Here is a 288358-nt window from a genome sequence, read left to right as displayed (position 1 = left end):
ATTTCTTAAATTCACACTGTATTTAATTGTCTAGAAACATTTTCAGTGGGGCACTTTCAAACACTAAAATACATTTCACTTTAAATGTTGTGTTTTTGAATAGGTTGCCTTTTAATAATGCTAAATTGATTTAAAAAAAAATCTAATAAAATAAAAAATCTACTGTAACGTAGATTTGAGAATATTTATTGTCAAATCAAAATCAAAACTCAGTTTTCTATCGCAAAAACAAATGTATAACATTACTGATAAAATATTTCATGCTACATTAACCTACAGTGGATCGAAAACAGACAACACGTGTATTTATTGTGGGCAGCCTAAGGCACACCTGAGCAATAAGCATTCCTAATCAGCATCATAATATGCCTAACCTGTAATGTGGATGGATTACTATCATTATTAGTAGAGAAGTGCTCACTAACATAGATTTAGACCCATTTGTGAACAATATTTGCACAAAAGAGGGATTTTGATCGTTGAGTTCAGTTCATGATAAATGGGAGCAAAAACAAGTGTTATAACTGCTCCATATGTTGTCTGAAATTACTAACTAAAAGCACAGAAAATTAATAGCAAATATTGTTGGATAAATTACAGGCACATACGGACAGTGTTTTATACAACATATACAAAGTTGCAGTGACAAGTGTTCGTTCATACAACCAAATCTGTTTAAAGAAATGTAACAAACAGTGTGCACTCTGAAAGGCGTCAGGCATTAAAGAACATTTTGCTCCCGCTGCTTTTCCTTGTGCAAGGACAGTAAACTGTGTACAGAGATGTGACAAAAACCTTGGACTCTCACATCACCAACAATATCAAATGAACATTGTCACTTAAAGCCACAATATAGAACAATTTAGGTACATACAACTACACATCTTAAAAATAAAAAATAAAAAGTGTTAATGACACCCTGGCTTGGATTGAAGAATAGCGCAGCTCTGTTGTTGCCATAGTAACCTTGGATCAGCTACATTCCCTTGACAAGCCAGCCAAGCGAAAAACAAAAACAAATCTCAGTCTTATCAATATTGAAACTGTTGCAATAATAAAATCATTATTAACGTCGAAGTAGCATTTAAAGTCGTACAAATATATAAGCACAAGTTAAGAATTCTCATACTAATATGTTAGAAACAGTAACTCTCTCACACATCAGATTAAATCAATGATGCATTGACAGCTCTTAAATTCAACTTAAGCTGTTTTAGTTGTTATTGATATATTGGTCCACTGGTCAGTTGTAGTATTAGGCATTTAAAATAAACAGAAACTAAAAGAAAACAAAAAAACAAGGGTTATCTTGTGGAATTTTTGTACAGCTGTATGGTAGAGCCAGTGAACAGCTAGCATGAGATGCGAACATAGCAGTTTGTGGTCTATCTCCACTCTGTGCTTCTTCTTTCCAAACAAGATACACAGATGACCACTCACAATAAATCCTTTATTAACAAAACAAAACCCTAACCACAAAAATAGGAAGTGAAATATATCAAAATAAAACCACAGATACTCTTCTCTTTAGTCATCCACAGGGCTACTGGGCATCATTCTTGATTAGGCGCTGGGCCAAATTATTGGGTGAATCATTGAAAACTGGAGTATCATAAGCTCCACTCTTAAATGTTCTTTACACGGTCTTGGAGAAATTACTCAAATTAATTTTCAATATATTTAGTCTTTTCTAAGCATTTTACAATTGCAGGTGAGACATTTCTGACTGTGGGCAGAGGCAGGCTACACACTAAACTGGTTGCTAGCCAATTAGGCCAATTGAATATTTTCTGCTTTAAATTAAGCTGATTACTTACGGTGAAGACTGTTTTTTCTTTTTCTCATGTTCTTTTCTTACCACCGTGCTTCTTTTGGAAAATTATTCACACACACACACACACACACACAAAAAAAAACAGTTAATCCTTTGATAGGAGCTCCAGTAAGGTTCGCTGACAGCTTGGGTAAAATATGTTGATGTTACTGGCATTATTATTATTAATTTATTTTTTATATTTTAATGCTAGGACTTGAAAGTCCATCACACAGTAGTTGGGGGCCGGCAGCACAACGACGATTATTCCTTACCTTCTCAAGTCTAAAAATGTTAGCAAATGCTAAACAAATCGAAGCAAAATTAACAGATGAGTTCAAAAAGCAGACGTGTCACGTGAGAGAGTAGGATTTAGTAAAATGAGCCTAATACCTGTCCAAACAAGTCCTAAACGTGGCCTTTTATTTTGCAGATATAGGCACACACACACACCTTGCTTAATCCCTCTCATGACGGGTGACTGTGCAGACAGATGCCATTTAAACATAGCGGGCCCTTGATGTGGGGTCTCCAGGGGCCGCCGTGTGTGTGCGTGTGTGTGTGTGTGTGTGCGTGTGTGTGTGCGTGTGTGTGTCTTTTACCCTGGATGTGAGTGTGTGTGTGTCTCTTCCAGTTTTCTGGCCCTGGGAACAATGGTCCTTTAGAATGTGAGGTTACTGGTGCGCTGACCCCTGGCAAATAAGAGCCATGTTCTGGCATTCCAAGCCTGATTGGCACTTTGAGCCCGCAGAGAGCTCAAAGGAGACACAGGAAATGTGACCAGTGTAATTGGTTATATATTAGCGGAGCATTCTCCCCCTGTTTAAATGATGGAACATTCTTAAGTGACACTTTAGGTGGATGGGGCTGAGATTCCGCATGCTACATGGTGAAAGGAAGGTGGGGGCAAACAAGGGGGGATAGAAAGCAAAGAAGAGGAGGAGGAGAAAAGCTCTCAGACGTCTGAAAACGTGTAAAAATGTTGAGGAAAAACATAACTTAAATGTGACACATGACTATTAGATACGGAATGGTCACTTTGAGCGAGCATCGGGATTAAGACTGCATGTGTGTCTGAAGAAGAAGAATGGTCTAAATTGTCATGATCTGCATGAGTATTGATCACCAGTTATTGTTATTATTATTATTATTATTATTATTATTATTATTATTTTAAACAAGTAATTCAAATAATGTCCAGGCTGTATAGGGTGTTTTAATGGATTTTTGTGAATATTTGTGTACCACAAATCTGTCACTCCATAATCACAGATATCATATACAGTATGTTCTACCTTTGCCAATTAATACAGCAATAATAATAATAATAATAATAATAATAATAATAATAATAATAATAATAATAATAATAGGGGCGGCACAGTAGATGACTGGTTAGCACGTCCGCCTCCCAGCGTAGAGGACAGTCCGGGCTTCGGCCTTCCTGGGTGGAGTTTGCATATTCTCCCCGTGCTTGCGTGGGTTTTCTCCGGGTACTCCGGTTTCCTCCCACATTCCAAAGACATGCATGGCAGGTTAATTGAACACTGCAAATTGTCCATAGGTGTGATTGTGAGTGTAGATGGTTGTGTTAGTCTCTATGTGCCCTGCAATTGGCCGGCAACCAGTTCAGGATGTGCCCCGCCTACTGCCCGAAGCCAGCTGGGATAGGCTCCAGTGCCCCCCGCGACCCTTGTGAGGACAAGCGGTTAAGAAGATGGATGGATAATAATAATAATAATAATAATAATAATAATAATAATAATAATAATAATAATAATAATAAAAGAAGAGGAATAATGGGAAATGTCGTCCTACTAACCTAATGCTGCAGTTGCCACGTCTGTCCGACCCATGACAAGCTGAGCTTTTCTGGCGGCATATTTCCAATGTTACAATGCGTGACCGCCGCAAGGTAAACGGCACATTCAGCTTCCAAAGGCTACCAGGCCAGAATAAAAAAGGCTGAATAATGGTGAGTGCATTAGCATTTAAGATAGCATTTAGCAGTAGCTAAAGAAATAACACAACCACCGGTCATTAGATTGGATTGTGTTCCACTGTAGAATGATTTGTTGTGATCGGACGTATTTCCTTGGAAGAGAGAACCATCAGGTAAATTGGGTGAGGAGGGGTTTCTGAGGTGGTATGGGGACGTCATCCCTCAAGCACCTTGTGTGTGCGCCCCCCACGGTGTTGAATGGCTCCATCGGGTCATGATACACTCGCTTCTCTCTCTGAAGTAATGTGAGTGGGAAGGATTCCATGTGTGGAGAGCCTGGGGCGGAGCAGGGGCCAAGTCGGTAGCTTGAACTCTGACCTGTGGTGCCTGCCTGCAGTTCATGAAGGCTTCATCATCGTGAGCAACTCCAATTCCGCAGGAAGCCTTTATGTGGATTAACAAGTGTCCATCTGGTGAAGATGTGTAGTGGGCTTGAGTTATTACGCCTCAGAGGCAGCGGAGCCACAGCGCCGCTCCACATTCCTTGTCTCCACAGTAAGTCGCAGAACAGATTTGGCACTGATGGCTCATCTTATCTGGGTCATCTCATCTCCATTCAAAACAAAAAGCTTGTCAGGCTAGTTTAGATAGAGATTAGTTTTACGAAACCCTCACTACCGTGTTGGTGTGCGCGCGCACACACACACAAGTTTGTTTTACTATCTTTGTGGGGCCATCTCATTGACATAATGCATTTCCTAGCCTCTTCCTCTAACCCCAACCATCAAAAATGATTGGCTACCCCTATTCCTTTCCCTAACCTCAACCATAACCCAATTCAAACCTTAACCTTAAAACCAAGTCTTGACCCTCAAAAAGAGGTGTAAACTTGTGGGGCCCAGCAAAATGGCCCCAAATGGACAGGTGGGCCCCACAACTCTCGAAATCCCGGAATATTAGCCACATTATGGAATAAAAACAAGAGCACACACACACGCACACACACGTGTCATTACTTCGTTGTTGACCTCTGACGCCATCCTGGCACGAAGTGAGAATGCAAACTTGGACACTGCATCGGAGAGATAAATCCACCTAGGATAGTTTAGCACTAGCTAGCTAGCTGGTACAACAGATAGACATAAATAGACAACACAGATGGATTTTAAAACTTGCATACAGTCTTGGTACACTCATGAAAGTCAATATGAGACTTGGTAAAGCGGTTTGGACAACATATGGTGTAAATAAAGCGCTATTTAAATGCACTTAATTTAACATTGTGTACAATTCGTAACCCATTCGAATTGACTCGGGATTCAGGGGTTAAAAGGTAAACAAGCATCCCAGAATAAAATATTTGATATTGCCATGTACAAGCAATGTCAGCCATCTTTCTGCGCCAGAATGAGCTCTCAGAAGCGCTCTATTCCAAGCTCGGCAGCACATGCACGTTCCCGTGCCCTCTCCATGGGGCGAGTTGGTTCCTATCCTAACTCGTTAGCCATGAGAAGCGGCGAGCATTCCTTTGCATTCCACGCTGAGGTGAACATGGTGGTTTTGAGGTGAAGAGACAAGCAGATGGGTCAGAGTGTCAGACCACCCTGGATCATCTGTCTTCATTCAGGACACACTTAGATCTCCTGGAAGCTTGGACCAGGCAGAGGCCCCTCAAGCACCCCCCCCCCTTTTTTTTAAGTCTTCCCGCAGTACACTGGCAAACATAGACACGGGGATTACACAGGCATTTATAACAAGCTCTTTGTGCGGGTCAAAGTTGACAACAGGCCCCCCCAGGAAAAAAAAAAAGGGAGAGGAGAGCCAGGGAATGCATAGGAGATAAATCTTGAACTGACACCACGGATGGCTTGTAGCCCTCATGAGCGCCATTCACAATGTCGTCCTGAAGCCCTCTGAGAACACTTGCACAATGGAAGGCATGCGCATAACTTCAAGTCATAAAACATCATCTTCATGGCTTGAAGGGAAACAAGGCATGTTTCATCTTGTCTAAGCATTTTTGGAGGAAAAAAAAGGGGGAAAAAAGATATAGATAACATGGCTATCGATTTCAACTGAACTCTAATCATACCTATCATGCAACAGATCAGTTTGGGGAGGGGTGGTGGTGGTGGTGGTGGTGGTGGTGGTGGTGGTGGTGGTGGTGGTGGGGCGGTACATGATGTTTATTATCATCTTCACACACTTGTGAATTGCAGTGATGTTTTCATAGTGTGTATGAACAAATGATAACACATCTTAAATACTGTTCTAGTAAAATGTATTATTTATTTGATATTTGGTCATCGGATGGACGGATATATGGATAGAGAAGCAGACTGACTGATTAATTTATCTCTTTGACAGACAGTCAGGCAGACAAACTCAGCTAAACTCACTATGAAGAAACTACTTATTACCATTAGAAATTGCAGGAGTAATATCTAAAAATTATCTTAAATACTTAATGTCCTTGAGTTTGCCGCTCCCAAAAAATGGGGTTACTTCAGGCCAGAATGGAATGCGAATTGTGTCATAGCGCCCTCTCTTGGTCAAATCACTACAACGTTAAACAAGAATTTCACGTTTGTGGTTTGGCCAGGAGAAAGGAGGCGACTTCAGCTTTGACAAAACAAAAACAGTCAACTCTGTAAGGGCAACATCAGCCAGTGGGGGAAAAGTGCTAATTGAAAATGGTGGCCAGTAGATGGCAGCAGTGTATTGTTACTTTCTGTACCGTACACACGCTGGCCTTAGGTTCGTCTGTACAATGTAATGAGGGCCAAAACAATGATACCATTAAAAAAAAAAGCGTAATGCTTCATAAAGCGCTTGTATTTGTTCTGTAGTTTAAAGGGGACATAATGTAGACAATTGATGTATTATTGTTTGTGTACAAATAGTTGGGCCTCTAAAATGCCTGCCCATCCATCAAGTTTGAAATTAAACATCCAAGTAAGCATTTTGTTTCCTGCCTATTTCTAAGATTGCGCATGGGAGTGCTTACTCAAGTAGTGTTTCTGTGAGGAGACATATTGTTCATGAACTTTTTGTTTGGTTTCTAAATTGTATAACTTTTGAGTAATTTTGAGTTATCACTGTAGTTTGTAACCCTTGACACCAAGTATTTTGTGGTGTTGGAAGCATTGCATCGCTCTTGCCATTATAATTACCTGGTAACTTTTTAGCCTTAGTGGGGTAAGACGAGTGATTCATCTCTCACTCAGTTGGGGGTTGGAAACTGCTCCCCCCAGAGTGCACCACAATGTCAGTTCCTGGAAAGAGAATGTGAAATCTGCTCTTCACATTACATGTTGCTGTTCAAGGAAAAAGAAAACATATTAGAAGATTAGATGGATGCCTCCCTATTGTGCCGTTTTGTGCATTTACTGCATGTTTTCCAGGTTCAAGACTGTTGATGACACAAACAGTCCACCCCAAATTCCTTGGCTTCCTCCAAACTTCCAGACGTCTTGGAAAAATACTGAGAGAGGGAGAGAGAGAGAGAGAGAGAGAGAGAGAGAGAGAGAGAGAGAGAGAGAGAGAGAGAGAGAGAGAGAGAGAGAGAGAGAGAGAGAGAGAGAGAGAGAGAGAGAGAGAGAGCAGTTTGGACGTAGGCTTGTTTCACAATAGAGAAATAGCCTTTATCCTAAGTTTAGCTTGTGTGTTTGTTTTCAACACATACAGCAACAGTGTTAGTACAGTATGCAGTCTGTACACGTCTGTTTGTTTGTGTAGTTTTAACACACGTGGTGCAGGTTTGGTTGGTTCTGCAGATTAAATTTAGCTGATGGATGCCGAAAAGACCAAGGTGTTTCAGACACCGAGCAACTACTGGGTGCTGACACGATGTAATAACAGTTCCAAGATTTAGTACTTGGACTGTTAGCAAATCAGGTTCTACAAACGTGTGCTACATTCCCATTCAAAGTCAGCAGAAGTCAGATTAACGGATATTTCTAAAACACTTCGTTTCCGAGGTCGTCAAGTCATCTTTATTTATACAGAACCCTGCAAGTTTCTCATGGGTAAAACCTGACGTCATTGCAAAAACAAAACATTTTTCAAATTCAAAACAGGTATTTATTTTATTAGTGCACATAAACTGCAGATCAGTTGCACACAAAATCACTGTGATCAAAGAAAATAACTAACAGAATGTGAATTTTACATACAAAAAATATATATCAATGAATATTTACTGTCAATTAATGAACCCTTTGCTGTTGCCTTTCACCATGGCAAGCAGGGCAGGACTGGCCATCTGGAATACAGGGCAGATGCCCGGTGGGCCGGCCTCTTTTGGGGCAGATGCAGTGCTTCCAAATATTATTTTCCTACATTTTACCCCAAGAGACTGGCCCACAATTTAGAGGGACTAGTCCGGTAATCTAGTTTGAATATAGATCGCAAACTGAAATATCATCAGTAGCAGAACTACATGTTCGGCAGGAGTCAAGCTCCGATGGCAAGTGACACTCTCATATTATATTCATAACAAATTCAGTTCCTTTTTGCTTCTTAAGTCCTTTTCACACTGCACTTGGTATTCTTAGTGTTCATCGCTCCAGTGCCCGCTTGCCCATATTTGGAAGTGCTTGCTGTGGCCTACCACAAAGCAGCATAGATGCTTTTCTCGCTATTGAAATCATTGTGCCGGCTCCTCCCCTATTGGATGCACTGTCTGACGGCACAGCAACGCCACTCTCGAGTTGAACATTTTGCAACTCAGCTCAGCTTCCAAACGTCACATGACCAAACCCAAGAATCAGGTGAGCTGTGATTGGTCATTACCTGAGCCCTTAGGCCCTGCGATGTAATTTTCACAAGTGGCAAAATGGCTGCGCAGGTTGATTGAAAAGTATTCAGTTGTGGCTGTAATGGCAATTTTGTATGATCTGTGTGAAGGAGGTTGTTGATTTAAACACACACACAAAAAATAAAGATCTATGTTAAACTTCATCCAGATTCTCACCTTCCATGGCCCTTAAACAACATCTGAACAAAATCTTACAGAATATTGATATGGCTTCTTTTCCTTTCTTTTCTAAACGACTATGGCAACAAAGGTAGTTAAAACAGTATTTGAGATGTTTGCATATTTCATTGTAATACACCAAGAATCTCTTCACATTCCCATCTGGGAGGCCCTCGCAAGAAAGCGACAACATTGTCGCCCCTATAGCGAGCCCAAATGTAAGCAGTTGCTCACATGGCCATCTGTACCATTTATGGATCAGACAAGCCACAGCGAGAAGCTTTTTCAGCCTGCTCGGCTCCATCTGTGAGCCCGCAAAGCACAGGCCCGCCATTGAAGAGCACTCATGACTCCCATTTGCCAAACCATCTGTGTGGCTGGCCGCCTCTTCTCTTCCCAATGATACGGATGTATTGAAAAGCCGCTGCCGGCACAAAACGTGGCCTCCCCCGTGACCCAATAGTCCAACCCTCAATTATGGTCATACTGAAAACTGGCTGCAAATAGCCGGTCATTAATTAGAGGTGTTTTAAATATGACCTTAACATTTTTAGACCCTAAAGTAAAGAAGTCTACTACCAGATGTTGGGCTTAGACCTTCAGCTGAGAGACAAAGTGGCCCTACAGTTTTTTCAAGCTCAGACGGGAATCTTAAGGTGAAGTTTAGCCATCAATTGTATTATGCAGACTGTCCACATGACGGTTGACCGTCTTGATGATGAGTTTAAATTAGGAGTGTCAAAATTAGTGTGTTAATTTTGAGTTAATTCAAAGTTCTTTTAATGTCACAAATTTTGTTAACATGACCGACCCTTACTCGGAAAGCCTGTACTGGCGGAATTCTAGTCGTAACGCAGCAGATACGTGCACGTCAAAATTTTGCAGTAATACATTTAATAATAATGCATGTATTTGTGGAGACTGGGGTCAAGATGTATTTTAACATTTTAAAAATGTGCAGAATTTCACAAGTTACCTCATGTTTATGAGCAAGAATATATATGAAAAGAAAATGTACTGAGCTGTCACCAATGTCTTACAAATGCAATTATGCCATCTAAGTGGCAGAAAAATTACCTCAACACAAATCAATATCACATTAGTTTTTTGACAGTACAGTACACGTTTTAAATTTGTACTCAATTTTCGGAATTAGGAAATTACTGTATTAATGAATAAAAGATGTAGCCCCATTTCAATTAGTTTAACATATTTTTCCACTTTTATGTAAACAAAAGTATGAAAGCTTAGAAAACAAATTTTTATTGCACATTTTATTGTACATTTATAACATTTGTGATTAATCGTGAGTTAACTACAGTATTGAAATCATGCGATTAATTACGATTTAAAAATTAATTGCCTGACACCCCTAGTTTAAATGCATGATTATTTTGTCATTTGCCATAGGTAAACCCCTTGTTGTACAAATGTCAATTACACGAGTTGAGCAAATCCTAAGTATTTAGTTTTCATATGAATATTTATTTTTTTAAGATAAAATTAAACAACTGACGGATGAGTACGCAATAAACCCAAATAACCAAATATGGACTGACTTACAAAATACAAAAATACAGTTAGACGATATGTTAACTAAAAAGACAGAGTTTATAATACAACAATTGAGATACAACAACTTTGAATATAATAACAAATCAGGTAAATTTCTTGCAAACCAACTTCAACGTAATCGGGAAAAATCGCTTATAACGGCTATTAAAGGTACAACTGGTGAATGTACACAATCACCAGAAGAAATTAATCAATTTTTTTATAATTATTATCACAACTTATACTCAGAAACTAATAAACCTAACCCAGAGCATATTGAGGCATTCCTCAGTAGCTTAAGTATACCTCAGGTAACTACTGAATATAAAGATATGTTAGATGCACCACTTACTATAAACGAGTTGTACAGTGCTCTAGATAGTATGCCAAATGGCAAAGCACCCGGCCCGGATGGTTATCCGGCTATATTTTTAAAGCACTTCTGGTCAATGCTTGCTCCACTATTCTTAAGCGTAGTAACAGAAATTAAAACTAATGGTCACATACGCCCACACATGAATACAGCAGCAATTAAACTTTTATTAAAGCCAGAAAAAGACCCCACCCTTCCATCAAGTTACTGTCCGATTTCACTAATTAACACTGATATTAAAATTATCACTAAGGCTTTTACATCTAGATTAGAAACAGTAATCCCGACAATCATTCATAGCGACCAAACAGGCTTTATTAAAGAGCGTCACTCTACTAATAATATTAGAAGGCTCTTTAACCTTATTAGTATGTCACAGCGGCATGATAAAAAGGCAGTTATTATATCATTGGATGCAGAAAAAGCTTTTGATAAAGTTAACTGGTCCTTCCTCTTTGCTGTTTTAAATAAATTTGGCTTTGGGAAGTCATTTATTCACTGGGTGTCAGTATTATATGATTCTCCTAAAGCTACTGTTACTACTAATGGGATTATATCTAAGAGTTTTACTCTACAGAGAGGCACAAGACAGGGATGCCCACTGTCGCCTTTATTATTTGCAATATTTATTGAACCGCTTGCATTAGCCATACGCCAGGAAAGAATGATTCAAGGAATTCACTCTGGGGTAACAGAACATAAAATTAATCTATATGCCGATGATATTTTACTTTATTTAGAAAAGCCTGCTATTTCGTTAGGGGAAGTATTTAACTTAATAACTAAATTCTCACAGTTATCAGACTATTCTATTAACTGGACAAAATCAACACTTCTACCTATTACAGAAAATTCATGGAACCCTGCAAGCCAGGACCCATACTACTCATTTCCTATAGGTAATTTAAAATACTTAGGCATAAAAATCTCACCTAAATTAACTGATTTAGTTAATTTAAATTTCACTCCACTTCTGGATAGCATTTATAGTGACTTGGAGCGCTGGAATAATCTTCCTATTTCTCTAATAGGATGAATAGCCACTATTAAAATGAAAGTTTTACCCAAAATAAACTATTTTTTCTCAATGATTCCATTTAAACCTACGGCTAACTGGTTCCAGTTGTTGGACTCAGCCGTTACAAAATTTTACTGGAAAAAAAAAAAAGCAAAGATTAGTCTATCTACTCTTCAGAAAAATAAATCCAAAGGAGGTCTAGAGGCACCAAATTTTATGCACTATTATATAGCCAACCAGCTACAATATATTATTTTATGGGCACAACCCAATAGAGATACTAACTGTTGGCTGGAACTAGAACAGAAGGATTGTAATAACCTCAGACTCCTAGATTTACTCTTTATTACAACATCGATTAAGCGACATAACTGCTTTAAAAATCCAATGATTTCCGCCACCCTGACTGCCTGGTGGAAGGCACTAGAAATGACAAAAGCCCAAGTGGAGCCTAGCGGGCTTTCTCCCCTATGGCGTAACCCCGACTTTCAATCGTTCCAATCGTTTTATTTGAATGTGTGGGAGCAGAAAGGAATTACACATCTCCACCATCTCTTCTCAGATAATATGTTTATATCATATACATCCTTGCTCCAAAAATATAAAATAAAAAACGGAAACTTTTTACATTATTTGCAAGTTAAAAGTATGATAAAGAAACAAATTCCAACACTCCAGGGTACGCTCCAACCGCCTGTTTTAGCTAAAGATATTACCAAGCTTTCTCCGACAACAACAAAAAAACTCTCAAAAATATATAAGTTACTTTCATATACTGATAAAACGTCTTTACCCATCTCAAAATGGGAAACAGACTTGTCTATAGCTCCGGAATCTGTCTTTTGGATTCAAGTTTGTGAAAATGTTTTTAAAATGACAAAACACACAAATTTACAACTTATCCAATATAAAATTATTCACAGAACATACATTACTCAATATATGATGAAGAAAATGGGACTCTCAGACTCCGACATTTGTCTTCAGTGTTTACAAAACACTACAGACACTTATTTTCATGCTTTATGGTTATGTACTCCGGTTATGTGTTTCTGGACTAAAGTCTTAGAAAAACTTTCCGCTGTCTTGGACTGTAGGATACCGTTCTCTCCAAACTTGTGTTTGCTAGGTGACTTAACAACAATTGACTTACCACATAAACAATTTCAATCTATACTTGTAGCCCTTACTATCGCAAAAAAAACAATTCTTGTTAACTGGAAAAATAAACAAACTTTGAATATCGACCAATGGTCTAACCTCCTCATAAATCATATTTTAATGGAAAAAATATCTGCCTCAAATAAAAACCAAATGTCAAAATTTAAAGAAACATGGTCTACGTATATAGAATTTTTTAACCTAAACTTGGATTTTAATTCTGCCTGTTAGCGAGAGCCACAGCAGCGTTATAACTTGCATTGATGTTTCTGTATTAGGCAATTTGTAACTAATGGTTGTGTTTCTATAGTCAGGAACCCGGCTGCTGCCAGCGGGATCGAGCGGATTCACCGCCGATGGGCACCAGGGGTTGATATTCGGATTCACGGCATGCCAGTGGGTTAATTCTGTGGGTGCTGTCCCCCCTGGCGGGGAGTGGGCGGGTCTGCCCCTCTGTTGGCTGCTGGGTGGCGGCTGCGTCTTGGCCATTCCCTGGGTCTCTTGGGGGGTGCTGCGTTGCGGGGCTTTCCCTGGTGTCGGGGGCGGCGCCGTTCCGGCGCGGTCCGTCGCTCTGGGCCCGGCGACGCGGATCGGGGCCTGTGGGCCGCCGGGGTGCCCGGTGGTTCCCTCTCCCCTCCCCCTTCCTCCCCCTTGCTGCCTCTCCCTCCTCGCCTCTCCCCGCCCGTCCTCCGCCTCCCTGTCCCCTCTCCCTCGTCACCCTTCCTCCTCCTCTCCCCCTCTCCTTGCGTCCCTGCCGCTGCCCCCTGCCCTTCTTGTCGTCCCCTTCCCTCCTCCCTTCCCCTTCCCCGGTACGCCTTCCTTCCCCTCCCCTGGGCCGGGGGCTCCATCCATGGCCCAGGTCTCGGTGCTATGGGGGCCGGCGGGGGTGGCTGGGGTTTGGTGTCGTGCCCGCCCCGCTCCGGTGGGCGTCCTGACACCTCGGGCGGGACCCAGTATCCGGGGGGCGAGCCCTATCGCCCCGCCGGACGGGTCCCATATGCCCGCCGGGGTCCTGGTGGGGTGGGTGGGGGCTTGGTGGGCCGGTGCGCCTCCTGCCCCCGCCCGGTTGGGGAGGGCCCCGCTGGTCACTCCTCTTAACTCACTACACTAGGTTTGCACAATACACTTTTATAGACATATAGGGCACATAACACACTTTGGGGGGTGGGGTAGGGTGGAAACACCGTCTTCACCCTACAACTCCCCTCCAATTTTAATACACCACACAACTTGTGGGTGGGGGGGGGCTTGTGGGGGTGCCATCGGTGGGGGGCCGCAGTATAGAGCAGTGCTGCGGTCCCCTGTCCGTGTCACCACCCCCCCCCGCCCTATCTATTTTTATTTATTTATTTTTTTTCTTTTTTTTTTTCTTAAGAGCTCAGTATTGTCTATCTATTTTTTTTTAATGCACCACATACACTCAGCAACATGCTTGGGTGGCGGGTGGATCGGAGCGTGGGAATATCATTTCCATCGGCTCCGGTTCACCTGCTCCTAATTTTAATGCACCACACACACACACTTGTATATACACTGGGTGGGGTCACATTCACGGTTTAGGGGTAGAGTTCGCCAGTCCGCGAGCTGGCGGACTCAGTAACAGGGGTTAATTTTCACAAAGAACGCTGGGGTGACGACCGGGGCCTTCCCCCGCTGGGCCTGGGGTTCGGGGGTGTCGGCCGCCCTCCGGTGCCCCCATCTCCCCCTTCTGCCCCCGGTGTTCCGTCCTTCCACACGGCGGGGGGTGGGGTGGGCGCGGCTGCCCTCTCCGCTCCGCTGTCCGGCCCCTCTTCGGCGCCGGTGCCTGGGTGCGGGTGGTCCCCGGGGGCTGGGGGTCGGGGGTTGGGGGGCTGCCGGTTGGTCGGGGTGGGGTCGGGGGGGTTGGCGGCTTTGTTGGGGGGGGGCGGTGGTGGGGGTTGCGGGGTGGGGGGGTGCTGGGGGTGGGGGGTGTCTGGGGGATTGGGGGCGTGGGGGCGGCTGGGGCTGGGTTGGGGTGGGTGGCGGGGGTGGATGGGGGGCGGGGGGTCGTGGGGGGGTGGGGGCCGGTGGGGTGCCTGGTGGGCCTGCAGTGCCCCGTCCTGCTGCGTTGGGCCGGGGGCGCGGGCCGTGTTGGGGCGGGGGGCGCTCCTGCTCCTGGGTTTGCTCTCCGGCCGGTGGCCCTGGCGGGGCCCGGGGGTCGTCCTTTGGCGCTGCCGCGGCCTGGGGGGCCCTGAGGTGTTGCGCTTGCTCTGTTCCGGCGGGGGTCGACGGCTCCCCTCTTTGGTGGAGATTTTCATGCATGCCAGATCCACCACACCAGTATCTACCGAAACTCAGACACAATCTGTTTCCTCCTCAGGTTATTGAATCGGTGGAGGCTGGTGTCTGCGGATCTCACGCGGCTTCGTCTGTCCTTCCTTCCTTTTCTCGGTCTCTCCTTTGGTCTCTTGAGGCCTCCCTGATTTTATGTTTTTTGGATTTGTTGGGGTCTGGATGTTTCTTGGGCTGGGGAGGAGTTCTGGTGGGGGGTGTCTGGTCGGTGCTGGATTTCACCTTCCTTGGTTTTCTTCGGTCCCCTCGGGTCTCCTGGTGTTCGGTTTAGGTGAACGGTATGAGATTTTTTTCTAATAGGTTTTCTGGTGAGCTAACAAATACACGCACGCACGCACGCACGCACGCACGCACGCACGCACATACACATACTCACCCACACACACACAAAAAAAAAAATATATATATATATATATATATATATATATATATATATATATATATATTAAAAAAAAAAAAAAAAAAGAGCAATGATGATGACATTTCCGAATGAACAATACTGAGCTCTAAAAAAAAAAAAAAAAAAATACAGTATTGAAATCATGCGATTAATTACGATTTAAAAATTAATTGCCTGACACCCCTAGTTTAAATGCATGATTATTTTGTCATTTGCCATAGGTAAACCCCTTGTTGTACAAATGTCAATTACACGAGTTGAGCAAATCCTAAGTATTTAGTTTTCATATGAATATTTATTTTATTACTGACATTACCCCCTACATTTACCATTTCCATGATCAACAACCGACAACATCCCTCAAGGAAGAGGTCCTCACCCTCTGCCATTATTGCTGTCTTGAGGAAGCCAAATTACTACCCTGAAGTTTCTGCACTCCTGTTTTCATCGGATGTCATGCTGCGCAAAATAATGCTACCGGTGCCATTGTCTGCTCAATTTCCCATCGATGATGTCATGTCCTTCCTCAATTCGAGAGCAGCTTACAGCTGGTTGCAACCATATAGTGCACCCAGTTTTGCCTCGTTTACTTCAAGAGTCAGACACAATGTGCATGTTCAAATATCTCCCATCTACTGCTCTTCTGGTGACCCCCCAAATGTCTTCATTAAGAGCAGCGGAAATTACTCCTCCCCCAAAAAACACAACAACGACAAGAAAAACTACATACTTAATTGCTCTTAGTTACAAATATTTCCATTATTTTTACTCCATTATGCATTTTCAATCTTTGCTTGTATCACACAGGTGACAACTTTTTGAGTGGGAACAGACCGGTCCACCACTATCAACTCATTGCATAACACTCGTCTGTTGACATCATCAGCGGGTTCTTATTTGATTAATGGTGTGAGAAAGTTGTGCGATGACACCGTGACTGTCCCTGTGAAATGTCAACAGCGGTACGGTGTGGACTGTCTGTGTCTCTACGTTATAATAACATTGTTGACGCGGCATCGCACAAGTCTGAGTCGGATCACTTGGGAAAGCTTAGTTTGGCTCTGATTTGGATTATGGCTGTGTGTTTTGGTTCCAAAACCTAAGCAACATCAGAGGCTCCAAACTCCCTAAAAATAACTCTACGTCACCATGGTATTAGGTATACCGACACTATCTACAGAAATCAATACAAACACAATAATGCTCAATTTTGATGGACGTTGTCAGTGAGGTATTCATTTCGCAATGTTTATTATTGCTATAGTGCAGTGGTCTCCAAGGTCGGTCCTCGAGAGCCCCTAATAAAGAAAATGTTTTGTGTGGAAACATTATAAATACAGCGCGAGTGTAAAATGCTCACCTTAAAACACATTTTTATTCTTTGGCTTTTGACTCAGCATGAGACTCTGTATCGTTTTAGTGTTTTTTGGTATTTACTGTTTGTATGTTATTAATTCATTGTTTTAACTGTATTGTTGTTTTGGTCCATGTAAAGCAGTGTTTTTTTGTGTGTGTGTATATAAAGTTCTCGATAAATAAAGTTGCGTTGCGAATCAAAGAAACGTCCTGACTGACAAACAAGGAAGTGGAGGTAAATAAAATCTGGTTGTCTTTGCTTTTTTGTGACATCACGTCAATTCACATTAGATCTATGTCTCAGAGGATTAGCTTCTGGATTTTTATTGGAAAAACAATAAGCCATACGATCCGGCCACATTTGAGGAACGTGAGTTTGAACCGTCACAACAGTGACTGATCATCCAGGTCTATCTTAAGTTACCGACCAAGCTTGTGCCGTGACTGCCGACTGAACTACCCGTTCTAGCAATGAACCAAGCCACTCTAAAAACCACAATCTATACTGAAGAAACCCTGACTTGATTGAACTATTGCCCAACGTTTGCTCGACCCTTACCAAAAGCCAGACAACAGAATCTCACTTCAACGAAAAATAAAAAATAAATTAAACACAATAACTGACACATTTGTCAATCTGACAGTGGAAATGGAGCAGAAGATTACCTTTACTTGACATATATGCCACAAATGACCATATATCCAGTATTTATTTTATTTTGTATTATTATTCTGCATTTTGTAGTAATTGTCAGTAGTAGAACATACATCACCACTCCAAATGTAATGAATTATTATTATTATTATTATTATTATTATTATTATTATTATTATTATTATTATTATTATTATTATTATTATTATTATACGATATGTCATTATGGAGTGAGGCATTTGTGTGACATAAATATTCACAAAAATAAATAAACACCCTATAACCTGGACATTTGAATTCCTTATATAAAATGTAATAATAATAATAATATTTTTTTTTTAAATCAAAATTACTTTACAAATTACTTTTTTAAGTAGGGAAAATAGTTACTTTGCCTGGTAATGAGTTACTATTATTATGAAGTAATTCAATTACTAACTCTTGCTTTTTTAAGCAAGTAATGAGTAACTATAACAAATTACTTTTTTTAAAGTAACGTTCTCAACACTGTTCATTACGCACTAACATAACACTAATCATGGATATTTGATGGGTAGCTAACTAGCTAAGCTAATTTAGATAAGCAGGAAGTTCTAAGTCCAACCAATAAAAGGAACGTTAATTGTGACATTATCATACACAAGCCAATGGCAAACCTTCAATGAGGGCAAGCTGAGTGTGCCACACAAGACTATTAATATTCTTATCTATACATTAATCTGTGTATTATCTTTCAAGTTACACTTTGTCTAACAACTTGAATGGTGGTTTAGTAAAAACACCAGTTCCATCCAGCTTGTCGAGACAAAAATAACAAACAGGAACGAGCTCTTAAAAGTACACAGAAAACACGTGGGAAGAGTCAGTGAAAGTCAGCTTCCCCCCAGCTTTGGTGGAAATTTGAGATTTTGCAGATGTTTGTAGGAGTGTATCTTTGCTGCCTCGTCTTCAAAAAATTACACTCCCATGCAATAAAAGAGCATTTGTGGGAGCATGAACTTTCCCAGAACACAAACGTAATAGAACCTCTTACATAACTTAACCCAACCAAAGCGTAGACAATAATGCTGTCAATTTAATTATTACTTTTTAAATTTGCATTCCCAATGTCAAAGAAGTATTTATTTAAAAAAAAAAAGAAAGTATGCTTGTAGGTTATTAGTTAACTTCCCACCTGTGCTGCAGGAGTAGGTGGTGTAAATGTGATTTGAATTGATCTGTTCTTTGTTATGGTCGCAGATATTTATTTCAAAGGCACACACATGCTGCAAGTGTTGTTGACTTTGACTCATTACAAATTGTTTTGCGTAGAGCCAACTCAGTAATAAGACAAGCGTACCGTGTGTGCGCCAGCTGCAAGGCACACGGGGGGAAAAAAAATCAATCTATTTGACTTTTTAATGTGTCCCACGTGAGCTTTTCTCAATGTTTTTATAATAGTAAACCAGGCTCAAGCAGACACATATTGTCGTTTAATAGTTAACGCGCACTGTGATTCATTTAAAGCGTTCCTTTAAGGGAGCAAACCCAAAAGTCATATCAATTGGAGTTCAACCAACATTTGCGGGAAAAGTATGCCTCAAAAGTCTAACGAGATTTTGAGCAAGGATTCATTCTACCTTTGTTTTGCTTTTTCTGGTGTGAACAAGATTGTGCAAACAGTTTACAAGCTGTCGGTCTGTATAAAATATATGAATATTTGTATGTGTGCTAAAGCCACACTACTGTAATGCATGATGCATTTGGGATTTTCATTTTTATTTGGTCAATTATAAAATCTGTCAATCAAATCAAATCATTACAAAACAATGGAATTGTTCAGTCATGTCTTCAACAACAACAAAACTCAAACAGTGACTGAAGTTGGGTCAAATTTGCTCTTGTTAAATGAGCCAGATTTCTATGAGCTCTATCACTTGTACAAGAAATGCCTTTTTATAATAATATTGTATATTTTTGTAAATTGATATGTGATTTTAATGTCTTTCAATTTAGGCTGGCTCTTATATCTGCCCATGGGACTGTCAATGAAAATAGTGTTGGGCACATATACATTGTACATTTTTCATTAATGTGCATTGTCCCTTCTCAAATAAATAAATTAAAATGTAATTATACTTACAGTAGCCCCATCAATGTATATCATCATTAGTATAAGGGTCAAAACTTCATGTGCAAAAAACCACATCAAGTCAAATTCCTATGAAAGCCTTTGAGGATGACTTTCTTGAGCTGTTATTATTTTTGGGATTATGCCTGCAATTATTGCCACAACTGTAAATAAAATGGTTTTGTTTTAGCTTTAAAGTACAGTACGGAACAGGTTAAAAATAATTATAATAATAACCTATCTGTACGAAATCATATGAAGTCATACTGTCATCATATACCCTTGACAAGGGTTCGCATGACTTACAGTATAAATACTTTGTGATAGGCAACACAAGAATAAAATGTAAAATCCTTTAATTTTCATTCATTTATAAAACAATGGAAGTGTTAGGTCCCAGCATTCAGGGGTAAACCAGGACTGACTTCCGAGTTCTCATCTAACAACATCACATATTAGTGTACAATTAACCACATGAAGTCATAATACATGTGGAAGGCCTTTATAAGGGCTTTCCAGATCTTTCATTATCTTGTGATGTCACCCTTTAATTATAGGAATGGCAGCTAGAAGAGTAAGTTATGTACAAAGTATGACATCAAAGCAAAGATGCAGGTTTTAGAATGCAATCAGCTCCCAACGCCGACCTTGCGCCCTTTGCAGGTGCAATGTGAGGGCACACACGTTTGCATCGTCAAGCAGTGGCTGAGGGCACTTGACGTTTTTTTGTGCCAGGAGGTCCATGAAGGGAATGTTGTTCTAAAAGCCCACTGTGGAATGTACTAGTCAAACACTATATAGACCTGCCCTCGCACTCCACTATGCTCCCCTCACATGCTGAGAGAAAACACGGCGCACATCTGTGGAATTAAATTAACAAAACACACTTAAGTACAGTATTTCCTATTTTTGAATGTGGAACCTCCATATGGTTCCCAAAGGCCTGAAAGTATTTAGTATATTTATGCACATGCTACACTTCAGTGAATCATTTTGATTGGTTACTCTATTGAAGAGCCCTTCACAAGGGTGGCCTCATATTTCCGACAGTGTTAAGAACTCAGTCTCCACAAAACCAGCAATGGACATATTTTGCTGTGAAATATTCAGATCTTTGAGACAGAGTGACAGCTCGTAAACTGGATATGTTTGCAAACAACTTTCAAAGCTTCATTGCGCCAGGAAAGTAACAACTTCATTTTGTTTGTGGCCAGGAGAAAAAAACTAACACTTTCTCAAGACCTTCCTCAGTTAACTGGTTGTTGTTTTTTTAGCTCTGAACCATTGCACCATTTAACATTGATCTGCTGATCTGCGTTGAATGAAAAAGTCGCTATGACAACAGCCTGGCAGATAGATGCTGCTCTCACAAATGGGGTGAGAAAAACATCCTTCAAGCACCTATTGTTGTTACATTTATGATAGCTTTTGGGAGACTTGAATTTAGACAGAAAGTTAAAGACAGCCATTAGCAGAAAGGCCTTTACTTGTACGGAATTCTTTAAAAAAAAAGAAAGAAGAAGAGTGATAACGCAGATTAGCATTAGCTAACAGTGTACTGTACGTCTGGCTAAATTGTCAACATGGGGGGGGGGGGGGGGGGTTAAGTGTGCTTGTCGATGTCATGTGCCACACTTATATGCTAAGAATTCATTAGCATTTTTATAAAATAAGAGAAAAAAGTACATAACCTCACTCCAAAAACTTGCAAGACTAAATAAGCTTACAAGGCTAACATCAACACAAGATGCATATCAAACACGAAGAAAAAAAAAAGGCTACATTCGCATTTTCATCTGTGCTCCATTACACTGTGCTGTGCATCTGCCATTAGCCTCCTTGAGGCCTTTGAGGGGTTGTTTTAATCATGCGTTTGGATGATGAGAAATGTTGAGATTTATATGCTTTGTTTCAAGGTTAACAGTCCCAGCACTCGCTCGTTTCTCAACGTGGAAGTCTGCAAGTCATTATCCAATCTTCGACGCACTGGAACTAACAAGTGGGCCCGCTTTGTGTGGATTGACTTGTGTATATACAGTATTTGCTAATTGCGATATATTTGGCCATCAATTCATCTAATGCTGCATCGCAATCATTTCGGCAACAATGACCAATGATGTATTTCGACAAATTTGTTTTGTCGATCATTGAAGCACAAACCACTGGTAAGGTTGAACAGTTAAGGCGGTTGAAAATGCAATTATATTATGTGGCATCAACATCCTCACTATGTTCATGTGGGAATTTGACTTTGATTTACGCATTAAAATCATGACTTCGTAGTCATAAAATCTTGAGAGATGTTTCTCATAAAATATGACTTAATATGTAGGATATGTCCCTGGCATTACACCACCTGCACCACAAATTAGACCTGCTTTTAGCTATCCAATGGCTAGTCTACTTTCTGTCACTAAATTGTCAGATATGTCCCGGGTATGTAATAGAAAACGCTCTCGGTCCACCGGAAACCCCAGAAAGAAGAAAAAAGTGACCAAGCAATGACTCGTAATTTGAAAAACGTGTGAATTGTGACAATTAGAAGTGAAGGTATGTGTATGTGACGTGAGTAATGCTAGCATGTGAGTTTTTTTCCCCAAGGCTTTCTGTCTCAGGCCTGGTTCTTTGCCTGCTTCCATGAAATGTATTTGTCTTTAAAGTCGATGTTTATTTTTCTTTTCCATGTGGTCTTCCTTTTTCCATCTGTTGGTTTCCACTTAAAGTGCTATCTTTGGGATTGTATTGTCATCCATCCGGAGTGTGCGTCTGAGCCAAACCACCCTGTTTTAACTAAAAGTGTAATTTTGTTTTTTTGCTGTAATTCTTTGTTTCTAACTGGGCAAAAGTCTTCTTAGGCACTAAGAAGAGATATAGCTAGAGAGATATACAGTGGCTATATTGATATAGAGAGCTATACTATAACAAGATGGAGACTGAAGAGGACAGTTAAGATGGAGGAGACAACAGACAGGTTATGTATTCTGTACTGGGGTCGTTCGCCAGGTGGGAGGTAGTCTGCGATCCAAATTCAATTAAAAAAAAAAGAAAAAAGAGCAATGATGATGACAATACCAAATTAACAATACTGAGCTCTTTAGAAGAAAAAAATAAATAAAATAAAATAAAAAAAAAAACAACTTCAATTTTCCAAACTGGGTCCAAAAGCCAGTACGGGTAATCTATCATCTAATCCAAGGTCTGGTCACCTCCAAGCACTGTAGACCACATAGGAGGGTTTTTTTGTGGCGTATCAGAAAAATGAAAAATTGTATTAGAAAGCCTTATTTTGTAAGTCATTAGCTTGACCAAACATTTGGTTGGGTTTTCACTCGCAGCCTTTCCTCATTCACCACAAGCCTTCTGTGACATTGAAAGGCTCCCTATTGCTGATGAATGGACTGCAATGGAAGTCATCAGGTTTACACATAATCATCTTAATACACGTATGTACACACCAGTAGGCGAACGCACTAAGAGGGTACTTAGCTGAGCAAACGCCACTGAAGAATCTATACAGGTGTGTCAATGAACGTGTTGAGTACCACGGTGGGTCATGGAAAGGGGTGCACATAACAATTTTGGTCTGGTTCCTAAGGAGCGCCAAAGGTTCTTCCTTGGTGCTTATTTTCCTGACCTATAATTCTTGACTGGTAGATTTATTGCCATGAACGTACAATTAATTCATGCATTATTAATAGATGTAGTCTGCAGCAATAACTTGAGAAGTGCTCTTTAGATGTATTCACATTATATAATTTAATTCAGCCCTTACCTAATTAAATAGCCCTAACAAAATAAAGGTGATCTGGAAAGGTGATTCTGTTTAGAACATACCTGTGCAAAATGTAACATACAACAACTGCTATTTTCAAAAGCTACTCATGACATTTGAATTGATTCACAATAAAGGATTTATTTGGTTACGTTCAACAGTAAATATTAGGGGTGGGAATCTTTGAATGTCTCACGATTCGATTCAATTCCCATTTTTGGTTCAACTTTGAGCGATTTTTGCTTCAAAATTATTTGATTGACAATGATTTTTGCTTCAAAATAAAGATGTTCAAGGAATCGTAATGATCTACTCCAGTCTGACTCGCTATTGCTAATTAGTGCTCTACTCACGGCACTTTTATCACTCAAAAGAACGGCTCCACTCTGCAAAAAAACAACTTTTATTGGAATAACTTGATTGTGACTTTTTCCTTCTACTCTCTAATGTGGCTACAACTTTAACAGTGTATCAGACCGCGTGGAACCACACTGCCTCTAAGTGGCCAAATCGGGTACAACATGAACAGCGCTCCCAATAAAGGCACACACAAACAAAGAGAAGACAGTATAAAATAATTTAAATAAAATCGATTTTGGAACATTTAAAATCGATTCTGAATCATACTAAATGAGAATCGCGATACTTCTGAGAATTTTTTGGGCACACCCCTAGTAAATATTGGTAGTGAGTCCACAGCTTAAAATTTTTTAAAATGTCTCACCAAATGTCATAAAAGGAAGATTCAAATTGTGTGACAAAGTTTTCCACATTAAGAGATTTTTGGCCTTTTTAACTGTCATACAGTAGTTGCTCTTTTGTGTATTTTGATGGATTTAGTGCAGAGAAACGGCTTTCACAGGAAGCACTACTAACTGGAGCAACTAATCAAATTTAGGTCAACCTAAACAGTTCATGAAAACCCCACCATAGCTAATTTTTGTGTCACATAATCGAATCATTCCACCTCAGATCACCCAGAAAAATTGCATTTTGAAAGCCCAGCCCTTGGTGTAGGAGTAATTGGTACTTCACTTATAAAGCATTTTCACACCTTATAAGGCACTCAAAGTGCTTTACATTTTTGACTACTCATTCACCTACTGATGACACAGCATCAGGAGCAACGGGGGATTCAGTATCTTGCTCAAGGATACTTTCACATGGTCATAATGACCTGGGATTGAACCTCAGGATTACAATACAACCACTCTACCACTGAGCCATACCTACCCAATTCATAGCATTGAAAGGCAAAATTTAAAATTTCAGCTTGATCGGATCAACATTTGCAACTACTCACAAAATTTCAACAAAATCTGAAAAGGTAAAGTTTCACTCATTGGGTGAACTGAGGTGGAATCACCCAAACATGAACATTGTCTTGGTTTACTAAAATCATTGGATTAGCTTCACTAGCCTACCTAATATTTGTCATAATATCAACTTTTTGGCAGCAAAATGCAAACTGTGCCACCTTGGAGAAGTAAATATCTTGTCATCGTTGTGTATAATTGTTTTTTTGGTTCTATGAAGTCTGGTGAGGGGGAAACCGTTTTGTGTAAAGACTGTATCCCACTGAACAGCGAACGTTATATTGATTTTTTGTTGTTGTCAGGGTTCAACTTTAAGGGTCGCAGACAGTTTTTCTTGTTGCAAGGACATTTTTAACATGTTCAAAATTGCGATAAGAAGAAAAAACATTAAAACTGTTGACAAATGCTGATGACCTTGAACAAACCCTGATGAGAAACATTTGCCACCTTCACAAACTGTGGGATACGGGCTTAGCCTCTGAAACTGGAGAGATCTTTTCTCCCGCTTCCACTTAGGCAACATTTTGCACCTTAAGCCCTGCGCACCACTTTTGTACATCCCTGACTATATTATGGAATTGTTCTTTTCCCTATCCTTTTCTATTCATGGGCATGTGAATTTTGACATTACTCCCTGCCGCCCATTATACTATACCTGCCTGTGTAGTACGAATATGCTCTAAATCGAAAATATTCAATGACAAGGGGATGACTAAATTGAGGGATTTATGGTATATATCAGGTGGGCTTAGAAGATCGATGGTTTGCCTGTTGAGAGGTAAATGTTGTTGTTGAGTATGTTTTTCTTCTTCTGATTGGATCTAGTCATCAACCATTAAAATAAATATGCACGAAGCGTTTCTCTCTGTTCATCATTCAACAAGGAAACGATGAGTAATTCTGCGAGAAAATAAATTAATTGCAGTGTCTATTCGTCCATGTTAGGCTTGATTGTTTCCCCCGGCATTCGCGCTTCCTGGTTTCGTCACAGCTGCATATCACGCCCCAAACACAATGTCACTCTGTGATTGGACTCAGTACTGTATTCTCAGGAGTTACCGCAATAATTCAGTTAATATTAACCCCCCCCCCCACCCACACACACACACACACACACTATCACATACTGTACATTTAAAACTTTATATAAAATTTAACACCTTTATATTTAACAGCGAGCACACGTGCTCCACAGATTTTTGTTCTGCTGACATGGGAGAATAAAATAAATTCAGTGCACATTACAGTTAATTAGTTCATAACCCAACCCTGAAAAGCAACAATGGTGTGGAGGTGAGAAAGTAAAGTGACTTGGAGAGTTGTTATGGTGCACTGCGGCTCACCTCCATGGAATGATGAAGTCATCAGGGAAGGCAAGTGGAAGCAACAGACCCCAATTCAGTCCACATCCTCAGCAAAAAAAAAAAGGAAAAAGAAAAGTTTACACTTGTATAAAAATAAGTACATTACACTTAAAGATCGGTGATGTAGCCTATCCCAGCTGACTTGGGCCAAGAGGTGGGGTGGGACACCGTACACCTTAAACTGGTCTCGAGCCAATCGCAGCACACAAGAAACTATTGATAGCCTACTCACCTGAGGACAATCTAGAGCAGGGTTAGGGAGCCCTAGTCCTCGAGAGCCACCGTCCTGCCTGGTCTCCCTCCACCAACAAACCTGATCCCATAAACAGGATCGTTATCAGGCTTCTACAGCTAATGAGCTGATCATTTGAGTCAGCTGTGTTGGAGGAGGAAGACATGGAAAACAGGCAGGAAAGTGGATCTTGAGGACCAGGGTTTCCTGTACAAAAATTAAAATTAAAATTAAAATTAAAATTAAAATTAAAATTAAAATTAAAATTAAAATTAAAATTAAAATTAAAATTAAAATTAAAATTAAAATTAAAAATTAAAAATTAAAAAATTAAAATTAAAATTAAAATTAAAATTAAAATTAAAATTAAAATTAAAATTAAAATTAAAATTAAAAAATAATATTTAAAAAACATGCAAATTCCAGACATTAAGGCTAGAACCTGGATTCAACCCCCAACCTCAGAACTGAGAGACAAATGTGCTAACCAAATTAAGTCAAAATAAAATTAGACAGTTATAAACTTAATGTAAGCTCTGGATTCCGTGCGGGTTCACGCGTTCAGCAAATACATAAATAATAAAAAAAAAAATATATATATATATATATATTTTAAGTATATTAGACTAGACATATGAAAAAAAAATGAACGATTAAAATCCATGTGAGTTGACATGCTCAGCAAAATTTAAGAAAAAATAAAATGTTAACTAGAATTCATTATTGTTTTATATGACTTTTTTTATAGGGTTGCAAATAAATTAAAATGTGAAACCAATCATGAAAAGCAGGTTGAGTTTACCTTATAGCTACTGGACTTTCAATGGGCTGATAAACAGACAGAGAGTTCAAAATTCAAGGGCCAAGGTCATGGGTCATAGTGTTTGTGAAGACAGCTCTTCACTGGACACACTGCTGCATCAACAAAAACAAAATCATTCAGGTCATGATGTGACATTGTTGCTTAAACACAGTTTTTGTGTTCCCTGCAGCGGTGTTTGTCGGCATGCGATCCAGTTCATTCCTGTCCGGCACACACATGGTGCTTGACACCTGACACATACATAAAAAATGTCCTGGATGCCAAAGTCAGTTCTGACTGCCACCCATCTGAGGGTCTTGACCTGGGTTTTCAAGAAGGGGGGCTGTGTACTCCCATTGAGAGTGTTTCTAAGCAGTGCAGCTGCTCTTATCTGCTAACATCAGGAAGATCCTCACAGGATGCTCCAGGCTGATTGGCCGCTTCCCGTCTTCCTAAAAGTGTCAGCAGACATTTATTTGTATTTTATTTTATTTTTTTACTATTCAGGAAGTAGAGGAATGCCATTCTGATTATGACATGAACTATGATGAGCTGTTTGTTTAGCTCGTCCCAGCATGTTTGTCGATGCAAATACACTCCTTTTAAATAAGAAAATAATGCTCCATTTTGATTGAACTTTATAAGTCTTGCAGTGTACAACTGCTCTGCAAAATGATTAATTAATAAATATATATATATATATATATATGAAAAAATATCTATGTATGCATCATTGTTGTTAACAATACAAACATTCTTATAAAATTTTCAATTCAAATTTTTGGACTTTTCCTAGCTGAATGAAAATGTCATACTACCACAATAAATTATGCTAAAATAATGTTATTGTTATTATTATTATTATGATTAAAAAAAATAAGAATTGCATCCAAATGGAACATTTTATTTTTTATTATATGAGTGGCGAAAGAAAGAACGTTTTATTATTAGTGTTTCAAAAATTGTAATTTTTAAGGCAAATAATAACAATGATAATATAAATTAATAGAATGTATTTGATTTTCTTTCCAGTTATAAATAAAACAAATATCCACATGGACAGGAGAGGGGGGGAAAAATAAGAAAAATATGTGACTTTAGGGAAGTTTCTATGTAAGCTGAAAAAGAAGGAACTTGACACTGAATGATCCATTGTGGTCATTGAGGGCATGCAGCAGGAGTATGCGTCTTCTTCTTTTTTCTCTTTTTATTAACTTGTACTTTTCGAGAGGGGGTTGGAGGTGGTGTTGAGTTCAAAGGCGCCGGGAAAGGGGAGTTTCACACCGAACTGGCGGAGAAGTGCGTATACTGAGGAGGTTTCATTGTGGACATTTGTGAAGGACCCGGGAACGGAACACAGTCAGTCGCCGAATTCCTTCTACTTAGCTTCACCTGGAGGATATTTTTTTGGGGGGGAGGGAATACTCCTGTGTGATGATTTATTGCGGCGAGTCAATCTCGAAGATGTGACGTGGACCACAACTTTCTTTTTCTTTTTTACTTTTTCTTTTTCTATTTCTTTTGTAAAGCAAGACCTTCATCAATCTGCCGTGTGGATCTACAACAGGTTTGAATTTGTTTCTGTCAGAAATGATGAATAGCACCAACAACTGCGGGATTCTATTACTTGTGGTGCATTTTTGGGTGTAGTCGCCACTTTTTTTACGCACGAGAAACATTGCAAACTCTTGTATATTTTGTAAGTAGACGTCCACGGTGGACGGCATGCTGTGAGACACTCACTGTCAGATGCTCATCTTCAGCTGGAATTAATCAATTCATCAATTGTACTTCAAATGCTCTTAAAGGCGCGCTGAATCTACACTTCCACTGGGAACGTGTTTAGTGACATCCTGGCACAATGTGGCGGCTTTTCACTCTCACGTTGGCGCTAATGTGTCTCCTGACATGGGCAAGCGAGGTCGACAGGCACAGCCATCGCATTCGCGCGCAGTTGCGCCGGCGACCCAGGCTGGGGCGCCCGCAGGTGGGCAGAGAAGGCAGGGGGCGTCAAGTTGCGCGTGTGCGCCCCGGATTCGGTTCTGCCATATCCGTGCATAGCTCCAAGGAGGGTGAAGGTGTACAGGCGGATGAGGGCACACCAACAGTTGGTGGAGCGCAAGGCAGAAGGATGCTGGGGGCAAGAAGAGGGGCCGGGGGGCGCCCCCACGCAGGGATGCTGCGAGACGAGCATGCCCCCCGATCGAGGGCCAGGGTGACGCGGATGCCCAGCAGCGCCGGTTCGCCCAACCTGCTAGCCAGTTTCGCTGGCAAAAACCGAGTCTTGGTGATCTCGGCGCCTCACGACTCCGATGGATATTACCGGCTAATGATGTCCTTGCTGAAATCCGACGTGTACTGCGAGCTGGCAGAGAGGCACGTCCAGCAGATCGTCATGTTCCACCAAGAGGGCGAGATGGGCGGCAAGGTGCGAAGGATAACTACCGAGGGCAAAGTGATGGAAGAGCCACTGGACACCACTCTCATCCCGAGACTCATGAGCTTCCTCAAACTGGAGAAAGGTACACTTTGGATTTGGTTTTTATTTTTGGGAATAGCCTATATCTTCCGTTATTTGCAGAAAAACACACCTATTCGCTGTTTTGTGCTCAGGCCAAAGCAATAAAAGCATTACTTTAGCACCATCTTCGACATTGGTTCTAAGGAACTACGTTGTAGTGAGTTGAGGAGTTTCATTTTGACAAAAAATATAACTTTATGGCATCTATAGACAACTATAAACCGTCACAGGTGGTATGGCTCATTCCCTATCCCTCGAGAATAATGGGGGTTCACTCGAGCAGTTTTATTAAACACTGCTTAAGTTGTTTTTTTTCAGGCATCTGTACGCTACCTAAGAAATTCTTATTCTGACAATATTTCAGTTTTACTCCCAACATTTGAGAACATATCTGTACTAACTACATGGTACTTTATCAAAAAATAGGGTTGTTTCTTTTTCAACCTCACTAAATGATGGCATGATTCAAAAATAAATCAACAGAGAGAGCTAAAGTCAACACAGCAGTAAAAATTTTATTGATTGGGATATTTGGAATTTAGAATATGAAAGAAAACAGACAGCGGCTATATGCAGGATTTTCCAAAAGCATTTGTGAAGTACAATAAACTGAATTGTCTTCTACTGTATATTTACCTAAAAATATATACTTGACTAACTTAATTATTTAAAACGTTTTTGATGGTAAAACTAAAGCATGCGTTAGGGTCCCTGAAGACTAACATTTGATGTTTATGTGAACTGGGTTCACTGAAGACAGAATTATTTTCATTCACAAAAATATTGCTGGCGTCGTGCCGAAACCGTGTACCTCCATTTTTCAGGAGACCTAAAAAATGTCATGTTTGTTCAACCATTAACATTTCATCCTCAAAGAAAGGAAAGCAATTTTCAACACTTACGATTACAAATTATTGACCAATTTGTAAACACCCACACATGTGGAATGACCAATAGTATGTTTTTTTTTAATATGAATTTTATCAAATTGTGACTTATGAGGTTTTGACCCGACCCCAGCGAAATGTATGTCGGGTTTATTGAGGATTACTTTTGCTTTGATGTTTGTTTACATCAGGTTCATTGAAGAATATAGATAGTCTTTAATGGTTACAAAAACATATAATGTTTGGTTAAGTGAAGACAAATTATCTTTTTGTGTTTATGAAAACCCACATTTGCTTCATTGATGGCAACATTTTCACAAATTTATGATGTTTACAAATCGTATTACATTACGTTATTTTTTGGACAATTGTCTTCAGTGTTTCTAAAAAACTCATAAACGAATGAAAGCTGTCTTTGAAGATTAAAAAATAGGCACAATATGTCAAACGGTGTTCAGTGTTCATATCCTAAAGTTTAATTTGTTCTCGATCTAAGCTCAACCCGAGTCGGATCAGGATATTTTACAGTTTTACCATAGAGTTGTACCGTTATATTCTGTAGGTAAATTTGGGATGGTGCTGCTGAAAAAGACCCTGCAGGTGGAGGAGAGATACCCGTACCCTGTGAGGCTGGAGGCCATGTATGAGGCCATCGACCAATCACCGATGAGGAGGCTGGAGAAGATTCGCCAAAAAGGCTTTGTCCAGAAGTGTAAAGGAGCCGGCGTTGAAGGTCAAGTGGAGGAGGGCACGCTTACTGGTAAGAAGAATCAACCCAATGTTAAATTCATCAACTGAAACCAGACTTTTACGTAGCGGGACTTACGTGCTGTGTTTGTGGACAGTGAGCACACCTGGAGAAGGAAAACCAGCAAAGAAATTCCTAAGAAAGCCCACAACAACTACATCTGCGACAACCACAACAACGACAACTACTCGGCCAACAACAACCATGACAACTAGAGCCACAACCACGACAACAAGAGCCACAACCACCAAGGCCACGACAACTACACGAAGATCCACCACCAAACGAACCACCACCACTACCCTGACACCAACTAAAGCCCACACCCAGACCGTGCTACTTCCTGCCCCCAGAACAACAGAGGACCCATATTACTACAACCAAAAGGAGCGGGAGCACTACCCCGCCAAAACCACCCCGTCTGGAGACAATTACACGGGCAAGGACAGCAAAGATCCACGCATCCACAAGCTGGTGCCCGTCACAAGGAAACCATCCAAGATCAAACCCACCAGGAAAAAGAACGGAGGGGAGAAGGTGAGTAATATTTTCCCGTGCTAAGCTTTCTTCTGGTCGTTGATCACGTTAAAGCAATTATTTCCAAAATGAAGTACATGTGGCAAAAAATAAATAAAATTGGCAGTTTAAAGGCTCAGACATGAGATATGTCCATTTTGCATTCATTCCATCAGTTTGCCAGAGGCTTAAAGGAACATAGGCCGTTGTGGTACAAATGGAAATCCATCAGTGTTAAGATCATTTCCAAAATGAGTGGATAGCGATAGCTCTAGGACTGCCACGTTTGTAGTTTTCTAAAACATGTAAATGGTTTCAACCATTTTAAACGGTTTCTTTTGTACATGTGGAGAGCATAAATGAGTAGTTATACAGTGTAACTACTCAAGTATATATAGCTTATACAGAATGCATTGTGAAATCATTTTTATTAGGTCACCAATTGCCAGAATAAAATGCTTGATCATCATCAATTTCTTCTGGGGTTGTGTCTATTGGGGTCTTTTTCATTACATGATTCATGCATTGATCCATTTTCTATTGCACTTGCCCTCATCGTCGTCATTGGTTAGGGGAGTAGAACACCCTGGACTGATCGCCAGCCAATCATACACCTGTTGATGAACAACCATTCACATTAACATTCACACTTATGGACAATTTGGAGTCTTATATAATCCTAGCATGCATGTTTTCGTAATGTGAGAGGAAGCTACAGTACCTGAGGAAAACCCACAAAAGAATATGTAAACACCACACAAGAAGGACAGATTTGAACCCAGAAGCTCAGAACTTGAGTATATGGCAGACATGATAACCATTATGTCACCTGCCTATTGGTATTAATAAGCAAGTACAATTTATAGTGAGTAGATGAAACTGCTATGGTTCACTTGAGTACTGATTTTCTTTTTTCTTTACTGCAGTTAGTAGACCTTGAACTTGTCCTTTTTCAAAAATGCCAAACAACTATGGAGGACCAAAACTGCCTATATATATATATATATATATATACACACACAGACACAAATACATTTGTATTTAATTTTTTAATTATATTTTTATATCCGTTTTTATTTATTTATTTATTTATTATTTTATTAAACAATTAATTTTGAATTTTTGTATTTTTGGTCCATACTGCCAGGTCGAAATGTTATTCAAATGAGGGGGCGGTCCTAAGCGTGTCTTGGGTTGGACTCCGCCGTTGCAAACTACCTTTCATTGGTCGAGTGAGCGGCCGGCGAACAAAGAAGTCTCGCCGGCTTGCATGGAGAGCTCCAGCAATGGACGACTATCTTGTCCACCCTCACCACAACTTGGGACTTGAGTTGCTCGACAACAAGTCATATATATATATATATATATATATATAGTTGTTTTTATTTCCATTTATATACTTTTGGGGGATTTAATTTTTGAATTATATTTTTATATCCATTTTTTTTTCTCACTTTTAGTCATTTATTCATTTATTTAGTCATTTATTTATTTTGTATTTTGGCAGTTTTGGTCCTCCATACACAACATCCTGACAGACATGACTCATAAACATAATTGAAACATGACAAAATTATCTCCTGGGGTTGCACGCACCACACTTTGGTAATCTCTTCAGTAGACCAAGACTAAATTATAAAAGATAGATTTCAATAAAAAAAAAGGGGGTTGTTGCTGTTCATTAACAAACTATATCCATGCAGATGCTAACAAATGAGTATGAGGACAAGTATGAAGCCGGCAAGCCTACCGTCATTTATCCCGAGGAGGTCGACGTCAGTCCCACCAGGAAGGCAAAGGCCAAGCATGACAAAAAGAAGAAGAGCGAAAAGGCGGCCAAGAAGGCAGAGAGGAGGGGAGGAAAGGCCGGCAAAGAAGGCAAAGGTGGTGGGAAGAAGAACGGAAAGAAGCTGTCAAAGTACCCTGAGAAGGAGGACTACCCGAAGCCCACGAAAAAGCCCACACCTCCTCCTAAGGGATCGCTGGCGTCCTTCTTGGACTACTTTGAGAACCGGAGACGACTTCTGGTAAGAGAAACCCTTAACCCCGCTCACCTTCACCACATCTTCATGTCCATCATACATGATTGAGGAGACCAACCCCACTGCTAGGGTTTGCTTTAAAACCCAACATTTCCAACATCTGTATCCAATAACCCATTCCCCTCCAAAAGCTTGATCTCAGGGCACATTCTATGTGACCTGTGACATATCACAATATCTGAGTAGCTGAAGACAGAAAACACCCGGCAAAATGTATGTCTGTAAATGCAGCCTTGTTAGATTAATTTTCTCTGAATCTGCTGGTATAGAGAATTCTTGTGGGTCGACAGAAAAATGTCTGCCTCAAAACTATCATAACTTATTTTAAAACCGTATTTGTGACATCTGGAAACAATGTTTGGCCACTTCCGTGTTTAATGTACTGACATTTGTCAGCGACAAAGTAGTAGTAATCGGTTGAATAATCAATTCTGAAAAGATTTGCTAGTGACAGCCCTATATGCATTGCACAATAAATCTTAGATTCGTTAAGATAGGAGCCACCACTCATGTTTTTCTACTTATATTGGAAATATATCGCATAAGAAAATACCGAAGTATATTACAGTGTGCCTTAGTGTGCCATGAGAGGATTTACTATAATTTATATATATATATATATGGCTCAATAAAGGTTGGGAAACTGACAGAAGGAATACCAGCTGAAAACTGATATATGAAACAAACAAAAAATACGAATAAGAATGCTTGCCCATAGATGACCACCAAGTAAACCACCAGTAATCCTAGTATTATTTTCTGTTTCTGTTTTCCATGTCTCCCTCCATCAACACACCTGATTGATGAACAAGATCATTATCGGGCTTCTACAGAGCGTGCTGATTCGCTGATCAGTTGAGTCAGCTGTGTTTGAGGAGAGAGACATGGAAAACAGGCAGGAAGGACAGTGGCTCTCGAGGACCAGGGTTCCCTATCCCTGAGTTACAGGGACAATTTCTATTTATTATTATTATCTATTAAGACTATCATACTTTTAATATTGCATAACAGGAGACTGTTATCTCTGAACTCCTGCTTTGAGCTGTGCAGATGTCACTCAATTTCCCGCAGTTGATGTCGCCTGGCTAGACAGCAAACGTATGCACAAGCCAACTAAACATCACCTCTGCTGCTGCACTCCATTTTGCATGAATTGCTTCAAAATGCAATCAATCAATAATCAGTTCCACACAATCAACAGACCTGAACTAATGAACCAAGTAACCTTTATGTCAACAAAAGAAGAAAAAAAACTCCAATAATCCTTAATGCAGCACACCGGTTGTCAGGGTTTGGTTTTGAAGGTTCAAGTGTAGCTGTCAGCTACGTGCAGCTGTGTGTGAGCAGACTGTGCGTCTCTGTTTTGCAGCCAATATAGATTGTTATCACAAAGACAGGCTGGGAAAATATGGCCCATCCTCCACTTGCAGGTTAATGTAAACACCACCTCTGCAGTGTGTGACCTCTACGTATGAACTCACGCCCCGCCTTCTTTCTCATCCCCCACCACAGCTGGTGACATCACCCAGCGAGGAGGACAAGATGTATGCCCAGCAAAAGGATGAGTACTTGGAGTCTGTGTGCGAGATGGCCATCCGGAAAGTTTCTATCATCGCCATCTTTGGCTCACTCGTCAACTCCACCATGAAAATTGACCACTACCAGTTGGGTAAGGAGCGCACGTGTGCGTCACATCCGGCCAGACTATGCACAAAAGTCTTCCCATGACTTTTTTGGCAACAGCCAGCGGGTGCTTGCTCTTGCTGAGTCATACGCCCACTCAGTGAATGTTTTCCAGACTTGTAGTGAACGTGTGGGTGAAGGTTGTAACTTTGTGAACACTCCACTGCAGTGCACGTTACCCTGAACTCTCCTCGATTTTTAAGGAGTTCATTCAAACCTCAGAAATGTAAAACAACTTACAAACCATTGCAGTCCAATAAGAATAATTTATTGCTGAAGGTAATGACTTTTTATTCAAAATAACAATTATTCAAAAATAATTAAAAAAAAAAATTGGGAGATGGAGACATTAGGGTTGTTTTTCAACAAAGTAAACATATTTGGGTGTGAGACGAGTGGTACCCTTTTTATGATTCAATTACAAAAAAAATGTGTAATTGAAGAATTGATCAGATTTAAATAAAAACACACTGAAGTGAACAGAAGTAATTTCATACATCATTTCATTATTTCCCAAGAATGAATTTATTATTATTATTAATCTATAACTGGATTGTGATTAAGTATTAAAAGGATATTTGAGGTGTAGCTTTGATTTTACCAGAGATCAATGGTTCCAAAATCTTTGTAACATAAGCTTTACTGAAAAAGTTCTGGCAGGATTTCAGAGCTTCATTATTATGACTGAATCTATTAATTTTTTCGTCAAAAATAATGTACATGGGCAAAAGGGTACAAATCTAAAAGGGAAAGTCAACCCAAATAGTTCTTTACAATAACATGTTGCATGTTCCCCCACTAGTCTAAAAACAGCATTCTGATTAATATTGTGTTTGTAAAATAAGTGTTAAAGGTGGTGTCCAACGGATTTCCCTCAAAAATAAAGGAAAATTAATGAATCCATATCAAAAATTTTAAACATGGGCATATCTCCAAAAGGTTTTTTTTCAGCGAAATCTGGCATGTAGCTTCAGTATTACCCAGAAACCTAAATATTGTGTTATTAACTAAAGGCAAATTGATATCCATTTGATCATGATTTCGATCCAGAACTTGAATTTTCCAACATTGGAGACAAACACATACCATGCTGGCCTGTAACTAATCTTCCTACAGTAAACTACAGGCAGGTTTCTTACATTCCATAATGGTCTCAAAGTTTTGGTTAGAGTGTGACTCTGTAAAACTTTATGAGTCTGCATGTTCCACCACAAGACAAGGTTTCAACAACACGGAATTTTGGGTTGAAAAGCTGTAAGGTGATCTCACCCATCCGTGGCACACGCTGTTTTTCCACTTGAAAAAAAACGTGTGTGTACAAGCAAGTGCTTCTTTTTGTGCCTTCATTCCCGGATGGATTAAGATGACTTCACCGACTTAAATTTGGTTCATTAGAAGATGCAATTTTTGGAAGAATACTTTGTCTTGTTTCAAATCGTATCAACATTTTAAAAAACATAACAATCAACACTATGAAAAGAAACTCATTATTTCCTAAGTCCCAAGCTTCACATTTATTCAAACAGAGTGAAAATAGCCAGCCTTGTATTGCTTATGCTAGCTTAAATCAGTGTTTCGCAACTGTTGGAAATCTATTCTTTGATTTCTGCGTGTTCAAATAAAACTCAAAGTTGAAATCTGTGAACAAGTTTGCCAGCTTTATTTCAGAGTCTGAAAGACATCAGGGCCTGCTTCAAAATAGCATCTGGCCCAAAAATGTAACCTTCTCAAAGTACACTCATACATTTATACAAAAACAGTTCCCTCCCCCTCATTGACAAAGAAGTACCTTTTGCCCCTACAGACATCGAGCAACCCATGTGGCACTTCCTGCCAAGACAAGAGTCTTCATTTCTAGACACCCCCCTGTCATCTTGTCAGCAGAGTGAAATACAATTAGGTTATCTTCCTTTAGCCCACAATAGATGTGGGTAAACAATTGGCCCCCAGCGCCTCCTGGCACCAGGGATTTTTATGGACCGACCTCTGATTGCATTTACAGACATCCCCTCATTTAGATTGAATCAGAAACCTTACTTCCCCAGGATAAGAACAAAAGACTACAGATGAACTAACATATGGGGAACAATTGTAACATCTCTAGCTAAAATAAAAATAACTTTGAAAAATATAAATTGAAACAGAAAAACAATGTTAATAATCTAACACAACCTTTAATGAGCTAAGGCACTTAGCTCACCAGGATACTAGCAAACACAAATGTTAAGAAAAGTACATTGATTCAAATAGTGATAATCTTGTCTCAAATACTCAAAGTGGAATCTGGGCCTGTTTAGTTGAACATTCATCCATGACTCCTTATCAACACGAGTATCATATGTATTATTTTCATAGCTAATGAATGGCTCACAGTGGTTTAGCCAAACAAAATGCAGTTTAGGTTACCTTAAATGACTCCAAAAATGTTCTTGGTTGCAATTGTGATTCCAAGCCTTTAAATCAAATTAGAATGATCAGATATATTGCTTCAATTACCAACATTAAAATAGCTTCCTCACTTGTTACATGCAATTTCCAGGTCTGTACTTGCCATACTCTTTAACTGAGGTCTTTTGAACAAGATTACACAAATTCTGATCTTGAGTGGACAGGAAAGGAAGTAAAGATTTGTTGGACAGCAGCAAAGTCAATCAGGGACAAACTCAACAAAGAGCTGCTTTTACTCCCTGGCTGCTTGGCGAGGCGGGATGTGACTTTGGAATTGAAATGGACTTTGTTGTTGACACACTTGGTTTGCTTTTGACTTAAATCACCTCTTGGTGGGAGGGAGTGATGATTAAAAGCTTTCGTGTCTCCAAATGCCAGCAACTTCAAGTCAGATCCAAAGTCACATCCTACCTCGCCAAGCAATCAGGGAGTAAAAGCAGCTCTTTGTTGAGTTTGTCCCTGATTGACTTTGCTGCTGTCCAACAAATCTTTACTTCCTTTCCTGTCCACTTAAGACATTTCTGGCTTTCTTCTTCAGAGAATGACAAGCCGATGAAGGGACTTCGTCAGGAGGACCTAGTGAACCAGGATCTGATCACTGAGTTGAGGAAGGAGTTCAGCATGATCCACGATGACTTCCACATGGTCCTCACTGACACCGACATGAGAGTCAAGGTGAGCTGCTTGGACCAACACGCCTGTCGCCATAACAACTGAAAGTATTACTCCCGTGCATTTATCACTCCCAAGATCACTTCAAAGACTGACTCGTTGAAGCACAACAGAGAAGATTTATGGTTCCCTTGAGTGTTCAAATTCCAGAATTCCATTCAATCATATGTAAACAAGGCTTTGGGAAATCACCCAATGCACTTCACAGCCTGTAGGGTGCTCTCAAGGCATTGCTTGAACATTGAAACTCATCCAAAGCAGCTCAAACTTTAAATCACCCACCAAACGTGACCACAAATATCAGCTGAGAATATCTGCCTGTCATGTTGACTTTTCATATAGGTATTTTATGTGGCAGAGCCTCATTTATGTGAGCGGAAGCATACCCCCATTTGTTTCTGGGCAAGAGGCAGGTATATCCCAGAATATTTGCCAGCCAATCGCAGGGTATATATAGAAAAACAACCATTCAAACTAGGGATGTACCCATATCGGCAATATCGTGATATTGCAGTATTAAAATTGACACAATATCATGGTCGTCATGTCACGATATTAAAAGCAAGCACATCTGTAAAAAGGCTAGGTTGTATTCCATTTGTCAAGTCCTAGCACCCTCTGGTGGTTAGTTTAATAGTGCAGTTTAATTTTAATTAGGAATGTTTTGTCCACTGTGGCAGTTATCACTCCCATAAATTATACCAGCTAATATTTGATAAAATCTCAGTCGAAAAACATTACTTTTCGACCGTTTCAGCTGAACGCAGCATTGTGAATTACATAGACCATGATACTTTGCGGTGCTAAGCCAATATAAGCACGACAATAAAGAGGCATGGCATGACATGACTAAACCTATTTCTTTGTCACTGCTGTTATTAAAATTAAAGACAAACATTGTCCTTTTTTCTCTAATATGAACTTTGTTTTTTGTTTACAACATTGTGCATCATTAGCTTTTTTTAATATCGCCAACCTGCCCACAATATTGTGATAACTATCGTATCGTGAGGTTCATATTGTGATATTTATCGTATCATGATCTTTGGATATCGTTACATCCCTAATTCACACTTTACGGATCATTTAGAATCTTCAGTAAACCCAATATTAGGGCTTGTACAGACTAGTCGACTTTACTACTCCACAGTGATGTTTAGAGCATGATGTCGACTAGTCGCTAATCACAGGTTTTTGGCGTATAAATACGACAAGCCATATAAAAATCGCAAACACAAAAATGCAAATGCAGTGTTTAGTAAAGCCTTGCTTCATGCTTGTAGGATTTTCCAAAAAGAGCCATTAATACCTGTTTTGGTCAAAGTACTCCCTCACAGCAATATGAAAATCAACCAATAAATTGAAGGGGGAAAGCCAAAACAAAAGTTTTTTTCACCCACACAAAATGGCTGAAAACTGTGCTTTGAAAAGTCATCACCCTGATCTGCATTTTTTTTTTAAATAACAAAAAACGAGTTGTATTATTATTATTTTTTTAAGGTAGTGGGCGTATAAGGATTCACTTCCTCTGTTGAGTGGATGGCTGGGATCATCATCACAATGATACTTTATAAAACCGTTCAATCATATCTAGATTATCATTGGGACTCTTTTAGGAGGAACTGCGGGAAAATTGCTAGTAGCTTTTTGAGTCATCCACAATAATGTTATTCTAATAACAACATTTTCTCATGTTAATCCTCTAAAGTCTTTCCACCAATCTGTCCATCAAGTTCCCATTCCTCTCACGCCATTCTATGCAGCAGTGCCAAAACACCGCCATGACGAAAACACTGTTAATTCTCACAGCTCATTTGCTTGCCGGCTACTTGGTATACTGTATGTGTGCGTATTGCCAGAAAAAAAAGTGTCAGCGGGTTGTTTTTGGACATGTGCATCAAAGAGGCTAGTGTTCGCTCGCTCTGCTGACAGCGGCGTCTGTGGACCTGCGAGGATGTGGGTGGGTGGGAGCGCAGCGGATTCACCCTCGACTGAGGAATGAACGCTGGATGTGGTTTGGAAGCGTTGGATACGACGCTCAGCATTCCGGGTGTTGCTTCCTAAAAGTAGGGATCAAGAATGTCAGATATGTGAAAGGCCACACCGCAATTATAGGGAAAATACTCAAACAATTCACTGGAAACTTTTCTTTTTGCTTTTTGGAATCAATTTGCTTACCAGCTGTGTCCGTATGTTTTCTATAGCGATTATCCTAAAGTCGCGCAGGGGAGACCTGAGAATGGGGCTTGGGTTGGATTAGCTTCCATGCCAAGTCAGATGCATGGACCACGACACTCCTAATGGAATTCTCTATTCTCGCTGAGTTCAGTTGACTGGTTGCATTATGTGAATGGGTTTTTGAATGAAGCAACAGAGGCTCTCAAACGTTTTGGGTCCAGGGATCCCTTACCGAGGACATTTTCGCAAAGACCCCATCATAATTGTAACTTCCCACTAAAAAATAGACATTAGCGGTATCATTTTCACATATGACAAGGATTTAAGTGGAAGGCAATCACAGTCAATCGCAGTGACTTAGAGTCATAAACTATCCACTTTGGAACCTTTTGACGAGAGGTAAATGTGTCCAAATTGCAAATAATTTGCCAGGGTTGCCTCCCCTAATATGTATACCTTTACATGAAAGGTGGCAGAGCTAGAAATAGACATGGTTTGTGCCTGCAGAGATGTGAGATTTAGGTGGTATGTCACAATCTTATCCATACCTTTTAATTGGCCCAACATTAAAGTTAGAGCTACTGTATGTGGACCACTTCAGTAATAATTGGATGTAATACTTCCGCTGACCATCTGCAAAAAAAAATGGATGACATCCTACAACAGGGATGACCAAGTTCGGTCCTATCCAGCCTGTTTTTCATGTTTCTCTCCACTAACACACCTGATTCATGATCAGGATCGTTATCAGGCTTCTGCAAAGCTTGCTGATGAGCTGTTCATTAGATTCAGCTGCGCTGAAGGAGGAAGACATGGAAAACAGACTGGATAGTGGCTCTCGAGGACCGCACTTGGCCACGCCTGTCCTAGAATGTCAGTAACCGAATTCCAGTCAGTTACCCAATGCGAATATGGCTTTGAATAGGAATGGGCTCGCCACCAATTCAGCTACAGTATGTGAATCACTACACCAAAAGTGGTATTTTCTATCCCAGCCCTGTCAGGGTGAAAGGTGGATTACATCCCGGACGAGTCGCCAGTAAATTGGTGTTAACCCTAACCCTAACCCATTTTCACAAGCATAGTAATTTATTTACTCAGCGGCTGTCACCTGTCAACTAGTCCTTTGGAAGCGCTTGGCTGATCAATGACTTTTTTTTTTTGCTAGCAATCCTACGAGGTTCCCATTGCCATGAAAGCCGTGTTCAACTACGTCGACACGTTCTCCTCCCGCATCCGAGAGATGGAGCAGCAGAAGCGAGATGGTGTCGTTTGCAAGAAAGAGGACAAGCCCAGATCGTTAGAGAATTTCCTCTCAAGGTAAGAACTGAAGAGTGGATCTTGAATGATTCCATCCTTGCTTGGGTGGTCCCCGAAGTCTGTTTCCCTTTTTCAAGACTCTGTTCCCGTGCTCTGCAACAAACTCAACCACTTTACAGTGTTTAAAAACCCTAATTGGCAGATTGTCTGACAGTCTGTTTGTACTCTGCACATTTACCGTCATTTAAACTACAACAATCCCTGCAACACTGAATTACTGCGGGTGTACACTTTCCTAAACATCTACAATTGCCATGGAGACTTCTGTGAGGGTTTTGGCTGGTATCATGGCTCTCGTCAACAATAGTAATTGTTGTGGACAAGTGCCAAGTACAGAGCATGCACCCGCTGCCCCAAAGCACCACGTAGGTCCCTAAATTTGTCCTAATCGTAGGTTTCGCTGGAGGCGACGTCTCTTCATCATCTCCTCCCCCAACGATGAAGAGTGGGCCTATCAGCAGCAGCTTTATGGCCTGGGCAGTCAGGCCTGTAACCTGGGTGAGTAGCTCCACAACTGATGTAATATTAGCGGGTGGGGCACCAGCTTTAAAGGAGAGTTTTTTAATGGGGCTTTTTAAACTGGCCAAAGATTAATTCCCATTTTTCATGAGCTGAACTCAAAGATCCAAGACTTTTTCTGTGTGCACAAAAAGCATATTTCTCTGATATATTGTTCCCAAATCTGTCTAAAGTTTTGTGAATGAACAGTTCTCCTTTGCCGAGGAAATCCATCCACCTTTCAGGTCCGGCAGCAAGATGCTGATTAGACATGATTACTGCCATAGGCCGGTCCATGAGGGCCACTATCTTGCCTATCCAAGATGTTTCCTTCCTCTGACACACCTGATTCAAATGGCCAGGATTATTATCAGGATTCTAAATAGGGCTGCTCTAGCCTGAGTGATTTTTTGGTGGAAAACCAGTGATTTATTGTCTAAGTTAAAGGCGCACCCCAACCATGAATGGAATCACTCTTCTGAGATACAAAATGCCACTCGTACATTGGCGACACCTCTGCCACTTATTGGCAGTTTGATATTCCATTTACTTGTAACAATGGCCGTGGAATGCTGATAATGTTCCCACCAGCCCACAGACCAAAGAAATAAGCACATCAAATACATAAATGTGAACATGACTTTATTTTAGGGGTGTCAAAAATGTGTGCATTAATTTTGAGTTAATTTAAAGTTCCCTTAACGCCACAGTTTTTTTTAACACGCGATTAAGACCGTCCCTTACTTGGAAAGCCTGTATGGGGGAATTCCAGTGGCAACGCAGCAGACATGTCCACGTCAAAATTTAGCAGTAATACATTTAATTATAATGCATATATTTGTGGAGACTGGGGTCAAGTGGTATTTTACAATTTTAAAAATGTGCAGAATTTAACACGTTACTTCATGTTAAAGATTAGGTAGCTCTTTTTATGAAAAGAAAAATGCACTGAGCTGTCACCAATGTCTTACAAATGCAATCATGCCATCTAGTGGCAGAAAATGACCTCAACACAAATCAATATTACGCTAATTTTTACAGTACAGTACATATTTTTAATTTTAACTCAATTTCATGAATTATTATAAAATTACTGTAACAATTACTACAAGATGCAACCATATTTCTATTAGTTTAACATTTTTTTCCCACTTTTATGATAACAGTATGAAAGAAAAAATGAAAAAAATAGATTTTTTTTTTTTTTTATTGTACATTTAGAACTGAATAATTGCCTGACACCCCTACTTTACTCCCAAGAGTCTATTCCCTTCATTTTGTAGTATTTCTCTTGGCTAAACTGATTCCAGTACATGGCCGATGTAACTACTAACTAACTACATTGGTAAAGGCGCTGATTCCTCAACCAATGAGATTTTAAGTTCACCTCTGGCCAATAGAGGTAGCTTGCCAGCACTAACATCAGCATTTTTCCATCCTTTCATTGGTTGGTCAGGAAAAGCTGTGTTTTTCTTGTTTTATTCCACACACACATTTTTTTCCTTTGTAATGTGGAAGAAGGTGTACGATGTCGACCAATTCGCAACTCTAGCACCATTGACTGAAGAGTACTACTGCAACTGCCACCCAAACAAACATCTACCGGAAAGTGGGACACTTGTAGTGAGATATTTGGGAAGCATATACAGTACAATGGGAATGTAATAAAACATGTATCATACCACTTGGTGGAAAAATGTGTCAAAAATGTATTAGTGGCCTTGCAGTACAATTATAAGGCCTGTAGCATCGTATGTTATATTGATTTAAATTAAATTGGATTGGATTTTGTGGTATGCTAGAGGAGGGAGACCTCTAAAACATGCATGATTGTGGCCCTCGAGGACCTGAGTTTGAGACCTATGGTCTAGTACAATGCAATGTAATGTAACTCCTGCAAGATGTGAATTATTTTAAGTGCATTAATATATTGAGGGTAATAATCACCACTTAGTTAAATCCCTGACAAAGCATGTCCGTTTTTAATGTTGGATTTGGTCGCTCGAGGGTGGGGTGGGGAGTCTTATCGGCATGTTGAGACGTTCTGTAAGCACTTCATGTTGTTCTTGGCTGGGGTTCAAGACTGCTCCCCTCCCTTCTTGCTCCAAAGAAAGACCTACCCTGCTGATGAGGCTAAATGACTAAAAAGAAAGGAAAAAAAAGGGGGTTCATCCTGATATTTAGCACTTTGCCACGTTTCATGTGGATTTTTCTTGTCTCGGATGGAAAAGCTCCTTGGCCACATTCCGCACAATCCTTGCCCACTAGCACCACCTTCTCCTCTTAGCAACCATCGCTAAGCTTAGGAAGGTTACAATAACAAACGGGCACGATGAGGTTATTACAGATACTATATTGCAGAATAATATGTATGCTTTTCTTTAATGGGTGTTGAATTTGTCTTTTTCTTTTTCAGGTTTAAGGCACATCTCCATTCTAAAGCTGGTTGGGACAGAGCTGTTGGACATGGGTGGAGTTTTGGAACTTTATCCTTTTAATGGTAAGGACCTAGAAAACCCAGAAATACTGCGTGAATGCCAACATCACATACACTTTGGACCGGATTACAGTACTAAAAAAGTTACGAGATATTGGGCTTTTGGGTGAAATTTAAGGAAGAACCTTTAAAATGCACTATAACTTTCACAGGTGAACTTAATTTGACCAGCTCTACTGTATATATGCTCAACTGTTCAACATTTCAGTGCTTCTTGCTGTTCTCTAACATCGAGCTGAGGGCAAAATCTATAATAGAAAATTACAAAATGGTTATACTATTTCAAATGTCATCTTCATCATGCTGTTCACATTTTGACATCATGGGATCAACGCACCTAACACCTAACAATTGATGAAAAGTACATCACTATTGCCAGGTGGCAAACAGGATGTTTTTAGAGTAAATGGCCACTGAGCTTAGTGTCATCAGCAGATAAGAAAGAAGAAAGGCAGAGATGTAGACGTCATTGGAAATGATTTGAACACCTGCTGTGAATTTTGTTGTTGCACTTCTAAATATCTTATTTCTAGACATCCGGTCGCTGTGTGAAAGTTATAGCAAGCAATATTCCACTTTGCCAGGTTTTACAGTAGCCTCCATCTGTTACCGTAGCAGCAACAGCAGAGCGCTGTTGTACCTTGCGGGACGCCTCCCAGCAACACGTCCGACTTGCTAGAACAGCTTTTCTCCATCAAGCCGTTCTAGAACCACATTCTACCTTAAAAAAAAAAAAAAAAAAACTCTCTGCTCGACCGGTTCTCCAAACAGAAACCACTCAGATGTTGGACCATTTCAGCTGCAGCGATTCCCTCCATAAACCTCCATAACATGCCATTAAATATCGGTCATTTCAGAATTGGAGGACAATTTAGGCACACACATTTTTGGTAAAAGGACCATTTATTTTTTCGATTATTTTAAAAATATGTATTTTAAAAAACAAACAGCTCAACCGTCCCCAGTACGCCAATGAAAACAATGAAAACGAGGATGTCATTTCTGCTGAGTCATGTTGCTCACATTTTCTTTTCTTTTTAAAAAAAAAAACGGATTTGATCTGTTATATTTGACGCGTGTACGTTGGTCATCAAGAGGCAGCCATTTTAGGTGGTGCAATAGAACCATTTGGTATCCTAATGAACATTTAGCACCACAGCTACATTTTGTCACAGGATAACTATAAATGTAACTTGTATGTTTCTGTGTTTTGTGAGTAGATTAATAGAAATGTAACGTGAGGGAGAGAAAGTGTCCTCCAATTCTGCAGTGACCCATAAACTGTTGAAAAACATAACTCCTAACTTGGCTGTGTCCCTTGCAGGGAGCGCTACGGTGGAGCGCGAAGGCATGTCAGCCACGCTGGTCAAGGACATAAGGAACTACTTCCAGATCAGCCCAGAGTACTTCTCCATGCTGCTGGTGGGTAAGGACGGCAACGTCAAGTCCTGGTACCCCTCGCCCATGTGGTCCATGGCCATCATCTACGACCTGGTGGACTCCATGCAGCTGCGCCGGCAGGAAATGGCCATACAGCAGTCGCTGGGAATGCGCTGTCCCGAGGACGAGTACGGAGGGTACGGCTACCACCAGCACGGGTACGAGCACGGCTATCAGGACAGGTATCACCAGGGCTACGGTTACTAGCGGCTTTCTTGATGAACGCCCCTTCTGTTTGACGTTAGCGGCCCTCTAATTTCGCCTCCCCAACCGAGCGGATGAGGTCATCGGGTAATTTTGTAGCACTAAGTGGAGGCTTTGAAATGATAGCTTTCACCTAGCCACTTCCTCCATATATAATATAGACCAGTATGGCGCCACTTTGTGCTAATCGCAGCCAATAAAAGCAGAGAGGAGCCTGATGGAAAATGTATTTTAGACTCCAATTTACACCTTTCATGTTAATCAACTTTTTTTACATATCACCTCCTGCTGAAATACGTCATACATGTATTTATTGGACTTCTGTTGCATTCCTGGTTGTTGCAGTTTTCCAGCTGCAGCTTGATTTGTTTTTTTGGGTTGGATTTTATTATTTAAACTCTATTGTGCTTTATGATAAATTCTTTTTCCCTGGATTTTACTGGTTGTTTTTTGTGTTTTGCGCTTGATACACAAGTGAAATCTGACTAACATTAAATATTACAGCGTGGCCTTTTATGCGAATATAATATTTGGAATTTACAAAATAATAAATTCAATAAAAATGATAATAATACATATTACATTTTTATAAACTAACATGACCACAAATAAGATGGTGGATTTGAGCACTCTAATGTCCAAATGTGTGACTGGCTGTTTGACCTTGTACCCTGTGATTGGCTGGCAACCTGTCCAGGTGTACCCGGCACCAGGCCACAAAACAACTAAATGGAATTAAAAACAAAAAACATCACATTACATAAACGAAAACATTACAATTTAATAGATAATGATTATTAGAAAAACTAAGACAGTGTGTTAATTGATTACATTTAATATACTATATAATAGTACCAATACAATGGCAAATAATACATTAAAATAACAGGCAACCTGGTGGAATAGTGGTTAGGATTGGCTACATTGTAGGCACAATGAATGAATGAATGGATGGGTGAGATAAATAATCAATTACAATATATCAGATAAAAAAAAAAATTCAAAAACGAAGATGGTGCATTAAATGTTGCATTTTCCCCATTATAAAGTGTAAATTCTTATAATTTGCACTAGCCACTAGCCAAAAAATAAATGCAACTAGAAATGTCAATAAAAAAAAAAAAAACTACTAATTTTATACTTATTAGCAGTGTGTAATAGTTACATATTCAACATAATTAAAAAAACACATGTACAATATTGAACAATAAAATAAAAATTAGGTACACATGCAGTCTATAAAAAATATTGTAGAGAGAGATATATTTTTAAATTCTGTTCTCATACTGGAACTCAACTGTGCAGGTGTACCTACTGATGTGGCCTGTGAGCATATACTCTACATCTACATTTTGTACATTCTGCCAAAAAATTGTGCTTGAGTAAGACAATTTTAAAAATGAGTTGCTGTTTGCATTTTGACGAGGCTTGGGAAAATACTTTCAACAAATCACTTTTTTTTCCTTTTTTCTTATTCCCCATTCTCCCATCACAATCCAACACCAAAGCATGACTTGCAGTTTATTGCAGAACACACAAGGCACAATTTATGAATACTCACAAAGTGGCAAAAACAGTACATGATACAGTTGTTGTGCTGTCAAAGAGTTTTATGGTCCACCAAAGAATTCTTCGAGTTCCATAAATACTGTACATCCTCACATCCTGATAAATTCAGTCATCCAAAGCTTCCTCCAGCAGCTGAAGAGGGAAAAAATACCCAGTGATTTCCAACGACAGTAGCAGGGCTTATTCCTCGCACGCACAAACGGAAAGCGTGTTGAGGTTTGACCACAGGAAAAACAAACGCCTTAGTCTCGTGTGTTTCAGAAACAGCATCAACGTCGTCACTCCCCGTTTTCCAGCAAGCAAAAAAAACAAAAACACAGCCAGCATGTGTGTGTGCGTGTGTTTGTATAATGTGCATCCTCTGTGAACATTGCACACTGTCTGCTTGTGTGCACTACAAAGAGGACTCTTCAGAGTCGCTGTCTGTGTTGGTCTTGGTCAGCAGCTCCAGCTCCTCACCATCCTGAAACAAGGTGAGTCACCAAGGATGAAATATTGCATTTTGGTGAGGTAAAATAACATCAATTCAAACTAAATAATATATTAACAATGTAAATAAATAAGGATCATTTATACTACTACTACAACTACTACTACTACTACTAATAATAATAATTCAGAAAAATGACAATGACAAGCTCTAATAGAAATGTACATCATTAACATTAAGTATGATAGCGGCTTAAATATGACATATTTCTCCACCAATTATAATGTCAGATATTCAGTTACGTAGCAGGCCACAAAATCAATGAAATAATATCATTAAATTAATTAATACAATAATGATACAGAGCAACATTACAATATAATGGAACATTAAATGTTAAATATTAAAATTTGCACCAGACAGTGGCCACAACATCCATAAATAAATGCATAATATATATTTTAATAACAATACATTACAAATGACAAGGAATTATAATAGTTCAAATGTAAAGGGGAAAAAAGGTTATTACATTTTGCATATGGACAATGGCCAGATTAGAATAAATGACATAATGCATTTAATAAAAGTTTATTTATATAAATACAAATAAAATAAAAATACTATTTAAATATTGCAATCTAAAAAATAATTAATAAATTATTAATATTAGTAAAATTGTGAATTAAATTAAACCCCCCAAAGAAAAAGCCTACTGCACAGTCAATTGCCACAAAATCAAGTACATTTAATTATGAATTATAATAAAATCAATCATTTATAACTGAAATATTTTGCAATTAAAATAATAAATGATACATAAAAAGTACATCAAATACTTTATTGAAATGTAAAAACCATTAAAATGTGCAGTGGCCGTAAGATCTACTAGATTTAAGCAAAAATAAAAATGTAATCTAAAGTTGTTTTTTAAGCACAATTTGAAGAACAGTAACATGAGCTGATCTACTATAGCATTATTTAGAACACGACAGACCATTTACTCAATGACAGCGCCACTGGCAGAAAACAAAGTGTGTTATTTCTCCATTAAAGACTAAACAAGAGACAAAATGGCCCATCCTTGCACTTTACCTTCCTGCAGGGAACTTGCCGTGTGCATGTGTGTGTGCCCTTACCCCTCTGGACCTCTTTAACACCTCCCCGTTGATGACCCGCAGCTTTTCCTGCTGCAGGCTATACTCCAGGTCCCGGGGCCGGCTGGCATTGTAGATAAAGATGGCCAGCAGCACCACGGGGGCCTGCAGGAAGAATTCCACAGAGGGCCGGAAGTCAAAGAGGAAGAGCGAGAGGGCGGTCACCAGGACGGTGGTGATCTGGTTCGTCAGCACGTGGAACATGTTGTCCCGGAATTTCAAGATGAAGGCCACGGAGAGGCCCAGGGTCGCTGTTGGACAGGAAGTGGCAAGTTGAAGATTTTAGTTTGATGGCCATGAATCGTCCTTCACATGTACACTATAGCCTTCAACTTTGCTACAACATTTCACCTCTAAAATGGTTAAACTTATATTGAACCTTGTTAGATGATTTAATTGTATTTGAGTAGTTCTAACCTGTGGCTTTGATAGCTCACACATTTCAGGTCTATCAAACTACAGTGGTGCCTTGTGATACAATCAGTCGATATTGCAGATGAACAGTTTGGCCGATAATTAACTATTCTTCTAAAATACTTCAAGCTGTTTAATGCCACTCCTAGCTAGTTGAGGTTTACTGTTAAACTAAACAAAAACAAAGAGAATTACACATTAGGTATTTAAAAATAGTACATTGCTTATAGACAAGTCTGCACAGCGTATCGATTACAAACAATGCGTGTTCATAGACTGGCTGGCTGGCAGTATCTATTAGGCAGTGTTACAATTTGAAAACAGTGCATCAACACATGTAAACAGAAAATGTAAAACTAACAGGTATATATTCTTTATTTTCAGTAAAAGAAAGAAAAAAAAAGTTTAACATTACTACAGCATATAGTCACTCTACATGACTGTGTTGTACTGCCCCCCGGTGGCAAAATCGTAAATACCAGAAGTAGCCGCAATGAATTATGTGAAAACAATATGATTGAGTGCTATTTCCCTTATAAACTCATTGAATGGCAGTTATTTGAAGCGCTGCCATCCCCCTCAGTGCCAGCCATTTTACAGGATTTTAACGGCCTACAGAATATTGTGTTCTATGGGTATATAAACATGGGACCTACCGAAAGAAAAACTAAACCCTCATCGTTCATCAGGAAAAAAAAGGTTGTCTCTAGCATTTGTCATTATTGAGTAATCACCAGCAGAAGAGAGGCAAGTTTAACTGAAAATCCTGTTTTGACAAAAATTACGGAGAAATCAAGGGATTTGTGAAGATGCATTTCAAGTAAAAATTCAACTTTGACAGCAATCATTTTTGTTTTTATTACAAGTCAAACATATTAACACAATTTTTTTCAAAATAACATTAAACAATTCATAAGAAAAGGATATTGATGCCAAAAAACAATTATATAACTTATCCAAGTATCTATTTACAATTTTAACATTTTTCCAAACTATGAAGTCTGAGTTATTTACAGGTGCATGTGCATGTGTGCAGTCTGGTCCACCTTTATGGCGCAAACTTTCTTTGGGTGTGGTAGAAGTGAAGGCATTGTCCTTGGTGCAACACGATGAACACAAGTCAGTATGATGCCATCCAAGGATTATCTCGACGTCTGCTGCCTGATGTGCACAATAAAAAATGGATAAAAATCACCATAAACATATTTACTTCTTGCAATGTGAAGAAACTATATATATGTTATAGTAACTATAATATTTTTACCTTCCTTTACACTGCAAAAAAGAGGCGCTTGAGTGGTTGTGGTGCTGGATCCACAATCTAATGTAAGGGAAAAGGAACATTACAACAAATACTTTTTTGTTGCTGCACTTGCATTTATTACCACAAGCCTTGTGTTCCTAATTGAACGACATACAATTTATCTTTGATCATTTCATTTATTCAGTGGTTTTGCCGAACGTTTTATTTATTTATTTTTACAAATTGTGCACTGCTATATAACACACGAGGCAATAGATAGTATAGGCATTATATGATGTGGGCTGATGCACAGTGAAAGGAGTCATGTTGAAGTTATGAAATTTAGCATGGGACCAAGTTCATGCTTACCTATACGCAGACGCAGCTTGCCCTCGAAGATGCATCCAGCGGGACGTGCACGGACGCTCATCGCATGGTTGCCTGGCTGGAGATACATCGAGGGGGCGTTTCTGGTAAAAAGCCCTGTGATGTATGTTTGCTGCGTGGCTTCTTTGATCTGTGGCGTGATGCCGTTTGCCCACCAAGATGCATCCGGTGAACGCGAAAGTACGGAGACGCCGGTGGCTTGACGAGGGGGCTTATAATTTATTGGACTGATGTATTTTATTGTTACTGATGGTGAACTGTGAAAAACCATACTAGTAAATACTGTGCTATATTATCCTTTTAGGTATATACTGTGTGCAGTATCGACAAACAGGAGGATCACTGACGGGACTGGTTGTCTACTATTGTGCCTTTCTACTTTAGTTCAATTCAAAGTTACATAACCTGTATGTAAACTTATGAGCACAACTGTGTTGTTTCCATGTAAACCTATGAGCACAACTGCATGTATTACCGTTCACCACTCGTTGGCAGACATACAGTTGTGCTCATAAGTTGACATACCACTGTAAACTTATGAGCACAGCTGTCGTTAAGACCTGTGCCATGGCGTGCAAGTTGTTCTGTTTGCTTGCTCAATTTAGCTCCAATACATATGAAAATGTTACACAATAATAAACACATGGGACAATGTCAATCATTCATATTTCATCAGATTGTGTGGGTGTGGGTGTATCCAATATTGCGGCCTGTAAGTCATACAGTTGTTTGTGCAGTGCACGTTACTGACCAGTGACGACCACCAGGGCTAGAGAGTAGATGTTGTGTCCATAAAACAGGCCACAGTGGACAGTGAGGCCTCGAGACTCTTGTCCAGTAATGAGGGTCAGACCATTAAACACCACACCGAAGGCGTACCTGCCACATTACAAAGCAAAGAAAGTCAAGACCTGATCTACATCGATATGTTGCATTGACCAGACGGCAGGCTCACAGTTTACTGTTCTGAATGAAGATGCTCTCGGTTAGTTGGTCTCCTTCCTTCAGGATCTTCTCATTGTAAATGTTGGCCATTGCCGAGATGAAGCACTGCAGCAGGAGCAGGATGTGGCCCACGCCCAGTGAGCGGAGCTTTTCCACCAGGTTGTCCCGCCAAGCCTGGCCGGGCAGCGTCGACACCCACGAAGCACTGGTGCTGGGAGAGGACGGCATCACACATATCGAGTAAAGGAACATGCTTTTATTTTGAATCAAATCAGTGATTCTCTGGGTATCTGTTTTATAACTCTTATTTTGAAGAGGTAGTTAAAGTTGATCAATACCTTTAAAATGCAATCCAATCGTAGACTCTTGATTTTTATTTGTATTTATTTTATTTTGAAATACACTTCAATACAAGTTTATACAGATGATACCACAATGTCTTTACTGCAATCTTGTGGCATCTATAGGCAATTAAAAACCCTTATAAAGAGGGCTTCAATCACTTGTGGAATTTCAGTTCACATAGCAGGGCTGTGTCCCAATAAATGTAAAAAGATTGAAGGCAAAGGCAGCACGATGTAGGAGTTGTCCGCAGGTCTACCTCACAGCGAAGAGCTCTCCGTTCAAATCTCATCTCAGGCCCTTGGATTATGGGCTCTTATTTTGAAAAAAAAAAAAACTTTTTATGAAAGCAAAATGGTAGATAAGATCATTTTTATTACAAGATGCTCTGATGTTTGAAGTAAATGAAATATATTTTTAAAAAATTAACTCAACTATATAGTGTGCATTTAATGTAGGACTTTTATTTTGAAAATATAATATTGTTAAAAAGACAAGCACTGGAAAGAGAAGTCAAAAATGTTCTGATATCTGCACCAAAAGAAATTAATTGAAATAAGTAAGTATTGTGCATCAGACGTTCGACTTTTGTTCTTATTCTGAAAGGCAAGCATACAGTCTTTATACAAGATGTTCCCTGGTGTTACGATTAACGATAATCTAAAATATGTGTGATAAACAGTAATATGTTGCTGCATAAGATGTTGTATGTTATTGTGTTGTACAATATGAGATGGAGTATAATTTTATTTTGGAAATGATTTTATTTTAAAAGGCTACCAAATAAAATGGGCAGTAGTCTTTAATACGTTTCTTCTTCTTGTTTGTAGTGAAGAATAAGGGACAAATTATTTAATATGCACGGCATTTCAGACTTAGTTTGAAAAAGTAATTTTATTTTGAAAGCTCAGCACTGAGCTGATGATTAAAGTAAAAATAATAATAATTAAAACAAATCTGAATTTGGACTATATTGGAATATTATCATTTTGAAAGTGCAAGGAAAAAAATGTATTGCATATTTTAGAAATTTTTATTTGACTCTAATCCTCCATTCCTTAATAATGCTTAAATTGCACTTTTTACATTTATTGATTTTTATTTGTATACAAAAAAAGGAAAATAATAATTATATATATATATATATATATATATATATATATATATATATATATATATATGTTTTTTTTTGTTTTTTTTACTATTTCTGGACATAAAACCCAAGCTAAAGTGCATTTGAGGCCCATGAGACTGTAACCTGTACTAATTCCATGATGTCACTACACTACCTGCTGTTCTTCATCTGCTCGAGTAGCTGTGTGTACAGCAGGCAGGAGTTGGACGGCGCGGACAGGGGGCTCGAGTGGACTCCCAGCATCGACCCGCCTGACTTCTGGCCGTCACCCGACCCCATTGTCAGAGAGACAATGGACAGGAAGAGTATGACCAATGCCGCCCACTGCACCCAGGACAGGCGCCTCCTGGTGGCGGAGGAGTGAAGAAAAACACGTTTTATTGTAGAAAAAACACACAGTACATTTTGGATGAATGTTTAAAAAAAAGTCTGTACAAAAATGGTGAAACTACAAAACAGTGAGTCATGTCAGTATTCTGCTATCACCTAAAATTAGTACACAGATTCATAGCCACAGCAAAAAGCCTGAAATAGCACAAATAAATCAACAAAGAGTAAAATAGAAGCATTATATGTTATTACTGGGGGTTTTTTTGTCATCTGTAACATTTTTGCATATGTTTATCAATTATTATGACCTCACTTAATTATTAAACGCATATTTTTGCCACCTTGTTTCAGGTACCTTTCAGTTACATAAAGTAATAGTTTATATATATATATATATATATATATATATATATATATATATATATATATATATATATATATATATATATATATATATATATATATATATATTAATATGTTAATGTTTGGATGGATTAAAGTTATCTAATTTTGTTGTTAGTGCAATTTCGTTGTTCTTCGTTCTTGTATAACAAATTATTTGTGTGTGATGCTGTTGTTGTTGTTGTTTTTAAACCAAAAATAATAAGTCTGATTACTTTTATTACAAATGCATAATACACCGGTATACATCTGTTACTTTTAGTAGGCTTCTTAGAGATAATATTCCGTATATCAAGTCTAAGATGTTGTGAATCAATGGAACAATTGAATTTATAATAAGTATGTGAACAATTAATATTACTGGCAGAAAAATAGGGTCTGATGTTTTGGGATGAGTAGCTTACTTGAGGACGAGTCTGAAGAGAACAGCAGTGGTGAGAATTACAAAGTTGGAGAACAGGACTGCCATTGCCTACGGACAACAACAACAAAAATCAGGACATAGCGGAGAAAATCAACGGACAGTGGAGCTCAAAGGTCTCTCATTTAAGAAAATAGACCATGTGAAGTAATTAAAAACTTCTTCCACCAGGGTTGTGATCTACAGTCTACAGTCTGTTCGCGAGGTTAAGTATAAATAACACAGGTTTTATACACATAAGGTTAAAGGTCAAATTAACTGTGTCTAAGCAAAAAATTATAATATTTGTTCTTAAGAGTGGACCTGGAGTCTGGAATAAAATTGAATTGAATTTAAAACAACACCAAAGGAGATTTATTAAATGATGGCTCCTGTATTGCAATTGACAGGATTGTGTGTGCATGTAGCTAGTAGCTACAAACCCAAAGAAAGGGACTTACAGGCTGCAAGTAGGTCATCACGTAGAAAATGATGAGGTTGTCGAGAAAGTAAAGGAATGCAGGGATGGCCCATTTCAAAGTGCTGAGGAGCGAGGAGGCAGAAGAGAAGCCCAGATCTCTGCAGGTGCGTCCCTCTGAGATGACAAGATTCAAGATTCAATACATACAAACAGCAGGGAAACCCGCTTTCCTCATACTGTTGCGAGTGCTGTCAGTCATGATACCAACATTTTGACTTTGATACTACTATATCTGCATCAAATACCTCAGTACAGGAACAGAAACGTACCATGGCAAAAACTTAAAACATCAGGTCACAAAATAGCTGACAGCCAAACAACTTCAAATTTGTTTGATTTGTACGAATTCAAAGATTTAAAATAAGGATACTAATTTAAATACTTTTGATAAAATAAAAGTCTTGATTTTTTTTATTACTTTTAACATTTTTAAACTCTTGACACACTAACTACTGATATTTTTATATATATATCCACTAGTAATGTACAAAATTATTATGGCACAAAAAGGTTTGTTTATAATCAATTCAGGCTTCACGCAGTATAAAATGTTATTAATTTAAAGCTAAATTGAATTTTTATTAATCATGATTAATCGCTTAATTAAGAAGGCTTTTTTTTTTTTAATCAACATGTTTTGCCCGCCAAATTTAAAGAGCACCTCTTATTTGTTAATTCTTTCGACATTTAATGTTATGAGGACGTCTTCAACATCTTTTTAACCACTGCACACACTCATTCTCCTCTTTTTCTAGTCAGTTAATTACTTGCATAATTTCAAATGAAAATAAATGTCCCAAGTAGTTTAGCATGAACAAATATTCTGAATGTAATACACAAACATTTATTAAATGCTTTACTTAAATGCATGTAGTTATGTTTGTTGCTCAAAAACAACCTGTGCTACCTTTAACGTAACCATCGGCTGTCAAGATAAAGGATAATCTGTGGTCAAAATTCATAGTGTGATTAATCTGCGTTAATACATGATTAATACGAGTAATACTGGCAAAAACATGTAGAACGGAGGATGAAAACCCAGTGATTTGATTAGAACTTGCAACACAAGTGGCCAGATGAGATGGACCATTGATTGCAATTAGGTAAATGAGCAAAGCATTAGCATAATTTTTCTTGATGTACAATTTCTCTAACCCCAACCATCAAAAATGATTGCCTACCCCTATTCCTTACCCTAACCTCAACCATAACCCAATTCAAATCTAAACTCTAAAACAAAGTATTGACCCTCAAAAAGAGGTCTAAACTTGCGGGGCCCAGCAAAATGGCCCCACGAGGACGGGTGGGCCCCACAAGGCTGTGAAATCCCAGAATGTTGGCCCTGCTATGTAACAAAAAACATGCACACTTACTCACACACACACACACAAGCCAATACCAAGCACCGATACAACTAGCACTTTTGATATAAAACATTTCCCCCAAAAACACAATGACAGTTCATACAAAATAAAAACCTATATAGCTCAATATAGCATTTTTTCCTTAAAACTGCATGAAATGAATGGCAATTGTCTATTCTTCTCATTTCTGATTATAAAATGGCCACAAGAGTATCAGTTGCCATTGTGAGTACAGATACCTTAAAATAAGGCTGGGGATCGGCCAAATACCTATATCGATACTTTCCCATCCATAGTATTTATAATTTCACATGTGATAAAATGCATAAGTCTTATTACATCACCAAAATGCACCGAGCGGGTATGTATAGCACACGCGCGTCAAATCGAGGAAGCCGGCTCAAACGTGCATAGACTATCCTTTTTAAAAAAGCAAATAGGAATAGGTAGATGGCCATGAACGTGGCAAAGTACACATTCATAATCAGATATTTATTTCCCGTGTAAAACCATTCCTTACTGGATGGATTTAATCTGACACATTGTGGTAAAATGGCTCGATCAATTTAAGTGGATACATTTGTACTGGCGCGGTCGGAGAAGCGTCTAAAGACATGGTGGCCCCGACACGTCCACCTTTAAATTTGCCATCCACAGAGATGCCAACATAAAGTGCATGTTTAAGGCAAAAAAACGTAATCACAAATGCAAATAGTTCATGTTTACCTTGAATAAACAACCTGGCGGACATCACGAGGCAGAAGAACAGCTTGAGTGCCTCCGCCAACATGTTGACAGATGCTGGGAGGAACTCATATTTGTTGTCTATGCATAGAACACAGAAAATACATAAGACGGCCATCGCAATGATTAAAGAACATGCAACATAACAGTCTTAATCACCTGCATTAGCTGCGAATTTAAGCAGCAGGATCCGACTTGTGCCGAGGGCGACAAAACTTAAGCCCAGGGCCAGTGTGTAGGCCGATGAGCGGGAGCACAGCCGGGGGCAGGAACGGCAGCACGCCATGCCGACATAAACCTGCCGGAAACAAACTATACACACAAAAACATGTTTCCATTTAACATCTGTGATGTAATAGTGTCTTCATGAATTTAAAATTTCTTCCAAAAATGCAACAAAATAAATCAGGTATTGCCATAACATTTCAAATCATAACACTGTGTTTATTATAAATACTTTACATTTTTTAAATCTCAAACTTTACATAGTATGGAATCTAAGCCAGGTTCAATTAACACAAAGATATTCTGACTGTTGTATGAACCTGCTATATGTATTTTCTGCCATCCATTGGATAACTCGGAGCATTTAATAGTTGGCCACTGAAAAGTTCAGTAGGGCTCATAGAAGGACGAATCAGAATGGTCAATGTTTTGCTCTTCTTAGCCATTGGTTGAGACCAGAGTTTCTCACAGGAAGCACAATTGTTTTCTTGACTGGCTTGATAGGCTTGAGATTTTATTGTACTAGCCCTGGAAAACAAACTTCCATTTCTTGGTATGCTTCATTTTTGTATCTGTGAACATAAAGTTGACGTGCCTTGCCAAAGAGCAACAGTCCTATCTCATCTGTACAAAGAACATTGGGACAAAATGCAATTTTAACATGTATTTAAACGACAATACTGTATAACAAAACATTCATGGCTGTTTTTAAACAAATCGACTAATTTGAGCTTTTGACTGCAGTCTTGCACAGTCTCTAAAAACTCATAAATTATAAATTCAATGCCAGGTAAGTAGCCAGCAAAACACGGAAGCCTCGTTCTTGTTGAAAAGTATCAAATGTGTCAATTCTGCAGTAATAAACCAAATAACAGACACTATCGATTCGGCTTCTTAGCATTCAAGCGCCGATCATGATGATAATACATATTGAACGGGTACATTTCTGGTGAGGTGTTATGAGATTAGTTAGAAAAATAAAAAATGTTTGAAGCTAAACAAACCTGTTTTGCTGTAAATTAGCAGGGCATCATTTTGTCAAATCGACAGATGTGCTTTCTTCCTGGTTGTTCCGCGCACGCGCAGGCGCAGTGGCGCATTCTTCTTCGTTAGTGTTATTCAGAAGTTTTCAAATTGTAATAGCTCATCCCCGCCACCAGTTGATGTGTAATGTTTTTTCCGTTCTGATCTCACGAGAGGAAATCCAACTTCGGTGTTATGTTATAGCTATGTTATATGTTTTGCACTTTGCACGGGGAACCAAATCACACACCTGCACACGTTCCATATTGCAACTTTAGGACAATTCAGGGGGACCAGTATTGATTAATGAGGAACCTCTACATGACAAAATGTTATCTTGCACTTTTGCACATATAATAACAATAATAACAATAATAATAATAATAATAATAATAATAATAATAATAATAATAATAATAATAATAATAATAATAATAACAATAATAATAATAATTATAATAATAATAATAATAATAATAATAATAGCCAGCATTTTATTTATAAGCAAGACATAACTAGTTAATGTCGTGTTTGTAATGAATCAAATGACACTGTCCAACACCTTGTCAGTGGTTGTCCTGCTTTGGCACAAACAGCTTACTTAAAAAGACATTATGGAGTGGCTCTTTCATTTCATTATCGTCTCCGGCGTGCTTGTGGTTTTGACTCTGATGTTCTGCCTTGGTATGACCCTGAACATGTTCAGGGAGCCATGCAAAATGATAGCTTCAAACCTTTATGGAAAAGGGCCGTACATATACAGCCTTCGCAAAATAGAAACTACCGGTAACAAGCCTGATCTTGTCCTGTTTGATAAATCCAATGCAATTATTTATATAATTTAATTATCTGTCCCTTTTCACAGCAATGTGATTGGCAAGATCCAGAGAAACATACCAAGTATGCAGACCTTGCATTTGAAATGTCCTTATTGTACCTTAAGTACAAAGTTGTCCGACTCCCCATTGTTTTCGGCACCCTTGGTTTAGTACCTCAAGATGTGTTAACACAGGTCAAGAAAACTGGGAGCACAGCCCTTCTGACAATCTGGGCAAAGCGAGAGGCTGCACTGTCGAGGAGTCTTCATGTTCTTTGTAAAGTTCTTCGTGGGTTCAATTGCATGGTATTTCTTTGGAGAGATCCCATTCGCTGTCTGGGCTGCGTGTAGAAGGAGCAAGGGTACGTCAGCTAATAATGTGCCTAACCAGCCTGATTTTGCCAGGACCACCCGGCCCCTTTCTGCTGCATATTCATTATTTAATCCTACATATAATAATCATCATATCATAATAATAATTGGTTAGGAATGTTCAATACTGTACTGCTATTTTTCAGACCAATAGCAGTACGAGTACTCAACTCTTGAGTAGTCACCAATACCACTATTACTTTTGAAACATTAAATGTCTCCACAAAACAATGACAGATCATTTTAATGAAATACATATATCTACAAATGTAGCATTTTCCTTTAAATTGCATGAAATTAATTGCAATTTTCTATTCTTCTAATTTCCTGTTTCAAATTTCCTGGAATTGGTACTCACCCATCTTTAATAATAATAATAATAATAATAATAATAATAATAATAAATTTTAAAATAGCAATACACGATAATTCGTCATTCATTATCCTAATCATAGAATCCTAGCAATAAAAAAAACCAATGATAGATTTAAAAAAAAAATGTAAACAAATAAATAAATAAATACATCTGTGAATAACAACAATACAAATAAAATAAAATTTGTAGTATAAAATACTAAAATAAAATAAAAAGGGGGGAAAACATTTTCATTTGCATCCAATGCTTTTGTTGTGCCAAAGTAGTTACTTTAAATGTACAGATAATTGGAGGGTGAAAACTTGGGAGCACACTGTGGTCCGTTATTCAATATCCTTTCCCAAAAATTACTCTTTTCTTATTCTATTATTATACTATAAAGACATGTAGGTACCGGTATATGTTGCAGGGATGCATGCACAAACATGTATTTGAGTCACTAAAGTGCACACAAGCTAAGACTTCAATTAGAGGATAGATAAATAAATATACATAGTTCATTGCCCTGCTGTGTGTGTGCGCGTGGGGGTGCGTGTGCGTGCGTGTGTGTGTGTGTGTGTGTGTGTGTGTGTGTGTGCGCGCATCAGGAAGAGATAAAGCTCCTGGTGGACTCATGTGTCAAACATTCACACACGCGCACACAACACAGCTTGGATTAGTTTTGGAGCAGAGCGGACTGTCTTTTGGGAGGATCACACTCAGACATGAGGCTTGGTGTCTGGACGGGAGAGCCGGGTCTCCTTCCCGTTCTCCTGCTGGGTCTTGTGGCCTCCTTCTCTGTCCATGTGGGAGCCAACCAGCAGGACCAAGCTAGGAAAAGACAATACTACATAGCTGCTGTGGAGATTGACTGGAACTACAATGGCAATGACACGAATGTGTGAGTGTTAACAACTGTTTCCACTTCACCATTACATTGTTAATTATTATATATGTTTGACTTTGGAAGCTCCACTGTATTTGCAATTATACAGTACAGCATTTTTAAAAGGGCAAGTCAATCCTAAAAAGTTCTTTACAATATTTTCTATGCAGCCCAACTTGTCTGAACACAGTATGCTGATTACTATTGCATTTGTGGAATATGAATTAAGCAGCAAAATCCACACATTTCAATATCTACTTCAGGAGGCGGCCATTTTGCCAATTGCTGTCAACTGAAAATGACCTCACAGGTGTTCAGAGCTCAGGTAACGGCCAATCATGACTCACCTGTTTTTTGAAGCTGAGCCTTGGTTGGTCGTTAACTGAGCCTGAGCATCTGTGATGTCATTTTCAGTCGACAACAAGTGGCAAAATGGCCGCCCCCTGAGATGAATAAAAGCAGGTAGATTTTGCTGCCGAACTCATATTCCACAAATGCAATATTCATCAGAATATCGTTTTTAGACTAGTGAGGCTGCATAGAGCATATCATTGTAAAGAACATTTTTGGCTTGACTTCCACTTTAAGCATAATCAACTGCTAGAGTCTGCGATTAAATCTTGAAATGATGACTGTAAGTAATGAACACAATACATTCCGTCCTGGTTATATTTCATTGTGTGATGCTATCAGTGTAGCTGATTCCATATCTCTTGTTGATACAACACGTGGAGACAGCATGGCTTTTTCCCACTGTGGTTTTTGTTGTGCCTTGTTTTGTACTGTCCCTCAGGTTCAGCACCACGTACAAGAAAGTGGTTTTCCGAGAGTATGAGAAAGACTTTACACGGGAAAAGGTTCATGACCCCTCATTAGGTAACACATAAACATTTCTGAGCATAATTTATCATTATTTTCACATCACACAATAAGAAAATTACAGTGAAATTTGTTCCACTAGAGCGTTAAAACATGAAAATGAGGACTCGTGCCATTTTTAAGTATACAGTAAAAAAAAAAAAAAAAAAACTACAATACAATATTTTGGTGATAGTTTGTCTATGATGCTATCATGATACTTTTGACATAAGCAGTTATGGACATAATGGAAAAATTTACAACAGCAACAATAAGGACATGCAAAGATAATAAAGAAAGGAAGAATTCGGAAGAAGTATTTCAATATTTACTATATATCAAACTTGCTTCGATTGTTGCATCCTATTTTGCAATGTTTATATTTTTATTTTTTATTTCCATGCCCGCAGGTTTGCTCGGACCCACGCTGAGGGCCGAGCAGGGCGAAACCCTCGTGGTCACTTTCCGAAACTTGGCGTCAGAACCGCACAACCTCCACCCACACGGCATTGCTTACGGGAAGAACTCCGAGGGTGAGTTCCTGTTGAAGCAAACTGCGGTGGGCCACTATAACGTGTGTGTGTGTGTGTGTGTGTGTGTGTGTGTGTGTGTGTGTGTGTGTGTGTGTGTGTGTGTGTGTGTGTGTGTGTGTGTGTGTGTGTGTGTGTGTGTGTGTGCGCGCGCGCTTGCGTGTGTGTTCGCGTGTGTGCTGGTCGGGATGTAAGTCATAGTTCTAAAAAGCACGCAAAGTTGATCAGCACAACAAACAAGGTTGTTTGTCTTGTTTTAAAATATTAACCCGCGCGGGCAGATGATCAGATGCGGCAGTACTGAAGTCCAACATGAGGCAGCCTTAGCAAACACTCAAACTGGGGATCCACTGTGAAGGAAATTAAACCTAGTGTCAGTTCATGGAGGGAAGCGTAAATGTGAGACATTCCAGGATGATAAGATGCAAAGCCAGACAGAATATTGGCTAAAATGTTGCAGCAAGTAGAGCTCTAAAACCAGCAAATTGCATCTCGGGGCAGGTATTTTGTTTTTTGTGATACACTCTTGTTTTATTTTTATATCGAGCATGCACTGATCCAACCTTACCTATCTAGCAACATATTAATATATATATATATATATATACACATTAGGGGTGTCAGGTGATTCAAAATTTTAATTGTATTTAATCGCATGACTTCAATAGTTAACTCACGATTAATCACATATCTGTTCTAAATGTACAACAAAATGTACAATCATATTTTCATACTCTTGTTAATTGGGATGTGAATTGCCTCGTACCTGGCGATCCGATTCATATCACGATTCATAGGTCACAATTCGATTTGATACCGATTAATCCCGATACAAATCTATAAATTGATTATTGCAATTTTTTTTTAACTCAAATTTAGAAAATACTTATCATAAACTTGTACATGTACACTGTAAGATTTGTATGAAAATGTATTTATTTATCTGAAAATTCAGGTTGCAGTCTGTTTCATGTTTGAACAGCACTGAAATAAAATATTCAGGCTTAATGTTCCACTAATATAACATTCTTCCATGCTTAATGTGTAAAAAACATGCCCTAAGTATGTTGAATATTCCCATAAAAAAATGATGTTTAAAAATCGATTCGGCCCCATATTGAATCGATTCGAGAATATCGCGATATATTGCCGAATCAATTTTTTCTAACACCCCTACATGTTAACATCTTCTTCTTAAAATTGAGTTAAAATTAAAAATATGTACCTTACCAAAGTACCATGTCTCTTCTGACGTCGCCGATCATGTTGCGTCATCTCTCCCTGTCTTCTGTCAATCGTATGAATGCGCTTACTGTCTGCACTCCCCTCACATCCACCAGCAGGCTGTCCATGTATTTTGTCCTTTGTCTACCTCTTGCTCTTCTTCCCTCCCCATTATCACAGTCTTCTCAAGATCGTCTTCTCTAATGGCATGTCCGAGGAATCGTAACTGTCGTTGACAGTCATTAGCTCCCTCCGTCTACCAACCCTTCGCAGCACCTCCTCGCAACACCCAGGATATTCTCATCATTCTTCTATAAAACCACATTTCTGCGGCCTCAATCCTCCTTCTCGAATCAGCCAAGATGGTCCAGCTTTGGGATCCATACAATAGGAGCAACCACACATAACATTTTAATAGTCTTACCCTCAATGTTATGTTTATCTTCGGCTACTACACCTCCTAGATATGTAAACGTTTCTGACTGTTTAATCCTTCTGTTTTCCAGTCGGATGTTTACTTCCAAGCGTCGATCTCCTTTCACAATTCCCATTACTTCAGTCTTTCTTGTATTTATTTTAAGCTTCCTTCAATTACATGCTTCATTCAAGTTGTTAACCATCAGTTGCAAGTTCCCTGAATCCGCTATGAGCACTGTACTATCAGCATATCTTAGATGATTGATATTCACTCCTCCCACTCTAATGCCTTCAATATCGCGAATGTCCTCGACGGCTCCCTGGCCGTACAGCAAGAACAAGTCCGGTGAAAGAACGCAGCCCTATCTCACTCCTCTCAATATATATCCACCCAGTCACTTCGTCCCTCGCCGACTCTCACTGGTCCCAGTACAGATTTGCAATTAGCATCAGATCTTTTCCATCAACTCCTATTTCTCTTAACATTTCCACTATCTGGTCATGATCGACAGTGTCGAAGGCTTTCTGGAAATCTACAAAACAAAGGTATATGGTCTTCTGCATTTCAATAGCTCTTTCTATTAACATCCTCGAGATGAATATAGCGTTTTGGGTGCCCTTTCCTTTATTAAAGCCATACTGTACCTTTTCTACATTTTCCTGTATCCTTCCTCTTATTCTGGCCATTAACACTCTTAGTAAAACTTTTCCCAGACAAAAAAGTAGATTCTCCCTCAAATAGATTCTCCCTCATGTCTTTAGTAATGTACCCGGAGTTGTATATTATATTTGCTAACACTGTCATATTTTCTATAAAGAAATCTCCAGCTGCTGTCATCATCTCTGTAGTAGTCTCATACAATCCTGCTGCTTAACATTTTGTCATTCCTCTTAGAGCCAGGGCTATTTCCTCCTCTAAGATGCTCGGTCCGTCCATGTCCATGTCCAGTACTGGCTTCTCTCCTCTGTCGCCATCATACAGCTCAGCCACATAATTCTCTCATCTCTTTGCCACTTCCTCCGGGTTCATTAAGATGTTGCCATCTTGATTGCTGATTGTGTTGACAATATATGGTTACTTTTTGCCAGTTACTTCGTTGATTCTTTCAAACATTTCTTTGGTGTTTTTTCCATCCATTGCCTCCACTTCTGTGCATTTGTTGTTTAACCACTCCTCTTTTTTACATTTTGCTCTTATTTCCCGATCCAGTTGCTGATATTTATCCCTATCTATTTGTTTCCAGCCTCGTCCGAGACCAGAACCAGGGAAAGTTTTCACATCTCTCACAGCGTTTCTGAACCTATAGTTTATCGTTATGTAATCTATTTGGTTTCTATACTGGTCACCTGGGCTTCTCCATGTATACCGATATCTCTGATGCGTCCTAAACCATATATTCATAAATACTTGTCGATGTTCAGTACACCATTCGGCCCACCGATCTCCTCTGTCATTTCTTCTCCCCAGAGCAAATTCCCCGACCACCTCTCCCTCACCCTCCCTCCCCACCTTGGCATTCAGATCTCCCATAATGATGGTGACTTTATGTGGTTTAATATTGCCTTTTCACTTTGTTCAATAGATGGTAAAAATCGTCTATATCTTCGTCTGAGCTATCCGATGTTGGGGCATGTACCTGTATCACGTTCCAATCCAGAGGTCCTCCACTTATTTTCATCATCACTCTTTCGGACACGTGCCAAACAGCTTTCACGTGGTTTGCGAGATTTTTTATAATCAACAAGCTTGACCCCTGCCTCATGCAAGTCAGCTTCTGAGCAATAGAATATCCAATCCTCATCTTCAATCTTGCCTGTTCCTGTCCATCTCACTTCAGACACTCCAAACACGTCCACCCCCATCCTTCTTGCTTCCCTCTTCAAATTCTCCATCTTGCCTGCCTATTACAGTGTGTTGACGTTCCATGTTCCAATCTTCAACTGTTTAACTTTTTCCAGCAGTGACGTTTTGAGTACCACACGGGTAGCACAAACAGTCGCCTAAAGACGGACGAGGGCCACCTGTCGAACATGGGCCCCACGACCGAACGGGGCAGCATCCGCAGGATTAGCTACTATGCTTCCGTTCACGCTGTTACTCTCAAAATATGTACTGTATTGTAAAAAACGAGTGTGTTATTGATTTGTGTTGAGGTCATTATCTGCCACTAGATGGCATAATTGCATTTGTAAGACAGTGACAGCTCAGTGCATTTTTCTTTTCATATTAAGAGCTATCAAAGCTATCACATGAAGTAACTTGTGAAATTCTGCACATTTTTAAAATGGTACACTAATCTCCACAAACGTATGCATTATTATTAAATTTATTACTGCGAAATTTTGACGTGTCGTGTCTGCTGCGTTGCTACTGGAATTCCCCCAGTACAGGCTTTCCAATTAAGGGGCGGTCATTAATCGTGCGTTTAAAAAATTAGTGGTGTGCACTCATTTTGACACCCCTAATATACAGACCTGTATATCTTCTCTTTGAAGTGTATTGAATTGAATATAGGTTGAAAAGGATTTGCAAATCATTGTTTCCATTTTTATTTACTTTTAACACAATGTCCAAACTTAACTGCAATTGTGGCTTGTCGGTCAGTGCTTCTGAAAAGTTCTTGCTGGCCCAAGTCAGCTCATTACAGTCAAAAACTGACTGTTGGAAAAATGTGTGTGGAGCACTAACATGAGGTGATGAAATTGCAGGAGCGCAGTACTTTGACAATACGTCTCCAAAAGAAAAGGAAGATGATGTGGTGAAACCGGGCAACGAGCATGTATACTACTGGGAGGTGACACCCGACGTCTCTCCCCAACCCGATGACCCTGCCTGCCTCACCTACTCGTATATCTCCCACATGAACTTGGTGGAAGACTTCAACTCCGGCCTCATTGGCGCTTTGCTCATCTGCAAGAATGGTGAGAACATTTGACTTTTCAAAGGAAAGCACAATATGGGAAATGGACTGCTTTTTATATAGCGCTATTATCTACACCATATGGTGCCCAAAGCACTTCACATTGCTTCACATGTTACCCATTCACACACACATTCACACACCAGTGGTCAGCTGTTGCCATGCAGCGCACTGCTAGGTCCACTGGGAGCAAATTGGAGTTCAGTGTCTTGCACAAGGACACTTCGACATGGTCACCAGGGGTGATAATCGAACCAACAACCTTACGGATGGGAGACGACCACTCTGCCACTGAACCATGCCACACCAATTGGATGACTTCTTTGTTGCAGGGAGCTTGGACGAGTCAGGGTTGCAGGCTGGCGTCAAACGAGAGCTGGTGCTACTCTTTGGGATCTTTGACGAGCGAGAAAGCATCTATAAACCAAATGACCGCTCCTTAGACCACATCTTCTACACCATCAATGGCTACACCAAAGGAGCGCTACCTGGTAAAACATACTGGTCCTAGTCTAACTTGAATTATCTTCTGTACTGCTACAAACAAGCTCACACCAATGAATGTCAATATTATAATTTCCTTGGTAGAGGTACAACAAGGAAGGTTTTGCTTATATTTAAACCCAACAGGGAGAGAAGCGCAATACATGTAGATGATAGATACAGTCACTCACCAACACATCTCTGGGAAGCAGGTGGATCGGAGCGGGGGGATATAATTTCTCTCTGCTCCATCTCACCTGCTCCCAATTTTAATGCACCACACGCACACACTTGTAGGGGTAGAGTTTGCCAAAGTAGGGGTAGAGTTTGCCAGTCGAGCTGGCAAACTCAGTAACAGGGTTAGTTCTCACTCGGCACGCCGGCGTGACGGCCGAGAACTTTCCCCGCCGGGCCTGGGGTTCGGGGGCGCCTCTTGTCTCCCGGTGCTCCCTTCCCCCTTCCGTCCCACCACGCGGCTGGAGGTGGGGTAGGCGCGGGTGCCCCCGCTACTGCGCTGTCCGGCCTCTCTCCGGCACCGATTCCTGGGTACGGGGGGGGGGGGGGGGGGTTCTCTTTTCTTTGATCAGTCCTCGGGTCTCCTGACAACTTCACGACTCTATCGGGATTCTGAAGTATTCGGTTTAGGTGAAGGGTATGGGATTTTTAACAGGTTTCAGGAGAATTAATGCACACGCACATTCTCACACACAAAAACAGTGAGAGAGAGCAATGATGATGACATGTTGAATCGGTAAGATTACCGAATGAACAATTATGAGCTCTCTCAAAGAAAAAAAGAAAAAAGTAAAAAAAGAGACGGTCAGTACTTTAAGCGGAAAAAATACAGTAAGTGTGCCATGTACCATGTGGATAACTTTTCAGTACTCTGCAAATCAGCATGAAACTGTGTTTGTTTTGCAGGTTTGAGCATATGCGCGTATTCCTCAGTGAGCCTTTACCTGCTGGGCATGAGCTCCGAGCCCGAGCTCTTCTCGGTGCACATCACTGGGCAGGTGCTGCAGCACATGCGCCACAAGGTGTCGTCGCTGGGCCTCATCAGCGCCTCCTCTACCACCGCCAGTATGGTGCCTGTGCACCTAGGCCGCTGGATGATATCCTCGCATGTGCTCAAGCACATTGAAGGTCAATATACGCATTAGTATCAAAAATGTTTTGGGTGACGTTAGCTTGACAAAGTAATGGATTGCAGAGGGTATGCACGCCTTCCTTGATGTGAACACGTGTGAGGGCATCAAAGCACCACGGCACAGGATTACCCTCGAGCAAAGACGCGAAAGCAGGGAGTGGAAATATTACATCGCTGCTGAGGAGGTCGTCTGGGACTATGCACCTAATATGCCTGAACACATTGACAAGTAAGACAGCAACACTAACACATTGTTTTACGTGTTTGACAGATTCGTTCCTCTGAAGATGAACACCCATAAATTTGTCCAATTCAAGAACTTAAAGGTGCATTTTGGAATTCGTCACTTTTTTACTCGCGACTGCCACCTCAGGCCTAAAGCATAACTGCAGCCTGGTGTCAAGCTCATGCATGGTGCACATATGAGTACGTGCGGCGCTCAAATAAACTTTTTTTTTTTCAGTTTTCTTGGAGTCTCATCTGAAGTTTGGGCTGTGCTTGAAGCCAGCCTCGTCTTGCTTTTTCAGTTTTCATCCCAGTTCTGTCATACACTCACTAGCACAACATTACATGTCCATGGAGCATGACGGCAACCTCCACCACTCCACCCCTCCCCTTCCCAAAAAACTGTGGATTGATTGCCCCAAACACTGAACGGAAGATACAAACTAATAGGCGCAGTTGCAGTTAAAAAGTCAGGGCTCTTTGTACTCATCTGGGCATTGGTAGGTGATGCATAGTGTAGAAAAAGCTATAACATTAACATTTTGAACTCCACAATGCACTTTTAACTAAAAACTGAATTCAAACTGAGATGTCATGTTATATATACAGTATGACTATGACAAAATGCTAAAATTGTGTTACAATAGGATGTATTATGTTAAATTAAGGCACAATGAGCCCTTGTTCTTAGTCCTAATATTAAATTGTGTTTAAGTGATGATTCGTACAGATGTTCTTTAATTAAATACCCATATTGTTATCAAAGCTTTTGTGTTTAATCTTAGAAGTTCCACTGTTAATTGGTAAAATCTTTGGCTTATAAACCTCTATGTCTCCTAACATTTTTATGTAGAAGCTACAAGATCCAGTATCTGCAACAGTCCCCAACTCGCATCGGCAGGAAGTACAAGAAGGTCGTTTACACACTGTACAATGAGTCCTTCACAGAACGAATAGAGAACATGCAGAGGAAAAGTGAGCTTGGCATCTTGGGTCCAGTAATAAGAGCGCAAGTCAGAGACGTCATCAAGGTAAGAACACATTGATCTCAACTCAACTTACTTAGAGCTCACTAAAATCCAGAGGTGGGCATTCCGTCAGTACAGACGGACTACCTGTCAGTCTGTTGCTGACGGATGACAGTCTTGCTGTTGAATGACGAGAACTTAAAATGTTAAAAAAGTGACGGACTAAGCACTGATGGAAGTGGGTTTACATCTGTCAGTATATTTGTCACTAACCTGGTAAAGTACCGACAGACCTCTCAGTCCATCACTGATGGTCGGATGCCCGTTTTGTTGACGACTGTCGAATGATGGCATGCCCACCTCTGTCTGTCGGTCCTAAAATTGTGGTGTTGAAGTAATGACAGAAGTGTGGTTAAAATAAATTATGAACTGACCATTACAGTTTGGTTTGTCTTGAAAAAATGACGGATTGATGTAAACGATGATGGAAGTGCCCAGGATGCTGACAAATGACGGACCAGCAAAATTTGTAAATTGCCTACGTCGGCTAAAATCTTCCTTTGACAGATTGTATTCAAGAACATGGCCTCCAGGCCTTACAGCATCTATCCACATGGACTGACAATCGAAAAGTCAGAGGAGGGTGTGAACTACCCGGAAGGAGGTAGTGCATTTTTCTTTACACAGTTAAAGTGAAACTCTTATGACTGTGATACAAAGATGTCCGTGTTTACCAGGAAACAAAACGCATGCCGTCCAGCCAGGTGAGACATACACATACGTTTGGCGAGTGGCCGAGGAAGACGGGCCTCTGAAAGGAGACTCTAGGTGTTTGACACGGATGTACCACAGTGCCGTGGACACGCCACGTGACATAGCTTCTGGTCTGATCGGACCACTCCTTATCTGCAAGGGTCAGTCGCTCAGTGTCAGGAATGTGCAGGTAAAATCCATTGTCAAATCCAGATTATTCACTGTTCATCGAAAATCTTATAAGGCACTTGATTTAGGACAGGGAAATTTGTTCTTTGCATTTAACCCTTCCCTTGAGGAGCAGAGGACAGAAACTGTGAAGCCACTGGGGACTGAATCTAGCACCTTTATCAATGACAGAAAGGCATGGAGGCATAGAGATAAAATTAAAATCCACACACAAATCCCCCAAATTCAGTTGTTAAGCGTGGTCATTGCTGGAGTCCGCTCAGAGAACCTCCTACAGTGAGTCAGCATTTTTTCCACCATATCACAGAAAAGGAGTATCATAATAGCCCATCTAAAAAGAAGACCACATTACTAGCCCCAGTTTTATAGTGGAGCTAGATTGACTACAGTGTGCTGATTAGTCGATAGTGAATTTGGAAATGGGTCCTGATTTGACCTGAGTGTAGCTTCAAGGTAAGCTTAATTTTCCAGCCAGTTCAAGGTGGAGATACAACATGATCGGGATTCAATCTCCTGGCTCTATGTTGCTTGAATGTAAACAACAAACCCTCATCAGAATTTACTGTTCCAAACCCAACTGAACGGCTTTATTAAAGTGTGGCTCTACTACGTATGTAAGACTTGTCAAATTTGTAAAATAAACTGCTTGCTGACCAATGATTGGTGTCTAACAGGTCAAATCAGACAAGGAGCAACAGGCCATGTTTGCTGTGTTCGACGAAAACAAGAGCTGGTATCTGGACGACAACATTCGGCAGTACTGCGATCGATCCCGAGTCAACACGGCAGACCCCAACTTCTACAAGTCCAATGTCATGCACAGTATGTCAAGCTGTAATCCTTACTGGATATGCCCACTGCTAGTTGATTCACATTCGTTTTCCAACAGCTATCAATGGCTATGTGTACGAGAGTGGGCCACTTTTGGGCTTCTGCAACGGAGAAGTGGCAACATGGCATGTGTCCAGTGTTGGCTCACAAGACTATATCCAGACAGCAACAGTCTATGGCCACACATTTGAACTGAATAACCGCATGGAAGACATCCTGAGCCTCTACCCCATGACTGGCGATACCATTACAATGAGGATGGAAAACATCGGTTTGTTGGCAATAACTATAAACTTCTATAAAAATTTAGACTGAATCTATTTATCTATCTTTTTCCTACCAGGTGTTTGGCTTCTGGTGTCATTGAATTCCCATGAGACTACCAAAGGAATGCGCTTGAAATTCCAGGATGTTGAGTGCTTCCGCGACCACCACTATGAGTACAGTGACTACGACGAGCCAGGAAAAATGGAATTTGATGTGTGGAAGACCCCAACCAGGACGGAAATCATGAATAAGAAGGAGGAGGAATTGAAAAAGCCGGATGAGCCTGCTCCAAGTACAACAGCGACTGATGACTACACAGAGATGTTTGCCAATGAGTTAGGTCTCAGATCACTGAAGAAGCACACTTCAGGGGAGAGCGTGGAGAAGATCGACTTCTCTTTCCTTGACTATGATGCTGTTGATGTGCCGGATGGAAAATTCACAATAAAGACAAAAACCTCAATGTACGGTAATACAGGCTTGTCCCAAGACAAAGGGCCAAATAGCAGTGCTTCTGTACTGGCTTCAAGTTTTGATAATGAAAGTGCTTCCAAGACGACTCAAACAACACTTTGTAACACAACAGCTTCATTCAACTTTGGGAACATATCAACTAATGGCACCAAATTAACTGAAGCAACAAGGTCAACATTAGTAGCTGAAAATTTTAATACAACCTTAACAAATGACAATCTGACCTCTCTGTGCTTAGAGGAGAAATTAAAGGAAACGCTGGCACGAGGGGAAGTTGTTACCAGTTTGGAAAGCCAGAACAGGACTGCAGGTGATCCTGTCCACAAAGCTAACGTAACTAGTGCCTTTGATAATGGACCTCTGATCAATTTAACAAAATCCACGTCAGCAGAGAGTGCCAACGCTGTTCTTGAGCAGTCAAATGGTACATCTCCCTTGAACCAGACTCAATTCTCAGGTATCTTGCAGGCCATCGCTAACGATTTAAATGGATCAGAAAGCAGTGACGAAGTGTTTATATACCTCAGCCAAAACCACACGGAGGTGATTAAAACCACCTCTGTAAGGACAGCGAGTCACCACTGGACTTATGACGGAACTCACAAAAAGGTAGCAGTGGAGATGCCGGACCATCTGGTGAAATACATGAAGGAAAACTTGACACCCAAAAAGACAACAAAGATCAAGCGGGTGAACTTCCGAAAGTGGCCAGAGAAGGGCCAAGGCATGAAAACAAGGAAGAGGAACGTATACAAGCCAGAGGTCACAAGCGGTTTACCTCTCTCTCCTCGTGGATTCAACCCTGACCTGAGTCCAAGGGGGTCACGCCCCGCTTCAACACAAGCCATCTTATATGAAGAGGACCTCATTAACACGCCTGTGGTCATCGGTGTGCCCCGGCCTGATTTTAGCGACTATGAGTTTTATATTCCAGGAGATGAGCCCGACCATTTATCTTTAGACAAGCAGGATTTGAAGGCAGACGAATATGAGTATGTAAACTACAAAGATCCCTACAGCACTCATAAAGACATCAAGAACTTCAACATCGAGGAAACCGCTAAATACTACCTAAAGCACTCAGGGCCGAATTTCAAGATGTACTTCATTGCTGCAGAGGAGGTCGAGTGGGATTACGCTGGCAGTGGACAGAGGTAAAATCACAACTTTTAGCAAACCTTTAATACAAATCTAATGAAGATCATAATCTATTGCAACAGAAGGCAGGAAAGATCTCACCAGAACAGCCGGAACACTAAATTCAAGAAAGTGGTATTCCGAGGTTACACGGATGGGCTCTTCAGAACACCTGAAATCCGAGGCGAGAAGGAAGAGCATCTTGGTATCCTGGGACCTGTCATCAAGGCAGAGTATGGACAAAGCATCATGGTAAAATAAACACTATGTGGCTGTTCTTGTGATGTTATACATCCTTTAAAGCTGTTCATTTGTTTTAAATGATTATTCTCTTTGTAGGTGGTGTTCAAAAACAAAGCCAAACGTCCATTCTCCTTACACCCTAATGGAGTTACCTATACCAAGTGGACAGAAGGTCTGTCCTATGAGGATAGCTCCAAGCCCTGGTACAGAGATGATAATGAAGTTCCACCCAATGGCAACTTCACATATATCTGGAAGGTCCCCCGAAAGCCTGCACATAGGCCAGATGAGCCTTACTGTCAGACTTGGACCTATTACTCCGGTGTTAATCCTGTGAGTGCTTCATAGTGCACGTGGTGGTTCTGGAGGAATTGGTCATTGGTTGTGGAGTGTTGATCGATTCCGACTCAGTGATTGTTGGTGTGTGTGAATTGGGAATCATTGTCCATGTTTTCAACACCACTCATTGGTGACCAATCCAAGGTATTTCACGTACATTGAGGTTGCACAGATCACCCCATTACAAAAGTAGCAGAGGATGGATGAATGGATGGATGGATGGATGGACAGTAACTATAAGGATTTTTCAACATGTATTTCTATTTAGGAAAAGGACATCCACTCTGGCTTGATTGGACCTTTGCTGGTGTGTCCAGAGGGCACTTTTAAAAATGTGACGAACACAAGGGAGTTTGCGCTGCTCTTCATGACCTTCGATGAGTCGCAGAGCTGGTACTATGAGGAGAACCGTGAAACCATGCAGCGGGAAAGACGAAGAGGAGTTCTGGACCCTATCATCAAAGAGCCCCTAAAGTTCCATTGTAATCATAAATCCCACAATATGATCCTTGGTCCATCAATCCAATTCTCTGATTGATGTAAATCCAATGAGAATATTGTTGAAATGTCTATGTATGATGTTTCTACAGCCATCAATGGTATTATATATAGCCTTAAGGGCCTGAGGATGTATACTAACCAACTCATCCGGTGGCACCTGATCAACATGGGCGCTCCTAAAGATTTCCAGAGCATCCACTTCCACGGACAGACATTCCTCCACACAACGACCACCAGCAACAGATATGCAGTCTATCCACTGCTTCCTGGTACACAACATCTTTCTAACCATGCATGCAAGTTCATACACGTTGAATGATTACTGCTTTGTTCAGGGAGTTTCGCTACACTGGAGATGTATGCATCAAAGCCCGGCCTTTGGCAGCTGGAGACAGAAATTGGCTTCAATCAACAGCGAGGGATGCAGACACTCTTCTTAGTCCTTGATAGTGGTACTAACTTCTCAATCAGGTCAACCTCATGCAATATGTTGATTGCTGTTGGTGGATTGTGATGTCGTTCTTGCATGTGTTCTCCAAGACTGCTCCCACCCCCTGGGCTTGCAATCGGGTAGTGTGAAAGATGAGCAGATCACAGCCAACAACACTCGAGGTAGTCGCAGCACCACCAATCTACAGCAGTCAGTTAGAAAAAAAGACAGAATCTCATACGCTATCTCCAACTTTAAAGGATACTGGGAGCCACATCTTGCCAGATTGGACAATAAAGGCAAATACAATGCGTGGAGCACAGACCAGAGCAACAGTTTCATTCAGGTATGCCAAAATGGATCTAATCCATGCAATGTATAACATATGCTACTTGCCTATCTTCTGCTGGGGTGTAGGTGGACTTTCAGCGTCCTGTGGTGATCAGTCAAGTGGCCACACAAGGAGCCAAGCAGCTCTTCCAATCCCAATTTGTCACAAATTACTCCATTTCCTACAGCAACGACCGCAGGAGATGGACCCTCTACAAGGGAGACAGTAAATACCCAATAAAGGTAGAAATGGTTTGAAACGTTTCATTTATGTATATTTCACCATGATGTCACACATACAGTATATCAAAAGCTGGAGCTTTCTCTGATGGTACCACTAATATACAAACCCATATTAGGCCATACCAAGGAAAAGCGATCGAGAAAATAGGGTTCATGGTTTGATTGATGATTTTAGCCCTTTCTGTCACGTAGTGTTGTTGTTGTGGGTGGTGGTGGATGGAGCTGATTCTTTACAAACATTCTTAAAGGGGAAGTCAACCCCAAAACAATTTCTGACAATAATATGTTGTATGCAGCCGCAATAGTATAATTACAGTATTTTGGCGAATATTGCATTAGTGGATTATGAGTTAAGCAGCAAACTCCATCAGTTTTTATCAATATCAGAAGGCGGCCATTTTGCCACTAGCTGTCAAGTGACAATTACGTCACAGTTGCTCAAGCTTTAGGTAACAACCAATCACAGTTCAGCTTCAGAAAACAGGTGAGCTGTGATTGGTCGTTGCCTGAGCCCTGAGCAACTGTGATGTCATCTTAAGTCGACAGCAAAATGGCCGCCCCTTGAGATGGATAACAACGGCTGGATTTTGATGCATATTCACCAAAAGTAATATTAATCAAAATGTCATGTTTAGAGTAGTGAGGTCACATATAAAATATTATTGTAAAGAAATGTTTAAAAGGAACCCCTACTGTAATAACAAGTTTGCTCCATATTATTAATTTGGTTGTTACTAACATAAATATGAGATAAATTTTTCAAAAATCATTTCCAGTTGTATACATTTTGTAGAAACTTTATTTGTACCTATGCCACCATTGTTGTTTACGTGCCAAACACATTCTTGGGAGAGTCACCCTCCCCCACCCCGTGCTCTCGAGAGCTCTCCCGATCGCATGCATGTTTCTTTAGCTTTAGGTTTAGCTCGCTATCTTTATATATCCATTCAGCATTGCTCGGCAGAGAGCCATTTGCTATTCTTCGTCACTACTACACAGAATGCGTTTGGCACGTCAACAACAATACAGTACAAATAAAGTTTCTACAAAATATATTAAACTGGATCTGATTTTTGAAAAACGAATCTCATGTTAGTAACAACCAAATAACTCATATGCAGCAAACATCATTACAATCGATGTTTCTTTTAAAGTTGACTTCCCCTTTAAATGGTTTATGAGACACGTGCAGAGAATAAAAGTGAACGTTGCGGTATCAATAGGTGTTTCCTGGGAACCAGGAAGCCTATGTGACAAAAACGAACACGTTTTCCCCACCGGTGATCGCACGGTTCATTCGACTCCACCCTGTGCATTGGTACAACATGGCTACAGTGCGCATGGAGTATTACGGCTGTGAGCTTGATGGTAAGATTTTAAGACAAGCCAGGATTTGAAATGCTTCGGAATGAGGTCAATGTGACTTTTGTGGTCTACTACTTCTTGGTCAGGCTGCTCAGTGCCTTTAGGCATGGAGAACGGACTGATCGAGGACCGTCGCATCACGGCAAGCTCCCTGAACTCCAACTGGTACTTCGGACCATGGAGTCCCTTTTTCGCTCGCCTAAACAAACAAGGAGCCGTCAACGCATGGCAAGCAAAGGTAAGGAACATCCAGAATTCCATGACTTCAAGAAGCTCAAATAGTGATACCTGCTCTGTTTCTGTTCATGCAGTACAGAGACATGAAGCAGTGGCTTCAGGTGGAGCTACCGGATGTCATGAAGATAACAGGTATTGTCACTCAAGGAGCCAAGTCTTTGGGGAAAGAGATGTACGTCACCTCGTACACTCTAAAGTACAGTGACAATGGGATCCACTGGCAGGACTACACCGACGATGAGGACCGACCAGCAAAGGTACTTCAATCTCGTGGTGGTGGATGAACCCCCTCCCCATTGGATTCTAACCTGCCTCTCCCTGTATTTTTGCCCAAATCCAGATCTTCTTTGGGAACACGGAAAACAATGAACACGTCAAGAATTTCATATACCCTCCCATTTTTTCTCGCTTCATTCGAATCATCCCCAGAACCTGGATGGGCTCCATCACACTGCGGCTAGAGCTGTTGGGCTGCAACTTTGAGTGACACCAACCAGCATTCACAGGACACTGAATTTTCAGAGTATTTTGCACCATAGAGCTTAATAAAATCACCAAATCATTAAGGACAGCACTCTAAATGCTACAGTGCAATTTTATACCACTGCAAAGTACATCAATCTACTTACCGACCTAACCACAAACCCACCCATCCATCTATCTATCTATCTATCTATCTATCTATCTATCTATCTATCTATCTATCTATCTATCTATCTATCTATCTATCTATCTATCTATCTATCTATCTATCTATCCATCCATCCATCCATCCATCCATCCATCCATCCATCCATCCATCCATCCATCCATCCATCCATCCATCCATCCATCCATCCATCCATCCATCCATCCATCCATCTATCTATCTATCTATCTATCTATCTATCTATCTATCTATCTATCTATCTATCTATCTATCTATCTATCTATCTATCTATCCATCCATCCATCCATCCATCCATCCATCCATCCATCCATCCATCCATCCATCCATCCATCCATCCATCCATCCATCTATCTATCTATCTATCTATCTATCTATCTATCTATCTATCTATCTATCTATCTATCTATCTATCTATCCATCCATCATCCATGTATCTATCTATCTATCTATCTATCTATCTATCTATCTATCTATCTATCTATCTATCTATCTATCTATCTATCTATCTATCTATCTATCTATCTATCCATCCATCATCCATGTATCTATCTATCTATCTATCTATCTATCTATCTATCTATCTATCCATCCATCATCCATGTATCTATCTATCTATCTATCTATCTATCCATAAAAAAATTCTTACATTTGACGGATATCTGGCAGCTGGGTTGCCAGAATATTTTCGTAAAAAACAGTAAAATATAGTAATCTTTACAGAATATGCCATGTATTTTACTGTACAATATGTTAATAGTTATAGGTGATAAATTGGACAATTCTGTTCTGCTGAATCATCACAATCAGGCTGCTAATTACAGTTTTTCTCCATAGGTTAGGCACATTTCTTGAAACTGAAATGCAATTTTCAAAACTGCAAACTCATTTGGCCAAACAGACTTACATTTGTGCACAACCATCCAGTTCATTGGCAAAAGCACATATCTATGACATGCTTCACTCCAAGTTAATTTCCCAAACAAAGAGTTGGTACTGTCACAACTGCAAAGATCCTTCTCAATTGCTTTGGCTCATCTGCATTCACACCATGGAACATCTGCAAAAGCTCATATCTCTCCCAAAAGAGCTTACCTATGTGTCAAAATCAAATTTCTGTCATACAAGTAGTCAGTGCCCCCAAAATGCATCTTCCCTTTGGCATTATGTGAGCACTGCAAGTCAAAATCATTTGATGTTTTGTTACAACAGCTGAGGTGCCGCTAACAAAATCCAGTGGTACCTCGTAGTTTGAACATAATTCGTTCAAATTGTTCAAAGTCCAAATTGTTCAACCTCCAAAACATTTTTTCTAATAGGAAATAATGTAAATGCAATTAATCCATTCCCAAGCTCCAAAAACAGAAAATTCCTATTTTAATTTCTATTCATGTTTTTACATGTACTCCTGGTAAAGTATTTACACAATAAAAAATACCTTACCTTTTTTGTTGTGGCGTGATGGCATCAGTGGATGAAAATTGCTATGTTGCGTTAATGGTATATTTTACATTGGGCATATTGTTAGACTACTATGAGGTGCTTGCATGCGCTCTTAACGTCAGGCACATTGTTGAACAGCTAAGGGGGGTCCTCGTGCCAGTATTTACGGAAGTAGTCACGGTAGTTACGGCGCGATAATCTTCTTCCTACAGCCACTGTGGTTCATAGCACTGTACGTTTTTCTTTGCTGCCACCGGCACCGCTGTCTTTCTTTGGGCCCATGTCAAAGAAAATTGATTGCAAATAAGCAGCGCTTCGTCTCAATGACCGCAACGTGAGCATTCGGCATTGCTCGGCTTCACTCGGCTACCTGTTCAAGATATTTTCGGCTTTGCTTGGGTGTTCAAACTCCGAGACCGAGGTCAAACTCAGAGGCATTTTTTACCCAGATGTTTTGGTTGAAGTCCGACTTGTACAAGTTCCAAGACGTTCAAACTCAGAGGTTCCACTGTACAATTATATATAAAACAGAGGGGGGATTTTATAAGAGCAGTTTTCAAACTTTCCACTCACAGTCAAGGAAATTGCAACACTTTTTATTCACACAAAGTTACTTACACATTAGACTGCAACAAAAGAAAGTGTAAGCCAAATTCTCTAGATTTATGAAAAACTAATAACTAAAATTATGTCTAGCACACAGTGTAAATGAGGAAGCAACTACTGTAACACTTTTACTATACAGTAAATTCTGTAGAGTAAATTTGATTATATTTAGAGTGGGACCAAATAGACTCAGTTTTAGAGTAATATTTACACTTGGAAGAGAGTAAAATAAAGAATTGGAAAAACAATTAAATAAAAGTCACTCAAGTTTGAGGAACGAACGACTCCCTGAGCCACAAAGCTCCTGGTGTGTGTTACTGTAGCATATCGCTCGTGTGAGCTGGAATATTCATAACCGTGACTAAAAACGATGTTTGTGGGGGTTTTTGGTCTCCTCTTGGAGATAAGCAAACAGTAGGCGGGGCATAGCTCAGGTGGTAGTGCGGCTGTCTCCCAAACTGAAGATTGTGAGTTTGTTCCTCAACCCTTGAGACTTATATCTCTTTTTTTTTTCTCAATTCTTTATTTTACTCTCTCAAGTGTAAATATTAGCCTACCCTAAAACTGAGTCTATTTGGTCCTACTCAAAATAGAGTCAAATTTACTCTACAGAATTTACTGTGCAGTCTCGATCGTCACCTTCCCCCTCTTGGCCACCGTCCTCATTCTCTTGGCCATCCATACGCTGCTCTTTGTTTGGCCAAAGGTTTCTTGCAATGCAGCAAGGGGGGGGAGGCGTAAATGTCTACAACTACACTGATCCCCTGTGATATGCTTGACAATTGAGACAGATGATTTTGCATATTATGACTTACACACTGAAATCCTGCTGACATGTTTTGGAGAGGATAGCCATTAGACTGAAAAACAACTAATCCAATTCGATCAGCAAGATCTATTCATTTGGAAGATGTACTAAATGTGGGCACATTGTGCTAACTGTAGGATAAATGTACACAACCATTTGCACAGATCCACTGAGGGAATTCAGACATGTACTAAGACATTGGCAATTTGATGAAAGCAATGAGAAAGGCCATTCAGTTGGCACCAATTGTAAGGTGGTTTGGGGATTTGTCCATGGTATTTTGAAAATGTCATCTCAGTTTCAAGAAATGTGCCAAATCTATGGGGGAAAACTGTAAATGTTATATTTGAGTCCGATTTAAATGCAGTTGTCACTTATTGAACATTAAGTTGTATTTCATAGGTGGTAGGTTCCCTGCTGAGCCATTGCATTTACATATAGACCACCCTTCCGTTGCATGGGGACACTGATAAGTCACACACACTGTACTGCAGCAATGGAGACTTTAATGTGCTGTATAGTTAATCACCACGCTTGTAGTTTTCACATACCAGCACTTGTCATATTAACCTAGAAAACTCTGAAAAATTGGCTGCAAAGTCATTGTTTATAATACATCCCCATTCCACAGTTTAATGAGATAAAATTAACACATATAATACAATTAATAAACAACATTAAAGTCACCTTGATTACTAGACAAACTGCCGTTTGTTTGCTTTTGTCCTTTTGTTTAGCCAATATGCAAAATTGCATATTGAATCTGTCGCATTCATTCCAGTCGTGTCTACGAAGCACAATGATTGGGAAGAGGTGGAACAATCTCTTTATTCTTCACACGCACGAAGACTGAACTCAAAACTTCATCTACCAGAAATTGTTGAAGAATATTTGACCAGGATTGATCGGCAAATGCATTGTTTGGGGAAGTCTCACTAATGTGGGTGGTATGTTAAACAATGTCATTTTGACACTAACTTTGATGTTTTGGCTGTGTTGTATTGCTTTTCCGCTACAATACTTATGCGACAGTTATCTGTTGATTCTCCAGGGAAATATGATTCTTTGAACATACTGGATGACTGGATGACTCTCGTAAAATGTACTTTTGTGTGTAATTTACAAAATGTTGCTATATGTTAAACACGGTTTCAGTGTTTGTGCCTTCTTGCAGTTTTTTTCTGTCGATCTTTCAATCTAATCTATGTTGTCTGACAAAGCACATTGCAGCCATCTTCAACTATGCATTTGAAGTATCCATATTTTTGACACAACTTATACATAACATATGAATTGTTATGACTAAAGACAATACAATATGATATATGACTTTTATCCATCCATGAAAATGAATGTACAATGATGTCTCCTCATAGGGGTCTCAAGGGTGTCATTTTTAGCACCTCTGCTGTTAAGGCCCATCGTTAAGCAGCACCCCAAGCGCCCCCCGAGTCAACAGTCCCATGCAGCTGTAAACACACTGTTCGTTTATCCGCTTGCTGATGGCGCTGAAGCGGGTGCCGCAGGTGTGAAAGTCTCAGCATGGAGTTTGAAAATGTCAGGGCAAAATCCGACAAATGAGCCTCACTTGGGGCTGAGAACCAGTTGGTTTTGATCACTCTTATTTTAGGATGATTTTCATCCCACCCGGGTTACACTAATGAATTGGAGTGACATCACTGGGATCACGCACCTTTGCATTATTTTAACATTTCAACTGCAATCTCTTAACAGATGTAAATAACATGCTCAAAATGTAACACATTCCTCTCGACATATTTAAACTGGAAGGTCATCATTTGGGGACAAATGAAAAATGGTTAAACACTTGTTGGAGAGGTAGTCTGCTTCCTGACTACTGTCAAGATGCCTTTACGCAAGGTCAGGCGGAAGTGGTGCTGCACTGTTTTACCATGACATCTTTTCTGGCATGCCTGCCTATGTGTGATTTGTGGTGTGTGCAACACAAACATACACATCTGCGTATAAATTGAATTTCCCCTTGAGGGATAATCTGGTTTTTCCTGTGTGCAGTTTGCTCAGGGTACTCTTGCTTCCGCCTTGATGGAAGGCCAGGTTCTTAAATTTGCGGTACTCCTAATTACCAGCAGATGGCGACCTGACTTCACATTACGAGGCCTGTTTTGCGGCCGCCTGAAATCCATCGTGCAGAACCCCAGGAAAGACAGTGTCTCAGTACTGTATGTGAATGGACTGATTGATGTTTACATTGGAGTTAAATTTAAGTAGGTATTTGAATGGATATTATTATTATTTGTATGTATGTATGTTAAGAAATGTAGCCTATTTTTACTTGATGAGTTTTATATGTGACCGTACAGGCAGATATTTACTGTGAATGGAATGATATGTGCATATTTTGTGTGAATGGACAGATGTTTACATTCCTTATTATGTGGCATGACAGAAGGGCGTGAATTTCACATGTGTATTTGAAGGATAGACATTTTTGTGCAAGTATGTGAATGGACAGGTACAGTATTTGCATGCTACTGATGAATATATATTCATATCATGAATATATATAAAGGCTTAATGCACATTATATATATATATATATATATATATATATGTTGAAGTGTCCTTCAATCGAGGTACGGAGGTATCAAATAAGCTTTTATTGAAGAGATGCACTCCCCTAAAGTATATATGGCATACTGTACACTAGTATATTTGTACTGTATTTTAATATTGTTTCAATTTTAGTTTTTTGTTTTGTTTTGTGGTTTTACCACAATTTCCTCGTTTTTTTGTGAAAGTCCCAAATATTGATATTTATGTATGTCTTTATTAATTTATTTTTTGGGGTGTTTAATTATTATTCTTTTTTAATAGATCAAGATTTTTCTCTCATTTCAATGCATCAATTAAATGCGGATTTTTGCAATTATGGCGCCGTCTCCATCTCCCGCAAATAACGGTGGTCCATTGCATATCACTAATGGTCAATTTGTAAGGGATTTTGTGTGGGAATTAAGTTCTGTATAGGCATTTTCTGCAAAAACAAAGAGAACACAAACATTTAGAAAACAAACAAAAAAGAAAGAAAGAAACAGACACACTTTATTTGCTATAGTGGGCCATAAAAAAAAAATCAGAAATTGTGCACAGTAGCCTACTGGCAAAGTGTTAACAGCTGTTAATCTTAAAAGTTAATCTTTACAGCTGTCTAGAATTTATTTGTGACACCACGGTATAGTTACTCAATTCTAAGTAGTACTTAATGGCTGCAGTCAACCTTGAAAATCTGCACAGCAACAAGTTGATGAATATAAATAAACACGGCTGCATCACTCCGTGTGACACACAACTTGTTTACTAACACTTTTTTTTATGTGGAAGACGTCAGAGAAGTGTAACTTCAGCCGTGTGATTGACTCCGCCCCTCTCCTGCAAGACCCTTCAAAAGCTGGAGCGCGCGCTTTGGTGCGACCAGTGCAAGACCTTCGGAAGACAAGAGCACAGCAGGACTGCGTGGGACTGAAACGGACGCACGTAACACACACCCCTACACACGGTACTGGATATTCCCGGGGAACCATGAAGTCTCCAAAACTGTCGCGCCATGGTAAATTGCTACAATTCCGCACAATCCTTGGCCACTTTGCGCGCGCAATACTCTAACCTTTCACTGTCTCCACGTGTAGCCAAGCTGGTGGTCGACGTGGACGACCTGGACGACGTGCTGTGCGAGTTCGACGCCGTGATCGAGGACTTCACGTCCCCGATGGAGAAGCGTCACTTTCGTTACGATGAGCACCTGCGCACCGCTAAGAGGCGGAGCAGCGCCAGCGTCAGCGACAGCGGCATCAGCGATACAGAGAGTGAGTTGAAAACAAGGTGGAGGCAAAACGTGCTGTACTTTCACTCTGGAACTGCTTGTCCCAAAAAAAAAAAAAAAAAAAACTAGTGAAAGTCTTCTGTTTCGACTTAATAGGCCTGCCAAAGTAAATAAATAAATCAAAATTTAAACTATAACACCCGTTTTGATAACTTGGCCTCTTGCATTGGCCAATGGACATCTGCCAGGATAATCTGACTGAAATGACATGTTCTGTATCAGCAAAATAACAATAAAATAATTGCTAAATTAGCTAATAATAACCTATAATATAATATAATATAATCTAGTTGCATTTGCCAGCAGTCATTCTTGTGTAGGGCATATATGCATGCATCAAAATCAAACAATCATCTTGAGTAAGACAATGCATGGGAAATATCAATAATGCTCTGCTTAAAAAAAATATTTCATGTACTATTTATACACATGAATTAATTAAAAAAAAATTTTTTTTATATAACCTTTACTTTCACATACACTTTGATAGACAGCCATCCATTTCTGTACCACTTGTCCTCGTCATTTTATCTGATTATCATGCATATGCAGTATTTTGATACAGTATTATCTCAAGGGCGGTGCAGTAAACAAGTAGTTACTTAGCACATCGGGCTCACACTTTGGAGGTTGTGGCGTTCGAATGTGGGCCTTCCTATGCGGAGTTTGCATGTTCTCCCCAAAGCTTGTGTGGGTTTTGAACAGTTGCTTGTTTATATGTGCCCTGTGATTGGGTGTCAAGCAGCACTTGGAGTATCCTGCTTCTTGCCCAAAGTCAGCTTCAATGCCATGGCCTCCAATTATAAACAGTATTGAAAATGGAAGGATGGATGGAACTGTATGTTACACAATATGATTTTTATTTAATTCCTTCCATTTTAAATTGTATTCTAGTTCATGTTTTCAATATAGAAATATAATTTTGAGTGAGTTATTTACACTGGCATGAACATACAACATGATTGAATGAATAAAAAATATATATAATTTTTTTTTTTAAAACACACGGTTTTTGCACCAAATTCAAGCTTTAAACAAATATGCCATAAAATGTCAAAATAATGACCAGGGCATGTAGACAGCATTTGTAGACGCCAGTTTATACAGTTTATCAGCAAAACAAAAGTTGATTTTGTGTTGAGTTACTCTTAAAAGAGAAATGTGTTTGTGTGGCCTGCCTGCTGCAGTATACAAGGATGACAAAACATTCGTTCAATAACTACGTTAAAGTTTTTCTTTTTAGTTTAAAACGGCTTACCTCAATCAGAATACCTCTTCTTCTTCTTTTTCTTCTTCTTCTTGGAAGATGAAGAAGAAGAACGTAGAAGAAGGCGGCCATTTTCCCACTTGCTGTCGACTGATAATGACATCACAGTGCCTAAGGGCTCAGTTTGCAAACGTCACATGACCAAATCCAGAATACAGGTGAGCTGTGATTGGTTGTAACCTGTTACCTGAACGCTTAGGCACTGTGATGTCACTTTCCGTCAAACAGCAAGTGGCAAAAAGGCTGTCCCCTGAGATAGATAAAAACAAAAGGAGTTTGCCACTGAATTCATATCCTACAGGCGTAATATTAATTAGAATGCCATGTTTTGACTAGTGGGGTTGCATTGAACATAAGGAAACTATTTGAGCTTTTAAATGTCCATTTTTATTGTCATTCACATGCTCTCATAATGTAAATAAGAAAGTGCCAGCGGACATTTACTTGAGGGCAACAAACAAGTGAGCGTCTCTGAGCCTGGGTGGCTTTAAGTTCTGCCCGATGTCCCTTTATGTGATTTGTGGTGACACGTGATCCATTAGCGTCAAAGTGTCCGCTTTAAGCATTCTGATGGTACCAGAGAGGAATACTTGACGCATGACGCCAGGCCATTAAAGATACCTCACAGGGGTAGTTTTAAAAAGTGATATGCTGGATACATTTTTATGAGGTTTTTTTTTGTGTGTGCCTAAGACGGGTCACATTTATTTGGAGCAGTTGTAGTTGTTTGAAAGGTACCTGACATCCCAAAATTGTATCTCTTGCTTCAATTTTGTTGAAAGTTGATTGACAGGTTTGTGTCATCTAACCAGGACTGTGTGTGTTTCTCACCTAGGCGCAGACTCGCTCAACCGAAACAGCTTTAGCCTGAGCGATGAGAGGCTCCACTCGCCCTCACCGTCACTGATGTCGCCAAAACGTGAGTGCTGTCTTCATACTTGCACGTTGCATTCAAGCCTGCTGGGAATTTGGGAATTCAAGGATCTTTTTATTGTCAATACTCTGTCCATCCATGACATGTTAAAGAAACCAAATCGTCCTCTCTGTCTCGGGACCAAGCCGACCCTCATTCACACTCACAAACAATCACACCTAGGGACAATTCATTCAATTAACCTACCATGTTTTTTGGAATGGGGAGGAAACCAGAGTACAAGGGGAAAACCTACGCAGGCAAAAAAAAACGAATCAAAAGTAGAGAGTAACAGAGTACAATACAAGCATTGGGGCGGCATGGCTCAGTGGTAGAGTGGAGGTTGTGGTTTTGATCCCCACCCCTGGTGCAGCAGCTAACCACAGATGTGTGAATGGGTGAATGTGAGGCTTTGTAAAGCGCTTCGGGCACCGTATGGTGTAGATGAAAGCTCTATATGAAAAGCTGCACATTTACCATTTACCGGAGAGGGGCTGCGATATATTAGCAGCATGTTTACTGTTGAAAAATATACCACTTAAAGCATGCTCACGATTTCTGACCAGAGCGTTCCAGTCACATAAAAACAGAGTAGCTAACTTCCGTTTTCCTAGATTTTTAGAATATACAATACGTGATTTAAAAAATTACCTAATGCAAACTGTGTGTTTTTCTTGTGCAGCCAAACTGGGTGACACCAAAGAATTGGAGGACTTCATTGCTGACCTGGACAAGACTATAGAGAGTAAGCACCAACGCCGTCCAGCTGTCACATCCACTGTGTGGCTACTTTGTTATCTTGCTCGAATGTTAGCAATGCTAATTTGCAGTGGTGTCACACATCCTGTGTTGTACATCAAGCAGGAGAATCTAGTTGGGTTCTGAAAGCTGAACCCAGATCTAGTTTGTGTTTTTTGAACCATTACACAAAGGCAGAATGACGATAAGGCCAAAATGTGCACACGATCAATAAACAGTCATACATCCGTCAAACCGGGACACCATTTCATTGTGGGAGAAGTGCACATGAAGTGTGGCATGACATGCTAGCTAGGAAGGTGTAGCCGTAGTGCCTTTCTACCATTTTACTGCAGGCTTGTGAGTGTCACAACTTGCATTAGGAATGTGCGCCTTACAAGCTAAGGAGGCGACAAGAAGGAGTTGTCTGTGTTTGTCTTGCTCAACGTTGCTCTTTCACAGCTCGTGCTGGACTTGGCCGGGGCGCTAAAGGCAGGCAGCCAGGCCCCCGTTAGTCGGGGTGGATGGCATGTTTACTGGGGCCACGGGTGTTTACGAGGCCCTTGCCAGTAAAATGACACTTTTAGACGAACCAGAGTCTAGTCAGGTCTGTCTTTTTCCTGTCTGCTCTCAGGCATGTGATGTGGCCGGCTGGCGGCCATTTTGGAACATAGCCATGAAAGAGAGAAGGAGTCTGGACACCCACCACAACAAACCCGCCACCAAGCTGCACCTGCCCCCATGACTGAACCACCCTCCAGCAGGATACAGCTGCTCGATGGTTCCAGGTTGTCTTGCAGTCTAGTCGGCGCTCGGCTAGCTCAACGTCACCTGGCGAGCGACACCCAAAGGACTCATCTGAATTAGCATTGCAGTTGGAACACTTGCCGGTCATGTGATTATGAACGTTTAGAAGCTGAGGGGACTGGACATTTTCTCCACACTGGATTATTATTATTATTATTGTCATATTTCAGTTTACTCCCTCATGAAAAACGAACAGGACAGGGCTTTTTTTTGGGGAGGGGGGGGGGGTAAAAGGAATATATTTGTAATTTTATAAAGCTTCATATTGTAAATGTATTGCTCCTTTTTGTGAAATATATTTTTGTACAGCATGTAAATAATTAATATTAAATGGTCTGATTAAGTTGGTTAAAAGAACGTTTTTAAAAAACTGGAAAGCAACATTATGTATTTAATACAGTCAATACTTGCCAGAGAATATATTAAAGTATCATTATTTTAGCATGTTTCCTGTCTTTATTTTTACTTTTTGTTTAACTTTTTTTTTTTTTTGCTTCCACCGATATTGTAGCGTTAACTTATGTCCATTTTGTCATTTATTATTATTTACATTTTTATGTTTAGGGGATGAAATGAATGCAGACATCCCAAAAACATTTTAAAAAAATGGGCATAAGTGTTTTTCACAGGACAAGCAACAATATGCTATAACATGCTGTATGCTAACTTTCCTAGCATCTCACCATGTTTAGCAATTGATGACTCTTATTTAGCTAAGCCGGTAAGCAAAAATATTAGTAATAGGTTTCTGTACTAGCAAACCACAACACCACAGTAAAATGAAGTCTCTAACAAAACATTATTATCAGTGTAAACGACAGAATTGTGGACCTAATCTGTGACTGTACAGGTGTACCTAATAAAGTGGCTGGTGACTTGTCACTTTCTGTGTGTGTCCTGCCTTCCATTACATCACTTGAATGTTTGGCCCAGAGTAACACAATGCACGCAACACCATAGTGACAGGTGAGACGCTTACACATACACACATAGCATACACAAATAAATATACCGGAATCAACCCCTCAACAACAGAGGCACTTATGTAACTCGGGTGGCAACAGGATCTATTTGCAGAGGCAGGGGGACACGGCAGTGAGCCGGTGCCGCTGCAGTCATTTTATGTCGGATGTAAACCCCTCAGTTGGGGTTCAAAGGGCAGGGAAAATGGGGCATGCAGGCTTCTATATTAGGCTGCAGACTTGTGGCGAAGCAGGTGCAGACACACTTGGGACCAATAAATGTCTATTCTATTTCATCTACGACCACTTGTGTGTCCTATGACATCATCTATTCTCCTTTGGTACTAAATTGACAAAAGTATTACATACACCTCTGAATTAATTCATAGTTTGGACTAGCACCAGGTCTCGGGGTACTTGGGCCTTACTGTAAATACAAAATAATAATGGTGAGAATAAAGTCAGAGAATTGCACGAGTAAAGTTGTGCAATGTTTAAATATTACAAGAACATGTACAAAAGAAAGAACATCTTTTTTTTTTAAAGTCGCTATCTGAGGAAAAGTCAATACTGTACAACGTTTTTAAAGTACAACGCTCAAAATTTAGAGTAGTAATAATTTTACAAGGACAAAAGTTGCAATATACTACTGATGAATTCCCATAATTTGTAAGTGCTACAAGAACAGATTTCCAACTAAAAAATTGTCATTTGATGGGTATAAAGTTCTATTCCAATTTACTAGAAAAATAATACACATAAATATAAAATATATATATATATATAATGAGAATTTTATTGTAATATAGGAAAAATGAACGATATAGAATAAATTCACAACATTAAGACATTATGAGACAAAAAGTTTAATTACAAGAATAAAGACATAATTTCACTAGTAATTTCCAGATTTTTTTGGAGTATGAAGTCATAACATTAATGAAAAAATAAAAGATTTAAAGGTAGAACTTGCAGTTGGGAACTGAAGGCTGTAATGATTACCTGGGAAATTACAAGGCAGGAAAGTCAAAATAAAGAAGTGTCAAAAATGTGAGATGATGCCAAAGAAGAGTGCTGTAGAGTCCTGCATGAGTGCAAAAGAACAACCTGGCAATCAGTCAGGAGGAAAGGCTTAATTAAATACTAGGAGTGGGAATCTTTTTTTGGGTGTGCGATTCGATTCAAAATCGATTTTCGATTAAGAACGATTTTTGATTCAAAATGGTTTGATTGACAATGATTTTTGCTTCAATTGCACTTTTATCACTCAAAAGAACGGCTCCAAGCTGCAAAAAAACAACTTTTATTGGAATAACTTGATCGTGACTTTTTCCTTCTTCTTTCTAATGTGGCTACAACTTAACAGTGTTTTAAACCGCGTGGAACCACACTTCCGCTAAGTGGCCAAATCGGGTACAACATGAACAGCGCTCCCAATAAAGGCACAGACAAACAAAGGGAAGACAGTATAAAATAATTGAAATGAAATTGATTTAGGGACATTTAAAATCGATTCTGAATCGTACTAAATGAGAATCGCGATTCTTATGAGAATCGTTTTTTTGGCACACCCTTATTAAATACTGACTGATTGCTGCTTTGAAGCCCAGATGAGCAGAGTGGCTAATGAGGTGGGTGTGGCTGAATGGCACAGTGGCGCAGAATACGGTGTCTTGGACTCGCCAAGTATGGTCTTCCTAAGAACGTACGTGAGAATGTTCTTCCTCAGAATGCGAGCCAACAGCTGAGTACTTGTTAACTTGCCCCCAACTCTCACGTCATTTCATAATAGCAAGACAAAATGTTATTATCCATATTTGATATTTTCCAAGCCAAGCCTTCACAACTATCCAACCGAAGCATCCTTGATTTAAGTTAGATAAAAAGAACATTCGGGTTTTCTGTGCATTCTTGGTTTCTCTTCAGCCATGATAGTGCTTTTGTAGTCGTGAATCTGATATTTGCACCCAGTAGGCGTACTTGAGTGTCTTTGTCATACAAGCACTTAAAAACTTCCTTCAGCCTTTAGGGGCCACTTGTTCGGATCGACTGTATATCCAAGTGTGCGTTTGTTTCCTCTTTGCTCTTCCTTTGGTTCTCCTATTTCGCTCACTGAGCTCAAGTTTCTCCGCCATTCCCACACTTGCAGCCCCGATTGTGTACTGTACAAGCCTTCTGTTGCCAACACTAACACTGCCTCAAAAACAAGAGAAGTCCGCTAAATGCTGCCAAGTGGGGATGTTGTTTTAGACGCTCGGACGGACCGCCTGTCCCAAACCACACTTTAAAGGATTATGTCTTGTGTCAACATCGTCTCTGGGATCCAATCCCAAGACCATGCTTGTGTTGTCAGTCGCAGGACGGTGTGAGTAGGAATTCTTCAATCATTTCCAAGTTGGAAAATGGAACGTTTGCCAAGTAGCATTCGTGGCATAGTGGAAGATGGGGTATGTGCCAGCAGACCGCACTGAACCTTAGACCTGAACTGTAGTTCAATTGTGAGCGGGAATCAATACCAACTGATTTAGGGCAACAGGTTGACGGCAACCTGGTCTGGTTGCCAATCAAATCAAAATAGTAATTGTGGAGAGGTCATTGGAAGGAAATTATCCAGTCTCCTGTGTTAATTAAAACTCTTATACTACTACCAAGGGCATTTTATATCCTAACTAACTACATGCTGGACTGATTACCCGTCAATCACTGGGCAATTCTTAAAAGGGGAATTGAGTGAAAATCACTCCCATTCAAGTCAACTAAGTTAACCACTAAACAGAGTTGGTTACTTTAAAATGTATTCCGTTACAGTTACAAGTTACCCGCTAAAAAATGTAGTGAGTATCGTAATCCAAGTACCATAATATTAAAGTAATGTAGCTTGATTACTTTGAATTACTTTTGGATTACTCCAATACCGAGTATATATATTCTATACAATGTGCCCTTGCTATATTGCTATTACCTGGGCAGCAGCCTACAAATAGCAAAAATCCTTGTGTAATTAAAAAGCATGAATGCTATTGATTGATTGATTGATTGATGTCCATATTCTTTTTTTCGAACTGTCACTGAAAGCATAGATAGATAGATAGATAGATAGATAGATAGATAGATAGATAGATAGATAGATAGATAGATAGTCATCCAATGAGGATGACGATGTGTGACATCAACTGCAAAATTAACATTTATCCCATCCACAAGTTTAGCCGTGTATATGTTGTGTATGATGTTTAAATAGTGAATTGGTGTAAGGAAGATTTGTTTGGAAGGTGGAATTCCCATTATGGTTGTAGGCTAGCGGGCTTGTTAGCAAGAAGCTACAGCGCATAGCATGCCGCTGGACTCTCAGCTCAAACTTTGGCCCCGAGTAAGTTCCAGTGAATACCGGTCGCCATTTCCTCCTCCCGTCTTTTTCAAACTGCCCGCGTGTGGAGGACACGACTAGTCAATTTGTGTGTCCCCTCCTCCCCGACATGTAGCAACGGTCCCACTCGCGCGGGCGTGCACGCGTGCTCTTGCTCTGTCGCTCTCTCTCTCATCGTAGAAATTGTAATCCCTCGAAGTAATCCCCATTATAAATAAATGTACCTGTAATCTGATTAAGTTTTTTTCTTGTAACTGTAAAGCAATAGTTTAAAAAAAAATTGTAATCTGATTACGTAACGCCGGTAGATGTATTACCGTTACTCCCCAAGCCTGCTACTAAACCACTTGGAGTATCTAAAAACATTTCCAATTACTATTTCTCACACTACTTAGTGCAAAATGCATACTACACTCTGGCATGTTTTCCAATCAATCACAATCTTATTGCAAACTGGTCAATAAAGAGAAATCATTCCTACTCCATGTGAGCTTTATAAACCACTTCACACACTACTGGATACTTGCCAGTTAAGGGTGTGAATGGGGTATTGAGTAGAATCAATTCTTACACATAAGTTAGCTTTGTAAACCACTACACTATGTGGCACTTGTTGCAAAATCTTGAACTTTAATTGTAAAAGCTGCGGTCTGACGAAAAAGACAAAAAAGGCCCTTATTTAAGGTTTATAAAAGGCCTTAATGTCTTCCTTTGTAATTGAGTGGTTACCGTGGTTACAATAAAAACTCATGACAGGAAAGTCTGCTGAAAAACGGAACCGAATCTCCACTTGTGATTGTGAAAAGTATTCTAATTTGGAAGTCTACAATATGACTCAACTTCCCCTCATGAGCTTTCGATATTGTCCACATTTCCTTAATTTTGTTTCATCCACACATGGAAGACGCAAAAAGTCCAAAATGCACATCTAGTGCCGGACAAATGGACCATATGTGATGAATCGGCAGTGATAGCCGGTTGCATGCTCAAAACTTCCCTCCTCTGCCAACTGTGCTGAAGTAAAAACACGTAGACGTGCATGTGTCCATGCCAGCTTCCTGCAATATGATCAGCAGACTGTGAAGAGCCGCTGGCCAACATTGCGAGCTGGTCACGTTTGTGTATTATAAACAGGCAAAAGTATTGGGACAGATGGCCGTTTCACCCACAGGAAGGGAAAGGTAAACTAAATATGAAGTTGCCCTCTCTTTTCAGCTATAATGTCAGCTTCCACAATAAAAATAAGTCGTTTTTTTTTTTAAGGATACATCACAAAATGCGCAACAAATGCCCAGTTCTACAGGTGCAAAGTCTACAAAATAACCAAAAGAAAGAAAACTCCTATCATTGTCGGCGAGCTGAATTCTCACAGTATTTGTGAGTTCACCACTGACCTGAATATATGACTGGATAGCCGATAGCCCATCCATGCCCGTGCAAGCCATTGAAGTCACAGGGCGGCCATCTTGCTCCTCTCATCTCGCGAGCAGACTACTGTATAAACTATACGGTATACATAGAAGAGAGAAGTTTCCTCCTGTAAACGTCATTAAGTATATAATTTATACATGTATTCAAGGCAAGATGTAAAATGTCTGAAATCCTCTTGTTTATGTTTAACAAATTTAAAGCATCATAAATCATGTTGTTTCTACTAAGTACTGTCTCAAATGTTCTCCAATTTCGATACAGTAAATGTATAGCATCGTATGCCAAGAAACGTTTCTAGGGAGGAGCAATATGGCGGCCTCGTGACTTCAAAAGTCTTGGCTTATCGGCTATCCAGTCATATATTCAGATTCCGCCGATACGGACCAATCACAAAGTGTGTTTGGGGGCGGGATATGTGACAAAAGCAAGAAACGCAAAGGCCATAGGAAACAAACAAACCAAACATGGCAACACTGGTGGAAGAATTACACACAATTTCCTTTTTTAAACGCGTCATGTGGTATTAGCTTGTTTTTTGTTGTTTTGTTTTTTTACCTATGACGACAACGCACAAACTTACATACAGTATGAATATAGTGACAACAACGGCAAGGTTTTCATCCGTCACCAATATTGGTCAAACATAAAAGTTTTGTAGCTGGACACAAGTTGCCGCATCGCCCAACCAGCTGGAAGTATTGTACCGAATGTGTCCCGCCTTTCCCAAGCAGGTCACATTTGAAAAGTCTCAGATTGATATTGTGGAGAACTCCTTTGAGTGATTCACATGATCAATCTGGCTCATGCCAGGTTTAAAACTGCACCCATGTGCACAGTTAGCTCGTGGCGCTAGTGAGGGGCATGGCAGTTATTTTAAGTGAACTGCATCTTTAGAATCAGTTCATTAAAGAGAACTGTTCAAAAGATTCGTTCATCAAAGAATTGTTCATCGAATCGTTCGTCGTTTTGTTTTACTTAGTGTTATTCTTGTTCCATTCAATTTCCCACAAGAAGCAACAACAAACCCAAATCTGAGGAACTGTAATTCCCAGACAATGATAAACTTTTGAGTGTGAATCATCGCTATATCATAGTCTTATCTCCAAGATGACTAACAGCCCATGTTATGATGTCTAAACAGGAAGTGCATGATGTGGCAAATGGCTGATGATGAGGATGATGCTGATGATGATGGTGGTCGGGATTAGCCGAGGACGGGCGACGTTCCCGGAATGAGGTCAGTGTGTCCGGAGCAGCCAGATGCTTCACACCCTCCTGGTGAGCAGACTTTGGCCTCTGGGAAGTTTTAACAACGTGTGTGTGTCTATGTGTGTGGGTGTGTTCTTAATGAGCAACTACTACTACTACTTGGCTCAATGTGAAGAAGTCAACAGCTGGTGTGAGAAGCTTCGAGAAAACGATATATCTATTAAAAAATAGGAGGATATTTGGAGATTTTTCCCAATAACAACACAGTGATAAGATGTACACGCAGCGGACACTTCATCGGGTACATCTGCACACTCAGACCAGATCCAAAGCAAGAGGAAGAAGAAGAAGAAGAAGAAGAAGAAGAAGAAGACACCCATAGTGTGCCGGTGCGATCCTTTAACGGATGACCGTTAACACACAATGAGTCAAATGTGTGTGTGACTCATTTCTCCAATTGTGACTCATTGATGAATGAGACAAATATAAAAGAAAACACATTCTGTCAGCTCAACGCTTAGCTCACCTTTATTTATAGAGCACTTAAAAACACACACACACACAAAACCTAGTGGAAACGTGGTGTACATACAATTTGAAACTAAAACAGTTAAAACCAATAAACCAATAATGTTTAAAACAATTACAACTACGACTACTAATAATAATAAACATGTTTGCTGTTCAATATTAAAATTTCAGAGGGTAAAGATGTGAGGCTAACCTTTGGCTAGCTGCAAACTACATCTAACTGAGGCTAACTGAATGTCCGCTAATTAACTGGAATGGCAGCAATGAATCGTGGTTATTGATTTTGACGCTCATGCGTGAATGATGTCAATTTAATTATGTCCAATCATGACTGTCGATAATGCTAGTAAAACATGTTGCTATGATCTAATCTAATGGAAGTCTCTTACTGGACAAACATACAGCGAGAAATATAGTGGAATCATTCTTGTAGTAGATGAATATTAGGTTCAAACCAAAAGTGTAAAATGTCATTGGTATTATACTAGTATGTAATGTGAAGTAGGTTCTACGGTGTAAATGTTCTGATGATGACGGAAAGGACAAAAGAGATGGGAAGTGACAAGGTACCGACTAGCATATAGCCACATCTGTGTGTGGGCTGGGCAGAGGCCGTTAATGTTTTGTAATCCCTTCATACTAACTATTTAGAGCAAAAAAAGAAAATGCAATGCAAGGCGATATGAATTCAGATGTAAAACAGAACGTATGGTGTTCCACAGGGTTCAATTCTGGGGCCTCTGCTGTATTCATTGTAACTGCTGCCTATGGGTACCATCTTAATAAAACAGTGATGGTTGTTGTAAAGTGGAGTCAGCGTCCAAACTGTATGATTTGCAATGCCAAGTTGAACATTTCTAGTCCAGCACAATTAGTTATAGCATAATGAATAATGACCAATGATTTAACGATGTCACTGGTCTTAAATCAACTGTAACTTTTTATGTTTTCATCATGGCAACAGTGTGGCAGAAAATCTGCTCCTTCATGTGTTCGCTACCAAAAAACTTCCACCTGCAACACCTCTCTTCCCTTCCTGAGTGTTTTTCTCAACCTTTCTCCGTTATTTAATGTGCCCCATGGCTAGTTGTTCGAGAGGTGGGTCAAAGGTGTTGCCCCTTCCCCTCCAGCCTGCACCAGCGCCTTGCAATTAACGCTTCTGCATGAGTGACAACTCTCTCAAGTGTTGGTGGGGGAGTCCCCCGTCTCCTGAGTGATGGTGACTGTATCAAAGCATCGTTAGTGGAAAATTGCACTTAAATGGTTCCTTTAGAATGAGTTAAGCACCACACAAAAGTAAAAGTTAAACACCATTTGTTTCAACCTTCAATTGATTCTTGTTTTGTTTTTTTATCCCCAAATCATGGAAATACAAATGATCAGTTACAGGTTCAAACTACTGCACTGTAAAATCTTTAATTATTGTTGTGGGGGGAAAAAAAGTTGAAGTGTTTTTTTTTTTTTGGGGTGAGCTCACTTTGGGGGCTTATTCTTTTTTTTTTAGACGTGGTTTGGTTAACCTAACCCTAACTTTTTAGCTGAACTGTTAAAGGAGAGTTTGTAAGTGAACACGGGTAGTTCGACAAAATGTGCTAGGACTTGCAAAGAAAAGTTGCAGATTTAGCAGCAAATACGAATCCCGACTTTGCAATGACATTTTAATAATAGTAAGTGATTGAAAGGAGGCACAAGAAAAATAGCACTAGCCTAAGGGTTAAGCGTTTTTTTGTTTGGCAAGATTGCAGAACCAACAGTGCTCTATGTATACGTGCGTGTGTGTGTGTTTAAGTGAAAGCCATGAAACAATGATGAACTGTTTAACCTCGTTTTCCTCCACTCTGTTCATTCCTGCCTTGATTTACGTCATTTCAAGCATGTCAGTTTTCTCTCAGGCAATAAATGAAGGTTGGTCCAATTGGTGTTCAAATCACAAGTCGACGTCTAATACCCTCAAGCTAAATTCGGCAAACACAGACAGATGAAGACAAGGATTGTTTAATCCATCAGATTTCCTCACTGCAGATGAAACCTTCATATTAGAAATTGATGGATAATCTCAGTAAAGTTGATTTTTTATTTTATTTTAATGATCTCAGACATGCCTGCAGTTTCCAAACAGGGCGTCAAACATGACTCTACACGCCCTCTCGGAAATATATGAATGTATGTCAGTAAGTGTGAATTATGCACAAACAAGTCGAGGCGAATACAGCGCTTTGAGGTGAGTAGCAGCAGCAATGTAAAATGTGCATGAATTCAAATTGTCAATCTCATATTCAGCCATTACAGATATGTTTATTTTAAATACTACTGTGTTATAATACAAAACACTACAAAAAGCAAAATGTTTTGTGTGCATTATTTATTTTATGTTCACTCAATTTAGTTTGTTTGGTCAGATATAATAAACGTATGATGATATATATATATAAGTGCACTACATTTACTATTATGATCAGATTTGATTTGGGTTTTTTGACAAAGTATAATTAATTTTCGAGTTGATTAGGGACGCATTGGTTAATGTAAAAAAACTTTAAAAAAATAACGGACATGAATTTTGGGTGCAAGTCTTAGCTCAAATATGTATAGATGAATATTTATTTGAATTCTTTATTTCTGTCATTCAAGATAAATATTGACTTTGAATGATCATGTATATGGCACCTTTGTGTATTAACATTTATAATAATAATAATATTATATTAATTTATATTTATTTATGTATAGTATTAATGTTTTGTTTTTTGGGGGGGCATCATAGTTTTTATTAGGTGCATTAAGTCCCCACTAAAGGCCTAGGCAGGTAACAAAATGCATTGCCTATATTTAATATAGTTAAATGGTTCATTCTAGGTCAAATAAATCTGCTTTTAACACTATAAAATTATTAAATCATCCAAAATTATGAGAGAAGCTAACATACTTAAACTGTAATTGTTGTAAGGCAAGAAATGGATCACTGCCATTTTGTGAATGGAACATTTGGTGTTTTAAACTTTAGCAGCAAGTAACACCATCATTAAGTCAATTCACAATCTTGTTACCTTTAGTTTGTAATTTCCAATCTAATTTTAATTTCAATATTTGTTTTTCACTAGTGCATATTCTATTGGATTTTCTAGTGTCTTAGTCTTTAAGCCCCCCCCCCCAAAAAAAACACCACAAAAAAGGGTATAGTAATAGTAATAATAATAAATAAATAATAATAAAAACAATAGTAATAATAATAATAAATAATAATAGGAATAATAATAAAACATATATAATAATAATTATAATAATGTAATAAAATAAAATAAAATGAAGTTCCACCAACTTTCAAGAGTCAAGGCTGGAGTTGAAAATGTGAACGCTCACTCATCTGGCGGGAGAAAGGAAGCTGCATTCATCCAGAGAGGTATTTCCTGTCTGCTGAAGCAATTAGGTACGAATGGGAGCATACTAATTAGTTCTTTATTTTCCCATTTACTGTACAAAGAACCACATTTAAAAAAAAGTACATTAGAGTAGAGACAGTGACTATGAAATTAATTTTGGCAGCTACGCAGCATTAAAGACAACGGGACATGAGTTTTGGTTTTCCAAAACGCGTCATCACTCTTGGCTCAACTTCCTGTCCCGAGTGGAGGAAGTCAGTCAGGTCAGGAAGTTTTCAAGCCGTTGCTATCTTGCTTTGGGATTTTCATCGGGAATGTTGTCAAGCTGTGTTGGAAAACCACTCTCAAACGTCCAGACAGCACTCTCATCATTCGTCATCATTATGGTCATTAGTGACTCTCGCCTCAGGGTGGGGGGATGGGGGTGAAGAGGGGGGGGGGGGGGGGTAGTGTGTGTACATGCACCCTTGTTTGTGCTTGTGTGGAGAAAGGGAGGAGGTCTTAAATCATTCTTCATTGTTTGTCTTCTGCAGAATGATGTTCAACTATCTGTGGTCTAAGAAAAAGACAGAAGAGGGTTCAGGTTGCCAGTTTGGTGCCACGTGGTGGTGGGTCTTATGGTGGGGGGAGGAATGAGAGTGTGGAGGAGGAAGCCAGAGGAATCTGCTAAATGCATCAAGAGCGGCGTTCGTCATTCAGACATGGGGACGTCACGGTGTAGCAACAAGGAGCCAAGCTTCTTGCTGATTGTTGATGCTGTAGCCATGGCATCCAGACCAGATGCGCACAGTCCGCGAGTACGTTAGCTAAATGTCCCAGTGCGAGGAGGTGCTTTCTGGATGGGAATTTTTCACACGTACAAGTAGAACGTATTCCCTGTAAAGCATTTTATACTTCTGCACTAGGCATGAGCTGATTACTGGTTTGACGGTTAATCGTGTTTAAAAAAAATTATAATCAAGAAGTAATAACTGCACTTCTCCTTCTTGACTGAGCAGGGAGGGGAGGGGTGAGCAGTTACACACAGGAGGATTGGATTGACTTGACTGTTAAATGAATATAAATTGTTCTTCTTTTATTTTATTTTATTATGATCTAAGTGATTGTCCAGACATTTCACTTACAGTAACGAGTTAACAAAAGAATCAAATAATAATTATAAAAAACAATAATTAAAAACACTCATCACTTAATACTTAGTTAATGATATTTATTTATTTTTTAAATATTTTAATGAATAATTGTATCCGTAATTGTATTTATTATTATTATTATCATTATCATCATTATCATCGTCATCATCAGTAATAGTAGTAGTAGTATTAGTAAGGGGTCCCCATCAAGAAAAAAACAAAACAAAGAAAGTTACTGGACGAGAAAATATATGAGCTGTGTAAAATTTTCGGAATGACAAAATGTGTCTTTAAAAAAAAAAAAAAACATCACCAAGTTAACAAAAAGGTATGGAAAGAAATAATAATGAAACAAATCTGACACATTGGCCCTCAGTCAACAGTACAATGGTGGTGCATTAAAAAAAATTATGCTTTTGTGCCTTGTTTTGTGAAAGTGCAGCCACACAATGTTCCATATCTAAGGACCTTTGAACATCTGGATCATTGGAAATCAGTTGCAGCTCTTACAACTTTTTTTTGTAGGTGTGTTTAAAAACAAGCCTGCAGATTCCCAAATTGTGACGTGTCAGTCGTAGTGGTAGTTGTAATAATAGTAGTACTACTTCTTTCTTTATCTTCCTAGCCCCAACATTTCTGTCAGCTCGTTCCTGGTTGGATTAGTGACAAAAACAATCTGGCATGTCAGTTTCAATTCCCAGCAGCGCCTTTTAAGCAAATTTTGTCTTTTAGGATGCTATAAATAAAGTTCACATGACTTGAATGAATGTAAGTAGAGGCCAAGATGTCTTGGTGTCCTCCTACGCACCGGGATCTACATACATGCCTTGCCTATCCCACCTATCAATCACAATGTTCACATGTATATTCAAAATAGAAGACTGGCTGCAAAAAAATGCACCACAAGCCAAAATTACATTGAATTGGAGTTAAGGAGTTGTGATTTTCTTGTCAGCGTGTTATAAATCAAGCATGTGAAAAATGTTGTGATTTTTATTTTTTACAACTGCCTTGGAACTCTTTAAAAGAAGATTGTGGCTATTAGTTGCTTACAAGTAGACAGTGAGTATAATGTAGCTCTTTAAGAAAACAATGTTTATCAGTAGTCAAGGACAACAGTCATCATTGCATGCGTGTTCTGCTGACCACAGCGTGACAACTCACATTTTCCGACTATTTTGGCACAGAAAGGCATTAGTAATGGAGCTGTATTGCATCATCAGCAAAAAAAAAAAACGAACTGGGGAAAAAAAGGCCTATTAATGACATAATCAATCAGGAGGTGGCCTAGACATCTTAGTTCAATTGTTTTTGGGGAAGGTCCACATGTCTTAACACTTTTGTCGATATAGTGTATACATACAGCAGTGTTTCCAAACCTTTATTGAACCAAAGCACATATTTTAGTTTTAGAAAAACTCTCAAGTCACACGGAGCAAAAATGCCACCAGAAATAGAGGTCAGTGATGCACCTAGTTGTAGGACATGTGGTACGTGGCGTGCGAATGTTCAGTCTGATAATAGGCGCCATCTACGTGGACATCGCAGCTGCGCTCACGCGTGAAAACTGGCGTATCCAGATTTTCATGGCGACGCAAGCCTCGATGTGCTTGTTTTGGGAATTTGGTTCATCTCTCTGCGCTACGCTGGGCATTGTGGCGGACCAAGGGCGTTTCCGTTGACGTGCGCCCGGTGCACCTGACAATTTGGTGGCTGAAAGTAGACTAAACTTTATACCTGCTGGAACCATGTCGAATTATTGGCGCAGGTAGTTTAAAGTGGTTTTGGTGAATGTGAGTGAGATTCTGACCGAAGACGTGTGTGGTGGGTGTCTTCGTATTTCCTTCATAAAGATGACATGCATGGAACCCTTAAACGCACGGGGTGTCAAACGGATATTAGCTCAGGGGCCACATGTACTCTAAAAAGAGAATTGTTGAAGTAATTTAAGATTACAAATTGAATTGTTGACCAATTAAAAAAAAATGCTTCAACTGTTAACACACAATTGAATTAAGTTAATTAAATTATTATTAGGAGTTAATTAAACATTATATATTCACTTGAATTAAGTTAATTGTGAATATATTAATAATAATTATTATAATTAATATATCAATATATTTAATGCACTCATAATTAGTTCAATTTAATATATTCACTTTGGATTACCCTGCGATTGGCTGGCAACCAGTACAGGGTGTACCCCGCCTACTGCCCGAAGCCAGCTGGGATAGGCTCCAGCAACCCTTGTGAGGACAAGCGGTACAGAAAATGGATGGATGGATGGACTTTGGATTACCTTAATTCAATTGTGAGTTAGCAATTGAGGCAATTTTTTTTTAAAGTTGGTCAGCAATTCAATTTGTAATCTGAAATTGGATTGGATTTATAGAGTGCAAATGGTGGGGCTCAACTGTAAATATATTGTTCCAAAAATACCATGAATGCAAATTGGAACGCAGAAACACTTTGCCCGTATGATTTCCGGGTGTGTTAAATCTACCCGTTTTGCATATATTGTTCCCAGAATGCATTATGTGGCGCAGTTAATCAAGTTATGAGGACATTAATCCTTGTCATGTGTGTTTGAGTTACCAGTAGTTGAATGTGTTTTGTATTTAGCATGTTTATGTTTGATTTATGTGTGTCTCAGTTTTTTTTTTTCTTAAACAAACCGTAACTTTAGGTTGTGTGTAAAATAATGACATCCATGAACAAGTTGCATTGCTCATCTAAGGATTGCTTGTGAAATTATGAATTTATATGTTTTGATTGTGGCTGGCTGATTAATTGGTGAAGCAATACTCTTTTTTTTTTCTCCGCAGTCCGGATTAAACCCCTTCACAGACCCAATCTGGCCCGTGGGCTGTAAATTTGACACCCCTGCTCTAAATCATTGCAAAATCGGCACACACATACACACAAAAAGTGCCACACTGCACAGTTCTGCAAAAAATACCAAAACTTAGTCTAGCCCACCCCTGCGCAGATTTAGGCCACGCCTCACGCCAGACTTATTTCCCTATGTGTTTATGTGAAAAGATAGACAGTAGTTTACCTATCCTATGTGTATGTGAATGGACAGGCATGTTTTACTTGATCGGGGTATGCAATGAACAAAGCTGCTTACATGATGCATGTAAGTGATGTGCATAAGTAGATGGAGGCCAAGGTCCATTCAGTGAACTCCTCTTTAAACTGACAGGCTATTAACGCACTGACATGTCAGTGAAAAGTAGCTCCTGCCGCACACTGCCATTAATCACAGGTGATGTGATGAAGAACAGGTCTTGTAATCACATCTTTGCCCAAACATGCCTGTCATCAAACATCCAAAAGGACGTGGCCCAACGAGTGTGAGGGTCCGAATTTCTAAGCGTCAGGTTCTTTGGCTCTGACAGCGAGGCGCTGCACAAGACTCCTCTCAAGTTAATTAAGATGTCACATCAGGTGTTTGCTAAAATACCCTGGCTACAGCTCTGCTCTTTGGGCTGATTTCCCTCCTCGCCTCCCCATGCACTCCTGACATATGACTACACGCACACACCCACACACGTATGGTTGAGAAATCTTGTGACCACGTCGTAACATTCCTGCAGTGTGGACTCCAGCACTCTTGACAGCCAGCTATCAATCACCCTGTTTGGAGTAACGACAGTACCCCCACTCCCGTGACCCCCCCACCCCCCGCTGCACTGCCCTGACATCGACCTTCAATCAAAGCCATCAATCAATCAAGCACGTGAAGATAGTTTTATGCTACTGGCTCCGCGATGACATCACCCTTGAAAAAGTTTGCTCACTTCTTATTGAAACGACTGACTCATCTGAAGCAAAACACGTGCGACACTGCCACCCGTCTAGGCGGCAGCGCACATGGAGACGGCGACTGACTTTTCCCCAAATAAGTGTGACACACCATGTCAATAAAATTATATAGTGTAGGAAGCAAAGGGAGAAAGTGGAGCAGTGTGTAATTACCACCCAGCCACACAGAGGTCACGCCAGCTAGCTGAGAATACTGGTGCATTGTGGGAGATTTCCAACAAGAGCAGCTAGGGAAGGTGAGTGAGTGGGCACTTGTGTTCTCTCGCTCTGGACCTTCAAAGAAAAACAGCTGATGAAGCACTTTAACATCAGGTTTAAAACTGATTTGAGTATTTCACACTTTGTTTTGTAAGAATTTAGAAATTGTAAACAAAAATCAGCCGACCCCCACATTGTCGTACTTTGGCACCAGCGGATTAATCTATTAGCGGAATTTGTTCCCTATTTAATTTTTCGTTTTTCCACAACACAGTACACTCTACTCACCTTAGTTTGGCCATTATCAGCGCCAATATCGGATATTTTGAGAAATATTGCTATCTGCCTTTTTAAAAAATCTCACGGCTGATAAAAGGTAAAGCTAAAACCATTTTAATCTCAGGAAACTATTTATTTAAATTTTCAGTTAACTTAATAAGAGATGCTGCTGACACTGGGAATATTCTGAACCTTTTGGTTTTGTTCAACATTAAAACATTAAAAGTAATGTGAAAGATTTCATTTTTTTTCAATTTAGGAAAAAACAGAGCTTTTTTTTTTTACATTTAACTTTTTTAAGACACATTGATAATCTTGGGAGCTCCCTGAAAATTTTATTTTTAGAAATGTAAAATGTTGAAAAGTCTGAAAAATTATTCAATAAGCATTGATGCTTTAAGATCAAGTCAAGATTGGCAGTTGCATTTAAAAAAATTGACTCCATTATCCCCCCCCCCTTCCCTTTTTACTGAAAATGAATAATAGCTTAAATCGGTAATATCGGTTATCGGCCTCCTTGAATACTAATAATGGGCATCAGTATCGGCTCTGAAAACCCCCCATATCGGTCTATCTAATTGAAACGCAAGCCGACCACGAACACATCACTGCAATGACACAAAGTGACAACAAAAATGGTGGAGAGGGTCTGTAGTCGCTTCTTTACCGTTAGGAAAAACATGTTACCCAATATTTTTATCAAAGAGGAAACCAAACACTGTAGCCAATCGAAGATTGTGGAGTGCAAAAAAAACAACCCAGATTTAATATTAAGTATTTTATTAAAATGATCTATTATATTTACTATCACAGAAATTAATATGTACAATTGCTCACATGATATTTTATATATAGATGTGCATTCTCGATATACATTGCTTCATTTGTGTGCAAAATGTGGTTCTATTGATCTGCTCAGTCCGACATAATTAGTTGTGGTGATTTTGTATTAGGGGCAACTGTGGCCTAACTGTAGTGAAAATGGAATACTGTATGTTAAATTGAACCCAGAACATTGAGCCAAATGCAAAATTAATGTGTGTCAATAAATGTTCTGTTTTTAGAGAACAATGTCGTACTTCCTATTCCTGTTGGCTCTCCCAGTAATTTCTTAGCTTTGTGGGGCAATAGAGCCAAGCAAACAACTTAGAATGCCTTGAAACATATTCATACCAATTGCACTTTGCACATGTTGCAACTTTACAAGCACAAACTTCAATGTTTTTGTTTTTGAGATTTTATGATTGATATATAGCACATAATACCGAAGTGGAATGGAAGTGATTCATCTTTTTCAAAATTGTAATCAAATAAAAAATCAAATACAGAAAATACATTCAAGTTTGTGATAGTAAAGTCACAAAATGTGAAAAGGTTCAAGTGATATGAATACTTTTTAAAACATTTTCTTTATCTAGCTAAAGTTTGATCCTTTACATGCAGATGTTTGTTGACACATTAAGAGTTGTTTTTGTAATTGGTCTGTGGCTACCATATCTGTCTCACAGTTCAGAGGTTAGGGGTCTGAATCTCATCTATGGACTTGGTTTGTGTTAGGTTCACTGAAAACCATCCATAGGTGTGAATGATTGTGAATGGTCGCTTGTCTACAGAAAACACTCCTAGCAGGCTAAAGTTTCATAATGACAAACACCCCTGTTTGATATGAAAAGACTTAAGTATTTCTTTAAAAACCATGAAACCATTTTTTCCAAGATAAAAAGGCCACTGAATGTGTGGCACCCATTGAAAAGTTGATGTGATGGCCATGCACATTGCAACAAGTCACAGTGACAGTGAGTGGGAGGTCTGAGCATGAAATAAGATCTCAGATTCCGCGCAAGACTGAGATGACGATCAGCGTGTTGACACGGCCGCCACGGGCTCGAGCAAAGGCGGCCGCCTTAAAAGAGAGTCCTCACTCAGGTGGGGCATTCCTCGCTCATTCCCCAGAAGGGACTTGACTTTTGACTTTGTGTTACAAAAATAAAATGGCCAACATTTGTGTGTGTGTGTGTGGGTGTGTGTGTGTGTGGGGGGGGGGGGGGGGTGCGTGTGTGTGTGTGTGTGTGTGTGTGTGTGTGTGTGCGTGCGTGTGTGGTATCAGTCAGAGGCACCGTCAGACACTGGACAGCATAGTTGATGTGAAGATCTGCTGCAGTATTTGGGGGATCTGCTTGGTATCCATGGCAACAAAGGATCTCCCAGCCGGAAGGGTCTTTTGGAGTCTGGCGCACAAGAAAGACAGCAAAAAAAAAGAAAAAAGGGTGAACACATGGATGGATGCTAGTATTCGTATGGTAAAAGGATGAAGACAAAATGGTCCAATTCGTCTTTCAGTCTTCTGTGTGAACAACAAAGAAGAGGAAGTGCACACAGTGAACAACAATGGAAGACATCTTTCTTCTTGACATTTGGACAAGAAGACAAAACGTTTTGTTTTCTTCTTCCCATTCTCCAGCTATCAGTCAACACTCGAGTGCATCAAGCTTCACCCTTTTGGACCGTAAATGTGTTTGGCATGCCAACTTTGAACAATGGAAGTGCTAAGGTTGAATAAAGTCTTTGAAGGCCTAACACTGGTTTGAAACCCTGACTTTTGTAACCCTAACCCAGTCTTGAAAACTTAATTTGAAAGCCAACTTTGAAAGCCTAACCCTGGCTTAAAACCATCATTTCAAACCCTAATTTGAAACTCTACTTTGAAATCCAAACTCGGGTTTAAAACCCTAATTTGAAACCATAGGTGTTTTTGAAATTTAAAGACCTACTGGAAACACTAACCCTTATTTGTAACCTTACTTTGAAAGCCGAGCCCAGATTTAAAACCATTTAAAACCCTTACATGAAAACTTAATTTGAAACTCTACTTTTAAACTCTCATCCTGGTGTAAAAACCTCATTTGAAACCATAACTTAAAACAGTAACATAGTTTTAAAACCCTAATATGAAACCGTGGCTGTTAAAAAACAAACAAACTTGGAACACTTACTTGAAACCCTAACGCTTGTTTGAAATACTAACAAAGGCTTGAAAGCCTAATTTGAAACCCTACTTAAAATGAAAACCTGGCTTTCAGCCTCACTTTGAAACCCAAATTTGAAGGCCAAACTGGAAACCCTAAATTGCAACCCCAACTTTAAATCCTAAATTGAAATGCTAATTTGAACCTTACTTTAAAATCCTAACCCCTGACGTAAAGACCCAATTTGAAACCCTAATGTGAATTTTGAAACCCTATATTGTAACCCTAATTTTAAATCCTAATCAGAAACCCCACTTTGAAAGCTCAAAACCTTAATTTGAAACCCTAGCTGTTGTTTAACTCATTTGCTCCCCCCCCAAAAAAATTTTTTTTAAATATTGCCATGTTCCCCAAAACATATTTAAGTTTTTTTAAATTATTTTTTATGCTAGAGCATACAGAAGACTTTGATGCAGCCTCTGACCTGAAGAGGTCACTCAAACCAATATTAGTTACTACAAAGAACGGCCAGCAGGTGGCAGCAGAGTATAAGAGATCAACCAGGGCCATGTTACAAAAAGCTCTTCCCCCCAGTGTTTTGAACAGGTTTGTGAATAATGATTAAAATTAGCTATATTCTAATGTTAATTGCTGCAAAACGGAAACAGATACAAATATATTTTTTGTCCTGATGAAAGACTCTAATCTTTCTTTTGGTAAATTCCATGTTTTTATAGCAATAGAACACAATATTCTGTGGGGCTTGCAAAATCAGTTCAAATCCAGTAAAACAGCCGGGAGCGAAGGGAGTTGCTTCAGTGAAAATGGCTGGGAGTGAATTAGTTAAATATTGAAATCACAATTTGAAAGTCTCAGCAGTGTGAAAAAATGGGTAGGCCAGGTTAGGTTGCAACTTTAACTTGTGTTTGTTAAAGTGGTTGAACTTTGACAAAGGGTTGTAGATTATTTCTCTATCAATGAATGATTTATAAACGTTCCTTTTATTTTCCCATTGAACTTGCTTCCTGTTATTGACGCTTCCCCCCGTCAGCATCTTGCAATCCTCCATTGACCCCCTCCTCACCTTTCGGCTTGATCGCCTAGAGACCCGATGAAAATGGCGAAGGCGTTGACCTGGGGGTCCAAGGTGAGGACCTGGGCGAAGCGCTCGGGTCGAATGCCGTAGCGCTCCAGGTTGGCGTCGCTCAGCACCACCACGAAGTGCTCGTCGGCCTCCTCCCGCGCCAGATCCTTGATGCAGGCCGCCGTGCCCTCTAGCGTGTAGTCGCCGCTCATGCAGAACTGAGAGTGGGCGTGCATTGTCTATAGCGGAAGGGAGGGAATAATGGGGGGAAGCACAGAAAAAAAAATGTTGTGCAGAAGATGAGAGCCAACAAACTCAGTGAGACTGACTCCACGAGTGTAAATTGCTTTTTTGCTGTTATTTTTTGTGACAACATAACAGAATATTACCAGTAACGGCAAAAGAACTGCAGCAACAATAAATGAACATTTCCATAACCACTTACCTTGAGAACTTTGAGCCTCTGCTTGTTGTTCTTGGGGACTTTGTCCACTCGGACCAGTTCGATGTCATGCCCGTCGCCCGAGTGGCCCATTATGTCGTACTGTGGTCCACAAAAGTAATGAGATTTATCAACGGTTGAAATTAAATTATTGTTATTTTGACTCGACTTGCAAGGTGCAACAGTGCCAGGTTGACCTAGAATGGCACCGAAGATGATCCTAATCCCCATGCCAAGTTCAAGTGGGGTGTGCTGTCATACAATGCCGACTAAAGTATTCCAGCTCCATCTACATGCTTTCCATATACTTGTCAGATTTCCAGCATAACTATCTAATATAAGGGCAGTATCAGTTCATGATGTTATGTTCTGTATCTAAGATGAGATGTTCTGATTACGATGACCATGTGCCTGCTCATTTGCACAGTTGCCAGGCAGGAAAATGTGTTTTGAAATAAAATGACCAAACACAAAATGTAAAACTTTTACATGGCTTCCTATGAGAAGTAAATACAATTGGAACAACCTCAACTAGCATCTAGAAGCAGACTGTATACTACTTTGGAGGTTATACTGTAAAAAAAAAAAGTAGTGGTAATCTAGATCAACCTTTTGCCAGTGTGACATATTTTTTAAGCTAAGTACCCCCTAACCAGCGCAAAACATTTCTGATTGGGGGGAAATTATGCTGTGCCATCATTGTCTGACTTTGGAACTCTATTTGTATTTATGTGGTCTCTTGAACTATTTGGAAATAAAAAAAAGATATAACTTAAAAAAATAAACAATTAATTAATTTAATTATGAATAAAGATTTGTGTACATACAAATTATTATCAATCGCATCTATCAATGTCATCTTTTGGGATCATAGCAAAGCTGTTCTCAAAACAAAATAACAGAATTTGAACATTTGACAGGTGATTCTAGGTGGCATAATGACATGAAAGTTGGGTCGAACCATACTGGTATGAGGGGTTTGCTGGGTTTGTAGAACTCTGAAATTGAATAGCCTAGTTCATTTTATGAATTTATACAGTGGAATCTCGGAGTTCGAACGTCTCGGGACTCGTACAAATCGGACTTCGACCAAAAATCTGAGTAAAAAATGCCTCGCCGTTTGACCTCATTCTCGGAGTTTGAACACCCAAGAAAACCAAGCAAAGCCAGACATACCTTGATTGGGTAGCCCAGTGAAGCCGAGCGATGCCGAATACTCACGTGCGGTAGTCGAGACGAAGCGCTGCTCATTTCCAGTCAGAGCGGGTAAATACTCCCGGAGGTGCTCCGTACATTCGCGAGTGCATTTGGATTTTTCCACGACAATTTTCTTCGACAGACAGCAGTGCCAGTGGCATTGGCTGTTCAACAACGTGCCTGATGCTAAACAGCGCACAAGGACCCCTTGGTAGTCTAACAATATGCCCAATGTAAAATACACTAACTCAGCACTGAACTAAAGCATGCATTCATTAACATAGCAATTTTCATCCCCCGAGGCCATCGCACCACAACAAAAAATTTAATTTATTTAAATACTGTACATGTTGTTGTTGTTTTTTTATTTTTTTTTACATAAATAGAAATTAGAATAGGAATTTTCTGTTTTGGAGCTTGGGTACGGATTAATTGCATTTATTTATTTGCTATGGGAATTTTTTTTTCTGAGGTTGAACAATTCGGACTTTGAACACTTCACAGGAACAAATTGTGTTCAAACTCCAAGGTACCACTGTATATATATATGTATATTTTTTGAAATATTGACATATACTTTTTAAATATATTTTTAAATGTCACGTAGCCCCTCGAGTGCCTTCACGTACCCATTTGAGAAGCACTGTTCTAGATGATTTCCCTAAGGAACGCTCAAATGCAAATAGGATGTTAGGGTGCATGTGACCGCCCTCACCTTGAACTTGTCCTCATAACTTTCCAGAGCCTCCATGACCATACACACGGCCTCCATGGAGCGCTCCAGGCGCCCGTCCACGCCGTTGAAGCGGTACATACTTCCCGACACGTCGGCTAGTACACGCAGACGCTTGGGCTTCTGCTGCGGCGTGCCAGGCTGTGAACGCACGACACACACACGATGGAAAATGCAGTCATGAACTACAACAAAAGCTATTACTATTCATTGTTGGACTAGAGATATGCAAAGTTTGGAGCTAAATGAGGCAGAAAAACAATGCATGACGACATTATGGTTGTATAATTAGCGCAGGAATGATCCCTCAACAAGTACGCATGAGAGTAGAAGACGTGACGCCTGAGAAAAGTGCCAGTGTGTAATAATAATCTCATATATACCACTGGAATGTACCGACTGACACATAAAGGTCAACTGTGTGTGTGTGTTTGTGTGGGGTGGCGGGGGCATGATTTTGTGTGTGTTTAAAGGTGTGGTGCAGTAGCTGAGAAAAACAAAAGAAAAAAGTTTAACCTCAGGGTCCAGTTCTCCTCTGCGTTTATATATAGCTCTTTCGCCGGTGAGGCCGTCGATGATTTTTGCATCGTCCAGTTCTCCCAGAGATTGGTTCTTCAGCCACTGGCGCTCCTTGGCTTTAGCCTGGAACACACACACAAAAAACAAAAAACAAACACAAACAATCATTTTTTCCATTTAAAAATTGTCATGCCGGAATGTATCAGCCACAAAAACTCAACAGTCTAAACAACCTTCATGATTAACATCAGTTAGAGGAAATAATAACGTACAAATACTTGTTATTGTACTTAAAGGGGAAAACCCAAACATTATCTTCAATATGTTCTATGCACCCCCCACAAGTCTAAACATGGCCTTCTGATTAGTTTTGCATTTGTGGAATTTGAATTAAGCAGCAAACTCTTTTTTTATTTTAATCGATCTCAGGGGGCGGCCATTTTGCCACTTGGTGTTGACTGAAAATGACATCACAGTTGCTCAGGAGTCCATTGTTGTGTCATCTGTTTTATGGTTGGTAATATATTTTCCTCCATGTGGCTCTGAGCTAAGATAAGTTTGACACCCTTGTCTTAAAGCAAATATTTGATCTGAGCTTTACTCGAGTATATATTTTTATGACTAGTTTTTAAGTTTAATCTCTACATTTGAAAACTGATTATCTCCTTCACTTTTCCCTAAACACTGGGAATGATGACACTAGGTTAAAAAAAGACGAAAGTAGAGAAAGGCTAAGTCAGCTGACAACAGTAATAAAAGAAGGCTGTGATTAACTGAACAGTTTTGTTTTAATATAAAAAGATGAGTTTCATTTTTTTTTTTTTTAAGAAACACTGTAATTAGTACAAAATAGACATATTCTGGGCTGTTTCTTAAGAATGCTGTTTTTGTGAGGCTACCACACAAACATACCATTGACGGCCAAGAGGACAAAAAGATAAACATAGAAGCAGAACTTGAGCATTGGTTTTAGCAAAGGGGCAAAATCGGTCTGTTTAGAAAGGACTATTTTTCACGAAAAAATACAAGAACAGGATCCATCCTCTGTACTGCCTATTTTCACCAGTGTCACGGGTGTGCCGGATCATTTTATGTGGCCTCACAATCGCTCATGCAGGTGCTTATATGTAGCAAAGTCTCCTGCGGTGTTGAAAGAATGAGGGGGCTTTCCTGAAAGCACACAATCCATTGCTGAAAGATTTCTAGGGGTGTGTATGTGTATGTGTGTGTGTGTGTGTTTGTGTGCTAAATCACTCATCAGGTATGATACAAAATAACATGACTTCATGGCATCACGCACATATAATCTCCCTCTTATTAACGGCCCGCGGTGACGAGGACAAACAATAAGCACTGTTATTCATGTTTAAAGCTGCCGCTTACACGGTGGCAGACACCTGGATGGCCCCCCCAAAAAAAAATCACACACGACATGAGCACAAAGAGCTTCACACCTGGATGGGAGAATAATATAGCTAGCATGGCTGCTCTGTAATCATTCTTATAAGACACACCTCTACACACATGCACTTAAGTACTCACACGGATTGCGACTCGCAAACATAGTCAAAACAATAAAATGACATCACTACCTGAACGCTATACAGCCAAATGGCTGCTTTAGTTACCGTACTCATTTCAGTACTATGATATTTTGGCCGCCAGGATATATACAGTATGTTATAAAAGTAGTTTTTATGGTTCAAAGCCTTACAACGGCAACTTTGGTTCAAGAGACTGTTGTCTTGTATGATGAAAAAATTGTGTTTAAATGTCCCATGCTACATTTTCCCCCAAAATAATATTTGATGTCCTTTTTATCGAGCTTGTAAGATAATTACGGTTGCAAATGCCCAGGATGCCGTTTTTCAGGGGATTGTAGTAAGTAAAAAATGAAAAAAGAAAAAAAAAGAAGCTAAATTTAGCTTAAATACTCTTTATAAGGGTGGTAGAGTGGTCAAGTGGTTAGCATATCCATGTCACAGTTCTGAGGTTGGTTTGCATTTTACGATATATCTGCTAATGTTGGCTTACATAATCAGTGCAAGTCAATGACTAACACTGAAGTTAACCATTAGAGTTAGCTTACTAATTCTATTAGCCTATGATTGTATTTGAAAACCATTACATTATGTGCTGGTGATGTCTGTTCTTTTTAAAAGTGATTTAACCAAGGTTTTCCAGGAATGTTCAAAAATAACCCTCCCCTGAATATATTCAGTACTATGCAATACTAGCAAACCTGTAAAGTGTCCAGGATAATGCGCAGGGACTGAACTTGTCTCCTGACAGAGCTGGAGAATCGCTCATAGGTGTCGGCGTCATACTCACTCATATCGATCTCCTTCAGCCTGCGGAGAGACAGATACAATTTTGCATTCATTTAATTTCCTTTATAAATGGACATGTTTAAACATGTTATCAATTGCATTACCTGGCTAAACAAAGACTAAATAAATAAATGAGGAAAAGCTGAAAACAATTACAATTATAGTATAGCCATAATTTTAAAGGAAAAAATAATATTTTGATTTTGAGTCATAAACTATGAGGAAGAAATAATATATAGTATAATAATAATAATAATATTTTCACAAATAAATTGTCATTGGTACAATATCACTGCATTTTGACAAAAAACATTTATTTAGTCACATTAGCACTTCTTTGAACGCATCTGTTTTATTCAGTAAATCTCTTGATTTGTCGATTTACACCTGTGAACAAGACAGATCTGCTGTGTCTTATCTGTGTAATCTCGTCATAATTCTTCTGCACTGCTCAGACGTCCGTACAATCCTCTTCAGGGGTCATTAAGTGTCTTACCTGCATTGTGTGTTCATAACCTGGCACGTGTGTCAGTGTGTGTGTATTCGAAACGTGTGATGACAAGCAGACTGTGACTGCACAAAGGTCCACAGATATGAAGATACTGTAACTATGTACATGTCACAGCCCGCCACTGTATGTACAGTATGTGTATGTGTGTGTGTATTGTGTATGCGCAACTGCATGCATGAGGGCAGACAGACACAATAATTGTGTACACACTGTGGGCATGAACCACATCAACACACAAACACATTTACTAACTGAGACAATAAACCACAAGCATTCCAAGCAGGAAATGCCTCATGTCTCGACAGAATACATTACGACACGGCGAAAATCCTGCCTAAAGGGTGGTTAAATTAAGGTCTTCATTTCAACGGGTTTTTTCGATTAACATTACCAAAACAGGAACGACTCTTGGTAAGATGCGATCCAGTGCGCTACACAAACCGCAATAATAAACGTACTGTTAGATTAATACCTTTCTGACAGTGTGATTCAAAACCGACCTTATTACATAATGTTGAAAAAAAACTTCAATTACTCACAATTCTAAATAGATTTGTGAATAATGATGAAACTTAGCTATATTCTAATGCTAATTGCTGCAAAACGGAAACAAATATAAATATGATGAAAGAAGAGACTTTAATCTTTCTTTTGGTAGGTTCTCTGTTTTTTATAGCAATAGAACACAATATTCTGTAGGTCTTCCAAAATCAGTCAAAACCCACTAAAACAGCCAGGGAGTGAAGGGGATTGCTTCTGTGAAAATGGCTGGGAGTGAAAGAGTTAAAGGCTTTATCATGGTGACATTTTACCATGAACAAATTATCGATTTTAATTATTTTCTATGTGAAAAATTGTTTGGAAATTAAAATAAATCCGACATCCGACTTTACAGATGCACCGCAAAGCCACAAACGGGGGGAAAACCCCTCTTTGATGAGATGTAATCACTCTGCGGTTACTAAGAGAGCCGATGTTGAGCATCTTGGACCTTCGAGCTAATGTGCGCTTGTGTCTGAATGGTAGCTCACAAAATATGATGACACTTGTTTACTACTCATCCCGCAATCTTTTCGAGAAGCAACTCTTGTCCGGCCACATCCCATCGAGCCCACAGAGAGAGAAGCATGGCACTGAACGCTGCTTCCTCCACACATTCCTCGTGTGTGTGTGTGTGTGTACCGCGACTGCTGCTATTTCTTCCACATTCCTCAGCTTATATATAACATGGTAAAGAAAGAAAGTGAATGACTAGTTCCGCTTAAAGTAGAGACACTTAAAAAACAACAACCATAAGAACAAGGTGGAGTTGCTGACACTAAATAGGAAAACAATCTACGAGTCTTGGAGACTTATTTATTCTTAGTAGAGAGGTTAAATACTGGTCAAGTTTAAATGTTACAATGCTACTTTCAATACTCAATCGCAATTTACAAAATACATGTGTATGAATTAACTAGTCTCATTAATATAGAATGCATTTTCAATAGCGTGATGTGACTGTCATGCCGAAACTCCCTGGCCTTTTCGCTGTTGTGTTGTGCAGCTGGATCTTCTGCCCCAGGCATGAGCACCTCAAGGACATTCACAGAGGCGTCCTGAAGCCAATCCTTCGTTGTCTTGGCTGTATGTTTAGAGTTGTAGTCCTGTTGGAAAGTACTGTAAACCTTCGCCCGAGGTCCAGAGCACATTGTTGCATTCATCTTGCCCTCAATCATGACGAGTCTCTCAGCTTTAACCATTAAAAAACAGTAGGGATGTTATTAATCAGGTGATGAGTGGTACCTGAGTTTCCTCCAGACATGACGCCTGACATTCATGCCAGAAAATGGTTCAATCTTTGTCTCATCAGACCACAGAATTTTCTTTCTCATGGTTTGAGAGTCTTTCAGATGCCTTTTGCCAAACTCCAGTTGGACTGCCATGTGCTTTACTCTACTAAGGAGTGGCTTCTATCTGGCCACCATATTGGCCTGATTGGTGAAGTGTTGCAGAGATGGTTGTCCTTCTGGAAGATTCTCCTCCACAGAGGACCACAAGAGCTCTGACAGAGTGAACATCGGGTTCTTGGTCCCCCCCTTGACTAATTTAGACAGGAATCCAGTCCTGGTAGTTTGATACTTCTTCAATTTATGGATGATTGAGGCCACTGAGCTCATTGGAGGTTGGCACTTTCAAAGAAGCAGATATTTTCCTGTAGTCTTCCCCAGATTTGTTCCTTGAGATCCTGTCTCATAGGGCTACAACAGAGACAATTGCTCTAAGACTGCAAGGGAACCAGAGCTTCCCCTAAATGCCACTCACCCTGAAAAAAATGTGTACAATTTCTAAGCTATAATACTTTCATCATTTGTTCTGAATTAGCTACTTATCACAAATAACTGACACGGCTGCCTTCTAATTCATCCATTGCAGTTCCACGGCTCTTTCCAAATCATGCCCAATCAACTGTCACAGGTGGATTCCAATTAAGCTGTAGGAACCTCTCAAAGATGATCAGTGATCATGATGCACATGAGCTTAATTTTGAGATTGTAGGTTTATGTAAATACTTATGTAAGTGTGATTTTTTAAAATTATTATTATTTTTAATAAATTTGCAAAAATAAAATAAAATAAAATCATGTTGTCATTATGAATGTTGTATGTAGAATTTTTAGAGGGGAAAATAAATGTATTTCATTTTGGAATACTTTCTGGATGCACTTTAGGTATTGCTGTTTTGGTTCGCAACAGAGTGCAAAGGGGCTCCGTAGTTGGCCGTCTAATTACAATGATCTAATTACACTACAGCTATTGTTTCATCCAGCAAAACAAGTAGTAACTCGCAACTACTGGCACGTCTTGGAAATTTTCAGCTGCCGTTGCAAATTCGCATGAACAGGGAATCAATTGGATATTTTGCCCTGTATGCAAAAGTCAAAAAACGCAGTTGAAAAATAAACATTACATCTTGGTGCCCTCCAAAATAAAAACTTGGACCGTTTATACTGATATGAACTGATTGTCTAATTTGAAAAGGGGATGATAGCTGAGACTTGGCATGCATGTCAACAGAGCCGCTATAGTAAAGGTTGTGTGTGTGTGTGTGTGTATTTGTGCGCACACGCTCAATCGTTTCAGCATACCTAAGCCTGTTTTTGCCTGCGCGCTTTAACCACTGCAGGCAGTTTAAAACGGGAGGATCATAGCTTGGTTGATGTTTAACCTGAAGCTGAGTAAACAAAGGATTGTGTTGTGGGGCGTGCATATGAATAAATAGGAAAAACTTAATTTGCATCTATTTGGGAAGGGGACAATTATTAGAGCATGCAGAAAGATGGAAAGGAAATAGGAAAAAAGTTGGGAAATGAATGGATAAAACAGATTGAAACAGAAGAGGAGATTCACACAAGGAGCGTAAGCGAGGATGAAGGCACGCTGTGTGTCACGGTAATCGTGGGGAGGAGGACAGGAGCTGGGGGGTTGAGAGGATGAGGGGCTAAAAGAGAGGAACACAACTCAGAGAACAGAGACAGCCTTCATGGTTGAGCTGCTGAAAAGGGCGTCCTCTCGGCTTCCCACACATGCACATGCACGCACGCACGCACACACACACACACACAGAGGTGGGATTTCACCCATTTATAGGACCAGGGTGATGAAGGTTAGCACGACATCCATCTAACTGCAAATTGTTACACACCACTACACTAAACTTAAAACTTTTCTACACACTATGGAGAGAGTGATAGAAACATTTGATTGGAAAATCAGTAGGGGTGGCAATATCGTGATAGTTATCGTATCGTGAGGTTCATATTGTGATATTTATTGTATCATGTTACATCTGTCGGCTAGTGCCCGCCGGAGTCAACGCTCCCCTCGAGTGTATATATGAGTGCGTGTTGGGTGGTGCCTGTTTTGTTGTTAACGCAGCGTCGAATGTGCCAGCGCCACATTTTAATTGGACGATTGTGCAAAGCCCGTTCGTGGTTGGCGGCCGTACCCGACTTCCTCGGCTGTGACAGCACCGGACCTCCCCGCCAATCATCAAGCTAAACCTGGCTGGACTAACCGTAAAAAAACGCTGCTCTTCATTCATTCGGGGCGGCTGGGACTTAGCAGTATAGCTCGCCTCGTCGCGCTACCTGTTGCTCGTGTTTCGTGTAAGATTGAGCACTCGTTTGAGCACATCCTTGTTAACGCCATTTCCGGCTTCGTGTGTATTTGTGTATTTGCTTATGAGCGTTTGGCTTTTGTGTGTATTCGATTGAACTAGCCATTAATGCTCTTGTGTTTTCTTTCACTCTGTGTCACAATTAAAACTGTACAAGTTGATTCCACTACTCAAATTTTTCGTTTGTGTTACTTCCCTTCCCCTCGCAGAGCCGTAACAACATCCCTAGTTGCCACCCTCTAAAACAAGAAAACAGTGAAGTAAGACTACCGGTATGTAAAAGGCAGGACCCACCTGTCTTTGAAAGCTTTTTCCGCCATTTCTCGCGCAGCATTGCGGACTTCCTCAGGCACAGCGTCCTTCTCTGCCTGGGAAACCTGGAATACCTTGTGTCCTGCATCCAAGCGATATGGGCCCCCTTTCCCACCCAGCCCCGCAGTGTCTCGACCTCCTACAGGGAAATGTCACAAAAGAGCATCAGGCCAACAATTTTAGAAGTGTTCATGCACCGCAAGGTCACAATTAAGCACTTGGCTTTTAACTAAATTTCCTTCATGAATTTGGGACAGCACATTGGTGCTTGTGGTCAGGGTGTCTGCCTCACAGTTAGAGGTTCTGGGTTTCAATTTCAGCACACTGCTTGCATTTTCTACCTGTGCTTGGCTGGGTTTCTCAGGGTACTCCGGCTGTGTCTGCATATTAGGTCCATTGAATACCCTAATTTGTAGGTGTGAATTTGAGTGTGTTTGTCTATATGTGCCTCGCGATTGACTGCCAACCAGTGCAGCGTGTACCTCACCTAATAGTTTAAGTAAGCTGCAATTCAGGCTGTAGCTCACCTGCAGTGCTAATGACGAAAAATGATAAACTGCAAGTGATTAATCGATTATTTTTAATATGAATGTTTTGGATATATCATCATTTGTATATATCATCATATGTTAAACATAATAATGCTGTTAAATTAGTTTGATGTAAAAACATCAACACAGTGTTAGTGGTATCTGTGTTTTTGTGTGAACCTTGGCCAGTCACCTGTGCCACCCGCCCACTGGTTTCCGCCTACATGGGGTGCGTTGTTAGCGTCAACCTTGCCGTGTTTGGGAGAAGAAACATCCAGGCCGCTGTCCCTCTGGACAGTAATCTGAAAGAAACAATAGAGCAAAAAACTGTTGAATCAAGAATCCAGTCTGATAAAAGATCCAATATCCTAACAACAAAATAACCATGTACTGTATCCCCCCCCAACATTGAGTGCAAGAACTCATTTTGTACATTTTTTTCCACAAAAATCCCAAAATCTACTCACTCAAAATTATTATTAAGGTACTACGTCCTGCATATCATTCCAAATGTGCAAAAATGATTATGCCTACTCACTTTGTAGTACAGTACAGGACAGTTTAAGACCTAGAGTAAGCACAACTAAACCATGTCTGCCATCTAGTGGTGAATGGTGATATTACAACTTAAACCTACAGTCAACCTGTGTATGTGCACAGTTTGGCACCTGTGGATTTGCATATTCACAGAAATTTCACAGAAAATGGGGGGCGGGGTGGGGGTTCGTGCAGGGGTTCAGTATTATTTTCAGATTTTGAATTTTTCCTTTTTTTTTTTTTTAAATAGTATTTAAAATTTATGGGGGGGGGGGTGGAAAAAACCATATATTGGATGTTTATCAGTGTTGTGTTTTTACACAAGAAAACATTTATACATTTTTGGGGGGATTTATCAAGGGGCCACCCAGAGTGTGGCCTCCAGTTGCCTGTCACTGGTCTAATGCAATAAAATAATTCAATGATGTGTGTAAGAGTGTCGTTTGTTAAACTTCATAGCACAGCCCTGGTATTATGTAATTCCCTCACACACAGTCATCATGTGAGTTATTATCTTGACTGTTTTTGCCGCACACTATGTCATGATATGCGACTTATCATGACATAGCAGCTACCAACTATCTCTTTCAAAACGCCACACCTTTAACGAATACCCTGTGAGACTCAGTATCAACACTGTATCAGCGTAGTTCTCTATATTTAGCACAGATTAGCAGGGTCAGTTGGTACGTATCAGAATGAGATTATACAGAGGAGATTGTATGAACAGGCTTGTCTCATTGTCCTTTATTTCTCATTGCAACTATCGTACTTTTGAATATCCATCATTGCCATTGAGGCAATCCTACTGTGAATGTTTGTATGAATTTGAATGGGATGCAGTGGCAATTTTGCATAAGCAGTCACGCAGTTCTCCTGCCAAATAATATAAAGATTGATTAATAAAAAGACTCTGAATGGAATTGTGATTGCTGCCTCACTGTGTTTTTTTGTCTCATGTTATGCACTCTGGGATGTTCCCCTCTCAGCAGGTGTCATAGATGTGCCTCATCTCCATCATATGATCTGTCTGCTGCCATGTCCATATACAGTATGTGAGTGATGCATGAACATGAGCTTTGCTGCACACATGCCTGCCTTGATGCACAGGAATGCTTCGCAGCAGGCTTGACGCCGCGATTATGATCACCTGACACACAAACCCACACACATTTCCCTGCCAGATCATCAGGCGTGCCTCCATCCACCAGACCCACCCGTCAAGACTCGAATTGGGTTCTTCCATTTGAGTGGGGTCCCTGCTTCCTGATGAACGCATGGGACGCCATTGGGCTTATGGGAAAGAGGTGACTAATGCTATACTTTTGGGTTTCGGAGATGCATGCGTCATTGGAACAGTTATGCTACACCGTAGAACGCAAGGTCACATGGCTTTGTTTAGCACAGCCATCCATTTCACTCCATGGTGAAAATAGCATATAACGATTAGATTTATATATCTGTAAAAGAATGGGAAGAATTACTGACTGAATCCTGCCCCCTTTCCAGAAATAAAGTTAGCTGCTTTACTTCTTATAATTGAATTGAATGTATTTATTTAAAAGGAGCAATGCACATTAATCAAATTTTACAATGTAAATGTGCCCAAGTTAGCTAAGTCAAGCTAATAAGGCTGTAAATAATACGATTCATGGACAATATATGTATTGGTTACAAAAATATTGCTTTCATGTTGCATTTTAAACTGTGATTTCCTCCGAATGACGTTCTTTGTACAGTTTAAGCTTTAATGACGATGACAATTTGGCCCAGGAACAAATGATTTATATTACCATTATTATTATTTACTTGTCAATAACAGCATCAGCATCCATCCCATCATGGATTGCTCAAGATTGAAATGTTGTTGCAATCCGATCTGAGTGTTAGCATGTCTCCAAAAATGAAACATTTTCAGAGCAGAGTGTGACGCGGAAGCAGGTAGTCTGGTATTGAGGTGAGGGATGTAAACGGTGTGGTGAGAAGTATATAGAGAGTCTATGTATGTTCACATACAGTAGAGCCAATGTTGTTTGTCCGGAGCCAACAGCGAGCACAGCGGCTATCTTGTCTGCAGTAGACATGGTACGCCCCCATCAAAGAAGAAGTGACTATTGAGGAATCTGTACGTGTGTGCCTGTTTGTGCTCTTACTATATTTACTGGTAGTTTACCTCAAGGGCACTTTAATCTCAATGAGGGATGAATATACTCTTATTGCACCCCCCCCCCCCCCCCAAAACAATTCAATAGAAGCAAGTTATCTACTATTTCGATTTACAGTACATCGAGTCATCAAACTGTGCTAATCATAAGGTACTAGCTCTTGTTTATGTTTTATTTTGATATCTACAGCAGCCCGTTCAGACTCTGACTTTGTTATTTGTCAGGCAATTTCCTTATTTCTTGCTAACCTATTTTGATTTATAGATCTAGAGCAATCCTTTTAGGCATTAAACATGATTTCTTGAGTAATTATTTTTGTTCATGCTTACTGCCTTTTTCCAAATACTGTACTATAGCAGTCCGTTTAGGCATCAAATGTTGTTGTTATTCAGGTATTATGTTTTGTTCTTGTTGACTCTCTATTTTGATTTCTACCTGTTCAGGAATCAAATTTGGTTACTGATATAGTACTTTATTTTGTTCATGTCTGCTAATGATTTTTGTGTATTTACAGCAGCCCAAATAATGCAGCATTAAACTTAATTATTTCTCAGGTACTTCACTTTGTCCATAGTTTACTTCCATGCTGATTTGAATAGCATCCCATTTATGAAGCATCAAACTTCCTTATTTCTCAGGTGCTTCACTTTGTTCTTGTTTACTTCCTATTTATTTCAACAGTTATCTTTTCAGGCCTAACACTGCACTGTTTTACTACTCAGATACTTTGCTTTGTTCATGTTTACTTCTTATTTTGATATCTACAGCAGCCTGTTAAGGCATTAGACTGCTTTTTTTAAGGTGCTTTCTTTGTTCTTGTTTACAGTACAGTTGACCACACCACATATTTGAAAAGCCTGGTGGGCCGCAAGGCTAATAAAACGCTGGGGGAAAGCCTGAATAATTTTCGTCATTCACAGCCTGGCCCGGTCCTTCTCCTCGACCGTATCTCCTATTTTGACCCATACAGCAGCCTGGTATCATACAAGATAGCAGCATTGAAATGCATTATTCCTTGCCAGTTGGCACCTGATACCCTATAAATCTGCTGATATATGACAGTAAAAAATAATCATAAATATTCCCACATTTGCACTTTACTGGCTGTTACAGTATACCGGAGTTTCCTGCACAATGACAATAAAGTTGAGTCTAATCACTAAATATAACCATCGCAGAATAACTATGTTCGAAACAATCATGCCCATCTGTGCTCAGATGTTCAGACAGTGTTGCGTGCATGTGGAAGTCGACATTATCTGAAGAATGTGTCTGTCTGTGCTTTGCAATGTGGGCGCCTACACAATGCCGCCTCAGTCTGCAGATCAATATAGCAAGGGTCATCGCTATTGCATCATCACCACAAAGCCCTCCCATTCATTCACGCCATCAAGCCTGCCAGCTCATGAATTTTGGGGGCAGGAAACAATCCAGGAAAACAGGAATGTTTCCAATGGATCTATTCTGACTGGGAATCTTTTCTCAGAGCTAAATATAGCGGGCTCACTTGCAAAATAGCACTGCCATCTAGTGGTATCAAGTGACATGCTGGGTTTCTGCTGTTATGAGAGTAGCGCAAAATTGTGCCCTAGTTTGTTAGTTTAGAATAATATGACAAGTAAAAAAAAGAAATTAAAAAAACCTGTCCTACAAATAATTACTTGAGTAAGAGTACTTTGTGAAAACATTACTCAAGTACTGAGTAACTGGTGAGTAGTTTCTTTTATGCTTTAATCTACATACTGTCAAAAAGACGCAAATATAAAATAGGGAATGTGCAAATTCAGATCATATCACTTTAACTAAAACAATAACATTCATCAAATTAAAAACTTTTGTTTTTTAAACTCAGTTACCAAAATTTATGGAATTTCTTGACAAAAATATTACTTTTTCATGCAATTATATATATTTGTAGATGTCCGTGTAAGGAGGAATACTAGACACAGACACAGAGAAAGAAAAAAAAATCTACCAACAAAACTACCTCTCGTAACTCGAAAATCTTGCAAATTAGTAAATCACTGTGTTTACCTGCACAGGTCTGCCGTCCTCAGAGCCAATCATATTCCTCCACTCCATCAGCGATCGCTGCAGCATGTCCAATCCTGTTTCCCAGAGTCGCACGTAACCGCCCATGTCCACCGTGACCACGCCGCCCGTGTTGAGTGGCGCCATCAGGACGTCCGTCTCTGACATCTTGGACAACCAATTAGTGTAGGGTGACACGGACATTGACCTGCCAACCATTACAGAGCGGAGGCTTTTTGGTCATCCATTACATAATGTGCACTATGGACTAGTGATAGAACAATATGTTTTTTTCGAAGTCGATACCGAGAACAATTATTAGTACTCGAGGAGACCGATAACCGATATTTCAAGCCGATATTCATTTGCAGTCAAATATTAGCATAAAAAAATGTTTATTTTAATTTTTAACATATAAAGAATTGACAGCAGGGTTAAAAAAATTATAACAAATGTTGCAGGGGGCTTCCAGGGTCATCAGCATGTGTTAAGATAAATTAAAAACTAAGCCAATAAATCGTTTTCTTAAGTTTTCTACTGTAAATAAAGTTTTTTCAAGTTTCAACATAATTTCTTAATTTGAAATGTTTTAAAAAAAAATTCAAATAAAGAGTCTGGGAAGTTGAAAGTTGAAATTTAAATAAATCCATAAATGAAAAGTTCCCTGGATCTCACTGAGCAACAAATGCATGTAAATGGAGCTAATTTGGGGTTTTCGACAGGGTTTGTAAAATATTTCAAAAGATCTTTGCAAACAGTGAAAAATTGTCTGAATATGTTCAAAATGTCTTTGCGACAAGTAAAAATCGTCTGTGACCATCTTAAAAATCTTGATAAAAAGCCTATATTCGCTATGTTCGCAAGCATTCAACGCTCATTGAGATGCTAGCTTTATCGGCCTTCAAATTCGTAAAAAGGCCGACTATTTGTCAAAATACTAAATATCGGCACCTATAATCGTCCCAGCCGTTAATCGGTCTATCCCTATTATGGACAATTACGAGTCTTTGATTATCCATTAAACAATTAATGATTCTTTTTGGAGCTGGAATGTGAGAGGATGACTTGGATGAAAAAAAATCCACTTTTAATATTTTTTTTTCATCTACTAAAGGAGATTTTTAATGGCAGTTTTTTAAATGAATTGATATAGTGCTTTACTTTTTTGTGGCACTGGCACCCTTTAGTCCATTTTAATCAAACTTTATTTTCCACTCTTTGTGCTGTTTATAGGAGACATAAACACAGGTACCAATGTCTACATTCCAAAGTTACAAATCAATCGGTATGATTAGAAATGAACACACCCTTCATATGTCCTTCTGTTGACTGTTGAACTCAGTCTTCTTTTCAACTGATAATTGTCAAAGTCATGATGTCATGTCAAATGTCATGCTTGCGAGCAATAAGAGAAAAAATAAATGCCACATTGTTTGACATCAAATGGGTTGGGCCACAGAAAAATTGCCCTATATATTGAGCTAATATATTAGCACAACTAGCAGCCCTATTTCTGACTACTAGATGGTGGCAGAACATGAGTTATGTGTCTTACTTACCTTGGGACAGGAATATATTTGACTTTTTTAGAGTTGAGATCCGTCACTTCCAGGTAGGCTGCTGTCATCGGAGGGGTGACATCTAGGGGCAAAACAGTAAATTGTCACATCAGAGTGTCAGGTATTGTCATTCAAAAACATTGTAAACTCTAATAACCTTTAGGGTAGATCTCCTTCAGGGGCACCTTACTCGGAGGAAGGGCTCGGACTACCTGATTGGCTGACAGCAGACTGACACAATTGTTCTGTTTGGCCGCAGCAGTCCGCGGGCCACCTTGGAGGAACATGTGGGCGCCACCGTTGCTGCTCTTCATCTCTGATAGGTCGACTGCCCTCTTAAAGCTGTACACCTCATTGGGAGACTGGACCAGACATTAAACATCTCACTAACATATGGTCATTCATATCACTTGTGATATTTGTCATGTGTTTAATTGTCACCATGAGGTCCGGGAAGCCCACAATGACTCGCGCAAAGGTGCTTGTGTCAGCCATGATACGATTCGGGGAGACAATCGTTTGGCTGAGGGCGGAGCTGAGATTCTCGTTGGGAAGCTGATCACATGACAACATCTGGGGTACGGACGCCTTATCTGACAGAGCAGGAGATGGGAAATATAAGTGAGAGATGCCGCTTTAAGTTTACGGCATCTTAGTTATTTCTTTTGAGAATGGATTCATATCTGTGTTGCATGGAGTCCTCTAATTCCTAGCACCTGTGACATTTTATTCCAGCCCAATAAAGAGAAGGAATAGTAGACTATGCTTTTTTTTTAAGCAGTGTTCGCATTTTTCTTTGAGAACTGCTTCACATCGACGGTATGTTACATGGTGACCACCAACTTCTGGCACCTGCCAAAAGCATGAACATCTTTACCAGATAAAAATGCACAAATCGCCACTGTTCACATATTCACCAAGGAAATGGTGAGTATTAGTATAGCAGTATTAATTGTGATATCCCCTTACAAAAACTGAAAAAAGGCTAATGAGTCATTGAGACTTTAAGTGTTTAAAACAGTGTCTGCAGTTTACTTTGAGAATTGCTTCACATCTGAGATGCATAGAGTTGATCTGTGAATCATATTTAACTATTATATTTTGTAATAAAAAAATAAAATAATAATAATAATTTGCAATTATTACACCAGACCACTTTTAATCTCATAAGCCCCTTGGACTTCTGTATAAATAAAGCACTTCTTTGATGGCAGGGTAATCAATTAAACTAAGCATATGGCTTAAATGGAGCTTCCAACAATGAAATGACCCATGAGTCATAACCATCTACAATACATACACACTGTTTGACATTTTGTTCCCAGTAACAGTGAGAAGAAGCAGCAGCAACACAAATTCTCAAACATTTGTGTTGCGGACAAATGAGCTAAGAGGTCTTGTCAAGGCTGCTCATGTCTATTAGTCTGTCTGGCTGCTGTTATTGTGAATGGCCTTGACACCACGTCTGTGCAAAGTGGCAGAGCGCATCATGGATACAGACATAGAAGCCTCTTTAAGTTTCTTTTATTTCATTACAGCAAACCAGATGTGTTCAAAAACCTACCTGCGCTGGTGGCCCCGTGGCCTGAGCTGACGGCATCCTCGCTGATGCTGTGCAGCTGACACACGCTTGAGTCCTCTGCCCCCATGTGCATGGGCTTGGTCAGCAGGAACTTCCTGTTGAAGGTTGTTTGCAGAGGAAGACGGACATCGAAATGGTGTCTCTTTCTATAATGTGTATTGTTGTAGAATAAAAATTCTGTACAGTGAGCTCCTTTAAAAAAAAATAATAATTTGTGACAGTGACAATGCTAGATTTTTTCTTTGTACCCTTAAGAACCAATCCAATGTGATTTACAAAGATAATCAGCAACATTGAAACGTAGTCACATACTTGTCAGTGTTGCTTTCCAACAGCAGCCAGCGGTCCTCCGCCACCAAGAAGACAGACTTGAGGTTGATGGGCAGGGAGATGGTGTGAACTTGGCCCTCCAGCACATCGAGCACCTCCAGCTGGTTGCTGTAGTGGCAAACAAACACCGAGCTCAGCATCTACAAAAATAGTCTAGCAGATTAGAATGTGGTGCGTGGCAAAGGACATCATTTCATCACCCATCTTCCTTGTAGAAGAGCAGCCAGTTCTTATGGGCGAAGTCGCGGCACATTTTACGCTCTCCCTATATAAACAAACAAATATTTGTGCAATTTCAAACAATTTAAAATCAGACAACCCACTCTTAGTAACATGATTTGAGGCTTAGCACTGACCTGTACTTCTTTACTGCTCCACCAATTAGAAGCTTTGCGGGAAGTCTGCTCGCTGTCGGGTGTCAACATGAGTCTTCGCACTGCGCCCGTGGTCATGTCCACGTGGAGCACCGAGTTACTCTGATTGAATAGAGAGAAAGAACATTTAGACACACTGTCGCTCCGGAATGCAATTAGACAAAAAATATTTTCACACCGTGAACGAATTAATCATGCATACTGTCACCGTTGAATATTTTTTTATTTCATAATCAAAAGAAATTCTATATTAAAGTGTATTACTATACAATTTATACAACTATTGTTGTTTATCAACATTGTTTAGTGATCACAAAATAATTTAGCAATATCACACAAGAGGGAGTAACACCCTCTCAGATGCGCATTTTTTTCTGCTGGGCAATTTTATTCAATTGATTGATTTATTTTTACAGATTTTGACTCTTTCCCACAACATGGAATTTTTTTGGGGGGGTTATCTCGTGTTTTTATTTGTTATAATGGACGCCAGGATAGTATGGCTGTAACGTGCTGTAAACTTACCAAGCTTATATGTAACATTTTTAACATGAACATCATGTAAATCAACTTGCGATTGTGATTGGTTAGCTAGGATCTAATTATGATCCAGAAGCGTTAACATTATCCAAATCATGCGTTTTTATTGGTTTAGACACAGTCATGTCCACTGCAATAATCTATGCGTCCGAAGGGGTTAATTTTGTACTCACCAGCCTTTATGAAACATTCAGTGACTGGTTCGGTCATTGTTTTCCAAAGTAAAAGCAGCTACTTTCAAACATCTTATTTCGATTAAACTCAAAAGCTAATCAATCAATAATACCGGTAATCAGTTTAAATTGATTCACAAGTTCAAATATATTTACTAAGCTTTTCAGAAGTATGTTTCCAGAAGTTGTATGCTTTAATAAGTTTAAATCTGTTTAAAGCGAGTGGAAGGTGTAAAACAAAACAAAACATAATATATACTGTTTCTCTATATCACTATTTTCATCTATCATATCCCCGCAATTAACTGGAGTTCACCGTATCATGAAGAGGGGAAAAAAAGTCATTTTAACAAGTGCATTCCAAAACTACCACACACACAAGATAGCAGCCACTGTCTGTTTCTATAATATCTCCACATAACGTAGGATATCTTCTAATACCACACAGCAAACTTGTTTATAATGTTCAGTCAGACATCACACTTTAATTCATCAAAGAGACTGTTTATGTGCTGCTGTCAAACAGTCATAATAATGGAATTTTAAAAGTGAACTAAATTGGACATATGCTATGGACATATGACTGTCATACTGTAATACTCTTTGGGTAATTTTTCATTTGTGACACCGACAGAGGGCGCTCTGGAACTGGAAACTAATGCTGTACTTTGTTAGCAAATAAGAGGATGCTGTGTCTTTGTTAACCCACTTCAGGCTACATCTTGTTTTCATGTACTGTTGGCATTTTTTCAGATTACAATTTTGTGTGTGTGTGTGTGTGTGTACGTGTGTGTGTGTGCGCGCGTGCGTGTGTATGTGTGTGCGTGCGTGCGTGTGTGCCTGTGTGTGGTAAAACTGCTTCATGGCCTTCATCTGTGACCCACCAGGCTTCATCTTCATCTTCAGTTGGGTTTGATGAGAGGGAACCTCAGGGAAGCAGGCATCACACTAATGGCTTCCTTATTGCCTCGACATTCCTGATATACGCACACATGCACAGCAACTATTTGGGGAAGGCGAACCCCATTTCCTGATGATGAACATGTACTGTCTAGTAGTGCCTTGATATAGCACATGTGAGCACAAGTCTGTACATCTCCAGAAAGATCCTTCCTCTTTCCAGAAAGGTTAAATAATTTAATAAATAATAAAATTAATATGTTTTTGTCCCGTTTCCAAGACTCAAAACCAAATCAGGCACATATTTTTCTGTGCCAATATATGAAATGTATTTAATGGCAAATTGTCATTAGATCATTTACAAAACACCTACCTTATGCCACTAAGGTGCTTATCTACTATACGTAGCACAACCAGAGCTATTGTTGGTTATGAGTCCATCAGCATCCCAACAAGGACACAAAAACTCTTTGTACATATGTTTCCGATCTGAAGGCCTGTGACCTGTCAGTGAACTTTATTTTGTCTGGGCCTCTTCATTTCTGGACAGACGTACTATGATACATCACAACGGTATTTTTAGAATCCCCCCTCACCCCATTTGCCTAATACGCAGCAGCTGTAGCAACGCTGTGGGTAGACAAAGAACTAACACGCAATGCATTTGTCTCACACTCAGAGATGTTATCACGAATTATAGCTCACTATTTTGAGAAACTTGACATGCACAGATTCTAGTCGAGTTCATAGTGGTCAGAATAAGGACATGTCATCGCGGTCGTTTCTGGAGGATCACCAGATGGGATGTAAGAGTCCTCCAGTTGGAGTGCATGGTCTTTTTGGGTGGATGTGACCAGGACACCTGTAATAGTAGGTCTTCAGCTAGCATCCTTAATGATGGACTGAACCCCCATCGACTTAATAGAATGAGCAGCATTGCTACCGCAAATCCAATCTGGGTCACTTGAAATCTTCATTCGATCTCTGAGAGTAAAACACTATTTCTAAGACTAAGACCTTATCTCTAAAACTAGGACCTTTTCTAAAATGACAAATGTTGCTCTAAGAACCTATATCTATGTCTACACTCTAAAATCAGTTGGGTCAAAAATAACAACTATGGGTAAAAAATGGGCCGATTCTCTACTTGGGTCTATTTGACCCAACTTTGAGTCAAGAAATGGTTCTTTTAGTGTAAAACAATTCATAAATACTGGTCAGATCCTTTACTTGGGTCAAAAAAAGTGTCATTTAGTATAAAGCTACCCAGGAAAATGGATCAAATTGACCCATAAAGTGGCTCAGTCCATCTTTTTATACATAATTGGGTTACTTTTGACCCAACTGTTTAGAGCGTATGGCCATATCCATCAGCTCAAAGCCCTACCTGTATAAACCAAAGCCTTCTCTCTAAAACTAAGCCCATATCTCTAATTATCTGAACTCTCGCCTCTCTCTGCATTAAATTTAAAGGTAATCAGCTGGGAATTGCTTATATTGTCCGGGTTTGCTGCGTTCCGTTCCCTCCAACACCAGTGCAAATGCACTCTTCTATCTGCTCAAGTCTAGCAAAATACCAAAAGAAAGAAAACTCCACCCATGTGCACTGTGTGAACTTTGTGCTAAACTTGCGCTGGGTATATAAATACGAGACTTGATCTCTAAGACAAAAAAGAGCTAACTTAAAAGAGTAAAATATATTTTTCTTTAGGTTATTACCGAAGACTAATGACCATAACTATAAAATGAAGGCTAGGTTTTCATTGACACGGGTTTGTTTGGTTTTTGAGAGCCAACCTGTTGCTCGTGCAGCACCACCTGCCCATCCAAAGGACTTCCCAGTGGGGCGACGGTGACAAAAGGCTGCCAGACACCACTGATGGTCCTCGGGAAGATGTCGTAAAGTTCCACGCACTGAATGGTCTCTCCGCGCTCCTTCATGGAGTAGAGCGTCACCGGATTACATGTGGACACGTACATAGTGTCTGCAAAGCAAACAAGATGGATCAAAGGCTATGAATCAGCTCCTGTGTGATTACTCAATAGAATTACAGACAGGAGAAGAAGGGGCTTTTTCATGTTTGAATCTCAATTTTAGGAAAAAACGGGACTCCCTGAACAAGCAATCATGATGTGACGCAGTGATTTCAGATGTGTTTCTGAGAAATTCTGTCATATCCCTTGATTTTTGCACAGAGGATGTCTAAAAATAGCCATAAGGAAGTCAGACCGAGGAATGAATCAGTGTGGCAATGAACGACAAATGACAGAATGGAGCTGGAGTCTGTCCCAGCTTAGATTTTAAATATAATAATCTTTTGGTGAAAAAAAATGTTTATCAAGACTTTTAAGAATACTCATGGTTCTTGAGTACAGATTACAGACTTCTAAAACCAGTGGTTCTTAATCTGGGTTCAATCGAACCACAGGGGTTCGGCGGAGGTCAAGAAACACACTCGCCTCTAGTGATTCGTCATGATATGCCCTGATTGGTCATCATCAGCTACAGGAACTTTGGTGCGCTCAGTAGTCGACTTGTGGCTGTTGTGATGGTACGTCGTGTGATTTATTTGACGAATATGTGGAATATGAATTTGCATGTATAACGGAACGTATGGTGTTCCACAGGGTTCAATTCTGGGGCCTGTGCTGTTTTCATTCTATCTGCTGCCGCTGGGTTCCATCTTAAGAAAACCGCGGTGGTTGTTTTAAAGTGCTCTATAAATATAGAGTTGAGATGAGTGATGGGAGTCAGCGTCCTCACTGCAGTTCTGTTCTAGCACAACTAGCTGCTATCTAGCAAAACTAAAGGAACAATTCCTTAAGATGCATGGAGATGGGGAATTCAAGAACACAACGCTTTCTGTATTCAAGGTGAAGATACTCCCTCTCCTTGTTCTTCTTGACCTATATTTTAAATTTGAAAAAAAATCTTATTTTATTTTTCAATGAAGAAGTGTTTGGTGAATGTGTATAGGAAACTGCATTAGGGACCACTGTACTAGACATTTAAGAATATTTCTTGGTTAATCATCTGGAAAATGAATAATTATTTGCCAAGTCTTGATTTGCTCTATTTTTTGTACTTCAATATATAGCACCACACTAAACTTCACTTCATGTTTAATTTGAATCACCTGTTTTATCCAGTTTTTTTGGCAGCACAGTATTGTAATACATCATAAAATAAAAATACACAAAAAAAAAACAGTAAAAAGGTAGTGTGGTCAGTAAATTGTAACATCCTCGATAGAATAAGCAACAGAACAAAGCAATCATACCATCTTTGGTGGTGACATCACAAATTATGTTGACTTCATTTATGGGAATCTGCCAATGGGCTTTTTCCTCGCTGAAACTCAACGCACGGCTCTCTTGTCTGTTGCAAGGATATTCCTGAATACGCAGGTAGACCGGGCCCTGGGAAGGTGACACACTGTTAGCACAAACAACCACTTTATTTTAACTACAAAACATTTAATTTGCTTGGTGATTGATAGTAAACAACCATGTAAATCTCTTGTTATCTGCCAATTTTGGAAAATGTGTTTTTGAGCAAGCCATTCTAGGACTAATTTGCATAATAAGCACCCAGACAGAGTTTCACTGCCCATGTCATGGCAACTCGGCTAGGTTGACATCCAGACTCACTTTAAAACGACGACCAAATTCTGGGTGTATAGTGCATTAATAATGTGTCCATGCTCCAAATCGTGTAGTGTATGAAAGGCTGCCTCCTTAACCCCCGCACCCCCACCCCTTCCACAAGTACAGGCAAGCAGCCAGCTGCAGCACACACTTGCCAACAGTATGACAGGAGCCAATATGTCTCCTTTGAAAACAAAGACATTATTTACCTTGACGTCGATGTGATGCGTCTCAGAAGGGCACAGAAGTTTGCGTCGGGCATTGCCTTGTTGATTTATCGTCCAGAATCCTGTCATCTTGGCTTCTGGCAGGGGCAACCTGGGGTAAAAGTTCAAATTGTGACCTGAATAATTTGTTTTTGTGTCAGACAAACTGCAAGTTCTGATGAACCGTAACAGTCAAAGGTTTGGACACAATTTCTCATGCTTTTGAATGGAAAGTGGCTACAAACTTTTCAATTGTACTGTAGATGTAGTTAGATGAATTGACTGAATGTGAACCTTTGGAGTAATTTCATATAATTCAAAATAGTTACAGAGTGAAGCCATGTTTAATGCAAGGAATATGCCCCAGAAATATCTGCAATAGGTCAACATTTTGATCAAATTACTTTGTGTATTACTTTGTGCCGTTCCATTCCATTAATTAACCTTTTCTGAAATTATACTACAAATACACTGCCTAAAATGAATTAAGTATCAAACGTACTGATATTACATTTGAGAGTTGATCTTAGAGCATACGATCTGGTATCAAAGGCATCGATACTTCAGACAATGTCAATTAATCCCCACACAACTCTAGCAGGCCTAAAGGCCGTCTCGGTGCGCTTTAATTTGATTGCATATCCACTTGGAAAAAACACTCCATGTTAGGCAAAGCCTACATACAGTCAGAGTATCCTGAATTTAGGCTTACAGGAGGCAAACCAAATTGCGGCGCTGAACGGTGATTTCAATTATAGCTCAAGTTGAGTAAATTGTTTTGGGGAAACAAATAAAGATATATATATATATTGCTGCTATAACTGTTAAGTCCCATGTCAGACTTTATTTGGACGTGTGCCACAATTTTTATTTACGTCACAACGCATTCAATGCGTAGTGACGTAGAATGGCGGCTGGCTCTCTGCCGAGCAATGTGAAACACCTATGAAGAAAGCAAGGTAAGTCTCCGTAGTGTTCCTAAAGGAACGATCAAAACTCTTGAATGTGTCTGGTGAATGGCGAGAGCACGGCGTGGGGGAGGGTGACTCTCCCGATCGCATGTTGTTTCTTTAGGAACGCTACGAGGCTTAACTTGCTTTCTTTATCTCCAACAAGTTCACATTGCTCGGCAGATAGCCAGCCGCCATTCTACATCACTACGCACTGAATGCATTGCGATGTAAATAACAATGGCGGCGTTCGTCCAAATAAAGTTTTTAGAAAAGGTATTAAACTGGTAATGATTTTTGAAAAATGAATCTTAGTTATGTTAGTAACAACCAAATAAATATTATAGAGCTAACTTGTCATTAGTTATGGTTCCCTTTAAATTATGTTGAAAAACTTCCAAGTTAAATATTTACTGTATTTTTCAGACTTCACACTTTTTTTTTTCATAGTTTGGCTGGTCCTGTGTCTTATGCTCAGTTGCGACTTGTATATTGGCGCCTTCTTAAAATAATCGCCTGAGTCATTTTTTTTCAGATTTTCAGGAAACACACAAAAAAATATAATTTGCATCACGAGGAGATGGTTTACGCAAAAAAAAAACGAAATTGAAAAAAAAAACTAAAAATTGCCTAACAGGGTGACGATATACTACAATTAGAACTTAGACTGGCAACCAAAATCCCAGTTGCCTAAGCGTGTTGAGTTTCTTCTGGCGGTTGGCAAATACTTTTTATGCATTAGTTATAGTGCATTACCGGTGGTGGCCACCTTCTTTATAGCAAAGGTGGTGGTAAGGTAACAAACGTATTTGCCAACCGCCAAATGAAAGTATAAGAAATGGAAGGAGAAGAAGAAGTAGTAGTCAGGGCAATAACATCACAAAATGGGGATTTTGGATGCAAATCTGAGCTCTACTGTTCTTGGTCTCAGAGTTTGTAAAATAAATTTGGCCAAAAAATGCATCTTATACTCCGGAATAACTTGTTTTTTTTGGTGTGTTTTTTCATGATGCATTTTTTGACTGTTGCGGCTTACATTCTGGAAGACTAATAGTGCAAAAAAATACAGTAGTTGTAATTTTATGCATTGCATGTTTTGTAAACAGCTACATTGTTACTTACAAGATCAAGTGCTGCTCATTTGTTAATTGAATAATTGATGAAGGAAAATACTTGTTTCTTCCCCGCTTAGTTCAGATTGTTTATTTAAAATGTGATCACTTCAAAATAAAACCACAGGACACTGAAGAAACAAATATTTTCCTTTATTTCATTTTACATTTGTAGTCAATGTAATGTAAATAATGCAGGACTTGAGGTATTATAATTTCTCTCAATACTGTGATTCATGAAGAGACTTCATTAAAGCCTCATACATGTTTAGCGCCATTTGAAAATAGCAAAAACTGTTCAAGTCATATTAAAACAAAACTTAATGAAAAATGTGCTATGAATACACAATACAGTATATTGTAAAAATATAACATTTCATCAAGTTTTACTGCAGAAAATTATACATTTCTACAGTTGAGAACCATCATGAAATGAAGTACCGTAAATAAAGTACAGTATTCTTATTAGCTGTAGTTATTTTCTTCAATAAAATTTTGCACAACAAATAATAGGGGTTGTACAAATTAGTCGACTGGTGACTACTACGTAATGACGTGTATAGTGGTAGTCACTAATCATGTGTTTTAGGCTTGAGGAGGAGGAAGAGCCGCTTGCTGCAACAAATCAGTGTGCTTAACTCATTTGTCTTTTATTTCTTAATTTGCACATTGATAAGTGCGTGAGAACTAGTAAAGGAGAAAATCCAGGCTCTAGCTAGATTTTGAGCAACTTTTCAGACAGCACTATCAAAGTGGAAGGACAGCGGGAAATTCTTCCAGCGTACATGAAAAGATCCGCAATTATTTGAATCTTATCCACGACGTACATTTTCACTGCTCATTCTCATTAAGGATGCATGTGTTCTGGATTAACACTGCAAATTCCCATCATGCAGAACTTGTTACTATGGCGGGGCCCAGAACGGGGACAGATTTCTCCATGTGGCACATTGAACAAACTTTAGCTGGCTACCACAGCTGCAAACACACCAAGCAATAGGATTTTTTCTCTGGCTAGAAATAAGCCCACATCCATGCTCTTGTGTTCTAAAGTCTATATTTTGCATAAAGTCAGTGTATGAGCTACCCATTGATTATAAATATAGATTATTGCGAAGCATTCCCTCTTCCTGTGATAGTTGTCAAGATAGACCTGGACTGAAAATATATATATATAATTGACATCATCAGCAACAGGTTGACATCGACTCAACTTTCATCACGTTAGTGTCCACTTAAAAACATATGAAGTTGTGCAACCTCTACCAAATGATGGTCATTGAAATTAATTCAACTGTTATGAACAGAACATATTATATGATCAAGTAAAACATTGATCTTATTAAATTAAATCAGGCATTTATATAAAATTTAAAATCATGCTATGTCTGTAACTCCATAAAAAGTTTTAGGTTAACCTATTGAGCGGACCACAACATTATGTACACTTGCACAATGTAATGAGATCCAATAAGAAGATATTAATGCCCGGTTCGGATTGACAGTGTCATAGACGTATTCATTTAACAATATATTTACAGTGGTTTAGAATGACACTAAATGTACCCTCTGGCATAGTGTACATAATGTCATGGCCAGTGAGCACGTTCCAGATGCCTTACTCCTTGGCCAGCTGAACAGAGTCGGGCTTGGCTCCGATGGGGATGCCGTGTCTGTGCAGCGCCTCGATCAGGACGTCGCGTGTGTCTTTGTTGTATGAGTCGAAGTCAAAGACGTTCCGCACCACGTTTGCCAGACCTTCATTGGGGAATTTCTGTTGGAATGGAGTTGAAAAATGACAGAACAAACAGATATGACTATTAAAAAGTCTGCCTTTACAAAGATAACAAAGATGAATTGCACTTTGTATTGTGAAAGGTGTTGCCAATATTTTAACATGCAGCTAAATAAGGAAACCCCATGGGAGCAAAACTACAACTGAACTAAAATAATTGTGTAACCTCATGTTCAAGGACCCAAGTCATTTTTTTCAATAAAACTACAATAGAAGAACAGCTCTGCTTCTGGGGTGCAAGCATTGGACCATAGCTCACATCTCTACGTATTTATTTACAATGCTGGGCCTCGACATAGTGGATGCTCAATCAATAATGCCTGAGAGCATCATAGCAATGCATGCATGGACTTGGGGGCGGTCTACAAAGATGCCAAACAGTGAAGTGGTAATTAAAGCCGGACAAATTATTGTGAGCCTGATGCCGCTGGTGAGTTATGACAAAGCAGCAAAGCCAGTTGGGAAATCAGGGAAAAAAGCCTAATCCCTTTTGCAGTGAATTATTGATCCCCCTAGCTCCTCTGGTACTTTCTAAGGTCTCTCTAGCTCAAATAATGTGCATTATTTACGCTTGCCGAGCAAAAGGAAACAAGCTGAAGTAGGGAAAATAAGCATGAATAATAGCCGCCTTTTTGGGGCTCTTCCTACCTGCAGATGCTTGACAATGTTGACCACCTCGCGTGTAGAATACGGGTACGCGATGGTGCCCTGGTCAGCCATGGACCGAAGCTCTCCAAAGGCAGCAACCAGCTTTTCCAGAGTGGTGTCGGGAACACTGGGGCCGTACTGCTTCAGCATAGCCAGCTCAGCCCTGGGTTTGGGGTTGTCGACGGCATGGCAGCTGAAGATGTCGCCTGAAAAGACATGAATGCATATTGGAGCGTACCAAAACAAACGGATCAGCGTAACACGGGAATGTGTGTAGGTCTACCGAGAGCTCCAAAAAAGTCATTGCCCAAGAAGGGAAAGCCCGGTCGGTTAGCAAGCACCATCATTCTGAAGTCTGGGTGCATGGTGATGGTGTTTGACCTCCCGTTGGCTTCTAGTGGATCTGAGGATAAGACAATCATTCATTGAGTGAAGTAGTGAACCAGCAGCAAACAACCGCAACATTGAATTGACTGCATTTCATCATATATTTTCCAGGGTCGATTATTTGCTTAAAGGGGTAAGTTAAGTAAAAAAAAATCTTCACAATATGTTCTATGCGGTTGCATTTTTTAGGCAAAACAATTTATTTTCTAAAATCGTTCATCCCTAGACTAAATTCAAGTGGACAATGCACTCTCCAACGCTAATATCAGTCTTCTGCAACCATGTTGAATGACCTGACGCTGTTGTGATTTGTGTCTGTCCATGCTTGGGTTTGTTCTTTTGGCTTTGTGTCCTGTCTTGCTGGTTGGGTTGTTTGCACCTGTACTCGTCATCCTGTTACCTTGTCGTCCAATCATCTCCCCCAGCCACTTGTGTCTTGTTCAGGTGTCTCTCGTTGTTTTGTAAGTTGGCTTGTATTTAGTTTCCAGGTTTCGTTCAGTCTGGGTTGGATCATTATCGCTGTCACCACTCTTGTGTTTTGTTGTTACTTTGATTTTTGGTCTTCATAATTTTGTTGGTTTTGTTTATTTAGAGTTTTACCCAGTTTCCCTGTTAGTGTTTTTGTTTAAAAAAAAAATATCAGTATTACATGCATCCCTGCCGTGGTTCTCCTGCCTTCCTGCATTTGGGTCCTCCAACTCCACCGTGATAGAATGATCCAACCAAAAATGGACCCAGGAGTGCAAGAAGCAGGTACCAGTTCCCGTTCCGGCGGCGCACGTGCTGCGGCCGCCACCAGTTCCCGTTCCGGCGGCGCACGTGCTGCGGCCGCCACCAGTTCCCGTTCCGGCGGCACACGTCAAGCCGCTGCTGCCCCTGGCCTCTTCGCCTGTGCCCTCTTCCTGGCCCCACTGCCATGTTTGACTTTTGTTTGGGACGTCTGGGATCCTTTCCTTGAGGGAGGGGTACTGTTGTGATTTCTGTCTGTCATGCTTGGGTTTGTTTAGTTTCCAGGTTTCGTTCAGTCTGGGTTGGATCATTGTCGCTGTCACCACTCTAGTGGTATTACTTTGATTTTTGGTCTTTTCATAACTTTGTTGGTTTTGTTTATTTAGAATTTTAGCCAGTTCCCCTGTTAGTGTTTTTGTTAAATAAATTGTTTTCAGTATTGCATGCATCCCTGCCGTGGTTCTCCTGCCTCCCTGCATTTGGGTCCTCCAACCCCACTGTGACAGACGCATATTTGGCGTACCCGAGATAATTCTGCGTCCATCAGCGAGAATCATCTCTCCGCTCTCTACCAGGGTTTTGAGAATACAGGTGACGTTCGTAGGAGCTTTGTCGGCCTCGTCGATCACCAAAACGTGTCCCATCTTTACAGCTTTGACCTGCATGCACATGTCAGAGCGACTTAAAACATTCCATAAAGTCAATGGTACATCAAGCATATCAGACTGGAAAGAAGAAGAAAAAAAAGTCATCAGCAACGGACCAGGGGCGAGTCCTCATAAGTGATGATACCATCTCGGACTGAAGGCTGCAGCGTCAGTGTCTGCACCGTTGTATCCCTGCAGCGAGCACATGTATTGCACAATATATATCATAATACTTTCAGTCTTCCAATACCAACGGGATAGCTACTACAGTATCTATTTTTCATGGGTGTCCTACAGTGGGACTTGTCTGAGACAAGTTGTGGTGGCCCTGTTAAAACCGTTGCTAGGCCTGTATATTATTTATACATTCAGTTTTAGTGTTCATTTCACAGTGTTTCCTCTACATTAATTTAGGAGCGGTAGCCCGCCACTCCTAAATCCTAGCCGTCACTCCTTCTATTTGTTTCTTTAAAAAAAAGAAAATAAATTACGAAAATGATTACGGAGGAGGAATGGACAATGCTATGGAGGTGTCAATGGAAATGCACCAGCTCATTAAGCTGGAAAGAGTTTGGTTGGAAAGGGTTAAGATATTTTATCACACCAGAGCAAAATATATATATTGGATATAACCCTCAGGATTGGTTAAAAAAAGACAAACAATTGGTCAACATTTTGTTGGTTGCTAGTAAAAAGGCCCTAACAAGGAAGTGTTTGACACAAGAAAGCCCAACACTGAATGGGTGGATGGACATTACTATGGACATTTACAAAATGGAGAAAATTACAGCATACTTCAATCATAGAAGTGGACAATTTATTTCCTGCTGGGAGAAGTGGGTTAATTTTGTAAAACCCTTGAGACTTGACTTAAATTTTGACAATGATTGATTAAGGCTGAAAAAGACATCACACCCTATTTGTTTTATAGTTTCATGGAGCCAAGTCACATGTGAATAAATATGTATATGTGCTTCGCTTGGTATATTGCACACATTTGTATTAAGAAGACAGATGTTTTGCACATATGGAATGTGATTTAAATGTTTATTTTTTTTCTCTTCATTCTTTTGTTGTAAAGAAACCAATAAAAAGTTTATTACAAAAAAAATGGAAAAACATGTTTATTGTTGAGAACTAAACTGCTAAACTACTGTATCTTGCTCAGTATGGAAATATACTTGCATGTGCTCATTTGCATTACACCAGCGTTTCACACGTTGAGAAAAAAAACCCTTGTTTGGGGTCATGGTCATCAAGCACATCAACACCGAGTGATTCAGACGTGGGCGAGTCTGAATCGATCCACAAACGTCCAAACTTTGATTATTAAAATGTTAATTAAAGCTACGGAATGCAGAAAATTTAATTTCTAATCGCAACTGCCTCCTGTGGCCGACAAATGAAACAGCATTTTCCCTTCTTCACTTACACAAATGCACACATGACATGACGAACCCGAATCCAGTCTGAAACCTATTAGCCACAGGCTTGCAGGAGTTCCCATATGAACAGCTAAGATGTTAATCTACTAATTAAAAATGTTTCAGTCATAAATGGGCAAATAAAAAGTCTGGTGTAGAGATATTTTTGGGCAAATCGTTACAAAATGCAGCTGATCCAAAAAGCTGCTTCTAAGTTAAAAGCAGACATGTGGAAACACTTTGTTTTTTACAATGTCTAACTTTAAAAAACTGGTTTCAATATGTAAAAATAAATAATGAAGAATCACAATTGAAAAGAGTGACCTGTGGTATATCACAAGGTTCAGTATTGGGACCGAAGTTATTTATAATTTATTTATATATTTGCACAGTTTCAAATATATTAAAATTTGTAATGTTTGCTGATGATACAAATATATTTTGCACAGGGGAAAACATGGAACAATTAATAACAACTGTAGAAAGGGAATTGATCATTTCAAATTATCATTAAATGAAAAAAAAATCATGGTGTTTAGTAGTATGCAACTCAGTAGTGAAATAAAACTAAATTTAAATGGTATAGAAATTGAGCAAGTCACTGAAGCAAAGTTTTTGGGTGTGATTATTGATAATAAACTGTGTTGGAAATCACAGATAGAATATACGAAACGTAAATTGGCAAAATCAGTGGCTGTTCTTTATAAAGTCAAGGATTTTCTAAATAATAAAGGCCTCCACATATTGTATTTTTCACTTCTTTTACCTCACATGTCATATTGTGCTGAAATTAGGGGCAATGTGTACAAAACAAATATAGCCCCAATTGTTAAATTACAGAAAAAAAGCAATGAGAATAATAAATAAGGTTGGTTAAAGGGAAACAACTAATTAGTAATTTATAGGATCGGGTATCTTGAAATTTATTGTGTACTTAAAAACAATGGAAAGAATTTTTTGTGTAGTAAATAATAGCTTACCTCTTTGTATTCAAAAATGTTTTAAACTAAGAAAAGGAATCTACAATTTAAGGGGTTTAATTATGTTTGAAATATGTAAAGTGATAACTAATGTAAAATACCGATGTGTCTCAGTTTTGGGTGTAAATTTGTGGAATAGTCTTGATGATAAACTGAAGCTATGTACTTCCTTATCGGGGTTTAAGAAAAAACTAAAATATAAAATTATTAATGCCTATAGTGCCACAGACAAAATGTAAAATATTAAGGCGCTTTGGTGTCCATGCAGGGATTATTTCCTTTGTTTTGTTGTATTTTTATGTGACTTTATGCGAATGTAAAGGACTGTGTTTTAAATTATGTTTGAGTCTTATTGTTTGAGAATGTTTCATTAAGTTCTATAGGGGCAGGCTGGTCCTGCGACTTGTATACACATATATATAGATATACAATTAGAGCCCTGACTCACACCCAAAATACCTGTCCGTTCACTATTCATGTCAACAGTATCAAATTAGTTCTGTTTGGAATCTAAAATTCCACTTGCAACTATGGAAAAGGTTTTCTTTTTAGTTTATCTTTATTTATTTTTTAAAGTTTAAAATGTTGTGTATATTTTGTTCCAATTCAGGATTGTGTCCCGGTTGTTCATTTTTCACACAGAATTTTTTTTTTTTCCGATCTTTATGTTTAAAGCCTCAATTGTGGCGAAAGGTCAAAGAGTTCAAGGGGGCCTAATACTTTCGCAAGGCACTGTACAGTTCTAATTCCATTCATTTTCTGTATTCTTTATTCTCATATTATTTTTCAAAAACAAAAAGTTTGGTTTCAATCAGTGCAATTACTTTTTTGTTTACATATTACAAACCTGCTATTTTAACAAAAGTGTGTACACTTTTTTTCCCTCTCTATCATAAAGATGGCCACCACTACATTTGAGTCTATAAAACCATCCATCCATCCATTATCCAGATCACTTATCCTAGTCATCAAACTAAAAATATTCCATCAATTTACAATCCCAACCACCTTTATTCCCAGCAGACATTCCAAAATTACCATACAGTTGGCCCCTCCCACTCATCCCTGATGCCCCGCTCTTCTAGTTGACCCGGAAGCCGTCCTACTTTCCTTCCTGGATGGCTTTTGCTTTTCTGAGCCACATCTCTGAAGACTTTCAGTCTCCCAAAAGCACGTACACACAGACACACACGTGACACACACACACACACACACGTGACACCCCCCCCCCCCCCCCCCGCCACACACACCCCTGTCTCCTTCTCCCGCTGCTTTGATCTAATATTAGCGACATTGAGTGGGACTAACCGGGTCACGATGTCCATCCACTAAGATGCTGTTTTGACTTTCACAAGACTTTGATCTCAACTGCACATAAAAAGTAGCCACAAATGAGAAATCAGCGAATGCATCAACATGTTGACGTTTGTTTGAATCTCAATTTGGATTTGTCAACAATTTTTTCCCTGAAACTTACCAATTGGCTTATTAGTAACGTCATATTAGTAACACTACCAATACAAGACTTTTTAATTAAACTACACTCAGTGAGCTCATGGGAAATAAGACATACATGGATACGCAAATACTGACATTCTACAAAGAGCGAGAAATGTAATCACACCGTGAGATTATGTTATTATTTAAGAAAAAACAAAACAAAAAGAACATCAACTTGTTACGACTGACCTGTGCAGTTGTAGGTACTCTCTCGGTCGGTTCAGAAGGTGCAGAAACCGGTCCACTATTTTGTTTTTACCTACACCCTATGGAAGGAAATAAGACATCATAAAAAGTGTTGTTTTAGTAACAATGCTCCATAAAAGGCAAGTTATGAGAAGTCTATTCAATTCCATACAATGTAGAGAAAAGCAAGCATCTATCAGTTTTGATGTTAACAGCTTGTGACAGGGGGGTCCTCTCTTCTCTGGGACTCCCACTAGCGGCCCACAGTGGCGTGCCTGTCAGACGTCCAGCAAAGGCGCCTTGACAGCCGCTAATGTCTTAGCTTGGGACAGATTCCCCCACTCACTGCCCCATGTTGTTATTGCAATAATACAGGCCACCATATTTTGGCTGCCATGTCCACTTCTTTCCTCTAACCCGGCCGGCTAAAACTAAACTGACAGGACAAAGCCTCCCAAAGGAAGTGCTCGATGTTGAATGTTTCCTTAAGGGTCAGAAGAGTTTCACAAGTCTGCTATCCATTCCAAAGGTCTTTCTTCATTACTGACAGTCATTGCTGCAAGCAGTGCTTTAAGTAGGCCGGTACGCACCAGTACGCAGTACCAAGCACTTCTCAGTTTACTTGGACTTCAGATGATCCAACAGTATATATTATTCCATGGGCAACTGTTGACAAGCTGACTGAGTGATATATTTTGTGATTAATTGTGGGCAATGTGGTCATACATTAAGTTATGTTGGATACCTCCCCCACAATAGACATGACTGAATAATTACCAATAGTTTGAGCGGTCAATTTGACATAAGTTGTGTATTAGGCTATATTTTTAACTCATTCACTCCCAGCCATTTTCACTGAAAATCGCTCTCAGCTGTTTTATTGAATTTTGACTGATTTTGCAAGGCCCACAAAATATTATGTTCTATTGCTATAAAAACATGGAACCTACCAAAATAAAGATTAGAGTATCTTCTTTCATCAGGAAAAAAGTACAATTGCATCTGTTTCCGTTTTGCAGCAATTAGCATTAGAATATAGCTAAAATTCATCGATATTCACATTACTAGTGAAAATACTGTCAAAAAGAGCTTGTTGCAACATGGCCCTGGCTGATCTCTTATACTCTGCTGCCACCTGCTGGTCGTTTTTTGTAATAAGTACCATTGCTTTAAGCCACTTCTTCATGTCAGAAGCTGCATCAAAGCCTTCTGTATGCTCTTGCATAAAAAGGTTTTAAAAAACAAAACAAATACATTTACACGTCTTTGGGTTTGAATGAGTTAAGTAATGTAGGACTAATAGATGCAAATACACATCAACAACCAGTAGGAACCAATTTTTCTGTACACAAAGTAAAGTTTAGAATGAGACAAACTCCATTCCACCAATCCAACCTCACAAAAAGTAATTTTCTTCATCAGTGACAAAGCTTACCTGGTTGCCAACCAAAAGGAGGTGCTCTCCTAATAGAAAGTCTTTTAACATATCCTCCATCACCATCATGTGCTGCAGAGACACACATCACATAGACAATTACATTTAAAAAAAATTAGGACATTAGAAATCCTTACAACAATTTGCTTCAGTTATTTTTGTACTTCAGTTCTGAAGACAGGAAGAAAGCAGGTCATTAAAAAAAAAGTAGGACACCACTCCTGGCCTTCACACATGTCAACAACATCACTCTCAATTCCATTCTCAATATGGCACAAAATAATGCGGAACAATAACAGCGAGCGAGAACAAGCATTTCTAAGAGGGGAATCTGGGCCACAGGACACATCAATAAAGCTTGCTCCTTCTTGGCTTCAGTTCTTCAAGATTGATATCAATCAATCAATGGCAATGATTATCTGACAGCACTGAGGTGGTGAATGAGGAATTACCTGGGGATTATCATAGAAAAGCACATCTGGAACCTTCATTTTCTCATTGGGTTTGAAGACAGGAGCAGAAACTGCGCCAATAGTGAGCACTCCATCTTTGACCATACCTGAAGAAAAAACAGAGCAATCACTCAATCAATGACATTTCAACAGCTCAATTAGTTTGATGCTGGGTGACAGCTGGTGACTGTGGGTGTGCGTTGAAAATGGAACACACTCCAGACTTTATTTTTATTTTTATATATATACAGGGTTGGACAGTTGAACCATACATATGAGCATGAAGTATACAATGGGCGTCAATTAATTATATGTATATTTTCGGTATTGGTTGGCTGACCTGATTTCTATCCCTTTGTGAATAACAAAAATCGACTGCATTCTGTTTTTATTTATGTTTTACACAATGTCCCACCATGTGAATTGGCTTTTTTAGATAAATGATTCACAGTCACATTCATGCCTACGGACTAGGGATGTTCAATACCACTTTTATTTCAAGACTTATATCAGTATGAGTACTCCACACTTGAGTAGTCACTGATACCAAGTACCGATACCATGAGTATTTTTGATGGATAAAATCCCCCCCCCCCCCCCCCAAAAACGACAGATACATTTAAAGAACAACCTAGATATTCCAATACATATTTTTTACTTAATTAAAATTGAATGAAATTAATGGCACCTTCCTATATACAGTATCTTTATATTTATAATTTCTATTTCCTGATCTTAAAGTAACGGTCGGTCACCGTCCCGAGTACCAATACCTTCAAATAGGCTGTAATCCCTACTATGGACAATTTTGAGTCTTCAATTAACCTACCAAGCATATTTTAGAATATGGGAAGAAACCGGAGTACCTGGAGAAAACACACACAAGCAGAACAAGAACATGCAACTTCAAATAGGAAGGTCAGAGCCTGGATTTGAACCCATGACCTCAGATTTGTGAGACAGATGTGCTAACCAGTCATCCACCATATCACAATAAAGACAAGGAAATTGAAATAACTTCAAAATGGAAAGGAAGGTGTAAGCCGTGTATGTGAGTGGGACTTACAACTAAAGTCACGTGTGTGTTCAGCGTCTGGAGTCTCTTGTATGGAGCAGTTGGCAAGGCTTTTCTGAAGTGAGCCGCGGGCCAAACTGGGAAGAAACCTAAAAACACACAGTACTGCAGTGGTGAGGGGCATCATTTGGATATACAGGCCTTTTTCTACAGGAGCTAAAGTGCATAAAATGTGAGGGTGCATGCAACCTGAGCACACCTCGAGAGGCAAGCCTTGTTGACAGCGTGGGCGATGCTCTCCTCGGGGTAGCGAGAGAGCCGGCGACAGATCCGCAGCAGCTGTCTGGTGGAGAGGGAGGAGGCCAGAGACTGTGCCTGGTGACAAATGCAAATAAATGACGCAAATCACATTGGCACACATGTGCACACAGACACACTTACCGTGGGGTCATTTGTCTGTCGCAGAGTGTGCGTGAGGTGCAGTAGCTGTTCGGCAGCCTCCTTAGGAACATTAGGAGACTGCAAAGTGAAATGAAAACAAGCGCAAGTGTATTTAGATAAAATGTATAGGAGCGTTAATCAGTCTATTTTCTTTTTTACCATATTAGTTTTTTCTGTGTTTTTTTCCCTTGCCCAGTTGGGTGGGTATAGATCTCGGGATGTTTCTAATATTTGTCAATTTTGGATTATTTTGAGATTAAGCGCTATAGAAATAAACTTGACTATTTATTGAGACCAAGCTAGAAAAATATACAATACCTTAAGCATCCCGAATTGCATAGCACTCAAAATTAATCACTAACAATGATAATGATGAGCAACATCAAGGCATGGCAAAGCAAGGACAGGAAAGGCAGCGTTATTTGTAGCTCAATGTCTTTTACATAATTAGAAATATAACATTTAAAGGCATTTATTACAAGCAAAATAATTTAAGACACGTAAAGAACATGTAAGACAAACATACAGAAGAATTTAAGATATTTAAAGCAAAGTAAAGAATTTAAAAGTAGTTTATTAAAAATGTACAGCACAAGAACACAATTTTGGAAAACTTGACTATAAGAATGCTTTAAAAGACCTCCTTTATATATTTTTCCATTCCTTTAAGTGTGCATATATATGACCTCTGCGACTGCAACATGTACTGTAATTTCTTGTTTTTTTTAATTATCTATTATTATTTGACGACAAATGTAACTTAGACTCTGCTCGATATTTTCCTTGTGTTGCATACCACACATTGGGCCAAAGAATACCATTCAAATCCACAAGGGTCCGTTGCTTCTTTATAGAAAATTAACCGTGGGAAAAACAGCAGTCAAGTATACACACACAGATCTGACCTGAGCTACCGCAAGCAATTTGGATTGAATTACCAATATTTAAAAAACTACAAATTTGCTACATTATATATGGTGCTGTAAATTAGCATGTTTCTACTTAATGTTACCTTATGTTATCTTGGTTTTCCTGTATCACATATCTTAAATATCAATATAGTTCTACGTTAAACCAAGTACTGATTCCCGAAAGTTTGAGGAAATATTTTTAAATAATTTGGATTACTAGAAAGATGACAGGAAATGTGAGAAGGTTAAAACTTAAGACTGCTACAGAGATCAAAAGCGTCCTTGCTTGAATACAGGACAATAAGCCTTGAAAACATCTAAAAACCTAACCTTTTAACCAGGGACGAATAAACACTACATGTTTTCAATGGGCTTCTTTTTGATAACTGCTGCTAGTCAGGAGCAACAGAACTTAGCGTTACATGTAAAAAGAAAAAAATCTATTGTTATTTCTAAAATAAATCAAAATAGTTCTTGCCAGAGGTCGAATGCTTATCACTAACAGTATCTCACCAGTCCTTGCAGGAGGTTGACCTCCTCGGCTCGGGCCAGCGGGCTGACAGTGTGGTACAGGAACATGGTGAGCAATTCGGGACCCAACCACTGCTGACCTTTGCTGCTGCTGCCACTGGTGTTTGCACCGGCACCCACAAGTGGAGGCTCAGCCAGCGCGAGCACTCGGAACAACGGGTGGACAGCAAAGATTGACCTGAAAAGACAGATACCAATGACACACTGGCTGCTGTGTTGAGATAGTGTGTGTATGTAGAGGTGTGTGTGTAAATGCGTATGTGTTTGTGTATGTGTGTGTGTCTGTCACAGTCAATCTATGTCGTGAAGAAAAGCATGGCTTTTGACAGTTTGCTGCGGAAGCTTTTGATTCAAGAGGACAGAGAGGAGCATGACTGTAAGCCCATAGTGACACCCACACAGCATCCCAGCATGCATCTAAAAATGTGCATACATTTCTGTGGCCAGCAGGGTCCAGATGTTCCAGGCCTGTTGTTTAAAACAACTTTATGTTGTTTCTGTGCGCACTTTTCAAGCATCGGAGAAACACTATATAGTAGGAAACACGTTTTTCACGAAACAAGAACACTTCTTGCTCTTCAAAATAAAACATTCATCTCTGCTTTTCCTATCACAAATACACAAGACTACATTTACAATAGCCCAAAAATAAGTTGTCTTGGTCATGCATTACTCCGTACATGAGAAGAGTTTGGTTAGTGTATGTGATTTGATTAATATTCTTTCATGAGAACAATTTTATGTCTAGATTTAAATCTGTTCCTATAAGCAGTTTTCTGTTTTGTATTAGGTTTACGTTTTTCTGCATACCATACTATTTATTAGACTTTAACTTATTATTTTAAATTAATTAATTACAGGAATACCACTTTCCTAATATTGCATGATCTTAGGATCAGAGAAAAAAAAGGATTTAGGTCAGTCAAGTATGTCACAGCTACACTTCTTTCATACCTAAAGCTACTGTTCCCTGTACTCCTTAACACTCGCTTGCGCCTCAAAGGGAGCACACACCGCAGTGGATGATTGAATTGTGAATATTATCGTCTCAAAATGTGGCTCGAAATAATATTTGCTAGGGATGGGCGAGTACCGATACCAGCCTTATTTTACGTTATAGGTACTCGCAACGGTGGCTGACCACCCTTTTGTGGCCGTTTTACGATCAGGAATGAAGAATCAGAAATTATTTTTAAAAAAATCAAAAATTGCCTTTAATTTGATGCAATCCTAAGATTGGGATATATAGGTCTTCCTTTAAAATTATCTCTCAATGTGTTTGGGGGGAAATTTTATGTATCAGTGGTATCGGTTTTTGGTATTGGTATCAGTGACTACTCAGCTGTAGAGTACTCATACTGGTGTCAGTCTGAAAAAAGGGATATCAAACATCCCTAATGTTTGCATAATTTCACTTTTGTGTATGTAGTAGCCACGTTGCAAAATTGATAGATTTTTGTTGTTTAAGTTTCTATATATGTCAAATTGAATTGAAAATTACATAATCAAACATATTTATTCAATTTTAATACCATTTAATAACGAGGATTTATGCGGTAGCACACACTTTTTTTTCTAACATCATAATTCCCTGCTGAAAAGAACTATGAAGACACATTTGTAGATATGTATACCTCTCTTTGAGTTGCTCGTCGGTTAAGTTCTGTTCCTCCTTTAGTGCCTGGTATCTGTCCCACCTGAGCAGCCTGGTGCCATCATAAAGATCCAACTCTCTGTCGTGAAGTAACCTGCAGCACACAACGCTGATGAGCGTTTGCTTCTCTACAACAATACTGAAATGTGTGATACATTTTGGTCTTACCTTGAAAGGACAGCCAGTGTTCCCAGGTTGACCCTGTGTATACCATCCAACAGCAGCAGCTTGCCCTCCATGGCAGCAGTGACCAGCGGCGACGGACGCCATGCTGTGTCGCCATTGGGGAGCGTGAACCTCTGCTGGAGGAGGTCCCTGGCTGTCATATCCTGTGTCACAGGCACAATGACAATATATATATTTAAAAAAAACTGATTAAATGTGAGGTGAAAATGGCTTTGAGGAAGATTTATTTTAAGCATACTGTATAAAGAACACTGTGACTGAAAGATTGATTTAGTGACCAGAGTGCTAGCTTTGCCCATGGAAACATAATATTACTGTAGCCTTATTTATTTATTTACCTGGTAGAGCATAACAGGCTCTATGCTATAGCCCAGCATCTCAGCAAACTCTCGAGCAATCACTGACTTGCCACAACCCTTAAAAACACACAAGAAGAGCACATTGAGGCTTTCGTTCACAATAAACAAAATTTTTGTAAACAGCATGTGCATACTACCTTGGTTCCTATGAGACACATGTCCTTCACCATGTGCGACTGCATCATGTCAGCAATCAGCTGAGTGTGGCTAGGGGTGCTGATGAAAGTAAGGCTACTGTTGGGCGCCCGTGGCTCCTTGGTGCCTGCAGGGACCTGAATGTTCATTGAATATGTACACAACAAATACAAAATATTGCTTTATTGTAATTTTCTACAGCGGCACGAGATCACTATGAACAAAAAACATCTACTTTATATGATTCAGCAGCAAAGGTCAAAACCCCATGGTTTAAAAATGACTGGCAACCGGTAGAGATGTTTATAATAAAAAAAATAAAAAACATTGCACACATTGTAATTAGTAACAAAAACCCATCAATAATATTTGTCTTTGTTTTTCTCATACCAGCATAGTGTATAATTCAATGTAAAATAGATTTTGTATTTCACTACAAGTTTTGTTTTTTTAATACAATACTTCACATTCATACAGTAGTACTATACAGCACACAAAATTAGATACAAATGCAAAAAAAACAACCTCATAACATAATGACGGCTACAATTAAGTAGTTCTCAAAAATGTAGGCCTTTACAATGACAAAAATGAAGCGATTAGAGAAGTATTAAGTAGGTTAAAATTTTGGAAATTACAGTATTTGTTTCCGCATTTGTGCCATGCACTGTTTGTTATTTTTGTTTTATTTCCAATACTGCAACTATTTCTCAGCTGTGAGGCAAATATATTATAAAAATATAAAAAATTATTAAAATATATTTTTTAAATGATCTAATCTTTTAGTTTAATTTTAATCACCTGTTTCTGTTATTTATTGTAACCATAGAGCTGATTAAAAATAATCAAAATATTAGAAAACCCATGTCGTCATGATGCAGCGAAGTTCTACATTCATTACAAACACAATTGTTAAAAAACGCTTTAGGAAAAATTTAAATGAGCATTTGTAAAGGCAGAATTTAGTTAGTGTCTGTATTATATTTGTATATTATATTTACAGTTTTAAATCAGCAACACACTTTGAACACTAATCAAAACATATTTTTAAACATTTTTAAACACAAAGCAACTATATTTGAGCACACACAAAAATGTGTAAACATAAAATGCACGTGTAAGTGTATTGACGATGGAGGCTCTCCTTTCCTACATGCAAGGGCATTGCATTGATAAGTCCATCCATCCATTGTAAAAATCCATTAAAAAAGAAGGGGGAAATTATATATATTTTTTTACTTATCTACCTGAATTGTAACATCTTTATCTGCGACACGCAAGGTGACGTCTGCATTGTCTTCCGTGCCTGCTGTTCTGGACACACTGCTAACACTGCTGCTCGATGTCTTGCTACGGCCATCCAGCAGCTCAAATTTCTGGGTAAAAGCCAAAAAGTCTGCATGACTCATTCATCTGACAAATTACCAATTGCAAAAAATGAGATGCATACAATATTCGATACATAAATAGGCCATTGACAGAAAGGTATAAATCAGAGAGGGAACAGAGACCCATATCTTTCTTACACTGAGCACAGTTTCCACAGCGTTGCAACCGTTCTTGCCCAACATGCTATGGTAGGGGTAAAGTCTCTGGACCAGCTGCTGCGAGGACATCATGGGAAAAACATTCTAGGCCAATACAAGACAGATATTCATTAGGCAATCTACTCTTAATACAGAGTCCTTTTCTCAGAGAGGGGGATAGCAGAGGTTTAAATGGGGTCTTTACCAGTACATTAACGCCATTAAGGAGGTTATCCACAGGAAAGTCAGGAAGGCCCAGGTTGGCTGATTCCTGGGAGCACAGTGTGGTAGCAAGTGACAGAAGCTGCGACACCCTGACACAGAAACAAACTGCATGAGTTCAGTTCAGTCCTACGTGTCACCCTGCATGCCTACACGTGCACATTTATACGAGCTATGGCCAGTGAGATGTGTTACCCTGATATTGTAAAATATCTGGCTACGCCCCTGTCTGTTTAGGGAGTAGGTTTTCTCTCCACAGTCCAGACACTTTTTAATTTGCCTGCTATTTTGCTTTTCAAAGTTGGATGTTCTCTGTTTTAATGCGGTTCCAGCCAGACGTCAATGAAGAGTACTCAATCACCCAATAACTTAATTCCGGTGTTAAAATCATTAGCCGTGTCAATATGGGTTAGCTTAGCAATTAGCATGGCTTCCCCCTTCGTCAGAACGATAACGGCATAATCGTGATATCGCGATATTAAAACTGCCACAATATCGTTGTCGTCATGTCACAATATTAAAAGTAACACATATGTTAAAAAAGTCAGGTTGATTTCCATTTGTGTAGTTCTAGCACCCTCTGGTGGCTAGTTTTTTAGTGCAGTTAAATTTTCAGTAGGGATGTTTTGGCCCTTCTATGTTTAAAATCCACGCTAATCGTCAGATGAAGAAGAACGCAATATGCTTGTGAACCGAGTCAATATGTGGAGGAACTCAATGTAAGCGTGCATTAGCAAGTAAGCGCCTCAATATTAAAGCCTCGTTTCCACCAACGGTATCTATCTACCCTACTCTACTCTGCTCTACTTGGCTCTACACCCAAAAGCAGTGCGTCTCCACTGCCACGGCCACCACCTGGGAGCCCCTCCTCACCTCACCAGTGATGTCATGCTAAAGCGACCGCAGCTAGCGTGCACCGCACACACAGGCAAAAACAATGGAGAGTGCAGATGTTTTTTTGTACCTGGTGCTGGGTTTGTGCCTGTTTATTTCAGCCAGAAGACATTGAATGAATATTGCAGCGACAAGAAGACTGCATTCAATAATGTTACAAAGGTTTGCACCTCCACAAAAGTCCAAGCATTATTCTGTTTGGAAGCCATTGTTGTCCCCGTTCGTCGTTAATGGCAGCTGTGGGTGGTGGTTTGCGCAGTTGCACATTGACCTCCAAAATAATTACATCACGTTTTGGAACTGGGCTACTTTTTTTTAGAACAGCAAAGGAGCAGGTACCAGAAAAAGCGAGTAGAGTAGAGTAGAGCAGAGCAGAGCAGAGTAGAGCCGGGTAGATTTATTGGTGGAGACAAGCCTAATGCAGAGTAGAGTAGATACCGTCGGTGGAAACGAGGCTTAAGGGTTATTAGAGATTGTAGGTGGTTTATATGCATTGTGTTATGTACAAAAGCACAATACTATGCTCTTTTTTTTTTAGTATGCGCTCATTTTTTTACAGTATCGTGACTTATTTTTTAATATCACCAACCTCCACATAATATTGTGCTAATTATCGTATCGTGAGCGTCATACCGTGACAAAATTGTATCGTGATGTTTGGATTTCGTTACATCCCTACTAAAATATAGCTTATTAGCCGCCCCAGAAGGAATTATTACTCAGTTCGGAGCGATTCCGCAATGTGTTTAGGCGCAATCACGTGAAGCTCGTTGTTAGATAGCTGGTGCAGCGTAAGGAGCCTTAACCTCTGACTAAACATGGTGGGTGACATGAGCGAAGCAACCCAGCGAAGCTTTTTGGGAAGTCTGTGCAGTTGATTCTCAGTTGTTTTTTTTATTCAATGTGTTTTAATGAGGCACAAAATGCTACTTTTGCCTTGCAATGCAAAATGGCTTATTTAGAGCATTGATATGTACATACAGTGATCGCTGAAATTGCTTAGCTTTTGTTTTGTCAAACTATTATTGATTAACTAAGAAAACAAAATAAGAAAAAATACTATTTTTATATTCACTGTATATTTTTATATTAAAAATACAATAAGAATACTGAATGTTCATCATATCAGCATTTTTCAAGAACTTTCAGGAGTTTGTTACAAAATCCTTTTTTTTTTTTTATAAAATAAAGTTTTCCAGTTTTTTTTCAGCATTTTTGAAATTTTATCAAGGGGCCACTCAGAGTGTGGTTGCAGGCCGCTCATGTAGCTCATCTTCTCTTAAATGACATAATGTTCTTTTCACAGCAAAAGATGAAAGACTTTAAAGGTCTTTGATGATGTTTATATTTTAGGTGCTTACCTCTCTGCCGCTATGTTCGGTCCTGCTGCGTACAACAACTCCAACTGGTCCTGAAGATAAATTAACTTTTTAAAAAACGGTATCGTTTCTTTTGGTCTCAGATAACAGTGCATAAATGTACCTTAAACGGGAGGTAATAGATGTCCCTGGCCTGGAAGCGAGAGCGGAGGGGAGGATCCAGTGGGTTGCCTTTGTATTTGGGCACAGGTAGACCGAGTGCGATGACCCGAAAGTCCTCACTAACGCGGACGATCTTCCAGTTGTCAAGCTCCTCCTTTGTGTGCTCCTGCAGGTTGCAATTTTTTTTTATTTATGATTATGGCAATTATTTCCTTGAAAGTGAAGATCGCACCTGCGATGTTGTAGTATTGTGTCTACACTTTTGAGAAAGAAGAAGTACTGTATTACAATGACCTCATTAAAATTGCTTAAGTCTGAATTTGGCCTAAAATTTTAAGAAAACTATGAACAAACAAATTCATTACCAGCATTACAAATTATTATGCAAATTGCTTTTTTTTCTGATTTTTTTCAATAGTCTATGTAAATGGCACTCAGTCAATAACTGTTTACAAAGCTGCTTTCAAATAAGTTGATGAAATGAAATTTTATCGGTTAAAATTGTTTAGATAGAAATACCTTTTGATTTCAAACAATTCAACCTCCTAATGCTGCAAATTCAACTAATCACTATTTTCAGTTCTTTACAACCTATAAAATGTCTTGAAACACTGCTGTGCATAGTAATTTGGAACAGTGCATTTATTTTAACAAAAAAACGTTTTTTAATATTGGAAAAAAAAAGTTTGCATTGTACGGAAGATACAAATCTGAGAAAACCATAATTTGCATAATAATTTCAAGCACATATGTGTATAGTGAACAACATGATGCCAGATAGGACCATTTCTTCTTTGACTTTTTCTTTTTTGTGTGCCCTGATATTCCTTTAAATGTTCAGAAATCAAGATCTGTAAACAAGGTTGTAATAAGAAATCAGCCAATGTTGGCATTTAAAAGTAAATAAAAATTTAATTTGTATTAGTACAAAATAACTACATATAGTATTGCTAAAATAAAAATACTTTACACCAATCTGATCGGCTATATCAGATCAGCAATATTTTGCATTGCGTTGTTATAACTTGTTAGTTTTGCGATCGACCATAATGACCATCGTGAAATAAGACCTGATAACCGCATTGTTTCCCACATACACATTTATCTGTGGCGGGCCACCACAAATTTTTGGCCACCACTGAGATTTCGGCAATATATATATTTGCTGCTGTGTCTCTGTGCTCCTCATATGATCCTTCCTTGCATGATTCTGCTAATCGATACCCATGCCGCTTTCCTTTCTGATACAATACTGCAAATATGGTGCCTCAAATGAAACATACACTCTAAAAAAGTTGGGTCAAAAGTAATCCAATTATTGATCAAAAATGGTTTGATCCATAATTTCTGGGTTGTTTTATACAAAATGACCCAATTTTTTTTACCCAAGTAAAGGATCTGACCAATATTTATGAGTTATTTTACACTAAAAGACCAATTTCTTGAATCAAAGTTGGATCAAATAGACCCAAGTAGAGGACCGGTCCTTTTTTGACCCATAGTGTCTTTAGAGTGTAGTAATGTTGAAGTTTGAGAATCCATCTTCATGGTTGTTATCAGAGGCATCAACAGCTCAAACAGTACAATTGAATCCCACGTCAACCCAGCAGGTTAATAGTACTGTATTACTATTTTCACATGGAAACACCACTCCATGTTGGGCAAAACCAACTGTAGAGTCACCAGGATTGTCTTGAGTTTAGCATTACATTGTGAAAGGCCTTAAAGTGAACCAAAGGCGTAGCGCTATAGTACCATTACGGGCTACAGGGATTGATTCCCCCAAACCCCGGTACCATCCCAACGCATACTTCAGAGAGGGTAACTCCATTAACGCCATTTGCATTATCCAGTTATACAATTTAAAAAATTGCTTTGCTTATTTGTTAACAAATAAACGTTTTCACATTTTCACATTCAAACCACACCTTTTTTCACCCTTTCCTCCCTTGGGATATGGAAAAGACATGGGCAAGATACTTTTGTCAATACTCTGTAAACAGTACACATGCAGTAAATAAGTCACTTTACTTAAGTTGTGATTAGATCAATTAGCCTATGTAAAATCTAAAAATAAGGTTGAAATTTCACCACATTATCAGATGTCAAATTGTTTGTATAACTTCATATTGCAGGAATAAAATAATCCTTTGTTAATCATCGTAAAAATATGTATAAAGAAAATCTCTTTCATTAAGATGTATTTTGTGAGTGATTAAAAATAAATAAATCTGTACAATAATAATGTAAAGTATACAGTAACAAGAACAGTTTTTCAAGTGCACTGTACTTCGCATTTGTGTTCTGACCTGCAGCAGCTTGTCATAGCGCTCGGCTGCCATGAGGAAGCGTCCGTCCTCCAGCTGCATCTCTCTGTTCTCCAGCAGGTTGTTGAGGACGGGTAGAACATTCCTTTCGGCCTTCTCCAGACCCTCCAAAAGCAGAACTCGCCCTTGAGTGGCTGCCCTGACGGCGCACTGAGAAGAAATGAATGAAGATGATGTCATCCTCTTCTGCTTACCAGAAAAAATGCAGACAAACACCAAACTACAATAAATCCCTTCAATGTCTTAATGTGCTAAAAAAACAACAACAAGGTTTTATTTTTATAAGGCTTTTTTTTTTTTGCCATCAAATGTAGGATGTAGGGCAACTCTTTGTTTACATTGCGTGTGTGTAGGCATATTTTCAACTGAAAAAACAAAACAAACAGCTCCTCTTGACGTCAGCAGTTAGGAAATTTAAGCAGTTTGGGGACACCGCAGAGCCAGCGCGCATGTAATTAGGTGTGCGTGTAATGCACATACGGCATGTTGTGTGGGAAGCGGAGCCATAAAATGACTCTAGTGAGGCCAGGTTGTTCTAAATTTAACTGCAAGTCCATTTTCAGCACTGTAATGACATAATTATTTGCCAATGTAAAATGACACAGGACAAGGGGCTGGCATTGAAACTAGTGTAGCATTGCTTGGGACAGATATTTTTAGCAATAAAGTAACCCTGCACAATATAATCCAGGGATGATTGCTAACACCAATTCAATATACTGTATTTTTCTCCTAGTGAGATTGATTAGGGGTGGCCAAAATACAGCCTTTGGGGGATACTGCATTGAGTTGCTTGCTCATCATTGGTTCCTTTACAACTTCTCTCTTAATAATAATATGATGCTTTACAGAAACATTCCTTTATCCATATTCCTTTTATCGGAACAAACACGTTTGCTTTCTGAGTCACAAACAAATTACCTAAGTATATGATCATTTTCTTGAACTCTCTAGCGTTTCTATTCCTTTCACAAGGCAAAGTACTATTCTACACTTTTATCAGCAGAAAGATACATCTTTTACATTATTATGCATAAAAACTGTGATGTTCTTAATAATGTGGAACAATCTAGCTTCCTGTAATTGGGCATACCCAATCTTAAAGTAATTACCAAATCTGACTAAAATGAGGTAGATGCCACAGACTTCCGACTTTTCGGGTTTTACACATCAGCGCCGTTTCCGGCCACTGCTGGCCGCGTTCCAACACTCACACTCCCACCCCTGCGCCCCCCAACCGTGTGCTCCCGCTCATCGGCGGGAGGGCGTCTCGGCTATCTGAAATGCTTCGGACACTGAGACAGACACTACACACTCGCAGCCTTGCACCCATCAACGGGAACGCGCAACCGAGGGGCACAAAGGCGGAAGCGCAAGTAACGCGACGCGGCCCACACGGCGCAAACCGGAAACGGAAACAAAGTTGATGGGTGAAAACCCGGATTTCGTAAGTCCCGCCTCCTCCGTGGCATATAGTCTATTGACATCAGAGATCAAAACTTTTTTTTTTGGGGGCAAATCTGTTATATTGGTAAGTCTCTAAACGGGTCTGTTAATTTTACATATCAGTTGTTGTCTTCGATGATGGAATGTTAATGACTGAGGATTCAGCTTGATGCCATCAACATGTAAAAATCTCGCCAGAAAACCTAAAAGTCAAATCCTATATTCATAATAATTTGCAACACGGTAGTAAAATTGTGTGACCATTACACATGAAATCAACCACAAGTGTCAGAAAATAGGACGTTTCAGAAAAGTTACAGAATTCATGTCACAAAAGATTTATTTCAAATACAAACTATGAGTTTTCCCATTTGGGAAAAAAAATCCCCGTGTAGCCTAACACACTTTTCCAACCACCTGTGCCACGCCTTTATACCCTCTGGGAAAGATTCTTCTGGTATTCCCCACAGGTCTGTTGTTACGGTGATCTTAAAGGGTCCTATCACTGAAACCCCGCCTCTCCCAGAGTGATTGCCGCGTCCCTTTCATGACGTCGGCTTCTGTGCGCACCATCCACGAAACTCCATAGTTCGGAGCGCTCTGGACGATGACTGCTGGCATAGTACTGGCATTCGGGCGGACGTCTTTCCAGTGCTGCATAGGCCACGAGTGAACAGACCAGCGCCTCCTGAGACACGGTTGGTGAATAGTAATCAGCACATGTCGCCGGCCGCCTTGCACAACAATCCCTCTTCCTTCCACCGTCGCTGAATGACAAGTTGGATGTCGGCCGTACTCCAGGATTTTCCCGGGCCAAATTTTGATCCCAGTCTCACCCTGCCTCCAAGCCATTGTATGATGCAAGGACTCACCATGTAGTTCAACTTCTTACCATCAATGATGATGACATGTTAAATCGGTATGATTACCGAAATGAACAATGAGCTCTCTCTCTCTCTCAAAAAAAAAACCTTCTCACCATCTGCCTGGGGCTTGATAGAGATCTGTAATATTCAACCTGTCCAGCTTGCACATCATTATGTCATTATGTCCTTTTCATCAAAGTGAGATGTGATATCACTTGGATGGAATGTTGACTGATAATGCTTCTACTATCCTGCGAGCATGGCTGCGTAAACAAATGCACATGGGGATTAGTTACGTGATGTCCGGAGATCTCGGGAATGTGGCTAGTCTGCAGAGGCAATACTGTTGTACGTCATTAAGTGAGGGCCCATTAGTTTTCTTGGATTGGGATGGTGCTTAGAGAGCAGGAACGAGCTGCAATGCTCAAAGATGGCAAAATGGCTGAAAACACGACTTTGGGGGTGTTTTGGTGTGGAATTAACATTTGAACATGGCTAAAAGCTACAAAATGTTCATTTTGCATAATATGTACCCTTTAATGCCATCGGCATCTTCAAAACAGGTCCACTTGATTATATCGGAGCAAGGTTAGGTTAGAAGGCAGGTTGCAATATTTTTCTCGGCTAGGAATCCCAGATGCTCAGGGCATTGTGAGCAGGTACATCGTTCTAGTGAAGCAACACTCACTTCTTCTTGTGCACTAAATGAAGCAAACACCAAAGGGTCTCTATTTCAACATGCTGGTTGATCGTGTATCCTACAATGATGGGAAAAACTTGTATAGTTTGTACTTTGGGTTTGAAATATGTCTTTTGTAACACCAGTCCTGAAACTCTAACGCACCTCATACATGGGACATTTGGTAGCCTCAGCCATTCAGCACTAACCTGGCAATAGCCAGATTGATCATTGTGATTCACTCAAGGCAGTTCTCCACAATATCAATCTGGGACCGCTCCAATGTGATCACTTGGGGAAAGCGGGACATTGAGTACAATACTTCAAGCTGATTGGGCAATGCACAACTTGTGTAACCTTGCCAGCAAGCTCAATTCTCGCGGTATTTGTGAGTTGACAAACTCTGGAGAATACATCTTGTACCGCTCTTGCTGATACATTTGCAGCCGACCGTTTTTAGGTCGGACCAATCAGGCGTTGTTTAGGGCGGGACGAAACCAATAAGCGCCGATGGCGGGGAGGAAAAAAACAAACCTAACAGATGAATGGACGCTGCAATTAATTCTGTTCTTGCAGAATTACTCACTGTTTCCTTGTTTAATTTGAATAGCAAGAGATGCTTTGTGCATTTTTATCTGGTAAAGATATTCGTGCTTTCCGCTCCCCACCCCTAAAACTCCCAATTCACACTGACTGCGGAACCGACGCGGTGCGTTTCCGTACGGCAGCCGCACAGACTGCAATTCACAACGCGTGCGTTGCGCGAGATGTCTGATCACGGAGGTTCACGCTGGAGAGTTGAGCTCACGTGATAACAACCTTGTATATTGAGTCCTATTGGTAAACAATAGTGAAGGGAAAATAACCATGGTTTGATATGACCTCAAGTAACCTCTTATATAAGGATATGTTGTTGTCCTGAACTGTTGTACGAATCCAGGTGCCCAACAATTTGTAAATAAAGGGCGGAATCAGCCTGGGAGTGAATACCTTGTTTATACTACAGTCTTCCCTGCTTCGCAAACATGTTTTTGAGAGTGTCTGGGAGAGGGCTTGGACAGCCCGGTTTCTCACGCTCACAACTTTTTGTTAACGAATAAAAGACGGAGCAGCACACGGTCCGGGCGGAGTCAGCTGTGGAATACGTACCATTGCCCAGCCGTTTTGCAGCTCGTTTACCCGGACCGTGGGCTCTCCGGTCTAGTGTCAAGGTAAGCGCTGATGATGATCATATTCTGCTGCTTAGCGTTGAAGTGTGTTTATTGCTGTTTGCGGGGAATAAAAGTACAATTATTCTAGCACAGCCCAGGTGTTGATTGTTGTTTGCGGGGAATAAAAGGCACGATTATTCTAGCAAAGCATATCAGTCTCTGTGTATTCATTGTTGCCGCCGACCACTCACGATCCTGCATAAAAATATAAAAGTGAAGTAGTGTTGTCCACAAAACAAATAACTACACTTGTCTGTTGTCACATCGATATGCTTTTGGACATTATTTCTGGGACTTTTATTTAGCATGACTTCTACCATGGGTAAATACATTTTGTGTAGGGTGACCATATTCCCTTTTTTCTTTTTTTTTTAAAGGTCACTTGCCCCGGCCTTGAAATTGTGGTACCAGTCGCAGTTACAGTGTACTTCACCACCTAGTTTTCATGAATTTATAAAACCCCCGGACGCCCTAACGGGACGTAATAAAATGGTCTGTCCTCCCAAAAGAGGTCACCCGAGTTTTGTGTTTTAATAGTGTTATTTCGTCATGTTTAATTTATTCTAAGCTTGTTTTTTTGTCTTAAATGTCCGACTCATGACATGCTATGTAGTTAGCTTGCTTCCTTAAACAAAAAATGTGGTCGCAAACTGTGTATTTTGAAATATACCGGATCTACTTTGATGCCGATGCTCAACTTCCTGTCCGGCTTGTGTAATTTCTTCAGCTTCATGAAAATCCGCGTGCGCCGTCAGGAAAAAAATAGATCGCTTGCGGAAACCTTCCGCAGCGCCGCATCCCTTCCGCACCGTGAACTGACTCGCTATGTTGTGACTGGCGATGTTGTAACCGGGATCAAATGAAAGAAGTTTCCAGAGGAATGTCTCCGCTGGGTTCAAGCATGTACCATTAAACGGCAGTGATTTACGCGAATAATGTCATCGTAGACACCTATCTGTGCTCTCTACATTTTGTCGGTGGAAATGTGTCAACTTTGCAATGTTTGCTGGTTAAAAAAAAAATAATAATAATCTTCCGTTACGTTCGCTGGGTGCAAGTGCACATTTTAATTAGTAGTGCAACAGATCTTTGAGCCATAACTCGTTCGGATCAAGTGCGAGGACGAGTCAAGAGGCTTGCTCAAAATTAATTTAAATATTAAGTTTGAGTCTTAAATATTACGTTTGAGTCTCCTTCAATTAATGAGTCAATTGGTTATTAATTTAATAATTAACAATTATTGATTTAATAATTAGTTTAACCAATTTCCCTTAGACCTTCATACGTGTTCAGTGTGGCACTCATTCAGAGCCACTTAACACTGGGTCAGTGTGCATGCAGCGCAGAGGCTTATTGCAGGTTACGTGAGTTACATTAACAACATTAAAGCATATCCAATAAATCTATATAAACACCCAGCCAGCCATTAGTTCAAGACGCCTTACTTTCCAATAGAGCTGGTGTGGAAATGGCAAGCTTTTTATTACTGTAATTGAGTGCAGGGTGGATGCCCAACATAAATGGCTGCTAAGTGGTGAGTAGTGATTGGAGGAGTCCAAAAAGAAAAACGATTATATCCTTGTGACTAATGAACTACGAACTAGCGAGCTGGGGGTGCTGCTTGATAAGAATGTGCGAGTGTGAGGATTGACCCATTCTGAGTGAATATAGGACTCCAAATGAGCACGGATCTCTGAGGAATATGCACCAATGTTCTAGTTGACATATGAGCGCACCTGCTACAGTCATTTTCCAAATTACGCCCACCCATCCTGGAATGTGCACTTATTACAAACCCACAGGCACTTAACAAGACACTTGAAATAAACATTTTCTCACAATATGATTTTTTTTTATTATTATTATGAACTACACACTGCATGTGGTGTACCTTCAGGGACCAAAAATAATACAAGAGTTGTCATGGTCTGTTTCCGTGGAAACAAGAATAGACAGCTGGTTTCATCTGGGGGTGTACGTGGGAGGAAGGTGAAGGTGTTCGCGAGATTAACACTCCATACATCCGTCTTAATTGTAAACATGTGACAAAAGACATCAGTGGGACAAAGAAGGTGGAAGTACATGTATGTGGCGATTATAACTGCTGCTATAAACGCCACAAGACACAGAATGGACTAAATTGACAAAGCAATTTTACAATTGGAGGACCAAGCCTCATTTACTGTATACACAGATACCTCCAAATTGCAGCATCCGAGCTTTAACAGAATGGCTTTTGCAGAGACCCAGAAAGCATGAAACTGTTACAACTCAAATACTTCCAAATTGCAGCATACCAGCTTTAACAGAATGTGACTAATGCAGAGACACAGCAAAGCAGGATACTGTTGCAACTAGGGTGGGGAAATATCAAATATACTTAATATATCACACAGATTACAAATCAGATTGCAGAGTAATGCACAAATCTGTGGCTTTCTCACTTGAATTTTTCATGTTTTATGAAACAATGATATGCAAACATGTGGACAGCACTTCTTATGCTTCTTCAATTTATCTGGACACTACATAAATAAATATATAAAATATAAATGTATATAAAAAAATCATGCCTACCAACCAGCTAAAATGAAGCAAAAGTTATTGTTTGTTTGTTACTTTTTTTCCCAATTACAGCTTTTGCGATTTAAAATTTTGTATACTACTACATTACGATGCTGATTTGAATATGATTAATTGTTTAGCCCTAGTCGGTGTGTTAGGGGTTAAACTACTGTCTTGGGACTGAGACAGTTATCAAATATGGATGTGTGATATGTCGTGTCATTGTGTAAAGGGCATACAGCTGCAGCAACATCTTCTTCGCTGGATTTTCAAAAACATAACTGCGTAACAGAGGCATCTGATAGCAGTGAAAGATTGAGTGCTATTTCTTCAATCATCAGGTGAAATAGGAGAGCACCACTTTAGCATCAATGTTAAAGACTAAAATCGACAAAGACGACGTGCGTGTGCGTGTGTGTAGGTGGAGGGGGGGGTGTTAATGCACACACTACATTAGTACAGTAATGAAAGTCCATTTGATGCAGTTTTCTTTGAGAAGTTTTGGTCACAGTTCAGGAAAAATAAATAAATAAATAATGCTGTTTAAGCACAGTATGGAATTTATGCTACTCCAAAAGACAGGCACTTGATGACATATTGTTGAATTGTCTCTTGTATGCATTATTTTATACATTAAAAAAAAACATATACTCAATAAACAGCTTGTCGTTAAGTGCCTGTGCGCCACAAAAAAGTCAGTTGTATTTTATCGTGTAATTTGTCAATAATTAGTGGTCATTTGCAATTTCCTCCTCTCTTTCCACAAGATTGGAAGGTCAAGGGTTATAGCAGGTTCTTCGCATTGGAAATTGGGCTAAATCTGTTATATGTTTTGTGTTGTCATTCTTTTGCACCACTTCCAGTTGCGCAGGGTCGAGGATTTTGCATCACTTCCAGTTGTGCAAAGAATGATCAGAATATCAGCACATTTGGGCATGAATCTCACACACATTTTGGACCAAGCTACTGTGGCTTGGAAAAATACAAACACACACACAAATCACCTGTGATGAGTTATGTGGGTTTTTTCTCATGTATGTGCAAAAACTGGTTTCAATATTATGTCAGAAACACTAATGATACACATCGTCACCGCTATGTGAAAAACACTAATGTCCATTTTTTTCTTTTTTTCTTTTTACGTTTATGAGATGAAACTGAATACAGATATCCCAAAAACGTAAAAATAAAAAAATGGGGGAAAAAACGGACATAGGTGTTTTTCACATACGTTATTCAAGGCTGGGGGACTCTTTTTCTGTAGACCGGCTCCTGTGCGTTCGTCTTAAAAATGGGCACATTGTCCTTTTCATGTCTACCATGTTTGGGACAGTGTTACGCCTCGCTGAGCGTTTCAGCTGACACAGCTGTCACACCCCTGGCGTATCTGGTAACTTAGTTGTAGAAAAGAAAGTAGACTGCATGAGGCATGAAACTGGGTATCTCCATTTTCATGCCAAGGCAAGTCGAGTTTAGTATGTTTGTAAATTTGGTAAACATGCTACGCCTCGCTGCTGGGCGTTCGGTTGTCAAGCTGCCACACTCCTGGCGACAATTTAGTGACAAAAATTAGACTCGATTTTAGACTCTCAAAAACCGAGTCTATCTAGTGGTGCAGGTGGTGTTGCTTGCGTAGGTTTTCTCCGGGTACTCTGACTTCCTCCAAAATTCCCAAATCATGCATGGTAAGTTAATTAAAATGTTAAATTGTCTTCAAGTGTAAATATGTGCCTTGCTTTTGACTGGCAACCAGTCCAGGTTGTAACCAACTTCTCACCCAAAGTCAGCTGGGATAGGCTCTGGCACACCTGCAAACCTCATGTGTACGAAATAGAAAAGTGATGGGCGGGTTTTATGAATATTTTATCGTAAATTCATAGCTCTGATAGCATGGTAATATAGGGTTTAGCACATTTACTTCGCACTCTAGCGGGGGTAGGGTGCCTTGCTCAGCAGCGAACTGACACCTCGGCAACAACAAGTCCAAAATTCCAAACTCTGATCCATGACAGTAACTGAACCAGCTCCTGCCTACCTGGTCAACGTAGAAGGCGGTCCCGGCCCGTATCTCTCTCCTTTGTTTCAAGTCTGTCTCTGTGGTGTCCCTGGACAAAGCGACATACTCCACTTCCCGTTTGGTCAACTCCTATGAACAACAAAAAAAAAGCATATGCAACTGAATTTCACTAATTAAGACAGTACAGTGGAGCCTCTAAGATAGAAGATGGTACACTCTAAGATGCTACAATCCAATTTGTTCATTTTCCACACAAAAAATAAGAGAATACTAAGGATGAAATTACTACCATCATAAAACCCTTACTGCCTTAATAGGCAATGAGTGTAAAAATGAAATCGATACTGAATAAAAAATCAATGAAACAGTTTTACCTTCATTGGCAACAGCGTAAAAGTAGAAGAAGTAAATATTCTGTTTCATTGTCAAACTATGTCCAGCCTATTTTATGATGTGTAAAAATGAGTCAGTAGCAACATTATGATGAAGGCATCATGCATCACAGATCTAATTTCTTAAAGGGTTACGTGGAAAAATTACTTTTCTATTGCTTTAAAAATATATATATTATCATCTACCTATTTCTTAAAATGTGACAGAGTGAGCCATGATTCTGCACTTCTGCCTCAATCCAATTTGTTCATTTTCCACACAAACAATAATAGAATACTAAGGATCAAATTATTACCATTTTAAAACCCTTACTGACTGAATAGGCAATGAGTGTAAAAATGAAATGGATACTGAATAAAAAATCAATGAAACAGTCTTGCCTTCATTGGCAATAGCGTAAAAGTAGAAGTAGTAAATATTCAGTTTCATTGTCAAACTATGTCCAGTCTATTTTCTGATGTGTAAAAATGAGTCAGTAGCAACATTATGACGAAGGCATCATGCATCACAGATCTAAGTTATTAAAGGGTTATATGGAAAACTGACTTTTCTATTGCTTTAAAAAAAAAAAAAATCATCTGCCTATTTCTTAAAATGTGACAGAGTGAGCCATGATTCTGCACTTCTGCCTCACTGTTACATAACAGTGGGACTAATTATCTTTAAAAAAAAAAAAAAAAAAACACTTACTCTACCACAACATGATCAGCTAGGCTGGATGAAGATCCAAAGCCACTTTCAAGTGACGGCCAGACGGCACTGCCTTAAGCACTTAACAAGACTATCATGAAAAAAACAGGACGATGCTATCATGGCAAGGCCAAAATGTAAGCAGAACTGCATTGAGTTTTGCTGTAGAAATAGATTAGCTATAGCAAAAAGCATTACCTTCTGATAAGATTAACATATGATTGGTCGGTGAAGTCGTTAACGTTTTGGCAGAGGGGAGTAATTTATGTTGGAATCTATGTGTGGAAGCACCACAAAAATGTTGTGCACTTTTACAGCAAAATTGATCCTTGATCCAATTTCAAACAGGGGCATTGAACTTCAAATACTCCATTGTATTCAATTGTACGATCTTACTCACAAGGTATTGCATCGCTATTGTTCTCCTCAACGGTCCTGGGGGTCCGATGAGAAAGACATCCTGACCCAAAAGGTCTTTCTGCATAATCCATCGCAGGTGCTGCGCCACAGCCTGGGGTAGGAAGTCTGCAACTAACAGCACAAATTGAGGCAACATATGAAGCTTATGGGTCTTGTGTCATTGTTTTTGTTAGACTTCGACTCAACACATGCAAACGTATTCAGTGTACATACTGTGTTTGATAGGAACCAGTTCGGGGTTGCGTGGCGTTTTGAGTTTGTAGGAAATATCCCCTATCTTCACGATGTCACCTGCAGAGTGCAGACACACAATGTCAACACAACTGGCGGCACTGTCAGTGCTACAAACACAATTACTGTAAAAACGCAAACGCATCTGACAACAAATAAGTTAATTTCGATATGAGTAGCCTGTTTTGCCTGAAAATTGAAGTCTCAACCCCGCTCGGGTCTCAGTAAAACTGTTGGAAATCATAATAGCTAAGCTATTATTTGCTACTGTTGTAAATTGTAAATTACCACTGACAACGGTTGCTTAACTGTCGGTGTTCGCAAGGAATATCATAAGAAATTTACACGTGTTTGGTCTTAGTTTTTGTTTGTTTAATCACAGAACTTTACCCGAGGACGTGTTAAGAAGTTTGACCTCATGGCTTCTCCACATCCAGCCGTCCTTTCCCAACACGGCGCCCAAAATAGTCCGCATCCTCCTAGCAGCAATAGCCGCAGCCGTGCCGCGACACAACATCTGTGGGTGCATATTTGTTTTTAACCTATGTTGCTGCCACTTCTGTCATGCAAAGTCGACATTCACAAATAAATATAGGTGAGTTCCAGCTGTTTACGATACACCGGCTTGTTACATATCACCTCAATATTTTTCAAGACGGTATGTTTTCAAAGTGGGACAAAGGTACGCCTGCTTAATGTTTCGTGCGGGAACAAGATTAAAAGACGGTTCCGATGTATTATTCGTAACAGAGTAATGACGCGTATATTGTAATGGTCTATTGTTTATTTGTGTTTCCCCTAAAATAATGTATCAACAATACATATAAGTAGTACATAGAGTATCAAAATAGAAAAAAAATAAAGGAAAATATATTTGTTTTTGCTGAATACATCATCAAGTTCAACGGTTGAAAAATGGCCGCATGTACAATATCATAAATAAATAAATACATATTTTTTAAGTGCATGGTCATCACTAGTCGGAAAAGTTGGATTGGCTTCTCTGAGATGAGGTCTTGCCCCAAGCGGAGGAGTAGTTTGGGGTCTTGTTCACAAGTGAAGGCAGTATAGTTCAAGAGAGGGAAGTCTGGGCTTCCCTGCTCCAACTGTACCCGCGACCCGACCAAGGAGTCGATATGCATATATTATAGTAAGTTCTAAACAACATAAACTTAACATTTAAAATGATACCGAGTAATGTTTCATCTGTACACAAATTGTTTTTTATACACGCCATTCGAGTTGACAGCACAGTAAAATTTACTTTTTCAAAGTAACAATTTATTAATCCACCACCACCAGACATTCCAGTTCACTTAACAAACAAAATAAAATTTGAATAAACCAGTAATATTGATAGACATAAAATAAATAAATAATTTAGAAAATAATTTAGAATACAGTATATGTCAAAAATCTTTTTCGCCACTTTCTTATTATATCCAAACTTAAGAGACTCAATGTAACAATCCATTTAAATAAAGAAATAAAAACTTAAAACATAGAGTAAACTAGAGTAAAAAAATGAAATAAAAAGCCTTGTGAATATAAAATTTCCTTAGCAGAATAAAAACTAACAATACAGTACTGTAAATTTTGTACACTTTACACAATAAGTGACGATATATAGGATGATGAGTTACACTTTCTTTGTCCATTTGATAAATTATACATCTGTCATATATGAATTAGTTGGACTTATGCTATTTGATGTAGGGCCTATTTGCCCCACCGTATTTGTTGCAAACGAATTCAAATGATTTATTTAAATTTATAACTTAGGGAATTCAGTAATAACTTCTTTGTCAATAAGAAACAACAAAATACATACTACAAACAGCCATTTCAGTTCAGTGTTACACAATCATAAACATAAATTGCACATTGATAAAATGAAAAGGTTTTGGAAACGAGAACGTCAAGACATATGACGTCAAGCGCGTGAACCCGAACATGCATGGTGGACGCGGGTCACGTGGTGCCTGTGGAGATTCCTTGGAGGAGGCGGGTGGAGAGAGTGGAGGAGTTGGGGGGGGGGGGGGGGGAGCCAGCGGAGAGCAGGAGGAAGGAAGGTTGTCATCCGGTCCATTCGGTGCGCGTATGAGCGCCGTGCGAGCAGCGTGAAGTCGTCCTCCTGGCCGAGCTTGGCGTGTGGTCTTCCCGCAGAGGACCGACAGAAAGAGACGCGGATATGGAGGATGTCTGCCATTACACTCGCAGCCCTGCCTGGGAGGAGCTGGTTAGTGACGTTAGCCCAGCACGCGAGATTTTGTATTTATTTGGAAACAATGACTTTATCCATTCACTGCCACAACAATGACACGAGTTAGACAACCATGCCACACTTTAAAATACTTTTCTGTTTGTTTTTTTGGCCTTTTTTTTGTAATATTTTTTTTTTACAGATTGTTTAGCACCATCGAACCAGTTGTGCCTTCTTAAACGAAGGTGAACAATTCATTGTTTCGCTGCCAAAAATGAACACAAGAATAACAGTTAACCGGCTTAATTTGGTGTCGAGTTGTGATGATGCTTTATGTGGAGTGTGCGTGACTGCCTTGATACATGTTGAAAAACGGTCTTTCCTCTCAACCGGGGTTACCCGGCAGTGAGAGTCCGTCTTCCCCCGCACTAACGTCCTCAGCGGTGACAGCGAGGAGAAAGACTCCCCCGAATCCGGAAGGGAGCGGCAGACCTACCCGAAGCCACTTGTTCGTAACCTCCTCTTGTCACCCCACACAGGAGCCGGATAAAGGGTCCGGGTCTACGGCGAGAATCCATCCCCATGTGGTGGGCGCTGTCTCCGTGTCCGGTGCTGCGGACGAATCGTCTGACAGCGAGGTGGAGCAGGAGGGTCCCCAGAAACTCATCCGGAAAGTGTCCACCTCAGGACAGATCAGGAGCAAGGTACGAGATAAACGAGTGCATAGTTCAATTGCTTCTTCTTGATTTTGTTGACCTGCACACGCGAATGAGATCAAATACATTTTTTTTTACACGTTTTGCTTCCATTATGTTGCTGCATCAGAAGGGGCAAAATAGTTAACATCTCTCAGTATGAATAAGTGTAATTGTACACCCCTGCAAACTGCTATCACAATAATAAACATATTGTTGATTGTTGAATTATTATCTGCCTGTAAAGGCTTTATTTTTGTATACAGCTCTTGTATTAGATGTCATTACCATGTAAACATGTACTAATAAGGGCACGTGCACACCTGTAGAATGCTGATAATGATGTTTTTTTTTTTTTTTTTTTTACAATTGTCTAAGTATTGTACTATCAACTAAAATAAAATTAGCTGCAGTATAAATTACATCCAGTGCAGCATAATTCAGTATTGGGCTATGTTTAGACAGATGCATTATTTTGTACTAGATTTAGTTTATGTCTACTGTATTTAATATTGTGGCTGGTTGATAATATATGCTATCTTTATTTTCATTTAAATGTGCATAGAAATCTCAAGTGTGAAAACGAATGGGATTTGTGTTCTGCAAAATCCTTCTAGAAATGTACAGTACAATGATGGAATTATTGTTGACAATAACAAAATAACCTCTAAAAACGTTATTATTTGACTATGTTATACTAAAAGATAAGGTATGAATGTGTGTGTGTGTGAGTGCGTGTGCATGAGGCATCTGTAACACGCAGGCGTTGGTAAGCAGATGCATCGCTAATTCTTCCACACTGTCACCTAAGCTTCCTTGGCCTGCTTATCTTCAACACTGCAATGGAGCGCTGCACTCCCACGCCAATGGATCCACTTAATTATTGACTGCTCCACATCAATCCATTTGCATTATTCAGCATTGGAAGGAGTGCATATTCACTTTTACGTGTGGAATTTAAAATAAATGAATGGATGTCTTTATTGCCATTGGGACCTGTTAGGAAGCATTTTGATTTGTTAATTATAATTTAACTTATTGAAATGAAACATTTTACAACATATACAGTGCAACCTCTAAATTTGAGCACACATCTCGTTCAGGATGTGATTTAAAAAAACAATTTAAAAACAAGGCTCAAAATATTTATTTTCTCTGAGAAGCAGTTTTGCTAATTAATGTCTTCATTTAAAGAGCAACGTTCTAGTTTTGAGAAGCCATTTTTTGCCGATTATTCCCAGAGACCTGAAGCAAGGATTTTATTTAAACATTTATGACGATATAAAGGAGTTGAATGTAGGTTTGCAGCTCATCACATTTTAGTATTTGAGTGTTCTACTGAAAATTCTGTTGAATAATTAAGTATTTAGATCATGTATATTTTTGCTTGGTTAAAGAGCAATTATGAATGCAAAAGGGAGAATAATCCATTCCACTTAATACCGAATAATAATGAACAACCAATTGCATGGCTGCCAACCAACAGAAACTCACTTCCAGAAAAAATGGTCTGAATTCCCATATTTATTAAGAACATTATTGTGGGTCAGTTATTGAAGTATCATATGCAATATGATGAAAATAATTCTGCATCGTGTTCAATTGCGCAACATAATCATTATCTATGATCACAATTGCTAGTAAATTATGGCTTCAATACTTATACTTTACAATATAAAAAATGTGATCAAGTGGGTATAGTGGGGCGGCACGGTGGCTGACTGGTTAGCACGTCCGCCTCCCAGTGCAGAGGACGTGAGATAGAGTCCATGCTTCGGCCTTCCTGGGTGGAGTTTGCATGTTCTCCCCGTGCTTGCGTGGGTTTTCTCCGGGTACTTCCGTTTCCTCCCACATTCCAAAGACATGCAGGACAGGTTAATTGAACACTCCAAATTGTCCATAGGTGTGATTGTGAGTGTAGATGGTTGTTCGTCTCTGTATGCCCTGCGATTGGCTGGCAACCAGTTCAGGGTGTATTGCCTGCCTACTGCCCAAAGCCGGCTGGGATAGGCTCCAGTGACCCTTGTGAGGATAAGCGGTTAAAAAAATGGATGGATGGATATAGTGGCATAAGTGATGCTTTTCATTACCAGATTGGAGCATTATAGTGGTTATGAAAGGTAAACTATGTTGAATAAATACTAATATTCAAATACAGTAGGCTCACTTGAGATGTCACATCATTATATCATATTAAAAAATAAACAAAAAAGCAGGACAATGTGGCCTTCATTACATAACTTTTGTCAAAATTGAACTCAAGTACAGGAGGGCCTTGGGGACTCTGACTATGTTTGCCTTGGGCACCCAAATTATTAGCTATGGCCCTGGACTGAGCCAGCCAAAGTGTGATCATTAGCGGCTCATGCATTGATGACCAAGTCAGCTCGGAGCTACAAGTACTATTGTGAATTGCAGTCTGACTATTTTTGAAAATATCCAGAACAAAACATGTAACAAGTTAGTGTTTTTACTGTATGGTAATAAACAAGCCACAAATTTAACGATAGTCCTAAGTAACAGAAACCAATCCCTTCGCAGGGCTTACGTTATGTTGGTAACTATATTAACATTAATATCACTGTAGGACCAAAGTAAAATTTACTTAGTGGGCGTCTTCACCGGAGAGGAAGGTTCCTGTTACAATAATTACATGCTATGGTTACAGTTGCCACATAAATGCAGTATTGCTATTCAATGTGTTTTTACTAGGCGCAAAATGGGAATTTTGACTTGAAAACTGTGATGTGAACCCACTTATTTTAAGCCTTAAAAACAGAAAAAAAAAAGAAAGAAAGATTTTTTTGAAAATAATGGAAATTGAAATAATCTGTTTCAAGGTAAAAATGTCCCCTCTGTTAACTGGGCAGGTAAAAGTTTAAGAAACATTAACATTATTAACCATGTTTAACCCTGTCATCAGTTGCTCAGTACTACATTTCTTGATTGACTTATTGGCAAAATTAATGATAAATTATTAATATTGTTTTTAATATGAATTTGTAAATATGTGACTTTAAATTAAATGTACTGTATATTGATCATATTTATGTTACGCAAGTGCTTCAACCCCCCCCCCCCCCTCCCCTCTATAACTGACATCATGGTCATGTCTTTGACTACAAACCTTTTGAGACTGAATCAACAGTGCCTCTAATGGTTACAGGAAAGTAGCGCACTCCATTATACCTATATTTCATAAATTATTTTTAAACTGAAGAGAGCCTTGGCCACTGTTAAAGTCATAATCAATGAATTTCACATAACGTTCTTCTTCTCTTAACATTCCTTTTTGAAGCTGCTACTTGTTTTGGAGAAAGTGTGACAAAACAATCGAACGAAAAAGCAAAATGCACAACTTGATCGCTGTTAGGTGAAAACCTCCTCTGTCCAAATCTGGTCATTAATTTCATTTTTTTCATTTTTTTTTCACAAATACGATACTATTGATCAGTCCCGACGGGGTCATTTTTTCCTTCTTTTAAAGATGCATTGCAGAGTTTCAAATGTTAATGTTAAAGATGTTTTTACATCATGCATTCTCCACTAATACCCAAATGAGTACAAAGAGCCCTGCATGACTTTTTAACTGCAGCTTCACTTATCAGCTTTTATCTTACCTTCAGTGTGGAGTGTATGGAAGTGTCTAGGAGAGGTAGCAGTAGAATTTCTGACTGGGTTGTTCAACAGGATCTTAGATAGTGAGAAGATGCCTGAGGGATGGAGGAGAAGTGTGCTGGTGCCCATTTTTTCAAGAACAGAGACGTGCGAGTTGTGGCAACTTCAGAGAAATAAAGCTGATGAGCCACACAATGAAACTATGGGAAAGAGTAGTTGAAGCTAGACTGAGGGCAGAGATGAACATTTGTGAGCAGCGCTATGGTTTTATACCAAAAAAAGAGTACCACAGATGCAGTATTTGCTTTGAGGATGTTGATAGAAAAGTACAGAGAAGTTTAGAAGGAGCTGCATTGTGTCTTTGTAGATCTGGAGAAAGATTATGACAGGGTGCCCAGAGAGGAACTGTGATTTTGTACGAGGAAGTCTGGAGTGGCAGAGAAGTATGCTCAAGTGGTGCAGGACATGTATGAGGACTGTAAGACAGTGGTGAGGTGTGCTGTAGGTGTGACGGAGGAGTTCAAGGTGGAAGTGGGACTACATCAGGCATCAGCTCTTGTTCGGTATGGTGATGGACAGGATGACAGACGAGGTTAGACAGGAATCTCCATGGACTATGATGTTTGCAGATGACATTGTGATGTGCAGTGAAAGCAGGGAACAGGTGGAGGAGAAGCTAGAGGCATGGAGGTTTGCCCTGGAAAGGAGGGGAATGAAGGTTAGTCGTAGCAAGACTGAGTATCTGTGTGTAAAAAATGAGTTTATTTGAGTGCACGTACTTGCACGCACGGCATGCACAAGCTTGACTCAGAGGTTGCAGTTATGCTTTAGGCCAGAGGTGGCAGTCACGAGTAAAAAAAAAAAAAAAAGACACTCCGCAATGCATCTTTAATTAATTATTGATCAAATAGCTTGATAACTTTAACAATGTGTTAACTCAAAAAAATTATATAGAAGTAATAAGATAGTACAGTATACATTTCATGACTAATAATGGTTTTGGAGTTGTGAGTATTGCGCCCAGCAGGTTTGACTTCCTGTAATACTGCTGTAATGCTCGCTGAACTGTGACGTCTGTATGACATCATGCACAATGGTGTATTTTTCCCGAAACATTTGGTCGAATTCCAAATTATGCAACCTCACGTGCAGGACTCTTAAAGGTTACACTTTTTGAATGATTATTATTATTATTTTGCTCTCTGTTGGTATTTTTGCCTGCAAGCTGCCCCCAAGCTAAAATTATCATCAGCCGCCTCAGAAGTTGATGGCCAAAGTGTAAATGACATAAATCCTAATGCACCCTGCAGTGATAACTTTCATTGCACACAGGCTGGCAAAGATTCTAGAAATGATTTTATCTGCTCGCCTGTGCTATGGAGTTGGTATATAACACTCACTGCCGCTTAGCACATTGTGCTAACACAAAGTTGCTGTTGCGTAGGTCATTGGGGTTGTTTTAGGCGTGCGTGTGTATGCTGAGAGTTGCTAATGGATCATGTGTCCGTACGCTCAAGAGAGTGTTGTTCCACTGGATTGTTTGCTCAGCTCTGGCCGGTATGTGTGCATGTGTGTGTGTGTTGGTGCACATGCATGTGTCCACTTTTCCCATGTCGCTGTCCACTGTACGTTTGTCTTCCGGTTCTTTGGTTGCCGCAGACAACCATGTCCTTGGTAGCTGTTGATGGCGTCATTAAGACAGCTGGTTCTGGTGAATAGGAACACATGCCACAGTGGGGCTCATCTAGTAATTATCTTGATATGTTTTCTCTGTAGGGATATTTGGTTCAAATTTTGAGAGCGGTACAAAATCTTTGCATATGTAAGAAGGAAAACAGAGTTTTTTCCACAGTTGTTTATCTACTTTACAACTTTTATGTATTGTTTGCATGTTCCCGACCATGCCTGTGTGGGGTTTCTCCCCATCAAACATTTACAGTTAGTTATTTTACATTAGGAGCTAGATTTAGCCTACTGGCACTATGACTGTTTCGAGCCACTTCTTCTCAGCGATCTGGTAAATACCAACAACAAACCTAGCTGTACTTTGTATATTTGATGCAGGCTGACTCAGCTTTCCACCTGAGATCATCACTACCAACCTCAGGCCAGACTTGGTTTTGTGGTCATCCTCCCAGAAGTCAGTATTTCATTGTGGAACTAACAATACCATGGGAGGCAGAATTTGTTGAAGCATATGAACGGAAATGACTGAAGTACTCCAACATAGCAAACGAGGCAGAACAACGGGACTGGCGTGCCCAGGTGCTTCCAGTTGAAGAAGGCTATCAAATCACTATCAGAGGGTGCCAAACGAAGGAGCAGATGGCTCTGGATCAAGAGAAAGGATTCCAACTGGGCTTCAAAATGACCATCAGAGGTAAAAGCAGAGGGGAGCACACCTGGGACGCCAGGTGTAACCGTTGAGCCCTCTGGAGGTGTCGTGGGCTTTCAATGAAATACCAGGGAAGGAGGGTGCCCACCCGAAGACCCCAGTGAAGCCTTTACCCATACCCCACTCTTTACCAAGTGCTGAATATTTCAGGGATTGTACAAAATATAGTCCTATAAGCTCAACTAAATTGACAAGTACATTTATTGTACCTTTCGACTTTGAACTTCTTGGTTGCACACAAAGGACATACCCATACACACATTGGGGACTGGGATCGTGCTGAAAAGGTGATAGAATAGTCCAGTTAGAATAGTTGCCGAGTTTGGTCAACCACTGGAATCTGTTTCTGGGTTTAGTGTCTTCCTGTGCCATTGTCTGGTTTCTCTTGGTATTCCTGTTTATCATTCAATCAAAAACAGGATGTGTTAATTTTGGTGCTCAAGATCTGGTCCTTGAGCATGGTGATTGTCCCCTACTGCTTCAGGATGGAATCAGTATGGAGAACTAAGAACTGTACCTTACATTAAGGATAGCCTTGCTACTCCATACTCCTATTGCAACAACAGAAAACCCTGCATACATGGCCGTGGACTGACATACTCAGGCATACAGTACAGGACTCGAGGAAGGTTAAAGACATCCTATGACTGTCCTCTGGCATGTTATTGAAACACAGCCTTTACCTTTAAAAGGGCACATTCTTCAATTTGTCAAGCAGCAACCGTCAGTGCCAACAATGTCCAGACCTTTCAACATCTGTTGATGAACATCAATCACACCCATTGTATTGACATGACTCAAGACTAACCCATCTGTAACTCCCCCGCAAATTTCATTCAAATCTAGTGTTCATTATTCCACCTCTCTACAGTGTCCTCTAGTCAAGGTCAACTGGTGCTGTCCTCTGGTGTTTAAGGCAAACCTACTCCCAAAAATCATTCTCCCACACAAAACTGAGTTTTGTAATCACTGCTGTTGTTTTATAGGACACCTTCAGTTCCATACATCCATCTCTTTACTCATTTGCTAAACTAATGATTACAATATGGGGGATCTGGAAACTATGCCAGCTAACTTTAGGGAAAAGCCAGACTAAAAAGTGAAAATTTTAATGCTGCTTTGACCGTGAATGGACTCCATGCACGCACCATTACTGAGTTTGAGGTACAGAATTGTGCTAACTTCTGGTTGTTAGGCCAACGCTAGCAATAACAAAGACAGCCTCAAACTCTCATTCCTATTATTATCTTATTTCTACAGTATTATCTTATTTAAATATTAATGAATTACATTTTCAATCACAGCACACTTACTTGGAGAATCACTCAACATGCACTGCATTATCAGTGATGACTGATCAATGGCTGACTAATTTGGATAAGAGAATGATGACGGGTGCTGTATTTCTCGACTATAGTGCTGCTTTCGACTTAGTGGATCATGATTTACTGCTTGAGAAACTGTCTGCATATAGAATTGATCTTACACCACTGAGATGGGTTAGAAGTTACTTAATTCTTAGATCTCAGTTTGTATTTTTCCATGGGAGTTTTTCCTCTCCTAAATAGTTACAGTGTGGTGTGCCCCAGGGCAGTTGCCTAGGACCACTGCTTTTTTTTCACTTTTTATTAATGACATGCCTTATGTCCTTAAAAGGCGCAGTGCTACTCTTTATGCAGATGACTCAACGGTTTATTATGTTGCAAGGGATGTTGTAGAGTTAAGAACCACACTTCAGTCTGATTTACAACTGCTACAGAACTGGATAAATGCAAACAAATACGTTTTGAATGTGTTAAAAACAGAGTATGGTGTTTAAATGTAGACATCAAATTACTGAGGATCAGCTCCACATTATGTTGAGGGGCATGGAAATAGAACAGCTGAAGGAGGTAAAGCTTCTTGGTGTAACATTGGATGAACAGTTTTCCTGAGAGAAACACCTTAACTCTGTTATTAAAATAAAAGATGGGCAGAAAGAGTTATTGTATTAAAAGATGTAGCTCTTTCCTGACACCAGCTTCTCGAAGTCTTTGTGGTTCAGTCTTTGATGTTGTCCCACCTGGACTATGTTTCTGTGGTGTGGGCCGGGGCAGTAATAACACACCTAACCAAACTACAGACTGCACAGAACAGAGCAGCCAGGCTGGAACTAGGCTGGTCTTTTGACTGGAGACGGAGCTCAGCTGAGCAGCATGCACGCCTTTCATAGCTCAGAGTAGAATATAGACTCAAGTGCCATCTTCTATGTTTCTTCAGAAATATATGCCACACTAAACAACCTGTTGGATTATATGCCCAGTTGCACTACGTGAAAGATCATCATAGTTTTGTTTTACCAGACAAGTCACTCATGGTCATCTTTCCCTCTATATATAGGGTGAACATACCGGTAAATATAATATAAAACCTTCAATCTCACTGTATGGTGCAGATGCAACATTTATTTTGAAAACTGATTAATAATTTCAGCCACTTTTTAATTAAAGTTTTTTTTTTTTTAATAATCATTATTTGCAATCATAGTATGAATAACCTGTAACTGACGGTAAATATAATAAAATAAAATATAGATATTAAATATCATACTAGTAGCCCTACACATGAATAATTCAGTACCCAAGAAATAGCTGTCAGTTTCAAAAACCACCAATGGAGCCATCCATCACCTGTTCAATAAACACTAGCCAGAAAGCAAAAGATTTCTAGTCTACTGCATTTTAAATCTCAATGAAAGTAGTATGATACTCTTTTTGTCAATTTTCTCAGCTTTTGAAATATTTTACCGTACCAAAGTGTATTGACCTGCTTTGTGGAAATTAGGTTTTGCAGATGCACGAAGAGCCTGACTCTGAGGAAAGAAAATACATCCTTAATCTTCCCAACTCTGGATGCAGAGATATGGCAGTTTTTCATCCTTCTCCAAAGTAGCGGTGTAATGCAATCACTTTCTCGCTGAAGCATTGACTCCGTCCAAAACCGGTGGTGAATCTGATTGAGGTAATTGCAAGTAAATTGCTGGCCTTTGCAACACCAACAAACCTACGTAATTTCTTGACACACGCACCCATATAATGTTGCACAAAGGACATTGGAGACAGAGGAATTACCCCCTTACAGCAACACTGCTGTAATTTTCTCATCACTATGGCGACATTTCAGCATGTCGTAGGAGGATGAGGGTACACAGTTGCAATTACTTCCAATGGGGAGCTCATTGTGCGCAGACAGTCACAGCAGATGCCTGAGAAAAGTGAACGTATTGGGATATTTACTGGAGAACGCTAAAAGACTGGATTGTTCTGCCTTCACAAACACAGCATTCTTGCCAACCAAATGAGTCCATAATGGAGGCATAATGGACTCTAACTGCTTAGAATGATGACTGAGACTGTCATCTTCTTCACCCAGCCAATAATCTGAGGGAAATATGAGTAAGATGTCTTCATTGCCACAGTTGAAGTCTTGTATACAGTACGGCTAGAAAAATTGACAGGATGTGGTTTGAGGCTGGGATATATACAGCAATCTGCTTAACTGTGGCTTCAATATGTGCATTTGTGTATATCCTGGTGTTTATTATCCCAGAGTCCCCGTAGGCTTCTTTACAATATTAGTTAACAGGGGAAGGGATGAAAATGGAGTCTTTCACTGAGCCCCCTTTGATTCTCTGCAACTATTCCTTTTGTTCATTTATGAGACAACTGCCCTTTTAAAATGATTGCTGCTCTTAATTTTTTAAATACTTGTTTTCATGGTCTATGCAAGCAAACACATTGTTAATAGCATAGATCCACTACTTGGGAATAGGTTCACCTCCATATTGCTGGGGTCAGGCCAGAACCTCCTAAATTACAATTTGGTAAATTAAATATTTTTTCAAAAATCTATATTAGTTAATCCATATGTGTGGTGTTATTTTTACGAATTGTTGCCCGATCCGAAGTGTTGAAATTGGCTTGCTGTCTTTGATGATGCAATGTTAATAGTTGAACAAATATTTTTTGAGCCTCCTGAAAAAGTGATGATTGTGGAGGTACGAGTATTCCGCCCTACAACAGCAATATTCTGATAAGTCATAGCCAAGAAGAGCGGTAATCAAAGGAAGAAGAAAAATTCATATCAAGTGCTGGAGTCACAAGTTGCTGCAACAGTTATACGCAATCTCAATTTTGTCATTCAGTCATTGGAAAGGTACTTGGGGTGGGAATCACAGAATAAATAGTGTTCCAATATTATTATTATAAACATTTTACCAATAATACCAGCAGTATCACCATTTGGCGTATTGAGAATAAACAATACACATAAACGTATGTATGTATCTGAATATTACATGCGTATCAAATATACATAATGGTTTTGAATATGATAGGAAATGTTTGCCTGATATCCAGACAAAAATCCCTGTACTGTTTATTGTACTATTGTTTCCATACACAGTGATGGCAGTACATGGAATTTTTTTTTAAATATCATACTGACAGGTGAAAAGCGTTAAAATATTTGATGCTTTATATCAATACTGTAGCATACTAGCTATGAACATATTCTTGGAATATATATATATATATATACTGTATATGTATCAGGATCTGGTCAGCGATAGGGATTCCGAGGCAGTTAGAGCCTCCGCTCTGTTTTTCTTTACCGAGAGATGAGTGGATAGATTAGGATAGGAGTTTTTTCTGAAAGCAAACTCATTAATCAGATAGGCTCCACAGGGACTCGTAATTGGCTTGGCACACAAAGCTCGGGAGCTTTAAGGTAAGACAGTGGGGACCATTAGCGTAATGGAGTCTGTTGTTGACTGTGGCTAGGCCAAGCTGAAGTTCATAGATGGTCAACTCCTGTGTATGCGACTACCTCGTTAAACTGACTGTCTGCGTTTTGTCAAAAGAAACCCAAGCTTCTTTGCTCCACTTAGCCTTCCATTGACCAACCACAGCTGCTGGATCAATTTGAACCACTATTGCCTTTGTCCATTGTGTAGGCTTGTTTGTGTGCAATCCGAGTGTGTGTTGCAGTTGTTGGCCTGTCGGTGGCCAGGCGGTCTGTGTGGGCGGAAGCTGCGCAGCACTCAGGTTACTCATTTATTTTCCGCAACAGGACTTAAGCTCTGTATTACAATTTAGCTGAAGAGCGGGCCAGCGGACGGAGGAGAGCGGTAGTGCTATTTAAAGATCACTTCTGGCCTACTTGGCAACAGGAAGTAGATGGAGACAAGGAAAGGAACTATGGAGGCCAAGAAGGGACAAAAGGGGAAAATGGAACATCCAATTAGAGCTAAAGTTGTATGTGCGGCTGTGACAGGTCAGAATGAAAAGTTTTGGACCTTAGTGGCACAACTAGGTTTTTCATTTCAACTGCTGTGCATTTCAGTAGTTGTCATGATGCATTCTTGAACTTGAATTCACTTGTGGATTTGTCCAATTTTACATTAAGTAGTTAGGATTCTGCCTCCTGTCTGTCACAAGTGACCAAGTCAATATCTCCTGAGGCAGCATTATGTCCTCACTGTAAATTTACCCTCCAATTATAGTTGAACAATAGTGGTATTTTCAAACAGATTTTATCATAGAAAATAATAGAAATTGAAATATTTGTTTCACAAAACAGACAAAAGTAGCATTTATCAAATATGTATAAATATGACTACTGTTAATCGTAAGAAGTAAAAAAAATAAATAATAATAATTATGAACTCTTGAGTCTTTCTACTTCTTCTATATTTATTTTTGACTTAACTGGAATAGAGAGGCTATTGGTATGCATACGTTATCATGTTCTGTTCACCATTGCTGATATTGTTCTGTGGTGGCACCACAAAAAAAAAAAATATGAACACATACTGCTGGAGTTTCTTTTTTCAGATTTGAGATTTTTAAGACATTTCAAGAATGTTTTCTCCCCAATTTCTGCCATTACATCTTTTTGTATAATTTTACCTCCAAGTATCTGACTTGATTGGAGACGATTCAAGGAAAGTATATATTTTTTAAATGATTCAAATTTACAATATTTTTCATTAACTATACAGCATGTTTTAAGTAACATTCTGATTTTATTTTATTTTTTATAGTCATACGTGTACAAATTATGTCAACCACAGTTAATATTAAAACAGAAGATAATGAAATCAGTTCACTTTTGTGCAACAAATGATTGTGCGGAGGGAGGAAACAGTAAAGTAAAGTAAGGCAAACAAGTATAAAACAAACAAACACAGAGCTCACATTGCGGTATACATAACATTGTTCGATTGTTGACGTGTATCTAAGGACCAACTATGTCGCTAATTTGTCAAGCTGACAAGCTGTGATGGAGTGTCACTTTTTGGTGTGTGGGATGCACCGGGCTACATGTCAAAAAGGGGCACATGCCTGATTATTAAAGTTAAAGTGCCACTGATTGTCACACCCACCAAAGTGGGGCAAAATCCTTTCTCCGCATTTGAACCATCCCCTGAGGGAGCGGTGAGCAACTGCAGGAGCTGCGCTCGGGATTCATTGATGATCTAACCCCCAATTCCAAATGCTTGTCACCAAGCCGGGGCTTGAACCCATGACCTCCCAGTCTCAGGGAAAGCTCTCTACCACTGGCCCAATGAGCTGGTTAGTGTCAACGTATAGATCACTACAATTACTGCGAATCAATGACAGATAAATGTGTACCACTTCGTCTGTACTCGGCAGGCAGATTATGTTCCATTTCCTGTTCTGGGATTGTGATCCTCTTTATTTATTTATTTATTTATTTTTATTTTATTATGCGTGGCAAAAAAACAAACAAAGCAAAACACGCATGAAGGTTATGTCTCATATGATCACTGAGCAGAAGTACCAGTAATTACTGATGACAGTTTTTCAGGTTTTTGTACAACTATTATTTTTCTGACATTACACCTTCCGTTTTACCTTCCAAGTAGTTGATAGGACAGTTCAATTCAAGAGAAGACTCAGGGAGCATCTCATGGATCATCTTAACAGCCATATTTAAGAGTTACAGTATTTTTTCATTGGCTCCAAATTGGGCGATGAATTCACATGCCACGAGAGCGTCTCAGTCCTGCTTTGATTGCGGTCGCAAGCGAGCGGCAAAGAAGGCCTTATAGGGAAGTCCACATTGGAGGTATTTCACCTTAATCCAGGAATTTGGCCATCAGCAGTGCTAACGGAAAACAGAGCAGCGTAATTACCATAACATTGGCTGACAACCGCTCCACAGTTTTCACTTTCTTTCTGCCAAAACAAGACAACATCACAGGCCTTTCGGCGCTTGGGCGAATGGTTACTCTTCCAATTTAAGAGGGAGATTTGTTAAAAATAGCAACTAGTTTTGTTTTGTGATATGAAGGTAATCCATGAAAGAAAACTGGTGAAACTTGATTTTCCTCTTCCCATCCATGAAATAATATACCTTCACGCCACGGTAAGAATAAACTCCCTATCACCTTGAGTCCTTCAAAGTCAGTTGGAATTTTGAGATAATATTGAAAAATGCGGCATATGATCCCTTGTGCCATAAATCTTTGAAAATCAAAATAGTTACTGGCAATCGGACGATAATGTTTAAAATAAATTGACTTGACAATTGTTAACTGTGACAGTTAACTGAACCTGACCTGATTCTTCATGGGGTTTGTCAAAATTATTATTATTATTTATTATTTTGTACAATAATCAGTTGTGATTTGCAATGGCGACAAGTTACTAATTTAACATTTTACTCTAGATTCTTTGATCATTTATACATATTTTTTTAATATGGTAAGGTTGACTATGAGTGTCCGCTGTTAAAGCACTAACTATTGAGAATTGGAAAACATTGTGGCTTGTAATGCTGATGCCATGTCCATCATGTGATCATTCCAAAATCCAACATCTTGTTTTAATGTGGGAAGTTAATCAGGAAGAACATTGATTGAATGTTCACATTCAAAACAGACAAGGTTTTTGTCTTCATATTGGATAATAATTTCTGACACCAAAAGCTCACTTCTCCCACCCTATTACTTTGCATTTGTCATTGCCTGTCCAACATCTCTTTTATAGACGTTACACCATGAGCAGATGCTGGCGCTCATGTCATTTAAACAGTGTCACTCTAGGCTCAGGCAATTTTGCAGGAGCTCTGTGTGAAAGACGTGACCAATGAAGCCAAATACCTTTTCCGTTGTTTAACAAACAAAAAAAGTTAATCTTTAGTCTAAGATAATTAATATTCACAATGATTTTCACATTATGCTGGCTTTGAAGGCTTACCCAGTTCATGCTAACTTGTATGTCTGCTTGTAGTCCAGTGCAGTGTTTCTGTGTTTAAGTTGACACAGCTGGTGGGCAGGATGTCAGCTTCAGGCCTGCGTCTCTGTTTGTAATTCCCCCCTCCAAGAACAGCCTTCCTACTCTATAAATAGCCTCAGTGTGTGTGTGTGTGTGTCTGCGTGCAAGCGTGTGTGTGCAAGCGTGCGCCTGGGTCAGTGCATGTTTTATCGTTTCCACGTGCATCCATGTGTTTGCAGTGCATGTTGCTGGCATCGCATAACGAGGTTGAGTGTCAGAGACAGTTTGATTGTCGAGGACAGGACCTCGTATACTTGCCATCGTGGAAGTTTTCCGTCTTCCTGTCTGTTTTCAGCTTAACAACTGTCGATTCCTTCCAACATGGAAGCCTCTAATAAATGGTTGTGGTGCTGTCGTGAGGACGTGATGATCGCATTTGACTGGTGGAAAAAAAATTTGTTTAGTGGTTTAGTTAGCAGAAGAAGCTTCTGATGTTTTTATTGCTCCTCTAAAAAACATTGTTTGTATACTGGGAATAAACTGTTCACCTTCGCTATTTTTACAAGACTGTCCTTTCTATCGATGTTTTCCACTGGCAGAAGACTTTACTACCAGGTACTATTTCTAGGGGTTTTAAACACTGCTGGTCTGGTCGCTGATTGGTTTTGATGGCAAGAAATAGGCCTTACATGATCAGGATTTTTTTGGGGCCGATCACCGAGTTTAAAAAAACGAACAATAACCGATCACTAGGCCTGGCCTGGGCCATCTCGAGGGACGGGACAATACCCGGAGGGCGTTATTATTTCAAAATCACACAGCACATTGAAATCGGCCCGTAAATAAGGAGCATGCACGTCTCATTGTCAATATCTCCTCTAACATTAATGAAAAAAGAAAAGCATAAACATCGCCAGGCATTTAGGTGGCCGATCGTTTTACAAAAAACGAATGCTATTATTGCTATCTTGGTTCAACAGCTGTCAACAGCTTCACATTTTGTTCTTACTGCTGGCTCCTTTTTGGCTTGTATTAGAAGCTGGCTACATTGTCCACTTTTTATTAGCACAGGATGCTGTATGAAGCCGTTTGGTTTGGAAGGCACCAGCAGAGATTCACCCCAATACAAACTGTATTGACTTTCTAAGTAATCGCATTGCGAGAAAAACTTGACGTAGTTTATCATTTCCTCATTTAGCAAACGTTTTGTGTGTCTGTACTTCTGTGTTAGTTCAAACAACGCAAGTTATAGTTGCATCTGTGATTGTGGGTGGCCGGAAGTTAACGTTACTTATGTTGAGTGATTAAAGCCTGTGGGCATGTAGTACCCTCAGTTTCCTCTTGAATAAAATGTGTCTCCTCTTGTGAAAAGGAATTACAGGAGACCCTCATCTCTGTTGTTGTTTGTTAATGTGTCTCATTCCAATGGATGCGGTCAATAGGGATGTCATGATAACGGCAATATTGTGATATTGCGATATCGTCGTTGTCATGTCATGATATTAAAAACAGCACATCTGTTAAAAAGGAGAGGTATTCCAATTGTGCAGTTCCAGCTTCCACTGGTGGTTAGCTTATTACTGCAGTTTAATTATTGCTACTACTACAAATAATTATAATAATAATGACTATTTCTAATACCTTGTGTTTTTGATGTGTTTTTTTTAGAAACTAGTCTGTCCTTATTTGTGAGCACGCATAGTCCGAGTATGTTCAAAATTTGTTTGCAGAATACGTACAAGTTCAAGTACGAAGATATTGATGAATCACACATACACATACACATGGTTTGCATACAAATTGGTATGTATGCATCTTTGTAAATGAGGCCCATTGTTACTTCGGCATGCTGCAGTTTGCTTTAGTCGTGTAGGTATCAGTAGACCGCAATTTAAAATGACATTGACTGTCAAACAAATCAAGAGGAATATGATATGTCAAGCACCTGTAGGCTTGGACTGCTAATGCTAGAGCTGACACTAGCTAATACTTGTGGTCGTGCATTGTGATTACTTGTTAACGTGTCTCGTTGGGACGGGAGCATTCAATTCAGCATGTTTTTCACAGTTATTTTCAAGTGGAAAACAGACCAAAACCAAAACAGAGACAGCTACAGTGTATTTCAAGCTATTATCAATTCTCGAACAAACCTAATTGAAGATGTTTCAGCTGTTGTGGAGTCGTGTGACTGACAAAACAATGCAAATAACACAAGAATATTGTCTCCATTATAAAACTCACCTGACTCCAAATTGTGCTTGAAACAGAGCTTTTATTCACATAACGAATGTTCAGCTTTAGTGCTATTTCATAAATTTAACATAGTACCTGAAATACATTTAGTATAGGAGTTTTGCGAGATGCACTTTTTTTGCACAGATTTTCACCACATGGGAGCATTAAAACAGTTTTTTTTTAAATTTGTGCTTTTTTTTCGTTCCCCTCCCTTCCTGCAGACGAGCATAAAGGAAGGATTGTTGTTGAAGCAGACCAGCTCCTTTCAGAGGTGGAAGAAGCGTTACTTCAAGCTGAGAGGCCGAACACTCTACTACGCCAAAGACGCCAAGGTAATGTACACTTCAAATTGTAAAATGTAAGCATGATATCCAAACAACCATTTGAATAATAGAGAATGCAAATACTAGTGGCACATCCATTTTATATTAGATTCTGTCTTTATGACAGGAAGAAGTTTTTTCTTTTTGTTGTTTTTTTTTTTTTAGCCTTTGTAGCACCTTTGCATGAGATGATTCAGGGTCACAAACATTAACAGCATTTTCCACATCTTTTTTTCACATACTAATTTTGTTCTTTCAATAAATAACTTCCAACAACTTGTTTAGTCTGCTTCTGGTCCAACATTTTCTATAAACTAAAAAAAAACAACTATAAATGTTATTTTTAGATTAACACCCACTTCTGCTCCTGTGTGACACATTGCTCTATATTCAGAAGTCCCACATTTGAAAATTCTAAATTAAGAATGATGTGGATCATAGAATGTATGAGTTTGATGATGTCTATTTGTTTCCCTATTAATGTCGTGGAAAGAAAAAAGGTCATTACCCTATTGTTAACTTTGAACAGTAGAAGCAAGAACATTCTAGCCTTTATTGTAAGAAATTCAAAGGTTACAAATCTTGAAATCAAATAGTTACCCAACACTTTATTCATATTCCACTTTCTAATCCTTGAGGTATAACATTAATATACTTACATACATACTTACATTCACAGATTATATTAGTTACATTCCCTTACTTTTAGCTGCATATAATGGATCACCCCATCGGTATATTTTTATTTGTGTAATTTTTGATGTACTGTATTTGTTTTTAATAAACTAGACCTTGATGAGAAGAAGCTAATGCGTGGATGGATGCGTAAATAGTTTAGATAAATTTCCATGTATTTTAATCAAGTGATTAGCTATAATTTCTATGATATCAATTTATTAGTTGTTTCTTGGTATTTAAATTATTTTTCGTATATTTATTGCTAATGTATTTTTAGATTGAATGTATTAATCTATGTATATACAGCAGGCGTCACCAACGTGATGCCCACAGGCATGAGTAGCTCACGGGCCTGTTCCAAAAATAGATCAAGAGTGATGGGACATTGTGAATTTCTTACGCGTGTTGCAGTGAACATTTGAACAAGTAAACACTGGTGTAGATTTGTAAAAAATAATTTTTTTGTGTTCTGAGATCTCTATCTCCATCCATCCATTTTCTTCGTCTTATATGGAGTTGGGTAGGGGGGTCAGCAGCTTTAGCAGGGAAGCACAGACGTCCCTCTTCCAGTCAGTGTCTTTACATAAATCATATCACATACACATATCATTGATTATTAATATTGACATATAATAAGAATATTTAATAAAAAGGTCATTTGAGCTATTTGTTTCTTCCAAAGTGTGACTCAGATTGGTAGTCAGTAGCCAAGAAGTACAGTAGCTCTCAGTTTCGAAAAGGTTGGTGACCCCTGAAACTATATTATTCATTTATTATTAATATTATTCTCATATGAATTGCATGACTGTTAATGTTATTTGAATAGAACATCACATCACAATATTCTTATTTTCTTCTCATTCTTCTTTTACTTTTAACTTCCACCCCTGGCCCCTTCACCACTTTCCGGCCCCTGTACATGCGTGTGCATGTGCTAGTCCGGCAGCGCGTTGGCCCGCTGGCAAGAGCGAGCGCTGCGTCGGGCGTCCCGGAGCCGCATATGCTGGCGAGCTCTGTCAGTGTGCTGGACTGGCGCGCGCCGCTCACCCCCACCTCTGGGTGCCAGCGGATCTGAGGAGGGCCTAGTGAGAATTCGGGTCAGCACAGTACAGCCTTAAAGCCCCATCGCCTGTCGAGATGCACTTGTATGGTGACACCATGGGGTCCAGTTTTGCTTACTTATTGTTTAAATTGCAAGTCTAATGCATCCCTATTGTGTGAAGACCTAATTAGAGCCCGGCTGATATATATCACACATTTGACTTACATTTAGTTGGAAATCATGCTAAAAAATGAAGCTCAATTGGGCTATTTCTGCATGGACTGCGTGTGCATGCTTAAAAACACAATCATTCTGCCTTACATCTTTATATCACTCCTTCACTATACACAGGTTAAGTAGGAAATTCTACAAAAAACTAAGCATTGTATTGTGTTAGAACTTTGTATGTATAAATTTGTTTATGCATGCATAAAAGGCCAAAACACCAGTTTTCCATACATTATATGTCACTCAACTTTAAAAGGGTCAACTAGTAGAAGGAAATTGTAAAAAGTAATTTTTGTGACAATTTAACTATTACTTCGCAACATTTTTCCAAAGACATATGTAAACATACATGAACCCAAAAACACAACTACCAAACTACGGCATAAATGATACCTCTCATTTACTTTAAACAGATCATTTTTGCGGGATGGAACATTACCATAATTTCAAGAAATGTTCTGCAGCAGGGGTGTCAAGCAAATTTTTGTCGCGGGCCACATCGTAGTTACTATACATTTTTTCTCGGGGGGCCGTTATGACTGTGAACCATTATGAATGCATGCTCACCTTATCACATATGCGCAGTTTATTAGTGGATAGCTAGTTTTGAAATCAGAAGCCAGTACATAGTTGTTTATTCACATATGTTTTAATTTATTTTAAAGGGGGGATTGGTTACACAAAATGCTTGCAATATTTTATATCTGACTGTTAAAAGTGAAGACAATTTGCAAGAAAGAAAAGAAAAGTCGACTCGCATGATTCGCCTTTGCGGGCTACATCAAATGATGTCATGGGCTGGATCTGGCCCCCAAGCCTTGAGTTTGACATCACTGCTCTATAACATTTTCTGCAAGAACTTTGTGGACTCAGCCGCATAAACCTCAAATGCACAAAGACAACATTGATTTGATTTGAAATGAAATGAATAAAGTGTATTTTCTTAGAATTTGAGACAGCAACATTGTCTGCACATTTTATGTATGTATAAACAATAAAAACAATATTTAATTCATTTACCACTAATTACATTATGACAAGTAACTAAAATGTTTATATGGCTTCTTAAACTTCAACATTCTTTGTATTAATTACACTGAATAAACTGAATACTGCTAGTGGGTTCAAAAGTCCAGTATCAGCCGAGCTCTAATTCCAGGTTTGGTGGCAAAAACAAATGATATTTAGTAAAAATAAGTAAGGCTTCCATTGTTTGTGCACAATGTTCCTTGTTTGACTGTCATCTTTAGTTTTATATGATAGACTCGTGAAGTTGAAAATTGTGTGTTCTAAAGGCCGCTCAACCTTACTCTGGTATTGCATCGAGTGCCTTTGCAGCTACTGTATATACTGTATGTGTATGTTCATGATACTGTAGCATGGCTAAAATGTGGCCTCAGACATTTTGCACAGTAGGCTACTGTATGTTGGTACTAGAGGGTCTGGAACGCTTTGCCTTTGTCCACTATTGCTGTCAGCTTTCATTATAGCTTCCCTCAAGACAGCATTGTGTGCACATGCGTGTGCGTGTGTGTTATTAGTGTGGAAACACAAGTTCATGTGTGACTGGGAGTGTCAAAGGAACTGTAAAAAGCCATAAAACATGCACAAATATGACGCAACCAAGAGGGTGTTTGGGTTGGCACTTTTTGACCAATACACACGCACGCACGCGCGCGCACACACACATACACACACACACCCCCACACACACACACACACCCACACACACACACACACACACACACACACACACACACACACACACACACACACTTGTCTTTGTATCATCGTGATGACATCTCATTGACATGATGCATTTCCTAGCCCCTTACCCTTACCCCAACCATAAAAAATGATTGCCTACCCCCATTCCTTACCCTAACCTCAACCATTACCCAATTCAAACCTAAACTCTAAAACCAAGTCTTGACCCTCAAAAAGAGGTCTGAACTTGTGGGGACCACCAAAATGTCCCCACAATTTTAAGTCAATACCCACAATGGTAGTTAAATCTGGAAATACACGTATTGGGCCCCACAATGTAGCAAAGACAAAGGCACACAAACACACACACACACTCGGATCCCTTATGTGTGCCTTGCACATCACAGCTTGGGATGTCACATGTGTTCTCCTGGTCCTGCTCGTTTTCCATCTGCGCCTCTGATGGACAACCCCCTTACCAACCATTCTCCCCTTCACCCATTTAGCCAAATACATGTTAGCGCTTGCCAACATATCCTTTGCATTTAATATATGCATTTTGCTGCAGCAACCACAAAGAAAACACAGTGGATTTGTAGTACTGCTGTTATGTGGTCAAGCTCATTTCCTGCCTGATGGAACAAAATGAGTTATCGCTTAAAAGGTCCGGATTATTTGGTCTTATTTGGAATGTATGTGGCTGTTGGTGTCTTTAACCCTTTCATATCCTTTTATTGCCTTATAACCACTGCCACGTAGTGTGTTGACAAACCAAAGGAAACAGACCGCCTCCAATGAAATGTAGCATGGGTATATTTTTGGTTTTGCGGAAGGAAGCTTGGTTCACCAGCAGTACACCCACGCACACCGGGGAGAATGGTCCCAAGTTGCAAGAGTTGACCGACAAGTCATAGAAGGCAATGGTGCAGCAGTTGCCTCAGGGGCAAATAAAGACCCAAAACTAAGAATCCCAATAAGGAATTATTTTGTTAATAAAGTTAAACTACAAAACGCCATGAGCCCTATTTTCATAGACAGTGCGCCTGCGCTTGGTGTAAAAACAGGCACATCTTGATTTTCATGCCAGGGCAAGTCTAGTTTACCGTGTTTGGGAATTTGGCAGACTCTAACGGACCGAGGGTGTTTTCTTTTACATGCCCCCAGCGCCTGTGATTACTTGGTGACGGAAAGTAGACTAGACTTTAGACCAGCTCGGAGCAAATCTAAATTGTGGTACAGCCTAACGCGATTTTAGTGAATTTCATTGAGGTAACAGATACTGCACTGATATGTGTGGTTGCTGTCATCGTATTTCATTCACAAATATGACAACAGTGTGCATTAAACCCTCTGAATAATTGTAGAAATTAATTCATTGAATGCATTGTTATTATTATTATTTTGACTATATTTTTTAAAAGCACGCCCTTGGCCGCAACACAGATACTACTGTATATGTATGAGTGTGTGTGGGGTGGGGGTGTCACATACAGACACATGATTGTGGGTGGAAGGCGGTCTCCAAGAGACCACTTCACAGCAATCAACTTAACATCCACAGTTCGACTCCAGCAAGTCCGTTATGATCTCGCCATGTAAACCGTGCGCCTCTCCTGCGCTGAATTTAAAATAAATGAGACAAGACGCTTCTATTGGCCTGGGGGCATTTCGGCTGTGTTCACTCCTACACCGGCGCAAATACCCCTTTCTAACTGCACCCATCAATGAAAATACCAAAAGAACGAAATCTCCGACAATGTGCACAGTTAGACTGTGCTTTGCGCTAGACTTGGGGCGGCACAAGGGCCAAAAAGAACTCATCACAATTTGGTTTTGATACAGATTCTTGCTACATTGATACAGCACGTCATGATTTTTGACCATGTTTTGCTGGAAAAAATATAACGTGCAACTTTTAGATGCAAGGTTTTCATTGGACTGCAACTATATAGATTAAATACTCTTTCCAAGCATATTGCAACCCAAAGTTAATGGTATCGTGAGGGATGGATGCCAAAGTGAACCCCTCATGGGGTCGTTGTTCTTCCCTTGAGTCTAAAAATGTAGGACATTGCCCAGCCTTGGCAATCTTTACATTACTTGAGTACTGGACTGGATGTTTCTCAAATCAGTTATTTTTGCTCTGAAACCACAGCAGAGACTCTTGGTTCTGCACTGCATCTATTTTTATATGTGCACATAGCACCCTTAGAGAAGGTGTTATTTCCATTAGAGGTGCCATATAGCAGCTCCAAAACACTGCCATCAGTTTTTGTGTAAATTGGTTGACAAAGTGCTCATTGAAAATGCTTTCACTCCCACCCCATTCCAGGTCTGCCTTGCTTTACCCATGATAAGGCGTTTCTCTCATCATTGTCGCCATCGTAATACCAGTAAAAATGTTCAATTCAATGTATCGAGTAAGAAAGTGGATACTAACCCTTGTCTCCACCTTTCCTGCAGTCTCTTATCTTTGATGAGGTGGACCTGTCAGATGCCAGCGTTGCAGAGTCCAGTACCAAGAATGTCAACAACAGCTTCACGGTGAGTTCACTTTCTTACCACACCACACACGCTGTGTGGGAGATTCAGTCCGGAATTGGGAGGTTCATCTCGCTCTTGCCTTCAGAATTTTCAGAACTATTTTGCCGGGTTTTAATTCATATTTGAATTACAGTACTTGTCAAATTTACCAGAATCCTACTAGACTAGACTACTGGTAATCCAGGTCGACCGTGATATAACTGGAAAAGCTCCTGCTAACTGTATCATGGCTAATCTGCGTTAGCAATGGAGGCGGAACGTTTGAGCATTTCACCAAAAATGCTAAAGAGGAATGCAAAGCAAAACTGTGAGACGGAACTCGCCTTTCATGGCAGCACAACATTGATACACGAGCATTTTAAAAGTAAGCACATTAAAAAAGAATCGCTTTAAAATCTACTGTCGCGATATGGCTCGACTAATCAATTGCGGGGATTCACTGTAATGTGAATTATTGACTAGATACCATGAACAATCATTATTAGACAGCCTTAGCACCGGAATTTTTTTATGCTACACGTGTCCGAATGAAGATATGTACGTGTGTGCATATGCTATTACTTGGTTTACCAAAGCAAAGTAACGGGCATCAGTTCTTGCCTTTGCTCATCGTCAAAACAAAGTGAACGGTTTAGAAATGGCTTGCAGAGGGTTGGTTTGTCAGCCATTGGAGATGCTAATTAAAAACATGACAGTGTTTTTGTTGAGTGCTCCAGGGCATGCAAGGCACCACTAAGTCAACATCATCATTAGTTGTTGTTTTGTTTTGTAACATCATAAGATGGCAGATGTTTGTATATAGGTGGGCAGAATCAGACAAAAGCTGCTGGGGGAGTTCAGGACATACCCAGAAAATTAGCTTGTACATTCAAAATGTGTGTTAAAAAATATATATATTTATTTTTAGCATTCTCGATCATTTCTGCGTCAATAGGGCAAATAGTCATATAAGTCATATGCGCAAGTTTGTCAATAGAAAGTGTAGAAGAATCAATGAAGACGAACTACTGATCTGAATATATTACTGGGTAGGTGATAGGCCAAGACTTTTGAAGTCGCGAGGCCGCCATATTACTCCTTCCAAAAAACGTTTCTCGGCATACGATCCTATACATTCACAGTGTCGAAATTGGAGAACATTTGAAACAGTACTTAGTAGAAACAGCATGATTTATGATGTTTTAAATTTGTTAAACATAAACAAGAGGACTAAAGACATTTTACAACTTAAATGCATGCATAAATTATATGCTTAATGATGTTTACAGGAGGAAACTTTTATTTTTTTAATTAAAGAATTATAACTGTAATTCAACAAAAGATGACTCTGCCAAATCTAATATTGGGGTCTAAGGAACTGAGCAATACATACCGTCCACTTTTTTAAAACTTATTAATAGTGACCACCCCCTGCCCTAAGAGCCTACGAGCTGTATATGTCTAATCTGTATGTATATGTGTATGTAGTACAGTAGTCTGCTCTCGAGATGGGATGAGCAAGATGGCCGCACTTTTGCTTAAGCGGCTAACAATGCGTGTATGGGCTATCGGCTATCCAGTAATATATACAGATCAGCGAGACGGACACAGGAGAAGTGACAATGGCGGATGATTCATGTACAACAACATCACGCAAATTATTTTGCTGTAAAAACTAAGAAACTTGCGTAAAACGACTACGACACGGCTATCCGCCATTGTTGTTGACAGACTGGCGGTTTCCGCGTGGTCACGCGAGAATTGGATATGTCATCAAAATACGACAATGCTGGAGCTGCGACCACTATGTCATCACTGAAGGAGTATCCCGCATATGCTGTCTACATTGGAACGTGCAGAGCGCGTTTTGAAATCTGTCCACTCTGGAGCCCAGTTACAAATGTGGTCGGTTTCAAGCTCGGAAACGGCGCCGCCGTGTAAACTAACTGCCCAAACAGTAAGAAACTTGTGTGGATACATTGAAACGGGCTTTTTAATAAATATATATATATATATTACTTTTTTTCCCTCCCCCATACAATAGAATAAAAACAAGAAGAGAGAGGAAAAAAAAACAACACAAAATGAAAACAAAAACATTTAAAAAAAAAATCCACTATTTGGATTGTCATCATATTCAAAAATTTGCCCACAAAGCGAAATAATTTAAATGTAGATATAAATATACGGACAGCGACAGAGTTTATAACACTAGGGACTAGTTAATCAAATATTTGGTGGTTCATAATTAGCAATTGAGTAGTGTCAAAAAGGGTTCCCACACTTTTACAAATGTATCTCTTAAATTATTTGTATCAAAGCGAATCCGCTCCAGCCTTACATACTGTGTCATTTCATTTAGCCATCTCTTGAAGCATGGGGCTTGTGGAGTTTTCCAATTTAGTAATATTAATTTCTTAGCTACAACCATACCGATCTTGAGAACCTGCTTTTGGTGAAAGGGGAGTGTCTCGGTCAAGTCAAAACAACAAAATATTGCCAGTTTACAATCCGGCTGAACCACTATTTTACATTGTTTGGAAAACCATTTAAATATTTCAGACCAAAAAATATTCAGTACAGGGCAACGCCAAAACAAATGTGCAACTGAGACTTCAGCAGTGCCACATCTATCACACAAAGGAGACAGAGATTGAAATTTGTTACTTAGTTACTTGGTTTTGGAATCATGAATCCTATGTAAAACTTTGAATTGAATTAGTCTGTACCTGAGTTAATAAAACATGTTTGTATGCTAACCAGTCCCTCCTTCCATAACTCTTCTGAAACATCAACACCTAAATCTACAGCCCAGGCTCCTCTAAGACAACTGGTATCCACCGGTGTTTTAAAAACACTAATAAAGCGAGGAATCAAATGTTTTGACTGTGGCTGGAGAAGTAAAAAATCATAAAAGCTGCATGACGGTTTGGCTATGAATTCTGAAATATGATCCTGCACAAAATGTCTCATTTGGAGGTAGTGAAAAAAATGTGAATGGTTCAGAAAAAGAAGAAAATCTATTCATTTGTTGCAATATACATAATTTATAGTATTAAGTCCTCTCTCTCTCCAATCCTCGAAAACACTGTCCATCAACCCAGGTTTAAATGTGATTTTTTATTATTTTTTTCCCAAAGGTTTTTTTTTTTTTAATCTGTATCCAAATTTTTAAGGAAATGTTAAGAATGAAATTGCCTACTGTTCGTTTAATAGGTAATTGACTACAAGAATTAAAGCAATGCTGGAAGGGATGTACCTGAAGCCAACTAGGATTCAACTTTTACCCATAGTGGGTTAATATGACTTTGGTCTTCCATATTGGTATTCGACTGCCAAAAAATAAGGGCCCTCAAATTAGCGGTCCAGTAGTAGTGTTTAAGTATAGGACGACCTAAACCACCTACCTTTTTTATCTTTTTGTAAATTAATTTTGGAAATACAAGGAGGCTTATTTGCCAAAATGAATTAATTAATTTTAACTGTAAAATATGTAAATGGAAAATATATAGGATGATTTTGAAACAGATAAAGAAAGCTAGGAAGTATAACCATTTTTATGGCATTAATACGACCTTTCAATGAAAGAGAAAGCAAATTCCAATTTCTTATACTATTTTTAAGTTTATTTATAGCGTGCAAAAAGTTTAATTTAAATAATTTCTTAGGATTTCTTGAAATTTTCAGTCCAAGATAAGTAAAATGAGTTGTAACTATTCCAAACGGCAAAGAGTTCAAAAATCCCTGACTCAAATTACTTGTTGGAGGCATAAATTCACTTTTATCCCAATTGATGGTGTACCCCGACAATTTACCAAACCACTTAACATATTTCAACAAATTTGGGATGGATACCACTGGATTAGATAAAGCAAAAAGTAAATAATTTGCTTATAAACTCACAAGATTTGTAAAAGTCCCAAATTTGATACCATGAATACCGGGATGACTCTTAATTCCTATTGCAAGCGCTTCTAAAGCAATATTAAAAAGAAGAGGAGAAAGGAGGTGACCCTGTCTAATGCCCCAAGATTTAGATTTATCTGCATTAGTAATTACGGAAACCACCGGTTTAAAGTAAATTATCTTGACCCACTCTATAAAATGTTCCCCAATTCCTAATTGTTTTAATGTTTCAAATAAAAATGGCCATTCAATTTGGTCGAATGCCTTTTGAGCATCCAAAGATAGTACAGAAACTTGTGTATCATTTTGAGTGGAATATAATGTGTTCAAAAGTAATCGAACATTACTAAGCAGAAACCTGCCCGATAGAAATCCTGTTTGATCAGGATGTATAATTTTAGAAATATGATTACCAAGCCTCATGGCCAACACTTAAGTTATACATTTTTTTAAAGAGCAATAGGTCGGTAATTTGTAGGGTCAATTTAATCTTTCCCTTTCTTTGGAATTAAACAAATATTTGATTCATAGAGAGTATTAGGAAGCCTCTTATATTTTATTGATTCATTCACCATTCTTATAAGAAGAATCACATATTTCTGAAAAGCCTTATAGAATTCACAGCCAAACCCATCTGGCCCCGATGCCTTTCCGGAAGAAAAAGCATGAATGGCGTTTACAAGATCTGCCTCTTGAATTGGAGAATCAAGTTCGTCTCTTGAACTGGTGTCTAATTGAGGAATTGAATTGGGCTTTTGTGTGGACGGCCTTAGTTTTTTTTCAGTTTGTGTCATTGTCGTTTACCCACTGTTGCTACGGCACGTCGCTTGTCAAGTTTATCTCTTTCATTATTGTTTTAGTTTTGCCTGCCAGTGCCATGTTCACCACTTCGTTTTTGTTTTAAAAAACCCTTTGCACTTCATCACTGCCTTGCTGCCTTTGCTTCCCTGCATTTGGTTCCACCTTCCCTCAACCCCCCACGCAAACCTGACAGAAAGCGAACATATTGTTAATACCGGGGTAAGCCTTGGTGGAGTTCTACTCTTGACTAAAGAAAATGTATGACGTGTGTTAATTAAACTAAATGCATTTCTTGATTCTTGATGAAATAATTTCCTCTTAAGAAAAAAATAATCCATGGCTTGAAATTGAATATTGTTCTTGCATAGGTTTGTACCCAAAGCCTAAATAATTACAAATTGATAAAAACAATTTTTTTCAGGTATTACAAATGTGTGTAAAACAGAGAATTCCATCATGTTGTGGGTGATTGTCAAGAGTTAAAATATTTCAGGCGTATTTTTAGATTATCTTTTTTGGGCCCCTTCACTTGGGGAAGCACACCTGACATTTCCTGGAAGCAAGCACCGTGTGTGATGTAACAAACCTGAAATATCAGCAGTGAGGATAAAAAATAGACGGCTTCTAAAAATGTCTTCACTCATCCTGGGTGATTCTATTTTAAGAAACGAGGAGAGGGGTAAGGGGGAGTTGTTGTTGGGAGAACAGTGCCCTGAGGAGTGTGTGTGGCTATTTTTAGCTTCATACGCCTTTGAAATGCCTGCATGGGAATGACCTGTCGTCGGCTGTATTCGTAAATGAGATGAACTGTATCTGCAGCGCGTGTGAGTGTGTCTTCAAATGTGTGTGTGCAGCAGACTTAATAAAAATGCCTGCGTGAGTATGGAGATGGACGCTGAGCATCCGGATCTCATTAAGGGTGGGGGTTCTGGATGTTGATGATAATGATGAAGGAGAAAACCCAAAATAGAATAGAATGCAGTTTCCAGTGTGAGGACATAAAGTGTGATTGGTGGGGGCTACAACTGAGGGGGAAGTGGCGAAGGCACAGTGAGGCAAAAAAGAACAGGAGGGGAAATCCTGCAGTGATGCTATGTGGCTGTCTGCATTGTGGAAGGTAACACACGGCAGGGGTCGAATACACGTGCGTCGAGAGTTACGCTAGCCGACGGCGGCGGTGGGCGTTAGACTTCATTACGAGAAGAGTTGCAGATACTGGATCGAGAAAGATTTTCTGTTTGTGAACCGTCCATCCTTCCATCGCTCCTGTGATGATGAGTGCCGGCGCCCGCTGTGCAGGTTGGTGCTGCCTGGAGCCATTTGATGGCTTTAAGGTGCCATGAAGATGTTTAGGCTCAAGTGCATGTGTGCTGCATGGCATGTGTTGCTGAAGCAGAGCCAGAGATAACATTTTAACCCAAGTCTTTACTGTAGTAGAATGTTTATACCTGCGAGACTTTCAAATGGAGATCATTGACAGCATGGTGATTTGCAAAACTGACTTCACTGTAGTAGTAGCCATCAATTAATGAGTAATGAATAACTTGTAACTAAGGTGTTAATCTACTAATTAAAAAATGTTTCAATCATAAATGGTCAAATAAAAAAAAACTATTGTAAAAATATTTTGGGCCAAATTATTACAAAGTGCAGCTTTAACGTTAGATCTTTTTTTTTTTAAATCTATTTAGTATTGTTTCTAGACTATAAAATACAGTTTACTATACACGAGGTTAATTTACAAAATAAAAACAGTTGATTGACAGTTGCAAGCAAATTGTTAATTCATTGTATTAGCATATTTTTATTATTTTATAAAACCCATTACATACATACAATTACAAGGTTGCTTTCCGAATTAAGTTGATTTGATATTTCTAGCCTCGTGACGTTTATCCCAGCTGTCTTCGGGCAGGCTACACATTGGATTAGTGCGGACACTTTCTATACGGACAAACATAGACAACCATTCACGCACACATTCACACCTAAGAACAATTTTGAGTCTTCAATCACCCTAACATGCAATGTTTTTGAAATGTGGAAGTAACCCGGAATAGCTGTAGAAAACCCACGAGGTCAACATGTAATCTGCACACAGGAAGCCCGGAGCCCAAATTCAAACTTCAGACACCAGACCACATTGAATGCCTTTGATTAAGGCAAAAAAATAAAATTAAAATAAATGCTCTAGAGTGCAACACTGCCAAAGACTCCTCTGAGACCCTGATATACTGTACATGATATTCCAATATTTACAAGTCTCTAGCGTCATTCTAATATCTATCTATGTAAATGAGCACCCAATGAAGAACCATAGAGAAAGAAGATTAGGTGTGAATACTTGATGAAGCAGCATTGCTGTGGCGCAGAGACGAAGCACCTTGCAGTCCATGTGAGAAGGAGGGCTCAAGCCCCCTCCCAACCCACCAAACCCGAATCCCCATCACAAACTCTGTATGGAAGATCCGCCTCCTCTCGCTGACTCACTCGTTCTGATTGGATCAGCTTGGGCTGCTCCTGTCACCCTCTTGAAATCACAGAAATGCACCTTAAGGCTTGTGCACGTGCGTCAGTGTTGTGTTGTGTTGTTCCTCGCCGTCGATAGTAATGAGGCTTCACATCACATTCTCACACAGACATGCACACACACACACAATCACACGCGCGCACATACACACACACGCACAGTTGTGAAGGTCAGTCATCAAGGGAGGTTCTCCACGTTTGAGGGATGCCTGTAGCCAATTTGGGAAACGGCTGTTCTTGTTTCCCCCGGCAACCAATCACCAGCGCTTAAACCAAAACCAGCAGGGAAAACAGGACACACACACACATTCAATGGCATAACTCATGCCTTTGCCTAGCAGTAAGCATCGCAACAGGACACAATATGTATTGGGATAGGAAATAAAATGTGAAGAAAATGAAGAGCGGGGTCTCCCTTTGCAGCCACAATAAGTTTTTGTGAAGAAGTTTTTGGGAATGTGTAGCAATTTAAGTGTGAACTTCCATAAGAAAATTTGTGGCGATAGAAATCACTAGAGATACACCGATGTGTTTTTTTCAGGGCCGATACCTATGCCGATTATTAGTAGTCAAGGACGCCGATAACTGATATTTGGAGCCGATATTCATTTTCACTAAAAGAGAAAATATGTGTATTTAAAAATTACAAAATAAAAAATCATCACAAATTTAACAATACAAACTCCAGCTCTTTTTTTTTTAAGCATATGTTTATTGAACAATGTTTAGAGTTCGTAAAATATTGGGAGTTTACAAAATCATCTTTGTTTTAAAAAATGTAACAAAAAGTTCAAGGATCTTCCAGGGGCAGTATCATGTTTTAAAAAGTTAAATAAAAACTTAAGTAAATAGCTCCTTATTGTTTGCTACAGTTAAGTTTTTTTAAATTCCAAAATATCTGAAGTATTAAAATTTTACTTCCCTTAGTTTTAATTTTCAAAAACAGAAGGTGCAGAGAGTTCCCAGGATTGGAGGCATCTATGAAAATTGTAATAATTAGTTCCCTGATTTTTTCCCCCCTAAACATTTGTTTAAATTGATCTATTATCGGTTGTATGATTCTTCAAAATGGCCAATGCCGATATTTGTCTAAATGCTGAATATCAGCGACGATAATCGGCCCAGCCAATAATTGGTCAATCCCTACAAATCACTGTCATTCATGTATCAATATATCAACTTATACATGATGTTCTTACAGGGAAAAGGAAGGGTCAGCCTTTATAGAAATTGAACGGACTTAAAATATTTCCCTGTGGAACTCCAATCTAAATTCTGTCCGAGAAATTGTCATTTTGGACACTGTTGGACCATGCAAAATGAGTCAATGACTTTAACTATATGGACATAATTCAGACACCTAGCCACGAGACTAGAAGGGAATTTGATGTGGTAAAGGTGTGTTTGCGGAAATGTTTGCACATTCATCCATACCAGTGTTTTACTATATATTCTTGCTACAAAGAAGTGTTTGGTTTAACATTTTTCAGAAAATGAATGGACCACAATTTCCTGAGGAACTCACGACAAATTGTGTTTGATTGCCACTTTGTTGCAGTGCCCTACTCTTGAGATGAAATGTTACCAGGGTGTATTGAAGGACAAAATAGTCACTGATGGACTGATAAAAAATGTGAGAAATAGGTGACTCCAGTGAAGTACACAAACACGTTGAGGGTTTCTGTTAGGGCTTGTATAGTCTGGACCCCAAAAAGCAGAGATGGACAATGGTGGTAATATGGTAGACAACAGTTTATTGACAAAAAGTGCTGGGGGTGGGGGTGAGGATGCAGGTGGTCGAGGCAGAGAGAGGGATGGCTAGCTGGAGGATTCTTTGCAAGGCGAACTGTGATGAAAACAAAAGTCCAGAACAGACAGTTTTCTCACTCAGGTAACATCAGGAATACTGTAAAACCGTAAAACCAGATCTGTCATGACGCTCCGGCGCATAAATCTCTGACTGTTTATCCATCCATCCATCCATTTTCCGAACCGCTTATCCTCACGATGGTCGCGGGCTTGCTGGGGCCGATCCCAGCTGTCAATGGGAGGGGTACACCCTGAACCGGTCGCCACCCAATCGCAGCCAAAATTTTTAAACTTTATTTTATTTCCTTGTACATATTTTCAACTAAATCAAAGAAATTATTTCCTTAGTATTTATTGTATCGCTTTGGTTCTCACGCTTGCGCTGCCACTCCCGCCATTTATTTTTTCATACATACTTGCAATGCATTGTGGTCTATATCAACTGGTTAATTAACAATAAATGTTCACTACTTTTCAAAGTGCATTGTGTGTAATTTTGAGTACACTACAATTGTTCTTTGGAATATTGAAACACCCCTACAAAACAGAGTGAGCCATGAAGAGCACCATTAGTGCTAGGCTTCTTCACCCACGCTGTAACAAGAAAAGGTACCGAAGGTCCTTCCTACCCGCTGCTGTTAGACTTTACTGTACTCTCGGTACATTGATGTGGTGTGATGTGAAGTATTTTTTGTGATACATATTATTTATATATGATGTGTGATGGTGTGTATTGCTGCTGGTAACGCTGTGAATTTCTCCACTGTGGGATAAATAAAGGTGTACCTTATCTTATACTAGTGCACTAGGGAATAGCGTGTATCTTCGGATGCAGGCCAGGCTTTTATGGAGAGGCTGATTACCAATAGAATCCAGGTGTGCTTCGTTAGCGCCAGCCACACCTACAAGCTTGACCTGCCAGGAGGAAAAGAGCCATAACACAAGGGGACCTGCCATGCACGAAACACTATTTCGGGATTTGTTGTGACAGATGATGGATGATACGACCACAAGCATTTCATTTTTGGTCAGCAAATGTTCTCACTTTTCCACCAAATGGTTTAAATAGTCAAACATTGTGAAAAGGGCTGATTGGTGGGCTATCATACAAACAAACACATACAAATGCACTTTTTGTAATTTGCAAGTCGCCGTCTCCACTTACATGATAAACGAGGGAAAATGCTAACAAGGTTAGCCTGGAGGGCAATTAAAGGGCAATGATCACATACACACACAAGCACATACAGGTTGTTTTCAGATGTAAGCGGATATTGATTAGAGCTCCTGGGACAGATTGATTGCAATTGTGATTAAAGTGATTGATGAGGTGCTGGGGTTTTTTTTCTAACGGTGGTGGCGCTTATTCATCAGTGCTGAATCAGGCACATTCAAGGGGACAGTTGTAGCATGGTTGGCTGATGGTGATTAAATGGCAGACATGTATTGTTGTGTCATATGACCCCAGCTTTCTGGAGTAGCTTTTGGGGGGTAACATTCAAAATCTATAGCATTTCTTTTTTAACCCCTTGCTATTAAAAGAAGGCTGGAAATTATACCCCGTAAGATACTGTGACATTTGACCTCAGCTTCCTCAATCAACGCATTAAATAGGTATGGTAGGTGTCCTTTAAAATGAAGTGGGTGCTTGCTTAGATTGTAGTTAATCAATGGGAAGACTCTTTTTGAAACAGTATCTGGTAAATTAGTGAGAACAAATGTGTGTTGATTTGACTTGATTTGATTTTATGCTTCACTCATCTTGTGTCGGAGCATAAACAAATCTGTGTTTTTGCATTGATAAAGAATACTCACACTATACAAATGCACCTTGTCCAACTTTCTTGAACATTCTTGTCCCTGTTTTTTTTTTGTCAGTACGGCGTGCGGTGTGACCGTTGTAAGGCTTATAAGGCACTGGGGTAAAACCTCCTCTAGTTGCAATCATTTAATCATATGACCATTCACTTTGATACTTAGGCGGGTACTGGTAGAATCTTAGGGTCTTCACATTTTTAAAAAGTACTTAACTCATTTACTCCCAAAAACGTATAAATATGTTCTATTTTAAATGTTTTAAGTGTCCCAAATATGTATTTAAATGTTTTTCATGTTTTTTTTTAATGCTAGAGCATACAGAAAGCCTTGATGCAGCCTCTCAAATGCAAAGAACGGTTGTAGAAATGGTAGCTATTACACAAACGGCCAGGTGGCAGCAGAGCAAAAGAGATCAACCAGGGCCATGTTGAAAAAAAAAGCTAATTTACTCACAATTCTATATAGATTTGTGAAGAATGATGAAACTTAGCTATATTCTAATGCTAATTGCTGCTAAACGGAAACAGATAGAAATATACTTTTTTTTCCTGATGAAAGAACAGACTTTGATCTTTCTTTCTTTCTTTTGGTAGGTTCCATGTTTTTATAGCAACAGAACACAATATTCTGTGGGCCTCACACTTTTTTACTATGAAGCCATGCTGTTGTAACACATGCAGATTGTGGCTTGACATTGTCTTGCCGACATAATTGTGGACGTCCCTGAAAAAGACATTGCGTAGTTGGATGGTGGTATATTTTGCTCCAGAACCTGTATGTAACTTTCAGCATTAATGGTACCTTCACAGATATGCAAGTTACCCATGCCATGGGCACTAATAACTCACCTCATGCCATCACAGATGCTGGCTTGTAAAACTTTGCGCTGATAGCAATCTGGTCCTTTTCCTCTTTGGACTGTATGACATGACACAGATTTGTGGACTCGTCAGACCACAGCACATTTTTCCACTTTGCGTCAATCCATCTCAGACGAACTTGGGCCTTGGTGGCGTTTCTGAGAGTTTTTTTGTTTTGTTTTTAAATAATAATAAAAATAATAATAATACATTTTATTTGTAAAGCACTTTATATTTGACATCAAACCTCAAAGTGCTTTTAAATGGTAACATTCATCAGCTTGAACATTAAATGCTAATAAATTATTAAATAAATAAAGAAAATGAGGGTATTCAATTGAATACAGGTATAGTTTGAAAAATATTTGAAAATCATTGTGTTCTGTTTTTATTTACATTTTTTACAACTCCATTAAGAATTGGGGTTTGTACTGTTGGGGTAGAGTTGGAACAGTAATTTGGAGCATCTTTCTTTTTCTGTGGAAATGTGTGTGTGTGTGTTTTTTTATTGAGACAGTAATATCGCTAAGTCACAGGGAGAAGATGAAGAGTGTGGCGGGATGAGGGAGCGCATCAATAAGTGATGTAGAGCTGAGATGTTGTGTCGTGTATCTGTCGGGGAGACTTTAAACACACACACAGACACACAAGGGGGTGGGTGGAAGCTCTTCTCCTTTACTGCGTTTCTTCGCCTGTCAGCACGTATACAGCCGAGAGCGGTGTGAAGCGCTAAGAGCAAGGAGAAAGCGGGTGGGGGGGTTGTGCTGGAGCAAACTCAAGAAGGTGTTAGGGGATGAGAGAACAAGCGTTAATGAGGGGGAGAGAGAGAGAGAGGGAGAGAGTGAGGGGAGATGGGTTGGATAGAGGGAGGTGGGGGCACCTCATCTTTTTCCCTGCCTTAAAAACAGAGGCAAACACACTCTCCTCTCAGTCGCCTGGCGGCGAGAGAAGCATCTCATCTCCACTTTTTCACTTCTCTTCCAGGTGATCACCCCTTTCCGTAGGCTCATTCTCTGTGCCGAGAATCGGAAAGAGATGGAGGACTGGATCAGCTCGCTCAAGTCCGTCCAGTCCAGAGAGCATTACGAGGTAAGGACACACATCCATGGAAAATGTATTTAGTTAACAATAGGGGGAACTCTACCGGAGACTTGATGCGTTCGGAACCGTCTGACCTTTTAGTGACAGTCAAGTGAGAGTCCCAGAGCAGCAGCGCATCACAAAAGCACACAGATGTAAACACACGTTGATTATAATAAGACATGTTCTACAACTCACAAGAACTTTTAACCACCAATGTGGAACACTTTTGTGAGGCTGGTTTTTCGATTTTGAATAATAAATAAGCGTGTTGACAGTGTCGGAGCGCAGCGTCACATGCAAAAGCGCCCGCAATTTTAGAGGGAAATCTTATATAAGGGCCCCCCCCCCCCCCCTCCATCCAGCATACTCTGTTTTCTACACTGCAATGCAGCTGCACCCCCAGAGCTCGCACAGGGGGTACGTACGCACATGCACACGCACGCGACAACAGTACAAGACGGCAACAGCGATTAATTGCGCCTATGTACATCAAAGCAAGTTTCAAGCGAAAGTAATATTTGCGAGCACAACGCACACATTTTTACATGGGGACGTCCATTAGAGGATGCTCTTGCTGAACAGGTGTCCATTTCGTTAAATCGTTGACTAGCATAGTGACACTCATTAGACTTTTGTTGTGTGTGTGTCACAGTTTTATTTGGCTCATTCAAATTATGTTTGTAACTACTTTAGACTTGTATCACTTTCTTCAATTTTGATTAAATTAGGCACATGCACACAGAAATTGCATTTAGTATCCAGGGTTGTTAAATGAATACCTAATAAAGCTGATGCATAAACAGTATCATACTATTAAAGGATGCTTGGTGGTCTACATTTTGGCTGTCTGCAACTGTGCATTTCATTCATGGACAAACTTGTCTAATCACTAAATAATTTAGTGACACACTATTTACTTGCTGTCAAGGTTATTGAATTTTATTGATAGTTGGTTGTTAAATGGAATTCTAATTATGTGAATTTGTTTTTTGTTAACTTTGGAGTGAATATATTAAGTCCCCCCCCCCCCCCCCCCCCGCAAAAAAAAAGTTATTTATTTTCGAAAGCTCTTCAAACTATAATGCAACATTCTTGGGACCAGGGAACAAATTTTTTCATACATTTGATTCCAAATATATTTTTGTTAATAAGATACTGGTGTTAGTTTAACAATATAGTCAGGGGGAAATATTTTAGCTCCTTATCACTTTTTTTTTTAAAGCCACAGTTTTGCAACAATTACATTTCTATTCTTTGAATGAATTATAATTTAACATTGAGGATTTAACTACATTTTTATGATTGCATATGTAGAAAATTTGAATTCAATGAATCAGTTATTCTATTTTCTGAACTCCTGTTTCCATACTAGTGTCATATTGAGGAGAAGAGTTATGCACAGCTCGGCTTCCCACAGCTGATGTCATGTTGTTTTATTTTACACAGCAAATTAGTTGAGATTGAATCAACAGCGTCTCTGCTGGTTTTGATCCTGTGCTGAAATCCATCATGTCTGAGTAACTTCCAGACATCAAATTTCCTATTATTGGCAAAATTATTCATGATTCGTTGATTGATGATGGATGCTCATCTCATATTTGTCACGATGCGGAGTTGGAGGACCCAAATGCAGGAAGGCAGGAGAACCACGGCAGGGATGCATGTAACTCAATTTTAATCAACCAACAAAAAGCGCACAGCACGTGGACAAAAAGCTTACTACAGAAAAGGTGTATGTCGTGGGCAAAAACAAGAAAACACAAGATCACGCCGGAGGGCGGATAAAACAGAGAGGAGTGTGGGATACAAAGTAGATCAACGAAAAACGCTACTAGTCAAATCACTAGTGGTGTCCACAACACCAGGAAAGATTGCCGCTAGAAAGGTAGCAGTATCACAACGTCAGGTATGGTGAATAGCGTCACGGAGCAATAACCCGACACTCCTCTCTGTCTTTTATTTTGGCCTGATGACCTAATGGGCAGCAGGTGTGTTGGCAGGATCCGCCCTCCAGCTGTTTCCCCAGCAACTGCAAGGGAAAACAGAAACAGCTGAAAGCCAAAACATGACAGTATTCTTACAGATAATCTTGTATTGCTAGGACGATGATGTGCAATGTGCTTGCCTTGTTGTTTGTTTGTATCCGCTATCCCGGTGCTGCCAACCTATTCTAACCTCTTCTTTGCCAGACGGCTCAGTTTAATGTGGAACATTTCTCAGGGATGCACAACTGGTACGCCTGCTCGCACGCACGGCCCACCTTTTGCAACGTCTGCAAAGATAGCTTGTCTGGGGTCACGTCTCACGGCCTCTCTTGCGAAGGTATGTAAACACATGCCAAAACACACATTTACTTTCAAGGATGTGACAAAACAAAAAAAAACAAAAAAACCACAATGGTTGTGTTTATGTGAATAATAAAAACGGGACACTTTATTAGGTACACATGCACACTCTAATGAGAATCACTAACAGGCTTGCATAGTGAATTATTTATTTACAGAAGTAAGAATGCTTAGTATTGGTAATAACTTAACAATGTGATCATGTGACTGTAGTTTGTGGTGTTATACAGCTTAATTTTTCATGTTGCATAGTGGAATATTTTGCCCTGTACACAGGGTTCTATTTTTGTAGATGACGTTTGCATAAATGCTGTCGTATCCTGATTTTCGAACAAGCCTTGGTGGTTCATCTCTCTCTGTGCCATGCTGGGTCTTTCGCCGTACCAAGGGTGGCTCCTTTGGTATGCGCCCAGGGCATCTAACGAAAGTCGTCTAAACTTTGCTCCTGCTGGAACCATGCCTAAGTAATGGCGTCGGTAGTTTAATGCAGTTATGGTGAATTTGATCGCAACGCAGGCAAACAGATTTGTGAGTGATACATGCACAGCCCTACTATACGCTGTTTTTGTCCTAAGGCCAAAACAAAAATATATATAAGTACTTTGCCACTATCTACCATCTATGCACGATTGTAAACTTTTTTAAGGGCCGTTGATTACTCACAGACTTTTGTAATTGGTGACAGGATAGCGGGGGAACATTGTGCATTGGAATGACAAACTTTCAACACTTGGATATGACTTAGGCTATCCCTAGCCCCACCTTCTCTCCTTGTGATTCAGCATACTAACTAACTAACTAACTAACAGTTAGGCAACTGATGTGACTGTTGCCGATGTTTCAATGTGGCAAACACACCAAAGTTTGTCAGTCAAACTGTCAGCTACTTAGAAGTTACCGTATAAAAACGTGTTTGACTACACAAGCAAAATCACAACATGGAGTACGACTTGGTTAAGCAAAGCTCCTTGCAGAAATTAATAATCAACTCAACAGTTTATCATTTTCATTCCTCTTTTCCTCACTGAATGTCGGAAAAGAATGACTTCCGATATCATTGCCATGTTCCAACAAACTTTGTCTTGAAGTTAATAATAATGTGACCTGCAGTCAACACTTGCCTGCTGGCCGTCGCGTGTCAAATGAGCATGACTCAAGCTTTTCACACGTCTCTTTGCGTTAGTATAATCTGCCAGCAGATGATCACGTCAGTGACGCCACGCTATATTTCTCACTGCCGTAAAGTGTTAGTGGCAGGAAGCAGAGCCGCACATCCTTTTGTCTTTCATTTAGCTGATGTTTTTCTGAGAATTGGTGCATGTGTCGGCCGCTGGTGGTGTATGTGAAGACTTTATTGCTGCACAATTGGCACACTTACTTACATTTAACTAATGACACATTTGCATCTTATGTTAACACGTGTTTTTAAGTTTTGGGAAGTTTAAGTTAAGCTAAAAATTAAGAAATTATAGTAGCAGTACTTCACATTGGTGAGAGAGAGAAAGAGAGAGGAAAAGCGTGAGCAAGACAATCAGAAAGTGAAAGTGACAGGAGCACACAAATCTCTCGCAGCAATCATCGACTCGGATTTCCCTTCGATTTCTTTGGCTGGCTGTCGAGGCAGAGATTGATTTGTGCTCCTTAGCTACACCGTGCTCGTGTATACACACACTCAGAATCGTGCGCGCGCACACAGACAATAAAGTCTCCATTTGAATGCCACACCGAAAGGATGTTTTGGCTATCATGTTCTGTGCATTGTTTTAATGCACTGCTAATGCTTCCTAACAATGTTTAGCAGTTGATTAGACTTGAAACATTGATCACTGCTCCCGGATATTAAGGCACAATTTTTGTTTACGTTCACTTAATGACCAGCATGTGTGTTTGGGAATGGGGGGGTGAGGTGGCAAATGTTTGTGAAACATTATCTGAATGTTTCATGATCAGCGCAGCCTTCGGTGCGCACATTAAACTTGTGTTGTTCAATCTCTTCATGCATAAAACAATTGATGTTAGTGTATTTATTGCTTAAAGCTGCATTGTGCCGTTTAAAAAGGTAATGTTAAAAGCTTTTTCTACATGCTTATTTTTCCCTACATTGTGCATGCTCCACCAATGCTCAGATGAGTACAAAGAGCCCTGACTGTTTTACTCTGACTGCACCTAGCAGCTTTTATCTTCCCTTTATAGCAGAGTGTGCGGACCCTGCACACTCCAAAGTTTCTTTGAGGAGGGGCAGAGTTTTTCTTACCTCATTTGAAGTCATGTCTGCGTTTGTCAACTGTGGCTGTCGCTTTAAGATCGTGCACGTACTCGCACGCGCACCATGAACGAGCCTGACACAGATGCTGCAGTTACACTTTGGACCAGAGGTGTCAGTCATGAGTAAAAAAGTGACAAACTGCACAAAGATCCTTTAACTGTATCTCACCCAGGGGGTTCATAACCTTTGATGTTGAAGCCCCAAAAAAGCAAGAAAAACATGTAAATTTGACATACCAAAATAGGAGTAGCCCTATTTGTTTGCACGCCTGACAAATTTGAATAAATAAAAAAATGGCAAAATATGTAAATGAAGGCTTCCAGCTGGAAAAATGCCCTGCTAGACCTGTCAATCAAGTACATTAATTGGTGCAGTATGTGCTCAAGTATCTGTAGTCTGCTACTGGCTGAATAATGTATGCTATTGTGTTCAATAAATAGTTAACTTTTCCTTAAAGGAGAAGGTTGCAAATAAAAATTTTCATTGCTGCAAACTACAACCATCATAATAAACATAATCTGTATTGAAATTGCATACCATTAGATTTTGTGTGTGTACCTAATGACATGACTATGACTTCCCTGTAAAATTAATTAAGGGACCAATTGCAGGAAAAATGCAACACTTCTGAATGTTAACTATAATGAAAATGTACACACTCATAATATGTGTGCGTGAACCTTTTGGGTGGCATTTCAGTGTGTAAATTCAAGGCCCACAAACGTTGCGCAGTTAGAGCCACTAACAACTGCAAATGGACCACGCTGGCCTCCATTGGCAAGGACATCATTGAGGATGAGGATGGGGTAAGTGTGTATGAGTGTTGTATGAAATCCACTGAGCAGGCTTACTCATCATGAAACAAAAATAATATCACAATATAGTCATTTATTTGACCACGTGATAATGTTTAGCTGTGGTCATAAAACGTGCGTATGTGTGACCAACAGATTGCGATGCCTCACCAGTGGCTAGAGGGCAACCTGCCCGTCAGTGCCAAGTGTGCCGTGTGTGACAAGACATGCGGCAGTGTGCTGAGGCTGCAGGACTGGCGCTGCCTCTGGTGTAAAGCCATGGTAAGACATCTGTCACATGGAAAAAAGGTCATAAATAAATAAAACTGCATCTTACATTTTCTCTCTTGCACGCAAAACATATTCTTCTTATCCATCCATTTTCTTCTGCTTTTACGAGGTCGGGTTGTGGGGGCAGCATCTTATACAGGGAAGTCCAGATTTTCTTTTCCCCAGCCACTTCGTCCAGCTCCTCCAGGAGAATCCCAAATTGTTTTTATGCCAGCCGGGAGTCATACTGTAGGCTCTCAGGGTGTCCTGGGTCATCCCTGATGCCTCCTGCCGGTAAACCCTACCCAGGAGGCACCTTGATGAGATGCCCGAGCCACCTCATCTAGCTCCTCTCCATGCAGAGAAGGAGAGCTGTTTACCATGGATGACCCTGCCAGTGGCTTACTGCCAGACAACTTAGCTTCTAAGATCATTGGGACACACACACACCCCTCCACCATGATAAGTTCAAGCTCAAGGAGGGCCATTTTTGTAATACTGCACATAATATATCGAATATATCTTACAATCAAAAAGTATTGAATCCTGTGTTTGTGTAATTCCAGGTACACACAGCCTGCATGGACCTGTACCCTCGCAAGTGTCCTCTCGGTCAGTGCAAAGTCTCCATCATCCCCCCGACGGCCCTCAACAGCATTGATTCCGATGGTAGGTCACACACACATGCACAACTTTAACATCCCCTTGTATAGCTTAGTTTTTTTTAATAGTGAATCGTCAAAAGTAATTCCTCATGGTCTGCGCGCACACCATGCTGAAAACTCTAAAGCTTTGCATTTTAGCATCACCCGTCTCTAGAATTTTTGGTTCAAATTTGTAAACGATCGGATGAATACTCTGACAATACTTGGAAGAAGTATGACCAGAAATCTGCTGCTTCAAACTTAGGCGCTATGCTCAGCCCTCAGAATGCGGCGAGGCATCCTGGTTAAAGAAAGCCATTAGGAGAACAACCACCAGCGTTCGGTAAGTTGGTGGTTGCCTGCCGCTGTACTTTACAGTTCTATAGATTATGTTAATAAGTAGGTGAATATGAGGCTTTGTAAAGCTCTGTGGGCACTCACCATAGGATGTACATCTAGTGCTTTATATACTGTAAGTGCACTCCATTTACCATTTTAATCAAATTGGGGTTTTCATCTGTTGGAGTATAACTGTTTCTTTGTTTTTCGGAAAAGCACAAATCGATTCCAACATCAATCGCTGATGTAAACACGAATGGCGAATGCAGATTTTTGGTGCGAGTCCGAGCGCTAGTTTTGGTTATCAAAAATCGACTCAACAAAATGAAGTACAGTTACACGTACCTCAAGCATGACATTTTAATACAAAAAGTGTCAAATCATGATTAAACATTCCAAGCATAAAAAAAAAACATCACAACCAACCACGTGACACTGTTTGCTGTATGTAAACTCTATGTGCTATGTAAACAAAGCCCTTCTCAATGGGTATCACCACCTGATATGAGAGCTGGATTTGAATTACTGTTTAACACACAGGCACGCACTAGCACGCACACACACACACACACAACAGTGAGTGTGTAAAAAGCCTTGCATCAGCTAAGTGGTCGATGGCGACAGAGATAGGGATGATGGGGAATCCTATTGAACAGAAGGAGAATAAGTGGAAATCTCAAAGTGGGCGAGTCACTTTGAATACCTTCTCTCTCTCGCTTCACATTCTCGCGTGCCAGAGCCCCCGTGTGCCCCGATGCGGAGGGGGGGATTGCTCGTAATTGGCTGGCGGGAGAGACGGCAGCACGTGCTGGAGCATCGTGACTACCCTTTCCCTCCATCGCTCTCTCTCCTCTCAGCCCCACCTCCATCCATCCATCCTTGAGTGAAGTGATGCCAAAGAAACAAACGTTAGTGGAATGCTCATTGTGGACGTCTAAATATTAGGTATTCTCTGCACGGGTCAGTTCTCTATGCATATATACATATATATATATATATATATATATATATATATATATATATATATATATATATATATATATATATATATAGAGCTGTCACACGATTAAATTATTTAATCAGATTAGTCACATGTTAGAGTTTTGATTATTCACGATTAATCGCTTAATTCAAAAGGCTTTTGTGATCAATATTTTTTGCCCACCAAATTTAAAGTTATGTTTTAATTTTTTTGACATTTAATGTTATGAGGACATCTTCGAAAAAATTATCCAGTGCACACACTCATCCTCCTCTTTTTCTAATCAGTTAATTACTTGCATAATTTAAAATGGGGGGAAAAAATGACCCAGAGCAAATTTTCCATCAGGGTTTTGGAAGGCCACCTGTCCCCCATCCTGCGCCAGTCCCCTCTTGGTCTTCGTCAACTCCAAAAGCGGTGACAACCAAGGAGTCAAGTTCCTGCGGCGTTTCAAGCAGCTGCTCAACCCAGCACAAGTGTTTGACCTGGTCAATGGCGGGCCGCACCTTGGGTGAGCGGGACAAACTGAAAGACGGCTTTGTTCGCTACAACTGCACAATAATAAAAGTGTCAAAACTGAGGTTTACTATCTACTGTATGTAAATGCAGAATTTTCAATACAGCTTCATTGTTAGATCTCAGATGTTTGTGCAAGTGTACCGACCTTAGTGTCTCATGAATGTGTATACTGTAATGTATAGACACATAGAAGTGTACAGTATATGCACATATGGTAAACACTTACCAAAGAATAAAGTATATTGGAAATTTCATTTCCAATAATGTTCACATACTCTTATTTTTTCAGTCTCCGCCTGTTTCAGAAGTTTGACAACTTCCGAATCCTAGTGTGTGGCGGTGATGGCAGCGTGGGCTGGGTGCTGTCGGAGATCGACAAACTCAACCTACACAAGCAGGTAATGAAAGAATTGTCATCCACCTTAGACTGAAGACATAGAGCCCCTCCCTATACGTATCATAGTTTCCCGGTAGTAATTATAAAAGGTGTAATTCACTCCTGAGCCAATTTGAAGTATGTTGCTAAACAACACAACAGCACCTATAGAGCCACGTAAATAATCTCTCAGATGACGTGGCTAATCAATTCATGCCTCAGTCCAAAATACTGCATTTGTGTTTTTTTAAAACTCCGCTTTCACTTGACCTAACTTATGTTTTGTAGAATATGACAAATGTGTTTGTGAAAATAACAGCCTTATGCCCATTAAATAAAGAATGTCTGCATCCATCAAAAGTTACACTTAATTAGATAATAATTAATAACAGATAATTATCCTAATTAAGACAATGAAAAATATTTATTTACTGTATCATAATAAAAACTACTTAAAATATTGAAAACATCTGAAGCTTGCCCATAGTAAAAAGAAAAAAAAAGAAGAAAAAAAAGACAGACATAGAAAAAAATCGACTAAGCGATAGCCTGCAACTCAAATAACTCGTAAGTTGGGGCAAGTAAGGGTACTGCTGTAGATATCTTCTCAATAATAGATGTCGCTTCTCATCTTCACTTTAGTATCAGTAAATAAATCCCTCAAGCTACTTATGGAAATATGGTACATTTTATACTCTATACTTTCCATTGTACTTGTATAACATGTATACAGCAATGTACCTGAAAACAATTTTTTTTTTCTGCCTAACTCTTTTGTTTGTGAATACTTTAAATATTGTACTTTTAAATATGTGAAGCACAGTTACCTTGTTTATGAAATGCGCTATATAAATAAAGCTGCCTTGCCTTTACCTATAGCCATAAAAGTTCAGTGAATGCCCGTATATTGGCAATTGGAAATTCACTTAGGTGCTGATTTTTATTTTATTTACATTTTTTGGTTTGGGTTTTTGGTTTATTATCTGTTCTCCATTGAAAATTTCAATAATTTGCTATTTTTGTGCTCAAGCCAAAGCCATGTATAATATTAAATAATTGCTATGGCACCATCTTGTGGTATCTTGGTGCCAAAGAACTGTGTTGAAATGAGGGAGAGTGTTCTTCAATCAGACCATTGCCTTTTCTAATGTAAAAAAAAAAGTGCTTTGTCGCCAACTTGTGACATTTACTGTATAGACAATTCCAAAAATTTTCGGGTGGGCTTCAATTACTTTCAGGTTTTCACGGCAGCTATTAGACAGCTTTAATATAGTTATTGCAAAGCTGTTGCAGAAAATTATACTAAACGAGGCCAACTCAATGCTGTTGCAATGCTTTCCAGTGCCAGCTGGGAGTGCTGCCGCTGGGCACCGGCAACGACCTGGCGCGCGTGCTGGGCTGGGGCCCGTCTTGCGACGACGACACGCAGCTACCGCAGACCCTGGAGAAGCTGGAGCGCGCCAGCACCAAGATGCTGGATCGCTGGAGCATCATGACCTATGAGATCAAAATCCCACCCAAGCACAGCTGCCCTGCCACGCCCGAGGGTGCCGATGGCTGCCAGGTAGTGTATGGTTTGGACACCAACAGATGTGTAGCTTTGTTACATTTTGATACGCAAATGGAAGATGTACTAATGATCATTTACATGCACTGCAGTTTCACATTTCAGCTTACGAAGATTCCGTGGCAACTCATCTCACCAAGATCCTCAACTCGGAGCAGCACTCTGTGGTCATCTCCTCTGCCAAGTAAGTGACTCACTGAGACGCCCGGGTCGGCGCCGGTCGGCCATTATGTCTTGATGAGCGTGGTGCAATTGGATGCATGTTGGCTGAAACCTGTTTATTTAATATGTATTTGTAGTGCGCTGTTGTGCAAACTAAAGCATCATACTTTTTGGAGTACTGTATTTTTATGAAGCAATCTAGATAAGCTTCAAATAAAAGTTAAGCTTTGGTAGCTAGCAGACAAGGCAATCAACATCAATTGTTTGGGTTGTTTTTACCTTTCTGTCATGTTTGCCACTACAGAAGGGTTAGAGTTCAATCATACCTGCCAATGAAAAAAGTAGCATTCACAAGGATTACTGTACTGTATTTTTTATTAATTGATTGATTTGCATAAGTACCACACTGTTGCAAATCCATACTAGGTAAGTCGAGTGTTGACTCCCACAGAGTTAATTTCAACACTTTTTATGGATTTATGTAGCTCCACACTCAACAGAGTTGAATTAACACTTTTTAAATATTTAAGTTAACCTTTTTAAATGTGCCAGTTAATTAACAAGGTAACACTAGTCAGGTTTCCATCCAAATGTTTCGACATTTTTAAGGGAATTTTGTGAAAATGCGCAAAATGGACATGCGACTTATGCCCGTTTTCATCTGTTCTTCTTTTGCAAATATTGAGAGGGGACTCCGCCGCTGTAGGTGGCGGTATATCCAGAAGTGTTTAAAATAATCCAGTTGATTATATTTGTTTTTATTCACAGCAGGAACAACCATTACACAAATTAGCTTTGATTACCTTTATATTAGTGTTTTCTTTTAACAAATACACAAAATACGGAAAAAAATTATTGGATGCACCTGTCATCTGAAGCATTCAAAATTATTATGATTATACTGTACTCACTTCACTTTAAGTGTGAAGCCATTCCATGACAATTCTCTCCCTGTTGCTGTTGTGAGACAAGAAATCATCTTACACACTACCACTTTCAGTCGTAGTAGTATAGTAACACTAAAACTGTTAATTTAACATGTCTTTGATTGTTTAACATTTAAAAATAATATTATTAAATAAAAACAACAGGTACATTAACTGTAATCAATACTTAGCACTCCCAGGGGTCTCTGCGGCAGAGCTGTTCAAATCAAGTGGGCGGAGCTTACTTTGATTAACTCTCTGCATAGTTGGTTTAACACTAAATAAATCAGCTCTGTCATAACACCTACAATGACCGCCGTTTTGATCAGATAGGGTTAAAAATACACTCTGGGTTGTTGAAATCAACTCCTAAATATTTAACACCAATAATTCAACACTCCAATTTCTGCTGTGAACGGTCTCATCTGGTGGTATTTATACATTTCATACCGTGCTTTCACATGTTAATTTTCAGTATTTCTGATACAAACATCCTTTTTCAGGATCCTGTGTGAAACAGTGAAGGATTTTGTCACCAAAGTAGGAAAAGCCTATGAAAAAAGCACAGAGAATGCCGAGGAGTGTGACGCCATGTCTCTCAAGGTGCGTCAAAAAAAAAAACTCTACAGTCACAACATTAGGTACACCTATATCCATTGCATTCAATTTGCTTGTATGTCACTTCCTTAGTGTGCCGTGCTGAACCACAAACTGGACTCCCTCCTCCAAACACTCAACACGGAGTGCCAGGCCCTGCCGCCGCTGCCCCACGCCACTCCTCCTATCGTGGAGGAGGAGCGGGAGGAGGAGGTGGCGGAGGGTGAAGAGGAGAAAGCGGAAGAGGAGGCCGCCAGCGAGGAGAGCCTGACAGCGCTGAAAGAGAAGCTGGAAGAAGAAGAGACGGAGAAAGGTGGCAGTGGTGGCGCTTTCCCGCAGTCGCTCTTCAAAAGTCGGGAGCAGCTGATGTTGCGGGCCAACAGTCTGAAGAGAGCCTTGCGGCACATTATAGAGCAAGCCGAGAGAGGTAACATTTGAGCATTTTTAACTGTCAAACAAGTAGGAAATTGAGTTATCCTAAAACACGACTAAAATAAAGTCAAACTACTTACTTTTTGAAGACGCATTATGTATCAGATGCGTACAGTAATTGAGAGGGACGATGGAGGTGTGATCATTATTGTCACCTAGTGGTGTTTTATAGGCACTGTTATTGGACTCGGCATCATGGTTGATAACACAGCTGTGTCAGTTCTGGAGTTTAGGGTTCTCTGGCTACTCCAGCTTCTTTCCATATCATGAACACATGCACATTAGCTTGATTACAGACTAAATCATCTATTGGTGGAAATATAAGTGTTTATATGTGATTAACTGGTGACCGATCTAGGATGCGCCCCGTCTCATGCCCAAAGTCAGCTGGCTGAAGCTGCAGCTTATTTGTGTCCCTAATGTGAACAAGCGTTATGAAAATGGGTGAATAAGCCAGACCCTTTTCCGAGAGCTTAATTTCAGCTTCTATATTTATCATCACACTTAAGTTGGCTCTATCATTAATGCTTTATTTGAAAATAATACGTTTGGCATCATTATGATGTTATATAATATCAATAAAAATTGACACAAAAATGCGCCATATACAGTATATTTTCACAGAAAAATGTTTTACTTCAAATATGGCATTAATATATATTGTAAATAAAAAATATCAAATCATTTATTATTCTTCAAAAAATATTTAACTTAAATTATATAACAGGTTTTTCATGTGTTACTTTTGAGCTGTCTATATATTTCCAAAACGCACGTACGGTCTTAGTAGTGCTGTCAAGCGATTAAAATGTTTAAATTAATTAAATGCAACATTTTCCGTAATTAATCACGATTGATTGTACTTTTCTACATCTGCTTTTTTTTCTACAAAGCTTGTAACAGAATGTCTTGAGTAAAATCTTGGAATTAATGTAAAATCATCAAAGACAAACCATATTTAGAATCGATGCTTTCTTTGATCCTTGAATAGAATTCCTAGGATAGAATTCCTCTTCTGTAAAATGCAACTGTTGAACAAAATGATCAAAATTGACTTTACGGGCATCTTTTTTTGTCATAGAAAAAATTCTCAAAACGTCTCACTTCCAGGTTTGGTTGTATTGATAAACAGTATTTGAGAGTTTTCCAACAAGCATCAAGCAAGTAAAACTGCCTATAGTCCATGTTTGTCCATTTGCGCAACAGTGGCTAAGTTTGGGTGCAGGATACAGGCCGTAACACAAATTGAATCAAACTAAATCAGTTTAATTTAATTTGTGTTAATGAGTTGAATTTTTAATGCTTTAAAGAATGTAAATTAATCTCCAGAATTAACACTTTCATTTTGACAGTCTTAGTTTTTATTATACACAGTAAATTCTGTAGAGTCCATTTGACTTAGATAGGGACCAAATAGACTCGGTTTTAGAGTAATATTTACACTTGGAAGAGAGTAAAATTAAGAATTTGAATAAATAAAAAATAAAAGTGACTCAATATAGGAACGAACTCACGACCTTAAGCTTGGGAGACAGCCGTCCTGCTCCCTCAGCCACGCAGCTCCTGCTTTCTTCCTGCTCATATCAGCTGTAGCTCACTCCATGATTGCATGGAATCTTCCTAACTCCAACAGACCAAAAATGATCTTTGGTTTCTTGGTGAACAAGCAAACAGTAGGAGGGGCATTGCTCAGGTGGTAGTGTGGCAGTCTCCCAAGCTGAAGGTCGTTTTTTTTTTTATTACTCTCTTCCTAGTGTAAATCTTCATATGTAAATAAAGTCAAAAATGACTCTAAAAGAGTCAAATTTACACTACATAATTTACTGTGTAGCCTACTCCCAGAGGTGTATGTTTTAGTACGTGTTTCCATATCTTTTTTATGTTCAGTGGTGGATGAGCAGAACGCCAACATGGATGAGTCTGAGCCAACGTCCCCGCTGGAGTTCCGCAAAGACAGTGAAGAAGAGAACCGGGACAGCGAGAAGGATGAGGACACCAAGGAGCTGGAAGCCCTAGCACGTATGTTTTAAAATATATATACTGTATATATATTTTTTGTTACGCCTCACCACAAAAAACATATCTTGATTTTTTTTTTGTTTAAGATATATGCAAGACGTTCGTCACAATAACAACATAAAACATTGTGCTTGGTTCAGTAGGAAATAACACAGCATTTAGCATTTCCCCCTTGTGGATGTAACAAGTTCCTATCATCTTGAAAGCTGACGCAGGTTGCGTTTCCTGTCGTATATACTGTCCACATTAAGCTTTAACGCCATCTATATTTACTACCATGGTAACCTTCATGTGCAACATTCATTCATTTTTTTTGTCTTACATCATGATGGAAGAAACTCTTATAACAACATTAAACATCAAGCAGCACATTTGTCTGCTACGCAAGAGAATCTCATATAGAAGTTATAAATATAAATATGTGCACGCACATTAATGCCGTTGTGTGACCCACAGGATGTGTTATTGTCTTTAGGGCAGAAATTCTTCCTGTTTATCATGCTGTCGCTTCCTTCCTTCCTTCCTTCCACTCATTTTGCAGCCAGTTGAATGCGAGAAAGTGAGTGATATCAGGCAAACCTTCGTCTCGCTTTTTCTTCCCCATAGGAATACAGTTCATGTAAATAGAGCTAATCTCTTCCAGGGTCAAACTGTCAGCATTATAATAACCTTTATTAACTGTATTAGCAATGCTTTAAGTAACATTTTGGAACATAATGCTACTTATGGTAACATTCTAAACAGTCATAGATGTTTATAAAGAGGTTAGTCAACGTTTACATTGAAACAAAAACAAGCTGCACAAAATTTTTTCATGGTTTCCAAAATGTTTAACTTTTAGGGCGTATTAACTAAAGGTGACCAGATTAATTGAGACAGTCCCGATTTTGAGACTTCTGTCCTGAGTGCCAGTGGATTTTGCCAGCCCCTTTGATTTGTCTCACATTTACGCAGGTCCTGTCCCAGCGTCGCGATTTTTCAAGTCAGTAAGCCAATTGTTTGGCCCATGTGTATGTCAATTACACAGTTGTCAATTCTGATCATACGATAAAGCAATAAAAAAATTATTTAACTGTTAAATTCCTTCATATTTACTTTCACATTCACTTTTGCGTCATACTGGAACTAGAACTACTTCCTGCTTCCGTGTCTAAGAATCATGGGAAATGCAGTCACACCAAATATAAGCTGAGCGTTTCTAGCGGCACGTTGTTTTTTATTTAAAGATGTGAACACACTTTTTTGTTTTTTGATTTTCCGTTTTATAAACAAGGTTTTGCTTACCTTGGAGCAAACGTAATGCTTGTTTATCTTTGGAGACATTTAGCTTGGAGTGAGGCCGTCCACACTGTTGAATCCATTGAAAACATCGCTCCAGCTTTGTTTTTGACTTTGATATTGGAAAGAATAGGATTCCACCTGACAAACTCTCGTGTCCGATTTACGCACTCCATGGACATATTGCTTCACTATTTTGTTGGAACTTTTTGGTATGGTTTATTTGCAGCTGACAAAAGTTGTATGAATTGAATGTACAATGGATTTCTATGGAGCGGAGGCAAGCTTGATGGACCAATTTATGGGCATGGTTTGCTAAAGGTCAATTAAGATAGCATTTAGCATTAGAAAAAGTAATAACATCAGATTGACTAGCAATTAAATTTGTTCTGAGTAGTCCCTGGTGAGAATTTATCTTACCAAACATAAACTGTGAAAAAGTGATAAATAATACAGCTCTGTGACTAAAAAGCCGAGGTTTGATTCCCGTCGTCCAGCTTGGGCATATGAGCACACTGTTGAGGAGCATTTGAACCTCTTTTGTTATGCAGGTATCTAAAGAGACGTGTGTGTGTGCGTGCGTGCGTGCGTGCGTGCGTGCGTGTGTGCGTGTGTGTGTGTGTGTGTGTGTGCGTAGCGGTCAAGAGTGTGTGTTCTCCCACAGAGAGGAGGGTGAGTCGCAGCACGCAGTCGTACAGTTCCTTCAGCATTACACCATTCACCACCAGCAAGGAGAACCTGCCTGTGCTCAACACACGCATCATATGTCCTGGTATGCACACACCCACGCATGCGCATTAACTGTACCTGTCCAGCTGGACACATTCACACTTACACATGCAATGCGCACGGGCACCAGATGACACGCAAGCGCAGGGACACACGCATGAATGTGTATGTTAAAATGTGCATGCGAACATGCTTTGTATTTGCGGTTCACTGTTTGTATATTGACCTACAGTACATGTGGTTATGCACAAAAACATGCTAATGTAGAAAGTGAATCACACAGTAGCACAAGAGCTAACACACACAAACATGGAGGTGGCAAAAGTACTTAAGTACTACTCTGTACATAATTAGAAATATAAATAAATAAAAGACTGGTAAAAATGTATATTCTTATTCAACTTCTGTACTTAAAGAGGATGCCAACCCAATTTTTTTTTTGACCCCACTAATCTAAACATGGTACTCTAGTTGATATTGTGATAGTGGAATATGAGTTAAGCAACAAAATCCAGCCATTATTATCCATCTCAGGGGGCGGCCATTTTGCCATTTGCTGTTTACTGAAGATGACATCAATGTTTCTCAGGCTCAGGCAACGACCAATCACAGCTCACCTATTTTCTGAAGCTGAGCTGTGATTGGTTGTTACCTGGGACCTGAGGGCTCAGGCAGTGACCAATCAAAGCTCACCTATTTTCTGCAGCTGAGTTGTGAGCTGTGGTTGTTACCTGAGACCTAAGCAACACTTGATGTCATCTTCAGTCGACAGCAAGTGGCAAAATGGCCGCCCCCTGAGATGGATAAAAATGGCTGGATTTTGCTTCATAGCTTATATTCCACAAATGTAATATTAATCAGTATGTCATGTTTAGACTAGTGAGGTCACATATAACATATTATTGTCAATAAATGTTTAAGGTTGACTTCCACTTTAAGTAAAAGTAAAATATATATATATTTGTAGCACACACTACCACATCAAGGAAACCTTAGATTTATCTCATTAGCTCATTGACCTGCATGATTGTACATGCTGTATGTGTTTGTGTGCATGTGTGTAGGACTGAGGGCTGGCCTGGCAGCCTCTATAGCAGGAAGTTCCATCATTAGCAAGATGCTGCTGGCCAACATTGACCCCTTTGGTGCCACCCCCTTTATTGACCCCGACCTGGACTCGCTGTAAGAACTGAATCTCGCCCAGTGTTTGTGTGTAAGTAAGTGTGTGTATGTGCTCACTGTCCTCCTCCACCATCAGAGAGGGCTACATGGAGAAATGTGTGATGAACAACTACTTTGGCATCGGACTTGATGCTAAGATCTCCTTGGAGTTCAACAACAAGAGAGAGGAACATCCAGAAAAATGCAGGTGGGACCAATTTGACTAACTTATTTGTGACCCTCCAGCATGAAACTGATCAGAATTGTTTTGTCCTATTTTGAGCTACAACACAAAAAGCATTGACATTGTAAAAATTGTTGATTTTCAGATTGATGATTCAAACACCAGAAAAATAAGTAAACATCAGTTGGAATTACCTTAGTATTGTGAAAAAAATATTTTCTTGAAAGTGTGCAGTGACAGCTTTGTGTTAAAAGTCTCAAAATCAACTAAACTAATTGGCTGCTGCCGCACACAAAAAAACAAAGAAAACCACATCATGTCTGCTGGTATCAATAGAAAGCTTGGGGTTCTCTGCTGCCCCAGATTTAAAATATTTTTTACATTTATATTGCAGGAGTCGCACCAAGAACATGATGTGGTACGGTGTCTTGGGAACCAAGGAGCTCCTCCAGAGGACCTACAAGAACCTGGAGCAGAAGGTCCAACTGGAGGTAAGACAAAGAGGATCATTTAGTGAATTTTGTTCCTGAAAAACGTATCATATTAAATACAATACATTTTGAGCCCTCTATTTCATTAGTGTAATGTTTTTTTTACCCATTAAAACCCTGATGTAAGATTCTGACACATGCATTGCACGGATAATCCATTAGAGGGCAGTATCACCCAACTGATGGCTTTTCCAGCGACCTTGCAAGATCACCCCAATTGAGAAAGGAGAGACACCTATAGTTATTAATAGTGGGAAAATACTAATATGTTTGATATGTCTGTTTATTATTATATTTTGTAGTTAAAAATGTAATAATTTATGACTGGATGTATCAAATATGACACAAATCAAAAATCATGTGGAAGTTGATTTTCAAAAAAAATATATAAAAATGCTTGTTCAAAAGGACCAATAAATACTCTACAAAGAATCCAAATTTTATCTAGTATATTTCATGGTTCAGCCTTTATAGGGTTAAAACTGAAATTAATGTATTTGTTAATTTTTTCCAGTGTGACGGCCAGTACATCCCCCTGCCCAGTTTACAGGGCATCGCTGTGTTGAACATTCCCAGCTACGCCGGCGGGACCAACTTCTGGGGCGGCACCAAAGAGGATGATGTGAGTGCAGTCCAAATGAATGTTCCACTTAACAGAGAACAGAGGGGGGGAAAACAGGCGGAAAATGTATCAGGAAAGTTGTCAGAGCCTGGCAGGACTCCAGGGTCTACTTTAATGTAAACCTGATAGCCTTGAAGGGAGTTGCAGTATAGACATGCTTGTCATTTTAAGGCTCATAGCGTTGTAGAGTGTCTGTTCACACACATGCTCACAAACTCACACATACCCTTAAGTGAGCCCCTGTAGGTGGTGTCGACCTTGGATCCACACACACATCCATTCTATAACATTTGGTGTTATGTATGTATGTTGCTGGAAAAAATAAGGGATGAGGAAAAATGATTAGAACCACTCTTAGCATGTTAGCCAACCAATTTTCATTAGAAAATAGTACCCAACTACAAAGTACGATGTCGACTGTAATATTGATCTATCTACCTGTGCATTCTACTATCTAAAGTTTGACTTATTCTATCGAGTCATGACTTTTAGGCGAGAAGCAGGTTGTCAGTCTATCACTTGGCACATATAGATGCAACCATTTCCACTGACATTCACACCTCTCAACATCTAAGAGTATTCAATTAAGCCTCTTGTCTCTTATTCAAGGTGCTTAGATAAAAGCAATGCAACTGCATTTCAATCATGCATGTCAATGTGTTATGGCCCCATCTAGTGGTCATGGCTTCCCAGTACATAAACACACAAAAAAAGACAGTCGTTGGTAAACTCAATGAATGAAATATCTAATGAGATCACCCCCCCCCCCCAAAAAAATCTATTATTACTGAGTATTTTTGACCCACCATCAATGTTGGCGACTCTCGTACCATGCAGATTTTCTGTGCTCCATCGTTTGATGATAAAATCTTGGAGGTGGTTGCTGTGTTTGGGAGCATGCAGATGGCTGTTTCAAGGGTCATCAAGCTGCAACACCACCGCATAGCACAGGTGAGATCACTTACAACAGACTATAACGTACTTTAAGTTTCCAGAGGTTAAATAATTCGCTGTCATAAAAAGATGAGAACAAGAATACACAGCTATTTGTTGTCCCCAAGAATTTGAGCACCAGACTCCATCATCATAGTGTAACACAATATTTCTCCATTTTTATTGGACCAAGGCACATAAACTACCAATCAAAAATGTCACAAGCTGTGTGTGTTTGAAAATAACGATAATATCATCTCACCTTACTCACAAATGTGCTTAGTCAATGTTTGTATGCCATGATTTATTCAATTGTATAAATGGTAACAGCAGGATACATATGTAAATAATTACACTGGTCAACACACATTTTGATGTATCAGTATTTTCAAGCATGTGCACACAATATTTTTTCATTTTTCATTTTTGATGCGATCTTGTGAAAGATGGCAATCGTTATCGCAGGGAGCCTTCGATATGCAAATCGTGCTTTATGTGAAAATCAAGCAAAAGTTCAGAAAATTAGGCAATATTACAAATGCAAAAACAGGTTACGTCAAAGCACAAACACTACTATTTGTAACAATCAAAATTTCTTAAACTGTCAAAGCACATTATCAGTCAATTAATTTGTCAAAAATTAAGTACAGCCAATTTAAAGAAACTGATGTGATTTTTGTACTCAGCAGCCCAAAATAACCCTGAAACGATTTAAATATATCTGGTACTAAAAAAATAAAATAAAAAATAAAAAGCATTGACTTATTTTGCTTGTCAATATATGTCGCATACAGTGATAGATGGATGCGCATGTAATAAATATAAAAAAAAAATTCCCTGGTTGGGAATCACTAGCGTATGTGGCTCAAAAATGAATGTCCGTCTAAAATACCCTTTGCACATCAGTGCCGAACAGTGAAGATCACCATCCTGGGCGACGAGGGCGTTCCCATCCAGGTTGACGGGGAGGCATGGATCCAGCCGCCAGGAGTCATCAAAATCCAGCACAAGAACCGAGCGCAGATGCTCACCAGAGACCGGGTGAGGAACCTCAGAGTAGTCGGATGGCAATCAAAGCGGAGGTTTGTCTTGTAACGGCGTCCTGTCTACCCCATGCAGGCCTTCGAGAACACACTCAAGTCGTGGGAGGACAAGCTGAAGTACGATAAGCCGCCTCTGCGGCCTCACCTCTACCCGCAGCAGTCTGTCGACCTAGCCACAGAGGAGGAGGCCGCCGCCGTGCAGCTGTGCGCCCGAGCCGCAGAAGAGCTCATCACGCGGTATCTATGCACATACCATACAATACAGTACACATCAAAAGTCTTTTTTTTTTTTATTACAATCATGTTCCTTTTTCAATTACAGTATATGTGAGGCCGCAAAGTCCAACGGGCTCTTGGAGCAGGAGTTGGCGCACGCCGTGAACGCAGCATCGCACGCTATCAACAAAACTCATCCCAAATTCCCCGAGGTGCAGTAGAAACTGTCCTTTATGAAAACTTCAAAATGTTATTTTACAAGATGAATTAAAAACATTTCATTTAAACTTTGAATACAAATTACAATGTTTAGACTTTTTAAATTGGCTTTGTACTGTATGTATCATTTAATCTTTTTTGTTTTGTTTTGTTTAATGTACTCAATTATAAAAAAAATTACAAGTTGACACTCATTTTCTAAGTTGTTTAGCTTTGAGTTTGGCATTCGGCACACAGTAAAAATTTTAAAATGATAAAATTATTGAATATAATTTAGTAGGAAATTAAAATATTTACTCTCAATAGGTCCAAAACTAGATTATATTTTTATTTTAAAAAGAAAATGTATTTTGTATGTGTAATGTTTTCATTTTTATATATTTCATAAAAGTTTATTCTTTAAATTCTATATATTTTTTAATAATAAATCATTAAAAAAAAAAATTATTCAGTGTCATATATTTATTTTCAACAATTTACCAACATTTTCTCATGTGGTTCAGGTCAGGGCATATTTCTATAAAGTAAATAAAATGTTGTGGTTTTTTTTTCCCCAGTCAACCCAAGACTTTGTAAACTTGACATAGAGTTTCTTTCTCTTCATTCAACTGAACCGTTTATCAACTTGACAAATATGTGGATGTTATGTACATTACAGAGTCTGTCCAGAAACACAGCAATAGAGGTGGCCAGCACTGTCAAGGCTCTGCACAACGAAACTGAATCGCTTCTCGTGGGTCGGGTCTCTCTGGTATGTCCGCAAGGCTTACCTTGGTTGCCATCTAATAGAAAGGGAAAAAAATACAAAGTTTAACTTCAGTTGTAGACAAATTGTGTATTGTACATTTAGAACAGATATAACAATCGTGATTAATTGTGAGTTAACTACTGAAGTCATGCGATTAATTACGATTAAAAATTTTAACCGCCCGATGCCCCTATTTTTTTATTATTTTTTCTTTCTTTTTTTAAATCGCGTCAGGCGATTATTTATTTTTTAAATTTTAATTAATCGCTTGATTTCAATAGTTAACTCACGATTAATCACAAATGTTATATCTGTTGTAAATGTAAAAAAAAATTCTAGGTTTTCATACTCTTGTTAACAAAAGTGGAGAAAAAAATTTAAACTAATAGAAATAGTTCAAATGAATTTTTGACGTCTATACCCGTCAATGGCAGTCAATGAGTTCATAATAACTGTCTTCATAGACCACAAAAAATGTATGTAATTTTTTTTTCCTTGTCAAACTAGTATTATAAAGAGTAATTTTACTTTGCTATAATTACCTAATATTTTTATACATTAATTTAAAAATAAAACGAACATTTTCATATAATTTACATAATAATATGTTTTTGTACAAAATCCTAGTAAACTATGGTGAAAACTTTCAGTCAGTTTGAGGTGGCATTTCAATGTATGTTAATCAATTTGATGTCACCTTGTACTTATTTTTGTTTTTCCTACAGTAATAATGTTCAAAAATCTTGAGCCACCACCTGCTTTAATTTTAATGACTTGGTTAATATTGTAAAATATTAAATAGGAGGGTACAGCAGGAGAACACCAAAAATACAAAACTGATTTCAACAAGCGGGTGGTACGTGAATATCTGAATAAAGATGCAGATACTTTTCTTAGCAGTTGGCAGCCGTCTGTGCTTTACCATATTAAAGAGACATAGTAATGATCATACATCTCCTTCTGGTAGCAATTGGACCCACCAGAGGAGGAAGAGCTGTCCTGTGCCCTGCAGAGTGTGGAGTTGGAACTGGGAAAAGTAGGAGAGATATCGTGGCTCTACCACATTCTGCAGCCCAACGATGAGGAGGTGAGCATCACGTACAAATCTCGTATGAGCGTGTAGACATACTGCGTAAAGACAATCCATGAAGACAGTGTGTACACTATTTGCTGTCACGGATGTAGTAGATGGCTCCATGTTGTGGGAGAGCGGAGTAGCTCAATGAAAGGCTATAGGTTGACTGTGCTTGTGTACCAGGACCACTCTCTGGGTTATGGCAAGAGGAACAATCGCGGCGGCGTGTTTCGCATAGTGCCCAAGTTCAAGAAGGAGAAGGCGGCCAAAAAGACCAGCCCGCAGTCAGGTAAGACGGCACTCACTTTTTGCCACCCATCCACTGTACAAGAGTGGGATACAATCAAAATCAGGATTGATGCGGACGATTCCTGTGAGAACAATTCTTTTAGGTCCTCCAAGGGGCAATAATAATTTTTATAAGTCACTTTATTGTCATTCTCTATGGACAAATGTATTGGAACATATACTCTAAATGTGGATGTGTTACACCCTTTGCAGCTACATCAACTCAAATGGAGTTGTCGTTCCACACCAAACACATCCAACAACTCCTTAGTGGATCTTGCTTTTCTTACTCGGGTAGTGTTTTCCCAAACATGATATCAGTTTCACTAAATTGGTCCTAGGCATGGGCTGATGTTAGGTTCTGACGGTATGATAACTGAACCAAAAAAAAATCAGTATTACAGTATTAAAATTCCAGCTCTAAAATGGTTATTTGGGGGGGTAAATAAAAACACCATCTGCTTTCCAATTAACCCAATCTATCTTATTTTTAAACAAAATATAGAATATTAAGGACAGAAGATGGTGAGCTATTTTTAGAACAACTCATGTTGTTCTTGGGGCGAACTAATAACCATTGACACTTAAAAAAACAAAAAAAAACAAATGTGGCTCATTTTGCAAGCAGCCAATTATTGTGCCCTGTTTACATGTCACCTAAAAAAAAAAGGTGCTCATTAACGGTGACATTGAGTATTAGTGTTTATTGAAACCTTGACTTATTAAAACATTGTAAACCATCAAACCAATAATAGGCCCATGCTTAATTGGTCCAAAAATTGTTATTTAAAAACTGTGTGTGTCTTATCCAACTAGACGGTCACAGATTTCACAATAAGTGAATTGGTGGGTAAATTGGGGTCAGATGATTATTGATGATTATTTTAGTGCTTTGTGTTGCAAACCAAAATTTACATATCACACTTCAGAAGTGAAGTGTAACAAAAAGGAGCGCCGTAATCATCGATGCACATTCAGCTGTTTATTGATTGGGACAAGTAACAAATACAAAATAAAAACATTCACAAGGTGTATGCAGCACCTTTCTTACTCCATCAACACATGAATACTACAGTGTTTGTATGACTTTCAGCTTAATTCCACTTTTTTTAACAATATATTTATTTTACAATGCAGTGCTGTTTTTCATGTAACGTGGGGACAAGAATGGAACATTTATTTGAAATTAAATTGAGTTAAGAGATTGGTCATGGAATGAATTCAACTCATAGGTCTGCAAATGCCTTTTGTGGCATTTTTGTTTGGTCGTGTGCCGTAAGTTTTTGTCAAATATGTCCCTTGGCTTCAAAAAAAGGTTGGGAAACACTGAACTATGGAATAGAAAATGGTGCTCCCCATTAAGTTGGAAGCGTACGTTTGTCTTCAATGTCTTGCTAAGAAGAAGTGGGGGCCAACCAACTAATTGAAAGATGAAGAGGTATTTAAATATTTTTGTCCATATAATGTGCCTACAGTATTTGTACCTGTTCCTGGGCTGTGAAGGTACAGGTATATTCACTTGCAGTTAAAGTTGAGCATCAAGGCTTTAAAGTAGTGTCTTTTGTGGGTATCACCCCAGTGACAAGATCCCTCGAGGATAAGTCATATGTGAGATTTGACCTAATAATGAGTTTACTTAGGCTTTTCCACTGACAAAACCGGTTACTATGAGGTACTATTTTTGGATCAGCCAGGGTTCCAAGCATGCAGAGCCTTCACCACATATACTGTTGGTGACATATTGGAAACCACTGCTGGTAGTCGAGAAAATAAGTAATAAATAGGTCTACACACACACACACCCACACACACACACACAAGTTTGTTTTACTATCTTTGTGGGGCCATCTCATTGACATAATGCATTTCATTGACATAATGCAATTCCTAGCCCCTTCCCCTAACCCCAACCATCAAACATGATTGCCTACCCCTATTCCTTACCCTAACTTCGACCATAATCCAATTCAAACCTAAACTCTAAAACCAAGTCTTGACCCTCAAAAAGAGGTCTGAACTTGTGGGAACCACCAATTTCAAGTCGGTCCCCACAATGGTAGTCAAACCTGGAAAAACACGTGTGTATGGGCCACACAATGTAGCAATGACAAACACACACACACACACACACACACACACACACACACACACACAAACTAACGTTAGTTTACCCTATTGTTAATGTTTTAAACTCCACACTCTCCTCTTTGCTACAATGCAATGAAATCTCTTTATTGTGGCAAAGAAGGACTTCAGGGGACCTTGTTTTTTTTATTGTGTCTCCAGTGTGTTTCCTGGTGCCCCAAACTGGGGCCTTTCCCACCTTCACCTTCCAAAAAGGAAGGATGGAGGCAAGATTTGAACCCCAAATCTCACAAATGCAAGGCAGACATGCTAATACACCACGCAGCACTTTCCTCACCTTTCTATCCAAAGTCACAGGTCTTGTTCAGGTGATACTTCGGTCTATGTGAGAGTAATGTCATCAGGAGACGCGCTAAATTGCAGAACAACAAGAAGATCAAGATTAAAATCGATCAGATTAGCTTTGCTGCTTTTATTGATGAATTAGCTCGGCTATATTTCCACCTCTCCACTTTTTCCTCCTCTGTGTTGAGCCGCTCGGTTGATCTTATGTCATTGATTGCTTGCATGTTTGCCCCCCGGCCGGGCCCCACTTGGAAGGCCCTCTTTCCTGCCAGCAGCCGCCACTCTTGTTCTCTCCCTCTCTCTCTTTTAATGCTTGTTCCCTTCCACTGTTCCTCTTCTTACTTTTTTTCCCATTCAATGATATACCACAGTGTGTGTGTGTGTGTGTGTGTGTGTATGTGTTGTTTATTTGTATGAGATGTGTGAGAAAAAATACCGTATTTCCTCAAATAGTGGCCCGTGGCATTTGTCTACTGTGCAGAATGGAGGAGGCATCTAGGGGGGTTGATAAACTGTACCCTACATATTAGCGGATCGGCATTCGCCTGTTAGCGAATTTTTATAGAACCTATCTTCGCTCTTCTCTTTTTTGCTAAAAATAAACACATAAATAAATGCAATGCATTTTTGTGCTCAGGCCCAAGCCATTACTAATATAAAAATATTGCTTTTCCGGCATGCTATGACTTCTTGGGGCAAAGTAACTCTTGAAATTTTTGGAGGAACTAAATTTAGTCCGCTACCACCACCTTCTGGCATCAATCGGCAATTACAAATCTTTTTAGGTTAGGCTTCATTTTAGAGCTGTCAAACGATATTTTTTTTAAAAACAGATTAATCACATTTTAGAATTTTGATTAATCACGCTTAATAAAAAAATTCTTTTTTATCAACATTTTTTCCCGCCAAATTTGAAGAGCACTGGTTATGTGTTAATTCTTTTGACATTTAATGTTATAAGGACGTCTTCAAAAAGATTTGATCCACTGCACACATTCATCCTCCCCTTTTTCTAATCAGTTAATGACTTGCATAATTTAAAATGGAAAAAAAAGACCCCAATATTTTGACATGAACAAATATTCTAAATGTGATACGCAAACATTTATTAAATGCTTTACTTTAATGCATGTAATTATGTTTATTGCTAAAACACAACCTATGCTACCTTAAACGTAGCCATCCGCTGTCACGCTAAAGGATAATCTATGTTCAAAATGAATAGTGCGATTGATCTGCGTTAATTTATGATTAATGCGATAATTTTTTGTGATTAATTAATCAGTTAACGCATTAACTTTGACAGCACTGCTTCATTTACCTGCAGAATTTTACGAATCGTGGCAGGGCTCCTTTGTTGAAAAATGTATTGACATGTGATGACTCGGAAGTTATAAGTAGGTCACATGAAATAGTGATTTGGCGTTTAGTAAGAACAGTGTTATTGTCATATTTACTATTTTTCATCTGGTTATTTATATTTATAACCTAAAATTGTTTTTCCTACAGTAGATATATTTACTGTAATTATGACTATTACTGCATCAGTGTAGGCTTGTGATCAACTACGCCATGTTCCGAAATTCATACAAATCTATTTAGAGACCATGTGAGCAACCACCAGTCCATTTGAGTGGAACGGTCATCGTTAAATTGTTTCTAATACTGAGCAGGGGAACTTAAAGTCTCACAAACTTGAATTTATCTAGACGGTTGATTTACATGTTTAGATACATGCTGCTGTTTTGGTTAGCAATGTATATAACAAATGGAGTCAGTTGGCAATGCTTCCTATCTGAATTTAATGGTGAAGCATCAATTTGAGGGAGGCATTTATTTAATAAGCATCTGTTAGAAGGAGCCACTAGTTGAGGAAATTCACATGTGTGTGTGTGTGTGGGGATATCTTCACATTTGTTTGGCATATCTGGGAGGTACTCTGAGCCTCTCTTTGCTCTGCTTTGTGCACGTGTGTGTATGGTGTGTGTGGGTGGGTGTGTGGGTGGGTGTGTAGTGGAGCGATGGGGCACAGACGAGGTGGGCGTCTGGCTGGAGCAGCTGAGTCTGGGAGAGTACCGGGACACCTTCATCCGACACGACATCCGAGGCTCGGAGCTGCTGCACCTGGAGAGGAGGGACCTGAAGGTACACGCACACACAAACACACACGCACGCACACAGCTCGTTCTGTCCTCTGATCAACACTCTTCTGTCCTGCTGGTGTGTTTCTTTAATGGCTCCCTGTCATGCTGCATTGCATTGCTCTGCCTGGCTTCTCTCTGTTTGACTGTCGCTTGGTGGAAGAGTTACTAATTCTTAAGTATTACAGCAAAAAACAAGACTGGACAAAGAGGAGCAAGTACAGCGTTTGCCCACATAGTCTCGATTTTTGTGAGTTTTTGTTTGTTTAAGCTATCTTCCCTTATTCACTGAAAACTTACCTATTTGTTTTTTGCACTTTTTTGCCAAAGCAACTAAGGTAGAGTCCTTTGCCATCATCTTATATAGGCAAGTGTAAACCTTTTTTAGGGGTGTGTCATTTGCTCACAGTTTTCTTCTATTCGTGGCAGGCCGCTTACCCGCCTTGAATAGCTGGGTAACGTTAAAGGGCATTACTGAGCAGTCTAAACTTGTTTGCTTCTCTGCAGGGTGTCGGGTGAATGCTGAATGGTTTTGATTTGTACATTGTAACACAGTGAAAGATCTGCAAAATCAAATTCAGATTTCAACCAACATTTTCAGGAAAAATGTGCTTGTGATGTCATGACATGCAAATGCAAATTTGTGGGGAGTAGATTTTTGCAGCCCAAAAAAGCTGAATATTGGGAAACTTGTATAAAATGTTTTTTTTGTTTTGTTTTTTTAGCACTGAAATTTCTATCAGGAAGTACAAATGTTAAAGAAACTGCTTATTCCATGGATAACTGGGATTCTAGTAATGCTTATGCCTAACCTAACACCACAATAAAGGCTCAGGATTGCCAAAAATGTTCAAATAAAATTTGATACATTTAACTCATTCAAACCCAAAAACGTGTAAACACGTTTTTTAATAGTTTAATAGTTTGTCCTTCACTCCCCAAAAAACGTATATACACATTGGTGTTGTTTTTTTTGCAAGTGCATACAGAAGGCTTTGATGCATCTTCTGACATGAAGAGGTGGCTTAAAGCAATGGTAGTTAGTACAAAAAAACGACCAGCGGGTGGCAGCAGGGTACAAAAGCCATGTTACAACAAGCTCTTTTTGCCAGTGTTTTCACCAGGAATGTGAATATTGATGAACCTTAGCTATATTCTAATGCTAATTGCTCGTAGGTTTCATGTTTTATAACAATAAAACACGGTATTCTGTGGGCCTTGCAAAATCAGTCAAAATCCAGTAAAACAGCCACAAGCAAAGGGGGTTGCTTCAGGGAAAATGGCTGCCAGTGAATGAGTTAATTCATGAATTGTTAACTAAGCCTGCTCTGGTGGAAACCCAATTTTTGCATCATTTGAGTTTCGAGTGAGCTCAGCCTATCGCAGCTGACTTATGGGACATGCGGTCAGAGGAGGCAGTGCCGCCCTGTTCCATATGAAGAGTAAAAAAAAAAAAACCTTATGATTACATTAATTTTTTTCCATTTTAGTTCTCTGGTCCATGCTTTTCTTTTTCAATCCAATAAAGTCAATGATTTAATCATTAAAATAGCCCATTTTGCATATTACCTGTTCAAATACATGGACGAGAAGGAACTGGCAGCTGTGAGAGGCATCACTTCCTGTGTGGCTAAAACATGGCCACACACATTAATCAGTGCAGGCAGTTAATGGTGCATGTCCTCACACAATGGACATAGCTGTTTGCATTTATTCAACCAAAATTGTATCACACATACACTGCACATGCTGACGTTTAAACATGTCTTAATATATTTATTTACTGAATGGGTGTGCCATTTTTTGTCGTTCTGTCGGCCAGAAAAGCGACTCTATAAAGTGTATGCTGGAGTCAAGAAAGTACATTGCTACTGCCAGTATGTGGCAGCGCTGCGCTCCATTGGCACAATGCGTAGAAGAAGCCCGTAAACATACATTACCACTAGAATAAGCCTCAGCGGGTTGAGAATGTGCAGACCTAGCCAACATCTTGAACCGGAGTCTCCCGGTGATTTCTTCTATTTACTTGTGTTGAGCTAGCGTCAATAAATTTATTATAAATTTTAGAAATTATTACTGATTCCGATATTGACGCGGATTAGTTTATCAGACATACAGTAATCATACCAGACACGGAAGGGCAAAATAAAAATATGGTTAATCTTCTATTTATTTTTTTTATTTGTATTTTGTATCCGACCTCAAGTCATGAACTTACCGTACATCACTGCATTGGCAATTGACTGTGACAAGTCCATCACAGGGCACATATAAACAAATAACCATTTCCACTCACATTCACAACTTTTAGTATTGTGGGCGGAAGCACCTGGAGAAAACCCACGCAAGCACAGGGAAAGGATGCAAACTCCACACAGGAAAGCCAGAGCCAGAATTAGAACCGAGGGCCTCGACTGTGAAGCAGGCGTGCTAACCACTATAGCACTATGCTGCTTCTGAGAACTTAATACGCAGTAAATATTTCCTGGAAGGACCAACTCTGTACTCTTTCTGAGAACTCAAAAGATTAAGGCTTAGTGTATTTGTGTGCATTGCACAACCCATAGATTTAACTGTGTTCCCTCTTCTGGCATTGAAAATACTTCATATCTAATATAACGTTAACTCCGTTTCATACCTGCTATCAGTCCGCCCCCCACAAATGTGTGTGTCCTTTATAAGTTTAACAGCAAGTTTGAAGTTTGTTACAATGTTACTATATTTAACAAAAACTAATGAAATAAGTAAAACTTTAATTAAAAAAATAATAATTCAAAAAATTATTAATGAAATAAAATATAATAGAGCAGGGGTGCTTAAGTTCGGTCCTCGAGAGCCCCTATCCAGCATGTTTTCCATGTTTCTCTCCACTAACACACCTGATTCATGATCAGGATCGTTATCAGGCTTCTGCAAAGCTTGCTGATTAGCTGATCATTAGGATTCAGCTGTGCTGCAGGAGGGGAAACATGGAAAACAGGCTGGATAGGGGCTCTCGAGGACCGAACTTGAGCACTTCTGTTAGAGAGTGCTTTAAAAAAAAAAAATCTAGCATACGGCAATATACTCGACAAATGTTCCGCATCGCTGTATCGGGCCAGAAACACCAAAAAATAAAATATAAATATGTGTAATATAAATGTGTAACTTTTTTACATATCTATACTATTGGTCAGTCCACATGTTGCTTTGTAGCGCCCCCTGGATTTTTTAAAATTATTATTTTATTTTTTCAAAATCTAGCCTCTGAAGCCAGTCTCACTGATCATTATGAAATTTGACTGGCATGTCAATCTTGAGTAGACCCACAAAAAAGCCACAAGAACCCACGACTGAAAAAAACCGCAGAAAGTCTGCTGTTTTAGTTTGAAATGGACTTAGGGTCAAGTTGGCTATTTTCAGGCATCCTTCAAAAACATACAACTGCTACATATTTTCTTGTAAGATTACACTCACAGAAATATTTCAAGCAGAATTTAAGATTGATGTAATTTTTTTTATATGACACATTCCCATTTACTCTTTTTTTTGGGGATAATTTTAACACAAACCTACCAAATAAATATATGATACATATTCATTAGTCTAATAAAGCCTATTTATTTGAAATGCATAGTCCTCAGTTTTATGGATTTAGTATTAATAAAGTATAATTATGCTAAATGAGGGGTGTCAAACATACGGGTCGCGGGCCGGATCAGGCCCGTAAGGGGGTTTATTCCGGCCCGCGAGATGATTTTGTAAAGTAAAAAAAAGATATATATAGTAGTCAGACCAATTAATCAGCTGGCCACAATTAAAACATATAAATTCGTAATTTCACAAGCAACCTCAGATGATCCATGCAACTTGTACATGGAATTGCCCCAGATGGCATTATTTTACACACCACCTAACGTTACAGTTTGTTTAAAAAAAAATCATAGACCAACATAAACATGATGACACAAATTCAATTACTGGTAACATAAACACATATGAAAAGGATTAACGAACTTGATTAACTGTGCCACACAATGCATTCTGGGAACAATATATATGCAAAACGGGTAGCTACAACACGTCCGGAACTCATACAGGCAAAGTGTTACTGCGTACCATTTGCATTTGTGTTATTTTTTGGAACAATACAATTACAGTTGAGCCTTGTAATGTAGGGCTAACCTACAAATAGCGAAAATCTGCGTCTAATAGACGCCAATTGTTTTTAAGATATAAACCATGATTTTAACGATCCGGCCCGCTTGGCAATATATTTTTCTCCATGTGGCCCTTGAGGTAATATGAGTTTGACACCCCTGCCCTAAATTAATAATTAAAGTAAAGTATATTGTTGAATTACATAATAATCAGGTTACCTATACGCGATAAACAGCATATCATCGCTGCTATGTGAAAAACACGTCCATTTAAAAAAAAAACTTTTTATGTTTTGGGGATTAAACTGGATGCTGATATTTCAAAAACATATTTATAAAATAATAATAATAATTGTACTTTATTAACATTAGACTAATGAACATTTATCATATAAGGTTTATTTGGTAGGTTTGTGTTAAATTTATCTTAAAAAAAGAAAGAAAGAAAAGTAAATGGGAAAAATTGCATAAATGTTAATTTGGGTTTGAAATATTTCTGAGTGTACGATCAAATTAGAGCTTTGTATAATTGACAGATAGTTGACGCTAAACTGCAAAACATTGAGTTTTCATCATTGTGTGTGGGTGGAGCATGACAACAAAGTTTGATGACTTTCCATAAAACGTGCAACTGTAATTACTCCACAGCTGCACCAAATAATTGATATGTGACAAATGTTCATTGTCACCCCCTATTGGGAGAAATGTACCCCTCATTCCTGACACTTGTAATTTTATCCACTCTATAAACACTATTACCTTGACTTACAAGTACTCCAACTTACCATTTTGGTAACCATCACTTGGTGCAACCACTGGGTCTCCCCCCATTTCTGTACATGTCATTAGCCTTAAGTCATTTCCATACATTTTAATTCTAATGTTTGTTTTGTTTTTTAAATTAATTATGCTGCAGTTATAACAGCTCCTTTTTTTTCTTTCTTTTTTTTTTGCCCTTGCAGGATCTGGGGATATCGAAAGTGGGTCATATGAAGAGAATCCTCCAGGGAACTAAAGACCTGGCCAAGGCCTCCGTGGTAGATCTTTAACCTGGAAGCAGACGCTCCCCGAGAAGGGGAAACACAAGAGCGTGATCCTCCTCACGTCACTGGAGAAGATGGCAATCGGATCCGTGAAGCGTGTTGCCAACGTCGAGGAAGAGAAAGGAAGGGTGTGAAGAGTCTTCACAAAAAAGCCATTTCCTTGACAATAACCAATCATATGTCTCACACACACGCACAAACACAGGTATGCAACCAAACAGTGCAGATTTGTTGTGTGACTTGTGATAACAAATTTGTAGCAAAAGCAGAACTTCCAGGAATGGTCGATGTCGTTTTGGTTGGTATTGTCTTAAAAAAAAAAAAAAAACATTTGTAGAACCTTCTGGAATCTGTGTTGGTTCGTTCAACAACAGCATGTTCAACGCTTGCTCGTTTAAGGTTTAATTGCATGATTTAGTGGCTTCGAGTTCTGTTGTAACACTTGAACAAGTTAACTTTACAAGTAAGTATTATCAGTGCCATTTGTGACTACTGAGAGTGTCCTTTCCTTTTTTGTGTGCTTGAGGAATTTTTATTTATTTATTTTGTTTGCATGATGATGATGTGTCAAAGATCTGCGTCGAGTGCCATAACTTTCGAGTATTTTTAGCTAAAAAATGTGCTTTATGGGAGGATGTTAGGAGATTTTAAAGCTATTAGCGACATGAGTCCACATGGTCTGCTGTGGAGGAAGAAATGGGACACCAAAGTGAATGTTACAGGAGAAACAAAGTCAACTGATTTATTTTTATTTTTACTGGTGATGTTTTTTGTTTTTTTACTGGTGCTCTCCAATAGGTTTCATTTTTTTATGAACAATGGTAAAACAATTGATGTTAGTTACTGTATTTCCTCAAATAGATGCCATGCCCCAATTATTTGTCAAGTCCGCTTGAATAAGGTGGTTTCTGTAAAGCTGGCTTGCATGAGCAAAATCTGCAATTTTGACGTTGATCTGAAAAGAATAATGAATTTGTCCAAAAACAAAATAATTATCAATTAAGAAAAAAAACAATCACGTTTTTCATATAGGGCTGTATTTTCATGTTTTGAATATTGTAAATCCTGTGTGGAGTGCAGCGTAACTCTGCAACGAGGTGGGTTAGACGTAGCGTTTATAATTTTTTTATTATTTTTTATTTTTTTATGAAAATAGAGCCCAAATTTGCCCGTTTGTTTTATCTGAAAGCTAAACAAAATTCATAGGAAGATGGGGCATGATTTCTTTCCATTATTTGTTTGTATAATTTATTATTTTTAAAAAAAATTGTAAAGGGGTAAGAATGTGTTTGTTTTTTTACATTACTTTTTGTATTTATTCAAATTAGAGCTGTCAAACGATTACATTTTTTAATCAGATTAATCACATCTTAGAATTTTGATTAATCACGATTAATCGCTTAATAAAAAAGGCTTTTTATCAACATTTTTTTCCCGCCATATTTGAAGAGCACCGGTTATGTATTAATTCTTTTGACATTAAATGTTATGAGGACGTCTTCAACATTTTTGGATCCACTTCACGCTCATCCTCTGCTTTTTCTAATCAGTTAATTACGTGCATAATTTAAAATGGAAAAAAAATGACCCCAATATATTGACATGAAGAAATATTCTAAATGTAATATGCAAACATTTATTAAATGCTTTACTTTAATGCATGAAATTATCATCCGCTGTCACGCTAAAGGATAATCTATGGTAAAAAAAATTATAGTGCGATTAATCTGCGTTAATTCATGATTAATGCGCTAATTTTTTGTGATTAAATAATAAGTTAACGCTTTAACTTTGACAGCACTAATTAAAATACAAAAATTACCCCTAGATGGGTGGTACCCCAATTAAATAAATTAATGACACTAATAACTATATGAGGAAATACAGTTTTGTTTTGTTTTTACTTCTTGCAATTGCAAATTCTTATAATATACATTAACAACTCACCTCAACCTTTTGGCGAAGTAGCACATTTATGAAACACTAATGCAAATGACGTTATCCTGCAGATCACTGTGGGCATGCATCTTGTTTTTTAGTAAGTTTCTTTACAACTGGTGGCATTACAGGGTCTATTATTTCTATCTATAGTTAAGATTGTAAATACTGTATATCATCTATATCGCTACATATGCACTGTCTTTACAGTACAGTATACCAGTGTATGCAAGCCATGTTTGTTAAGTGTTGTCGTCCAGTAAGTGACTGACATGGCATGCATGTGTCAACACACTGAATTGCGTGTGTATGACACCGTGACACTTGTTGTCTCGTGCATGCTGGTGATAATGCCGTTATGATGGAATGGTGGTGCAATATTTCGACACACTTTCAGTGGCTCAGATAGCGCCCCCCCCCCCCCCCCCCCCCCCATATTTCTTCCAGTGGTGCTTCCATGATCCAATGTTAAAATATGATTTCTTACAATAGTGAGCTGGCTCAATAGTTTAGCTATTATTTCATTCGTGTAGTTAAGATATCGCTACAGTTGCCAAATATGTTATTTAATTAACATTGCTTTATTTGTCCTATCGCTTCAGATTTTCACCCTCAGAAAATGGGGCCAAATAGATTTGAGTTGTGTTACTGTTTTGTGACTGGGTTCTGTACGGGTCGGAAATCAGAAATATTCCGCTTTGTTTGCTTACAAAATCAGTCCTCAAAGCATTTTTTTTTTAACATATCCGAGTGTACATATGTGACCGACATGCTAACGCAGCTGCGTCAACCTACGGAAAGATAAACAACTTTATCCTCCAGGCTCCCTTGCCATTCACTGGCCAAAGGCAGAACCCAGGGTTTTTTTCCCCACTTTTGGTAAACTGTCAGCTCAACATTGTCGTACACGCGCAAATACTTCCGGGTGCCAGGTCTCGATGGTGTTGTCATTCAATCATTCCTGTGACACTACACACGACAATATGCTATGATTCATCCTCACTCAAATCCGAAAGTTCTAATTGGGCATTCATTTGTAAGTTATGACGTTTCTTCCAGTTGTTAAACAACTTTTATTCTACATATCCAGTATTGGTGGATGCCTGATGGAATACATCACGGTGGTCAATGAGCATTTATTTCCACTTTCCAATCATGTCCAACTTGACATTTATAAGTGCAGTGATGAACTTTGATTCACAGAATACTTTTTCATTCAGTAGTTACTAGCCAGATAAAAACGTAACCACTAAATTGTGCGCTGCACTGTTTTAAAAAAAATATTATTATTATTATTTCCGAGTTGCATTCTGTGGTTTAGTTGCCTTTAAATCTCAACATATGTATGCATCTAAAGTGTCTGCCGGGTTTCGGTCTCAAGTTTCATGGCAAGCAAACGCTCGCCATGTGGAAGCTGCCATCTTTCTTTATTGTCTGTAAATAATGCTGCAAACTGCCTGGTTTTGTCCAAACCAATCATGCAAAGGGACCTGTCATAGGCAAAAAAATAGTGTTGGGAGTTTTTGTTGTTTACATTGTGTTTACAGTTTTAATTTTTAAGAACTATAAATCATCTTAAGAAATATATATATTTATTGCCTAAGGTATATGCGTGCATTGTGTTATCTCACATTTTGAATACAGTATAATGTTGTGTGTCACCCGTATTGCTATATTGAATGACTTGGTTAAAAGTAGTTTAATAATAAGGATGATAATAATAATAATGCTTTTTATGACTACTAAATGACTGTTTTCTGTGCCTTTTTATGGTTAGAAAATGCATGATTAGTTATATTTATTATATACGGATTTTAAGTCACTGAGATGTGTATTTTTGTACTCTGGATATCAATACATGGTTCAGCTTTTTGTTGTACAATTTGCAAGGGTGCCTTACCTGAGGCCACCTATACAGTACATATCTCTCTTCTTCAATTAAAAAAAGACAAACTCAATACCATTTGTTGTAAGTTATTTTCATCGGCTTTATGTTCAATTCATGCACAACTGAAGGTTTAACTAACGAAAGACATTCAGAATGTTTGTTTGGATTTGGACATTTTGTTTTGGAAACCAATCAAATTGTGGTTTAGGTTCTGAATGTGGTATCATGAAAAGATTGATCAACCACGAGGACCTAAAAGAGGGCCGGAAACCAACAGCATCAGGAAGTCATCAAGAAGTCCACAAATGGGACAAATCTAATGAATTATTAAGCGTTTATATCTTTTGATCTCTTATTATGGTTTGAACCATTTTTATTACTTAAATCTGTTCTTAACTAAACTATTATTTAGTTTAACTTAAAATTGTTCTCGTTCAAAACTGAAAACCAGGCCTACCTGTAACTGCAAGAGGCCAATGAAAAATCATACAAATATTATCAGCTGGAGGAGTCAGAACTAAGGAGTAACATACAGGCAACACTTCAAGTCATAATGTTATATTGTGTGAAATATGTTACAATACAAGAAAAAATGTGGTTATGAAAAATTTTAACTTAAGATTGCTAATACTGCTTGAGAAAAAGTCATATTAAGTCATAGTGATAAAAAGGCATATTACGAAAAACATCAATCTTAATGCTAGAAAAAAATTGCAATCTTAAAGAGTTGAGAATAAAACAGTATTACAAATATGTAACTACAAATAATATTACAAGAAAAAACTAACATTGCAATAATAAAATGAGGAAATGACAAAAAAGAATGTGTGAATACATTTGCTGTAAAATTACATCACCAGTACAAGAAAAAGGTAATACTTATTGAAATAATCTAAATCCTATGGAAATTATTGAAATAAAGGAATCATAATATTACAAGGAAAAAGCGACACTGTTACGCAAATAAAAAAAACTGACATTACAAAATAGTTTTAATGAGAAGTATGATATTCAACATTGTCTTTTTTCAACAATTATAATACAAAGGAAAATAAAAAATTTTTAACATCCCGAGAACTAGAAAATTTTACAATAATAAAATATATATCATATTAGGTGAAAGAGATCTTAGTAAAATCTTAGTATTTTGAGACATAAGTTGTCATATTATATTAGCAGATTGAAGTCAGAATGTTTGAAGAAAAAGAGTCCATCCATCCATCCATCCATTTTCTTAACCGCTTGTCTTCACAAGGGTCGCGGGGGGCGCTGGAGCCTATTCCAGCTGGCTTCGGGCAGTAGGCAAGGTACACCCTGAATTGGTTGCCAGCCAATCGCAAGGCAGAAAAAAGAGTCACAACTTTGTATTATGAGAAATATGTTGCAATATAAATAAGTTCAAATAAGTCAACAATGATGGAACACAGTCCTTATGTCAGCACAGGAGACGTGCATGCAGAATTGCAACTTTGTTCTTATAAAATTGCAACTTCAACCTCATAAAATTACAACAACAACAACAAAAAAATCTAAAATTAAGACTTTGTTTTGTAGTATTATTCTATTCTTTTCAGTGTGACCCTGACACTCCTTTTAGACTTTTATAACCATTTCTTCTCGTTAGTTTGGCTTTTGTGAGCTGGAGCCTTTTCCAGCTGACTTTGGGTGATTGTCAGGGTACCAGTGACACCACATACAAACAATATTTATCATCATCATTATCATTATTATTATTATTATTATTATTATTATTAGTAGTAGTAGTAGTAGTAGTATATACATATAGGCATATAACCATTTCACATTCGGAGATATTTATAATTTAGGGTGAGGGTGGGCAGATTTTTGTGTTTAAGGACCACAATTGATTAAAAAAAATACTACTACTACTACTAATAATAATAATAATAGTAAAAACAACAATATTGTGTATGGAAAACGATTCGATGTTTTTTTATTTTATAAAAACATAATAATTATATTTTGAAACAATTTAATTATAATAGATAAATGATTTAATGAATGCAAAATACAAATAAATCAATTAATCAATTGTTTAATGAGATAGATAGACTAATACTGTATTTAAAAAAATACGTGTAAAACATGTAAAATAATTCATTTTGAATGATCAAGCTAACGTTATGCTCCATGTGTATACTGTGCTTTTTCATTGCTCTGTTTCTCAGCCTTTGATTGATAATGCCTCAGACAACTCTTGTTTTCAGACGGTACTGTCTTGGGAGAATGGGAGTTGGGTTGCGTTTACTAAAGTCGGTAAATGTGAAAACCTATTGACTTTCCTTGCATCATGTTGAAAACGTCGCTGTCACGTTTCCAATTTTTTATTGCGGTTTGACTTTGCGTTCCTTTACGATGATAAAATAATTTCACAGGTCTCGTGAGGGGGAACTACGGGGACGAAATAGCCCACTATTTCGTTAGTGTTCGCATTCAGGGGGAAGTGTTCAAAATTACCGAATTCGTTTTCTGTTCGCAAATGATGCACAGTGGTTCTTGTCGGCGCTGCTTGAAATCCAACAACATCACCAAGCAGCAGAGGTAAACTATACGTTAACATGACAATGGCGATGTTTTTCCACACTTGACGTCTTTGGGGGCACGTGTACAGTGACGTTAGTCTGCTTACCAGTTGCTAGTTGCGGCGTTTGGGTGACATCACTCCGTTCGCTAACTGCGGCCTATTATTATCCCTGCTAGCTCACTTGATTGACAGCTTGTCAACTAACAAGATAGCCCCCTTATACAGTATTTTAAAAATGTGGTTCATCAAGTGCATCTGATCAATGGCAACTATTTAGCAATACTCGTGCTAGTGTTATTGTTTCAGCGATAGCATAACAATATCAGCATCCACAGTCAATGTCAGGCCACGGTGTAAGTAGCTATTCTCCCTTTTTGTATTTAATAGAAGCTTATTCAATAATAGAACATGTATTTCAGTTCAATTTATGTGGGGAGGGTTAACTTAGAGAATGCTTTTTTTCCAATGACGCCCTGGTCAAAAAACAAAACAGTAAGCAGGGTATCGCAGTCAGTGTGGCAAGATTTAGCCAAATTATTTTTAAAATCCTCTTCCTCCCTAAGTGTGTTTATATTAGTGTATATAGTGAACGGGGGGGACACCCACACCCACCCACAATTTGAGAAAAATTGTGCCATAGAGACCCTATAAAATATAATTTTATTTGATTTTAGACTTTACATGATCAAGATTTTTGGGTCGGATCACCAATCAATGTCTTAAAAACAAAAAAAAACTATCACACATCTGATCACAAGATCCAGCAATATGTCTATTTGTGTAGTGTTTAGGGTTAGGGTGGGCAATCCTGGTCCTCGAGGGCCGAGACCTGCATGTTATTGATGTTTCCCACCTCCAACACATGTGAATCATTTGAGTCAGGTGTGTTTGACAACCACAACTGCCCACACCTGGTTATAGTATCAATAAAGTATTCTCAAGCATTTTCGGCAATACTATGTTTAACAAAAAAACTAGTGTGATTTGAATACGAAACAAAAATATGCGAAACATTTTTAGTAACAATGTAGCTGCTTTTAAAATGTGCATTACATAAAAATACAACTACTGTAAATACATTAGTTGCAACCGTTTCGACATGATTTCAATGAAGAACCTGCATGTCGATTTGTGTGCCCCATCAGCATGGAAGTAACAAGTGAATTGGGACACTGAAGTTGTATAGTAGTCATATTTATAATAATGGGCTTTGGCCTTAATTAGCAGTTGCATAGATCTTTATCTTAAAATCTTTCAAATCGGTCTTAATAAAAAAAATAATAATTGCAGGGAGGGGTATTTAGTAATCTGTACCCACAATTTAGTCATTTGACCCACAGTTTAGCACGTCAAAAACAAACAAAGAAGAACACTCAAATATATAGATACACGTTTGATTTATTTGAAAACTGGAGTAGTGTTGAGTGTGAAACAGACGAGAAACTCCATGCCATTTTGATTTTGTAGAAATGAGAGCAGGTTAAAATAAGCATTTTTTTTAATTGTATGCAACGAGGAAACCAGCGTCTTCCCCATTGCAAAACTGTGAAAACACTGCCATAATCAAACCCACTTTTTCATACCCTGACATAGGCCTGGGTGATTTTGCCTAAAATAAAATCTCCGATCTCCGATGCTGTTTTTTCAACATCCATCCATGGTCCATTAAATGTAGCAAAGATGTTTCCAACAAATATTAACGGACAAAATTTTGGTCCAAGCGCTTTTCACCTTTTTCACCCCTGACTCATTTTCATGCCTGCATTTGAGGCACTGTTGGCCTTATCGTTACACAAAGGCAAGTGGTCAATTCTCAGACTTACACATGGAGCACAGCGACAAACACTTCACGCAGCAAAAGAAAGTTCATATAAAACGGATGGGCACTTTCTGTTTGCAGGTGAGCGGCCCACCCTTGGTCGCCATGGAAGCTTGTGCACGTATTCGAGGAGCCCCAATGAAGTCGAGGGCTTCTGTTAGAAAAGAGGTGAGGGACCAGAATTTATGCTGCTCTTTTTTTCTGGGTAAATCCGTTAATGAAACCCAGCAGGCTTAGGTTTTAGTCACCTTTTCAATCTCTGTAACCTTTTCTTCTGGTTTAGGCTGATGTAAATTTTCCTTGAGAGCCCTCAAATCCAAATTTTGTGTTTGTGTGTCTTTTCTTTGTACTTTGATAGCTGCTCCTTTTTTTGGGTGTAATTGTGAACATTGCTGCTTCAGTGTACTTCTAAGCCATGCCCATTTACTCATATGTGCAGACGATACGTGACAATGGAACGCAGTTTGTCAAGAGCCTCTTGCGGAGCAGAAAGGATCTTTGCAATATCAACCTGGACCTCCCATCCATAGATAGCACAATAGTGACAGAGGTTTGTCTCATGCAAGCATGCAAACATACAGTACATACATAACTATACACATGAAGACACACGCACAATAATATAACATGATATGAACCATTTTATAATCTTTTTCAGATTCATTTTGTTTGTCTGCCTGCTCAGAGTGAAGGTGACGATGCTGTGGATCAGGTACTTTTATACTGTAGAAGCCATCTTTTTTCTCAAGTCGGCCTAATTCATAAATCACACCAGACACTGGCGCGTCTATCATCTACTGTATTTTTCGGACCTTAAGTCGTTCCGGAGTCTCAGTCACACCAGTCAAAACATTTATCATGAAGAAGGAAAAAAGCATAGATCCTCGGGAGTACAAGTCACACTTTTTGGGGGAAAACCGAGACCAGTGACAGTAGAGCTCGAACTCACACCCAAAACCCCCATTCCCTGATCGCATTGGCGGTAGCAAAAGAGTTCCGGTTGGATTCTAAACTTGTGCTTCTACCTACGTAAAAGGTTTGCTTTTTAGTTTAAAATGGCTTACCTTAACTAGAATCCCTCATCACGTTGTGGCCAAATGGTCAGTTATTGTGCCTTTTGGTGCAGTAATAGTTGTGGCAGATGATGCATGATAAAGGAGGTCGTGGTAATGCAGTTGTTACCAAACTTATTGGGCTAATGTACCGCTGAACATTTTTTGTCATAGCTCGAATACCCACTCACTCACACGTGTTGATCATGTTCCAAAAGTAGAACATACACAATTTTGGTAATATTTTGCCTTTACTGGGTTGTATGTAAAATACCAAGTTCTGTTGTGGCTCTGATGCATCAATTTCACATGTGGGCCACTGGTTGAAACTTTCTGTGATGCATGGGGATCGCTTTCACATGACAGTCAATGGGTCTATTGTGCAACTATGTATTCTGTCCTTCTTTTAGGCCCTGGCGTCGCTTCCGGCTGGGTTGTGCGAGATTCTCAGGACCTTCCACATTCACGGCCTGAGGAATAATGAAGTTCAGCTGCTCAAAGACTCCCCCAGACTGACGGAGCACAAAGACACTGGGCCTCAAGTAGGTTGAAAACAAATAGTCCTGAAACCAAACTCCACCATCCCATTTTGAAACTTGGGAAGAACTTGTTTTTTCCCCTCTCGAACCCTCAAACACAGTGTTGGGTAAAGGCCGTGTGTGTGCTGCGCCACAATTCTGGTGGTGGTGGGCAACCTCCGGCTAGCGTCACATCGTTGACAGGCCTTCTTGGGTGCTACGTCACTGGCGTCCGCTACGCTTTGGAGCTGCAAAGCCTCCACAGGGGCGAGGTGAGGCAGTCGGAGGAAGACGACACCAACCAGTCCATCTCGTCCATCGAAGACGACTTTGTCACTGCGCTGGAGAACCTTGAGGAGGACGAAACGGGAGAGAACCCCTGTAAGCTTTAATGCTTTATATGCTTTATAAAGAGAAGCATGTGATCCCAGCAGCTGACTGCAGAATTTCCTCCTCTAGTGGCCCTGGGTGTTTATTTACCCAACTGCAGAGGAATACTCAATTCAAACATTTAAGCATATTAAGAAAGGGAAAAAAACACCCATGGAAAATGTATATTGGAGTTTTTTTTGTAGAATGCGTTGGGTTTACAAAAAATGCTTCTTTTTTTAAACACTATTTACTGGCTGGTTCACTCCCTATCCCCTGCAAATAGTGGTGTTCCACTATATTGTTTTAAGTTGTAATATCACCATTCACCCCTAGGTGGCAGACATGGCTTAGTATAAGTCTTATACTGTCCTATTATACAACGTACGTAGGCTAAATAAATTTTTGCGCATTTGGAATGACATGTAGGACAAACAGGATAGTACTCAATAATATTCAAATTCAGAGTAAGTTGATTTTTGGGAAACCATGCACAAAATGAGTCCTTTGTTCGATGATGGTTTGCTGGTTACCTCTGTGGTGTTATTGAATGGTAATTTTTATACGAGGTGGTGGCGGATAACCACAAATTTGGTTATTTTGTTATTTGGTTTAAACACCTTGCTGATAAGAGCATTTAAGATTATTTAAGAAATGTATCATAAAAAAATGAAATATTTTAAGAGAATGTATTTTGCGCACATTTTATTGTTTGTTTATTTAAAATGGCATTTTTGTCATACATCTGGTTAGGAAATGGATGGCCCTATCGCTCCCCAGTAGCACTGATGAAAAATTATTTCCAACTCCATCATTTAGGTTGCCCATCTCTTACCTGTGGTCTAGAAAATTATTGAATGGATGGGTGGATTGTAATGAAGACATAAGCATGGGCACCAGTAGATCACGCTGTAAGAAGTTAATCTTGTTGAAGTTGAAGGGCACAGGTTTGGGAAAAAGTAACACTGAAAAATGTCAGATTTACACTCATTGGTGTATAGACATATAAACACTTTTCTAGTGTTACATTTAACACTCTGTGTTAATCTAACACTGCCGATTTTTCTGTGTGGGGGGTGGCAATTACTCAAGGGTTTTTACTCTTTCTTTGGTTTACTGTATTTTGTTATGCACCCCGCTGCATACAATAGCAACACAATTAACTTCAGTTTTACAGAAGCCACATCTTGGGTCCATTTCACAAAGCATGTTCAACAAACACAGAGACTAACCCTGAACAGCGAATTGACATACACTGAGAGAGGAAACCGTGTTTACGGTTCCACTGCTGCCTTTTTTTGGGCCCATGTCAAAGAAAATTGTCGTGGAAAAATCCAAATGCACTCGCGAATATACGGAGCACCTCCGGGAGTATTTACCCGCTCTGACTGGAAATGAGCAGCGCTTCGTCTCCACTACCGCACATGCGTATTTGGCATTGCTTGGCTTCACTGGGCTACCCAATCAATGTACGTTCGGCTTTGCTTGGTTTGCTTGGGTGGCGAGAATGAGGTCAAACTCCCGAGGCATTCTTTACTCAGATTTTTTGGTCGAAGTCCGATTTGTACGAGTTCCAAGACGTTCGAACTCCGAGGTTCCACTGTACCTCCCTTTCAGAAACGGAAGACTAGCGTTTCCCACATTTCAGGGTTTCTTGACCCAGGGTTCTCACTAAACCTGCTTTGTGAAATAGACCTCCTCTATGGGCAATAGTTTGTGTTGTGGTCAAGAAGGCATTGCCATATTTGAGGGAATAAAATTATGAGTGTCATTAATTTAAGTGGAAATAGTTTGTAAACCCTGTGTTATAATTGTCATATTGTTTCATCTTTCCTCTCTTTTCTTTGTTTTCTTTCTCTTTGGACACCTGAAGCTTATCGGCCTTTCAAAAGACGTGATGTGGCGTCACAGACGGTGCCTACCCACAAGAGACGAAAGGAACTATCAGGTTCCCACATTATAATAAGCTCTTCTTCAAAGAAATATGCAGCCAAACACAAGCCAGGCCCGGAGGTTTCTGTTACTGTGCAGAAGTGTTCCCACATGGAAACCCAGTGGACTTACTGCAGTTCAGGAGCTCGTCTGTCCTCGCCGACAGTTCAAAACAGTGAATCTGAAGAATCTGACTGCTCCAGCCCAAGCCCTATCATTTTCCTGGATGAGGTTGGCTACCAGAAGAGCATGCTGGCCAAGCTGGATATCCCTCAGGTGCCGGGAGGTCCTAGAGAGAGGGTGGAAGACTCTGACTCTGAAGTGAGTGAATTCTTTGACAGCTTTGACCAGTTTGATGACCTGGAAGACTTCAATTCAGAGAATGGCACTCTCACGCTGCCAATGGATAATGACAGTGCTCCAGCGACACAGAAAGCTGCAGAATCTAGCACTGGTGGCTCGACATTGAAATATGTCTCCAAAGGTTGCTCAACAAAGGGCATGTATCCCCACTGCTTTGATCAACCAATTCTCCCAGCGAATGTGAAAAAACCCACTCCCCTCAAACCAGGCTTCCCCTACGGACCTCCCTCTGAGATGCCTGACTCCCCACGTCCAGTACAAAGCCCCTCAGAGGACAATGGTGGTCCACTCTTCAGTCCCGTCAGCTCCTCTGCCTTTAGCCCTCTGGTAGATTCAAGTGGGGTTCTGGAATATTTCTGGAAGAGAAGTGAGGACCGGAGCAACAATACTGAGTTACGGAAACCCCAAGATCTCTGCTCTTTGTATAAGACCTACTCAGACTTTGCCAGCAGTCTCTCCAATGAAATTCTTGGATCTGTCTGCGGGTACCAATCCGCTACAGACATTAATGACAACAAGAATCTCAGTTGTGTTTGCCAGAAGGAATTTACCAACCCCTCAGGCTACACGATGAAGCTCTCAGAAATCCAGGAGACTATAACAGTGGCCAAGCTACAGAAGACATCCCAGTCTTTGAAGGATGGTATCCAGAGGTTTGCTGCTGACCTTGTTGAAATGAGCCTAGGCAGTGCTTTGCGAGACCTCCAAAAAGGCGTGTCTACTTGCACCACCACTTTGTGTCACCTAGCTGCTAGACTCACCTCCTCAGTATTTCAGATGGCCTTTCATGAGATTGGCATGCGACAGGCCTACGTGTTGAAGGAGCGAGCAGTGAATGGGTTAGCAAACTTCCTGGTTGGAGAGGCAGTATCTGGTGCCCTGAAAGAGTTCTTGACTGTGAAAAAGCAGATTTTCCATAGCACAGTGACACAGTTTGCAGCAGATTTAGCTGAAGAACTGGTATTTGAAGGTATTATGGAGGTATGTCAGTTCTCCCATCCTTCAACACCTCTAACCCCCAGTGATTGGTCTTTTGGCCAGGGACACAAAGTAGAAGAAGAAGAGGAGGAGGAGGAGGAAGAAGAGGTGGTTACTTCCTATGCTTCAGACTTGTCCGAGTCGGTTATCCAGGAGGCGTTCATCGAGCTCTCTCAGGCTGAAATTGCCTTTACGAGCCAAGCAGCAATCAGTGTTTCTCCAGACAACATCTGTTATGTTAGTGCAGAGAATATGAGTGCTCACACTTGCAGCACATTTGCTAACCGGCAGCTTTCCAATGCCACCTTAGCAGATGTTCCGGGGACCTCCGGGGAGAGTGTGCCCTGCACAGTGAAGGAAGCTCTTTTCACTGTATCAGGCATGGCCAGCTGTATCCCCGTGCCCCAAGCAGGCCAAGCTATCTCCTATCTAAAGGATCCTGAAGACGAGCATGGTCCCAGCCCAACAGGCACCTCACAGCCCAGCCCTAAAAGAGTATCAGTATTTACCCCAGATACCACATCATGTACGCAAACTAACATTTACATCCATGAAACTGAAACACCCACGTGCTCCCTTGGAAAGTCACCATTCCAAAACTTGTCTGGTAACATGGTGGACATGATAGTAACTGAAGCTTGTGAGCTTGAAAGCTCTTCTAAAATGAAGAAAGGTTTTGATGACTGTGCTGGTTTCCTTGCAAAGACAGTCCTGAGCCAAAGGGACACTCTGCATGTGCCAAATACAGAGATGGGTGGACAAAAGAAGACGGCTCACCCTGGGGATGACGCAACTCCAAACTCGGGTCAAAAATCTAGTCGGACACCCGGCACTCCTCCCTCTACCCCCCAGCAGCCAAGTGAAGTATCCAAGGAGAAACAAATAAAACAGTTCTCCAAGAAGTTAAAAAGCAAGTTGGCCAAAGAATTTTCCCCAGCCACCCCTCCTCCAACTCCACACTATCACCCTGAAACTGATCCGGGTCCTACGGAAAACAGTCCAGAGGCAGACAAGACCGAGTTTATGCTGAAACTGATGAGATCACTTTCCGAAGAGGTAGATGGTAATGAGGATGAAGAGGAGGAAGAATTGCCAGAAGATGCCATTAGAAGTGGCACCAACAAATCTGTCGAGTCGGAAGGTTTCCCCCAGGAAGTGAGACAGTCATCTCGCAGACTGTCCAACAAGGAAGCTGTCCATTATGCAGAGCAATTAGCTTGTCATATAGTCTCAATGGCAACAGAGATGGACACTCTAGGAGTCGATGATGAAGTTGGGGAATTCGCTGGTCCCGTTGAGCAAGAGGGTGACAGCGTGGCTCATTTCTCAGAGCAAACTTTGAACACCTTGTGGGTGTATGCAGGGGAGGTGGCTGGGGAAGTAATCAATGATGTAAAGAGGATGGTGAGCTCAGTCCAACAGTGCTCATATCATGGTTCTCCCAGAAGAAGAAGTGTAGATTGCCTTAGCTCAGAGTGTTTGCATCACCACCAGCATCACTCTCTTCCTGGCACAGATCAGAACAGGGACTGGAGGGTGGAGAGGGTGGCTGAGCAATGGTCGAACAATCTCATATCCTCTCTTTTCCGCTCACCTGTCTCAATGTCAAGTAGTTCCAGCTCAGGATTGTCCTCGACGTATCCCAGCTGTGAGAGTGTGACAGATGAATACGCTGGCTACCTCATTAGGGTGCTGAAAAAGGAGGGAGGCAGTCGGGAGTTAGTCCTTGATCAGTATGCTAGTCGACTGGCCTACCGGTCCATAAAACAAGGCTTGGCTCATGCTAGTCGAAGGATCAAACAGAGACCCTCCAGCGCCCGCCTTCGTCCCTCAAAGTCATTACCAGATGAATGGAAGGCATCGGGTAGTGAAGCCTCACCAACCAAGGACATTGTGGAGCCAATGGTTTGTCCCTCATGTGAGGATGTACAGTGTTGTTGCAGAGAAAAACAAGGCCAGAGGGACTGCGTTGATTTGGTGAACTTTGCAGAATCTTTAGCGTACAATATCACCTGTGACGTCACACGAACACTTCGTCTATCGTCTGTACGCCTCCCCAAGTCTCTTACCGACTCTTGTCTTTATAAGAAATCCAAACTTGAAAATATGACAGAGAACCTCATTAGGAATTCATTCTTGTGCCCTCTACTTTCCAAGGACAGTAAGGCTAGACATTACCACAGCACGGGTAGCTTGCTTGATGGTGGCCACAACAGTAGGATGATGCAGGTGATTGAGCACTACGCAAGAAAAATAGTAGATGACACTCTAAAGATGAGCCTGGCTTCAGTTGGGCATTCATCCCAAGATCATCAGAGGACTCCCGGCTCGGACAGACGCTCACACACCCAAAAACTGTCTGAAGGAATGGTGCCGAGCCCCGCCCTGGGACTGAAGACCTGTCGCTACTGTCAGGCTCTGGAGTGTCCCTACTGCACCAAACTTAGTCAATATCACCAATCTACATTGCAGAAGAGGAGAAGGGACCCAGAGTGTCAAACCGGGCCAGAACGCCTGCATGGGCTGGAGATTCCTAAAATCCATATTGACCTGGAACATAGGTCAGCGTTTGCAGAGCAGATGGTGTCTATGGCAATGGAGAACGCAAAACGGGAGTTGAGCAACACAAGCCTTAACGCAGACAGTGGCATTGGCCATGATGGAGCCAGCTATGCAGAGAGCCTCACTGCTGAGATCATGACCTCTGCACTTAACGTCTGCCAAGCGGCCAGTGTCAGGTACAAACAAGTTACAAGACTTGCATCATCAAAATCTTTATGCATGTTCTACCTGTCAATATATTTCTCAAGTTCTAAGGTTCATGAACCTTTTGAGGGTTCTACCTCCCTAGCAATAGCAACGTGGCAAGATTTGCCCAAAATTGCACTTCGTCAAAATGCCAAGTATGATTGGAATGGCCAATTCAACCTGATAACAGCACACCAAGAATAAAAAATTAAATACATGGATAATGGCTTGTGGGCATTTTTTTGGGGCGGGGGGCTTTTTGGGGACTGCTTTTTTTGTGATGCTGCCTGAAAAAAAAAGAAAAGGAAAAAAAAAAAAGTTTTACTTAATTATTTCTCAATAGATTTATTTAAAATACAACAACACACACACAGACATATTAATGTAATTGGCCATTCTGATTTCAATTTTGAATTTCTTAACTTCTTCCATCCATCCATCCATTTTCTGTACCGCTTGTCCTCACAAGGGTCGCGGGGGTTGCTGGAGCCTATCCCAGCTGGCTTCGGGCAGTAGGCGGGGTACACCCTGAACTGGTTGCCAGCCAATCGCAGGGCACACAGAGACGAACAACCATACTCACAATCACACCTATGGACAATTTGGAGTGTCCAATTCACCTGCCATGCATGTTTTTGGAATGTGGGAGGAAACCGGAGTACCCGGAGAAAACCCACGCAAGCACGGGGAGAACATGCAAACTCCACCCAGGAAGGCCGAAGCCCGGACTTGATCTCACAACCTTTGCACTGGGAGGCGGACGTGCTAACCAGTCAGCCACCGTGCCGCCTTCTTAACTTCTTTTTTTTTTTTTTTTTTTTTTTTCAAGTAATGGTGGATGGATGGATGGATGGAAAAATAATGAAGCTAAGAGATTCACATTTGGACATAACATGACTTGTAATGTAATTTTTAAAATATGGAAAATTTGAAACAGTCATTGTTGGTTACCATGAAAATAGGAATCTTGTAGAATAGAATTACTGGTACTTGATTCCACTAGTAACACTGTTTCTTAGGAACTACTGGATAGATTTTGCTGAAACCTGTTGATTACAATAACAGTTAATACTACCTGATGTTATTTGCTTGAATCTCTAAGATGCCACCACAAAGCTAGTCATTCCTAACTCTCACAAGAATATCTTGGGAAATAGACATCAGAAATGGTAGAAAATTCTTATTTTCATGAAGGGAAGTATCATGCAAAAGGTGTGAATATCTTGAGTATACACTACACTATATAGATTATATAACAGAGGTGATAGTTTTGCCACAGAGTTCCGGTTTGAAGGATTCAACTGTTTTATCGGGTCTGTCTATCCATCTGCATGCAAAATGACGGCATTCTTCAAAATATTACTCAAAGCATAGTAAATATTTCACCCCAGTTTTTGTTCTAAGAATGGCAGTTTCTGAGGGAAAAAAAGCTTAGCATCTTAGTTAAGCTTTTTTACATTTTAGGCTTACACCTCATATATAGCGTATGCCTATGCTTTGGTTAAAACTACATGACTACACGATCATTTTTACCAACAACCACAAGCAACGCAAACTACATCGGCACAAAATTCTCTTGGATTTGTTTTCCTTCTTTGGTGGTGCCTTCAAGGAGTGAGCAGTTGAGTTGGCCACTTCATAGGGACAATGAGGAGGACCACATTTATTATTTTCCATATTAAAACAGGGTTTCATTCTTTGTTCTTGAAGAGGTATACAAGCATATTACTGAGGTACAGAAACTGAATGGATAACTCCAACAATTTAAGGGAGCATGCATGTTTTTGTTTTACTCATTTGTTCCGTAGCAATTGAATGTGCAGGTGTTCAGGTATGTGCTGCAAGTCGCGTCTGCTTGCAAAAATCTCTTGTTTCTACATTATATTACTGGCATGAAAACTCTTGTGAGGACTAAGCAGTTAAGAAAATGAATGGATGTCTTTGGTATTGTTGCACAGATACCCACAGCTAAAATTGATCATTTAATTGTATCTGCTACTCAGGGAACCCCTTCTCAGTTTAGCTGACAAGTTTTCAGCTAAAAGTATTCACAAATAAGCTCATGTGGAAATTCCATGGTGTTCTCAAAGTCTGCACCTCAAAATTACTGTAAAGATTCTAGCAACGTCACCTAAAAACAAATTTCCAAGATGGCAGCCTCCTGACACATTGCTACTATCAAGTACTTCTTTTCTCATGATCCATTATTCCAGAACTCAAAGGTGGATTCAAGGATCTTTTTTCACTGCGCCTTCCGGTTGGATCATCTTAACAATTGTTTCTTGATCCTGTCAATCAATCTGCCGTAACAATGTCGTGCGTGCTTGTTCCCAGCTGCGCATGCGAACTTCGAGTGTTTGTAGCATGTAGCCGCTGAGCTATGGATTCAGCCATTCATCGTTACAGCTGCACTGAGCTTACCGCATACTTTGAAAATAGCTAAGAGCCGCAAGAGGACACCCATCTTTGAAGCGAGGCCAACTGCAAAGATTAAAGAGACTGATGAAGATGAGCTCACACGTTAGCGACATTTGAGAGGTGTTTCCCCCGGACGAGCAGGAGAGCTGGTAGGATGGTCTTCCGCATACGCAGTTTTTTTTTTAAACATGACAAACAGACGTTTGGCTTCTACTTTTCGAGAAAATCCTTGGATACACCTTTAATTGAAAAACAAAAAAGTTCCCATGGTCCAAGCACACAATGGTCCGCCAAATTAATAAAATGGTGTACTCTTAGCCATCTTTAAGTGTGAATGGGTGAATGTGAAGCTATGTAAAGCGCTTTGCGCACTATAGCTAAAATTGTGCTTTATAAATAGCAGTCCATTCTATTAAGTCCAGATAAAAAAAAAAAACACGTCATTGCTAAGCACACAAAATGTGAATTTGACATTTATGTTTTGACGCCTTCTAAATTTGACTATATTTTGCATTTAGCTCTCCAGGCAGGGAAGTCACGGAGCCCACTGTGTCCCAGCAGTTGAGTGTCGGGGACGACAGTGTGGGCAGCTGGTCCAACCTGAGCTTCGAAGATGACAACAGTAGCTTCCTTCACCTCAGTGACAGGTATACATCCTGAATATCAGATACTTGCTAATTAATTTATTTTAAAGCAGGTAGATAAATAATTTCCCTATGTTGCAGTAATTTGCTGTTCTGTGGTGGTTGTGACAATTCCCCCCCCATATTGTCACCAGTAGACCTTCAAGTGGAAAGAGCATTTGTTTTGTGCCAAAACAGAAAACTGTTATTTTCCTTGTTCAACTCAAAATGCTACGTATAGTTTAAGTTTTGCTTGGCCCTTGCAGTTTAAGTGCCATTTCCTCTTATTTAACCTAAATTATTAAATTACATTGGAACATTTTAACATATGTGGCCAAGATCTAAAAGATTTCATGTCGCTGAAGTAGTAATGCACTTGGGTAGCTCAAAGGAAATGTGGTTTTAGATGGGAAAACTGCAATGAATGTAAATTCCAAAGAGACATTTTGGGATCAGGTCAATCTTGAGTATCTGTCTTTTGACATGTTCTCACACAACTTGCCAATTTTTTGGGGTTAAAATGTGGATATATCTCTGTGGAAGCAAACCTGACAATGAGATCCTTTTCCAAGATACCGAAGGAACACAGTGTCTTGACTGTCGAGGAGGCTGAGTTCATGTATCATAATATTTTCTAAAGGTGTGTCTTAAAGGAGTGCTGTTGTCTCTTCAGGCACTGTTTCTGTAGGAACAAAGTGCACCGCCATGTGTGATTCATTAGACTCCCTTTAAAAGCCTGTTGCGACCATTTCCGTTTAGCAGATGAAACGGCTAAAGGGAAAATACAATTCATCCACAAAGGGTGTTGGAGCATGGAGATGAACTAAAGGAATAAGTTCCCACCATGTCATCCACTGTCACACAGCCACGTAGATGAATATGTAATTAGTTGATGCAGGTTAAAAATATAGGTCATACATTTCTTTTACTTTACTGGTCGTGATGCATACTATAATTTTCAATGTACAGTGAATCCCTGCTTCTCCACAGTTTGGCACTTTATTATTGTATTCATTGATTTATTTATATGTATTCTTTATTATTAGTTGGTTCCCTAAAAACAAACCTGTTTTTCATGGAAAACATTTATAGGCGGTATATCCCAGTCGGACCCAGTTCTTTCCCTCCGTAAATAGTGGGATTGTAGTCATTGACCTCGAGCTTGTGCCTCTTTTGTAGTGTTGGGTCGTGCAACACCGATGTGTCGAGTTCATGGCACTGTAAGTGTATCTGTTAATGGGATGCTTCTCTGTCAAAAGAATCGCAGATCATTTTAAAGCACAATCCTTCCCTTTAAGCCACTTTGATAGGGAGACTGAAAGTAAAAAGGGTTCTGCTGTGTGGGACCGTTTTGATCTCATATTGGCAAATAAGGTATTTGTTATAATTCCCTTGTTTCGTCCTTCCTTGTTTTAATCTATCAGAATTAAAATTAATTAAAAAATACACAGATAAAATAAATAAAACAGGTGTACAAACAAAAAAACAGGTGTACAGACATTTTATGGCTTCCTCTTGGTTGCCTTTATTAATAATTGCACCTATATCCACATTATAAGCATATGTTGAACTAGGCAATTCAGAATTTTGCTATCATAACATAATACTGATAAAAAAATTAAAAAAAAGACTACAATACAACCCGTATTGAGGTTTATCTTTATGACAGTGGTACGTAACTGCACCTCCTCTCTCTAGCAGCAATGGGAACAGCAGCAGCTGGAGCAGTCTTGGCTTGGAAGGGGAGCCCTTTGAGGAACACATGTCATCGTCACCCTCAGACAGGTCAGTAACCATGCAACACGGTCATGTTCTTTGGATTAAGAAATGATAGTCTGCAAAAACGAGTGGAAATTGCAAAGTGACTTGCTGTATTATATTACTGTGATAGTTCCAGTGGCAGGACAAATAATGTGAATTTCTGCATAATTTGGTCATACGATAAGGTCTGATCTTCATCTAAATTACAAGAACAAACAGTCTGCTTAATCTACGACTACTCGAAGAATTATGTGTTCATGTTTTTATTGAAAATAACGTAAACATGACATGGTGGAAAAATTTAAGTGACCCCCTTGGATTTAATAATTGGTTGACCCTTTGGCAGCAATAACCTCAACCAAACGTTTCCTGTGGTTGCAGATCACGCCTGCACTATGATCAAGATACATTTTGGACCATTGCTCTTTACAAAACTATTGCAGTTTAGCAAGATTCCTGGAATGTCTCTTATGAATAGCGGTCATGTTTGGTCATGTTTGCATGGCATGTTTAATGCCAGCCTGCTCTTTTGATTGGGAATACAGCAAGCTATAAACAGATACAGTATTTTTAGTTCTTTCCACTTGTCTATTCGTGTCATCACTGTTTGCGTATTATCTTTTTTTTTGGCAACCTCCTTCTGTGTCTTTGCCTGCAGGCTCCATCAACAAGAAAGTGGTTAACAACCGTATTAGAGGAGAATGTTAGCAAAATATTTTTCTGTGTCTGTATCACACCCCAGATATAGACCGGTGGCAAAATAATGGAAAAAAATTAGAACAAATCACCCACAGATGCTTTAACAGCCTCAGTGGCCTTTGCTTTAGATTTGACATCTGTCTGCAACTCAGCATTATTCTTCCAAAAAGGGAATCCCTCGTTTGGTGTTTTGATGATGTTTGTAGACAACACCAAAATAGCTCTTGGGTGTTTCCATTTTTTGGTTTAGTATGTCCTATTTTTATACTCATCAACCCCTCACACCCTTTGGATTGAGGTATTAGGCTGAGCGTCAACTCACCACAGGATCATGCTGTCTCTGTCATAGTTTTATGATTACTGTAATTTGCACCCTCTTCTCTCCATGTTGTCAGTTGAGGTAATTTCTTTATCACTTTTCACACACAAAATAGCAAAGATATGACAGTAGAACAGATGTCTGAGCCTGTATCTTTCACATACCGAAACAGGACATTGCCATGTTTCTGTGTGCCTTCACAAAGCAGAATGGCAAATGCTGTCAAGACAAGACAGTATGAATGAGTGTCGGATGTTAAACTTCTACACGCCATTTCTTTTCGTACAGCCAAGTTATGCATCCGATGCAACCTCAGAAGCCATGAGATATGTAGTTTAAATTCTCGTTTCAATTTTGAAAGAGGCTTTTTGACAGGTCACCCCTCAAAACGCTCATATCTCAATTGTAGTCCAATGTTTTTGCGTTAGTGCATCCCCATCTCAAACTATAGACAGACTTGCTGACAGTTTGATTGCATTCTCCAGTGACATTCTCACGCCAGGAAGACTTGCTTCTCCATTTTCCTTTTACATATCGCACATCGTGGCATTACACGTCATTTTTTTTCCCCTGCAATTTCCGACGTTATAGACTGATGTCTTTCCCTTCAAACTAAATCCAGATGTTTCTTGATTTGCTTCTGGTAACTAAAGCCAGTTGGGTTGTCATAGCAACTGCAGCCATATCCAATCAATGAAACTTTTGGACGAATTTAAGCTCCACAGTGCCTGGTGGGAATGTTAAATGCCGGAGCGCGTTAGTGTTGACTTTCAGCCATGTGAACACATTCATTGATGTAGTTACTGTGCCATTTTAGAAGTGTCTTGTAATTGCTTGAAAATCAAGGCTAACAATTAGAATGCTGTTTGCACCAACTGCAAGCCATGACTTAATCACTCTGTATTTTTGGATCACTGCTGTTGTACTTTTGGATCACTGCTGTTGTATTTTTGGATCACTGCTGTTTGACTGTCCGTAGTCCACGTGTTAACTGTTGTGGACTGTCAGCGCTGAATAATGTCAATGCTAAAAAATGCCAGAAACAATAGAAATCTAAGCATTTGTTTTGTATGTGCCATAAACTCAAGGAGGTACAAATATTATGTACCAAATCCCACCTTTCCCCACTTTGTGCAGGTGTAGTCACATAGTAAGAAGTAGGAATGTAAAAATAATTTTAACAATAATTTAATTCAATCATTTAAAAAGGAGAGGTTCTATTTCATTTGCGGCGTTCCAGCAGCTGGTGGTGGTTAGTTTATTAGTGCAATTTAATTTTAATTAAGCATGTTTTGGCCACAGACGTTTAAGACCCACGCTAATGGCCAGATAAAGGGGAATGTTACACGTTTGAGGTCCTCCACAAATTGACTCAGTTCATGATGTGAAGTGCCTCAATATTGAGTATTAGTGACTGTCGGTCATTTATGTTCATTCAGGTTAAGGTTACCTGTACTATTTGAACTATATAACTGTATAATTATGACCTCAGATAATACAATACTTTACATGCAAATGGTCAGGTTTATTTTATTTGTATTTGTATTTTTTGGTTCTACAGAAACCATACACACAACACACACGCACACCTGTCTGTACAAAATTACAACTCCATTTACCAAACAGACTTCTTACAAGAGGATGTAGTATAAGGATGTAGAGATATCCAAATGTCACAATACGATAATAAAGCTCACTTTATTATCGTATTGTGACATTTGAAAATCTCTACATCTCTACACTATGTGAAAATTCACAATATAATTTTTTTTTTAAACTCATATTGAAAAAAAACTATGTTTTGTGCATAATATGATCTGTGACAAAGAAATAAGCTTGGCCAGACATTTCATTGTCATGTGCTCCTACTGGCTCAACGGCACAATACTTTTTTTTTCTTTCTTTCTTTTTTACAGAGTTATTGAAAAATATTTGCTGGTATGACTGATTTATGAGAGTGATAACCGCCGCAGTATATCCGGTTAGACATAATTTTGTGCATTTGAGCAAAAATCCGACCAGGTTTTCTCTTTGGACTGTTTAATATGATTGTGTGTGGGTGTGCCTTTGTCCTTTCTACATTGTGGGGCCCATACACGTGTGTTTTTCCTGGTTTAACTACCATTGTGGGGGCCGACTTGAAATTGGTGGTCCCCACAAGTTCAGACCTCTTTTTGACGGTCAAGACTTGGTTTTAGAGTTTAGGTTTGAATTGGGTTATGGTTGAGGTTAGGGTAAGGAATGGGGGTAGGCAATCATTTCTTATGGTTGGGTTAAGGGGGAAGGGGCTAGGAAATGCATCATGTCAATAAGATGTCCCCACGATGATACAAAGACAAACGTGTGTGCGTGACAATAAAAATATCAGCGTTTGGAAAATATAGTACTATTGGTGCAAGCACAGTGAAGTAAAAATTCTGGTTTGGAAAATGTAGTCATTGTGGAAGTGCAGTAACAGGAAAATGTTATAGTTTATTTAGCCACCTGGCTTTTTGCCACACCAGAAATTCAAGTGACCAATATATGTCCAGCCAGTCACTTGGCGTACCCTCCTTGATTTACACTGTACATTGCACAACTTATGACACTCAGTGACACTTAAAATCAGCTCGGCAAGTTAACCAGCTGACTCATGAGCAGGTAACACATGACCATAACTGGGGTAAAACAGGAAAAATACTGGAAATGTTTTGCAGCCATAAAGAGACCTCTTGATCGTAACTGATTTGTAATCTCACTTCTCCTTGTGATGTATCCCACAGTGACCATACAGAGGATAAAGAAACAGAGGTCAAAGAGGAATCCAGTGGTAAGTGTCCTTATACTCCCCTTTTAATTCACCTCATTGATTCAAACGTTAGTCATTGTCACATAAAAGCAGAACAGATAAATAAATGAGTGTGCAAAGTCCTTCTAATTTGAGTCTAGTCTACTCTCATCACTCATTGACATCCGCATTGACTCCGAGCTAGGCTGTGCACGTCAGCCTGCCGTGCTGTCTGAGTGTGTCATAGCAGGGGATTTTACCGCCCCCGTAAGTGTTCGTCAGCCACGCTGACGTTCATTCATCATTTACACTCACTCCTCTCAAGCATTATTGTAATGTCTGTGTGCCCCAATTGATGGGGTCTGTCTATTCTTTCAAAGTCCCAATTCACAGTTTGAAAACAAAACAGAAGTTTTGATTAGAAAAAGATTTTAATATAACATTGCTAAATGTTTAAAATGTCTCCAAGGTCTTTGGGAAGTGCTATGAAATAATTTCAGATTTTTGCTGAAAACTCAAAAGCACAGTGACTGTCCTTCAAATAGAGCAAATTTAAATACTGTTGTGTACAAAAACAGCAGTACCTAAAGATGCACATAAACGGGCTCAAATAAAAAATGTCAAGTCATGCTGCATATTGTAAACATGTTCCCTGTGCAATAAATCTGATGATTTTACATTATGAGCCGACTTTGACGTGATCGCTCCACACTGTTGCATGCATCATTTGTTCCAGTCTGCCTTCTTCCTTGCCTTTTCGGTGCATTTTTTCAGGTCTACCTCTCTTTATTTAGTTTTATACTCTACTTTCACATAACACTGCTGTTGTGATATTTCCCTGTGTTGCAGGAACTCTGTGCATGGACACAACACAAGTGCAGGCCTCCAGGACTCTGTTGATTATCCTGAACTCGGACAGCCGTGAGCTCAGATGGAACCCTCAACACGTGACCCTGGATCCCCAGCTGAGGAGCTTGCTGCAGTGGGCGGCGGCCTCCATCGCTGGCGTGCCCCTTATCCATCTGAGTCCCGACAAGGAGCTCCAGCAGGTAATAAAGATGCATCCCTCTAAGATATGTTTTTAGAATAGTAGCAGTGTTGTGGCGCTCCATCCCGTCAAAAAACATCACGGCAAAAATAATGCACCTATGGTAATGCATTTCCTAAAGCTCAATTACTTGTAGATTTTCGGTTCTACAATCTCCAATCGGAGCGCCAATTTCACTAAACCGCAGACCTCCCTCCACCAAGGCTAAACCATCTTGGATGTGTCGATTTGATTTATTAGATTACAATCAAGCGACCATTCCACTCCACTTGCCTTTGTAATGTGTACCACAAAGCAAGTGTCAGCACCCACACACAGCAATCTTTTTTCCACACTAATATATATGATTATTTTTCTCATTAAAAACATTATTATAGGGCTGGGCAATAAACCAAATTAGTTCCATTAGTTGTCATTTTGAAAATTTGCTAATTTGTGAAATCAGATTTTGTCTTCTACTGTTGTTCTTATGTTCTGTTACATCCAGATGTTATTGTGAGTTGCAATTTTCCACAAGTGGCAGAATGCTGGATGAGTGGTTTAAAAGATGGGTTTACAATAGCTAATTAATTGTGGCATTGAAGCAGAAACTATGCCTGTTAAGTTTATGTTAAAACTGATTTAGAATCAGTATTAATTTTGTCTGGACATTTTGTTCGGGGAATAAGTGAAGCCTTTAAATAAATGTTTGTTGGGTTTATTAGATTAAAATGGAAATCGTCCTAAATGAGTAGAAAAAAAGATATATTTTAATTTTTGACCATATCGCCCAGCTCTACATTATTCTATGTCCAATAAAATGTATGCCTCTTCAAGTTCATTTGTATTTACTGAACACATTAATTTAAAAAAATCCTCTTTTTTTTTCATGTTTAAAAAAAAAAAAACTCTGTACAGTAATTTCTGAACTATAGGGCGCACCTGACTATAAGCCGTGCTAGCTAAATTTGGGGAATACTCGAGTTTGTTACACATATAAGCCGCAACCGACTGTAAGCTGCAGGTGTTTTAATGTTACCAATGTTACTACTTTCTTTTCCATAATGAGGCCGCAAATTGTCTCACTCTCGTTCTGTTTCTCCTACTGTATTTAGGCTCACTTGGTTTGTTTTGCGCTGCCTGACGCTCTTGCGCTTCCTTTATAGTGCGGCCCCTTGTGATCTGATGGATAAGCCGGACCTTTGTATTAGTCGCAGGGTCGAATGCAAGTGAAAAAAGTAGCGGCTTATAGTCCAGAAATTACTGTAGTAGTTTAATTTGGAGATACGCGATTTTCAGTGGACAGTGATGTGAAATTAAATAAAATTAGTAAAGGTTGTTCTTTTAGTCCAGTAAAAAGCAAACATTTGTAAGAAACGTAGAAGAAATAGTTTTACTTTTTAGATTAAAAGTGGGGTCTTAAGTTTTGACCGTTTGTGTTTGTAAACAAACAATTCAAAACAGACTCCTCCCATGGCTCAACCCCCACTCTTCTTGTCAACATGGCGTCTGTCTACAGTGACACGCCCCCCGCTCTATGATTGGCTGGAGGGTTAAACATTGACTTTCCGCGCAGAAACGTCCCTCTTATGGCAAAACATAACAAAATGGCAAAACACAGGCTAGGGGTTGGTGGTTGATGACAAAATCCTCACCACACATTAACAGATGCCCAGAGGTGTTAATTTAGAAAGATTTCATGTGTATACATCCAGTGTTTATGAAGTGTTTATTTCTGAGTCAAAACTCAAGACCACACCTTTTAACATTCTGTGCCAAAAATGTTGTGAGTCCAGTCAGTCAGTCCCCGGTATTTTTATTTTATTTTATTTATTTATTTTTAAATCAAGCGTTAGGGTAAAGGAGGGTCTGAAAATGGCCGGCACTGAATACGTTTTAAAAAGGTAAAATTTACCAAATATGGAAATGCACGCTTTTTTAATGGACAGTGACTTGCCTAAAAGTTATCCGTATATAAAAATTTTGAGTGTACCGTTTTGTATTTTGCTAAAATTCCTTAGCAGTGCATTACTGCAACCAAGAGGACTGGAGTCTCACTGATTCCTATTAATTTATTCCCATTATATTCCATCTGAGAATGACAGTTCAATGCCATGCACAAACAAAATGTGTGAATCTTAGTTAGCGAAGTGAAATTGCTGGTGTGGTTTCAGCTGCCAGCCGTGGTCCACAGGCTGCGTGAGAGGAAGTGCAGGGTGGGAGACCTGCTGCATTTCTTGTTGCGCTACTGTGAAGAGAGCCAGCCGCACGCTCAGCCTCAGCCCAGGGAGGAGACGTCGCAGTCGGGCAGAGAGTCCCACCGCGTCCCCCTCTTCAAGTGGCTGCTGGAGCACACCTAAGAAAAAGCCTCTTGATGTTTGTTGTTCCTCTCAGCAAAGCGCTACCACCGCTCTTTTCCACCAGAGGGCACTGTCAGCTGGTTGAAGGCCTTGTATGATGTATTATTCTAATTATCTGCCACTGTTTGATTGTTCCAGTATCCTTGCACATGTTGATTTAACAAACGATCTCACACTCCACACTTTCCAAAAAAGGAAGGAGAGCGACCCATCCTGGTTTGTTCCTGGCGCGGCGATACGTGACTGAGAGTGAGCGAAAGTGCGTTGATGTTTTTGTTTGGGGATCCCCATGGCTGCCAGGCCCATGAGGTCATCCCATCCACAGCTCACCTTGGCGACATGGGTGTTGCCACATGTGAGAGGAACACACGCAAACTACAGGAACACCACACCCTTATATTATCAGAATCGTTTAAGTGTGTGTTTCTTTCCATGAAGTATTTCCATTGTTGTGTTACTTCCTCCACTCTCATTCAAGCATCATTTTAACATTCTAAAATTGCATCCCTTTATTTTGAATATTATTGTTTACAGAAAAAACACAAAAATTGCCTCCACAGTTGATCTGTATGACCCCCGTGTTGTTTTTACAGGACAGCAAAAAAGACGGAAAAACTTCCGTTTTTGTGGCAGTGTGAAATAAGCTTTAATCTGCCAAAGTGATCACACCCATGGCCACAGAGTGATACATAGTATTTGTTTGTTTGTTTTCACACCAATATTAGTGTTTCTATTTTATCTTAAAATGTTGGCTTGCCTTTCAACAATCACTTTGGTTTGTATAAACTAAAAATTATGTGCAAGCATGGATTAGGGATGGGCATCTGTTCGATTATTTGCTATTAACATGGGAGAATCTCCTTTGAAGTCAAGATGGCAAACAGGACTACTTGAGTCATGTTGAGATTTATTTAGACTGCAAACAATTGGAGACTTAAAATCGTAGGCTCGCTTAAACTTCTTTGGACAGCAAACTCATTGAGACGTCTTTAGATCCAAATCCAAGCTTCTTTAGATTGGGTTGGCAATTGAGAGTTAAGATGATAGTTGACACTTCTTTAGACTTATTAGGACTTTTCGATGACTTTCCATAACAATCAAAGCTTCTGTAGATTAAAAACACGTTAAGGCTTCAGAGAGGAGTGAAGATTTCTTCAGGCGGGTTTTGACATCAACAGAGTTGAGACTTCTTTAGATGGCATTAAAGATTTTTGACTGCAGTTTACTTGGAATTTCTTTAAATGCTTTGAAGGGCATCAAGAGTTAGTAAGATGGCCGACTCATGAGACTTATTTAGACAGCAAAATTTAGATTTATGACCACTATCAATGTAAGAGATTAATGACCGATTTATGACCATTAACAATGTTAAAAAATAAATAAATACATTTAACTGGGGCTTCTTTAGACAACAGTCAATACTTGTTTGAGATTACAAACTTGCTCAGGTTTAGACAGCAAGCTAATTAAGACTTTCAAATTCTTAGGCTTTAAATTCTTAGGCTTTAAATGACTGTCAAGAGTTCTTTGGATGGCAGACTCAGACTTATCTGGACAGCAGATTCATTCATGCTAGCTTTCTGTTAATGGCAAACAAAACTATTTTATTTTTAGATGGCAATCAAGTATTAACCAAGACAGTAAATTTGTCAAAATGTATTAAGATGACGAACTCATTGATGGCAATTGAGACATTAGATTGCAATAGAGAATTCCGAAGGCAAATGCACGCAAGACTTCAGGTGGCACTTTCTAAACGACTAACTCGTTGAGACTTCTTTATACTGCCAAATAGTTCAAACTGAATCAACAGAACATCTGCTGCTTACATTCACGTAGTGCACTCCACTTTGCCTCATTTTATTCCAGACACGACTCATCTGTTTCACACACGGAATTTTAAGGATCAATTAAAAGGTGTCATTGATCATGCATGCCCATCCCTAGTGTGAACTATGTTTACCAGGTAGATTCCTATGTTGAGAGTGTTTCTCCCCAAGGCAATACAATTAAATGAGCCAATATTAGTGGCTTCACAGTTGCCAAACTCATCTTGAGTTGACTCCAGTCGTCATCAGCATGTGTCCTAATTGTGGAAGGTCTGCTGACGTAGATAACGTGGATGTTTTAACCACACACCCAGGATGAATACATATGTCATTTCACGGTGGGACAACCACAACTTCCCCAATGGATTCCATCTGTGTGCACAGGCACAACAGAACTACTGAGATGCACTTTGAATGAGCTATGACAGGGGTGGGCAACCTGTGGCCCGTGGGCCTTATATGGCCGCTTAGAGCATTTGATATGTCCCGCCATGCAATTCTCAAAACAGATAAAACCTCAGAAAGTCCCAAATCATTTAACCAACACATTGCTGTTGGGCAGAATGCTTTCCTAAAACATTACTTTTTGGGATTTTGTTTGTTTGTTTTTGTTATTAAACATTGTATAATTAAAGAGAACAAGCTGTTTGCAACATTGGAGATCCGTGAGGGGCTTGACTAAATCTACATTGACCAAAATTGTGCACAAAAAGTGTCTGCCCGGCAGCCAAGATATGCTTCTATATAAACATTCGTTGGAGACACTGTAATATAAGCCTCGCTTTGCATCTGTCGTTTCGTTGTCGCCTGCATGGCTCGAGCTTTTATTTTGAAAGCGCCATGCCACTTGTTCCTGCTTCAACTCTATAGGCTGCTGACCAAATGGTCTTTTTTTTTTAAGCACAGTATATATCGATCTAAAACTGTGTTTGTCCTCTGTGTTTCGTTTACTCAAGAAATATGTCACAAAACGCACTATGAAAAAAAAGTTACACTGTATTTACTATGAAGAGAAAGTTAAGTATTATAAATTAACCTTGCAGTGAGACAGAGTTGAAAGGAATGTATAAGAAATGCGTACAAAGTCATTCCCTGACCATTCCAGCTTGTGTTTGTGCTTGCTGGATGCTGGACGTGCACTTGCAAAAAATATGTTGAATGGCCGCCACTGTTGTATACCAGTGTTGCTTTCAAAGCATCCCGCTCCCACCTGCTCACCTTCCACTCACACTCCATGTTTGTTCCTGCTTACTTGTAAAGTCCTGCCAAATAAAGATATTAAATTAAGTTATATATATACTGTACTGACTGCGGCAACGTGTTCTCCTGGCAGTGCTGAATCGTGAATACACATTTGTAAGCTTGATGTCAGTGTGATAATAAAGCTTTTATGTGGTAACTCCTTTGGCTCCTTTACTTATTTTATCAAATAGGGGAAAAAATGCAAAAAAAAAATATATATATAACTTATTTAATGCTGATAATGAATTCACTTTTTATATTAATTGTCCTCGTTAATGGGGGGAAAATAAATACCTTCAAATAGCTGGCAATTATTCCCTTAAAATGCTCTAATTTGCTTGCCACAACATTTGTGCATCATGTAATACTGCCGGGAAGGTGCTTGTGAGTGGTTTATTGAAAAGCTTGTTGTTGCTTGTCATTCCAAAGCATACAAAAACATTGACGCACTCTTGTCAAGCATACTGTAGTTGCACGTAAAAGTGCGTCGACTCAAAAGTAGATTCCAAAACAAACAGAAGGGCTTACATGTGGTCTTGTATCAAAGCTGGTCTCAATAACAGGCAACAACAACACCTCTGTTGCTGTGTGATTTGACAACTACAATTACTGTACGTTTTATAAGACAACCCTCGTGTGTGGTGCACATGAATGGAATTGTCTGTCTGACTCTGACACAGGGAAAGACGACCAAAAAAAGGGAAGACAGAATAGAAGAATGAGTACAAGGTAGAAACTGTTAATTGCAGGCTACTTCAGGATGATACAGTAGGCTAGGAATGTGTCTGAGCACTTCTCCATCCCAAAGAAATGTACTGAATTGAGTGAGGTCATCTCCGGGAAACATTGATTGAGGTCACAAAATAGGCGAATTGCGTATTACGTTTGCGCATTCGTGAAAATCAAGTACAAATAAAAATAAAAAATTGCTACCAAACAAAGTCGTCATTTGAAAGGCGGCGAATGGAGTGCTGAAAATGTTTGCGTAACTGCACACATTAAAGCTTGCAAGCATTGTTTAAACGACTTTCAGCCTTAAGTGACAAAACGACAGGTGCACTTGGTGCCATTTTTAACTGTCCTAATGGGGGGGGGGGGGGGGGGAACACAATTGCAAAGCTCGAGAAGATGAAACCTCCGTTCACTCTTCCCAATTTCCAGACAGAAAAAAAATATCTAAACGGACATTTAAGAGGCTAAAATTTATTTTTTATTTATTTTTTCATTTACACATTTATTGCTTGCGTTTAACCAAACTAATGGATTGACCCCTTCAGTGAAGAAAGTTCCTACCCGTCTCTTGATCGCGTTCCGGTATTGTGTCCTCGGTCCAACTCCCGGTAAAGTGCACAGTTTCAGTCAAATAATAAGGACTTAAATAGGCTTAACTGTCGTGTCCTTGAGGGCAGTCAGTAACGACATGCTGTTCATGTTTAAAATAGATTCAATAAAAAACTTCAACTTTCCAACGGTTGAAATTGTCTGAATCAGCGCTTCCCCCGTTAGACTCCATTTGTTTTCAAATGACAAGTTGGTAGTAGGCTACCAGCCGGCCTACCTATAATGCACCGCGCTGCAGAGATGCGCACTTTGCTTATAAGAAACTCACAAGGCCATTTACAAGTGTTAAATACAATGTGAAAGTCAGCCATTTAAAACATGGCAATGGCCTAATGTGGCTTGCTGCCTTCGTGTGGTATCGAAATTATGGTAAATACCACATGTTGAGTAGAACATTGCACGTGAGCGCCCCCTAATGTCGTATTTTTTGCTGGACAAATAGGAATTTATTTTGATACCCAAGTTGAGAGAACTATTCAAGTTTCAACATGGCAGAGAGCGCCGAAGGATTTGTGAATGGCAAGAAATATTAACACTTATAAGGACGTTAACGCCCGCTAGCACAGCAGGTTGTTTTAGAATCTATACAATTACGTAGTATACACAATTTTGCTATAACAACAAAATCACATGAACAGAACTCGTCGTAATTAGGAGTTTCCGAGTGGTAAGGTCCATCTTTCCAATAGCACGTGAAGGCAGGGTAAGGCGTAGTTCTATAACCCATATACAGTAATTCTCTTTAAAAATCCCTTTTGTCTGACCAGAATGTAAATGTATGTCACATTTCCAAAGTAAAGTACAAATTTTGTGTCCTACAATTGTTTTAAAAAACAACCTTTTAACTAGGGGTGCCAGGTGATTAAAATGTTTAACCGTAATTGATGGCATGACTTGAATAACTCACGATTAATCGCACATTTTATATCTGTTCTAAATGTATAATAAAATGTACATCAAAATACGTTTTCATACTCTTGTTAACATAAAAGTGAAAAAAAAGATTAAACTAAAAGAAATATGGCTGCATCTTTTAGTCATTGATATGATAATTTCATAATAATTCATAAAATTGAGTTAAAATTAAAAGGATGTCCTGTACTGTAACAAAAACTAGTGTGATATTGATTTGAGTTGAGGTCATTTTTCTGCCACTAGATGGCATCATTGCATTTGTAAGACATTGCTGACAGCTCAGTGCATTTTTCTTTTCATATTAAGAGCTATCTAATCTTTAACATGGAATAAAGTAAAATACAATTTACCGGTCTCCACAAATATATGCATTATTATTAAATGTATTACTAATGATTTTTGACGTGGACGTGTCTGCTGCGTTGCGACTGGAATTCCCCTACTACAGGTTTTCCAAGTAAGGGGCAGTCATTAATCACGTGTTCAAAAAATTTGTGGCGTTAAAGGAACTTTAAAATAACTCAAAATTAACTCACAAATTTTGACACGCCTACTTTTAACAGTACAATATTATTCTAAGTGGTGTCCCTCAGGGCTCCCTTCCAGAGTGCTTCTAGTTCTCTTTCTTTAATAAAATGACACATCAGTACTTAGTAAGTAGTAGAATACTTTTTGGGATCAATAACATCTTTCAGGTGTGAAATATAACTTGACATTAGATTCTTGCAGCCACCTACAGGTGCCTTTGCCTGTTCCTCATGGAAAAAAAAGTTATTTTACATTATAGATCTTGTGTGCTGCAACTGCAACTTCACCTTCCATCAGAGATGCCCTATTCTATTAAAGTCGGGCGATGGCGGTGGCCACATCAGAATCCTCCAGCCTTTCATCAGCAACCAAGCAATGGTAGATTTGAAGGTATACTGGAATCTCCCAAATGTATCACATTCACACCCAAGATATCCTGATAGATAAATGAATTCATGGTACCTTGCACACGCTGGAGATTCCCTGTATCCAAAGTAACCTGCCTAACATCTGGAGTTCTGTCAATATTATTTCAAATGATTAGTCACTATCCATTCGCTTTGAGTCTCTTTTTAAACCGCCCGCTTTAAGACCAATACATATCAAGTAACTGGTGTCATTTACTTGTTGGCCAACAAAACTCTTATGTGGGATAAGCGGTCCATTAAGCTATAGTGTAACCAGTTATCCACTTAACTCCGGGAAAGTTTGTTTGGCCGACTAGTTTGGGAGCAGGCGAGGACTCGACTGCGGCTTCTCTAAAAATATAAACCTGTGAAATAATCCACATTTTTGAAAATGTAGTCTAGAACTGTAATCTGATTTGTGTGTAACAGATTACACTTATTATTATTTATCTTTTTTTGTAACCTGATTGTGTAACACTAGTACATGTATTCCGTGTGAATCTATAAATGGTATTAGACACTGTTTCAGCAATGGTGTTCTGTATAATTGCTGTTGTAAAATTCCAGCATCCTCTATCCAGAAGGTTACACAATCTTTACTGAGGTACATTGGAAGTGTCCTGGTGGTTCCCCAACACCTGACTCCAGTTTCCAGTGTCAGTTTTGTCTGAGCACTGGCGGGGGAATCGGATGACACTGCAATCTGGCGAGAAGGTTTTTGCGCTTGGGAGAGCGCCAGAGTGCACAGCTGGGTCAACAAAACAGCAGCCTGTGTTTCCGTGGGAAACCGCCGTTTGATCCCCCGCTCTCAGCGATGATTCCAAGGCTGTTTTTCAAACACTTTGCAGCGGGAAACCGGCGGCTTCCCATCGACGACAGTGAAGGTTACTTTTTCGAGAGGGCGTGGCGTTTCCCTCGTCCTCACCCAATTTGTCTTTCGAGAAACATTGTCATTGTTTTGATAGGTTTTCTTGATAATTGTCGAGTATCTTATCAGTGTTCTTCGGCCATTTTGTTTGCTTTTTGAACCCAATATATTTTGAACGTCACATGAATAAGATAACTCAGAAGTCTGTTATCCAAAGACTTTTGGAAATTCTGTTCGGTGTAGTTGCATCTTCCCCTCTCATTTATTCTGGTTTTGAATTTTCCAGGTAGTACATTGCGGAGACAGCAATAGACTCGCTGGGGTCTGTGCTTGACATTGGCAGATAAACTGCAAGATTTCCCCTTGTGGATGATTTTTTTGGGCTGTCTGTGCAATGTGGGCAATTAGAGCCTGCCTGGCACCCATGACTTGTGTGGATCTCATCCCCCACACACCAACACCCACCCAACTTTCCACTCCCACCCCCTACGTAATGACAACAATCTGTTCAATGAATTGATTTCGGTCCGAAGATTCATCTTATTTCTGAATGAAATTCACCATACACGTCCAAAAGCGCCAAATCGTCTACCTACACTTCAGTCAGATCCAAGATCATGTTACACCACCTGCGCTACCGGTTAGACCTGGTTTTACTGAGTCTAATTAAATCTCATCAGCTTTTTATGACCAAATTGGTGATGCACCGGGGGGCTTGGCAGCCTGGTGCGCTGAAACGCCCAGAGGGGCGTAGTTTGCCAACCAAATTCACAAACACGCTAGACTAGACTTGCCCTGGCACAAAAATTAAGTTGCGCCTGTTTTTAGGCCGAGCGCGGTCTAATTTCTGTTACCAAATTACCAGATGCGCTGGGGGTTCGGCAGCTGTGTTCACTGGAAAGCTCAGAGAAGCACAACAGGGCAGACTAGACTTGCTTTGGCACGAAAAATTAGTTGAGGGAACCTTGGATTTACATAGCATAAAATTAGGGGTGAGCAGCAATAAAAAAAATTAAATCGGAATTAATGGCATTACTTCAACAGTTAACTCGCGATTAATCAAATTTTTTTACATCTTTTTTAAATGTACAATAAAATATTTATTTCTATGTCATCATACTCTTGTATAAAAGTGTGTGTGTGTGTGTGGGGGGGGGGTGTTAAACTAATAGTAGTATGGCTGCATCTTGTAGTCATTGATACAGAAATGTCATAATAATTCATAAAATTTAGTTAAAATTAAAAATATCTACTGTACTGTAAAAAACGAATGTGATATTGATTTTTGTTGAGGTAATTTTTCTGCCACTAGATGGCATCATTGCATTTGTAAGACATTGCTGACAGCTCAGTGCATTTTTCGATTCATATTAAGAGCTATCTAATCTTTAACATGGAGTAACTGATGAAATTCTGCACATTTTTAAAATGGTAAAAAACAACTTAACCCCAGTTTCCACAAATATATGCATTATTACTAAATTTATTACTGCTAAATTTTGACGTGGATGTGTCTGACGTTCCCCTAGTACAGGCTTTCCAAGTAAGGGGTAGTCATTAATCGCATGTTCATTTTTTTTAGTGCCGTTAGAGGAACTTTAAATTAATTCAAAATTAACGTACTCATTTTGACACCCCTACTTAAAATACTCACAAGGACTACCAGAAATGAGTCCAACACAGATGGACGGACAGCAAAGTTCAGGTTCTGTAGTTTGATATTCCGAATCCGAAATGGGAGCAGCAGTCAGAAACGTGAACGTTTACACCAAATAAAGACTAAGGAATATATATGGTAAAGTAAAATAAGGTAAACACTTCTGACTCGGCTGGGATTAAACAAGTGCATGTTTTCTGTTGTTACTCTACAAATTGTAAGTGATGGTGACAGTTTTTGAGGACTTGGACGCTCCTAAAACGTCTTCAATCAATATAATTGGCCAGAAAGAATGTTTTTCAGTCTAGTCGTATGGGAACATAATAGTTGGTGGTTTAGGTCTAATTCACTGTCGGACTCCTCTATGTTCCTTCGCATGGCGCTGTATTCCCTAATAGATGTGGTCACATTATGTTATCAGTGCATACATAGCCTTGATACTCTATGAGACAAATCCCGTTGGTGTGGTTTAGCCGGTAACCATTATTACTTCTGTCGTTGCGTCAGTCGGAATCGCGAAACCGCAGAAAGAGTTGGAAACCACTGGAATGTCGCTCAGTCTATAAGGTTATCTCGCCATTCCATTGAATTCACACACATTTGTCTTGCCCGCCGGTCGCAGAAAATCCTCAGTCAGCGATCCAGAGAGGCCCCACAGTGTTGTGTCTTGTCGTCTATGCACGCAGTGACATCAGATAGGCAGGGTCCTGGCGTGGTGCATCCCCTGCTGACATCACTTCCCACCCAACAGCAACAAACGGCTGGGTTGTTGGGAGAGTCCACTGGACGGGGGGAGGAGCGGAGGAAGGGGGTGTCGGTTGAGTCAAGTCCGTGGAATCCATGATTCCTGTGAGCCGGGCTTTGTGTCGGAGGGGAAAACCGGCTACATCATTCCGGCCGGGCCTTTTGTTTACCTCGGCTGGAAGAAACTCTCCATTGTTTTGCTTCATGTACGCCGTCTTTCATCAGCGCACACTTAATAGGTGAGAAGCTTCATGAATTGGTGAAGGCGGGAGGGAAGGAGTGAGGGCAGAGGGAGGATGACCTGCTGCTGACTCATTTCCACCATTTTTTTCATCTCATTCAACATCAATAGCCTTCTTGTTTTCATAAAGGACATCAGACTCGCAAGGTTTGAGGATATCTTGGTGTAAAATGGTTAGATCATGGCCAAGATGATTTCGCTACCTAGCCCAAACATTTTAGAGTGCATAATCAAATTAAACTAATATGATAAACAACTTGGCACTCTTGGGTAATCATCCGCATGTCCCACAACTTTGTTAGGGAATTTCTTTATATGTCGTTTTATTACCACCCCAAAAGTTCTGGCTCCGCCCCTGATAATCTCACGCTGGACCTCAACAGTCTTGACTTGTATAGCCCTCGAAATGGATTTTAGACTGGAAGAACAAGACAATGTTGCATTCACCACAAGCTTTTCGTATATATGTTCAGAATCAAAAAAGGTCCATCTGGATCACAGGTGCCAAACTCACATGTGTCAACTTCCACGATCCTTGTTAAAAATCTGTTTCAAAATGTCATGTGGAGGATAATGCTTTGATTTTTCAATAATTTTTGTCACGCTCTTACAGTAACTTGGACTTGAACAAATTATTATCCTTGACATCTGATTTAAAAACTTGGAGTCCATCAATTTGTTGGGGATACCGTCGCTGTCCTGTGAAAAACACGTATGTCCATTTTTGTCTTTTTTGTAATTTTTACTTACATTTTTACATTTATGGGATGAAACGGAATACAGACATCTCAAAAATGTATTTAAAAAAAAAAAAAATTGGAAATAAGTGTTTTTCACAGGACGATGATATGTAATAAAAAATACTTTGAGATGATTAAACCCCACAACTATTTGTTTTCAGCGCCATAAAGGCTCTGTGAGGAAAGCCGACAAAAAATACTCATCTAGATGGAGATTTTACAATCTTAAAAAAACAATACCAATATACATCCAGATCAACATCAAATAGGCTTTTCTTGCATTACCATGGGTCATGACTCTCTGAAGGTTTAAGGGTGTCGTGTGGAAAGTATTTTGCATGTTAGACATTTTCTCTAATGGCCAAATTGCATCCATTTACCTCACAAATCTTGGAATGCATATCATTCATAATCAACAGGGCTCTTGCTTTCATCTGGAACAATCATCTCTGAAAGTTGACTCACTTCCAGCATTTGTTACATGACTGCAGGAATATTCTTCTCCTCCTGGAGGTCCACCGAACCAAAGCAACTCTCGCTCACGTCATTCCGTCCCATTCCATTCAATCCCAACACTTATCGTGCGGGGGATTCCCGGGTCTATGTTTCTTCAAGCGTGTTTTGAAACATCTGCCGCTCCCGCCCAAAGTCAGCTGGGATTGACCTCAGCTTCCCGCCACCCTGATAGATTTCATCCCGGGAGGGAAATCAGGATGGGAATCATTCATCTTCATCATCAACAAAATGTCTTTATCGCTCATTAGTGTTGAGGAATGTTCACTGATAACATTGTATCCTTTGTGGTAGTCTTCAAACACTAAACCCACAACACTGACAAGCATCCTTCAAAATCAATAGCCTGCTTGATTTGAAGTAAAGACATTAACACCTTAATAAAAGTGGGAGGAGAAGATTGGTGGTTGGATTAAAAATCCTTCCTTCTTTGAAATGAATCAGTTACAATATTTCCATTGACTAAAGCATAATGACCTCTAACAGTTTGAAGACGTTTGGTTGAAAATTGCACACGTCAGAGTGCTGATACATTTAAAAATCTGGCAGTCCGAAAGAGCAACACAGTCATGTCTTCATCACATCGGAAAGAAAAATGTGAATACAGTATGCCTATGATCTTTAAAAATAAGGTTTGTTTGTGTATTTGCCATGGTCTATTGCAAAGCTCATTGGTCATGAAACACAGCGAGAACACCTGTTGCGGACCATCCGCGGTGAGGTGGGACTTAACAGATCTACGAATGTATACTACGGAGCCCCAGAGATTTAGTAGAACCTGAAAGTATCCCTCACACTACGTTATTGAAGTGATTTTAGAAGCTAAACAGAATACTGTGCAAGTTTGCTGATCAGTGGCGAAAGACAAAGTGCTGTACTACACATTAGCATTAGAAGCTAGCTTGGCTGCGTGTAAGAATTGTTACAGTTTCACAGCATTTCAACCGCCACCTGTTTAAGATTCTTGGTCCAAATAGTCGGGTTTGGTCAGTGTGGTATTCTTAAGAATCAGTCTTCTATTTTTATTTTTTTTCACTTCATTTCCTGTACATCTATGCATAAAGACTAGCTTTTCTTCTTCTTCTTCTTCGGGTGTGTTCTTCTTTGTCTTTTGTTGATGTGCTAAACCGAAGGTACGGATTAGTAAATTGAGGGTACAATTTAGTAAGATGGGGGTCCAGATTACATGAATATTATGTATTTCATACCTTTTACCAATGTGAGGTCTTTGTAAAATGCCTTCCTTGACTACAGCAAAAATCAGGGATTGTGCATCATAGAAGATCATCAGGCTTCTTAGTGTAATTCAAAAGATGAAAAAATGGATGTTTGGTGGAAATTATTTGCATGGTGGAATTTTTGGGGGTACAGGAAGAAAATGGTGTGGTACCAAATGGCACACACTACACCCAGTACACTCTAGACTGGTCACCAATTGTAGATCTTTAACTACATATCTTGGCTTGGAATAGTCAATAGTAAAAACGAGAACTGCCACCATCAGCAGAGCTGTTGATAATAAACTTTTAATGTATGGAAATATTTTGAGACAATTCTTCAAATTCACCTATCAACTTTTACTTTACTCTATTGTATGTTAACGTGTGCGTCTGTGTTAATTACGTGTATGTCAGAGGTGACAAGTTCAGAAGGATACTTATACTCTGGTGAAAGTAGAAGTACGTATTCAACTCATTGACTATAGTAAGAGAAGTACCAACTGAATAGAACTTACTGCAACTGATAAATTCTCTGCACATAAAATAGTTTCCTACTTTAATTAACTTGCGTACTGGACTGTTTTCCTGCAATGTACTACACATTAGCATTAGTTAGAACTAAACAACATAACAAATATTGCTAAATCAGCTAAAAATAACAACCCCCCAAAAATACACGTTATCTGTAGCCTATGTGTTTTTTCAGATTAAATGAAGATTTTTGTTGAATGCCAGAAACTAGCAGTAGTTAGGCAGGCACAAGAAAAGGCATTTACCGCAAATCATTCTTATACCTAACAATATTAAAAAAAGGCTCTTTTGCTTTGACTTTCAAGCGCAGATACGAATGCTGTCTGGTGGCAGGGACTCAAAAAATGGTCTCCTAGATACAATTAGTGAACATTTCTTTAAAAATAGGCTTCAAGATCTATATTGTCATTCCCAATAGACTGTCATACTATAAACATAAAACAAAGACAAATACACATTGTGTGCTTAAAACAACCAAAGCTCAGCCTTTCAGTCCAGTAGCTTAATGCTAGTGCTAAATAGCATTAAGCTACTGGACTGAAAACTACTGGATAGCATTGTTTCTCTAACGAGGGGTATATTGCAGGGTGTACGTGGAAACATTTAATAATTTACGTTCAAGATGATAAGTGAATATTGTCAGTCATTTCATAAGCCCCTCAAAAAAAAAATGGTATGTGTGTGTTGGAAGACAACCTGTTGCACAGTTGCACCAAAATCACAACAGCCATGCGTCAGCTCAATTGTGCCATTAAAACTCAGATTCCCAATGAAAAAATAAAAATGCTATAGTAGGTCTGAATATCATTCTTGTTAAGTGATTTGTCCTGACATTTTAGGTTTGAATGCTTGTTTAAGGGGGCTTATTCAAAGAAGCCCCATTTTTTTGTAGGAAATGTTATAAGAGTAATATTGTATATAAAAAGGCAGGTATGTTATTTTTTAATATATATATATATATGAAATCAAATGGAGGACTTTTTGAGTATCATCAACATGTTTGAGTGATGGGGTATTCATGGAATGACGAAAAGGTTTGGGGATACACAAGCCAAAAAAGGTTCTAAACCACTGCTTCAAGTGATGGATTGAACACAAATAATCCAGAGAGGAGCTGAGACATCTCAAAGAACAATATATCCGTCTGTCTTGTCTGATGCAGCGTGACAAAAACTATTGAATTCTTTTGAGTTCTATTTTATGTCATGACTACGATAGAATATTAGAGTCCTATTTTCCTCATCAAAATACACATGACACTTTTTTGGGTTGTTGTTGCTTTGTCGTAATGCTGGAACGGATTAATGGCATTTCCATTCATTTGACTGGGAACAGATTATTTGATTATTTATTTAAGGGTTTGAGTGTTTTGAGTTACAAGCGTAAAAATAATTGAACTCATATCTCAAGGCACCACTGTATCTAAATATGCCTAGTACAATAAGAAAGTTTTTGTTACTTTCCACCACTGGGGTGTGCGCGTGTGTTGTGCGTGCGTGCGTGTGCGCACACGTGTGTGTATGACCCCTGGCGCTATGAAAGCAAGCAGCGTGGGAGCGGCGGGGTGGAGAGCGCCATAGCAAGCGAGAGATAAGAGTTCCCCTGCAGGAGGGAAGGGGTGAATCATGGAAGCCGATGAGCGTGGACGCCGGGCGGGCTGACACATCTGCTCATGACTCCAATATCATCAATAACGTATTAAAGCATGACACCCAACCAAGGAAGAAACCAAAACAAAAGCCTCTGTTGTGTCTGTTCTGTAAATGGGAAAAATCTGGACAAATCCTTTATTTTGATGACCTCATCGCACCTCCTCCATGACAGTGGGGAAGTGGGGTGTCAAGTCCGGGAGATCCTGCTGATGTCATGACTTGGACTTGCCCTGCTATGTATGTGCGTGCGTGTGTGTGTTTCTCTTCTCTTCCTATTCTGTTTGTTTTCATGGCAACAGATCACCTTTAATGCGGACGACTCATGATGACCAAACATTGAAGTCACTCTGCAGTTAAGCGCTTGAGGCGAATTCGAGGAACAATGTAGTGAAGAAGTGTGTAACGTGAGAGACGAGAGGAAGCCGGGGAGCAAACAGGAAGTAGCAAAGGCTGAACGGATGTGGGAGACGGAAGGTGGCGGAGGGGAGGAGGTGTTGCGTATAGGCAGTGTCCCACTACCCGCCATAAAGTTGACTTTCTCTGCAACTGTGTTGTCATCTGAGTATTTATGCTACTTTTTATGTGTATGTCATCTTCTGACTGAGAGATTTAGTAGCATGTACAATTAGCCAGCATACCAACATTTTGTTAGAGCCAAATTATCTTTAATGTTAATATTATATTCTCACACCTTTTTTATTTGCAATACCTCCCACATAATACATACTTCAAAATGTCACGCCATCTTGAGAATTTATTGTCTGTTGATACCACATAATTTACAGTTTTTGCACAATTTTACGTTTAATATCAAATTTTCTCCATTTATTTTCAATGGGACAGACATTCAAGTATCACCTTCCACGTCCACTTCCATACATACAATTTATCATCATTCCTGTTTGATACTGCTTGGTGGCACATATGCTAAAGTGCATTGTCCAGTAAGCAACCAGGGAGTTGTGGGTTTGAATCCCACCTCAGAATGTACATTGCAAACATATGCATGGCTATTATGCTAAGTGGTATACATGTATACCAACTGACTAACATATGGCGAAATGCATTATAATTTCACTTAAATGATTCAACACATTTACCCCCGTTCAGCTTCGTTGTATTATTTAATACTTTTCAATATAAATACGCAGTGAGCCATGACTTTCAACATGACAGTTAGGTCAGTGGTTAGTGTGGTTTTTTTTTTAAAGCTTAGTGGATAGTGCAGCAGAGTATTGACCAGTGAACAGAAGCATGTGGCTCCAATCTCAGTTTAGACTGATTGCAGTTCAAATATTCTTATTTTGTATTATTTTCATTTTTATCATTCAACTACAATTGATAATTTGTCATTTTCACGCAATTTATCTTTCAATATTCTTCGTAAGCATTTCACAAGGATTACACATGCATTCAAATATTAGCATTCTGCTTTGATTAGCATTCAGCTTTCAGCATTCACATGCCGTTTCTCCAGAAATTGCACATTGTAAAGTAACATCTTCAATGTTTAGGTTCATTGAGATTATAAAATATCTTAAATTTTTACAAAGTCACGTTTTGCAGGTTCATTGACATCTAAATGGTCATTACAAAAACACAGTCTATTAAAATGTATTTGATGATTTTCCAAAACGTATAAAAAAATATTAACATTAACAAAAACACCATCTTAAGTTTTTTTAATCCTGTACAATGTCTTCAGTGTTTCATTAGGCATGTGTTAAGTTCATCAAGACTATCAATGTTAACATATATGGAAAAATGATATGTTCCCGGTTCCACATTTGCTTTATTGACTGACAAACTCGCTGGGCGCTATCTTGCAGCATCTTTGGTCCTGTCGAAGTGAGGAGAGGAGCTTCATTTAGTTAGTCTATCACCTCATTTATTAAAAAAAAATTTGCTTTGCCAGCATTTTTGGGCATCTATGGGCATTGTTGGGAGCGTTACTTTAAAAAAGTAATTAGTTATAGTTAGTCATTACTTGCTTAAAAAAAGTAACTGAGTAAGTAATTGAATTACTTCATAATAAATAACTCATTACCAGGCAAAGTAACTATTTTCATTTTTTTATATCAAATAATTTCGATTTTTAAATATTATTATTATTAATATTATTATTATTTTTATACAAGAAATTCAAATTATATCCAGGCTTTATAGGATGTTTTCATTTATTTGTGTTAATATTTATGTCACACAAATGTGTCACTCCATAATGACATATAAAATAATAATAATTATTATTATTATTATTCATTGAATTTAAAGTGTTGATATATGTTCTACCACTGTCAATTACCACAGCAATCATAATAATAATAAAATATATATATATATAAATACTGGATATATGGTGATTTGTGACATATATGTCCTTTATAGGTCGACAGTCCCTCCAGGATTTTATGATTGTTGCGAGCTAAAATAATCAATATAAAAGAAACCGCCAATGCTATGAAATATGCAGTGCTTAATGCTAGCATGGCCAAAATCATTGCCATAACTACTACTCCATTTCCTCCTCAAAATCATCACCTTCCACTTGATCTCTCTGAAAAACTTTTGTACACTTTCAATTAAGAGAGTATGGTGGTATAACTGCAGTTTATAAATGTACACATTTAAAGACATGCTTAATTAGTGATTTACGTCAGAAAACTGCCCAACTGTAGGTTTGCATCATTCACATACAAATGTTATATAACTGCACACCGTTCTCACTTTAATTAGTTTGGTGCTACATCCCGTCAGTGTGATTTGCCCAGAATGGATATTTATTTCAACACTGTTCATGTATTAAGCACTCGTGAAATAAGAGAAGTCCAATTGTTGGCGCAATTAATTACACTAGGCGAGCATGTCGCTCATCGCTATGATTTACCGGTATCCACATCGCGGATGTTTTTTTGGGCAAATAGCTACTGTTATTTTGATTAATGTCACTCTTGTCAAAGTTGTCTTTGCTTATATGCTAAGCCTTAAGGAAGGAAGACATGTCCAGAAGGACGACAGGTCCGTCACGGCGTGACACGCTACCCACGGCACCTCCAAAATAAAAGTTACCATACATTTCAGCTGTCAAGACACTTTTATTGTGACGAGGTCCAACAACAACAGTGCCTCTAACTATGCTCAAATGACATTTTCAGAGCCAGTCAGTCACCGCATAACGTCTTGTAAGCTTACTTCGAGCCTTGAAACTAATAAATGAATTGTAACGCAATGCATTTCACATACAACAACGATAACGGAGTTTCAATTATGGGGAGAATAATTTGTTAGATTAGTCCGTTTATGAAAAAAACAAAAACGGAGTTACCTTACGTCATTACTTTAAACGTTGTTATTCCCAACACTGTCTATGGGCCATTACAAGAAAAAAATGGTGGTTGACAATTGCTTGCTTCTTTTTCATGTTGCTAGGACTAACCCCAACCCACAAATACATAAGAAATACAAAATATGGTTGGGTATTATTGCAAAACACAGGAAACCAGGAAATCTTTTTTGGGGGGTGAAAGCTCATGTGCATTTTTTACTGGCTGTGACACTTCACTGATGATTTATATTTTTAATCACAGCAAAATCAATGGCCAACGGCTAACTACTCAGGAAAAATAAGTTGTGGAACCCCGAAAACAGTGTAACAGTCAGTCGGTTATGGTTCATTGAAGACTGTATAACGTATTTGCACTTGACAAAATATATACAGTATGTTAAGTCAAAATTGTCGGGAATTACGGAAAATGCTCAAGTTAAGTACATTAAATATAAAAACTGAATTGTATTCAGTGTTTGTTTCATTGAACACTAGAAATTGGTTTTGATGTTTTAAAAACTCTTGAATATTTTCCACTGTTATGAAAAGACCTACATTACATTCTATGAAGACAATATTTTTTCCCCCAATGTGGTTCAGGACTAGCTCTTTGAAATCCAAATACCCCACAATATTAGTTGCACTTTCTTCGGGATGGCTTTCTTCATTATAGAAAGAAGAAGTCAAGTAGTAACCTGAAGGTAAATGATACACTGCTCAAAACAATTAAGGGAACACTTTGTTCCTTTATCATTTGGAGCAGTATATGAAATATAGGCATGCTTTCCCCTATCGTGTCAGTGTCAGTCATACACTCGCTCGCTCTCTTTCTCGCCAGCCCACGCAAATGAACCGTAACCCAATCTTCCCAATGAGTGGAACATTGATTCAAATATAAACTTTTGATTAAACCACAGGTCCATGTAATGTTGGGGTGGGATGGTAGGGGCGTAAACAAGGGGGCAGTACAAGGGGGTTGCTATGGAGGCAGTCGCTTCGAGCGTAAAGAAAGACGATCCTCGTGAGTGTTTTTTGTGTTTTGCATGGAAGACTAGGAGTGAGCCTGTTGCCACAGAGGATGTGGGAGTGAGGGACGAGACACATTTATTGCTCTCCATGACTTCTTGAATGTAGACTCTCCATCAGATGAAAACAGCATTAAGGAAAAATAGGGGCTTGTTTTCAAATGTGTGTGTCCTTTTTCTTGGAGAAGTTATCATTTGTAACTTCTCAGCTCATCACCATCTGGTCATGAGATCTGTGCCATGACACTTTTCAGTTATCATTATCTGAAACGCTTATCCACACGAGGGTGGCGGGCATGCTGGAGCCTATTCCAGCGGTCTTTGGGCAGTAGGCGGCGTACACCCTGAACTGGTTGCCAGCCAATCGCTGGGCACACATAGACGAACATGCACACACTCACAATCACATCTAAATATTTGTCGATAATTCATGTAAAAGTTCATTATTTTTATGTGCAATTAATACCTTTAAAACACACATCTTGCTACTTGCTGTCAACTGAAGATGACATCGTGCGTGCTCAGGAAACAGTTAACGGCCACTCATGGCTCAATATGCTAATGTCACATGACCAAACCCAGAAAGCAGGTGAGCCGTGATTGGTCGTCACCTGTTTACTGAGCACCTGTGATGTCATATTCAGTCGACAGTGGCAAAATGTGTTTTTAAAGGCTGCATGAAAAACAATGACGTTATCAAATTAATTCTATTACAAAATACTTTTTACTGCTGAAAATGGCTAAATGAGTCAAGTATCCGTTTAAGGAGTGAATCTCGAGACACAGCCGAGGAGTTGAAGGGGACCGATTTGGTGTCCTCAGTATTACATTTCTGCTTTTTGCAATCGATGGATGGATGGAGGCAATTTTTAGACCACAGCAAGGCCTTCTTTCTTTCTTTCTTTCTTTCTTTCTTTCTTTCTTTCTTTCTTTCTTTCTTTCTTTCTTTCTTTTTAAATGAGAAGCACTGACCTACATTTACAAAACTCAATTCAAATGAAAACGTAAATAAAATAAAATACACCCATCCATCGCAAATTCTGTTCAACCTAATGTCTATTGAATGCACCTGAGAGACCAAATTTAATGTTCAAA

At 39.4% G+C, this 288358-nt stretch overlaps 7 protein-coding genes across 18 annotated transcripts; 5 read left to right on the top strand and 2 right to left on the bottom strand.

Moving 5' to 3' along the window:
* The first annotated feature begins 28452 nt into the window (after positions 1-28452).
* Positions 28453-47244, top strand: ccdc80 (coiled-coil domain containing 80). The gene is made up of 10 exons (XM_086092118.1): positions 28453-29678; positions 31127-31324; positions 31410-31849; positions 33532-33855; positions 35383-35539; positions 38540-38676; positions 42020-42171; positions 42566-42669; positions 45086-45169; positions 46491-47244. The coding sequence occupies exons 1-10, from the start codon at positions 29018-29020 to the stop codon at positions 46811-46813; spliced, it is 2580 nt and encodes an 859-aa protein (XP_085948244.1). The 5' UTR covers positions 28453-29017; the 3' UTR covers positions 46814-47244.
* A 383-nt stretch (positions 47245-47627) lies between these two features.
* On the bottom strand, positions 47628-59479 carry slc35a5 (solute carrier family 35 member A5). 2 transcript variants are annotated; one of them, XM_086092034.1, is made up of 11 exons: positions 59383-59479; positions 58313-58465; positions 58136-58234; positions 56026-56159; positions 55569-55636; positions 54587-54778; positions 52966-53166; positions 52762-52889; positions 51993-52068; positions 51645-51701; positions 50505-51541 (listed from the first exon to the last, which is right to left on the bottom strand). In XM_086092034.1, the coding sequence occupies exons 2-11, from the start codon at positions 58437-58439 to the stop codon at positions 51523-51525; spliced, it is 1101 nt and encodes a 366-aa protein (XP_085948160.1). In that variant the 5' UTR covers positions 58440-58465; positions 59383-59479; the 3' UTR covers positions 50505-51522. The 2 variants fall into 2 exon arrangements, with proteins under 2 accessions (XP_085948159.1, XP_085948160.1); XM_086092033.1 differs by lacking the exons at positions 50505-51541; positions 51645-51701; positions 51993-52068 and adding exons at positions 47628-48842; positions 49949-50217.
* A 2120-nt stretch (positions 59480-61599) lies between these two features.
* f5 (coagulation factor V) lies at positions 61600-82789 on the top strand. Its single transcript, XM_086090712.1, has 25 exons — positions 61600-61846; positions 62625-62707; positions 63100-63222; positions 67570-67782; positions 68114-68272; positions 69186-69407; positions 69475-69640; positions 70490-70667; positions 71172-71268; positions 71342-71547; positions 72221-72368; positions 72436-72648; positions 72721-74272; positions 74339-74507; positions 74595-74831; positions 75106-75319; positions 75428-75607; positions 75674-75790; positions 75879-75950; positions 76029-76114; positions 76186-76341; positions 77565-77709; positions 77793-77944; positions 78018-78200; positions 78284-82789. The coding sequence occupies exons 1-25, from the start codon at positions 61671-61673 to the stop codon at positions 78428-78430; spliced, it is 5394 nt and encodes a 1797-aa protein (XP_085946838.1). The 5' UTR covers positions 61600-61670; the 3' UTR covers positions 78431-82789.
* Positions 82790-84898: 2109 nt separating this feature from the next.
* Positions 84899-89495, top strand: rgcc (regulator of cell cycle). Its single transcript, XM_086090369.1, has 5 exons — positions 84899-85056; positions 85136-85312; positions 87432-87515; positions 88192-88254; positions 88882-89495. The coding sequence occupies exons 1-5, from the start codon at positions 85029-85031 to the stop codon at positions 88887-88889; spliced, it is 360 nt and encodes a 119-aa protein (XP_085946495.1). The 5' UTR covers positions 84899-85028; the 3' UTR covers positions 88890-89495.
* Positions 89496-106138: 16643 nt separating this feature from the next.
* vwa8 (von Willebrand factor A domain containing 8) lies at positions 106139-169302 on the bottom strand. Of its 2 annotated transcripts, none has more exons than XM_086091782.1 (45): positions 169039-169302; positions 168631-168708; positions 168398-168528; positions 166933-167043; positions 158119-158280; positions 155805-155975; positions 155684-155733; positions 153412-153520; positions 153207-153311; positions 152928-153056; positions 151683-151817; positions 151525-151602; positions 151169-151329; positions 150981-151094; positions 149329-149524; positions 147905-147982; positions 147723-147838; positions 147515-147612; positions 146449-146555; positions 145997-146068; positions 144565-144641; positions 140588-140663; positions 140348-140483; positions 138992-139111; positions 138709-138914; positions 137888-138039; positions 134207-134315; positions 133631-133769; positions 132147-132334; positions 128719-128838; positions 128563-128627; positions 128345-128470; positions 128015-128127; positions 126892-127043; positions 126608-126812; positions 126451-126532; positions 124895-125099; positions 120352-120460; positions 119611-119767; positions 114559-114667; positions 112314-112439; positions 111780-111938; positions 109871-109969; positions 109426-109664; positions 106139-107603 (listed from the first exon to the last, which is right to left on the bottom strand). In XM_086091782.1, the coding sequence occupies exons 1-45, from the start codon at positions 169175-169177 to the stop codon at positions 107495-107497; spliced, it is 5718 nt and encodes a 1905-aa protein (XP_085947908.1). In that variant the 5' UTR covers positions 169178-169302; the 3' UTR covers positions 106139-107494. The 2 variants fall into 2 exon arrangements, with proteins under 2 accessions (XP_085947908.1, XP_085947909.1); XM_086091783.1 differs by having other exon boundaries at positions 169064-169276.
* A 1390-nt stretch (positions 169303-170692) lies between these two features.
* Positions 170693-244257, top strand: dgkh (diacylglycerol kinase, eta). 7 transcript variants are annotated; one of them, XM_086091061.1, is made up of 31 exons: positions 170693-170887; positions 171391-171555; positions 188298-188408; positions 190016-190174; positions 194518-194598; positions 207285-207389; positions 209573-209705; positions 212694-212800; positions 212945-213070; positions 213625-213727; positions 215372-215534; positions 215832-215940; positions 217261-217482; positions 217578-217669; positions 219077-219176; positions 219264-219597; positions 221490-221621; positions 223537-223671; positions 224693-224810; positions 224887-224997; positions 225368-225464; positions 225979-226086; positions 226924-227037; positions 227926-228060; positions 228139-228299; positions 228385-228490; positions 229156-229248; positions 230213-230332; positions 230504-230609; positions 235053-235183; positions 240281-244257. In XM_086091061.1, the coding sequence occupies exons 1-31, from the start codon at positions 170840-170842 to the stop codon at positions 240365-240367; spliced, it is 3912 nt and encodes a 1303-aa protein (XP_085947187.1). In that variant the 5' UTR covers positions 170693-170839; the 3' UTR covers positions 240368-244257. The 7 variants fall into 7 exon arrangements, with proteins under 7 accessions (XP_085947187.1, XP_085947181.1, XP_085947182.1 ...); XM_086091055.1 differs by lacking the exon at positions 190016-190174; XM_086091056.1 differs by lacking the exon at positions 190016-190174 and having other exon boundaries at positions 230482-230609.
* A 2326-nt stretch (positions 244258-246583) lies between these two features.
* akap11 (A kinase (PRKA) anchor protein 11) lies at positions 246584-271713 on the top strand. Of its 4 annotated transcripts, none has more exons than XM_086090792.1 (12): positions 246588-246749; positions 248633-248719; positions 248991-249101; positions 249210-249263; positions 250014-250145; positions 250244-250502; positions 252364-256501; positions 259448-259576; positions 261251-261337; positions 265094-265140; positions 265948-266147; positions 268300-271713. In XM_086090792.1, the coding sequence occupies exons 2-12, from the start codon at positions 248657-248659 to the stop codon at positions 268483-268485; spliced, it is 5406 nt and encodes a 1801-aa protein (XP_085946918.1). In that variant the 5' UTR covers positions 246588-246749; positions 248633-248656; the 3' UTR covers positions 268486-271713. The 4 variants fall into 4 exon arrangements, 3 of the variants coding, with proteins under 3 accessions (XP_085946920.1, XP_085946918.1, XP_085946919.1); XM_086090793.1 differs by having other exon boundaries at positions 246590-246749; positions 261254-261337; XR_015096643.1 differs by lacking the exons at positions 261251-261337; positions 265094-265140; positions 265948-266147; positions 268300-271713 and having other exon boundaries at positions 246584-246749; positions 252364-259078.
* Positions 271714-288358: the final 16645 nt, after the last annotated feature.

Source organism: Leptonotus elevatus, chromosome 12 (genome assembly GCF_054856555.1).
Source record: "Leptonotus elevatus isolate MCC_2025b chromosome 12, RoL_Lele_1.0, whole genome shotgun sequence".
Classification (NCBI taxonomy): domain Eukaryota; kingdom Metazoa; phylum Chordata; class Actinopteri; order Syngnathiformes; family Syngnathidae; genus Leptonotus; species Leptonotus elevatus.
The sequence above is the reverse complement of the archived record's forward strand: the minus strand, read 5'-3'. Positions and strand labels throughout refer to the sequence as shown.

What these genes read in the sequence shown, in the direction of transcription:
- akap11 (XM_086090792.1), top strand. Translation starts at nt 248,657, where the DNA reads ATGGAAGCTTGTGCACGTATTCGAGGAGCCCCAATGAAGTCGAGGGCT. An exon ending in ATAGCACAATAGTGACAGAG is followed by an intron (nt 249,102 to 249,209) that starts GTTTGTCTCATG and finishes AATCTTTTTCAG; the next exon opens with ATTCATTTTGTTTGTCTGCC. An exon ending in CGAAACGGGAGAGAACCCCT is followed by an intron (nt 250,503 to 252,363) that starts GTAAGCTTTAAT and finishes GGACACCTGAAG; the next exon opens with CTTATCGGCCTTTCAAAAGA.
- dgkh (XM_086091061.1), top strand. Translation starts at nt 170,840, where the DNA reads ATGGAGGATGTCTGCCATTACACTCGCAGCCCTGCCTGGGAGGAGCTG. An exon ending in CAGGACAGATCAGGAGCAAG is followed by an intron (nt 171,556 to 188,297) that starts GTACGAGATAAA and finishes CCCTTCCTGCAG; the next exon opens with ACGAGCATAAAGGAAGGATT. An exon ending in TGGAGAGGAGGGACCTGAAG is followed by an intron (nt 235,184 to 240,280) that starts GTACACGCACAC and finishes TTGCCCTTGCAG; the next exon opens with GATCTGGGGATATCGAAAGT.
- rgcc (XM_086090369.1), top strand. Translation starts at nt 85,029, where the DNA reads ATGAAGTCTCCAAAACTGTCGCGCCATG. An exon ending in TCCAAAACTGTCGCGCCATG is followed by an intron (nt 85,057 to 85,135) that starts GTAAATTGCTAC and finishes CTCCACGTGTAG; the next exon opens with CCAAGCTGGTGGTCGACGTG. An exon ending in GTCACTGATGTCGCCAAAAC is followed by an intron (nt 87,516 to 88,191) that starts GTGAGTGCTGTC and finishes TTTCTTGTGCAG; the next exon opens with CCAAACTGGGTGACACCAAA.
- slc35a5 (XM_086092033.1), bottom strand. Translation starts at nt 58,439, where the DNA reads ATGGCGTGCTGCCGTTCCTGCCCCCGGCTGTGCTCCCGCTCATCGGCC. An exon ending in TAAATTCGCAGCTAATGCAG is followed by an intron (nt 58,235 to 58,312) that starts GTGATTAAGACT and finishes TTCTATGCATAG; the next exon opens with ACAACAAATATGAGTTCCTC. An exon ending in CTCTTCAGACTCGTCCTCAA is followed by an intron (nt 54,779 to 55,568) that starts GTAAGCTACTCA and finishes CTCCGCCACCAG; the next exon opens with GAGGCGCCTGTCCTGGGTGC.
- f5 (XM_086090712.1), top strand. Translation starts at nt 61,671, where the DNA reads ATGAGGCTTGGTGTCTGGACGGGAGAGCCGGGTCTCCTTCCCGTTCTC. An exon ending in TTACGGGAAGAACTCCGAGG is followed by an intron (nt 63,223 to 67,569) that starts GTGAGTTCCTGT and finishes ATGAAATTGCAG; the next exon opens with GAGCGCAGTACTTTGACAAT. An exon ending in ATGAGGACCGACCAGCAAAG is followed by an intron (nt 78,201 to 78,283) that starts GTACTTCAATCT and finishes GCCCAAATCCAG; the next exon opens with ATCTTCTTTGGGAACACGGA.
- ccdc80 (XM_086092118.1), top strand. Translation starts at nt 29,018, where the DNA reads ATGTGGCGGCTTTTCACTCTCACGTTGGCGCTAATGTGTCTCCTGACA. An exon ending in TTAGAGAATTTCCTCTCAAG is followed by an intron (nt 42,172 to 42,565) that starts GTAAGAACTGAA and finishes TCCTAATCGTAG; the next exon opens with GTTTCGCTGGAGGCGACGTC. An exon ending in GGAACTTTATCCTTTTAATG is followed by an intron (nt 45,170 to 46,490) that starts GTAAGGACCTAG and finishes TGTCCCTTGCAG; the next exon opens with GGAGCGCTACGGTGGAGCGC.
- vwa8 (XM_086091782.1), bottom strand. Translation starts at nt 169,177, where the DNA reads ATGCACCCACAGATGTTGTGTCGCGGCACGGCTGCGGCTATTGCTGCT. An exon ending in CTGTGGAAACTGTGCTCAGT is followed by an intron (nt 153,057 to 153,206) that starts GTAAGAAAGATA and finishes GCTTTTACCCAG; the next exon opens with AAATTTGAGCTGCTGGATGG. An exon ending in ACACTGGCTGTCCTTTCAAG is followed by an intron (nt 151,095 to 151,168) that starts GTAAGACCAAAA and finishes TGTGTGCTGCAG; the next exon opens with GTTACTTCACGACAGAGAGT.